Source organism: Triturus cristatus, chromosome 11, assembly GCF_964204655.1.
Source record: "Triturus cristatus chromosome 11, aTriCri1.1, whole genome shotgun sequence".
Lineage (NCBI taxonomy): Eukaryota > Metazoa > Chordata > Amphibia > Caudata > Salamandridae > Triturus > Triturus cristatus.
This window is the reverse complement of record NC_140594.1, coordinates 82,110,293-82,398,650: the sequence shown is the minus strand read 5'-3', so window position 1 is coordinate 82,398,650 and position 288,358 is coordinate 82,110,293. Positions and strand designations below refer to the sequence as shown.

General features: G+C 47.0%; 1 protein-coding gene across 2 annotated transcripts; it reads left to right on the top strand.

Moving 5' to 3' along the window:
- The first annotated feature begins 49,102 nt into the window (after positions 1-49,102).
- On the top strand, positions 49,103-282,840 carry LOC146783280 (tRNA (32-2'-O)-methyltransferase regulator THADA-like). 2 transcript variants are annotated; one of them, XM_085633313.1, is made up of 31 exons: positions 49,103-50,979; positions 53,771-53,948; positions 59,831-59,917; positions 60,700-60,727; positions 62,852-63,000; positions 88,592-88,714; positions 90,816-90,936; positions 91,457-91,605; positions 91,804-91,888; positions 92,546-92,682; positions 93,413-93,610; positions 100,339-101,050; positions 105,099-105,251; positions 123,154-123,263; positions 123,692-123,852; positions 148,106-148,272; positions 169,287-169,472; positions 175,897-176,060; positions 192,878-193,021; positions 193,723-193,827; positions 197,638-197,838; positions 199,461-199,611; positions 217,691-217,937; positions 224,477-224,713; positions 247,232-247,436; positions 248,776-248,985; positions 253,988-254,226; positions 264,138-264,320; positions 266,010-266,270; positions 275,787-275,992; positions 279,384-282,840. In XM_085633313.1, exons 1-31 carry the CDS (start codon positions 50,807-50,809, stop codon positions 279,611-279,613), a joined length of 5,700 nt encoding a protein of 1,899 aa, XP_085489439.1. In that variant the 5' UTR covers positions 49,103-50,806; the 3' UTR covers positions 279,614-282,840. The 2 variants fall into 2 exon arrangements, with proteins under 2 accessions (XP_085489439.1, XP_085489440.1); XM_085633314.1 differs by lacking the exons at positions 49,103-50,979; positions 53,771-53,948; positions 59,831-59,917; ... (2 more) ...; positions 88,592-88,714; positions 90,816-90,936 and having other exon boundaries at positions 91,509-91,616.
- The last annotated feature ends 5,518 nt before the right edge of the window (positions 282,841-288,358 follow it).

Genomic DNA, 288,358 nt, shown 5'->3' with positions numbered 1-288,358 from the left:
GAACGCAGAGCCATTTTTGGCAGCGTTCCAGATGTCGTTATGGAATCACACACCAGCAGATGGGGCTGGGGTGCGAGATGTTGCCCTGTTTCTACAGACAGTTATTGGGCTATGGAGGAGTTGCAACTGCATATCAACTGCCTAGAACTTTTAACAGGGTCGTTTGCAGTCAAGACATTACCTCCTCACAAGACTCAATGCTGTATTCTCATACGGGTGCACAACATCTCTGTGGTGAGATATATCAACAACCTGGGGAGGCACCCGATCCCGTCTCCAACAAAAGATTTTGGTGATAGTAGAGTACATTCCGGAGAAGACAAACATGGTAGCGGATTGGAATTCTTGCTTCCTGAGAGACTCGAGCGACTGGATGTTGATCCCCAGATGTCTCAATCAGCGATGTTGCCTGCGTGTGAAGGGATCTCTTTTCTTCCCTACTAAACACCCAACACCCGATCCTATTCAGCTAGAGGCCAGATCCCCTAGTGGTGGGATCGGATGCTTTCCTCCAGAACTGGCAGGGGAACATTCATTACCCTTTCCCCAATTCATTATAATTCTGACAGTCATTTCTCAAATGAAGCGCCAGTTGGCGGTGCTGGTTCTAATGACCCCTTTTTGGAGGGTTCAGCAGTGGCGTAGCTAGGCCTTAGGCTGCCCATGGCAGCCCATGTGTTTGCCGTCCATGGTGGCCTGATCGAAGAGGGGGGGCCCGAGTCATGCTTCCACGATGACCGCAGGTAAAAGTAGGGGTGGTGGGGGTAGGGGGGGTTGCTGCCGATTATTGCGGCCGCGAAGGACGTGGTCAAGAGTGGGAGGAGGGGGGTCTAGATGCCGCCCCCAAAACTCTTGATGCCTGGGGCGCTCCGCCCCCACCGCCACCTAGCTACACCACTGGGGCTCAGCCCTTGTTCCCTTTGTTGCTGGAAATGTCACGTAAGAATCTGGTTTGGATTACAACATTCCAGGACCTTCTCACTGACCCCTTAGGATTCCCTCATCCTCTCATTCTGTCAGGCCATCTGGCTGTGATAGCTTGGAGGGTTTCCAGAAAAAGCCAGGTTTTTCGGAACAAGATTCCTTCTATCTCAAACAATTTTGGGCTCCCAGCGCTCACAAACGATATGCTTTGGCATGGAAATGATGGGTTTATTGGTGTGATGAACGGGGTGCGGATGGATCCAATGGGGGCAGAATTGCATTAATTTCCTTTCACAATTGGAAGATCAGGATTGGCTTATAGGTTTGTCAATAATTTTTGCACTGCTATTTCTGCAGGCTATCTTCCTGTAGATGGTAAGCTGGTGGGATAACACCCTTTGGTATGTAAGCTGTTAAGGGACATCCGTTTGATTCAGCCTCCCAAACCAAATTATTTAGTCTTGTGTTGTAGATGTAGTTTTCAATTTTTTTGAAGTCCTGGCCAGCTAATTAAGACCTCTCCAGGAAACAGTTGTCAGCAAAGCTTATGGTGCTTTTGTGCCTAATTTGATGCAGAAGAATCTCTGATGTTCGTGCCCTGGATTTAACTGTAGACATTCACGTTGTGTGAGTTACCCGGCTTTAACGGACAATCATACGCTTTGTGTAGTGTGCTGCTTAAAGATTTATGAGGATTGCACCAGGAAGTTACGCCAATCCACTGGCGGCCAGTTGCTCATCGCTTTACAGAAACCATTTGGCCCTGTGAGGTCAGCTACCTTGGCCAGATGGGTTAGGTGGTTGTTGACAGACGCAGGTGTGGGCACTCCTTTATTTGTCGGTCAATGAGTGAGTGGTGCAATGGCCTCCAAGTCCTATTCATTGGGATCTAGCTTAGAGGACATTATGGCGGCTGCCGATTGGTCTTCAGATACTACATTTTCTATCATAAGCCAATTGTTGACGTTGCTTCTGTTGTTGTGGGTCAGCTATGAACAAGCATAATTTGAAGCCTCTGAGCCTGACATAGAACACATTTTCTTATAGCTATCACATCAAAGAATTTTCAATTCCATTAAGGACACAGAGGTGAGGATTATCCCAACCATATGTATCTTACTGTATTTTATTTTTGTTTATTTGATGAAATTACTAATTTCACATGTAATGTTAAGCATAAAGATACTGCCCACCCTTGTTCTCATAATGGATTATGTGAGTGATAATACTGAATGTTTATTTTATTTGCAGATTCGGACAGCAAACAAGGCTGATGGCCAGAATGCCGGACGTGGTTTTGGTTGATGTTTTCCAGTTATTTTGTAAAGATTGGGATTCTAAGCAAGATACGGATGGCTTGTTCCGCGATACTGAGAGTCGATCAGTGAAGGACGTTCGCAGAGATTTTTCCGAATCATTAACTGTTCCAAATATTATGGTTCTGTTCTGGCTAGGAATCTGGCAAAGAAAGAGGAAGGACGATAGGGACAGCAGTTCTTATAGGCCTTCCCAGGCGTTGATTGGTGGAAGGGTGATGATGTCATGGGGCAGTTCATGGGAAATTAAGTTTCTGTTGTGTTTTACAGTTACATGATAGTCCTCGCTTCTGTGCCCTTAATAGAATTGAAAATTCTTTGATGCAATAGCTAAAAAATGTTTGTCCATATCCCAGTGATTGTTCCCCTTTGAACACGTAGAACTTCTGCAAGCCTTGATTCTTTCAGAGCCATCTGTTGTGACCCAGCACTGGCTTCTTCTGAGTGTGCTTATTTTTCATGTGCTGAAAAGTAACTTACAGGCACATGCATCAAAACTTTTTGCGATCGCAAACGGTGCGAATCGCAAAAATTGGCCGTTTGCGATCGCAAAAGTCAGTGTTGAAATGCATCAACTGTATATTTGCGAAAAACCATTTTTTCGCAAATATAAGGAATCGCAAAACATTCTGCGAATCAAATAGCGAATCGGTATTAGCGTCTCCCAATTAGGGAATCGCAAACAACGATTCGCTAAATGGATGCATGAAAAATCGCAAATAGCGATTTCCATGAAAATCGCAATTTAGCGATCGCTAAATAAGAAGGATCACAACCAGGTGGTAATCATGAGTGCAAATCACAGACAGGTGAAAACCAACTGAAACCCATTTAAACACACCCAGAATGAGCCAGCACTGTTCACAATGGCAGGGATTTACCTGATGGCGAGGAGGATGAGGCTGCAGGCTGCCGCACAGAGACGGAGGCGAATGAATGAGCGCATCTTCAGAGTCCGCATAACTTTGCTAGGCCAGCAAGAGGATGAGATATACGACAAGTATAGGCTCAATGCAGCAATGATCCATGACCTAATCAATGAATTGGACCCCATAATGCAACGACAGACACGTAGGACCACTGCCATCCCAACGCATGTGCAGGTCCTATGTTGCCTACACCTCCTGGCGTCAGGCAGTTTTCAGGGGGTCATTGCTGTTGCGGGAGGTGTGTCACAAAGCGCACTTTCACGAATATTGAAAGCATTCCTTGATGCCATGATGGCCGTGATCGGGTCTCATATCAAGTTCCCTACCACCGCGCTTGACCTTGCAAAAACCAAACACGAGTTCTACCAGATAGCTCGTTTCCCACATGTTTTGGGTTGTATTGATTGCACCCACGTTGCAATATGTCCCCCTGCAACACAGGAATATTTATATAGAAATAGGAAATGTTACCATTCCCTCAATATTCAGGTTGTTTGCAATGCCAAAAACATTATCACTGACATTGTTGCGCAATTTCCAGGGAGTGCACATGACTCTTATATCTTCAGGCAAAGTGGCATACACACCCGTCTTGTCAGGGGAGAATTTGGAGAGGGACATCTGCTTGGTAAATATGTGTTATAGTTTATCACTGTCATTGTACGTATGTCAATGTAAAGCTGCCACTGACTCTTTGCTCCATTACATGTAGGTGACAGCGCATACGCCTTGCGTAATTACCTTATGACGCCTTACCTCTATCCCACAACTGCCAATCAACAGAGGTACAATGCAGCACATATTTCGACAAGGAACATCATAGAGCGCATATTTGGGCTGTTGAAGAGCCGATTCAGATGTCTACATAAGACCGGTGGAGCACTGAAGTACAACCCTGAACAATGCTGCAAGATAGTAGCGGCATGTGCCATGCTGCACAATATAGCGACAAGGGGAGGAATGGACATCGAGGTGTCTGAGAGCGAATCGGAGGATGGGAACCAGCAAGTGCCACACCACCGTGCAGCATAAGGGGCAAGCGCAGCAGAAGGGCGTAGGAGAAGATTTGACATCACACAAAATTATTTCTGAGGTGAGTAATGATGACACAGAAACTGAATATTGCTATCAAAGTATTCTTTAATTAAATAAAAATGTCATGAGTGTTCAAGCCCACTTGTAATCTGACCAGTGCAATGGACATAAGTGGTTTGCAAATGTCAATTCACTTGCCAGTCTGTGAAAAGTCAAATCCAAATAAATGGTTACGTCACCATAGTGGAATGCACTTGTACATGCCAGTCTAGCGCTTTTTCCCACGAACACCCAGACGCCTGTCAGACCCAGCATTGTCATCCGTTATGTAGGAAGCGGCGGGGGTACTGCTGCGTGTGTTGCGTCTTCCTGCAGTGCGTACTGGAACTGCCACACTACTTAGGCTTGAGCCACCCTCACTACCCTCTTCGGGCGTGGAATTGTTGGCCGCAATTGTGGAAGCATTTAGCAAATCAACTGCATTGGTGACCTGGTCCAGTGCTTTAGCCACATCGCCGCTCCAATGGCACATTTCAGTTTGCATGGTCACAGACCTACGTGCCAGCAGTGCAGTTGTCGTGGCCAATCTATTGTTTGATTTAGCAAACATTTTCAATTGCAGCATTAGTTGACGATGCTGTCTCTTCTGGGATACATTTCCCTCATGCATCACCTTGCTCAGTTGCTGCACACTTTCTGACAGTACTGCTATGTTGCTAGCCATCTTGCCAACTTGCAATTGTACTAATCGTGTGTTTTTTGTCTGCAGGCGCTGCATACGGAGCATCTGTCCCTCAAGACCACCCCAGACATCACTTGGTTGCTCCTCCTGCTGTGTCCTGAGTGCTCTTCCTCTCCTACGCCGGGCTCTGTGATTAGTTCTGGGGACCTGTGGTTGTGGTTGTGTGATGGAAGTTGTCTGGCCATGGCTGCCACCTGGTGTTGCATCAGCCTCATCATCACACTCCATGGTGACTAGGGATGGAACAGTAGCCCTGCGTGACTTTGTTGGACGTGAGGGATTTATTTGCACCACGGGTGTGTCCATCTGTTCACCTGCGCTGGTGTCCTGCATGTCTGGGGAATCGCTATCCACATCTTCTACACGTTGCGCATCTGTGAGGTGAAACAGTGCAACACTGTATTATTTCATGTCTGTGATATTAATTGCACAGTAATAAATTTCTGCCTTTGTAAATGATTTTATACTCTATTAAGCTTTTTTGGGTTGTTACTCTGAGATTTGACATTGTAACTGCTTGACCTGACTACATCTCCCATAATGCCCCTCACCTACTGAATACATTGTGTACTGGATGTTCAGAGTCTGCACTTGGGCTGTACTGTGGTCATGTTCTACCTTTACATTTTGAAAAACTAAGGAAACATACATTCATCTTACCTTCAGATGTGTTTGCTGCTCCGGACGTGTCCAGCTGGGTCACACCAACAACAGCTTCTGGCTGGATGGTGGATTCAATCAAGTCCTCCATGGGAGTGTTCCCAGTGTCTGTTGGTGTTCCCCCTCCTGTCTTCTTTGCCTCCTTCAGGCGGTCAGCTATGCGCACCTTAGCCCGACTGCGCAAGTCGTACCATCGTTTTTTGAGTTCTTCAATGGTGCGGTGTGTCACCCCAATGGCATTGACCCTGTTTTGGATCCGGAGCCAGATTTTCCTTTTCTCCTGCTCTGCCACTTTCAATGATGCCTTTCCAAACAGCTTGTCATGGCTGTGGACTACTCCCTCAATGAGGGTGTCAATTTCTTTTTCTGCAAATTTAATTTTGCGTTTCCTGCCTGTTTGGCTCTCCTCTGCTGTTTGTGAGGCTTCCATTTGATAGCAAAAGTTGTTCTTCTGTCTCTGTCACACTCCTGTTCAGCTCCCAGAGCCAGCTCCCTCCTCTCCCTGACACTGTGCACTGGAAATGAGGCTGGTGCTGCTCACTTCCTGGTTGTGATGTCATCAGGATGCATCAAAAAGCGACTTCGGTATTTGCGATTTCGCTAATTGCGAAATCGCTAATAGCTAGTTCGCAAATGCCGAAATCGCAATTTATTTAGCGATTTTTAGCGATTCGCAATATTCTCGCATTGTTTTTGTTGCATCGTGTTTTGCGAGTCTTTATTTGCGATTCCTTAAAAATCGCTAATAAGGACTCGCAAATTCTCTTTTTGATGCATGTGCCTATAAATCACTCTATGGAAGAAACAGCCTAAAATGTAATATTGAGTTTGTGAAATTGTTAGCAACCCATGCATTTCCCCGTTCAGTAATTGTCTGCCATATGTTGCTAACAGCATAATTTATATTTTATTTCATAAACGACTGCCGCTTTCTAGCGTACCTCTGAAAGGTTGGTAGGACTAGGGAGCAGTCAGTCATATATCTAATTACAAGCTCCAGGTGTTACACCTGCAGCCAGCACTTCGCATGCAGAGACCTGGGAGCACACTCTTGTAATGGAAAAAAGCCAAGCTACAAGCCCCAGAAAGGTGAGTGATGCTGTATAATAAGTTTGGATGGACGGTAGGTGTCACACATGACACGGGGCAACATGGCCCCCCACGCGCTGACAGATTGCATCTGCTTTAGATTTGATGCAGGGATTTTGTTTGCAGGGTCTTCGGTAGTGGATTCAGATGCCACTAGGGAAATTTGACCCAAACGTTCCGGGAACCACATCAAGTCCAGCGGTGCCCAGCCACCAACTGCTGAGAGGGGAATCACATTTAATTTGTTTGGATATGATTTTAGTCCTACTGGCATAAAGGCACTTTGTAAATGATGCACATTATAATATTAATATTAGAGGTCCTTGTGGTGTCCTGAAGAGGGCCCACAGAAAGGAATTAAAGGAGCTGAAACACATCAACACCATACAAACAAAGCCCACCTCCGTATAGCGATACAGATAGGATATCAGCTAGAGGGTACATGATAATTAGGGACTGATTAGGAGTCCATTGGATTGACACAAATGCTTTAGTTAGATTGAATCAGGGTAAAGGTTTGAACAATGATCGTTATTGAATTATATTTGTAAATAAGGACTCCATATACATAGGCCTATCATGATGGCGGGCGGATCGCCATCTGTACCTGATTTACCCCAGCCATATTAGTATGGCGGGTGGTACTGCGATGGACGGAAAGACCGTCTGCCGCTTTTCCGCCAGCAGGCAATTGTTACGACCGCCTGCCGTGCGGATCTGGGGCACAATATGGTGTCGGTGCCGAGCTGGCACCGCCATCCATATTATGATGTGCATATTTCAAGGCCTTTCCATGGCGGCGATTCCACCATGAAAAGGCCGGCGGATATTGCATTGGGGGACCGTTACGGACCCCTGGGGCTTGGGGGGCTGCACTTGGAGGGTACCTATGGTACCCCCCCCCCCACATTGCTATACACAAGGTGGTAGGCACCGTGCGGTGCCTGTCACGTTGTGCATGGCAATGCATAATATGCCTCTTTAACATTGCGGCGGGTGCTGTTTACAGCACCGCCCGCCGCAATGTTAAAGGCAAGAATGCACTGCCAGTGTAGCGGGCACATCCCAATTGGCCTCGTGGGACCGCCGCACCTCTGGCGGTTGGTCCTATTTTCCGTTATGGTGGCGGGCGGACAAAGTCCGCCCGCCATCTTAACGGAAAATAGGACCAACGTAATGGGGCCCTTAATGTATTGGCCCTTAATGTATTGTATATATTGAACAAAGTCTTGTGTTCCTTGTGTGTGTAGAAGGAGTGGTGGTGGATGAGGTATGCAGGTCCGGTGTTTATTAAATAAAATAATTTTTTGTTTTGAAACAAATTAATATTTTTATTTAGAAATTATTTATTAATAAAAACATTAATAATTACATAAATTTTGTCTATTTACTTCCTATACTATAACACCACACAACTCACAACCCACCTTGAACATAAAATAAAATGTATCTGCATAATTAACATAATTAATTATCAATTAAACAAATATTATTAATAAAAATATAAATTAAAACACATAAAATTTAACTAACTTCCCACCATTTAAACCTATAATCCCCACAGCCCACACCATCAATTAAACTGTAAAAAAATTAATTACACAATTTAAATATTTTTTCAATTAAATAACTAATAGTATTTAACAACTAATTATAAAGTAAGTCAAATTAATTTACTCTCCATCCTTCACCCCTATAAACTCAAAACCCAAACACAAAAAATAAACAATTACCCTAATTTCTTCTAAATTAATTAATTAATATAAATTATCAACTAATTATTAATTAACCAAAAATAAATTACTTCCTACCCTGCACCCCTAAATACCCCACAACTAAACTATTACTCAATTTCCATATTTGTCAACTAATTGATTAATATTAATGAACAACTAAATATTAATTAATTACAAATAAATTACTTCCCACCCATTACCCCTATAAACCCCACAACCCGCACCTAAAATGTACCCAAAAATTTAGAAACACAATTAACATTATAAAATCTCAATTAAATAAATATTAATGAATACAAAATATTTGATTAATGTATTATAATTAAATTACTTCCCACCCTATTCCCCTATAAACCTACAACCCGCTACAGAACTAAAAAACGCAAAATTTGATTAAAATAAAATTAATAACTACAAAAAATGTAACACATATTAAAAAACATAAACAATACTTATATAAAAAATACATCACATACATTTTAAATATACACTAAAATACATAACATTAAAAAGTCGATCTTTTAAACAGCTATATTTTTGCAAGCAATATTAATGACTTCTATATTTTACAAATTGATATTTCTTACCTTAAAGTCGATATTCTTGACCACAATATTCTTGACCACAATATTCTTGCTGTTGATATTTCTATATCACTATATTTAAAACTCGATATTAGTGTAAGTCGACATTTCCAACTCGATATTTTGACTGAATACCATTGTGAAGGGCTTTGTAGGCGTGCGTGAGGAGCTTGAAGGTGATTCTTTTGTTGATCGGGAGCCAGTGCCAAACTCATTGGTACACAGCCTTCATCCTTCAGAGGCTGATACAATTAATAGATCCACTGGGATATGAATCTGTGACCAAGGATGAAACACAGATACCTGAACTGGATTTGTTACTTCAGTGAGCAACCTGCCCCAATTTCATAGAAGACTTTTGACAAATTAAAAATTGTGTGCTTTAAGTATAAGTTTTATCTATACTTTAATGTGAGGGGCGTAAGGACTTTAACAGCACAGTACCGCGACATCTTGAACGCCCCGGGCCAAACATGTCGAAATCCCCGTGACTTCTCCAGGACTACCATCCAACGCCACTGAGGATAACCCCGCCCCCTTCTTATGTGTCCCTACAGGAGCCAATCTCGAGGCCGGAGTCAGCGGAAGGGGACGGAAACGACCCCGGATCTAAAAACCCGAGGCCGGTAAATGGAACTCGAGAACGGACAGACGGCTGTGCGTCTGCAGAGAGCAAGGAAGTCGAGCAGGGCAACCCAGGAGAAGAGACAGAGAAGAGCGCGAGCCCAGCAGGGGAAGGAGATGACCCAGGAGAGGAGACAGAGAAAAGCGAGAGCCCAGCAGAGGAAGCAGACGACCCAGGAGAAGACGAAGAGTGGAAAGAGGACTGGTGGAGCCCACCGGAGAATGCTGGAGAGCGGCCGCAACTCTGGAGAGTTGCGGCGGAGCCGGTGAGTCCCCCAGAAGAAAAGTACGGGTAGTGGGAACCGGGGAGGCGGGAGGGGAACTCATAGCAGGGGTGGGTTAGGGAGCATTGGGGTGTACAGCACTAAGAGACACGAGCATCACATTATTTTATGCCATCCCGCACACAACATTATAGGCACCTGAACCCAGCCCGCCCTTACTTCCTCTCACCTTGCCTCTAAGATTCCGTCTACTTCGCAATCACAGCTATTCTCGGGGGCGGAGCTAGCTCGCGACCAAGATGGCCGCTTGAGCCGAGAGCTCCGATAAACCGTCTTCCTATCCGTCACTTATCCTGCAACTGTGAACTGTATGCAGTGCTATACTTGGTTCCTCTGACTCTCGGAGCTGTGCGGCGAAGGCGGCGGGTTCGCTGACTTTCGAGCTGCCCCCTGTGCGGAGAGCAGACCTCCATCGGCGCTGGGCGGTGCTGGGCCTGGGTGCCGGGGCTGTGCTGAGGCGAGCGCTGGGAGATCCCGCGGTGACGCGGCAGCTACTGCGGAGGCGGCGCCTGGATCCCTCGACTTCGTGAGGCTGGCTGACGGGGGATCTGCTCGACCGGACCTGAGGCCCGGCTCTTGGGGATTCCGCCGGCTGGGTCCCGGCGCTGCCGTAGCCCTTGGCCTGCGCGGCCTCCTGGAGGCGGAGGCTCCCGGACTCGTGGACTCTGGCCTCCCACGGCGTGCGGGGAGCTGACGCGCCTTGTGCACTTGGTGCGGTGGATCCGTCTCAGCGCCCGGTGAGTGTGGGGACGCCTGGAGCTTTGAGGCCCGGAGTGCTTGGTGCTTCCCCCCTGGTTGCGCGGACACACGCGCGCTGCCCTGGAGGTGCTGGGATTCAGATGCATGGACACTCGCCTACCCTGCGCCTTATTTCCGTCTGGCGCTTGCCTGCCCTGCTAGTGGTTGGGGGCTGCCCGTCGGTCTGATTGAGAGGAGGCCGCTGTTTGCGCGGAAGGGGGACTGCTGCCTGCTCCCCATTCCCCCTTGTCGTTGGGGGCTGACTGATCTGGCCTGCGCTGTGCCCCCTTCTGGGTTTCGTCTACTTGCTGAGCTTCGTGGGGCGGAGGAGCTCAACACAATCGCCTGCTAGTGCTGTGGAGCGCCCGGGGGGGACCCTGATGACCTGACTCTGGACCTGGCCGCATGAACGTGCCTCTGTCGCTTGTGGTGCCCTAGCGACATCAGCTGATCGGCGTTCTGGCCGTTCGGCCGGCACCAGCGACTGGCCTATTCTCGTACGCTCGGGGATCATCTGGCCCGGGCCCCCTGCTGTGGACGAGCGGCTGGCTCCTGGGGGAGAGGCCTGTTCTTGCTATCTGGTCTCTGCCCTGAAGTGCGTAGTTCTCCCCCGCGGTGCCCCAGGGGCTCTTGACGATGGCTGACTGCGAGATGCTGACTGGGCTGCGACGCTCCTTTGCGCCCGGACCTCTGCTGCGTGGAGCGGTTCTGCTGTAGGCTGGCCTTTGCCCCCCTGTTTGGCTCTGACAGCTGGCTCTACTGGTGGAGGTGGTTGGCGCCGGCTCTCATGTGACACGCATGCTGCGGACCCGGTGCGATGTTGGTATCCTGGGTCAATGACTGGATTGCAGCTGTGGCGTGCCCTTGCCTAGGTAGATACTGAGGGCCAGCGGGGGGCGGTGAGGGGCTTGGCGGTTGTGTCCAGATCGCTGCTCCTGACGCCTTGCTTTGGTTGGTACTCCTCCGGGCGCTGAGCCCTGCACGACAATACGATGGGTCGCACGGACAAATCGCAATCCAAACTGTCGTTTGACCCTCGGCGACCCAAGCCTGGCGGATCCGCGGCGGAGGGAGATGTCGCTGATCGAGTCTAGCATTCAGATGACCAGCACCAGGATATTCGCGGCCTCTTGCTATCCATGGAAAAGAATCTCCAGGGTGGGATAACCTCTTTAGGTGCCAAAATGGACGCGCTCACTTACAGAATGGACCGCATGGCTGAACGCTTGGACAAATATGCGGAGCGATTGGACAGCTCGGAATGCAGACTGACGGAGACTGAGGAGGCGCAGACCGCCCTGGATGCGGGGCACAAACAACTGGGCAGGGTGATGCAGCTCCTCCAGGACAAGACGGAGGATTTGGAGGCCCGCTCTCTGTGCTGCAATCTCTGCATCACGGGCCTGCCGGAGTCGGCACCCACTGGGAATATGGAACTCTTCATAGAAAAGCTTCTGAAAACACTATTGGGTGATTCCCCCTTTTCTAACATGTTCGTGGTTGAGAGGGCGCATCGCTCTCTTGGCCCCAGACCTGTGCCGGGTGCCCCTCCCAGGCCAATCATAGCTAAACTCCTGAACTATAGGGACCGTGACGTCGCTCTTAAGCTTGCCCGCGAGAAACAACCGCTTCAATTCGAGGGGTCAACGATTTCACTCTTTCTCGACTTTACTGCTAAAGTTCAGGAAGCGAGGCGCCTGTATGCTCCCATGAAGAGACAGCTCCTGGAGCTAGGTGCTGACTATGCCATGTTATATCCTGCTAAGCTGAGAGTGAATCGACAGGGCCACTCTCATATATTTACTGATCCGAAGGTTCTGCAAAAAGCTCTGATGTATTGGGCGAGGGAGGGGCGGGCGCCGCCGGATCGACAGCTCTTGGATGAAGCGACTGGGGGTCCCCTGGATGAGCAGGGCTGACCTGCTCCTGGCATCTGGAACTGTTGCCATCTGTTGATTGGTGTTGCCCGACCCCCTTCCCCATGTTGGTGGTCCTGTGCTGGGGCTCGCCTGGGCCGGTGTGTCTGTCGGTTTGCATACTGCTGGGACATTACACACTTGCGGCTGTGGGGGGGGCGGCCCTTGCCTCCGCGGCTTGGGGAAGTAGGGCTGCTGCTTTCCTTCATTACTTTGTTTTAGTCCGCTGCTCCTTCCTTTTTGTTGGGGGCCATGACTTTTCTCCTTTGTATTCATTGCTATGTGTTTGTTGCTAGGATGGTAGTGGATGTGCGTTTTGCTTATCTTGCTCCTCTTTGGCCCCTGGGGGAAATGCGCCCTTTCGCACTTAATCACGGCTGCAAGTTTCCTTTATGGCGGGGTACGGAGCAGTGGTCCAATTGATCACACACCCTTTTTTCCCTTTGAGCTGGCTACATCCCCCCCCACGTGTAGTACACCTGGGATGTTATTGGATGGTTGGCTATGGGTGGGATTTCTTCTCCTGGAGTGGGTGGGTTGGTTCCGCAGCCTAGTTGGGGTTGGGCAGGCGTGGGAGGGGGGTGGGAAGGGTTTGCCGTTTGCGATGCGTTTTTCTGGACGTTCTATGTGTGATTGGGCACGATTGGGGGGGTGGGTTTGGGATGGGAATGTTTATGGTTTTCATTTTGTTGCTTTCTTTTTTGGTTATTTGTTGTGGCATGACACGATCGGCACTGCACTCTCTTCGCCTTTCTCTTATCATCTTATCAGATATGCTTGACACACCTAAGCTCCATCGTGATAGCGCCCTAGACTCGCTGGTTTTGCTGACCTGGAACATCCGCGGCCTTAATGATTACCGTAAGGTCCGCAAAATATTAAGCTACCTGAATAGGCACAGGGTGGATGTGGCCCTCCTGCAAGAGACACACCTGCACTCGGACAGCCCCATACTACGTACCAGAGGATTGATGGGTAACATCCATGCTGCGGGTTTCACATCACACGCCAGGGGGGTCATGACGTGGGTGAATCCAAGGGCTGCAATCTCATTGATGCCCCTGGACACGGACAGTGAGGGTAGGTTTGTTTTGTCTAAATGCTGTGGTAAGGGGCTTGAATTTTTCATTTTCAACGTCTACGGCCCTAACTATGATAATCCCGACTTTTACGCTAACTTAACGGCAATGTCCTCACCATACGCTCTAGACAATCTCCTGTGGGGCGGGGATTTTAATTTTGTCATACACCCTGCTCTGGATAGGTCCGATGGCCCGGATAGACGCCCGTCGGCATCTGCCAGACTAGTAGAGACGTCCCTGACGCAGCTGGACATGCACGATGTATGGCGCCATAGACACGCCCAACAGGGTGGATACACGCATTATTCTGCACCCCACAACATACATACGAGAATAGACTACTGGTTTGCCTCGAAACAATTGTCCTATCAGATCCGGGCGTGCACGATCCTCCCTCGCACCTTCTCTGATCATTCTCCATTGCTCCTCACGATGGCGTCCCCAAAGAAACGTATTCCACCATTTGCGTGGCGGTTTCCCCCATTCTCCCTTCTTGATCCTGTTTTTAAGGAGGAGATCGCAACGTCCATCGAGGCCTTTTTCGCGACGAACATAGGTTCGGTGGACTCCTTCCTGACTGTTTGGGAAGCCTTCAAGGCGTATATTAGGGGGGTGACCATATCCAAACACGCGGGGGTTCTTAAGGCGATACGCACTAGGCTGACTGCCTTAGAGCGGAAATTGAAGGACCTTGAATCCTCTCGAGGACAGCTTCATAGCGAGGACCTTGACCGGGGCCTGGCGCAAACTCTACGGGACTATCATAAGGAAGCTGATGCTGAGATTAAACATCTCGGGAAATATGCCACTGCCCGTAGCTAGGGTGAAGGGGAGAGGCCTGGTAGGGTCCTGGCAAGGATTCTGCAGCAGCGGAGGGCCAGAACCACTATTCCCGATATTAGGCTACAGCAAGGTGATCCCCCGCTTGCGGAGGAACAGGTGGCGGAGCAATTTCGGGAATACTATGCTGGTCTATACTCTTCACGCGGTCACTGCTCGAATGAGCTCATAGAGGACAATCTGTCGCATATCAAACTCCCCTGGTTGTCTGACTGGCACCATGAGTTTCTGATGAGGCCAATTGAACGTGAAGAGGTGACGCTGGCCCTCTCGGAGATGAGGGCTGGTAGTGCCCCGGGAAGTGACGGTCTTACGGTGGCCTTCTATAAGGCGTTCCAGGATCTCCTACTTCCTCACTTGCTCACACTGTTTGGGGATATATGTACTTCAGGCAGTATGCCACCAAATATGCGAGAGGCGATTTTGGTGGCCATACTTAAACCTGGGAAGCGACCTGAGGAGTGTGCTTCGTACCGTCCATTGTCCCTCATGAATGTTGACACGAAGATCTTCGCAAAGATACTGGCCAACCGCCTTAGCCCGCTGGTCACCACCCTGGTGGCGCCTGAGCAGGCTGGCTTCGTTCCCAGCCGTAATCTAACCTATAACCTGCGTACTGTCTTCGCTGCTCTGCAACATACCCGCTCGGAGGTCCCGGCGGTAGCGGTATTCTTGGACATGGAGAAGGCCTTCGACTCTGTTGAGTGTCCTTTCATGCGGCATGTCCTGAGTCGTATGGGGGTGGGGCCGGTTTTTCTGCAACTACTTGCGGCACTCTACTACTCGCCTACGGCGCGCGTTCGGATTGGATCCTTAGTCACTGATCCCATACAGATTTATAGAGGCACGCGGCAGGGATGCCCTCTTTCACCCAAACTGTATGCCCTGACAGCGGAACCCCTTGCTTGTGCGCTCCGTTAGTATCATGGCCACAGAGGCATTCGCTTCCCAAACTATCATCTAATTGTATCGACGTATGCGGATGACACGCTACTCTACGTACGGGAGCCTGAGACCCACCTTTCTCCGGTATTAAGGGAGGTGGTCCTCTTCGGATCCCTTTCGGGCATAGGGGTTAATTGGAACATGTTCACAATGTTTCCTCTAACGCCAGCCACGGCTCGCTTTGAGCCGGAATACCCCCTTTTATGTTCCACGGAGGCGGTACGATACCTAGGTATCCGGCTCCATACTGACTCGGAGGTTGTTCTGCGGGAAAATTATGGCGTTGCCATCTCCAAGCTGGAGGATGATGTGGACAGATGGATTGCCCTCCCGCTCTCTTTGATGGGCAGAGTGGCACTTATGAAAATGATAGTTCTACCGCGTTTCCTTTTCCTATTCTTGAACATTCCCATGGTCCTGTTCAGGGCATTCTTCAGCCGCCTTCGCTCTCTTTTGGTGCGTCTGGCATGGAGGGGCGGGCAGCCACGCGTTGCCTGGAGGATACTGACGCTACCATATGTGATGGGAGGCCTTAGTGCCCCCGACTTGGAACTGTACTACAGAGCTGCCCAATCCTCACACGCACATTATTGGATACATGGTCCCTCGGATATACCTCACTTGCTAATTGAGACTATCGTTGCCGATCCCAGGCCTCTGCCGGCCTTGCTGTTCTCGCCTTACGACAGGCGCACAGGCATAATGGACTCCCTTAACTCGGTTGTACACGCCTGGCACTCTATACTGGCCGCCCACGCCGGTAACATTCTGTATGCCCCATTAGCCCGCTTGGACTGGTGCAGCTGGCTGGCGCCCTGTAGGGACAGAGGTGTCCTCCTCGCACTGCAGTCCCTTCATCTATATACCATGGGGGACCTATTTGAGAACGGTACTGCCCGTTCCCTGAAGGATGTCACTGAGGGGGATACAGTCGGCACTCCCCTCGCGCTTTTTCAATTTCATAGAGTTAGACACGCTCTTCGGGACCTATTGGGAGACGATATGGCGGAAACCCAGAGATCCCGATATTGACCACCATTATTAAAGCTCAGTCACCGGCTAAGCTGGTCTCAAGAATTTATCACTCCACGCTAACTGCCAGAGACAGCGCATACGTGAAGCCACGGCTGGCATGGCAACGAGACCTGCAGATAGATTTGACCAATGATAAGTGGAGTTACTGTTGCCTGAGTACTAAACGAATCTCACTCAATGGGCGCCATAGACTGGTTCACTTTAAATTCCTCAACCGGGTCTACCACACACCGGAGAGGCTACACCGTTTTGGCCTACGTGACAGCCCCCAATGTGACAGATGCGGAGAGCCTACAGCTGATTTTTTCCATGTGGCTTGGACCTGCCTGGGGATCGCCCACTTCTGGGGTGATGTATTCTTGGAGATTAACCGCATTACGGACTTGTCCCTGTCCCCTGACCCGCTCCTCGCTCTACTAGGCTATTCACTACCACTGCCCAAGACACATAGGCGCCTTGTTGATATGGCGCTGCTGCTTGCGAGGAGATGTGTAGCGGTCTGTTGGCTTCGCGGCCCGACGCCGACTCTGACTCAGTGGACTAGAGACATGCTTTACTGTTGTACACAAACCGAAATTTACAGCAAATTATTGCCGCCCGCAACAGGCCTAAAATTTTTTGGGCCCTATATTTAGCCCAGAAATCGTCTCCTGCGCTTGCAGGGCAGGGAGAGGCCACGTCCCCGTAGGGGGCCACCCCCACTTCTTGGGATCTAGTGGAACTGTACTATCTCTGCTAGGTATGGTTTGCCCTTCTCCCCCTACCCCCCCCTCTTCCTCTTCCTATTTCACACGACGATGCGCAGGATAGGGTGCAATGGCATGTTTAGTTGATGATTGCTTTTCTGTTTTCCTTCTACATCCTCTTTCTGAATATTGCTTGATTTATCCTACGGCATATGCTTGGTATGTTTATATAGGATTTGCTGCAGAAGGCTGTGTATGGTTGGATTGTGTCTATGCTCTGTTTTTATTGGTTGTAAATTTTCTTTCGAAAAATAAACTGATTAAAAAAAAATCACAGCTATTCTCCTCTTTTACCTGTTACACGTTACCTCCCTGTTCCTCGTGTTCCACCTCATATCACCTACCGGGTGTGGTGACGGTCAGCAATAGCTACTGAATGCCATAAGAGACAAAGGTTGACGGCTCCTTCTTGTTTCTTTTCTCTCGTACGAGCCTCCGCAAGCCCACCGCCATATCCCAGCCACAATCCGGGAGAAGACAAACCAACAAGACAACCACGGGAGGCCCAACAGATGAAGAACGAATACAGAAAGAGCCATGAAGCCCTTATATGTCCTAAATGTTAAGACTGATGGACTGTTGTCAATAAAGCCACTACAAAATTGCTCACTACATCTGGCCTCCGCGTCTGTATATCCGGCCCGCACTCCACACATGCTTACATTTAATAAAACAAGGTCAAATAGAAACCTTGGAGGGCTAGTAACTTTATTAAGTAACTTGTCATGTAGGTCACGTAGCAGTTTGTTGGGGTTTCCCAGCCCTGCTTCTGGCAATTAGTCTGAAAAAGTTCTAAGTATTTCCCAGAATTCAAGGTCCAAGGTTTGAACGCTGTCAATTTTATCAAAAGCTAACACATGAACAGATGTATTTCCCTTGCCAGTTTTCTGCACATGCAGTCCCACCCAGATAAGACACCTATCGGTATGAATGCCTTAAATAAATTGTTTGGTGTGATGATTAGACAGGTATAAGAAAAAGGGTTTACATGAACAAGTACTTTTACTTGAATAAATGCTATAATATGCAAAAAACACTCTTAAACCCCAGTATATGTTTTAATTAAGAAAATAAGGTCTATTCTAATAACCTTAAATAACTTTTTGTAACCAAACAATAGAAATAATTGCAAATACAATGGCTATCATCAAGTTGTTTGTGCTGAAACCTATTAAACAACACAAAAAGAGTACAGTCTGTGCAATCGCATATGCAATTATGTAACATTTTGTAATGATATATAAGAGAAACATCTCAGTAGGACAATATGTTGGATGACATAACCATGACATGTCATTACTATGCCTTTCATTCCCCCTCATTTTCTCTCATTTCTTCTTTTGCGTGCTCTCATCCTCTAAATCTATCTACTCCTTTCTCACTTTAACATCTTAATTACTTTCTCTTTCTTTGGCTCCTCCTTCCTTCCGCTCCATCTTTGAACCATTCTCTCATATCTGCTTTGTCTTAATTCCACTTTCTTCCTCCCCTTTCTTTACTTCCTTTCCCCCATTTCCTTCTCCTCTTTTCTTCTCCTATCAATTCCCTCCCTGGTTTCTTACTCTCTTGTAATCCTCTCCCCCACTTCCCTTTTCTCTGCCCATCATCATTGCTCCTCCTCTTTTCTTTCCTATTTTTCTCACTATCTCGCTTTTCTTGTCCTGATCTGCGGACTACACTTACATCTTCGCACTCAGCTAAATGACTCTCACAAGATTTGCAAACAGTGGCGGCCATTTTAAAGTCGATGAGCCCAATTCACAAAAATAAACTGAGACGAAAGTCTAACTTTACGACTTTCGGTATTCACAAAGGGCATTTACGAGTAGACTTTTGTCTCTAGTTAGTCCTTTGTCTCAGTTTAACTTAACGTTTGGTCTTAAGTTTAACTGACACTAGACTTTTGGTCTCAGTTAAACTTAAGACCAAAAGTTAAGTTGAACTGAGCCAAAGGTCTAACTTTACTACTCGTAAATGCCCGTTGTGAATACCAAAAGTTGTAAAGTTAGACTTTCATCTCAGTTTACCTTAGTGAATCAGGCCCACAGATTATAAATTCCTCGTGAACCTGTGGTAATTGGGATACATTTTTGCTGCGGTCAACACCTTGTCGCCAGAGATCAGGAAAAGCTTGGGAACTGTTTGTAATGGTCAGAAGTGTAAATTAAAACTGAACAGAACATGGAGAAGAATTTCTAAGAATCTAATTGTATTTCTGGATTTAATCTTCAATACCAAAGTAGTAATTCAGGAGCAGTCCTTAAAGGTTTATGAACTTGTGTTTGCATATCTAATTATTCAACATGGAGAATGAAAAGGATCCTCATATCTTCAAAGACTTTATTTTTCTGAGACACATGAAATATATTTTTAATTTGTAGTTTATGAGCGTATCATTTTGAAAATAATAAGAGTCAAAGAGAGTGTTCTTATAAGGCAGCAGTCAGTTGTCTGTAGTAAAACAAGAATAATAGTTCTGAATATTGTCGACATTCATTTCATAGATAATACTTGTGTTTTGGCTCCAGAAAGATTCAGAGTTTCATCAAGCTACGAGAGTTGGAAAACAAATAACTATTCTGAAGGTATTTAGAATCTGTAGCAGGGTATTACAATGTTAAAGTTTGCTTACCTTTAGATAGCAATGCATTCAAGGCTTTAGACCTTAGAAAGAGGAGCAAAATGATTAGGATTTGTCTACTGTCTGATGGCCCCTTGAAACGCGCCAGGACACCTCTGGGTAACAGTGCGCTTTATAAATGTGTAAAATAAATAAATAAATAAATAAATAACAGCTGGTCCGTATCCAGACTAATTGTCATTTTCTCTCCTCCTCTTTCTCTTTAGGTCACAGCCTACCAGATAGCGCGGCTGTCAGGTTTGCTAAAGACATCTTGGGCACATTCAGAAAGTTGACCTAGGAATGCATTTCACCGTTGCTTACCATTGGCTTTGTGGTTTGGAACTCCTAATTTTAGGCGTTCTATTTGCTGGCTTAACTTGCTTTAGGATGTCCAGTTCGAGTTCGTCCCTCACGTTGCCAAACCTTGTCTACTGTATTCTTCCACAAACTTGGTTTCTGTAAACGGGCCTTTGAACCTTGTTCTTATCTTGTCACATTTGCTGTGCATTCAAAGACGGAGGTCAAATGTCAGGCTGTGTCTTCCAGGGAGTTTGGTGTTTATTTTTCTTTCTTTGACTTCCAAGTGAGAGGATTTATGTGGCAATCATGCTGGCTACTGGGCAGAGCTGATGGAAGAAGGCTGTACTATGTTATTTCTTTATCTAGCACACAACAAAATGTAAATGTCTGTAAATGAACTGTGCTGATGATCAAATCAATACAGTGTTGTAGGAAAGCAGGATCTGCTTTTATTGTTAGCCCCACTTTTTGCCAGGTGCTATGCTGTTTCTGACCAGTCTGACTGGGAATCTGCTAATCAGGACAGCAGTCTCTCTGCTTTCTCCCCTAAATTGTTATGTTCAGTACTTAGGTACATCCCTAATTGGATACTGGGGTATCCTTGTAAGTCCCTAGTATATAGTACTAAGGTACCCAGGGCATAGGTACTCCAGAGGTCTCCTATGGGCTGAAGCATGTATCCTGCCACCCATGGGAGATCATTCAAACTGTAAAAACAGGCCTGCCATTGCAGCCTGTGTAAGCTAGTGCTAGCATCACTTACAACAGATATAGGTTTCCTATATCTAGGGTCACTGCACCTAAAATCTATAAGTCACTCCTATAGCAGGCCTTTACAATCCTGAAGGCAGGGGGCTTGGTTCTCAGTGAAGCAGCCATATACCATATAGAGGGCCACCGCGTAATTATGCAATGACCATCTCAAAACTGGCTGCAACAAATCCTATCATGTTTGGTATCAAACATGTTAGAATCATACCCCCACACCTTAAACGGTGTGGGGGTATGATTCCAAGCACTGGAAGAGCCCTCCATTAAGCTCTCCATAATCCTGCTACCAGTCTTCTAGACCCGGACAGCACAACATGGCTGCTGCCGATCAGAGACACGATTCTGCCTTCCTGCTGCTGAGCCAAGCTCGAGCAGGGGAAGGCTGAACAATAGGCATCCTGTCACAGGGAGGTATGACCATCTGCCAGACAGGATTTAGTGTAGTGGGGCTGGGTGGGTGCGCTTGCCAGCATCACTATGTCTGCATGAGGGGCACATTTGGTGCCTCCTTGCATAGTCCAGTTCAAACCAGCTCTGGTATCCATTTGCTCCAACTCTGGCACAAAAGGGGACAAAGGACATGGGAGTAACCTCTCCACTGTCCAGACCCTCCCCTGGGAGGATCCCCTGAATCGTCCCAACCCTTTCCTGAGGGTACTTAAAGGCTTACCTGTGGGTGGGTCCCTAGAATCATTGTGGGACACGATTCGATTCAGACACCATTTCAATTTCTACCGTCTGGCAATCTGGACTTGGCTGGACTTTGTTTTAGCTTGACTGCGTCCCTCTTTCAGTCTGCTGCATCGTCTGTGCCTGTGCACCTTACAGGAACCTTCTAAGGCCTGTGGGCATCAAAAACACCTGAAGAAATCTTCCTTGAAGTGAAGGAGTCACTTCCTTGCTTCTGCAAGCACCGCAACCAAGCTGACCGGTCTGCTGATCCTGAGCTCCTACGGACTCCAAAAAGTTCAACAACAGAGGTGGTAGTTCTCCACAGCTCTCAAGGCCTGCCCTGCCCTCTCACCAAGTTTTAGGCCAGTACCCCTCGTGGGAGCCGCAGGTCTCCGGGTCACTCCTGAGTGACATAGACTCTGTCCCCTCTGCTTGCAGGAACCTCTCAACTAGAATCCATCTTTGGATTCCACCGGACACTTTCTCCTTCTCGAGCAGCTGCACTTTCCTGAAGTCCTCCATTGAGAACGATGGCAGTTTCTGACACCACTTCGCACCTATGCAACAGGCTTCCCTGGTATAGGTAACTTGGGTACTAGGGTATCCATGGGTGGGGTGGCTCTCCAACCTTCTGTCTTCCACAGGGTTTCTTCAGGGTCCACTGGGAAGGGTCCTTTTTCTTTAGAATTGCAACTGCGACTTACACGTTGATTTGAATAGAGAACGCGTTCGTGTTCCCACACTCAACACAATCTCCCTGGGGTTCCTAGTCACTCACCTTTGGTGGTTTCTTGGGTACCCGGCACTTCTACATCGGTCGGACACTGTCTTGACACGAGTCGTGGTTCTTATACCACTTTCTTAATAAATGGTTTGGTCCCCCCCTGAGGTGCACTGTGTATTCTATGCTATATACGTGATTTCTATACAAAGTATTGTGTGCATTATGCATATCTCTGAGTAGGAGAAATATAAACGTGTTAATGAGTACTATATAATAAATACATATTTCTTTTTTTATATATATGTTTTATTAAATTTAGGGCACAATAACATCACAGAAGATAATCGTAAAATACAGTTGGTTGTCACAGCCTCCTTCGACAGTGCATACACCAAATGAATACATATTTTTATAGATAACTTGTGTGTTTTTTTTTCATTTAATCTAAACCTATAAGATTGCATTCTGGTAAAACAAGCTGCTTTACACTCCTTCTGGACTAAGCCTGAAGGCTGCTCTCCACATCTACTGTAGGAAGGTGGAATCTGACTGCATGGTTGCCCCCACTTTTTTCCTGGTGTTTTTTGCTGGTTTTTTACTTAGTTGGACTGGGATCCTGCTATTTAGAGCCCCAGTTTATCTGCTTTCTCCTTAAAACGGATTCCCTGTGCCTTAGGAACCCTCCAGATTGGATTTTGGGTTATACTATGTACCCAGGGCATAGGTACCCCAGAGTCCTATCAGGGGCTGCAGCATGTATTTTGCCACCCCTGGGAAGCTCTCCAAAATGACACCACAGGTCTGCTACTACAGCCTGAGTAAGGTGGTACATGCACCCCTTACTGAGATATAGGTTCACTATATCTCACTCTATCACTGCACATAGAAACCTATCAGTCACCCCTAAGGCAGGCCTTATCAATCCTGTAGCTGGGTGCTTGGTTTTGTGTGAGAGGGTGCCCATGCATGAGCAGAGCTCCTCTGCAGCCTTCGGAATCTATTCTCCGGGGTTGTCTGGGGTGCAGCCTGACCATATACTCTTAAGTGCATTATAACCTCACGGTAAATGCTAACTTTGGGATGGCTGCACGGAAACATGTCGTGTTTGGTGTCAAACACCTTGGAATCATACCCCCACACCAGTAACTGGTGTAGTAGTATGATCCCATCCTTCTAGAGGGAGAGACATGACAGCACCGGTATACCCGGTACCAGCTGACAGAGCCCTGGCATCACAAAATGGATGTTGCCAGCCACAGACACAAGTCTAACCTCTTGCTGCTGACCGAAACTCCAGCAGGGGAGGCCTGGACAATAGGTTTCCTGTCACAGGGAGGTGTTACCACCTCCCAGACAGGACTTGGTGGATTGGGGCTGAGTGGGTGCACTCCAAGAGTGCTTTGAAGTCCTGCACTGGGGGCACATTTGGTGTCCCTGTGCAAAATCCAGTTCAAACCAGTTGCAGGGGTTACCAGCCCCTGCTCTGGCACGAAACTGGACAAAGGAAATGGGTGTAGCTACCCCTCTTTCCAAACCCTCCCATAGGTGGGTCCCCAGAGTTAGTCCAACCCCTTCCTTGGTTATAAAGAAGGAACCCCTGACTATAGGACTTTGGATTACACCTGGACAAAACTCTGCTACAGAAATCCCGGAACTTCGACGGTCTACACGACTAGATGATTGAAGAATCTCCCTTGGAGTAAAGGAGTTACTCCCCTGCTTGGGAGGCACCAAAGGCACATCTGCCTGGTCTGCATCTCCGAAGCTCCCGCCAGACGCCAAAGACTTTGCAACACAGGAGGTGGGTTTCCAGACATCCCAGAGGCTGACCCGAGTCCCCAGCAAAGCTGAGACCCGTAGCCCTCGTGGGTACCGTTGATCCGGAACCCCATGGACACCATGCACATTTGCAAGTGCATCAGCTTCTCAATGTCCTTTGAGGCTGTGCATTGGGTTACTTGTAGCTCAGACCCCGAGTACCTTTTTCACCGAAGATTGCTGGCCTAACCTCCACAAGTGTTCCGTGAGCCCGCCCTTTGTGTGTTCACTCGCGGCTCTTTCGCGATCCCTGGTCTGTCGACTGGTGGGTCCCTGTGAAGGCAACTCTTACTTCCATTGGGCTACCCTGGTTGCTCCAGATGTGCCCTGATTCTCCCTCGCTTGGGGAGTCCCCTGGACCTTGTTGGTCCACACCGAAGCATCTTTACTCTTCCTGCGTGGATTGCTGTTGCCAAGGCTTGTTGTGTCAAATCCGGGCACCGACGCTGAAGCACTCGACATCCTTCGTGGGACAGCTCAAATCCAGCTCCTGGTTGTCATCGACACCTCCTGGTCCTCGTGGCTGAAGAGTCAAGCTTCCCCTCTTATAACCTGAAGCACCCGATTGCGGTGGGCATTCGTCTATCGTGCCCCTGGTCAGTGGCAAGTGACCCAGACTCTGTCCCCTCTGCTTTCAGGTTCTTCACATCTTCGATCCAGGCTTGGATCTCTTCGGACACTTCTCTTCTTCCCGGCAGCAGCACTTTTCAGCAAGCTGCCATTGAAAACGACGACCCAACACCATTTGACACCTATGCCTTCAGCTTGCCTGGGTGAGGTAACACGAGTACTCCGGTGCTCCCGTGGGTGTTGGCCCTAGAACCATCTAAGTCCAAAAGGGTTTCTTCCTAGTCCATGGTTCTTAATATATGGTTTGGTTCGCCCCTAGGGCCTAACGTATATTGTGCTAATTTACTGTGATATTTGAAGTGTAACTTATGTGCTTTTGCCTCTAGCCTCATAAAGAGACTAGTAGGGTGTGTTTAGGAATAAATACATATATTTTATATATATATACCTGGTGTGGTCTCCTTTTATTTAGCCACTCAAGAGATTATAGACTGGTAAAACAAGCAGCTTTAAGTCCAAAAGGGTTTCTTCCTAGTCCACTCCTAAGTGTCCTTAAACTTTAAATTTCCAACCGCGACTTTCCCCATTGAAGCTAACGGGAGCTCGCGGCTGTGTTCTCACGCTGCACACGTCCCCCGTGGGTCCCCTGTGTCACTACCTTGGGTGGTTTCATGGGGTCCCAGCGGTTCTACAGGCTCTAGGCCTTGTGTCTAGTCAAGTCGTGGTTCTTATACCACTTTCTTAATATATGGTTCGGTTCGCCCCTAGGGCGTAACGTATATTGTGCTAATTTACTGTGATATTTGAAGTGTAATTTATGTGCTTTTGCCTCTAGCCTCATAGTAGGGTGTGTTTAGGAATAAATATATATATTATATATATATACCTGGTGTGGCCTCCTTTCATTTAGCCACTCAAGAGATTATAGACTGGTAAAACAAGCTGCTTTACACTCCTTCAAGACTTAGCCTGAAGGCTGCTCTCCACAGCTACCGCTAGGATAGCTTTCAATGAAGGTTGTCTTTAACCTATCATCTTTAAGTGGTTGTTTGGACAGGTGCAAGGTGCCCACTATAACTAGTGGACAGTATATATCAGGACAACTTCTCACATCTACCACTTAGAGAGCTGTTTATGGTTGTCTAAGACCTCCTAAATCACCATAAGTGTTGTCTGGACTGGTGCAGGGTGTCCACTTACATAAGTGTACATCATATACCAGGCCTGCCTCTCACAAGTGGGTAACGTGTGGAAATGTCATTATCGTTTGTGCGCTGTATACGTTTATCAGTAAAACTGTATGTGAGTGCAAATGTAATGCTCATTTCAATTGAAGATGTTTTGTCTGTAATGGCAGTACGCTACTATACCATGCATACTCCACGTTACCCCATTCCACTCTACTCTGCATCCCTCCACGCCACTGCACTTCACTCTGCACCACTCCACACTCCGCCACTCCACGTCACTGCACTCTTATCTGCACCACTCCGCTGTACGCCTCTCTACTCTCACTACACCACTCCACTCTATGCCAGTGCACTCTACCCCACACTACTCTACTATGCACCACTGCACTCTTTGCCACTGCACTCCACACCACTTCCCTCCACTCCACTCTATGCCACCCTACTCTGCAACACTGCACTCTACGCCACTCCACTTACTCCTCTAGACATGGAAAGCAGTTGCATGGATGCTTCAAGGAAAAACCTGTTTTCGACCCCTCGTGCACCACCACAAGAGGTGAAAGTGGAATAAAGTAACATACAGCCATTGCATATCCAACAAACAAATGTGTAAATATAGAAACAAGTACACAATGGATTGTTCCCGAGCAAGAAAGAGAGCATGTGTCCAATATAAGGATAACAATTGTATAAGAACTAGGTCCAATCCATATGTATGAGGATATATCTTCTTTATTGTCTCAGTTGTCCTGGTCTCATGTTCTATAAACTCAACCAAGGATATATGCAGCCAACACGTGTTTCGTCTTAGGGCAAATGGCCCCAACGACTTCCTCAGGGCTACAAGATAATAATAAAAATTACTCATCAGGCAATGTCTCATTGCTAATCACATATGTTACTGTAAACAGCAGCACAATGAATATGAACAATTCAGATAATAACACCAAAAGAAGACCCAGAAAATAAGAATAAGAGGGCGAAAATATGAAAGGGCATTTTGCTTTGTTAATTCGCCTTTTGTATTTTGCTTTGTTAATTCACCTTTTGTAATTCTGCTTTGTTAATTCACCTTTTGTAATTTTGCTTTGTTAATTCACCTTTTGTATACTATTATTGATTTTGCGCATATGTAACCTAGCCACGGTTCGAAAATATAGAAACACTTCAAATCTCCACCAGGTGCATCCAAACGTGAATGGACGTAGTATGTGTGTGATATATAGACCACTGTAATGAATATTTCCGCATCCCTATTGCCAATAAGAACCAGAAATAAATATTTGTTGTTTGGGGAGCAATGCATCACAGTAATAGCAACCCATTTCAGGAAAATTAAGACCTGCCTTCCCATACATAGACAACTGACTAATCATGCCAAATTCTCATAGGAAAGTAGTTAAAAATTGCCAAATGATGTCTGAAGTCCTCCAGCATCCGGGGATCACAATAAATCTCAGCACCAAGGTTTCTGTCCAATTCAAGAATCAAATACCTGGGAGCAGTGTAGATCCAAAGGATTGCAAAAAAGGTTTCAGTCAGAGTACTGACTGTTATGTCCAGCAGATATGCCTTATCATTAATCCAATGTTCGACAAATGTCAGGTGAGTTTCATTTCTTCTTTGCTCAAGGGCATTCTGCATTTTATTCTTGCCTCATGCATACCTGCAAATAAGACCACTAGGAATGTATCACACATCAGTTTTGTTAGAGGTCTATTGCTTATGAGGATCAGCAGGATTAGCTGACAATAATTTCAGTTCCTATCAAATCTCTTACCTCATTGTAGGAAAGTAGGATCTACTTTCATGGTTACCCCCACTTTTTGCAAGTGTTACACTGTTTTCTGAGCAGTCTGACTGGGATCCTGCTAATCAGGACCACAGTCACTGTGCGCTTTCCCTAAATTTGACAATCATAAGTACTTTTGTACCTCCAAAATTGGCTACAGGTGTACCCTTGTAAGTCCCTAGTATATGGTACTAAGGTAGCCAAGGCAAAGGTACACCAGGGGTCTCCCATGGGCTGGAGTATGTATTATGCCACTCATGAGACACCACTCAAACTGTGACTACAGGCCAGCTGTTACAACCTGTGTGAGCTGCTGCTAGCACCACTCACCACAGAGATAAGTTTCCTTATATCTGAGATCACTACACTTAAAACCTATAAGTCACCCCTATGGCAGGCTCTTCACTCCTGAGGGCAGGGTACTTGGTTACAAGTGTGAGGGCGCCCCTGCATCCTGCATGAGCAAGGCACCCCTAAAACCCCCTGACTCGATTCTCCAGGCTTTGTAAGTGCAGTCAGTCATTTAATACATATAGTGGACATCAAGTCAATTACGAGATGCCTAACTATATATTGGCTGCACCGAAACTGTTCATGTTTGGTATCAAACATTTTGGAATCCTACTCCAACACAGAATCCAGTGTTGGATGTAGGATACCATGTACTGGGAGGCTCCCCTGTATTCCCGGTAACAAGAGTATAACATAAGGCTCACAGGAGTTGAGAATCATGCCCTCCACATAATGTGAGGTGCTTAGAGGAGCTGTATTAATGAGTTATATCACACAAACCAATCAACATTTCAGAAATTGTGCTATATTAAGCAGGCTATCCTAAGGGTGTGCCTAAATGTTATTATTCGAACACCCCCTTAATCTACATACAAGAGGAATGACTATGCATATTTGAAAAATAAACCATTAACTTGTGAATAAACAATATAGTTAACTGCGGACAGCAACAACATTGAATTTTCTTTCTTTTTTTTAAAAGAACGCCTTTGACTCTCTCCAATGCGCTACTCTGTCTCAGCCTATACCTCTCTCAATACATCGTCTACCTCATCCTCTGAATCATCCCAAACCATATTTTACAACTATGATCTCCAAAATAAACCTTTCTAGACTCTCCTTGGCTCATCCGAAACCTTAGTCACTCATGTATCTCAAACCTCATTTTACTACTATGATTTCCCTAATCCCTACCTAGAGACTCTGCCCTTCTCCACCTCTTCTTTTTACTCAACCCAAACCTCATATTACTACTAATGATCTGCCAAATAATGCTATCTAGACTTTTCCCTCTTCTATCTCTCTATTATCCTATTCAATCCAACTAACAGACTTGCATGTCCACGCTCAAATGAACTCATATTTCCCTATACTAACCCACCACTAATCCTTTTTAGGTTCCGGAGTAGCGTGCTACTCACCAAAAGGAGCTTCGATGCCTCATCAGGGGTAGTAAGCACTATATAAATACAATTACATTTACACACTGCATTGCTGCAGTACTCATCTCCTCTCTGCACCACTCTACTATATGCCTCTCTACTCTACACCACTCCACTCTATGCCAATGCACTCTACCCCACACTACTCTACTTTGCATCCACTTGACTCTACACCACTTTGTCACTCCGCTCTATGCCACCCTACTCTGCAACACTGTACTCTATGCCATTGCACTCTGTGCTAATGCACTCTACACCACTCCACTTTACGCCAGTGCAGTCTATGCCAATCTCCTCTGTGCCACTCTAATCTACTTTACACCCCACTGAACTCTACTCTGAAACAATCTACTCTACAGCACTGCACTCAGCGCCACTCCACTCTACTCTGCACCACTCTAAGCTATTGCACTCTATAGTAATGCACTCTACACCACTTTACTCAAAACCAATATACTCTACACCAATCTACTCTGCACCATTGCACTCTATGCCACTACCCTCTACGCCATTGTACTGTCACTGCACTCTAGACCACTCTATTCTACTCTGCACCACTCTACTTTATGCCACTCAATGCCACTGAACACTGCCCCACTTTACTCTGCATCGCTCCACTCTACGCCACTGCACTCTATGCCAGTCCATTATGTCACTATAATCTACTCTGCACTTTGACACTCTACTCTATACCACTGCACTCCACAACACTTCACTCTACTCTGAAACAATCTACTCTATTCCACTGCACTCTATGCCACTCTATTCTACTCTATGCCACTCCACACCATGCAACTCAATGCCACTGAACTCTGCATTACTGCACTCTGCGCCATTGCACTCTTTGCCAATCTACTCTGCACCACTCTTCTGTCTGCCACTATACTCTATGCTATGCCACTGCACACTACACCACTACACCATTCCACTCTACACCATTGCACTCTACAACACTTTACACTCTCTGCCACTGAACTCTGCACCAATCTACATGGCGCCACTCTACTCTGTGCCACTTTACACCCACACTGCACCTCCGTATGCCACTGCACTCCGCACCAATGCACTCAACGACACTCTACTCTGCAGCACTGCACTCTCTGCCACTGAACTCTATGCCACTCTACTCAATGCTACTCTACGCCACTGTGCTCTACCCCACTACTTTATGCCACTGCACTCTACCCTGCATCGCTATACTCTACCCTGCATGACTCCACATCACTCTACACTGAAACGATCTACTCTACACCACTGCACTCCATGCCACTCCACTCTACTCTACTCTGGGCCACAGCAATCAATGCTGCACGACGCTGCTCCACACTGATCTACTTTATGCCACTGCACTCTCCCCTGTACCACTATACTCTACACTGTGCCACTCTACTCTGTGCCACTTCACTCCATGCCACTGCACTCTGCACCACTGCACTCTGTGTTGCGCCACTCTACACCTCTGCAGTCTACGCTATGCCACTGTACTCTAAACCACTGCACTCTATGCCAATGCACTCTACACCACTTTATTCAAAACCAATGCACCCTACGCCACTGCACCTATGCCAACTACTTTGCACCACTGCACTTTACACCACTATACTCCACAACATTCCACTGTATGCCACTGAATTCTATACCACTGCACACTACATCACTCTACACCATTGCACTCTGCGTCACTGCCCTCTATGCCACTCTATTCTACTTTGCAACATTCTACTTGACATCACTGCTCTCTGCACCACTCTACTCTGCACCACGGTACGACACTCCACCACTCTACGACCCTGCACCACTTTACGACCTTGCACAACTTTATGACCTTGCAGAACTCTATGACCCTGCACTCTACAACCCAGCACTCTGACAGTCTACTTTGCATGATTTACTTAAAACCGATGCACTCTATACCACTGCACTCCACCCCAATCTACTCTGCACCAATGAACTTTACACCATTTCACTCCACGTCATTCTACTCCACTCCAATAACTCTGCTCTATGATGTTCTACTCCATTAAACTCTGCTCCACTGACACTCTATGCCACTCCACTCTAAATTCACTCTACTCCACTCTATGCCATTCTACTACACTACTCCACTCTACAACACTCTATGCAACTCCCTCTATGCCACACTATGCCACTTTACTTCACTATATTCTACGACACATTACTCCACTCTAGTGCACTTTATGTCACTCGACTCTATGACAATTTACTACGCGCTATGCCACTCTACTCAACACCCTCTATGCCACTCCATCCACGTTGCTCTACACTCTACAACACTCTATACCACTTGACTCTACTCCATTCTGATACTGTACTCCACTCTACTCCACTCAACTCTACACCCTTCCACTCTATGACACTCTACTCCTTCCACAACACTGTATGCTACTCCATGACACTTCACTCCTTTCCACGCCACTCAACTCTACTGTATGCCACTCCATAACACCCCACTGTACTCCACTTTATGATACTCCATGCCACTCTCCTTTACTCCACTAACTTTCAGCCATGCTGAACAGCAGCCACTCTGGGGTACAACATTGATAAAACATATTGGCAAAGCCAATAGTTCCTGCAAAGGCGAGACCTATTGTCTTTGCCAATGCTTGTTGTACTTGTATTTCCTTTTCTCCCTCCTCCTTACTCTTTAAAGGGACAGGCAAATAAAAATAGTGCCACTGCCAAGTGGTGCTGAGCTTGAGTGCGGAAGGATTAGAGTGGACACCAAGTAGGTTCAGAGAGTTAAGAGAAGGAAGAAAAGAGACACACTGGATGAACCAAGACACAGGGTAGCAATGGCACTGGAAAATGTCATGGGTAATGGAGAACACATACTATCTGTGAGTAAAGAATTGATAATAATGACTAGAGTGGAGAATGCCAGCTGCCCTCATCTTGCTATATTTCTGTGGGGTGAGGTAAGATATTGCATTTAGTTTGCCAAGCCATTGTGGTGATAACTTCTGCATCAAAGGCCACACTGTTATTACCTGCGGTCTAATCCAGGTCATATCATATTATGTCATTTCCTGTGACGCCATTGCCAAGCTAAAGGTGGAACACAAGGTTCTCTCATAGAGATGAAGTATTAGCCTGTGGATGATGTTGCTTATTAATTGCCCCTACACAGGGAAAACTTTGGTTTTTAATGCTAATTCATCATTTCAACTTGAGTATAGTATATCACACTGTCACACATAGTGATCTGGGTCAGATTGGGACAAAAAAGTCCCAAAATAAAAGTGGCCTCATTGGCAGAGCAGATAGCTAAAAAATGTGGCCACAGTCACAAATCAGGTCAGTTTTGAACTTATAAAGACATGTGGTATGGGTGTTTTGCAAGGTATGGGAGACTGCATGCACCTGTGTTCCGACAAAAGTTGTAGTAATATCACGAAAAGTAACAATAAAGACCAGCCCACCTGGTCATAAAACAGACCCGCAAACTGCTAAAAAAAGCAAGCATTTGCAATGCAATAGGTCTCACATTTCTTAAAATTAAAGCTGTCGGCGTTGAAAATTACAATGTTTTTTACTTTTGCTTTTTTATTTCCAGTGCACTGTGACATGCTGCTGGCGATGGAAAGGCACAGGGAGATGCAGCTCCGAAGCAGCTACTAAAATATAAAGCGCAGCAAAGTATTTTTATTACATTATCTCATGTCTGAATGCTTTCTTTATAACGTAAGCAGTTTGACTTAAAGGTTGTTTTCTGTGTCTGTTGCCTTGCTTTTTCTCACACATTTACCCCTTAAAAATGCATTAAATTAGGCTGAGCAGGAACCTTGGAGCCTTCACTCCAAGGCGGTATATCGTACGCCCTCTGATTGGATGATTTCTGGTGACGTCTCTTCACGATACGACATTTATGAAGATGCAGCCATGACTCATGAGAAGAAGTGGCAGAGCATTCAGAGAGGGGGGAACAATGCCAGTCTTCCAGATGTCAGAATCTGTATTTTATTAACACTTGAAAATGTAAGAAATACATGTTACTAATGAAACAAGCATTGGCATAGCCAATAGGTCTCGACTTTGGGACCTTATAATTGTTTAGCCATGCAACAGTTGCATAACTAAATACTTATAAGGTCCCAAAAGCGAGACCTATTGGCTATGCCAGGCGGCCGTGCGGCCGCGAAAGTAACCTCGGTCAAGCGCAGCGCGCGTGCTCGCGCACATGCACTGTAGCTCTAGACTGGCCTGGTAGCACTTTTTGGAGCCCTCAAAAAATGTCTCGCCAGACCATGCGCTGGGTCAGGCGAGACCTAAAAAATGAACAAGCTTCGTAGCTACAAAATCATACTTGGGAGCATGACCGAAAATGAATGCACCCGGAAATTAACATGCAAGATGGGCTGGCAATTTTGAAGCATGTCTTCCTTTCCCTGTCACTCGTGCTATGTGTGGACAAGGACTGCTTTGTAAAAGGAAACGTACCCGGAGTCACAGGGATCACAGAGTCATTTTCCTTGGGGAGCAGTGCTCAGTGGTCTCTCAGGAAGGCAGGAGGCACAAAGGTCTCTTCTTTCATTTCTTAATATACAAATATGCCCTAATGGAACTGCAGCCTTCATGCCAAATTGCAAGGAAAAACCGACTCTGTCAGACACAAGAGGCGGGAAGTTACAGAAGAGGAAGCCGATCTTTCCTTCTTATTTCTTTAAAGCAGAGATAAGATTTGTTTTCAGCTCTGCAAAGTTGGAGAATAATTTTCCCCCAAAAGATCCTCTGTATGTTCCCTTCTCTTTAGTGTTTTTTGATCTCTCTCTTATCTTTCGCATTGCACTTTTGAAACTGACTTTATTATACCCAGACAGCCACCCAGGCTGCAAAATTAAAAGTGAAAGTGCTTGTAAAATGTTGCTTAGCTCTGCTGCTCCGAGGCTCTGTAAACTAAAAGTGAAAGCGGGAGTAACGGCCAGAGCTGCCGACTTTGGAGCTGGGGACTCAGGTTTGAGAATCAGCATCGGCTTAACATCATACTCATGTAAAGCACTCTAATACCTTCGGGATGAGTTCCGCTATATAAACACGTCAACAATAAAAAGCGCTTGCAAAACAAAACTCATGCTCTAGAAGCTGTAACTGCTTGCTTCTAAACAAGAGGAGGGGGATCGGCAGCACCACGCAGGCCGCAGGGGAGAAAAGAGCCATAGAAGCAAAAGGGAGGAGGAGGTAGCTGCAGCCCGAGAGGGAGCAAAGAGCAGCTGTTCAGAATATAAGCAAGCTACGAGGGTTGGGAGGTGTTGTTCTGGGAGGCACAGGAGGTTAAGTGAACTGGGAGCAGCAGCGAGTACAGAGCAAATGATAAAGTAGTGTACTGAAGGAAAACATAGGCATCCCTAGTAAAATGATTTACGTTGCATGGGCAGTCTGCAGGGCAGAACAAAACAGCCCAAAGGAGGGACAAATGAATGCAATTGACCAATGAAAACAAAGGAATTTGTAAAGGCAGAGGAAAGAACCAATGGGATGTGCTCGGTGTGATTAAAAGCCTATAGACTGAATACCACAAGTCTTGAAGAGACAGCGCAAGCGCTGCCTAGGCGAGACGTAAAAACGTCCCACACACTTCTAGTGTCCTCCCCAGCTCTGGGTACTCATCAATGACTACGCCATACACTGGAGCTTAGTATAACACATCTTCAGTCTTCTGTGTGAAACCGTGAACTAAACAGTCTAAACCTGCATTCACTTCACTACGCTCTAATGCTCATGTCACAGTTCTACGAAGTCCATCAGGAGCCACAAGGTTTCTTTCATTGTAAACTAATACGGAACTACATCTCCCCCTCTATTAAATAAAATATTACAATTTTTTTACAAATACATATGCTATCAGAGCTCTTCAATGAGGCCTCGTGGAGCTTTGATCACACGTCCCGACCATGAAACTGGGGACACGCAATAGAAGTGTCTATGACCTGCGTTGGTGATATAGGAAGAACAGCAGTCATGGGGTCTTCATTTGTCCTTGCAGACCTTGTCTCTACATTGACATCAGTGCCTGATGAGTGATAGGCCACATGCCAGAATTGTGAGAAATCGCTCGTAATGGACTTTACAGGACATTGGGCAGTCACCATGTGTCTTTTGCTGGTCACAAAATGAAATGGCTCAGCATCGAAAGAAGCATCAGACTTTTGATTTCTATGTTGACGAAGAAGCACTCAATCTCCTCTCGTTTGCATGTCACTGCTTGTCTGCATAGTCCCTCATTTTCCTTTAATGATCAAAGTCTTTCATGCGGGTTTCTTCCTCAGTATTTGATCTACTGTTGGACCATTGAGGTAACTTGGTTGTCGTGGCTCTCCCGAACATCAAGGCTACAGGGTTGTGAGGGGCCGAATGGTAAGCTCAAAGAGTAAAATTTAATACAGCTTTATGGTTGAGTTATCTAATAAAGCACGCGGGTCAGCTTTCTTAGGAGTACTCATGAAATGTTCGACATGGCCATTGGCCTGTGGCCAAAGAGGTGTGCTCTTCTGATGCTTCACATTAAGATGACTGAGAAAGTCTCTGAATTCTCAACTTTTGAAAGGTGGGTCGTTGTCAGACTTTAAGATTGCAGAAACACCCCATGTCATTAAGATGCTGTCTAATTTCTCAATGACTCATTCTTGAGTAATAGATGAGAGATCTACTATCAGTGGAAAACTGGAGTATTCATCAAGGATCACCATCAGGTGATGTCTGATGTCAAGAGGACCAAAGAAGTCAATAGCAAATCGTTCCATGCATGAGTTGGCAGCTCTGACATGTTTAAGGTGTGTTGAGTGGTTTTTGATTTCAGGCAATTGCATAGATGACAGGCCTTCAATTCTCTTTCAACTCTTTCATCAAAATGTGGAAACCAGACTCAGTCACGGAGAGCTCGTTTGGTGGCAACAATTCCATTGTGTCCTTCATGGGCCACTTAAATTATCTCTTGTTGCAGACTCTCTGGAATGACAATTCTCAAACCTCTTAGAATAATGCCTTCCTGAGTAACATACAGCTCATCTTTGACATTTTTAAACTTCTGGTATTCACTGTCACTGGTAAGAGGTTGAGGGTGCTGGTACCAAGACAGTTTTATCATGTCACTATCTTGACTCATGGCAGTGACAATTTGTTCCAATGAAATAATAGCTGGGGTGTGTGAGAAGTTGGCCTGGTATATGCTGTCCACTAGTTATAGTGGGCACCTTGTACCAGTCCAAACAACCCTTATTGATGATAGGTTTAACGACAACCTTTATTGAAAGCTATCCTAGTGGTAGCTATGGAGAGCAGCCTTCAGGCTAAGTCTTGAAGGAGTGTAAAGCAGCGTGGTTTATCAGATTACAACCTCTTGAATTACTAAATTAAAGGAGAACCACACAAGGTATATATAAAATATATGTATTTATTTCTAAACACTCACTACTAATCTCTTTATGAGATTAGATTCCAAGATAGACAATAATACAGTTCTAAAACGACACTAAATAGCACAATATACAATGGGCCATGAGGGCAGGCCAAACCATATATTAAGAAAGTGGTATAAGAACCACGACTTGACTAGACACAGTGCCTACAGCACGTAGAATCGCTGGGACCCCAAGGAACCACCCAAGGTAGTGAGACCCACGGGGGACGCGTGAAGTGTGAGAACACAGGCACGAGCCCCGTACTATTCTACGGGAAAGTCACGGTTGGAATATTAGAAGTTAAGAACACTTAGGAGAGGACTTTGAGCAAACCCCTTCAGACTTAGGGGGTTCTAGGGCCAGCACCCATGGGAGCACCGGAGTACTCGAATTACCTCACCCAGGGAAGCCGGGTGCATAGGTGTCAAATGGTGACGGGAATGGTTGTTGATTTCAATGGCGATCTGCTGCAAAGTGCTGCTGCTGGGAAGAAGAAAAGTGTCCGGTGTGATCCAAGCCTGGATCGAAGATCAGAGGAACCTGAAAGCAGAGGGGACAGAGTCTGGGTCACTTGCCAGTGACCAGGGGCACGGTAGACGAATGCCCACAGATGTCAGGTGATTCAGGTGCGAAGAGGTGAAGCTTGACTCTGCAGCCACGAGGACCAGGAGGTGTCGACAACAACCAGGAGCTGGATTCGAGCTGTCCCACAAAGCATGTCGAGTGCTGCAGTGTCGGTGCCCAGATTGGACCCAACAAGCCTTGGCAACAGCAACCCACGCAGGAAGAGAAAAGATGCTTCGGCGCGGATCGGCAAGGTCCTGGGGACTCCCCAAGTGATGGAGAGTCAGGGCACATCTGGAGCAACCAGAGAAGCCCAATTAGAAGTAAAGTTGCCTTCACAGGGACCCACAAGTTGACGGACCAGGGATCGCGAAGGGACCTTGAGAGAAAACACAAAGGGCTACAAGTAATCCAAAGCTCAGCTGCAGTAGTCATTAGAAAGCTGATGCTTCTGCAAAGTGATGCGGTGTCCAGGGGTTCGGGTTGCACGGTCGCCACAAGGGATATGGGCCTCAGACTTGCTGTGGGCACTGATCAACCTCTAAGACCACAGAAACCCACCTCCTGTATTGCAAAATTCTTCGGAGTCCGGCAGGAGCTTCGGAGATGCAAACTGGTCAGATGCGTCTTTGGTGCCTGCTTGCAGGGGAGTAACTCCTTTACTCCAAGGGAGATTCTTCAGTCATCTAGTTCAATATAGATCATCGAATTTCCAGGATTCAGTATCAGAGTTTCGTCCAGGTGTAATCTAAAGTCCTGTAGCCAGGGATTCCTATCTTATACACAAGGAAGGGGTGGGACAAACTCTATGGACCCACCTATGGGAGGGTCAAGATAGAGAGGTGGCTACAACCATTTCCTTTGTCCAGTTTCACACCAGAGCAGGGGCTGGTAGCCCCTGCAACCGGTTTGAGCTGGACTATGCACAGGGACACCAAATGTGCCCCCAGTGGTGAGCTTCAAAACACTCTTGGAGTGCACCCACCCAGCCCCAATACACTAAAGCCTGTCTGGGAGGTGGTGACACCTCCCTGTGACAGGAAACCTATTGTCCAGGCCTCCCCTGCCAGAGTTTCGTCCAGCAGCAGGAGGGCAGACTCGTGTCTGTGGCTGGCAGCATCCATTTAGCTGGTACCGGGTATACCGGTGCTGTCATGTCTCTCCCTCTAGAAGGGTGGGATCATACTCTCACACCAGTTACTTGTGTGGGGGTATGATTCCAAGGTGTTTGACACCAAACACAACATGTTTCCGTGCAGCCATCCCAAAGTTAGCATTTACCGTTGGGTTATAATGCACTTAAGAGTACATTGTTTGGCTGCAGCACAAACAACCCCGGAATAAAGGTTCCGAAGGCTGCAGAGGGGCTCTGCTCATGCATGGGCACCCTCTTACATAAAACCCAGCACCCTGCCTTCAGGATTGGTAAGGCCTGCCATAGGGGTGACTGATAGGTTTATATGTGCAGTGATATGGAGAGATATAGTGAACCTATATCTCAGTAAGGGGTGCACGCATCACCTTACCCAGGCTGCAGTAGCGGTCCTGTGGTTTCATTTTGGAAGGCTTCCCAGGGGTGGCATAATACATGCTGCAGCCCCTGGTAGGCCTCTGGGGTATCCAATCTGGAGTGTACCTAAAGTACTAGTTATCAATTTTAGAGAGGAAGCAGCTAGGCTGAGGTCCTGGTTAGCAGGGCCCCAGCCAGACTAAAGTCGAAAAACAGTGAAATATTAGCAAAAAGTGGGGGTAACTATAAGATGCAGATCCTACTCTCCTACAGGGTGCTTGACTTCACAATGAAATTTATGTAAGCTTCAGCCATCTTAGAATGGGTACCAGGGCACTGTAGAGGCACTCGTGAGAAGTAGTCAGGAGGGTTTTGATCTTTCTCTGGATGATGCGTGATGGTGTAGTTGTATTCTTGCAATCACAGACCCCAACATTCAATGCGAGAAGTCATTTTTGCCTTTGGATTGCCAAAAGATAATCAACAATGTTTGATGATCCGTTACAAGTGTGAAGGGCTTCCCACACAAGAATACGTGGAAATGTTCACAAGCCCACACCACTGCTAAGCTTTCTCAGGTTGTAAATAAGCACGTTCAGTGTGGGACAAACTTCCGATTGATTATGCCACAGTACATCTTCTAGCATTTGGGTGTCTGCTGTGCTGTGCAAAGATGGTGTCCAACCCAACCGGGCTAGCGCCAACAACAACCTCAGTATGAAGCTTTGGATCGAAGTATACCATTTCAGTAGTGTTCTCGATACCTTGTTAGTTTTCTGGAAGCTTTTTTTGCATTCATGAGACCAATGGACGGAAACATTCTTTATGGTCAAGTCTCTTAAAGGTGCACTGACATTGACAAAGTCTCATATATATCTTGAACAATAGCTGGCCATACCAACGTAACATGAAAACATCTTGTGGGGGAGGAGCCTAGCGCGCAACCAAGATGGCCGCGTAGGTGCGAGGCTCCCGAGGACCTCCGCAACCTCCTACATTTATCCTGAATTTATCCTGCCTCGATTAAGGGGACTGTGTCGGTGAGCCTGAGCTGAGGTGGAACCCGTTTTCCGTTCTCGAATCGGACCTCGGGTGCCGGAGTGAGCACCGATTGAAGTTTGCGGCCTTCTTCTCGCCGAACCCCGGATTTGCGTTGGGGGGTGGCCCAGTGGCAAAGTGAACAACAACGGCGGGCCGGGCCTGGCGAGTCGCGTACCCCGCACTTTCGCTTTCTCGCCGTCTTTGCAAGTGAGATCGCGGAGCCTTTTGTGTTGGTGTGGCCTCGCTGGGGACCCTGCCTGCCTGCCTGCTGTAGCCCACCCTGCCGATCTGGGGTGGCCCCCCCCGGAGCTCGTGGCCCTGATTGCCTGCCCTCTACGGCGTTGCTGGTGCGATTGTGGGACCAGCGGCGATGGCCACGAAACAAGATGGGGATCGGTCGAAGACCAAGTCGACCCGACGTGGCACCGTCCATCCGGCCAACAGCATGGACCGCTATACACTCCAGAGGGGATCTCCCGGCGGCCCGCACAAGTCCCCTGAGGGCCCATCTGATGCCCCGGACTTGCCCACGGATCTGACTCTCCACGACGTCATGGGTGCCATTTCCGAGATGCAGGCCTCGGTGGGCCAGCGGTTCGACACCCTGGCACAGAAGATCGACGCGGTCCTTGTGGACGTTGGCCTGGTGAGGGCCGATCTTTCCAAGACCAACGATCGAGTTTATTCTTTGGCCCACACCGCATCGGGCCTTACAACTGAGGTGGCGGCACTACAACTGGAGGTACGCCGGCTAAGTCAGGCGAGCGCACTTATGGATCGGCGCCTCGAGGATTCCGAGAGTCGGGCCCGGAGGAATAACATCCGCATCATCGGAGTACCCGAGGGACGGGAGGAGGCGGCGGCGGATCTATTTGTGGAGGACCTGATCGCTACCCATCTCCAGCCTCGGGGACTGAGTAAATTTTTTGCTGTGGAGAGGGCCCACAGGGTTCCCGGGGGAAGGCCGAAGGTCGGAGCCCCTCCGCGACCTCTCATTGCCCGGATTTTTAACTTTCGGGACAGAGACGCTATCCTGCAAGCTTCCAGACTACATGGGCCGGTTAAGCTGGAAAATATGGAAGTGAACTTTTACCCTGATTTGTAACGCCCTGAACGTCTCAGGATCGTTTAACAGACACGACAATGAGGACGCAACCACTTGTGCAGGGTTAGTTCTTTTAATGAAGGCAAATAAAATACAAAGAACAAACAAAAGTTATAGTCACTGGAATCCTCCAGGCTAAGTACGTTACCAGCCCACAGCACGGATGGTCCTAACCGTCCTCTGCATATACGCCGATCCCGGCGTATGCCAACAGAGGACAGAAATGAAATGGCCGACAATGCCAATCGGTAGGCTGTGAGGGGCACGAAGAGTTTTGGGGAGAATCGAGGAGTCAGGGAAACACCCAGCCGGGGTCTCTACCTGAAGGGAGCAGCCGCTCAACCTCTTCCTCTGACTGCACCGGGACGCGGAGTCACCTCCTGGTGATGCGTCACCGATACCCCAATCACAAGCAAGAAGACTGAACCGAGAGCAGCCGCTCGATCGATCCTGTGGACTTCCGAGTCTGTAACGCGGCAAACACCTCCTGGTGTGCGTTACAGCTGGCAGTCCCTGTGTCTCTGGTCGGGCTGGGAGTTACGACTCCAACCAGCATAAGCGCCACTGCGCTTGGACTCAGCCGAGTCAAAAAGCGAAGCTCAATGGTTGACCGGTAGAGCTTCCGGGTCCTTCACAGGTGACGATGGGGCAAGACACGGCCCAGGGAGTAACGACTCGACCTACCTCCGTTCTTGCCTTACTGGAGCACCACTCCGGAACACTGCTCTTCACGAAGCAGGTACGTCGGTGTAAACACAATATCCGACAGCCTTGTACCTCCCGGTTCCTCCCTTTATAGGGCGTGTTTTCCTTGAGTTATGTAACAGCTCTCCTGTTTACATAAGGGCGTGTTTCCCTTGAGTTATGTAACAGCTCTCCTGTTTACATAAGGGCGTGTTTCCCTTGAGTTATGTAACAGCTCTCCTGTTTACATAAGGGCGTGTTTCCCTTGTATGACAGGAATTCTTGACATGATTTCACCCAAGCGGTCCAGAAGCAAAGACTGAGTTTCCTGGGCGTTAAGCGCCGACTCCGGGACCTGAACTTAAAGTACGCCATGCTCTTCCCGGCCAAGCTGCGAGTGGAGGTGGATGGTCGCACGCACTTTTTTGATCGTCCCGAAGCGGCCGGGGACTGGCTGGACACTCTGTCTGGGGATCGCGATCGAGATGGCGGGGGGGGGGCGGCGGGAGGAGACGGCCCACTGGATCGGGACTGAGGGGTCAATATTGGGCCTCACTCTGGACGAATACGATGCTACTTTCGATCAAGCGTCTGTCTTTGTACATTCCCCTCCCATGGAGGTTGTGTGGGGTCTAGAAGGGGTACTCTTTCCTCCTCTAGGGGGTCTAGCTAGTTTCTTTCTATAGGGGCGACAGGCACACTGCAAGTTGGGGGGGCTGTCCGGGCTCATGCAGGGGTGCAGGGAGGGGGGAGTTTTGTTGGAGTGGGTGGGTTGGGGTGGGGTGTTGTTCGTTTACACCACAAGGCAAACGTACTATTGTGTTATCTCTACAGTGCTCTCTGGGGGACGAGTGATGACTTCTGTTTATGATGGGGGGTAGGGGACTGAGTTTGTTGTCCTGGAATGTCAATGGACTGGGGGACAGGATAAAACGAGGTGTGGTCCTGCAGTTCTTGAAGCGAACCTCGCCCGATATAGTTTTTCTGCAGGAGACGCACCTCATTGGCAACTCCTTTTGCGCCATGAATCGACGGGGCTACCGCCTTGTGGCTCATTCGGGCTTCACGTCTGGTTCAAGGGGTGTGGGCATTATGGTTAAAAACTCGCTCCCGTTGGAGATTGATGAGGTGCGCCATGACGATAGGGGACGTTACACGGTTTTGGTGGGTAGACTGGAGGGCAGAGTGGTCGTTTTTGTGTCAGTATATGTCCCACCGGGGCTGCAGACGACCACCTTTGCGGACCTGGGGCGCCTCCTCCTTGGCCTTCCGGAGGGGATTCTAGTGGTGGGGGGGGATTTTAATGCAGTAGTTTCCGGAACTGTGGATCGTCACCCCCCTAGGGATCTCCCCCCCGCCCAAGCGTGGTTATCTGGCCTCTTGGATACCCTGAGGCTGGTGAATTGTTGGCGTTTAAAACATCCCACGCAGCTACAGTACACCTTCCATTCAGGGGCTCATGGTAGTCTCTCACGGCTAGATTATGTCCTGGTCCCAGCGGCTTATGTGGGGAGGGTGGGAGAAGTGCGCCATTTGGCACGGGGTATTTCGGACCACTCCCCGCTCTTGTTGCACTTTGATATTTTGTCGAGGTGAGAGGGTAGAGTGGCCCCGATCAATCCCTGGTACCTGCGTGACCCCACCATTCGCGCAGAGCTGATTAAATCCCTCAAGCGCTATTTTGATGAGAATGTGGGGTCTGTGTCATCGGCGGTCTCACTGTGGGAGGCGTTCAAGACAGTACTCCGAGGAGAGGCCCTGTCCCTTATTTCCCACTCCCGGAGGCGCGAGCGGGAGGAGGTGACCCGTGTTGAAGCTGAGATAACCGAGTTGGAGGGTGATCTAGAATGTGGGGTGACGGATGATAAATTACATGTTCTCCAACTCAAGCAAGCGGCCTATAAGGCCCTCGTCACGGAGGCGGCCAGGGGCCTCAGTAGAGAGCAACAGGGGAGACTGTATGATGTGGGTGATAAGGCTGGTAAATTGATTGCGTGGCTGGATAAAAAAGAGAGAGCGAGTCGAGTTGTCCCGTTGATTGAGAAAACGAATGGTGTGTGTGTCACTGAACCGGAGGAAATTGTCTCCTGCTTCACGATCTATTTCCGTGGGGTGTATTCCCCAGTGTCTTGCCGCTCTGAAGAGGATTCCCATGCCCTGCTCAGAGATATCGCGCTGCCTTCCCTTTCGGAGGAGGACAGGGTGTTGTTGGACGCCGCTCCAACCTCCGAAGAAATTGCCCTCGCCATACGCTCGGTCGCTTCCGGCAAGGCCATGGGTCCTAATGGTCTTCCCATCGAGTTGTATAAGCTGCGACCGGATACGCTGGCACCGCATCTCCGTGCTATGTTCCTTGCGGCCCACTCGGTGGGTTCCCTCCCGCTAGACCAGCGTCTGGCTACCATCGTGGTTATCCACAAGGAGGGGAGGCCACGGGACCGGGTCACATCCTATCGACCCATTTCGTTATTGAATGCGGAGCCCAAAATTCTCGCCAAGGTTTTGGCCAATCGGCTGGTCGGCGTGGTGTGTGACTTGGTCCACCAGGACCAGTCCGGCTTTATTCCCCATCGTAACACAGCGTTTAACCTGCGGCGGTTGCATGGGGTGCTCGCACGTGTCCCGTTCATACGGGAGCCGGCCATCTTGGCATCCTTGGACGCCACTATGGCGTTTGACACACTTGAATGGCCATATATTTGGGCGACGCTCGCGAAATTTGGGTTTGGCCCAGGGTTTATCAGCTGGGTTAAATTGTTGTACTCTGGCCCACTCGCGCAGGTGGTTGTGAACGGTAGAGTGTCGGCGCCGTTTGAGTTGGGCAGGGGCACGCGGCAGGGCTGCCCGTTATCGCCGCTCCTTTTTGCGCTTGCCTTGGAGCCCCTGGCGGAGTGGCTGCGGTGGGAACCTTCTATTCGTGGTCTCCGCTGGACCCCCGAGTATGAGGACCGCGTGTCTCTATATGCTGACGATATTCTCCTGTACCTGGCTTCCCCACGTAAATCACTGATAGTACTGGTTGATGTATTGCAATCATTTGGTCGTAACTCCGGCCTTGTCATCAACTGGGCTAAATCGTGCGTGTATGTTCTCTCTGGGGAGGCTCCTATCCTCCCGCGGGGCTGTCCTATCCAGATCGCCCCGCAGGGATTTAGGTACCTGGGTATCTTCATCACCCTAGACGCGGAGGCCCGGTATGATCGAAACCTGCTGCCCCCCCTCCAGCGCCTGAAGGAGGATGTCGCGCGTTGGCGGCGTTTGCCGCTCTCGCCGCTCGGCCGGGTGGCATTGTTTAAGATGATGTCGCTGCCGCGTTTCCTGTACGCTTTGCAGAATACAATGGACCTCGTCCCGGCGCGCTACTTCCGCGAGGTGGAGAGTTTGCAACGCCGCCTGTTCTGGAACGGAAGACCGCGTATTGCCCTGGCGAAGCTGACGCTCCCGTGGTATGACGGGGGGATAGCCCTCCCGGATATTAAACGGTATTATTGGGCCTCCCAGCTGGCTGCGATTAATCACGGCCTATACGGGCCCGCCCTGAACCCGGCCTTTGAAATGGATAAGATGCTACTGCCGGGTGGTGACTATAATCGAGCGCTCTACTCCAGCTCGCTCGACGCACGTCTGACGGGCCCCACGCGTGTCATGGTACGAGTGTGGCACGCGGCTAATGTAGCGATGGGGTGGAAGGATCGTTTGACCCGGGCGTCACCACTGTACGCATCTGAACAGTTGGGCTCCCTGTGGACCTCGAAGGGCTTCGAGAAGTGGGATATGATAGGCATCAGCAGGGTGGGGGATCTCTGGACGAGGGGGGGATTCAAAACGTTCGAGATGCTGCAGACGGAATTCCAGTTGCAAGACAGGGAGTACTTTCGGTATATGCAGATCCGTCATGCACTATGCTCCGCCTTCCCGGACGTCGCCTCCATCCCGGAGTACTCCCCTCTGGAAGATAGAGTGCTGGATGGACATGTACCGGAAAGCACGATCTCGTTAATCTATAAAAAACTGATCAATGACCGCGCGGGATTGCTGCTTGATCTTCACGAGGCTTGGGTTGCCGATGGATTGGAGCTGGACGACGAGGACTGGGTCTCTGCGGTGGCCTCCCAGAAAGAGGTGGCCATACCGGCCCGCCTTCGCTTCGTCCAGCTCAAGATACTCCATAGGGTCTACATAACGGGGCCAAGGCTATTGCGTATGGGCTATGCTGTGAACGGGTTGTGTAAGCGTGGGTGTGGTTCTTTGGGGACCTTTCTTCATATTTTGTGGGAATGCCCAGAGGTGGAGCGATTCTGGCGTGGTGTGCATGAGGTCCTGCGGGTGGTTACGCGTGTGCCGCTGCTGCCCGAAGCGAGGAGATGCCTGTTGAACGTGAGGGAACCAATCGACTATTCGGCGCCACAGACGTGGTGGGTGACTCTGGGATATATGGTGGCTAAGCGCGATATTGCTCAGCTGTGGGGTTCCCAGAGGCCCCCGACTGTTTCGGCTTGGAAGGACAATATGGACTGGTGCATGTTTCGGGAAAAGGTGGTGTATGTAGCGAGAGGTAAGCCTGGGACATGGGTGAAAGTATGGGGCCCCTGGAACGCCTACCGTGGGGGAATCTGTGCCCCGCCGTTATTGCCCGATCCATCGCCTGCCCCGTCCCCTTAGCCGGTTTAGCTCTCCGGTACCGGGCACTGAGTCCACCCAGTCCCTGTTCTGACCTTCCCCCCCCCCTTGATACTCCTATGGATTGGTAGGGTCCCCCTTCTAGGGGAGCACATGCTGCTGTTTTCGATCGTGGGTTGCCTTGTGGTTTGATTTTGTTTGTTGTTATTTATGTTTAAAAGAAACCGTCATGTGGGGTCCGGATGGTGTGGCCATCAACGCGGCTAACTCCTGTACGTTTCCCTTTGCCGCAGCCTGTGTTCTACTGTGTGTATCTTATGCTCCTCTTGTTTGCTAGCGGCCGGCCTGAAGGTTGTAGGCCCATCTTTGTATATTCTTTGAACTTTGTAATAAACGGTTTCAAAAAAAAAAAAAAAAAAAAACATCTTGTGGGGGACTGGAATTTGGCAACACTTGCACTTTAGCTGGATTAGGTGTTATGCCCCCATCAGAAAAGATAGGGCCAAAGAATTTTAAATTTGTGTTATGGAACCTACATTTCTCAGTTAAACCGGCATCAGCAAATGACACACTTGTGTGAGAGCTTTATTGTGCTCCTTCTGTGTAGCTCCAAAATCCAATATGTCATCACTATAATTAAAAGCATTTATGACAGGCTGTATGAGACGTCAAATGACGTCCTGAAACAACTCGGCAGCTGATGACACACCAAAACATATTTTTTGTAACAGACCAATATGAATGAATGAATGAATGAATTTATGAAACATATTTGTTATGGTGCAAAACGGCTACTTGGATGAGTGTCCCGGCACTGCCACAAGCGGTAAAGGTGCTGTTAGAGGCTGCTAGATTTTAAAAAGCCATGTTTTCAGATGTTTCTTAAAGGCCGGGAGATCTAAAATACAACGTAGGAGCCTGTTCCAAGCCGGGACCCCCAAGAACCCAAAGGATATGCCGCCCATCCGGGCTAAGCGTATTTTAGGAGTGCAGGCGAGGTTTGTGGAGGAGGAGCTTAAGGATCAAACAGGGATATACCGCTTGAAGGTACCCGGCTCCTAACCCATGAAAGGTTTTAAAAAAGACAACCAGAGCTTTGAATTTGGTCCTCTCCTTCAGCCTCAACCAGTGAAGTGACTTAAGGTGTAGAAAAGGTTGTAATGTACCTGCAATTCTCCAGGAGTTCCAACTGATGATGTCCTTTATTTAGATCAAGGCGACAGAATACCTCTGCACCATTCAACTGTGTTATCATGCTGGCAATGTGCGGACCTGGATGTCATTCTCTTTCGATTGCCTTGTTTGCTTGATGCATATCCACTCAGATGCGTACAGCTCCTTCACTGTCTTTTTTGGGTACTACCACTATGGGAGAAACCCATGGCATTGGGCCTGTGGAACACTCAATTATATCATGTTTGAGTAAGGATTCAAGTTCTTTTTCATTCGCTTACCGTAAATGAAAGCCAATTCATCTGGGTCTATGAGCAGAATGATGCACGTCCTCATTAATGTGTTATTAGACTTTCATAGTCTTGAGTTTTCCAACCCATGAAGAAACGAAGGAAATTGACTATTTCATGATTAGCATTCATGTTATCATTCACTGCTATCAGTCCCATATCAGCAGCAGTGCTGAAAGTAAGTAAACAGGCACTTGACGCAGTGCCGTGAAGTACCTGAATGGGTGCTTGCACTTTTGTTTTCTTGTGTTTCATTGATGCTACAAATGAACCTTGACTTTTAAGCGGGTTCGATGCAGCTTTAGTTTTCGAAGGCGTAAGTCGGGGAAGCATAATTAATTATTGACGCACCACTATTGATAATGAAGGGTACTGAGCCACATTTGACTTTAAGTGGGGTTTTCAGACAATGTTTGAATGACATGGGTGCTTTGTCGTGTCGACTTCTCTTGTACTGGTATTTTTCCTCACATGCGGCCAATCCAACATGCTCACATTTCTCTGATGTAAACATCGACATGGCACAACCATATTCTTCACTTTCACTTGACATTAATACTGAAGAACTGTTTGACAAAGATTTGTGACGATCGACTTTGTTTGGTGCTGGTTTGCCTCAGCTGATGTGGTTGCTTGGCCTTGTGGGCGTGCGTTGATGATCGCTTCCGGAATGTTCAAGCAGCAATTTTTTCTTTGTGTTGTGAAGCACATACTTTTTCCTTCCCCTTGCAGATTGTTACAAAATGGTTCTCCTTTCCGCAACCTTTCCAAATTTGCCCAATGGCGGGACATTTAACTTTGTGTGGCAACGAAAATCCACATCTGAAGTGCAACTTCTTTTTCTGCGGAGAAATCACTCTGTTTCACTCGGGAACCAGGAAGATCCCATGAGGCACTGTGATTGGTCTGAGTGTCGTGGTTCGATGCTCAGCCAGGAACAGGGAGCCTGGGCATGTTCTCTACACAGGCTGTAATGCAGCCTGTGTGGAGAACAGGGAAAGTGCGCATGACTTTGGCAGCCCGACAGGGCCGACCAGTTATGTGCACTTAGGAGTGGGCAAACCACTTCTCCTCTGCCCTGCCCACCCCAGCCGCAAGAACAAATAAAATGATAACTTTTAGTTATTATCATTTTATTTTTCCTTTGTTACACTGCTTATGGGGCGACATTTAATCTAAGTCCTTATATTGAACAGTAAACTAAACTCATCTGTGCATTATTCAAAACATTCACTCCAAAAAGTAAGTCGAAATACGTATCATTTATGTTTCCGCTGAAAACTGTGAGCCTATTATCAGGATGAGGTCAGTAAGAGTTATCAAAAACAGACTGCATGCTTACATCACCATACACCCAGCGCATCCGTGAATAGGGGAGAAGATTTCTCTATAGCCACTAGATGGCAGTCAAGCCCCACCGTTCAGCCTCTACCTCCTCAGGCACCACCGAGGACTGGCGCAGGCGGAGAGAGCGCCACCGCTTCCGGCTCGAGTTTCCCTTGACTCTATGGCAACCGGAAGACCCGCCTTTTACCCTCTGACCCCAAGTGATGGATAATACACATGGATCCTGCATGGTCTAGGCTTCGGTGAATGTGCCCATTCCTTTCTGGCCTCTCGCAGTTTCCTGATTTAGTGGATCTGCGTCGACTATTTCAAAGAGTGTTAAAGGGGTTTATTTTCCTTTGGCTCTGCTTCTCCCCGCTGACAGCAGAGGACAATCGTGAATTCAACTCTGATCTGCTTTGGTCCCTCTGACAAAACTCTTCAGAGGGAGACACACCTTGCCCCGGGGCAGATGTCTGTGGGCGGGACCCTTGGGCGGGACCCTTCCCTCTGACCCATTGCGTTGTCCTTAGCAAAAATCTGCCAAGAGTGATTCTGGTGTGCCCAGGTGGCATGCTGTCCCATCCTTGGCAGAGTGCTGCAGAGAGTGGCTCTGATGTGCCCTGGAGACATGCTGCCCCATCTTTGGTAGAGTGCTGTAGAGAGTGGCTCTGATGTGCTCTGGAGACATGCTGCCCTATCTTTGGTAGAGTGCTGTAGAGAGTGGCTCTGATGTGCCTTGGGACATGCTATCCTATCTTTGGTAGAGTGCTGTAGAGAGTGGCTCTGATGTGCCCTGGGACATGCTATCCTATCTTTGGTAGGGTGCTGTAGAGAGTGGCTCTGATGTGCTCTGGGACATGCTGCCCTATATTTGGTAGAGTGCTGTAGAGAGTGGCTCTGATGTGCCCTGGAGACATGCTGCCCTATCTTTGGTAGAGTGCTGTAGAGAGTGGCTTTGATGTGCCCTGGAGACATGCTGCCCTATCTTTGGTAGAGTGCTGTAGAGAGTGGCTCTGATGTGCTCTGGAGACATGCTGCCCTATATTTGGTAGATTGCTGTAAAGAGTGGCTCTGATGTGCCCTTGAGACATGCTGCTCTATCTTTGGTAGAGTGCTGTAGAGAGTGGCTCTGATGTGCCCTGGAGACATGCTGCCCTATCTTTGGTAGAGTGCTGTAGAGAGTGGCTCTGATGTGCCCTGGAGACATGCTGCCCTATCTTTGGTAGAGTGCTGTAGAGAGTGGCTTTGATGTGCCCTGGAGACATGCTGCCCTATCTTTGGTAGAGTGTTGTAGAGAGTGGCTATAATGTGCCCGGGATATGCTGCCCTATCTTTGTTCCTCTGACAGAACCTTTGCCATCTACCCTGTCTTTCTTCCCCTGTCAGAGTTCAGCATGGAGTGGCCTTTGCCCTCTGCTACCCTGTCAAAGCTTTGCAGGTGGTAACCCCCAGCCCTTGGATTTACATTGGTTTCAGGCTCAGTATTGAGTGAACTTTGTCCCTCTACCTGCCTTTGTCTCAGTTAAGCTCTGCAGTGGGTGCCCTTCAATCTCTGACCTCTTCAGCTTTCCTGGCACAGCTCTGCAGGCTATGACCTTTGCTCTCTGACCTGCCTTGGCTTCTCCCTGGTTGACCCCCGTAGATAGTGACCTGTTTCCTCCGAACTTCCATGGATTCCAACAGTGACATTTGCCATAGTACCAGCCATGTCTCCGCGGGCAGAGCTCTGTAGGTCGAAACATTTTCCCTCTTACCTACTTTGATCCCTTTGGTAGAGTCCTGCATTCCTTGTGCCCTTTGCTAGAGCCCTGCCGGCGGTGATCTTTTGCAGAAAGTCTGGCATTGTACCCCCGAGTGCCTTGGCTTCACTGCTTGTGGCCTTTCCCCCTTCTGACCTCTTTTGGCCCTTCCGAGGGAACGTTGCAGGGTCTGCATGAAGCCCCCCGCCACTGAACCAACACCTACGCTGGCATCCGGGGTTATGGCAGGTACCCTTGCACAGTACCAGTCATGCCTGCTTTTCTACCAGGACTCAAGCCAGGGGCACTTAGGGGGCACTGGGGAGTGCCTGGCAGCTTTAGCTCAGAAGCTTTGTCAGTCTGCGGGGTAAGATATTAATGGCTATATTTTACAATTATTTAGTGTAAACTGAATTAGTTGTTGGTGCTTCGGCCTAACTTAAATGTACCTGTTTTATTCAGAAGGAGGGGAAGCTAAGTGGTCCCTGTCCAAGTTCTAACCTGTGTCTTTAAATTTACACTCTGATGTGTGCTGTGGTCAGTCGTCCGAATGGTCTATTATACGTTTTACAAAAAGATGCGGAAGACTTTCGGATGTTCACTGAGAATTGGGCTATTTATATTAACCTTAACTGTCACGCATAGACCGGGCTACTGGAATTATCCGGCACTACAGAATCGGATTATGTAGCAGGGCTGTCTGAATTATAACGCAACGAATGGCGTTTTATGTGGCACATGATAGGAGTAACACAAACGGATGCAGAAGGGTTCCCAAAGCTCAATGTATTTAGAAAGAACACTACACACGTTCAGAAGATCCTGTTCAGCATCTTTTTCACTTGCAGATAACACTTATGCCTTGCACGAATGCACTCAAGCAACCCTTTGCTAACACCATCTTTCTAACTCCCTGTGTAAAGAAGTTTGTGTAAAACATATCATTTTGCATTCAGCACAAAGCAAGCCTAAATACATCTACACAGGGCTGTAATTGGGCATGTTTCTGTCCCCTCACTATGAGCCGCTTGAAGCACTCCTGTTAAGAAATAGAAAATGATTGGAATTTGTCTGCACTCTGAAGGTGCCGCTGAAATAACAGTTCTTTGAGAATAGTGTCTGGTTTAACATTAATAATGAAGCAAAATATTTTTACGACAAAGGAGGAAAAACTGTTTACAACCCGTGTAAATCGCTTTTAAATATCTAAGGATTTGTTTCGTGTTGGGGGCATCAAAACGAAGTGGGCCACATTTTCTCCCTGTTTACCTATAAACACCCGAATAGCCTGATCAATAGCTGAAAAATGAACAACTATTACAGCTTGTCTGGTGCTGCCTGCCTGCTTAAATGCACTGTTTTCTTAGTAAGGCTTGATCTGTTTGAGGCAGAATTCTGCAGTAGACAGTGAGTTTTTGGCTAGTATGACCAATACATGATTATAAGTAAGACGTTGCAGCAGCAAACTCGCATAATTCCAGTAGTCCTGTTTGAGAGGGTTGTGCCCTTTTATTGTCACTGAACATACGACTATAGAATACAGCGCTACCATAGAATACAGCGCCACCATAGAATACAGCGCCACCATTGAATACAGACGGTTTTGCGGAGCTGAAGAAAACCACAGCAACATTTGCCTGACATAGGGGAGCAGAGCTTCTAGTGTGTTAGCTGAACACTCTCAGAGCTCTGGGGGAAACACACCTTCTGAGGCATAGATCAGAAAGAAGCACTTATAATCAGTTCTACTGGAGAAGTTGAAGCCCTCAGGAGGAGAATAGACGCTTGCAGGGCTGTAGAGTAACGCAGAATGTGGCGGAACTAGAGGGGAGGACAGGGAGGAGCATAGAAGGACTTGTAGAGCTATAGGAGAACACCCATGGTTATAAGCCAGTGGTTCTTAACCTTTTGACCTCTGTGGCCCCCACTTAATTATTACTGGGATCTGGTGACCCCAACTGGATCACTGGAATCCGGGGACCCTACTGAGTCATTACTAGAAGCCGGGGACCCAAACCTACGCTATAATGATAATTTGAACCGTAAAACAATGCACAACCATTCTGCAAAAACATTAATCAAATACACAAATGATGGGATATTTGATTTAGTTGAAACAGATAAAAAAACAAAATTGTAATGGGACTTTGCATCTTTTCTACATTCAGTTGGGGCCACCCATGTTCTAGTCTGTTTGATGCGCCTGCACTGCACCCACGAATCAGTCTGAAGATAGCAACTTCATTTCTAGCTTCCAATTTCAAATTCCTTCTCATTTACTGAACGTTTTAAAATTTTCATTCTGTTTTTATATGCTTCTGTATTTATATGCATTTTATTAATCTATTCATATTATTTAATTTTCGAAGCAGTTGCAAACCCCCTGAGTAGGCATTGTGGGTCTCTAGAGGTCCCAGGACCACAGGTTAAGAGCCACTGCTCTATGTAGCCTATAGTATTACAGGCAAGAGGCTGTAGCTAGCAGAGTAGAGAGCTTGCCGAGTTACGAGCGAACTTGATGATTTAATTGAGCACAGATACTTTTCAGGGCTATGAAAGAACATGGGACATGCAGGGCCATAGAGAAGCACTGGGAGCAACCAGAGCTACAGAGATGCACAGAAGAACATGTGGAGCCATAGGATAAATCACATGATATAGGGGGCACTGAGCACCTTGCCGGGCTTCAGAGGAACATGGGGAGCTACACAAGAGCTTGAAGAGCTGTGTTTTAGAACTACTGAGGAAGGAACCATTTCTGGCTGTAGGAGAGCAGTGCAATCTTGGGCTATAGATGAACAAGTGATTAAACTGTGTGCTGTTGGGGGTTGCAGATAAAGATGCTAGACTTTGCAGTAGTATAATTGACAGCATGGGGGCACTAAGGAAACGCGCGAGGGAGCACACATGATCAAACGATGTAGGTAATGGGTAAGAGGTTTTTAGGAGCTATAGTGAAAGATTTCAGGACTGTAGGAAGCACACAAAAGTGAGGCCTATAGGAAAGTGGGATTGATGCTACCGAGGAGCGCTGGAGAAATTACTATGTACTAGATAAGAGATTGCCATTGATAAAAATTGGAGCACAGGACAGATTGTGGGTTTATAGGCAGAGATGGATGCCATGCCATGCTTAAACACATGTCTTTCCTTTCAAGTGAGTCAGTAAAGCGCTGTAAGGACAGGAGTCTGGAGCAGGCGCTGCAGCTCTTACAAGGGAATGTACCATCACTGCAAGCGGTGGGTGTGGATGATCTGCTGCCCATAGTCCGCTGCCTGCTCCTGATGCAGCTGGAGTCTGCCAGCAGCTCTGGATCCTTCAATAAGCTGGAGAAGGTGAGCATGACCATCTGGGGGCATGTATGTTCTCATACTCCATCGCGTTCCACTGTGTGGGTTCAGCTGGACAGGTTAAGGTGTCGTAGCTTGTAGCAACAAACCTGCCTTCTTGCTTCTGTCTTGATATGTCAGTGTCGCAGCATGTTCCCATATTCTTGAGATTGACACAACAACTGTGTTAGGTTTAGCATGTTGTAGTCTATACCGCCTCCGACAAATGCCTGTGTGTTCTAGAGAGACACATTTGCCAGCCCCTCCTCTCACTCAGTTTAAGGTGGAAATAAGAGCTGCACAATATCCTCCTCACTCTGCTGCAATTTTAGATCTTAAACTCTGATATCAGCATTCTAGGTTTCTCTCTATCTAAATTCGAACAGACAAACAATAACATATTTGTGATTAAAGCCTCTTTTCTGTAATACTTAAAACTGCTACAAGTATTCGAAGGATGAATAATTATAAGAGACCTGAAGTCCAACTTGATTGTCTCTCTTCAATTTCCTGGGCTGTTGCACTTACCACAATTATTGTTTTGGACCCTCACCTCTCAAATTTTATATTGTTCTTCTGAATGTTTTTTAAAATGCATCTAAAACAGTGGGTGAGGCAAACCTCGTGATGCCACTTATGCTTGGTCTCTTTATGGTGCTTGATATGTGGGTGACATGTTGCTAGGCTGGGGCTTTGAAGACACCACAAACGTGAAGAAGATTGCTGTTTTTCTTTGGTTTTGTCCAATCTTGTCCGGACGGTCAAGCGTAGTGCGTTTACCACTACCTTTTCTCCTGAAACATTAATATGCAGGATTGCTGAGGGGTCTCCCCTGTCAGTCCTCGTGGATGTTTTTTTGTGAAACCCCTGCAAGAAATGGTCATAAAACAATTGGCTGTTCCAATTCTCTACAAACAACATAGATTCTACTTGACCTGGGGGGCTCCAAAGGAGCTCAGCTTTGCACTCTCTCCTGCCTGGCTTTGCAGAAGAGCTGTAGCTAGCTATAGTTGAACATGTCAAAATCAAAAGTAATCTTTTTTTGACTTGCAAGTGGAACTTCACATGCAACTACGTCAACAAGTGGAGGCACTTTAAATGTTCGACATCTCTCCCTTATTACTTTAAAAAAACCAATATTATTCCTGCTTTATATATGCCCTTATTTTCACAAACAATGTCTTCAAAGTTGAAATATTTTCCTAGATAATGTACTCACAACTTCTTTCATAATCATTTTAAATCGGTATCAATCAACCTACTAACGCGTTTTGTGATGCATAAATGTTGCTCAGTCACCAGCAATTTAATATAAAATGTTAAAATTCATACGAAAATATCAACAAAAAATCTGATTTCAGTATTCTAATATAAATGAGGTTAATTTGCTGCACACAGTACTTTTTATCCTATGTTTGTGAACAGAATTGATGACATCTACAACATGTTTTTTGATTACACAACTTCAAGTGTTATTTGATAAACCTTTTCTACTCCATTCTTAACCTCACTTGTTAACCGCTGAGTAACTCAGGTAATGTGAGTGCATCAAAGATGTTTTTTAGTAACGATTTGTTGAGTTTTTGGTATATATCGCCTGCGTTAGGGTGATAAAGGTATGAGCCATAATGGACTTCATTATATAACCATCAAGCGCAAGCAGAAGAAGATCTAACTCTTTTCCTGCTGCTCTTTGTGTAGCTCATTGGTTTCACTCTGTGTCCAAATTAACATTGCGTGTCTCTTTCTTTGTTATCCATCACATTCGGATTTCTAGCTTAGCAGTGTGTACCTTGCATTCATTTAATGTTCTCTCAAGGGTCCGCCCACCCTTGAGAGGCGAACCAAGGGGCCGATTACGATGGCAGGCTGATCGCCCCCGCCCAGCCAGCGGTGGTCACCGCCGGCGCGGCAGGGGCGATCCGCCCGCCAACCACGCATCAAAGACCCACCCGCCATATTATAATGGCTGGGGGGTCCGCAGCGGATGGAAAGACCGTCCGCCGCTTTTCCGCCGGTGGACTCGTCGACCGGCGGAAAAAGTGCCTACTTATGGTGGCGGTGTCTGAAAGACACCGCCATCCATATTAAAATGCTGGCGGTCGTATGCCTTTCCACGGCAGAAAGGCATACAGTCTTTGCTTTGGGGGCCCGTTGTGGGCCCCCAGGGTGAAGGAGGGTGGGTGGGTGCACATGGGGGGTACCTATGGTACCCCCCCTCATTGCCATGCACTACGTGGCAGGCACCACGTGGTGCCTGCCATGTAGTGCATGGCGATGATGTGCACAGTCCTTTTCCATTGCGGGCGGGTCTGCAGCCAGCAGATCCAGCGCAATGGAAAAGGCACAGGATCTGCCCGCCAGTATGGCGCGTGCATCCTAATGTGCATGCCGGGACTGCCGCAGCGTTTGCGGGCGGTCCCGCACTCCATTACGGTGGCGGGCGGTGTCCGCCCGCCATCGTAATCAGCCCCTAAGTTCGGCTGCGTCTCTCTATGTGATTCAGTGTGTAGAGGTGCAAGGCATGACGAGGCATTATTTATTGACTTTTTCCCTTGAATGAAGAGGATGGTTACTTCTTTTTAAAGCATCAAAATTCAAACATTGAGATATACCCAAATCAAGAGAAAAATACGAGATGGAGTGGGAGCAGTGACATAGTTTTTAGCAAGGTGAGGGGCATAATGCCCAGGCTACAATATTAAATCTATCAGAGTATCTGGAAGAATGCATTTATAATTAAGAGCACAGGCTGAAAGTACACTATGTGGATGAACAGACTGTATGCACTCACTTGTTTTAATAAGGATTCTGGTCAATGGCAACTCTACAGTGCAATAAAGAGATATTTGTAATACTTGTCTTGAAAAAGATGGTATATCGGTAGAACCATCGAAACGCGTCGATGCATTGTTTACATAATTCATGGAAGTAATTGGTTCTGTAGTTACTGAAAGAATATATTGTATCCAGGCCCAGTTATATAATTATTCCAACAGATATGTTCTTTGAATGACAAAACATATTGTCTTTTCCTTTTCTCTCTCTCTGTTATGTGATGTACTGTCGTTTTAATTGTATTAATTGCATTGGTTTTTAAAGAATTTTTAATGTTGTATATGAATTGAAGATAGATAGCTATTGTGACGTTGTTTGTTTTATTACATGTTTGCGATACATGAACTTGTTTTTAACAATAAAAAGAAAAAAATTGTGACAAAAAATCTTTGGACCTTACGATACAATTTAACAACCAATGTGATAGAACTAAAAATGATATCTATTGGTATTTGTGACTCTGATGAGGGTAGAGCTCTTTTGCATAGTTTGTGGAACAACCAAGGGATATTTTGTTTCTACCTGTCAGTAGTTCCCTGTTCCCTTGGCGGAGCATATGGGGTCCCTCTCTCTTTTGATATACTCTTTTAAATTTCAACTGAATTATAGTACATCTTGTTTTAGTTGAGGATTTCCAACTCCCCAAAGTATTGTATTTAAAATGTTCATCTGCCACAGTGCTTCTCAAAAATACTATCAACGCCTTCCTGTTTTAAAGTATTTATCCATTCAATTCTACAATAATATATGGAATACCTTAAGTTATTGGACCTTTAAAGTTTAGCTGCCAAATTTTAAGTATGAACTAAAGAAAAAGTACCCGTGGTCACATTCTCAGATGACGCCTAGGTAATGCTAGCCCACATCATTGTAAAGAGTTAATACCTTTCTGCTTCACAAAATGGCAGGTTGTTTATGCCATGAGTAATTAAGCGGCTACAACAGGTGTTCATGGTTTTCACTGACCACACTATGAACTTTTTCTGTCATTTAAAAAATACTGAACTTTTGAAAAATGAAGTATTTTTTCCTTATCACTGTGCAGTTTCACCTGTAGTGACTGTATCAACATTTCAACTCTAAGAACTCTTCAGCCACCAACCTTGTGAATTGTGGATCTCAGTTACAGGCAGCACATGTTCATAAAAACCCTTCTTTGTCTCAACACCGTTGCAGACTTTCCTTCTGAACTACAAGATTGCGATACCAGGCAGATCCTTCTGTGGCTCGTCTCTGATCTACTTTTGATCACGCACACCACCTTCTTACAAAATAGTTAACTCATCAATTCCCTCCTACTGAATTCCATTGATATTTCTGGGCTAAGCTAGCTAGACTACTCGACTTCTAGCCGCATATCAGCACTATCCCTTCACACATGCTTTCTCAGTGTAATCCACTACTGCAGCAGTCACTCCTAAAACAAACTTTACTCTCCACTCTTAAAGCCTATCCATTTCCCCATGGTATCTGTAGTAAGAGCTATTGCATCCCCACGACTAGCTATTTAAATAGTCTCTTATCATGAAAAACGAGAAAAACTTTTGAGCAAATTGCATTACCTACAGCATGCAGTGGCCTTTCTTGGTTATGGAAATTGCCTCTACCTCTGCAGTCTGCAGCACATGAGAAGGTTGCGGGTGGTCCTGAGCACAGCAGTGCGTCTGCTGTTGAGGATCCCGAAGTATCAATCTGTGTCGAGGTCTCTGGTCGCTCTGCTGTGGCTCCCCGTTAAACAAAGAATTCAATTAAAGTCCCTGTGTATTGCTCACACAGCATATCTCAAAAAAGGTCCTCAACTGTTCCAGCACACGACACGTCCTTGTAGGCCATTTAGACCCCCGAGATCCTCCTCCTTAAATTTAGCTGAGATCCCAAGAGTGTGGAAAGTAAGAAGTGGAAGCAGGTCCTTAGCTTTATTAGTGACAAAATTGTGGAACGATCTGCCTGTTAGATTTAGGAAGATGGAAGCTGTTTTTGGAAATTATTGACAACTTGTTTGGGAATTGGGACTTAAGTACAGAATTATTTTTATAAGGCAGTAGAAGGCCCCTTTGGGTAGCTATGCGCTATATAAACAAAAATGAATTGAAATGAAAACCTAAACGCTGGCGTCAGCAGATGGACGTGCATTAGGTGCCTTCCTCTCCAATGGCCTACTATTACTGATCCCTGAGTATTAATTGTACTTTTTAATTCTTTCTGTTAAAAGTCTAGAATATCTTCCTTTATCTAGCATTGCAGTTGCATATAAACACAAATACCTGATTTCCTCCATGCCTTTTTTGAAGAATGCCGCTTAAATGATCTTTTTCCAACATGGCAGGTGAGCCAGGAGCTCCTTTGACCAAGTTCTGCAACTAAGAGTACGGAGCATCCTCCATGTCTGCATTGAGCAGAGGCAGACGGCATTGGTCTTTTTTATGTCATGTTGGACTAAAGATCAAATGAGCAAAGGTTTGTAAAAAGAAAACCTTAATTACAGCATAGTCTCCCTGATGACATGGAAGTATCTGCTAACCTTATAGTGCATCTGTCCAGAGTTGAGATTTAAAGGTTGACAACCAGTGGTTATTTAGTAACATTCAGCTAACTTTAATCCTTCCTAATGAAACAAACAGGTATGTCATATTTGTGGGCAATTGGGGTAAATGTAAAAATCCTAGTGTAAGTTAGGGGGACCTGCAGGAGCTTCAGTATGCTGGAAGAGGCGGGGCAGGGAATGATCACATTTCTAGGAATGTGGTTTTGCCCCTTGTCAATACTTCCACTAATATTTTGAAGCACATTTACCTGGAAACCCAGGTTTTTCCTACTTGATTGATTGAACCATATTTGCAAGATTCTGTTTTTATTTTCATTGGCCCTCCATACTCTATCATCTTGACCTTTCATGTTTTTTAATCAAATTGTTTAATTGCATTTCGACGTGTGTACGCTGGCTCATGCATTATATAACACTACTGTTATGAGCTGTATGTCAACCTGAGGCGGTCTATAAACTCTCCTCATTGCTCTCTCTCCATCTGTCTCTCTCCACCTTTCTCTAGATACTGTCTCACTTCTACAAAGCCAATGAGTTTCTGGTCTCAGCAGAAGTGGAGAGACTGATGGGCAGCCTGCTGGCCAACAGAGAGGTGACAGTGCACAGATTCTGAAGGTCGTGTCAGTGAAGCATAGGGTCAACAAAGAGGTGTGCCGTAGTTGTAGCTAGTCAGAGGTTTCTTTTTGTTGCTTAAGGGTCTGTTCTTCTGTGCCCCTCATAAGTGAAGTCTGCAGAGTACCTGAATGCATTGCTGTAAGTGGAGTGTGATACAAGTGAAGTATGCTATATACCCGAGTGTCATATAAACTAAAGTGTACAATAAATCTGATATCAGAGGAGTGCCCACACACCTGCTCATGTGATACGAGCAGGCGCTCCAGATTTTGGATTAAACCAAGGAAGCCCAATATCAACCCACCCACCACAAGAATCAAAATTGCACTTCTGGTTTAAATCTGAATCATTTTTGTGTGCATTGCAAGAAATGTCCATTCTTCTTACAATATACCTAAGGGTGTGATAGAAGAGTACGGTGTGATATGCAGATGTGTGTGAGAGGCATGTGTGTGAGAGGCCTACAGGAGTGTGTGATACAAGAGAAGTTGCAGTATACTTGAGTTTGTGCTAAAGGCATAGTGTGCGGCATAAACAAGCGTGTGCTGTACGAGGGACTGTGCTGTATATAGGCCCTGTTTTTAGAGTAATAATCTCTGGCAGAGATGTTAGAATAAGGCTGTTCTGTTGTGCTTCTGTGTACTTCATTAACGGATGCTCAGTTTGTTTCGGGTTCATATCCTTTCCTGACCCCTCCACACACGAACAATCTGGGTAGCGATAGCAGACATTCATCTGTGCCTAAACTTTTCATTTCAGGTTCTGTCATGTGGAGACCTACAGGCAGGTCAGTATCAAATTCTCATCATCTTCCACGTATCCTGACGTTTTGCTGCTCACTGTAAAATGTCTCACATTGATCTTCTTTGGTGCTGTCTCCTTCTAGCTGTGCTCTCATTCCACCCAAGCACTTCTGCCCATACTACTGATGGGCATGTAAAGGGACAGTACAGCTGTTCATGAGTGTCCTGCAGTATTGTTGCCATCTGTTCCTAATAGGCCTGTTACTGATGCGTCCTCTGTGACCCTCTAGTTCATTGGTCGCTGCACTCTTAGTGCTAGCTTGCACCAGAGCTCATTATCACCATGCATCGCTTGTCTATGTGTCCCCCGCAGCCCTGTTGCGGGTCCGTCCTCTGTAGTCCTGTTGCGCTCCGTCCTCTTCAGTAAGTTGCAAATGAGTTGACAGGACCATGTTATCCTGTGGGCTAGAGATCACCATGGCAATCAGTGACAATGTTTGGATCACAGTTATTTACAAAAGGTAGGCCTTCTATAGAGTTAGATGTCTAGGCACCATGGCACAAATCAACAATTATTGACATCTAATAAACTACTTTAATTACTTTATTGGAGACTCAAAAATTCAAAACATTTTTACAATCATCAATATCGTTCCAAAATTAATCGATGTTTTTATACGTCATACACATACAGCATCGAAAAAACCTAACCAATCAGACCATACATTAATTCTCTACAATTAAAACAACTTGGAAGAGAGCGTTATCTACAATATGTGAGAGATCTTTTTCTTTATAGTATCCAGATCCCGTTGTTAATCTTTATCTCCATTAACTATTCTTTTTTAGCATTCTTTATGTTATTGAACGTTGACTAGGAATCCATAGTTTCAGCTTTGCCACTTTGAGCCTTCATCAGGACACTGTGTGACATTGTCCACACAGCACATGGATGCACAAACATTTAATAACCACAGTAGCAAGACTCACATTTGACAGCTCCTGCAATCAATTGCATACATGCAGGCCATTTAAAGGAGCTCAGATATAAGACATGAATCGGATTTTACTCTCTCAAAGGTACAAGTCAGAAGGTCTGTGCCCTTCCACTACATAATCAGCTACTGCCAACTGCCACCATTCCCCGCCCCCACCGTTGGAGGTACACTTTTTGTTCACTCCCTTTACAGCTGAGAAAAAACTGGAGCATCCCTACTGGGTTTGACTTTGTAGAGGCTCCACCCAAAAAAGAGAAGGGCTTGACAGCACAGATGCCTTCACAGCGTAGTCCTCTTTGTCCTTATACCTGTTGCTTGTCTCTTCTTTTCAGCCTGCTGCTTGGTAATTCATAACAGACCTGTTGCTTGATCCTTCCCTGCAGCTCTATTGCTGGTGTGCTTTCTGCAGCCTACTTGTTTGTTTCCTGCATCCCTGTTGCTTGTACTTACCATGCCCTCTTTTGACCTTTACATCGCAAAAAGCTCTTTTGGGCGAATTCAACCTGCAGCTCTGCCGCTTGCTCACTTGGAAAGAGTCCCTATGTTATACACTGTTCTTTTAGAGTTAATCCTGTTTTTTAGCTAGCAGCTCATAATGTGTTGGTATTTTTGAGCCCATAATGTTAAAAAGGTACTAAAAAAATGAAAAATGGCTAAAGGGGTCCAGCATGAAGTGAGACTACTTACGGATTAATGCTGAGTGTACTTATGTTTACCCTGTTGTGCAAATAAAGCCTGTTGGTCATGCTTGTACTCTTGCTTCTACTCACCCTACCACCATGTTGTATGCGCCGTTAAATATGTTTAACTGGTGGTTCCTGCATGCTGTCTCGCCATATTGCTTTTGCACGTCTTCTTGCTTCATTGCTTGTGCATGCCCAGTCTGACATATAGTGATTTCATATATAAGACAGTGTCCTTCTTCTCATTTGAGTGGGTGAACACTGTATGGTTTCATTGGCTGTTATCCCAGGCTTATCAGTGTAGTGAGCATGAAGTGTGTAGCATGCAGTCCTGAGCCCATGCATGTCATGTCTAGCATGTGTACTTGCCCACCGCCGCTGCCAGCCGAAATGATTTTCAATAGACGTAAGGTGGGTTCCTTTGGACCCTCTATGTTATCACTACTGCCTGCATCACCAATTCTTTGTTTTTTTCCTATATTCACAGTTTGCATGTTTATGGCAGAGAGCTCTGTCGGACGCAAGTACTGGAGACAGAACCTGCCCAAGCTGCTATGTTGTGTTGCTGCTAATCTTGAGCACTTGCTGCTAGATGAGCTGGCGAGCAGCGGGGAATGGGGATACTTCTCTGTTAAGGTAAGGGCAGCAGGGTTCCTTACAGTCTACACCTCTGTCATGGAAGATAACAGAGGGACAGACATCCTTTGATTCATGCTAGAGTATTTTTAACTTCTTTGATTCAGCTAGATGATTGTAACTTCTCTGATTCAGCTAGAGTATTGTAACGTCTTTGATTCAGCTAGAGTATGGTAACTCCTTTGGTTCAGACTAGAGTATTGTACCTCCAGTGATTCAGACTGGAGTATTGTAACTCCTTTGGTTCAGAATGGAGTATTGTAACTCCTTTGGTTCAGACTGGAGTATTGTAACTCCTTTGATTCAGACTGGAGTATTGTAACTCCTTTGGTTCAGAATGGAGTATTGTAACTCCTCTGGTTCAGACTGGAGTATTGTAACTACTGGAGTATTGTAACTCCTCTGGTTCAGACTGGAGTATTGTAACTCCTCTGTTTCAGACTGGAGTATTGTAACTCCTCTGGTTCACACTGGAGTATTGTAACTCCTTTGGTTCAGACTAGAGTACTGTAACTCCTTTGATTGGAATTTTGTAACTCCTTTGCTATAGACTTGAGTATTGTAACTCCTTTGATACAGACTGGAGTATTGTAATACCTTTGGTTCAGACTGGAGTATTGTAACTCCTTTGGTTCAGACTAGAGTATTGTAACTCCTTTGGTTCAGACTGAAGTATTGTAACTCCTTTGATTGGAATTTTGTAACTCCTTTGCTATAGACTTGAGTATTGTAACACCTTTGGTTCAAACTGGAGTTTTTTTTTTTTTATTTTTTTTTTTTTTGTCCTCATGCGCCACCAAGGTTCTATATGCGTGATCGGTAGGTTAGCAAACAAAATGCTAGCTCAGTCGGCGACTGGAGGGGACCAAACGGTGAACGAGGGCCTCGTCCCGTAGCAGTATAGCTTGACATTCCCACGATCGACATAGCATAACCTTATAGAGGATTTTGAAGATCCACCAAAATGCTGAACGAGACTGTCCAGGCAATACACATACCCAGACAGAGTATAGATGGCATTAATCATTGGACCTGGGGAAAAAAAACAAAAAAAAAAAAAAAAAAAAACCCCAGACTCTCAATGATCCCATCTTAGGAGGTTCCAAAAAGACCTTTTCTCAGGATTCCCTATTCTGACCAAATCGAGCTTGGAGACTTGCAGGGTGGAAGCAAACCATTCCATGACTGAGGGAGGTGAACAGTCCTTCCACTTCTTACATATCTCCCTTCTAGCAAGCAATATTGCATAGAAGACAAGCTTTTTCGCCATACTGGAAACCCCCTCTAGGATTCCAAAGATCACTAACTGAGAATCCAATACTATGTTGAAATCGACAGACATTGACAGAATCTTACAAATAGATTCCCAGAACTGCAACAAAGATGGACACTCATAGAACATGTGGATGTCCGAGGCAGCCAGGAGACCACATCTAGCACACTTCACCGTGTTCCCTTGAGTAAATTTGGACAGGCGAAGGGGAGAGTAGTACGCTCTGTGGATAGTATAGATGTGGTTCCTGCGCAACCATGCCGGCTTCACGACATCCCACAACATTCTACATGATTTCCCCCATACCTCTTGCAGACTGGTATTGCTTATATCTGACCCCCAAAGCTCCTCAGGTAGCTGGAATTCCCCGTCTAACTCCTCCAAAATCAAATTGTACCATAAAGAGATCTCTTTCCTGGCCGGGGGTTTGTCGATCAACAAATTTATGAAAGTGCTATAGCCGCCTAATGGGGGCTTGCTTTTCTGAGAGGGCTGTGTTATATAAGATCTATACCAACTGGCAATTTGCAGATATTTTAGCCTAGATAGGCCAGAACCAATCTTCTCCCTCAGACAATCCCAAGAAAGCAATTCACCCTCAACAAATAGGTCTCCCCAACACTCCAACCCTGCCTCTCTAATGGGTAGTGCAAGCAGATCACACAACCAGGCCGGGGGATCGGGGAGATCCCATAAGGGAGTCCTACTACTATAGTACCCTATTTTGGTGGCTTTTAGGACCTGAGCCCAAGTCCTTGCCATCCCCAGTAGGATCTTCAGCCTGATCTTTTTGAAGTATTTCGGATCTCCAAATTTCAAGAGGAATCCAGACTGACTAACCCCCTCTCCATCTAGCAGGGTCGTATATAATATTCCTACACCAGACTCTGATGGCTTTTTTAACAACATTCTGGCATGGGAAAGCTGGAACGCCCATGCATACAACTGGATGTCCGGAGCAGCAAAGCCCCCCTTTTCCCTACGCCTCCTTATCTTTTTCCACGAGATTCTTGGAAGATGTTTATTCCAAATAAATGTATTGATCTCGGCCTGGAGTGCTTTAATAGGAATTGGATCAAAGTACAGGGGAATAGTACTAAATAGAAAGGAGAACTTTGGCAGAACCGTCATCTTGACCAGATTTGACCGCCCCAGTAACGACAGAGGGAGACAAGACCAGGACTGAAGTAATTTTCGACAGTCCTTGACGATCTTTAAAAAGTTGGTCTTGACAATCTGGTCTAAATCCTCAACAATGTCAAGGCCCAGATATCTTAACTTCTTTCCTGGCTTAATACCGGCAATGCTCGTGCACTGATCCACACCCCAAGTCATCATCTCAGTTTTGGTGGTATTGATCTCATATCCTGATACTTCTCCAAAGGCTAAGGCTAGCTTGAGTATTTCTGGAAGCGCCATATGGGGATCAGAGGTATAAATAATGATGTCGTCCGCATATAGGGCCACTTTTCTCTCCCAGCCCCTACACGCAAACTCCTTGATGTTAACATTATCCCTCAGAGTTTGTGCAAACGGTTCGACATAAAGGTCAAATAGGAGCGGAGAGAGAGGGCAGCCCTGCCTAGTGCCTCTCGAGATGTTAAAGGGATCGGACAAACCTCCGTTCACCAATACACGAGCACTTGGGTTCCGATATAAGAGGGCAATTGTCCGCCGAAACACTGGTCCCACTCCAAACTTCGCCAGGGCCTCCGACAGATACGACCAATTCACTCTGTCGAAGGCCTTGGCAGCATCCAGGGTGAGGACCGCCAAGGGGGACGACTCCAGAACTGCAAGATCTATTGCCCCAATTAGGTCATATGTCAGTTCATATAACTGGCGCCCCCTGACAAACCCTTTCTGATCGGGATGTAATATTTTGGGTGCAACAAGAGCTAGCCTATTTGCCAAAATTGAAGCAAATAGTTTGTAATCTGAATTCAGAATGGAAATAGGCCTATATGAGCTACATGCCGTTGATGGTTTCCCCGGTTTTAAAATTACAGTGATAGACGCACTGTCCCAGGACTTAGGAGGGGACCCGCCAGCCAATAGGATGTTATTAAATAGTTGAACCAGAAAAGAGGCAAGTTCCCGCTCAAGCACCTTATATATTTCGGCCGGGAGGCCATCTGTACCAGACGCCTTCCCCTTTTTGGCATCATGTAGGGCTTTGATGACTTCCTCCTCCGAGATTTCACCTTCTAATGTTTCGCTCTGCTCAGCAGAAAGTGCTGGAAGAGTGATCTTGCTAAGCCAGGAATTGATGGTATTTAAACTAATATTTTTATCTTCACGATAAATAATTTGAAAAAAGTCTCTAAAGGCAGATCTAATGTCATCATCGCGGGAGAGCGGAGAACCATTGACTCTAATCGCCTCGATGTTATTCCGTACTTGGTCAGTTTTGGTTTTCCAGGCCAATAGTTTCCCCGCTCCTTCTCCATATTGAAAGTGTGCAAGCTTGCTGGCCTCCCACCTTTCTTGAACCCTCTGATTTAAAATCGAAGCTAGGTGGCCCTTTGAGGAGAGTAAACTTTCAGACAGAGAAGAACGGACCGCTGCTGTATTATAATTATTCCCTTCATCTAGTTGGGTCTGGATCTTAACAATATTTGCTTCGGCTGACATAACGGCCTCCCTATATTCCTTCCTCCTGAAAGCCGCTTTATTTGTAATAAGCCCTCTCAGAAATGCTTTCAGAGAGTCCCATACAATTCCAATGTCTGCCGAGTCAATATTTACCCTTAAAAAGAGGCTCACTTCAGACCTTAAATAGAGAACGTCTTCTGAGTGGGAGAGTAAGGAGCGATCGAAGGACCAACTCCTCACCGGCGCCCTCAATAGTGATGTAAGATCCAAAGCTATGGCCGAATGGTCTGACAGGTGGATTGGAAGGTATTTAATATCTTTAACAAGATCTACTAAAGAATGGCTAATTAGTATGAAATCAATTCTAGATTGATGGTTATACTTGTGATTTCTGTAGGAGACACCCTGTTTTTCCCCTACCCTTAACCTCCAAATATCTACATATCCAAACTGCTTCATAGCGTTTAACAAAACAGACCTTGATTTAGATGAAGTTAGCGATCGACTATTGCAAGATTTGTCCAGGGAGGGGTTCAGGACAATATTAAAGTCACCCGCAAAAACTACAGGTTCTGGAAAAGTCAAAAGGTGAGATAAAATTATCTCTAATGAAGACGGGTCGTCCTGATTGGGACCGTAATACCCCACCAGAGTTATCTGGGTACCCAAGATGGAGAGTGCTGCAATTACCCACCTGCCTGCAGGATCGACTTTGAAATCCAATACCCTAGCTCTAAGATACTTTTTAAAAATAATCGATACTCCTCTACAAGTCAAAGACTGGGAAGTAGAAATTGCAAAGTCGATCCACTTATTACTTTTGACTACTGCGTCCATTTCATCCTGAGTCAAGTGCGTCTCCTGTAATAAAATGACCTGTGCCTCTGAGTCTCTAAGATATTGCAATAGTTTCCTAGCCCTGGGTTTAGTACGTAGACCATTCACATTCCACGATAATATCTTTAAATTAGCCAAAGCCATGATGTTAGATAGCTGACCCTAAAAGTACAAAACCTCGCGTATATGCCCACATTTATCTGAGCTAACTTTATAGCAAACAACAACATATCTAGAATTTTCATATCCAAAGCAAGAGATAATAGAACAGTAAGATGGCACAAGAGGAAATTTTTAATCATTTTACCCCGTGACCCTCCCAACCCCCAACCCCAAACCCCCTCCACCCCCCCCTGGAGAACCCGTGGTGTATCTAACCGGATAGAATCCAGCAGATGGCACCCCTAACTCAAGCTCCCTTGTTTCACACCCACCCCTGAACTAAGTTACAATCAAGAAGAAAAGGTTTGAAAAGGTTTGAAAAGATTTTGGAGTAACCATTTATATAAGTGGAAGGTGGATAGGAAAGTAGTTGGGAGAATACACAGAGAAATTTCTTCTCAACCCTCTTTTTTTTGTTTTTTTTTTTTATGATTTAAATGTTTTTTTTTTTTTTTTCTTCATCCTTTTTTTTCTTTTTTTTGCAGTATACAATTTTTTTTTTTTTTTTTTTTTTCCCTTCCTTCCTTCCTTCCTTCCTTATCATTTAACTCCCCTTATCAAATAACAACATTCAAATGGGTGAACCTAGCCTTCAAAAAATCAAATCCTTCCTCAACTCAAACTTAACCCGTTGTCTTATTACCTAGCTCTAAGAGGAGCTCATCAGCTGCTTGCACTGTACTTATATTAGACATTTTGTTGTTAAACATCACCCTCAAGACAGCAGGGAAAACCAGCTGGGCAGTAGCTCCCAACTTTTTGAAAGCCTCAAGCCGCCTTCCAAACTCCCACTGTTTTTCTAACGTGGCCCTGGATAAATCTGACCTAATAAGGAAAGTGAATCCCTTCCCAGGCAGAGATTTTTGCTTCAAGGCTAAGTTAAGGATTTGCTCTTTAAGGGCATAGGTGTGGAAGTTGACGAGGATTTTGCGAGGCTTAGCCCTTTGCTGGTTGCGCCTAAACGGGTCCCTATGGACCCTTTGAATGTCAACGGCCAGTTCTTCTGCTGACTGATCCAGAGCCAGCGACTCCTTCAATAGCTGTACCACATAAGTTTTAACATCCGAACCTTCAGAGCCCTCTGGTACATTGAGTATACGGATATTAGATCTCCTGGCATTGTTCTCTAAAAGTTCCATCCTGTCTAAAAGGGTCTGGTCGACCTTCCGCAGCTTGACAATTTCCTCCTCAGCCTTATCGAGGTGCGTGGACAACACAGTGACTGTGTCTTCTAACTCTCCAGTCCTGGAAGTTAAACCATCGATCTTTTTACCCAGGGACTCACAATAGGTGCGGATGTCCATCTGGTTAGCGGAGGATTCTTCAAAACCCTTTTTGATATCTTGAGAGAGGGAAGAAAACATTGCTAGTAGGGAGGCAGCGGAAACTGAACCCTCAATCTCATGGTAAGAAGCGGAGGCTTGTTGTTGAGCAAAATGTGGGGGAACACCCAACCCTGCTCCAATTGTGTCAGCAAACTCCAGCTCTGCACCGCCTCCCTGACATTCATATGTTAACGGCGCAGGCATAACTCCGGGCAAGGGGTCGCCCCTAGATATAACTAACTCCCCCGTAGGAGAGAGGTTCACAGAGGCAGGCAGTGCCCCTGAGTCGCCTCCTATGGGGGGGCAAGGGGCAGAACAGGGGACAGGAGAGGGAGCAGAGGAGGGGGCAGAAGTACAATCCACAGCTGAAAAATGCGGATCTATAACATCCGGAATGATGGGAACAATGGAAACAGGCATTCTCCCCTCCCCTGAGTCTGGAATTGACAGAGAAGCAGACATGTCTTGAGCGTCTTGTAAACAAAGTACCTGGGGTATTGCTTTGAAGTAAGAACGCAGGGACGGTGTTATTTTATTGCCCGACTCAGTACTCAAATCCCTTTTAATTCTCTGGAGTTTTGTAACTCCTTTGGTTCAGACTGGAGTATTGTAACACCTTTGGTTCAGACTGGAGCATTGTAACTCCTTTGGTTCAGACTGGAGCATTGTAACTCCTTTGGTTCAGACTGGAGTATTGTAACTCCTTTGGTTCAGACTGGAGTATTGTAATTCCTTTGATACAGACTAGAGTATTGTAACTCCTTTGTTTCAGGCTGGAGTATTGTAACTTCTTTGGTTCAGGCTGGAGTATTGTAACTTCTTTGGTTCAGACTAGGGTATCGTAACTCATTTGGTTCAGACTGGAGTATTGTAACTACTTTGATGTATTCTTGAGTATTGTAACTCCTTTGGCTCAGACTTGAGTACTGTAACTCCTTTTATTGGAATATTGTAACTCCTTTGCTATAGACTTGAGTATTGTAACTCCTTTGGCTCAGACTAGAGTATTGTAACTCCTTTGATTGGAATATTGTAACTCCTTTGGTTCAGACTGGAGTATTGTAACTTCTTTGGTTCAGACTAGGGTATCGTAACTCCTTTGGTTCAGACTAGAGTATTGTAACTCCTTTGTTTCAGGCTGGAGTATTGTAACTCCTTTGGTTCAGACTTGAGTACTGTAACTCCTTTTATTGGAATATTGTAACTCCTTTGCTATAGACTTGAGTATTGTAACTCCTTTGGTTTAGACTTAACTACTGTAACTCCTTTGATACAGACTAGAGTATTGTAGCTCCTTTGGTTCAGACTTAACTACTGTAACTCCTTTGGTTCAGAATCTAGTATTGTAACACCTTTGATTCAGAATGGAGTATTGTAACTCCTTTGGTTCAGACTGGAGTATTGTAACTCCTTTGGTTCAGACTTGAGTACTGTAACTCCTTTTATTGGAATATTGTAACTCCTTTGATATAGACTTGAGTATTGTAACTCCTTTGGTATAGATTTGAGTATTGTAACTCCTTTGGTTCAGACTGGAGTATTGTAACTCCGTTGATATAGACTTGAGTATTGTAACTCCTTTGGTTCAGACTTGATTATTGTAACTCCTTTGGTTCAAACTGGAGTATTGCAACTCCTTTGATACAGACTAGAGTATTGTAACTCCTTTGTTTCAGACTGGAGTATTGTAACTCCTTTGGTTCAGACTGGAGTATTGTAACTCCGTTGATATAGACTTGAGTATTGTAACTCATTTGGTTCAGACTGGAGTATTGTAACTACTTTGATACAGACTAGAGTATTGTAACGCCTTTGTTTCAGGCTGGAGTATTGTAACTCCTTTGGTTCAGACTGGAGTATTGTAACTCCGTTGATATAGACTTGAGTATTGTAACTCATTTGGTTCAGACTGGAGTATTGTAACTACTTTGATGTATTCTTGAGTATTGTAACTCCTTTGGTTCAGACTTGATTATTGTAACTCCTTTGGTTCAGACTGGAGTATTGTAACTCCTTTGGTTCAGACTGGAGTATTGTAACTTCTTTGGTTCAGCCTAGGGTATCGTAACTCCTTTGGTTCAGACTAGAGTATTGTAACTCCTTTGGTTCAGACTAGAGTATTGCAACTCCTTTGGTTCAGACTACAGTACTGTAACTCCTTTTATTGGAATATTGTAACTCCTTTGATATAGACTTGAGTATTGTAACTCCTTTGGTTCAGACTAAAGTATTGTAACTCCTTTTATTGGAATATTGTAACTCCTTTGGTATAGATTTGAGTATTGTAACTCCTTTGGTTCAGACTGGAGTATTGTAACTCCGTTGATATAGACTTGAGTATTGTAACTCCTTTGGTTCAGACTTGATTATTGTAACTCCTTTGGTTCAAACTGGAGTATTGCAACTCCTTTGATTGGAATATTCTAACTCCTTTGATATAGACTTGAGTATTGTAACTTCTTTGGTTCAGACTAGAGTATTGTAACTCCTTTGATTGGAATATTGTAACTCCTTTGATATAGACTTGAGTATTGTAACTCCTTTGGTTTAGACTAGAGTATTGTAACTCCTTTGGTTCAGACTGGAGTATTGTAACTCCTTTGATACAGACTAGAGTATTGTAACTCCTTTGGTTCAGACTTAACTACTGTAACTCCTTTGGTTCAGAATCTAGTATTGTAACACCTTTGATTCAGAATGGAGTATTGTAACTCCTTTGGTACAGACTGGAGTATTGTAACTCCTTTGGTACAGACTGGAGTATTGTAACACCTTTGGTTCAGACTGGAGTATTGTAACTCCTTTGGTTCAGACTAGAGTATTGTAACTCCTTTGGTTCAGACTGAAGTATTGTAACTCCTTTGATTGGCATTTTGTAACTCCTTTGCTATAGACTTGAGTATTGTAACTCCTTTGGTTCAAACTGGAGTATTGTAACTCCTTTGGTTCAAACTGGAGTATTGTAACTCCTTTGGTTCAGACTGGAGTATTGTAACTCCTTTGGTTCAGACTGGAGTATTGTAACTCCTTTGATACAGACTAGAGTATTGTAACTCCTTTGGTTCAGACTGGAGTATTGTAACTCCTTTGATACAGACTAGAGTATTGTAACTCCTTTGGTTCAGGCTGGAGTAATGTAACTTCTTTGGTTCAGACTAGGGTATTGTAACTCCTTTGGTTCAGACTAGAGTATTGTAACTCCTTTGGCTCAGACTTGAGTACTGTAACTCCTTTTATTGGAATATTGTAACTCCTTTGCTATAGACTTGAGTATTGTAACTCCTTTGGTTCAGACTAGAGTATTGTAACTCCTTTTATTGGAAAATTGTAACTCCTTTGGTATAGATTTGAGTATTGTAACTCCTTTGGTTCAGACTGGAGTATTGTAACTCCGTTGATATAGACTTGAGTATTGTAACTCATTTGGTTCAGACTGGAGTATTGTAACTCCTTTGGTTCAAACTGGAGTATTGTAACTCCTTTGATTGGAATATTCTAACTCCTTTGATATAGACTTGAGTATTGTAACTTCTTTGGCTCAGACTGGAGTATTGTAACTCCTTTGGTTCAGACTGGAGTATTGTAACTTCTTTGGTTCAGACTAGGGTATCGTAACTCCTTTGGTTCAGACTAGAGTATTGTAACTCTTTTGGTTCACACTTGAGTACTGTAACTCCTTTTATTGGAATTTTGTAACTCCTTTGCTATAGACTTGAGTATTGTAACTCCTTTGGTTCAGACTAGAGTATTGTAACTCCTTTGATTGGAATATTGTAACTCCTTTGATATAGACTTGAGTATTGTAACTCCTTTGGTTTAGACTAGAGTATTGTAACTCCTTTGGTTCAGACTGGAGTATTGTAACTCATTTGATACAGACTAGAGAATTGTAGCTCCTTTGGTTCAGACTTAACTACTGTAACTCCTTTGGTTCAGAATCTAGTATTGTAACACGTTTGATTCAGACTGGAGTATTGTAACTCCTTTGATACAGACTGGAGTATTGTAACTCCTTTGGTTCAGACTGGAGTATTGTAACTCCTTTGTTTCAGGCTGGAGTATTGTAACTCCTTTGTTTCAGGCTGGAGTATTGTAACTCCTTTGGTTCAGACTGGAGTATTGTAACTCCGTTGATATAGACTTGAGTATTGTAACTCATTTGGTTCAGACTGGAGTATTGTAACTACTTTGATGTATTCTTGAGTATTGTAACTCCTTTGGTTCAGACTTGATTATTGTAACTCCTTTGGTTCAGACTGGAGTATTGTAACTCCTTTGGTTCAGACTGGAGTATTGTAACTCCTTTGGTTCAGACGTGATTATTGTAACTCCTTTGGTTCATACTGGAGTATTGTAACTCTTTTGATTGGAATATTGTAACTCCTTTGATATAGACTTGAGTATTGTAACTTCTTTGGTTCAGACTGGAGTATTGTAACTCCTTTGATACAGACTAGAGTATTGTAACTCCTTTGGTTCAGACTGGAGTATTGTAACTTCTTTGGTTCAGCCTAGGGTATCGTAACTCCTTTGGTTCAGACTAGAGTATTGTAACTCCTTTGGTTCAAACTTGAGTACTGTAACTCCTTTTATTGGAATATTGTAACTCCTTTGCTATAGACTTGAGTACTGTAACTCCTTTGGCTCAGACTAGAGTATTGTAACTCCTTTGATTGGAATATTGTAACTCCTTTTGTTCAGACTGGAATATTGTAACTCCTTTGGTTCAGACTGGAGTATTGTAACTCCTTTGGTTCAGACTAGAGTATTGCAACTCCTTTGGTTCAGACTACAGTACTGTAACTCCTTTTATTGGAATATTGTAACTCCTTTGATATAGACTTGAGTATTGTAACTCCTTTGGTTCAGACTTGATTATTGTAACTCCTTTGGTTCAAACTGGAGTATTGCAACTCCTTTGATTGGAATATTCTAACTCCTTTGATATAGATTTGAGTATTATAACTCCTTTGGTTCAGACTGGAGTATTGTAACTCCGTTGATATAGACTTGAGTATTGTAACTCCTTTGGTTCAGACTTGATTATTGTAACTCCTTTGGTTCAAACTGGAGTATTGCAACTCCTTTGATTGGAATATTCTAACTCCTTTGATATAGACTTGAGTATTGTAACTCCTTTGGTTCAGACTGGAGTATTGTAACTCCTTTGATACAGACTAGAGTATTGTAACTCCTTTGGTTCAGACTTAACTACTGTAACTCCTTTGGTTCAGAATCTAGTATTGTAACACCTTTGATTCAGAATGGAGTATTGTAACTCCTTTGGTTCAGACTGGAGTATTGTAACTCCTTTGGTTCAGACTTGAGTACTGTAACTCCTTTGATTGGAATTTTGTAACTCCTTTGCTATAGACTTGAGTATTGTAACTCCTTTGGTACAGACTGGAGTATTGTAACTCCTTTGTTTCAGGCTGGAGTATTGTAACTCCTTTGGTTCAGACTGGAGTATTGTAACTCCGTTGATATAGACTTGAGTATTGTAACTCATTTGGTTCAGACTGGAGTATTGTAACTACTTTGATACAGACTAGAGTATTGTAACGCCTTTGTTTCAGGCTGGAGTATTGTAACTCCTTTGGTTCAGACTGGAGTATTGTAACTCCGTTGATATAGACTTGAGTATTGTAACTCATTTGGTTCAGACTGGAGTATTGTAACTACTTTGATGTATTCTTGAGTATTGTAACTCCTTTGGTTCAGACTTGATTATTGTAACTCCTTTGGTTCAGACTGGAGTATTGTAACTCCTTTGGTTCAGACTGGAGTATTGTAACTCCTTTGGTTCAGACGTGATTATTGTAACTCCTTTGGTTCAGACTGGAGTATTGTAACTTCTTTGGTTCAGCCTAGGGTATCGTAACTCCTTTGGTTCAGACTAGAGTATTGTAACTCCTTTGGTTCAGACTAGAGTATTGCAACTCCTTTGGTTCAGACTACAGTACTGTAACTCCTTTTATTGGAATATTGTAACTCCTTTGATATAGACTTGAGTATTGTAACTCCTTTGGTTCAGACTAAAGTATTGTAACTCCTTTTATTGGAATATTGTAACTCCTTTGGTATAGATTTGAGTATTGTAACTCCTTTGGTTCAGACTGGAGTATTGTAACTCCGTTGATATAGACTTGAGTATTGTAACTCCTTTGGTTCAGACTTGATTATTGTAACTCCTTTGGTTCAAACTGGAGTATTGCAACTCCTTTGATTGGAATATTCTAACTCCTTTGATATAGACTTGAGTATTGTAACTTCTTTGGTTCAGACTAGAGTATTGTAACTCCTTTGATTGGAATATTGTAACTCCTTTGATATAGACTTGAGTATTGTAACTCCTTTGGTTTAGACTAGAGTATTGTAACTCCTTTGGTTCAGACTGGAGTATTGTAACTCCTTTGATACAGACTAGAGTATTGTAACTCCTTTGGTTCAGACTTAACTACTGTAACTCCTTTGGTTCAGAATCTAGTATTGTAACACCTTTGATTCAGAATGGAGTATTGTAACTCCTTTGGTACAGACTGGAGTATTGTAACTCCTTTGGTACAGACTGGAGTATTGTAACACCTTTGGTTCAGACTGGAGTATTGTAACTCCTTTGGTTCAGACTAGAGTATTGTAACTCCTTTGGTTCAGACTGAAGTATTGTAACTCCTTTGATTGGAATTTTGTAACTCCTTTGCTATAGACTTGAGTATTGTAACTCCTTTGGTTCAAACTGGAGTATTGTAACTCCTTTGGTTCAAACTGGAGTATTGTAACTCCTTTGGTTCAGACTGGAGTATTGTAACTCCTTTGGTTCAGACTGGAGTATTGTAACTCCTTTGATACAGACTAGAGTATTGTAACTCCTTTGGTTCAGACTGGAGTATTGTAACTCCTTTGATACAGACTAGAGTATTGTAACTCCTTTGGTTCAGGCTGGAGTAATGTAACTTCTTTGGTTCAGACTAGGGTATTGTAACTCCTTTGGTTCAGACTAGAGTATTGTAACTCCTTTGGTTCAGACTAGAGTATTGTAACTCCTTTTATTGGAAAATTGTAACTCCTTTGGTATAGATTTGAGTATTGTAACTCCTTTGGTTCAGACTGGAGTATTGTAACTCCGTTGATATAGACTTGAGTATTGTAACTCATTTGGTTCAGACTGGAGTATTGTAACTCCTTTGGTTCAAACTGGAGTATTGTAACTCCTTTGATTGGAATATTCTAACTCCTTTGATATAGACTTGAGTATTGTAACTTCTTTGGCTCAGACTGGAGTATTGTAACTCCTTTGGTTCAGACTGGAGTATTGTAACTTCTTTGGTTCAGACTAGGGTATCGTAACTCCTTTGGTTCAGACTAGAGTATTGTAACTCTTTTGGTTCACACTTGAGTACTGTAACTCCTTTTATTGGAATATTGTAACTCCTTTGCTATAGACTTGAGTATTGTAACTCCTTTGGTTCAGACTAGAGTATTGTAACTCCTTTGATTGGAATATTGTAACTCCTTTGATATAGACTTGAGTATTGTAACTCCTTTGGTTTAGACTAGAGTATTGTAACTCCTTTGGTTCAGACTGGAGTATTGTAACTCATTTGATACAGACTAGAGAATTGTAGCTCCTTTGGTTCAGACTTAACTACTGTAACTCCTTTGGTTCAGAATCTAGTATTGTAACACGTTTGATTCAGACTGGAGTATTGTAACTCCTTTGATACAGACTGGAGTATTGTAACTCCTTTGGTTCAGACTGGAGTATTGTAACTCCTTTGTTTCAGGCTGGAGTATTGTAACTCCTTTGTTTCAGGCTGGAGTATTGTAACTCCTTTGGTTCAGACTGGAGTATTGTAACTCCGTTGATATAGACTTGAGTATTGTAACTCATTTGGTTCAGACTGGAGTATTGTAACTACTTTGATGTATTCTTGAGTATTGTAACTCCTTTGGTTCAGACTTGATTATTGTAACTCCTTTGGTTCAGACTGGAGTTTTGTAACTCCTTTGGTTCAGACTGGAGTATTGTAACTCCTTTGGTTCAGACGTGATTATTGTAACTCCTTTGGTTCATACTGGAGTATTGTAACTCTTTTGATTGGAATATTGTAACTCCTTTGATATAGACTTGAGTATTGTAACTTCTTTGGTTCAGACTGGAGTATTGTAACTCCTTTGATACAGACTAGAGTATTGTAACTCCTTTGGTTCAGACTGGAGTATTGTAACTTCTTTGGTTCAGCCTAGGGTATCGTAACTCCTTTGGTTCAGACTAGAGTATTGTAACTCCTTTGGTTCATACTGGAGTATTGTAACTCTTTTGATTGGAATATTGTAACTCCTTTGATATAGACTTGAGTATTGTAACTTCTTTGGTTCAGACTGGAGTATTGTAACTCCTTTGATACAGACTAGAGTATTGTAACTCCTTTGGTTCAGACTGGAGTATTGTAACTGTTTTGGTTCAGCCTAGGGTATCGTAACTCCTTTGGTTCAGACTAGAGTATTGTAACTCCTTTGGCTCAGACTTGAGTACTGTAACTCCTTTTATTGGAATATTGTAACTCCTTTGCTATAGACTTGAGTATTGTAACTCCTTTGGTTCAGACTAGAGTATTGTAACTCCTTTTATTGGAAAATTGTAACTCCTTTGGTATAGATTTGAGTATTGTAACTCCTTTGGTTCAGACTGGAGTATTGTAACTACTTTGATGTATTCTTGAGTATTGTAACTCCTTTGGCTCAGACTTGAGTACTGTAACTCCTTTTATTGGAATATTGTAACTCCTTTGCTATAGACTTGAGTACTGTAACTCCTTTGGCTCAGACTAGAGTATTGTAACTCCTTTGATTGGAATATTGTAACTCCTTTTGTTCAGACTGGAATATTGTAACTCCTTTGGTTCAGACTGGAGTATTGTAACTCCTTTGGTTCAGACTAGAGTATTGCAACTCCTTTGGTTCAGACTACAGTACTGTAACTCCTTTTATTGGAATATTGTAACTCCTTTGATATAGACTTGAGTATTGTAACTCCTTTGGTTCAGACTTGATTATTGTAACTCCTTTGGTTCAAACTGGAGTATTGCAACTCCTTTGATTGGAATATTCTAACTCCTTTGATATAGATTTGAGTATTATAACTCCTTTGGTTCAGACTGGAGTATTGTAACTCCGTTGATATAGACTTGAGTATTGTAACTCCTTTGGTTCAGACTTGATTATTGTAACTCCTTTGGTTCAAACTGGAGTATTGCAACTCCTTTGATTGGAATATTCTAACTCCTTTGATATAGACTTGAGTATTGTAACTCCTTTGGTTCAGACTGGAGTATTGTAACTCCTTTGATACAGACTAGAGTATTGTAACTCCTTTGGTTCAGACTTAACTACTGTAACTCCTTTGGTTCAGAATCTAGTATTGTAACACCTTTGATTCAGAATGGAGTATTGTAACTCCTTTGGTTCAGACTGGAGTATTGTAACTCCTTTGGTTCAGACTTGAGTACTGTAACTCCTTTGATTGGAATTTTGTAACTCCTTTGCTATAGACTTGAGTATTGTAACTCCTTTGGTACAGACTGGAGTATTGTAACTCCTTTGGTACAGACTGGAGTATTGTAACTCCTTTGGTACAGACTGGAGTATTGTAACACCTTTGGTTCAGACTGGAGTATTGTAACTCCTTTGGTTCAGACTGGAGTATTGTAACTCCTTTGGTTCAGACTAGAGTATTGTAACTCCTTTGATTGGAATTTTGTAACTCCTTTGCTATAGACTTGAGTATTGTAACTCCTTTGGTTCAAACTGGAGTATTGTAACTCCTTTGGTTCAGACTGGAGTATTGTAACTCCTTTGGTTCAGACTGGAGTATTGTAACTCCTTTGGTTCAGACTGGAGTATTGTAACTCCTTTGGTTCAGACTGGAGTATTGTAACTCCTTTGGTTCAGACTAGAGTATTGTAACTCCTTTGGTTCAGACTGGAGTATTGTAATTCCTTTGATAGACTAGAGTAGTGTAACTCCTTTGGTTCAGGCTGGAGTAATGTAACTTCTTTGGTTCAGACTAGGGTATTGTAACTCCTTTGGTTCAGACTAGAGTATTGTAACTCCTTTGGCTCAGACTTGAGTACTGTAACTCCTTTTATTGGAATATTGTAACTCCTTTGCTATAGACTTGAGTATTGTAACTCCTTTGGTTCAGACTAGAGTATTGTAACTCCTTTTATTGGAAAATTGTAACTCCTTTGGTATAGATTTGAGTATTGTAACTCCTTTGGTTCAGACTGGAGTATTGTAACTCCGTTGATATAGACTTGAGTATTGTAACTCATTTGGTTCAGACTGGAGTATTGTAACTCCTTTGGTTCAAACTGGAGTATTGTAACTCCTTTGATTGGAATATTCTAACTCCTTTGATATAGACTTGAGTATTGTAACTTCTTTGGCTCAGACTGGAGTATTGTAACTCCTTTGGTTCAGACTGGAGTATTGTAACTTCTTTGGTTCAGACTAGGGTATCGTAACTCCTTTGGTTCAGACTAGAGTATTGTAACTCTTTTGGTTCAGACTTGAGTACTGTAACTCCTTTTATTGGAATATTGTAACTCCTTTGCTATAGACTTGAGTATTGTAACTCCTTTGGTACAGACTGGAGTATTGTAACTCCTTTGGTACAGACTGGAGTATTGTAACTCCTTTGGTACAGACTGGAGTATTGTAACACCTTTGGTTCAGACTGGAGTATTGTAACTCCTTTGGTTCAGACTGGAGTATTGTAACTCCTTTGGTTCAGACTAGAGTATTGTAACTCCTTTGATTGGAATTTTGTAACTCCTTTGCTATAGACTTGAGTATTGTAACTCCTTTGGTTCAAACTGGAGTATTGTAACTCCTTTGGTTCAGACTGGAGTATTGTAACTCCTTTGGTTCAGACTGGAGTATTGTAACTCCTTTGGTTCAGACTGGAGTATTGTAACTCCTTTGGTTCAGACTGGAGTAGTGTAACTCCTTTGGTTCAGGCTGGAGTAATGTAACTTCTTTGGTTCAGACTAGGGTATTGTAACTCCTTTGGTTCAGACTAGAGTATTGTAACTCCTTTGGCTCAGACTTGAGTACTGTAACTCCTTTTATTGGAATTTTGTAACTCCTTTGCTATAGACTTGAGTATTGTAACTCCTTTGGTTCAAACTGGAGTATTGTAACTCCTTTGGTTCAGACTGGAGTATTGTAACTCCTTTGGTTCAGACTGGAGTATTGTAACTCCTTTGGTTCAGACTGGAGTATTGTAACTCCTTTGGTTCAGACTAGAGTATTGTAACTCCTTTGGTTCAGACTAGAGTATTGTAACTCCTTTTATTGGAAAATTGTAACTCCTTTGGTATAGATTTGAGTATTGTAACTCCTTTGGTTCAGACTGGAGTATTTTAACTCCGTTGATATAGACTTGAGTATTGTAACTCATTTGGTTCAGACTGGAGTATTGTAACTCCTTTGGTTCAAACTGGAGTATTGTAACTCCTTTGATTGGAATATTCTAACTCCTTTGATATAGACTTGAGTATTGTAACTTCTTTGGCTCAGACTGGAGTATTGTAACTCCTTTGGTTCAGACTGGAGTATTGTAACTTCTTTGGTTCAGACTAGGGTATCGTAACTCCTTTGGTTCAGACTAGAGTATTGTAACTCTTTTGGTTCAGACTTGAGTACTGTAACTCCTTTTATTGGAATATTGTAACTCCTTTGCTATAGACTTGAGTATTGTAACTCCTTTGGTTCAGACTAGAGTATTGTAACTCCTTTGATTGGAATATTGTAACTCCTTTGATATAGACTTGAGTATTGTAACTCCTTTGGTTTAGACTAGAGTATTGTAACTCCTTTGGTTCAGAATCTAGTATTGTAACACCTTTGATTCATACTGGAGTATTGTAACTCCTTTGATACAGACTGGAGTATTGTAACTCCTTTGGTTCAGACTGGAGTATTGTAACTCCTTTGGTTCAGACTGGAGTATTGTAACTCCTTTGGTTCAGACGTGATTATTGTAACTCCTTTGGTTCAAACTGGAGTATTGTAACTCTTTTGATTGGAATATTGTAACTCCTTTGATATAGACTTGAGTATTGTAACTCCTTTGGTTCAGACTGGAGTATTGTAACTCCTTTGATACAGACTAGAGTATTGTAACTCCTTTGGTTCAGACTTAACTCCTGTAACTCCTTTGGTTCAGAATCTAGTATTGTAACACCTTTGATTCAGAATGGAGTATTGTAACTCCTTTGGTTCAGACTGGAGTATTGTAACTCCTTTGGTTCAGACTAGAGTACTGTAACTCCTTTGATTGGAATTTTGTAACTCCTTTGCTATAGACTGGAGTATTGTAACTCCTTTGGTACAGACTGGAGTATTGTAACTCCTTTGGTTCAGACTGGAGTATTGTAACACCTTTGGTTCAGACTGGAGTATTGTAACACCTTTGGTTCAGACTGGAGTATTGTAACTCCTTTGGTTCAGACTGGAGTATTGTAACTCCTTTGGTTCAGACTAGAGTATTGTAACTCCTTTGATTGGAATTTTGTAACTCCTTTGCTATAGACTTGAGTATTGTAACTCCTTTGGTTCAAACTGGAGTATTGTAACTCCTTTGGTTCAGACTGGAGTATTGTAACTCCTTTGGTTCAGACTGGAGTATTGTAACTCCTTTGGTTCAGACTGGAGTATTGTAACTCCTTTGGTTCAGACTAGAGTATTGTAACTTCTTTGGTTCAGACTGGAGTATTGTAATTCCTTTGATAGACTAGAGTAGTGTAACTCCTTTGGTTCAGGCTGGAGTAATGTAACTTCTTTGGTTCAGACTAGGGTATTGTAACTCCTTTGGTTCAGACTAGAGTATTGTAACTCCTTTGGCTCAGACTTGAGTACTGTAACTCCTTTTATTGGAATATTGTAACTCCTTTGCTATAGACTTGAGTATTGTAACTCCTTTGGTTCAGACTAGAGTATTGTAACTCCTTTTATTCGAAAATTGTAACTCCTTTGGTATAGATTTGAGTATTGTAACTCCTTTGGTTCAGACTGGAGTATTGTAACTCCGTTGATATAGACTTGAGTATTGTAACTCATTTGGTTCAGACTGGAGTATTGTAACTCCTTTGGTTCAAACTGGAGTATTGTAACTCCTTTGATTGGAATATTCTAACTCCTTTGATATAGACTTGAGTATTGTAACTTCTTTGGCTCAGACTTGAGTATTGTAACTCCTTTGGTTCAGACTAGAGTATTGTAACTCCTTTGATTGGAATATTGTAACTCCTTTGATATAGACTTGAGTATTGTAACTCCTTTAGTTTAGACTAGAGTATTGTAACTCCTTTGGTTCAGAATCTAGTATTGTAACACCTTTGATTCAGACTGGAGTATTGTAACTCCTTTGATACAGACTGGAGTATTGTAACTCCTTTGGTTCAGACTGGAGTATTGTAACTCCTTTGGTTCAGACTGGAGTATTGTAACTCCTTTGGTTCAGACTGGAGTATTGTAACTCCTTTGGTTCAGACGTGATTATTGTAACTCCTTTGGTTCAAACTGGAGTATTGTAACTCTTTTGATTGGAATATTGTAACTCCTTTGATATAGACTTGAGTATTGTAACTTCTTTGGTTCAGACTGGAGTATTGTAACTTCTTTGGTTCAGACTAGAGTATTTTAACTCCTTTGGTTCAGACTGGAGTATTGTAACTCCTTTGGTTCAGACTAGGGTATCGTAACTCCTTTGGTTCAGACTAGAGTATTGTAACTCCTTTGGTTCAGACTGGAGTATTGTAACTCCTTTGGTTCAGACGTGATTATTGTAACTCCTTTGGTTCAAACTGGAGTATTGTAACTCTTTTGATTGGAATATTGTAACTCCTTTGATATAGACTTGAGTATTGTAACTTCTTTGGTTCAGACTGGAGTATTGTAACTTCTTTGGTTCAGACTAGAGTATTTTAACTCCTTTGGTTCAGACTGGAGTATTGTAACTCCTTTGGTTCAGACTGGAGTATTGTAACTCCTTTGGTTCAGACGTGATTATTGTAACTCCTTTGGTTCAAACTGGAGTATTGTAACTCTTTTGATTGGAATATTGTAACTCCTTTGGTTCAGACTGGAGTATTGTAACTTCTTTGGTTCAGACTGGAGTATTGTAACTTCTTTGGTTCAGACTGGAGTATTGTAACTCCTTTGGTTCAGACTAGGGTATCGTAACTCCTTTGGTTCAGACTAGAGTATTGTAACTCCTTTGGCTCAGACTAGAGTATTGTAACTCCTTCGATTGGAATATTGTAACTCCTTTTGTTCAGACTGGAATATTGTAACTCCTTTGGTTCAGACTGGAGTATTGCAACTCCTTTGGTTCAGACTAGAGTACTGTAACTCCTTTTATTGGAATATTGTAACTCCTTTGATATAGACTTGAGTATTGTAACTCCTTTGGTTCAGACTAGAGTATTGTAACTACTTTGATGTGTTCTTGAGTATTGTAACTCCTTTGGTTCAGACTAAAGTATTGTAACTCATTTTATTGGAATATTGTAACTCCTTTGGTATAGATTTGAGTATTGTAACTCCTTTGGTTCAGACTGGAGTATTGTAACTCCGTTGATATAGACTTGAGTATTGTAACTCATTTGGTTCAGACTGGAGTATTGTAACTACTTTGATGTGTTCTTGAGTATTGTAACTCCTTTGGTTCAGACTTGATTATTGTAACTCCTTTGGTTCAAACTGGAGTATTGTAACTCCTTTGATTGGAATATTCTAACTCCTTTGATATAGACTGGAGTATTGTAACTCCTTTGGCTTAGACTGGAGTATTGTAACTCCTTTGGTTCAGACTGGAGTATTGTAACTTCTTTGGTTCAGACTAGGGTATCGTAACTCCTTTGGTTCAGACTAGAGTATTGTAACTCCTTTGGTTCAGACTAGAGTATTGTAACTCCTTTGATTGGAATATTGTAACTCCTTTGCTATAGACTTGAGTATTGTAACTCCTTTGGTTCAGACTAGAGTATTGTAACTCCTTTGGTTTAGACTAGAGTATTGTAACTCCTTTGGTTCAGACTTGAGTACTGTAACTCCTTTTATTGGAATATTGTAACTCCTTTGATATAGACTTGAGTATTGTAACTCCTTTGGTATAGATTTGAGTATTGTTACTCCTTTGGTTCACACTGGAGTATTGTAACTCCTTTGATACAGACTAGAGTATTGTAACTCCTTTGTTTCAGGCTGGAGTATTGTAACTCCTTTGGTTCAGACTGGAGTATTGTAACTCCTTTGGTTCAGACTGGAGTATTGTAACTCCTTTGGTTCAGACGTGATTATTGTAACTCCTTTGGTTCAAACTGGAGTATTGTAACTCTTTTGATTGGAATATTGTAACTCCTTTGATATAGACTTGAGTATTGTAACTTCTTTGGTTCAGACTGGAGTATTGTAACTTCTTTGGTTCAGACTGGAGTATTGTAACTTCTTTGGTTCAGACTGGAGTATTGTAACTCCTTTGGTTCAGACTGGAGTATTGTAACGTCTTTGGTTCAGACTAGGGTATTGTAACTCCTTTGGTTCAGACATGATTATTGTAACTCCTTTGGTTCAGACTGGAGTATTGTAACTCCTTTGGTTCAGACTGGAGTATTGTAACTCCTTTGGTTCAGACTGGAGTATTTTAACTTCTTTGGTTCAGACTAGGGTATTGTAACTCCTTTGGTTCAGACGTGATTATTGTAACTCCTTTGGTTCAGACTGGAGTATTGTAACTCCTTTGGTTCAGGCTGGAGTATTGTAACTCCTTTGATATAAACGTGAGTATTGTAACTCCTTTGGTTCAGACTGGAGTATTGTAACTCCTTTGGTTCAGAGTGGAGTATTGTAACTCCTTTGGTTCAGAGTGGATTATTGTAACTCCTTTCGTTCAGACTGGAGTACTGTAACTCCTTTTATTGGAATATCGTAACTCCTTTGATATAGACTTGAGTATTTTAACTCCTTTGGTTCAGAGTGGAGTATTGTAACTCCTTTGGTTCAGAGTGGAGTATTGTAACTCCTTTGGTTCAGAATTGAGTATTGTAACTCCTTTGGTTCAGACTTGACTACTGTAACTCCTTTGATTCAGAATGGAGTATTGTAACTCCTTTGGTTCAGAATGGAGTATTGTAACTCCTTTGGTTCAGAATGGAGTATTGTAACTCCTTTGGTTCAGACTTGACTTCTGTAACTCCTTTGGTTCAGAGTGGAGTATTGTAACTTCTTTGGTTCAGGATGGAGTATTGTAACTCCTTTGGTTCAGACTTGAGTATTGTAACTCCTTTGGTTCAGACTTGACTTCTGTAACTCCTTTGGTTCAGAGTGGAGTATTGTAACTCCTTTGGTTCAGAATGGAGTATTGTAACTCCTTTGGTTCAGACTGGAGTATTGTATCTCCTGTGATACAGAGTAGAGTATTGTAACTCACCAAAAGTGGCACATAGGCAGTGTGCTCCCATCCCACGTGAATGGAGGCTACTGAGTCTTGAGGGAGATATGCAGAAAAGCAACGGGACTCCCCTGAGTCTGAATTGAGTTGTGAAGGAATATATAGTACAGAGGGCCTCCAAAGCACTTCTTCTGAAGGTGGATGTCCAGAGATCCGGGACTGAAGTGAGGGGTGCAGAGGGCCGTTAGTCTCAAGGGGGTTCAGCAGGGAGCTTTGCACGGGGGCACCTAGTGGGTAGGGAGCCATAGCTGCTCTGGGGGCGGCAGTCGGAAGATACTGGTGCATTCAGGGACAATCCAGTTCATGTATTAGCTCAACACAAGTCATCCAAAGAGGTTACAATTATAAATCCGCTTCTACTTCCAGTTAGTAGTCCCTTCTTGGTCTAAGGTGTGTAAACTTTGACGTACTCCTGTGTGTCAACATAAAGTTATGGAGTACTTTTGCAAGGGCTTGCAAGGAGGGAGCAGTTATTAACTCTTTAAAGGCTGGTGTTTTATAACTGTAACAGAGACCAGTATAGATCACAGATTTATGTACATTTTCATTTTTCATGCACTTCGTTTCATTATTTTGTTGACCCTGTATTGTTGGAACCTTGCTCTGTAGGATTGACATCAACAAAAAAACACAAATAGTTTGCCTGTAGAGGAGGGATGTTCGTTGTTAGGTAGTCCAAAAATAAGGTACAATTCATGGTGCATTGTGGCAAGGCAACACAATTTGAAGCCTATTGCGGCAGCACAGCACGATTCATTGCACACTGTGGTAGCACAGCACAATTAATGACTCGTTGTGGCAGCACAGCACAATTCATGACTCGTTGTGGCAGCACAGTAGGATTATTGATGCAGCACAACACTATTCCTAGTGTGTTGCGGTATCAGCACGGTTCAGGGTATGTAAGTGTTGTACAACACAATTCATGATGCGTAGTGGTAACACAACACGATTCATTGCACATTATGGCAGCACCGCACGATACATTGGGTGTTCTAGCAGCAGAGCACAGTTCATAACACACTGCGGCAGCATAGGACGATTCACGCTGCATTCTGGTTGCACAATAAAGCAGCACTTCATGAGCATGGTAAAGAGTTTACAGCTGTAGATTCATGACTAACACAGAGTTGTGTGGACTGCTGGGTTTCAAATTCCTTTAATTCCTATCTACAATTTCTGGCTGGCATATAGACATCATAGTATTCAGACTTGTTAACAATGGCCTTTTTATGTAAACCATATTTTTCTGCTTACCACTGCCTGCTGCTAAAATTTACGCTTTGTATTAACTTCTTTTTTTTTTGTCTGCTCCTCACTAGGGTGCATCTTTTTAAAACTCTTTATTGGCTTTGATAGGGCAGAACACCATTAAAAAAATTAGATAAAACAATCTTTTTCTAGTGTTACATTTGGAGAAGCCACGAGCATCAGTTATCGAACAACCATAGGTTTAGTCAGTTGCCTGCTTGTTACTAGGTTTTTGAAGATCATCTGGCATGAACACAATAACAGTATGTGTCTGTGTGTGAATGACAAGTGCCGCTCAGTACGGTGATTTTTGATTGGAAGGTATGTACTGTGTTAGAGCTTCAGAAAACAGAACAATTGGCTTATGTTGGATGTCATCAGATGGGTAAACCAAAAAGCTAAACATAGCGTCTCAGATATTCATGATAGCTCAGTGCTGGTTTTCCATCAGAGCGCAATATACGTTTGCGCTAACACCATCCCCAACGATGTAAGGGGTGATTAACTTGCATTGTTTCTTGGTTGGGCTAAAGTCCAGTAAATACAGGTTGGTGGTAAGTGTATGCAAAACTGTAGTATCCTCAGGTCATGTTAATATGTTCCCTTCATTTTGTACCTAGCTGCTCAGCCAGTGTTAGTGTTCCGCGTAGAATGTTAGTGTGGGTGGAATGCTGGGATACTGTGTGGGACTGAGACAGTTGGGAAGATGGGCTGAGCAGCTAGGAGGCTGCTCCTGGTGGGGCTAATGCTGGGGCCTATGTTGGGGCCTGATCTGGGCCTGTTCTGGGTTTACTACTTCTACACCTAAGATCTCAATAAACTTCATCTACTCCTACCTGGCCACGTCTACTTGTACATCCTGCACACGTGGGGCCAGCCCACTACAAAAACCTATCACATCAGACACATTCTGAGGTCACTGACCATTCCTCACAAGCACCAAATGTGAAAAAGGACCCCACCTCATGAGTACATCCAGGGCAATGCTTTTCAGTGCTTTTACGCTCATTAGGAGAATGTCTCCATGCCTTCAGTGACACCATGGTGTGTCAAAAATGTGGTTTGTGTCTCTTATTTAAGGCAAAACTCAATAAATCCAGAAAGCCTTCCCTCTTAGTACACACGTGTGATGAGACTGAGGCACTGGGACACCCCCGCTTGAAAGGACAGTGAGACTATATAATGCTACGTTCCAGAATTTTAGTGTGACGAGGTACATGAATCTATCTGTATTCCTAGGTCCTTGTCACAATGATGAGGACCATGCATACTCCCTGAATGTGCATTGGTAGGGGCTGCATTTATGCTTTCACAAGCAAAGGCAATGCCAAAGAAAGGCCTTTCATACCCAGTGTAAGAGTCAAATTAGTAACCAAATCCCTGTCGACCAAGGGATCACACACTGTAGTTTATTCACTATTAAAGCACCTTTTGAAAATCCCCAAGTCGCTTTCGAGATAACCTTGCATGTTGAGTTTGTTCAGTGAAGGGAAGTTGCAAATGTCGACATTCATAATGGAGTGTTTTTTGATTTTGTGTTAATTGGTCTGTGGATGAGAGTTAAAGCCTACACAGAGAGCATCCTGTTTTGATGCAGAAACTACTCAGACGTGTATTCTCGCCTTGCAGGTCTGCCTTCAAATGTTCCAAGGGATGCAGGAGGAGATCTCCCCACTGGTGTGGACAAGGGCAGGAAACCGTTCCGCACTGCAAAGGATTCTGGGGTCTCTGGTGCAAGTTATCATGATGGAGGTAATGGCAGTTACACTATAGCCGAGGAACACCAAGTTACCAATGTAATGAGTAGATACAGTGCTGTTTATTAAGGATGCATTTATCTTGACCATGCCAATCTGGATCAGGGGCCATTTACTGCTTAAAGAAAGACCTTCCCTGTCACCAGGTAGTGTCAAAAGCCTAAATTCATACAAGCTTCATTCAAATACATTTCCCAAGTATTAAAAAAAACCTTTTTATAAAGCACTTAGAGTAACATGCTCAAATTACATTATGTAATTCATAGTTTTAGCAACATTTCTCAAAAGAAGTTCTTCAAAAGACTTATCCCAATAATGGCAGAAGGCTCATTTACTTTACGAGCTCCTCCGGCAAAGCATTTCTGCAAGCCTTTCTTCCAATCCTAGTGTATTTTCCATATGAACTCCCTTATTGAAACATGATGTGCAGAATAAAATCTCTGAGCATTCCCTCACTTAGAGCCACAACTAGTAGTCTGTAATGTAAAGTTTCCTACTGCAGCTTTACAATGATGTGCAACTCAACTGAATCAAGTCTCACTTACAATATCATTGCTAAATGCATTTGAGGTACTGTTGCGGCACCATTACATTTATGAGTTAGCTACGGCATCATCACAAAATAATTTTATAATTCTTATTCCAAATAGTAAGAGCAGTAAATTGTGACTCGTGGCCTTCTCAATATTTCACAAGCCAAAAGCCTCTATTGCAATGTATTTTTGTAAAAGAAATGTGATATAAGAAGATTAAAAATGTACAGGGTGTGCCGGACAGTTTAATGGTTTTTGAGCTAACTGGCTCACCATCTGGATAAGTCCAGCAAGCTGACCTAAACTTCATGAAACCAGACAGAACCTAGCAAGTTGTGTGCTTCTTAAAAATATTTTCATGCACGGGTGGGAATGTGCAACGTTCACCTTGCAATCTTCCAGTATTGTTTCCCCCAAATATGTCTGTCCAGAAAGTAATTTAGAAATGAAACCAGATAGCAAGGCCGGTCAGCAGCCGAGAGTAGAATGATCCTTTGACTGAACAAGAAGGCGGTGCTCAAAGAGAGACTGGGCCTGATGTTTAGTTAGGATAAATGGAAAAGTCAGGCTAGGAAAGAACTACTGCAAAGGGTTTCTAGAAGGGAATGGCAGATCCACCAAAGCCGCAAAATAGACAATCTGTGACCTCACAAGAAGGAGCCTTCTTAGGATGTCTGGAGGGACATGCAAGCACACATAAAAGAAGTATGTGTTTGGAAAATGTGTTCCAAGGACAAGGCTCCTTTCTACGTTAATACACAATGTATGCCTCTCCACCTCCTGGTTTTCATATGTATTGTTGCAGATGCCAATATTTTAAGTTTAGTTCATAGTTGAGTTACGCTTTGATGAAACTACTTGCCTCTCCTCTGTAGTTGTGATGATATATTAGTAAATTGTTTGTTAACTGGAATCTTGAAGAAGGAAGGTTGTTTTCATTGATTTCAACAGCTTCCGGTTACCTAGATTAATCATTCTAAGTCGAAGAGGTTGTTTGTGTCACTCTAGCAAGTTCTAGAAATAATTCTGTATGTTGCAGTTTTTAGGACCACTAAAAATATGTCATCACATGTTGGCTTTCAATTCCAAACGGTCCTTTTATTACATATCTAAAGATAACGCGCGTGGTTTCAGACTCTAACGTGCTATTCACCCCTTTGCACTAAATTGTTTTTTCTGGTATATTCTATCATCACGAAAAATGTCCTTAGGAGTGAATGGTGATGCTAAGAGAATAGCTTGCCTTTGTGTCATAATGATAAATGAAATGACATCATATGCATGCCACAAGCCTGGCTATATAAGATCTCTAAAACTTAAATCACAGGGACTGAGCCAGGTGTGGGCAAATGTCAAAGATGCTGTGCATGGATTGAGAGTCCTTGTTGGATTCAGGCCCCTACGCTGTCCCTGATTTCTTTTCTCAATAACAAGTGTGACATGTTCATGCAGTTCCTTTGGTTTTAAATTCATTTACTTGCTTACAAGTATATAAACCAGTTTCAAGCTTATGTGCCAGCCCATGGATCACGTTATTTTGTCTGTCCCTTCTTCACTGTTTAGACTGTGAGCAGAGACGCCAGACTCTTGGCAGGAACTGCTATAAGCATGTTGGCCAACGCAGCTCCGGAGCCTGAACGGGGAGCCGCAGCCATGCGGAATCTCTTCCAGTTCGTGGGAGCAGGTGAGAACAACACGGATAGGCTTGCTGTGGTGGCGTGTTCCAGCACTGTCTGGCTCTGACCAAAAGGCCAGGGCTTTAGGGTCTCAGAAGGGGAGTTAAGAGACACTGGGTTATAGTAGAGAAATGGAGCGTCTGAGTTCTTCTGTGTTCAAAATGCAGAAGAGGAAAGTGTCTCTGGACAATATTCTTTTGTTTGAGGGGTAGGGCAATGGGAGAAGGTACTTGGCCCACTATACTCTTGGGGCTTGAAGTTGTGGCATTGTGGTTGAATTTCATCCCTATGGAGTGTGGTGGATGGAGGTGAATGGAGCTTTTTTGTGTGGCACATGGTGTTGGTTGAGTCCTGAGCTGTGCTCAGCTCTTGTTTCCTACGTTGGTGTCCCACCCGCGGTGTGTATTTTCTCCAGTTCGACTATTGTTGATAGATCTAGGCACCACCAGACCCCAATGATACTTCCTGTAAATTTGGCTCAGACAGATTGATTTGCGCTCTTTAGCCTAACCTGTAGCTTTGGATCAGGTGCAGGGGAGCTGGAGTTTGGAGAGCTGAAAGCTGCGGTCTCTGTGAAGTGCTCAGATGGTCTGGAGAAGCTGGCGCTTACCTGGGGCCTGGTGTCCTGCGGCCGGAATGAAATCCTGATCTGTGAGTTCGGAGGAGCCGGGAGCCAGGTAGGTCTCAGGTCAGTCTTGCTCTGGAGATGAACGAAACAGTAAGGATCTTGTAACTTTCATCGGACACCTGTCAGCACACTGGGGATATGGGGGCAGTGGCACTGCCAAGGTGATCTGTAGGAAGGAAGGTTGTTTGCGGGAGTGACTTCAGTTGCTGCTGATGCTGCTCTGAGAGGATTGTATTTTACCCATCAGGTCTGTCTTCTGGTCGATGTGCTCCTCCCCGTGGTGATGGCCCTGTCTGGAGAGACCACAAAATGTCATTATCACTGTTTTCAAGGTGAGTGGATTGGTCCACCTCTGCAGTCGGGGTTAAGGTACTGCGAATATTTAGGAAGAAAGTTTTTTTTAGGAATTCTGAGATGAAATTGATTCTTGTTAATCCCAGTGCTATGAATGGACATGTCTGAGGGATTTCGAATGGTAGTGCATGATGATTGCTCACATGAGACCATTATCAAGTTCTAAAAGGGGAACTCAGTCCACTAATACAAATTTTATATAGGTCCGGGGTTGGCTTACCTAGGAAAGGCTTTAAAATCCCAAATAATGGATTGTCTCCACTAATGACCGCTTTATAAAAGATTGAGATTGGCACAGCTAGGGAGGGACCACAGATTTACAATTTATACTTCAATTTGGTAGCCTAGTTGAAATTACCAAGGCAATGACGGGTTGATTTGAAACAAGATTCCAATTTCCAGAACAAAGGATGACTGTTCTGGGGGAAAACTGACCCGGCTATTTAGGATATTTCTCCATGTCAGGGGGTCTCTCTGAAAACCTAAACCGATCGAACTCCTCCATAATCGTATTGGCGTCAGTATTGTGATTTGTTGAGCTTCGAACAGTTCTTAAGTGCTAGAGCATGCTGGGGTTTTTGGCGTGTCCTGTTTTTAAGTGTCCAAGTGGTAATTCTCTGAACCCTGTATCTCAGTGTTCTCCCTGTGGCTGCAGCGAGTTCAGGAGAACGCTCCGAAGATCTGGCAAGTCAGGAAGACTCGTCTCTTTGACCAGAACTCTGAGCTGATGCAGAACGTGGCTCAACTCCTCTGGAGCAACTCCGAGAAACCGGTAACGTGCCCCCTGTTTGTCGCTCTCCATACACAACAGGGCACTTGGCCGACTGTCCCAGCCTTGTAAATAATGTCTTGGAAGATTTTTCAATTCCCCAGTTGATGTTCAAATGGCCTGGACATATTTTTGTGATAGTTATCTTTTTTATATTACAACATTGTATTGATTTAATACCATCAAATGAAACCAAAAAGCAACAAAAATGTGAGGTATTATACCATGTCAGTGATCACTAAAAAAAATCAGCAGCTCTGGGTGAAAGTTATCTTAATTTAAATTGCAAGTGTGTCATCAGCACCCAAAAAAAGCAACCTTAGTAAAATGGATCCCAATCTCAAGTGCATGGATAGATCTCAATTCTTCATGGACCTGCAATCACGACACGCTCCAGCCTTTTACATATATGTTAAACTCCTTCCCAAAGTCTTAGTTTTGTTTTATTTAGTTCTTGCTAATGCAGTATTTGCTCTTTCATGTCATAATGAGTAGCAGGTGCTACTATTATCCAACTCATTGGTACTCCTTTTATCAACAATAGTTGCATTAGTGCTTCTGTTAGCCTTGCCAGAAGTCAAACCTGCTCATCCAGTGGGCAACCGTACCATATTTGTGAAGGATGCTCTGTTATTAATATAACCTGAGACAATGATGGGCCATAGAAGGGGGCAGTAGGAGCAACAGTGTGGAAAGACATATCTTTATAGTTCTTTGCTTTGTCTCCATACAGGCTGAAGGAACTTCTGAGTTCGTCCTCCGCTCTTTTCACCATTACTTGAAGACATACTGCTTGGAGTCTGATCACTTTGGGGACACCGAGAAACCACTCTACAAAGAGTTTCTGCAGAGGATAGCTGTTATTCCATGGCAAGTGAAAGCAAGATATGCTCCGCTGTGTGCCCTGCTGCCCTTTGCGGGTCCTGACATGGTGAGTAGCTTGAGCGTGAGAAAAACCAACATCTACTATCAGGCCACTGTTTGGAAAGTAGCCCGAGTGGAGCCCTAGTCAAGGTTGTAAAACAATTCGCGAGTCCGTTCCCTGAATTATAAATGCCCCTTCAAGTGATAAATCCACTGCTCCTAACAAAGGTTTTTTCTTTAGGAAATCAGTGGAGTTCGACATCACATTGAATCCAACAAACACTACAACCTTTGTGCTTTGCCACTGCACGCCATACCCAAATATACCTCCTGCTAGCCCCTACTGCCAACCGATCTTATTTCTATATTGAACGTACTAACAGCCACCTCCTATAACAAGCTTTGGCATAGCCAATAGGTCTCGCCTTTGGGACCTTATAAGTGTTTAGCCATGCAACAGTTGATGTTGTTGCACCAAGGATATTGTTCTGCATAACTAAATACTTATAAGGTCCCAAAAGCGAGACCTATTGGCTTCTCCTATCACACAAGCTGGTATCACACCACAAACATTCTTTAATACTAGTCCTTCCGACTAAGGGGTGGAGGCCCTACTCAGTCCCAATTGCATGCTGTCCAAATCCAAGTAGGTGTTATACAAAACCATACAGAAATAAATAACGTAGAAAATTGAAGGATGTAACAGACAGATAAAAGGGGGAAAAGTATTGGAAGTGTGCTCACGATAATAATGAAGAGGGGAGGATGTAAGGTGGACAGTTAAGAGATCTCCGAGGCAGGAGCCAAAGAGGATAGAAACGAAGAGAGAGATGAAACTAAGAGATATTTGTGCCCTGATGTCACTGTGGAGTGGTGAGTAGCGCTTTACAACAATCCCGCATAAAACAAATGAAACTCAAATAAAGGGAGGGGGGATAAATGCTTGAATTGGTGTCCTCTGGAAAGCACTTCATCTATATCTTCTGAAAAAAAACAGGATTAAAGTAAAGAAACCCCATTAAAATAGTAAGAGGCACAGTCGGAGCGCAAGAAAAAATATGTCGACAGTCAGGGAAACAAGTAAACAGTTGTCATAATGACTTACGGTAAAATGCAGTACATTATGCATGTAACGATGTGTGAGGAAACCCGTCCAGGAAGTTATGCGCCTACCTCCGTGTTACAGGCTTTCTATGCGTTTTATTGCGCTGCCAGGAGCAGTGTGCGCTGAGTCGAGTTTAGATGCGGTGGCCCACTCACAAAAATAGTTTTGTGCGCAGAAGCGACAACGTGTCCTTTGTGCAACCCTTATTATCACAGCTTATGTTTCTAAGCTCTGTGCTGCTTTTCACAAGTTTGGAAGTGATGGTAGGTTTTGATAGGAAATTCTGGCATTTAGACTTTGAAGTACCAGCATTTTTTCATTTGATTTTTTAAAAATACGAAAGTATTTTTTTATTTGAAAGCATACACGTTTTGTATTTAAAATCGCAGGGATGTTTGTGTTTGAAATTCCGTTTTTTAAAAAATATAAAGTACAGCCGGTGTCATTGAAAAGACGTTTATTTTCGAAACGGGAAATCCTGCATTGTTGGTGTTTGGAAATATTTTTCATTGAAAGTGCAGCCGGTGCTTGTGTTTAAAGGTACGTTTGAGCTTTTTTAATTTTAAATGTTTGGGACATTTTATTCTTAAAGGTACTGTGTGAGGGGTGTGCGGGTCTGTCGCAGTACAGAGGGCTCAAGATGTTAGTATGCTGGTGGCGGGGCGCCCGGAGGGGCCCTCCTAAGAACGGTCAGTCAGTACTGTGGTGGCTCCACCTCCCTCTGAACCCGTGCTGCTCTAGACAGCAGAGGTGGCATTTATTTGAAAACACATCTTATTTAGATAAATGTACTTTACGTTAAAAAAAACAAGTTACAGGCACATATGACTGGCCACAATATGTCTTCTCTGTCTAGCGCCTTGAACAAATGCTTCATGTGGCGCTATTAAACACTAATACTTGCACTAACACCAGCAATTACAGTAGCAATAATATAAATTAAGGATGTGCTGTGGTTATTACTGACATAAGCACTATCCCGTCACAATAGCTCAATGTTCGCCGCAGAGAGTTCAGGAAATTGAGCGCCATTAGTTAATAATAAGGGCTGTTCTTTACAGCGCTTAGAAACGGTAGAAGCTATGAATGAAGTGTACCTAAAACCAAATGTCTATTCTTGTTCTTATTTTTATTCTTATGCACGGTGTTATTTGTAACACCTCGCTCAACAAGTACAAGTCGTTAATTTCTACAACGGGTCTTGGCTGAGGAACAGCCAGAAGCCGGGGGATGGGTCTGGGCGCTTAAAAGCCGGTGCTGAGGTTCCCAGGCCCAGTGCTGCTGCCCCCGTCCTCCCAGTGAACAGTTTTTGCCCCTTACCCTGTCCTCCATCTCCCAAAAACACGCACCTATGATGGGAATAAGACAGCCCCTGGTGAATGTGTCAGGGTTGAACCTGTGCGCGCAAGGAGATATCACGTCCTGCGTGTGAAAGCGTGAAAGGATGGTGCGTGTGAAAGGCCCGTGTGTGTATGTGTTCTCCATGCTCACTAATACTCAGATATTGCTCTTAGCTGACAATGCTCCAAATGATTATACGCGATTAATAAAATCTGAACAATAGCAGTGCAGGGAAGTGCGTGACACCAGGCCTCACAAGGATTTCCCCCACACAGGTATAGGAAAGTACACTAGAGTACAAAAGTCCTTGGAGTCAGGTTTTAAATCAGTCAGCAACAGCTCAAGGAAAACGATGTGCGAGGAAACCTGTCCAGGAAGTTATGCGCCTACCTCTGTGTTACAGGCTTTCTATGCACTTTATTGCGCCGCCAGGAGCAGTACACGCTCAGTCGAGCTTAGATGCGGTGGCCCACTCACAAAAACAGTTGTTTGTTCACAGAAGCGACAGATTGTCTTTTGCGCAACCCTTAATATCACAGCTTATGTTTCTAAGCGCTGTAAATGGCAGGGTTTCTTATTGCTCAATGTAATGCACTCAGTTTTATCTAATATGGAAGGGTGGACAGCGGAATTGGCACTGCCCGGTTGGAAGAGGTCACACCAGATGTCAGCAGCGAGCTGTCTTGCCGGTTATGCAGATACAGTCAGACATATTTTGGACATTATGTGCGCATCCATGAAAGAGCTATGTTTTGTGACATATACAGCCAGAATTCAGTGGAGCAGCGTAGAAAAGTGACCGGTTCCTTTAGGAAAGTGGAGACCCCGCCTGCACTCTGCAGATAGTAAAAAGTCAGTGAGCAGAGCTCAGCCGACACAGCAAAAGCCCTCGGACAAAGTGAGGATCAAAAGACACCATTAAACGCCCTGAGCCAGAACAAACATCACCCGGCAGGCAGAGACCCCTAGAGAAAGCGTGGCACGTTGTAACCTGACCCACCAGGAATGTGATCTACATCAACAAGGGAGGAATGCTTGGAGATGGAGCCGCTGCTCGCTCCCGAAAAACAAGCGCGGCCAAGCTGATTGGAAACAGATGGCAGCGCTGCAGCTCGCTCCCGCAAGGTGGATGCCGTACATGCACTAGTTTTCAAAAAGTCCAGACCGATTCCTAAAGGTCATCTCCTAGGGCAGTGCATGTGCGCTGTGCTAGGCTCGACCTAAAAACCATCCTTGCTGAGTTCCATAATTGATTCTGTCACAGGAACCACATACACCCTCATTCACAACATTATCAACGCCAGGAGACTTTCCCACTATTCTCAAGACAGGCCAGACTCCCTGTCCCTACCCCCCCCCCCCCCATCTCCCTCCCCCCAAAACCCATTAAAAAAGTCTAGATCCGTATTAGCCACTGCTGGCCTATCGCCAGTCTCCTCTTCCTGGCTAAAATTCTCAGAACGGTGTTTCACTTTTATTTATACATCCACATTGACACCTGCAACCTCTTGCAGAACTATCATTCAGGGGCCATCTCTCTGCAATTAAAAAATAGCCGTCATGCATGTCATGGATGACGCCTTCCCATGATGTACAACAGTCGCTCCTCCAGCTACTTCTGTAGGCCGATCACAGTATACATCAGTATGTTGGTGTTGTACAACTGTATGTGTAATTTTCATTGGTCAGTGACTTCCACAGCCTCACCTTACCCACAAACCTGGATTTGTAAAACTCTGATCTATCTGAAACTCGTTCATCACAAAACTAAAAGAAATGTAATCTATGTCATCGACCACTGTTTCATCCACTCGTGGCTTGCAGACATAAACTTGTATGGATCAATGCACCAACCTGAAACCTGCCCCAAATCTCTTTCATTTTATGTCGACATCATCGTGCCTTTAAACAACCAGATCAGGAAGAAGACCCAGGCAGAATGATGTTAGATTTTCCTGCTATGCAAAGCAAATTCTTCCAAGCCCCTCTCCATGCCTTGGTCCTCTCACATGTGGACACGGCAAAGCCCTCGTGACTGACATCCTAGGCAACAGTCTGGCAGTCTTGTAAAATGTTGTTTATGCAGCCACCCACCTCATCTTGTGTTATGAGAAATGTGTCTAATTTACCTTAGTCATCATATGCTCTCTTTCCCTGTAGCACCAAGAAACACCAAGAAAAGGGGGTGTATTTATTGGTGCATTTATAAAGCATACACTCCCCCTGAGGAGTCTTCTCGTGATGCTACGTCCATCTCACCTTTCTCGGGAGGTCTTGCACCTCAAGTGAGAGCTCAGCAACCCACCTCTTAAAGAAGCTTGTCCATCTCAACAACCCACCTCTTAAAGAAGCTTGTCCATCTCAACAACCCACCTCTTAAAGAAGCTTGTCCATCTCAACAACCCACCTCTTAAAGAAGCTTGTCCATCATCACTCCTAAATTCCTGGCATAACCTACCCGGGCCTTGGAGCCTCCAACACTGAGATCGAACCCCTCTTCCCGAGGTCCTGGCTTTGTACATGGTCTTGTAATGGGACTGTCGCAGTTTCACCAATGCCTCCTTCACACCACACTGCTGTAGACTTTACATGGCTTCACCAGTGCACCTCTGCTATGACTGATAGCATTCCTGCGTCAGAACCAGGCATCTCTGTCCATCAGTACTAACTGGATGGCTTGCAGCTACTTCAGCACTGGTTTGGTCTTTGCTCTGCCAGAGCCCTTCCATTCTGGCCTGCGGAACCAGCACTAGGGATTAACAACCATGTTTATAAACCCCGGCTTTGTAAATACCAAGCCTGGGAACTTTGCATGTCTGCGTATATACCTTGTTTGGATTGGTAGAACCTGTAGTGACGTGGCCCCGCAGGTATGTGCCAGTGCGTCAAACTTCTATTCTACAGCTCCTTTTGCTTATAGTATATATTGGAGTCTTTCTTGGATGACATCCAACCAGCTCTTTCCAGGAAATGATGTATTCAATTTAGATATTGGACTCTCCCGCTGCGGGCATTTTCCAACAAATGGTCTGGCGCCACCCTCTCAGGGTGCCTCGCCTGTAATTGTGAGCTAAAGACAGAACTACACGTCTTTTTTTTCTGCCCGGTTTAAAGAATAGCCAGGCAGTGCTGGCTAATCCAATTGTGTAGACATTTAGGGTCCAAGCGCTGTGAAGATTTATTTAGGATCCTGAAATATAACACCTGTATGCCACTTTTATATGCAGTGTCGCGGTTTGTAACCTCTGTGGTGTGTGCGCGGGCTGTCCTTAAAGTCTGACTCACGGTCTTAGGTTGATGCACGTTTTTCTTCCTATCTGGTTTTAACTTTCATTCTTCCCAAATGTCTTAAAGCTAACTTAGTTTTTAAACGGTTTTTAGATGTTATAAATATCCTGTGTGCAGTGATTTGTGTCACAATAGTTTTTAACAAGGGGGGAAATATTTACCCAGCTGGCTGCTGGTGGGAAGCAGAAGGCTGGTGGTGATGATGTTGTGGGGGAAGGGGGCTAATGATGCAACCAGCTATGGACTGTTTGGGGTTATTGTACTGTGAACCTTGAGAATGTTTTTAAGTCTGTACATTTATTAATTGGTCTGCACATTTTATCAGGATCTTTTCAATGTTTGTATGCCTATTGCACATGCACTTTTATGGTCTATTCGACCGAAATAAAGTATATGAACTGAGGTGATAGGTGATTGTTCTGTGGTTTCAAAAGGCCAGATGTGGTGGTCGCTCTTTCTCCGTCGCCGCTGTAGGGATAGGGAATACTCTTCCTACTAACATTGAAGAAATTGAGTCCTTTTCTTCTTTTAGAAAACATTGCAACACTTGGCTCTCTTCTTGGTTCTGTTTTATAGTTTGTCAGCAGTAGGTTCCTGGTCTCATATCTTTCTCTATCTTTCTGTTTGTGTAGCTCTTCTTTCTGTCTCTCTCCCCCTCAGTGGGTCTTTGTTTTACAACATGGCTCAGTGCTTGAATGCCCTTGGGTCTAGTTCGCTCAATACATTCAATGTCATTCATTCCATGGAGTCCTGCTCTGCCTGAACCAACAGCTATAGCATTGATTGGTGGGTCATGCACGCTGCTTGATCTGCAAGGACGTCTGCCCTTCCAGAAGTAGATCCCACCTGCTCTGCTAGTGAAACTCCATAATACTCGCCCACAGCCCCCATTGTCGCTTGGGGCACCACTCACATCTGGACCAGTGCTTGATGGACAGTAGTACTGTGTTGAAATCTCTCTCTTTGCTAGTTTTGCTGTATACCAATGCCGCCTACAGATATAAGTATAAGTCCTTGGGAGAAAATTCTTTGCCACTTAAATGTACCTCTTTTCTTTCCAGGTTTTTGAGATCTATTCAGATCTCCCCGAGCACATCTTGAGTTGCCTGACCACCAACTATCTAGGCCCACTGGCCTCTGATGTCTACAAGACCACACTCCAGCTCCAGCGCAAAGCATGGACCACCGACTCAAGCAGACCTTCTGAGCTAGAGCTGGCACACCGGTGGGCCCGCTGCTGGCTGCCAGTCCTTTCCAAGGCTTTAACGTCCATCTCGCCGCTCTTGCAAAGGAACGCCTCAAACTACCTCCTTGGACAGACACTAAGAACGTTCCCGAGCTCCTACGATCTGCTTGCCCAAGACTTCCAAGGTACAGACGCCTCTTCACTTCGCGCATGGACCTCACTGTTGAATTGTGTAAAGATGACCACTGGGGCCATGCCAGCGGATGAGCAGGCCCTGGAGCGGCTGAGTCTATGCATGCACGCTGCAGACGAGGCTGTACGCCTGTCAGCCATTGCCCTTCTGTGCTGCAGCCCCAGAACCAATCAAGCGTTGTCAGAAACTGAGATCCGGCTGCTTCAGGAGTGCCTTCCTCTAAGTTTAAACTGTGACTCGTCCGGGTTCCGGCAGCTGCTCCAGGCCTCTGTGAAGAAGGCCCTGGTCCGTCTGAGGGACAGCTGCCTGACCAGCCTGCGCACTTGCAGGGGTAAAGCCTCCAAGGAACAAACGAGATGTCTAGAGGGCAGTGGCGCGCTTTCCCAGGGAATAGGTGAGTATGCATCTGTTAGAGAATGTCTAATGACGTCACAACATGCATTCAGCATCAATCCTGTTACCACCCACACATTGAATGGCACTGACACAGCTCAAGTTCCATCTGAATATCGCTGGTCATCTGGTGAATATTTCCTCTCTGCTTCGATAGATTTCATGGCATGGATAGAGTTCTCTTTTTTAAGGTTGTGCACAATTTGTTTTGCTTATTTCTTTGTAACTTGACTGACCCAAGGTAGCAGTCTTCATAATGCACAGATGAGTGGTTGGATGAAAACGTCTTTCATTGTTTTGTTTTGCACTTCCGGTTTTGTGACAACTACAGAAAGACCTAGCAAAAATTAAGAAAACCATTTTTTACAGGTCTGTACTCTGACACTCTGGAACCCACCCCCAAAACGACCTGTAGATGCGTGGGCTCAGGGAACCAATCGGTATACAGTTCCTGTCCACAGGTTCCTCGCATGAACCTTCTCTCTAGATTTCATACTTGGTCTGGAAACTTTCAAGCAGTGAGAATCGATAAGTCAGCCTCTGGCAGGACTGGGCCATAATGCTGCACCAGGCGCTTGTCATGTCCTTTTCTGCGCGTCATGGATTCAAAATCAGGCGCTGCAGAGGTTCTCTCTGTTCTTCTCGTGTTTTCCAAGCTATTTGAAATCTTTTTTCAGAAAAAGCCACCTTCAAAGATATTGGGATTAAAGTCCTAACCCTCTCCTGGAATATTGACTGTCAAATGTCTGCCACGGACCTTCACGCGGAGTGTTTGCGACGCTTGGACCCTATGCATAATACAGTCATTCATACAATCTGCTCCTTCGTGTCATGTCAAAGCCACCGGTGAATGTGAGGCACAAATCGTCTGCCTCCCAGAGAAGGCAAAGCCCCTAATCTAAATGAAGGCATAGTTCGCTCGGTCAGGCGCCTGTCAGTTTGGAGATCTCCCCTTTTCATAAGAAGCTCCAAACTAAAATAACTCCTCTTTGCCTTTATATGCAACCCCAAGGTAACCTTCCTCCTACTTACATTTCTATGCAGCCGCTGCATAGATTTCATAGTGTTTTTAAACTCCAGAGGTCAGCACCATCTATCATGGCTGCTTCGGCCTCCAGGACCATCTGTCGCATTTCTTTATTTTCCTCCGCACTAGCCTGACGGTCGAAATGCAGGCACCCTAGAGAGTCGAGAAGCTGGCCTCTTAGGGTTCTGCACTTGGTGGCACCGAATTAAACCCCAGCACTTCAGTAACCAGTGCCAGCGTTAGAATTACCACCTATCCTGGGACTGCTGGTAGCTTTAAGCAGGCAAAGAAGCGAACTGCAGACGGTCTCCTCAAAACGAACTGCAAGAGATAAAATTGTATTTGCCTTTCAGCTGTTTTCCCAATGTCTGCATCGCCTATGGTCCTCTGAGCTTCCTGAATGCAGTCAATCCGGGGATGAAGGCGACAGCATTGATTTGTGGAATCTCTTTCCTTTTAAAGATGTGGATTCAGGATTGTCTCTGGATTACAAAATCCTGGTTGGGTCGGTACCTCCACTGAAGAGAACTTGGGCTTTGCAGAAGAGCACCCCAGCTCCTTGGACAAGCAGAGTTCCTTTGCTGCTGTGATATGGAAAACAGCAGAAGTTCTAGAGTTTCCTGTTGCACTTTAAACGTTAAAGCGATAAAGGTAACATCTTCACAGATATTGTTGCAGAGAAACAGCAGAGTTAGCCCATCCTGCCCTTCAATGAGTCCGAATTAGAGACGGTAGAGATGGCATGGACAAAACTCATTTCATCCAATGTGTTGCCAGATAATCAGCGAGGAAGGTCAGATTGCTGCTTCTGGCCCAGGATTCCTTTATAATCATCACTCCTGAACGCCCCGTATTCCGCTTGTCCTCAGTGAAGTTGAGACCCAAAGCCTTCCCCAAGGCACCCCTGGGTAGGTTATGAAGGTGGTTAGCTAACCCCAGCGCAAAAGTGTTTTTTGCTTCCATTTTTTATGTTCTTAGGACTTGCAGACCCCTTTTCGTATGGTCAGATGCCCCACTCTCCATGCAAGATGGACAGCCAGCGGTTTCAAGCACACCAGATCTGCGAGAGCCCTTTTCAGGCTCATGAAAGAGATGTCACGTTATCTAACAAATCCTGATACGGAATGGGATCTCACAATCCACTGGATCTTCAAGGAGGGAGGAGTGGGTGGGGCGGGACACATCACTGGGGGTGTTTAAATGGAGCAGGGCTACGACTAATGACTCTGGACTCTGCTTCTCCCTCCTTGAAATTCTATCTGCAGTGTTGCAATATTTGACACGTATATAGCTGCGCTCATAACAGGCCCAGACAGGGAGCACATTCTTCCTCTGCTACAGTATTTTTTTATCACTACTGGGGCAAAGGAGCGGCCATTGGTTTCAGAAATGGCATCCCAAATCTCTTCAAAAGTGAAAGTTCATAATTCAGCTACAGGGGGACAGATGGTGGCCTCCTTTCAGGGATTGGTATGAAATACCTGAAATTCACAGTGGAGAAGGGCTACTGCAGGTTACAGTCCTCCCTTTCAGGCTTTTATCTTCCAATGGCTCACTGTTAGTTCATCTGCACAGGCAAGTGAGTAATAGGCCTGAGTGGTGAAATCCACTCAGTTTGCGGAGTTTACCGCACTATGTGCTCCATGGAGCATGCAGAGTTCTGAAAAACTTTTTCTGCGCTCGGCAACTTAACGTTGGCGAGCGTGCGCAAGGAAAATCCAACACTAGACCACCTCCCATTGAGATTTCCTAACGCAGGCGGTCACGGATGGTTGTGACTACTCACGTTGAGAAACCATCCGTTCTCATTGAGGAACTGCCACTCAACTAGAAAATCTACTGGACCGGCATAAAGAAGCAGTGCATATTGCACTGCACATGGTGCCGTTTGCGCTGATTTTCAGCGCGAACGGCGTGACTTAACGCACTCTGCCGCTTGCGGAACTGCGCGCAGCGCAGTGGAGTTTTTTGCTCACCACCTAGTTCTGCATAGCGGAACTCCACCCAGGACTAGTGAGTATCTGTATTTAGGTGTCTCGCTGTTCGAGTTCAAGTCTCTCCAGCTTGCCGTAGCTCACCTAAACAGTATAATAAACCTTCTGCATGACTTTGACGGGGTGTGAAGGGCTTGATCAAGTAGTGAATGTCCATTTTCATTCCGTTACATAGGTTTCAGTTTATAGGTGCAGTTCTTTACACTAGAAAATGATTGGCTTTGTCACCCAAGGTAGGGTTTCAGCACATTCTTCACATGGTTGTCAGTCAGATCTGTTGGTGAGGCTGTTAATTCAGATGACCTCTTATCTAAAAATAATAACCCTGCATCATCAACTTGACCAGGAGAATATTTGGCTGGCAAGCTGCACTGATGGCGGCCAATCATCCAGTTTTGTAATGTAGAAAGAATCATTCAGCTTGGCCTAAAAACAAGTTTTAGTGTTCTGGATCCAACTCTAGGAGCATGTGCAGCAAATTAGTTAACAACAGAAGAAGTTGCAAATTGATAGCTACAGATAAGTAACATTCCCTTGGAGGCACATGTGTTCTTGAATGTGTTGCTCACCTATCTGTTGATGAATTAATGGTCTAGATAAAAAACACAAATCATATTAAAAAAACTAGAACTTGGAGTGGAATTCTTGCCCTTAACAGCCTTTCCCCTTCGTGCTCCTGAATAGTTTCATGCTGCAGAGGAAATATGTTACTTACCTGTAGTAATAGATTTGCTTCTTGAGCCTATTCTAGATTCACACCAATGCGTCCCAAATTCTCTAAAAAGTGCAACAGGAAACAATTAACTCACCCTCATAATCGTTGAAGAAGAAAAAAAGTGAAAATGGTTACATGGTAGAGCATTGTGTGTTGATGTTTGACGTCACCAGGAGCACATAGAAGCGAAAATGTATTTCGTCAGGCATGTTTTTGTGGATCTAAGCAGTGCGTTGCATGTGGATCTGTAAAAGTCTCAAGCTCAGAACAATTGTTACTGGCAAGTAGCTTGTTTCTTCTCTCTGTGGTATAGATTTTGTTGAGTGGCTGATGGAGCTCATCGTCTTCTCGTTGAGGCCGGCTTCGAACTTCCAGCGGCGGAAGACTGCTCTGCTTCTCATGTGTGCTGTGTTGGAGACCTGCACGGATAGCTGGTGTCCTGAAAGGAAGAAGGGACAGCCTCCGCGTGAGTGACTGGCTAGCCTAACCTCTCACTCTCTTTCGCTTTCTCTTTTGCTTTCTCTTTCGCTTTTTCATTCTCTTTCTCGCTCTTTCTCTCTCTCTCTTTTTCACTCTCTCACCTAACCAATGTATAATGTTAACTGATAAACACTCATACAACACCTCTAGTGCTGCCTGGTACACAGTGACCAGTAAAAAATAAAAAGAGGATAGCCCACTGTTGGACCTAAAGACCTTTGGTAGCTTGGCTCAGGTGATAAGGCTTCATTCCGGAGTATTATGTCGTGCTTGCATTCCACTCAACTCAGCACTCCAGCGTACCACCACTACAAACGACACTACACCAAGGAATTTAGAGAAATTAGAAAAGCTTTATCTTCTCTTTTATCATTCTTTTCCTTTCCTTTCAAATGGCCCTAATTAGCTTTTATCCGCTTCACATTAGGGTCTAAACATTTCTTCGTGACCAGATTGGCATTGCATAGACATTTGAAAAGACATTTTAAATCTGTTACGAAATCAAGCACGCCACCTGATGATCAATCACAGTACTGCCAATTCAATAGTGCTTTGGATAGAGACATTAAATATAGCACTACCTATAGCGATTTCATAGCGCCTTAAATAGAGTGTCTAAACATAGCACTTCACATAGCGATTTCCTACCACTTTAAATAGAGTCTTTAGACATAGCGTTTCTCTTAGCGATCACATAGTACTTTAAGTAGAGTCATTAAATATAGCGCTTCACTTATGGATCACATAGCACTTCAGGTAGAGACATTAAATATAGCGTTTCTCTTAGCGATCACATAGTACTTTGAGTAGAGTCATTAACTATAGCGCTTCACTTATGGATCACATAGCACTTCAGGTAGAGATATTAAATATAGCGTTTCTCTCAGCGATCACATAGTACTTTGAGTAGAGTCATTAACTATAGCGCTTCACTTATGGATCACATAGCACTTCAGGTAGAGACATTAAATATAGCGTTTCTCTTAGCGATCACATAGTACTTTGAGTAGAGTCATTAAATATAGCGCTTCACTTATGCTTTTCATCAAGGGGACCAAGCGCTGAGCATTGAACTGGCTACCTCCGTAGGGGACTCATGTTGACTGGGGAGGCAGTTATTTCAACTCTGGGGGCCAACGTTTAGTATTACACTGGCACGAATTCACTGGGCCATGGTTCGACCGCTTCCCCACTCTGGGGTAGTTGCAGGGCCAAGCAGGCCCGACGATCGGATTCCCCGGGGGAGGGGCGTGCACTGGGCTTCTCCCAGACCTCCCGCCCTCCTCCCCAGTGTTTACCTCAGACTTCGGCCTCACCGGCCCTTGCGAAGATCCTCCGTCAGCCGTGCAGGTTTCCCGGCGATGTCCGGGTCTGTCACACCTCTCGAGGCATGTTCCGCACTGACGACGCACCACAGCCAGGGCGCACCCGCCAATGACAGTGCGGCCTGCGGGGGCGTGGCCCAGTCAGCGAGTGGTGAGGCGGCGGGGGCGGCGCTTGACAGTCCGCCCCCGTCAGATGACAGGAGACACCGGCTTCAGGCCTACGCGGCCTCGATTAGTCTGCTCGGCCTAACAAGGCCCTCCCTGAACTCTAGCGGCCTCCTCAGCCCTGGGGACCACGCAAACTCAGCTGTGACGTCAGCAACAGGGCCCCGGGCTTCTCCGCGGGCCCCAGCAATAGCAGGGACAATCTCTCTGGCCCCCAGGCCACAGTGGTGAGTTCTTTAAGGATCTCCTCAATGGGGGGTGTAGAAATTAAGGCCAGGCCTACAGTTTGAGGGGTGGTGAATAGTTTGACACCCAGCGCCCCCTACTCTCACAGGGTCGCCTCTGCTAAGCAAAGTCAGGGAAATGGTGGATAAGGTCGGTGAAGGTCACTCTCTCACTCAGTTCTCTTCAGGGGTCCTGACTAGGCGGGAAACACAGACGGTTAACGTGATCCCAGAGTTAGAGGTTGAAGGCAAGGCTAGGTCACGAGGTAGGGGGCAGTATCAACTGTGGGGGGAGAAAAAGCAGGCCCTAAGAACAGTCAGTTTTCCCCCCCTCCAGCGCACCTACCTCCCCACTCAGGTGCCTTGCTCCTGACCACCTCGCTTCACACCTTCTACCCCACCTAAAATGGCCGACGCAACTCACCTCTATATATATCCTGGGCCCTGACTATCCAGAGTGGTCCAGAAGGTTCTGGAACTCCTCATGCCAGCCTATGGCCCAGGTTCTGAGGTGACAGTTTTAGGCCACCATTTTGTGGAAGAGCTCTCTCCCTCCCTCCATTTTAGGGAAGCACCTTGCGCCACACCATCAATTAGTGATAATGGGGCGCCCAGAGCCTCTAAGTCAACACCAAAAAAACTAGTGGACAGAAAAATTAGAGGGTAAAGGAAGAAAAAATGAGGAGGGGACAGCCAGAGGACTGGCAGGTCTAACACCCACCATATGAGTGATGGATAAATACATTATAAACCAGAAATGTACAGATGGCTGCCTCTTATAGCACCCTCAAGAAAGGAGCACATGACAGCCAGATACCTCAGTATAAGGGCAGGCACTGACGTGTCTGCTAGAAGGTTTGTTCTGTTCAGCTGTCTTTGGAGAACTTTATCCTTTCCACTGCCATCATAACCTGTTCTCCTACTTCTCAGAAAGCAAATAATCCTACATGTTCTTACTTACAGCCCATCCAGTTCTCGTCCAAGTTTAGTTTATTTATTACACTGAAAAATACTGGCAGGTGATATAGATCTGTATATTAACGCTGAACGTGAAGTATTTTCAGTGTTTTTAGATTAGATGACAATGAATTAATACGTTTCAGCAATCGTTTGAGTTGAAATACTATATTTGGTAAAGTTGTTGCTGGTCACCAGGTGTTTTAGTGGGATATGTAGTGCCAGCTGTTTTATCGCAAGCAGCACCAAGACCAGCCACGTGGCCTTAAAAGAAAGGCAGAGACACACATCACTAAAAAAGGAATCGGGGCTCGAAAACACAAAGACAAAACAAATGCCTACATTGAGATCTGTATACTGTCGCGGATAAGACAAAGGTTACAGTTGCCCTTTAAGCACAGAGAGCTGATCCCTGTCAGTCTGTCATGTATGGTGTTTGTGAGTTTGGTTTGAAACCCAAACATGCTGTTACTCCAGTGCAATAAGGCTCTATTTTACCTCCAGCTGCCTCCTTTTTAGGTCGATCCTACCAGATAGTGCAGCTGTGGGTATTCCAAAAATGTTCCCTGGGAATGCACTCCCTCTTTGCTGACCAATCGCTTTGTGGTTTGTAACACTTCGCTTGCTTTCTATTTGCTGGCTTTTTATATGTTTTAGGCGGTCCAGCTTGAGTTCTTCATCTGGTGGAGCATTGCTTGTTTACTGTATCCTTCTGAGTGCTCATTTTCAGTAAACAGGCCTTTAAATCTTGTTTTTATCATGTCACCGTTTCTTTGCAGTCAAAGACCTAAATCAAATGTCAGACTCGTCTTCCCAGGGAGCTTGATGTTTACTTTTCTTTCTCTGACTTCAAAGTGAGACGATTTATGTGACCATCATGCTGTGAAACGACCAGCTATTTTTCTAGCATACAACAAAAATAAACTGTGCTGATATTTCAGCATATATGTGTGGAGAAGTGTGGCTCAATGATTAGAGCGGCAGACCCTGATGCAGAGGTCTAGCCCGGGTCCAGGGTTCAATTCCCTGCCTCGGCGGGTCTTGGGCTCAAAATTCCACGGACCTGATAATTCTCGCCTCGGTGCCATTCCAATCATGGAGTCCCACTCTGCAACTCTGGGCAATAGCTTGCTTAATCTCCACAACGGCCCCCACAACGCTAAGGATGCCTGGCCTCCACCTTGGGGGTGCCCAGGAGTGGACGCCTCACAGGGAAAGCCAGGATGGGTTCCACAGCGGTATTCGTACAAGCGCCTTGAGACCCTTGCGGGTGAGTAGAGCGCTATACAAGTATCAATTTACAATTTATATCAGAATTCGGAAAGTGCAAATTACGTTTATTTCTTTGTAATTCTGAAAGGTAGGAAACAAATATTTGAATACCATCAAATATACATCAATGCACTAGGTGCTGACATATTATCATTTCTGTACAGTAAAACTGTATATCTGTGCAAATGTAATAGTCATTTTAATTGGAAATGTGTTGTCTGTAATGGTGGTGTGCTACCAGACCTTGAAAACTCCACTCTACGCCACTCTAGCCACTCCACACTGCCCCACTCCACTCTAGCCTCTCCACTCTACACCACTCCATTCTACGACATGCCACTCCACGCCCATCCACTCGTCCCAATCTACCCTACTCCACCCCAATCTAGCCCACGACACCCCAATCTACCACACTTCCCCAATCTATCCCACTCCAATCGTTCCCCGTCCACCCAATTCGACCCCCCTCCACCCAAATCGACCCCCCTCCACCCAAATCTATCCCACTCTAGGTCAGTCTACCACACTCCACTTTAGTCTACCCCATTCTAGCCTTCTCCGCTCTACCCCAATTTACCCCACTCCACTCTAACCCACTCCAACCCATTTCACCCCACCCCACTCCAGTCTACCCCACCACTGTCTACCCCACTCAATCTGCCCCACCCTATCCCACTCCATTGTACACCACTACAATCTACCCCACTGCAGACCATTCTACTCCAATCCACCCAATTCAAGCCCACTTCACCCCTCTCTACCTCACCCTTCTTTACTCCTTCCAATTCACCCTGCTCTAATCTATCCCACTCCAATCTACCCCGCCCCACTCACCTCACCTTCACTCTACCCCAATCCATTCCAATCTACCACACTCCAATCTACTCAATCCTCCCAATCTACCCTACTCCACTCACTCCACTTCACCTTAATCTACCGACTCCAATCTACCCCACTCCTCAAACTTCCCCACCCCAATGTACCCTTTTCCAGTGTACCCCACTCCAATCTACTCCAATCCACTCTCCCACAATCTACCCCACTCCACCACACGCTACCCCAGTCCACTCAAATCTACTCCACTCCACTTCGATCTACCCCAGTCTACCACACTCCACTCTAACCCACTCCAGCCCCCCACCCCAATCTACCCTACCCCAACCCACCCCACTCCGATCTATCCCTAATGTACCCCACTATACCCCAATATAGCCTTCTCCACTCTACCTTAATCTACTCCCACTCCACTCTACCCACTCAAATCTACCCCACTCCAACCCAATACACTACAATCCACTCAACTGAAGCCCATTCCACCCGCTACACTACCCTTCTTTACCTCTTCCCAATCCAATTTACCCTGCTTCAATCTATCCCACTCCAATCTACCCCACCCCACTCAACACTACCTCACTTCACTCTGCCCCACTAAATTCCAATCTACCACACTCCAATCTACCCAATCCACCCCAATCCACCCTACATCCACCCTACATCCAATCTACTCCACTCCACATTACCGCAATCTGCTGACTCCAATCTACTCCACTCCTCCTCAAACTACCCCACTCCACTCTACCCCTTTCCAGTGTACCCCACTCCACCCTGATCTACCCCTTTCCAGTGTACCCCACTCCACTCTACCACAATCCACTTCACTCCACCACCCTCTACCCCAGTCCACTCACATCTACTACACTCTACTCGATCTACCTCAATCTACCACATTCCACTCTACCTCACCCCAATCTACCCCACTCCTCTCCAATCCGCCACACTCCGATCTACCCCAGTGTACCCCTCTACACTGTACCCCAATCTAGCCTTCTCCACTTCACCTCAGTCGACTCCATCTACTCCCACTCCATACCAATGTACCCCACTCAACTCAAATATACCTCATCCCAGTCTACCCCACTCCAGTATACCCCATTCCACTCTGCAGTACCACACTCCAATGTACACCACTCCAATCTACCCCACTTTACCACAATCTACTCCAGTTTACCCCAATTCAACCCTCTCTATCCAGCCCCACTCCAATTTATCCCACTCCAATCTATCCCACTCCAATCTACCCCACCCCAATAAACTCTGCCTCACTCCACTCCATTTCAATCCACCACACTCCATTCCACCCAATCTACTCCACTCCAATCTACCCCACTCTACTCCAATCTACCCCAATCTACTCCAATCCTACCCCACTCTACTCCAAACGGATGTATGACGTTACAACGCACACTTTTACAACGCATGCACTTACAACGCATTTTTTACAACGCATAATCCATTACAACGCATGACATTACAACGCATGACACTACAACGCATTTTTAAAAAATACCTTTACAACGCATTTCCATTACAACGCATACTACCTTTACAACGCATACCATTACAACGCATAATATTAAATTACATTTAAGGTAAGTATTAGATAGTATAGGGGTAAAAGTTACTTTTCTAACTCCAGGGGGTGCAACAGTAGGGTAAGTGTTGGATAGTATAGGGGTAAAAATTACTTTTCTAACTCCAGGGGGTGCAACAGTGGGGTAAGTGTTGGATAGTATAGGGGTAAAAATTACTATTCTAACTCCAGGGGGTGCAACAGTAGGGTAAGTGTTGGATAGTATAGGGGTAAAAATTACTATTCTAACTCCAGGGGGTGCAACAGTAGGGTAAGTGTTGGATAGTATAGGGGTAAAAATTACTATTCTAACTCCAGGGGGTGCAACAGTAGGGTAAGTGTTGGATAGTATAGGGGTAAAAATTACTATTCTAACTCCAGGGGGTGCAACAGTAGGGTAAGTGTTGGATAGTATAGGGGTAAAAATTACTATTCTAACTCCAGGGGGTGCATCAGTAGGGTAAGTGTTGGATAGTATAGGGGTAAAAATTACTATTCTAACTCCAAGGGGTGCAATAGTAGGGTAAGTGTTGGATAGTGTAGTGTAATATTATGCGTTGTAATGGTATGCGTTGTAATGGTAGTATGCGTTGTAATGGAATGCGTTGTAAAGGTAGTTTTTAAAAATGCGTTGTAGTGTCATGCGTTGTAATGTCATGCGTTGTAATGGATTATGCGTTGTAAAAAATGCGTTGTAAATGTAGTGCGTTGTAAAAGTTGCGTTGTAAAGGTTGTTCCCCCTCCAAACTACCCCACTCCAGTCTGCCCCAATCCACTTCACCCCAATCGTCCCCACTTCATTCTATCCCAATCCACTCCATTCTATCCCAATCTGCACCACTCTACTCTACCCCAATCTGCACCACTCTGCTCTACCCCAATTTACACCACTCCAATCTACCCCAGTCTGCTCAAATCTATCCCAATCCACTCCACTCAGTCTACCACAAACAGCCCTACTCCAGTCTATCCCAATCCACTCCGCTCCATCCATCCTAGCCTACCACAAAAAACGCTACTCCAGTCTATCCCAATCCACTCTGCTCCATCCATCCTAGCCTAACCTTCTCCAATCTACCTCACGCTAGTCCACTCCACTCCAATCTACCACAATCAACCCTACTTGTATTCACCTGACCCCACTCCATTCTACCTGACCGCACTCCAATATACCCCAATCCAATATATCCTACTCCAATCTACCCCGCCCTGCTCTAATCTACCCCGCCCTGCTCGAATCTACAGCGCCCTGCTCTAATATGCCCCGCTCTGCTCTAATCTGCCCCACTCTGCTCTAATCTGCCCCACTCTGCTCTAATCTATGCCACTTGCCTATAATCCAAGCCACTCCACTTTACCCCACTCCAATCTTTCACAGTCTACCCCACTCCACTTGATTTACCATTATCTCCCCCTCTGTAGTCTACCACAGTTTATCCCAATTTACCCCTCTCCACTCCAATCTGCCTCACTGTAATCCACTGAATCTACTCCACCCTACCCCAATCTACACCACTCCACTCTCCCAAAATCTACCCTACTCCACTCCAACCTACTCCACTCTACCCAACTCCAATCTAACTCACTCCACTCCAGTCTAACTCATGCCACCCCAATCTACCGAACCGCAGTTTACCCCGTTCCACTCTACTCCAATCCGCCCCACTCCAGTCTACCCCAATCTAACAAAATCTACACCACTCCACCCTATCCCAATCTACCCCGTTCCACTCTACTCCAATCTACCCCACTCTACTCCAGTCTACCCCAATCCACCCGTCTACATCAATCCACCATACTTTTCCCAACTCAAATCTACCCCACTCTGCCCACTCCAGTCTATGCCACTCCACTTTACCCTACTCTGCACTAATATACCACAATCCACTCCATTGCACCGCAATCTACCCCATTCCAATCTACTCCACTCCAATCTATCCCACTTCACTCTAATCTACCCGACTCCTGTCTACCCCTCCCCACCCCAATCTTCCCCAATCTAGACTTCTTCACCCAATTTACTCCACTCAACCCCACCCCACACCTCCCTACTACAATCTGCCCCACTCCAGTCTACCACACTCCACCCCAATCTACCACACTCCACCCCAATCTTCCCCACTCCATCCTAACCTACCTGACTCCAACCCACTCCACACCAATCTACCTCAATCCACCCCACTTCTCCAGTTTACCCCACTCCACTCCACCTTATACTAAGCGAGTCTGATCTACTCCAATCTACCATAACCTACCTCAGTCCACTACAGTCTACCCCACTCCATTCTAATCTACCCCCTCAACCCCATTCTACCCCCTCCACTTGTCTACCCCAATCTACCCCACTTTCTTTACCTACTCCACTCTACCCTAATCTTTCCGACCCCAATCTGTCCCACTCCACTCTACCCCACCTCAATCCAATCTACCCCACCTCACACCAATCTACCCCAAACCACCCCAATATATCCCAACTCAAACCGGACACTCTAGTCTACCCCCCTTCAATCTACCCCAACCCACGTCACTCTACCCCACTCCAAACTACCTGACGCAACTCTAACCTACCCCACTCCACTCTACCACACTCCACCCCAGTCTACTCCAATCCACTCCGCTCCACCACACTCTACCTCAGTCCACTCACATCTACTCCACTCTACTTCAATCTACCCCAATCTACCACACTCCACTCTACCCCACCCCAATCTACCCCACTCCTCTCCAATCCGCCACACTCCGATCTACCCCAGTGCACCCCTCTCCACTGTACCACAATCTAGCCTTCTCCACTTCACCTCAGTCTCCTCCATCTACTCCCACTCCATTCCAATGTACCCCACTCAACTCAAATCTACCTCATTCCAGTCTACCCCACTCCAGTATACCCCATTCCACTCTGTAGTACCACACTCCAATGTACACCACTCCAATCTACCCCACTTTACCACAATCTACTCCAGTTTTCCCCAATCCAACCCTCTCTATCCAGCCCACTCCAATTTATCCCACTCCAATCTATCCCACTTCAATCTACCCCACCCCAATAAACTCTGCCTCACTCCACTCCATTCCAATCTACCACACTCCATTCCACCCAATCTACTCCACTCCAATCTACCCCACTCTACTCCTGTCTAACCCACTCTACTCCAATCTACTCCAATCCTACCCCACTCTATTCCAAACTACCCCACTCCAGTCTGCTCCAATCCACCCCACCCCAATCGGCCCCACTCCATTCTATCCCAATCTACCTCACTCTACTCTACCCCAATCTACCCCACTCTACTCTACCCTAATCTACACCACTCCAATCTACCCCAGTCTGCTTAAATCTATCCCAATCCACTCAGTCTACCACAAACAACCCTACTCCAGTCTAACCCAATCCACTCTGCTCCATCCATCCTAGCCTAACCTTCTCCAATCTACCTCATTCTAGTCTACTCCACTCCAATCTACCACAATCGACCCTACTCGAATTCACGTGACCCTGCTCCAATCTACCCCGCCCGGCTCCAATCTACCCCGCCCGGCTCCAATCTACCCCGCCCGGCTCCAATCTACCCCGCCCGGCTCCAATCTACCCCGCCCGGCTCCAATCTACCCCGCCCGGCTCCAATCTACCCCGCCCGGCTCCAATCTACCCCGCCCGGCTCCAATCTACCCCGCCCTGCTCCAATCTACCCCGCCCTGCTCCAATCTACCCCGCCCTGCTCCAATCTACCCCGCCCTGCTCCAATCTACCCCGCCCTGCTCCAATCTGCCCTGCTCCGATCTGCCCCGCCCTGCTCTGATCTGCCCCGCCCTGCTCTGATCTGCCCCGCCCTGCTCTGATCTGCCCCGCCCTGCTCTGATCTGCCCCGCCCTGCTCTGATCTGCCCCGCCCTGCTCTCATCTGCCCCGCCCTGCTCTCATCTGCCCCGCCCTGCTCTCATCTGCCCCGCCCTGCTCTCATCTGCCCCGCTCTGATCCGCCCCGCCCTGATCCGCCCCGCCCTGCTCTGATCCGCCCCGCCCTGCTCTGATCCGCCCCGCCCTGCTCTGATCCGCCCCGCTCTGCTCTAATCCGCCCCACTCTGCTCTAATCTATGCCACTTGCCTATAATCCAAGCCACTCCACTCTCCACTTTACCCCACTCCAATCTTTCACAGTCTACCCCACTCCACTTGATTTACCATAATCTACTTCACTGTAGTCTACCGCATTTAATCCCAATTCACCCCTCTCCACTCCAATCTGCCTAACTGTAATCCACAGAATCTACTCCACCCTACCCCAATCTACACCACTCCACTCTCCCAAAATCTACCCTACTCCACTCTACCCAACTCCAATCTACCCCAATCTAACTCACTCCACTCCAGTCTAACTCATGCCACCCCAATCTACCCCAATCCACTATACCTCAGTCTACCCCGTTCCACTCTACTCCAATCCGCCCCACTCCAGTCTACCCCAATCTAACAAAATCAACCCCAATCTACACCACTCCACTCTATCCCAATCTACCCCGTTCCACTCTACTACAATCTACCCCACTCTACTCCAGTCTACACCACTCCACCCCAATATACCCCACTCCACACCAGTCCACCCCAATCCACCCCATTCTACATCAATCCTCTATACTCTTCCCAACTCAAATCTACCCCACTCTACTCTACCCTACTCCACCTTACCCTACTCTGCACTAATATACCACAATCCACTCCATTGCACCCCATTCCAATCTACTCCTCTCCAATCTATTCCACTTCACCCTACCCCACTCCACTCTAATCTACCTTACTCCTGTCCACCCCTCCCTACCCCACTCAAATCTTCCCCATCTAGATTTCTTCACCCAATTTACTCCACTCAACCCCACCCACCCCTCCCTACTACAATCTACCCCACTCCAGTCTACCACACTCCACCCCAATCTACCACATCCACCCCAATCTTCCCCACTCCATCCTAACCTACCTGACTCCAACCCACTCCACTCCAATATATCCCACTCCACCCACACCAATCTACCTCAATCCACCCCACTCCCCCAGTTTACCCCACTCCACCTTATACTAAGCGAGTCTGATCTACTCCAATCTACCCTAACCTACCTCAGTCCACTACAGTCTACCCCACTCCATTCTAATCTACCCCCTCAACCCCATTTTACCCCCTCCACTTGTCTACCCCAATCTACCCCACTTTCTTTACCTACTCCACTCTACCCTAATCTTTCCGACCACAATCTGCCCCACTCCACTCTACCCCACCTCACTCCAACCTACCCCACCTCGGACCAATCTACCCCAAACCACCCCAATATACCCCAACTCAAACCGGACACTCTAGTCTACCCCCTTCAAACTATCCCAACCCACGTCACTCTACCCCACTCCAAACTACCTCACACAACTCTAATCTACCCCTCTCCAATCTATCCCACCCCACTAACATGTAGCCACGCTGAACAGCAGCCACTATGGTGTACAATATGGGCAAAACATATTGCCGAAGCCAATAGCTCTCGCGTAGGCGAGACCTACTAGCTTTGCCAGTCCTTTTTCACTAAAGCAGGGTGTGAAACAATCTTTCAAACTGAAATATTCAATTATATAGTTCCCTGTTAGAAATATTTTATTGGGGACAGAAGTCTATTTCAGAAATATCTGTGATCCAGATTCCATTAAAGACCACAAGGTGTCGTGCGAGTTTGTGCTTACCTCACCTCACCTCCCATTTGTTTTTATTTTATTTTATTTTCTATAGAGCTCGAATGCCCTGAGGCGTCTTGGCGCTGCTTATACGACAGACTATTGCTGGTTAGTGGTGACCTACAGATGATTTTCAAAGAGCCAGGTTTTCAATAATTTCTTGAAGGAAATTAACTTGGGGCTATTTTTTAAAATTAAAAGTAGCATGTTCCGTAGCTTGGCTGTTCCTGCTATGAAACTCCTCCCTCCCCAATGCGCTCTCTTAGTTCTGGGGATCACCAAAAGCTTGTCAGCAGATGATCGAATATCTAATGTACCCATTTGAAATAAACTGTTCTCCTCGTGACTACCCTACTATACTGCAACCCCTGTCCCTCCCCTAATCTCTGCTAATATCCCCTCTAAAATTCTTGCATCTTACGCAGATCAGTCAATACCTACAGTTTAAAGTGCTAACCTTCTGGTGGCATCACAGATGATTTTAACAAACTGTTAGACTAGGGTGAAGTTGCCTAAGAAGGGAGGGCAGAACCTCTACACTCATTGTGGATTGGCTAACACAGGGCCCTTCAAAATGATAAGTACCCTATGGAGTGATGTATCTAACATTAGCATTGGGATTGTCGGTGAACAAGTGTAAGTCCTAGCCACTCGCTGATCATCAGACCAGAAGTCAGCAGAAGGAGAGGGTTGGTGAAACTATCTATAGAGGATATCTTTTCAGTCCTGAGCAATTTTCAAATGTTCTCGGCTTAAACATTATGTGTATATACATATATATGTGTGTGTTTTTAAACTTTGCTGTGTAAAGCAAGCAACATGCACACTAAAATAGCATGTGACCCAGTTACACCGCAGTTAAGATTGTACACTTGAACTGTCTGTCCCAGCCGAGTACACCCCTTGTAATTTCCCTCCTCACGTCGCCGTCCCAGGGTGACGTCGCTAAAGTAAATTTTAAGAAAGCTCTTCTCCCTTCTTCCCTAAACCGTAGTGCTCTGTCACTTTACCCCATCATCTGTCAAACTTTTTTAGTCAGCCTCTGCAGGTGTGACCAACCTCACTGCCTCCATAGGCATATCCATGCCCCTGAGCCACTGCTTAGTTGGTAATTGTGACATCCCACAGCCTTGCAATATCCCTTTTTCCTTGCATGAATCCTAACGGACAAAACAGGAGATGAGTGGGGGTACGGTCAACATCGCATAGACTCCCAGTAGGATAAACTGTGGCGTTGCGGGCTGGCCACGTCTAAGATACCTTCTATTTCTTTGCCAATAGTAGCCCAGTATCTGAATATAAGGGGGCAATCCCAGAGAGTGTGCAGAAATGTGCCCTCACTCGCCTGCATCGCAAATATTGTGGGTTTGGGGCCCTAACTATTTGATACAGTCGGCTTCTATTGTAATAGGTATTATGTAAGATTTTCAGCTGTATTAGCCTCAGTTTGTACTTGATGGCCACTTCTTTAATATGCAGCTGCCGCCAGTCCACATTTTCCATGGGTCCTATGTCTCTTTCACAGATTGCCCTACGTTTTTTGAGTGTGTCTGGTTTTTTATTTATTATAGTGTGATATGATTGGGAGACCATTTTACTGGTTAGTTCTTCTCCCAGAATCCTATTTTCCAAAGGACTACTAATAGTTACCAACTTCTAATCTATGTGTTGGCGCAGTTGCAGGAACCTATATTTCTGTGTGGGGCTTAGGTCATGTTCTTATTGTTGGTCTTCAAAAACACTTCACCCCTTCCACGTCTGCTATGTCACCGGTAATGCCAACATCCAATGATATCACATTGGAGAAACCCAGACAACTTACTGTCCTGTTTTAAAATATCCCTTTCCACAGTAGTGTCTGCCTGGTCATCCTCCCCGCCAGCCTAGGTGTCTAGTTGCCTTGTCTCAGGCCCAAAGCGTTGCCTGAGTGGGACACAACAAACGCTGCCCGCTTTTTAAAAAACAAAATAAATATAATGTGTGTATATGCCCTCTTCCAACCCAAGCCACTCCAGTCTTGTTGCTGGGTCAAGTCTCTGAGCAAACCCCCATTCAATAATAGTCTGTTGCTGTGTTGCTCACCAGTGCGCCCTAACATCATACCACCATTATAAACCATCCAGAGTAAAGACTGCTATCTGGGGTATGCCCCATCGGTATCCGCCTGATAGCCTTGTATGACCATATCTAGATTTCTGTCCAGGAACAGTGTCTTGTCTAGACTTGTTTCCACCCAAGGGTTTCGAAACCCCGCCTTCCCCAGACAGAGACCGCCGTAGGAGTCACCTGGGATGTCCCATGTGCCTAGGGCGTAAAGTGTTGATTTCCCCCAGTTTATCCTATTTCCGGAATAGTTTTTAAAAGACTGGAATACTGACAAAGCTGATGGAATGGCCATCCTTAGGTCGGGGAGATACAATAGAATATTACCCGCATATTGCAAATATTTTTCCAGTTGGCCCAGGATGTCAGAGAAAACTGTGATAATCGCTCTCAACCTCACTCAGCACGGCAGAGGTTCTATACAGAGGGTGAAGAGGAGAGGAAACAAGGGACTCCCTGCCTAGTGCTACATTCTAAGGGGAATGTGGCAGACATAAACCGATAAATATTAACCGCTCAGTGGTGTCTCGTATAACAGTGCTGCCCAGTTGCAAAATCGGGGGCCAAACCCAAATGCGGTTAGCGTCTGGTGGAGGTATGTCCAGTTATGGAATCAAACGCTTTTTCTGCGTCCAGGGATAATATGGAACAAAGACCATTCAGGTTACCCCTTCCTTCAGTGTAGGAGACCTCTGATCCCCTAGCTTTGGCAAGAAGGCACGATTGGGTGCAAAGTTTCCAGAATTACCTCATCCACAGTGACAGGGGCCACCATGCGTTAAAGCTGCATCCCCTTCAATTTTGCAGTCTTTCGTCTTTGACCAGGTTGGATTTCGATGAAGCACACTCAAAGTGCTATCACTTTTCCTCAAGAATTTACCTGAACAAAATTAGGGAACTATTTTTTCAGTCCCGTAGTGCAAAAAGATATTGCTACTGTTCCTTTGATGCAGTAAGTACATGGATTCCTCAAGCAGGTCCACCTTAGAATATTTCTTTTTGCCCCATGTGGGCAGACCTGTCTGGTATACAGATTTAAAATCAATGCTTATTGGCCATTCATTTGTCTATCCGTGCATCCTAGTCTTCTCCAGACAATAAGGGGATTTTTTACCATGAATGGCCAAATGTGGTGCCATGATATGTAGGTTACATGAGCGTTAATAAAAGGTGGATGCGGAGGGCAGGGTTTTGGTGAGCATGGTGTGGGGCAGAGATAGTAAAAGCTGTTTCCCTGTTTTTCATTAAGTCCAATAAAAAGATGTTTGAGGACTTTTGTGCCAGCAAGAGGTACTGGTGGGTGCAGGGGATTCCACCCTTAACATACATAATTTATTTTCAAGCCTTTTTAATGGAGGAGCATGAGCATTTATAGGTCAGATGTGACCAAGGTTAGGGGCAAGTGCAAGGAGCTTTGCAATTCTGTATATAATGGTATTTTAACTGTTGTTGCATATACGTTTTAAAAAAGATTGTGTTATAGATGGCTAGATTAATTTAAGTTTTCAAATTGTGAGCATCTCAGAGTTGTTTTTCACATGTTCAGTTCCCAAAGCACAACATATATTTGAATTGTATTCATTCAAATGTGTTGCCTCCCTCACTTTTGCATGGAATCCCTTTACAGATCCCCTGTTCATCATCCCCACCATTATGGAATTGGTAAGTGGGTTGATCAGGCTGTTAACTTAAGTATGCAGACTTGCTCACATATGGGAAATGTACACAGTTCTTCCTAGATTGATGTTTGTCTTGTTTGAGGTGAGACGCTTGCATGTGAAACTAAGGGCAAGTCTTGGAAGCTGGTATTTCTACTAGCCCTGACTTCAACTTGATGGAGCGTTAAGCTTTTCCAAAGTCAACATGCCATTGACCGACAACGCCCTCTTCCTCCCCCCCCCCCCTTCCCATATAAACTCTGCCCTCTGCTTTTTTCAAATATGTAAGTCTGTGAATGGCCCAGGGCTCTGAAAGGAAGGGCTGCTTAATTTTACCTGCAGTTCACCGGTTTTTATGGTTTTTATAGATTCAAATGTGATCTATCTTTCACCCCAGTGAGACAGGTAGCTGGCCGTTGCTGTACTGTGCTGTATGGGATTCAAGAAAGGCCGCCGGGAGCAGGACCTTAATTCCTCTCTGCCGTTCGGCTGAGTGTTAGAACCAAAATGTTGTGGGTGGCCTAAAAATGTATTCTTTATCTACTCTGTGAATTTGTTACGGATGGCTCCATCCTGATCCGTGGAAATGTTTGAAAACGTGGAACTCTTTAAGAGAACAATGCTTGAGAACTGTAGTTTTGCATAATTAGGTTTTCTATATCCATCCTTTCGTACCTTACCTCACAAATGTTCTTATATGTATAGAATATGTATCCTGAAGCTAGAGGCATCCATAAGGTACACACACTTCAGAAGTGTACCAATCGAATAAACGTTTCATAGGATGCACGCTTGGATTTGTGGGGAGCTTCTCATCACTTGTGGGTTATGCACATCATACATGGAAACTATGATACAACCTCATCCAGGCAAATGTGCCCTTGCAGAGACAGCAAGGCTGTATATTCGAACTGCGTGACGAGCAGACGTTCCATCAGTGATATTTTCACATCATAACATACAAATCCCCAAAGCATGCATACACCCTGCGCTTAACTTCAAAACACAGGGGCCATGTGCACATACAAGCACACAGATGCATGACTTGGATTGAACTTGAATACTTGCCTTCGATGCCCCCCTTTGGTTCGCTTGGAGATTCACAGAATGTCACACAAGATATATTTACAGGCAGTGAATCTATATGAGATAATTGACATAGCCCATGGATAGATCACACAAGTCACACTGCAGCTTCAGAAATAAAACCGCTGCACAGCATGCAGATTATTTCAAACATAATCCATCAATAATATTTCCGTATATCTTAAAAGCATGGAAGAGCACACGCCGGCTCCGTAAGTGGAGAAATCCTACTATTGTTCCAGCAGCCTTCATCTGGAGTGCATTGGCGCCTGCCTGGGTGTGCTGAAAAGCTGGCCTGGTGCCCGCATCTGGAGACCCCTGATGTACACAGATCTGAAGTCAACATGTGTTACATGGGATGAAGAGCACTTTGTCCAACTTCACAGACTCCAGAAAGTTTTACTGCATAAAATGCCAGATGTTAGGGTTCTGGCATTTCTAAATTTAACGGGCATCTTTCTAGGGTATGTGGCTAAGAGTTTATTCAGTGACTTTCATGAGAGTGACTGAGCTTGGGCACAGAAGCCAATTGTAGCTTCCTGATGGGCAGGATTCCTATCATTCATGGATAAAGCCGTGGGTGCATTCTTTTCCCTCTCAGGAGCCAATGATGATAGAACCCAGGAGACCATGAGCAGACTCCATGGCCTAGTCCTTTGAAGAAACAAAGCTGGGAGCTTCTCACTTCACAAACATTTATACCTTGGTGGCTTGCCACAGTTTTTTGTGTTTTATAAAGCTCCTGCATGTTTATTCGGCGCTCCTCAGTGAACTGAGAAATTAATCTTAGGTCTGCAGGTATAGCTTCGTAAATTCAAGGCACGATGTGTCTAAGTACGGTTGTCTCACTGGGTTAAGGTTACCTAGCTTTAATTGCATAGTATATACAGTATTGCGCTTATCTTCCTCTTCTAGCAGAGTTGCAGATGACAAAAACATGGTTTCCTGCTCCAGTGATCCTTCTCTTTGTCTCAATACAGAAAACATGGCTGACCTGGTGACCTTTGCTAGACAGAGAGGATGCTGGGACTTCTTCTGCCAAACCAACTTACTGGCCCTGATGAGCTGCCTCCCTGACAGCACTAACGAGGTAAACTACGTGTCATCTGCCAACAACAAATCCACTGCACAACTGTTAGCCCAATGCACAAGATGATGTTTTGATTTGCAAATCACAATTTACAAAAAGGCATTTTGCAAATTGGAAAGGTCTCTCCAAATTGCAAAATGGCTTTTGCACACCATTCCAATTTGCAAATCAGAGGGGGGCGTTAACCGGGCATTTTTATCATGAAATGCAATTGCTTTGACTCAGTGGTTTTCAACCCCAGTCAAAGTAGCAATCCACTGAAGGGTGTGTAACCAGTTTACATACTGCAAGTTTTTTTTAATGCAGTCGGCCAGCCTCAGGAAGGAGGGAGGGAGGGAGGGAGTAGTTTTAGCACCCAGGCAGCTCTCTCCTGATCTTGGTAAGCCAATGAGTTGATGGGTTTTACATTTTCTTTGTCACTATTCTAGATTCGAGAGTTAGCAGCCGAGCTGCTCCTCCGGTATTTCTCGCAGAGCTTCCCTGAGTCCCTGACGGTGTCCATGTTTGAGCATGCCCAGGAGGCGATGTACAACCCACGGGTGCAGGAGGCGGAGGCTGGGGCCGGGATGATGAAAATGGCAATGCAGTGGTACGTAGCATCTGTAGCAATTATCAGAGCTGTGCGAATGTGGAAACCTAAAAAACAAAATGCCGCTGTCACCTTCCCGCCAGAAAATAAATGGCCGCTCTCACCTTACCACCAGAAAACAAAGGTCCGCTCTCACCTTACCACCAGAAAACAAAGGGCCGCTCTCACCTTACCACCAGAAAACAAAGGGCCGCTATCACCTTACCACCAGAAAACAAAGGGCTGCTCTCATCTTACCACCAGAAAACAAAGGGCTGCTCTCACCTTCCCACCAGAAAACAAAGGGCCGCTTTCACCTTCCCACCAGAAAACAAAGGGCCGCTTTCACCTTCCCACCAGAAAACAAAGGGCCTCTTTCACCTTCCCACCAGAAAACAAAGGGCCGCTTTCACCTTCCCACCAGAAAACAAAGGGCCGCTCTCACCTTCCCACCAGAAAACAAACGGCCGCTCTCACCTTCCCACCAGAAAACAGTGCCGCTCTCACCTTCCCACCAGAAAACAAAGTGCAACTGTCACCTTCCCACCAGAAAACAAAGTGCCACTCTCACCTTACCACCAGTACAGAAAGGGTACATATTCACTTCCACCTGCTCCAGCAGTCTCTTTAACTCCCACTAGTGAGAGAGCCTTGGTGGAAGGGAGAAGGGGAAGGAGAGGTTGTTATGCTGTATTTTCTACCTCTGCCTAATGTTACTTGGATTGTTTACCTCAGGTTCCCATTTACAGGAAGAGTTCGTGGAGTGATCCCATTCTTTGGATCTTTTCATTTTGATGTTTAAGAAAAGTCTGCAACGACTTAGGCACTGCTTTTTCTATGAGGTCTAAGCTCAGGATGCAGCTGAGGACCCCAGAGGAAGGGATGGTTGTGCTGTAGGACATACTGTGGTGTGTACTATTCAGAACCCTTTGCCGATCCTTGCCGTAGTGGGGCTTTCTGGTTTCATGTCCGACCACACTGTTGACCTGACCGAGTTGCATTTCATACCTAGTTCTGCTAAAATCACATTAGCGCTAAAAAAGTATCTGTCTGAAGTCATGTTCCTACTTCACAAGCCTGCAGTCAGCAATAAAGCTCTGCAGAATGTGTGCCCACTGCAAAGATTTGTTTTTGTACCCGCTGCAGGTTGGATGTTTTCATCCTGGCACAGATGAACTGTATTGGAAGTTGATAAAGTTAGTACCAATGACTGGGCTCAAACGGCAACTACTGCACATTTATTTATTTATTTATTTATTCACATTTATAGAGCGCACTGTTACCCGGAGGTGTCCTGGCGCTAGTTAAGAGAGTGTGCACAAGCAGAGGGTTACTGTGTGAACAGCCAGGTCTTTAAAGCTTTCCTAAAAGACAGGAGGTCCGGTAGTTGTCTGAGGTTTAGTGGTAGCGCATTCCATGCCTTAGCCGCCCCTAGAGAGAAGCTCCTGCCTCCCCAGCGGGCTTTCCTGACTCTGGGGATGACTACCAGACTCTGCTCAGCTGATCTCAGAGGTCTTGTTGGTCTATGCCACTGAAAGAGTTGGGAGATACAGTGGGGACCTAGACCATGCAAGGCCTTAAAAGTTACGCAAAGTGATTTAAACATAATTCTTTTGCGAACTGGAAGCCAATGTAGCTTGGCCAGGTCCCGGGAAACCGAGGCGAATTTAGTAGTGCCTGTGATTAGTCGGGCTGCAGCATTCTGCAAAATTTGGAGTTTGTTGAGGAGCCCCTGTTGGGCGTTCAACAGAAGGCTGTTACAATAGTCCAGCCTGGACATCACCAGCCCTGTAACCACGGTCTTCTTGTACTCATCTGCAAGAAACGGCAAGACTTTCCGAATGGTTTTTAGAACAAAATGAGTTGCTGAGGAAAGTGCATTAATTTGGGGCCTTAAGGACAGAGAGTTGTCCATAAGTACACCCAGGTTTTTGACCTTAGGGAGCGGAGCTGGCGGGGTGCCCATTTCCTCGGGCCACCAACGTGGGGACCAGAAGTTATTGCTGGACCCGAACAGCAAGACTTCGGTTTTAGTAGAATTTAATTTGAGGCAATTATCAGCCATCCAGTTACTAACTTCCCGCATACAGCCTCTGAATCTATCCGCTGTGCTGTCAGTTTCCCCGGGCAGCAGAGATACCACTATCTGAGTATCATCTGCGTAAGAGGTTAACTTAAAGCCGAAAGATCTGATGACTGGTGCAAGGGTGGAGACGTATATATTAAAAAGGGTGGGACTCAAGGAGGATCCCTGCGGGACTCCGCAGGGCAGCATGAAAGGGTCTGATTCGTAGTCCCCTAGTGCCACTTTCTGAGTCCTGTCCGACAAAAAGGCAAGCAGGAGTTTTAGCGCATTGCCCTGGATCCCAGTGGCCCTGAGCCGGTCCCCAAGTATCTTATGGTGGACCGTATCAAAGGCCGCGGACAAGTCCAACAGGATCAGGGCAGCTTTGCCTCCTGCGTCCATCACTGTTCTCACATCTTCAGTTGCTTTAATCAGGGCAGATTCGGTACTATGCCCTGCCCTGAATCCATGTTGGGAACCATCCAGGCCATGGCCTGCCCCTAGAAAAGCGCTTAGCTGAGTGTTTAGGATACCCTCCAGGATTTTCGTCGGAAGGGGTAGCCTGGCTATTGGCCGAAAGTTGTTCAGGTCAGTTACCGCTAAATTAGGCTTCTTCAACAGGGGTAAGATGGAGGCTTGTTTCCAACGTAAGGGAAATTCCCCCTTTTCCAGCATGGCATTGAACAGTGGGGTGAGCCCTGCGGCGACGGCCGATGAGGCCAGTTTGACCACGCTGGCAGGGCACGGGTCATTGGGGGAGCCTGAGTTTGTCCGTAGAAGTCTGCTCACCACCTCTTCCTCCCTAATGGGGGAGAAGTTGAGAAGCTTCGGAAGGTTGATGTCTGCCTCAGGGTTAAATTCAGGAGCGGGGGTATTGACACGCATGTCTAGCGGACGGAAGATAATATCTACCTTTTCTAAAAAGAAATTCGCCAGCTCTTGGCATAATTTGCGGCTAGGAGGTATCTCCACTGGTTTGATGGCTGCCAGGGATGAAACTGTGCGAAATAATTCCTTGGCGGAATTACTGGCCTCCTTGATACGTTTTGTATAGAAGTCATGTTTTGCCTCTTGGATCGCCAATTTGTACCTTTTTATCTCTAGATAGAGAAGCTTTCTATCCTCCTCTTTGTAATTTTTTCGCCAGATTCTTTCCTGCTTTTTACACAACATTTTATGGTCCCTGATATGTTCAGAGAACCAGGGCGCAGAGGGGCTGGATCGGGTGGAGTGAAACATTTTTGGAGGGGCAAGGTTGAGGCATGCTGCTTCCAGCCAATTGGTGTATGAAGTGGCTGCATCTTCCACGTTAGCCATAAGGGGCTGCATGGAGGTTTTGAGCAGATTCTCTAGAGCCTCTCCATCTATGTTTTTCCACCTCCTGATCGTTCTAGGGGGGTTCATGACTTTACTAGGTCTAGAAGGCAGGCCAGGCTGATTTCAAAGTGCACTACCGCATGGTCCGACCAGGAGACCGGGAGGATAGCCGAGATTTCAAGGTTGGGAAGATTGGAGAAAATCCCATCTAGAGTGTGCCCAGCCCTGTGGGTTGGGCCAATCACCCTTTGGTTGAGCTCAACCCCATGCATCAGATCTAAAAGATTCCGCGTATCGGGATCTGACTCACATTCCAGGTGAAAGTTAAAATCTCCCAGCGCAGTGAATGTTTTAGCGCAAAGTGCTTCTTCTAGCAAGCAACTAAGTGCAGGGAGGAACGGGGCTTTGGGTCCAGGTGGCCTGTAAATTAGGCCGCCCTTGAGAGATTGATGGTTAGAAAGGGTCAGGTTGAAGGTAAGGGCTTCAAAATAGTCGGTGGTACCCGACTGGAATGAACCTCTGATAGAGTTATGGTAGATAATAGCGAGACCTCCCCCCTTTTTAATTCCTCTGTTCTGGACAAAGCAGTCGTACTCAGGGGGGGTAGCTTTGACGATATCCGGACCTGAGGCAGCATCTGTCCAGGATTCTGTTACGAATGCTATCTGTGATTTAGTTTCCACTATGAGGTCGGCTAACTCTATGCTGTGTCTCACCAAGGATCTAGCATTAAGTAACAGGCATTTAACTGTAGTGTGCTCTTTCCTAGCCCAAGGCACTGATGAGGCCGAACAGAGCTTACTAGTATGCCAGTAGAACTTGGGGAGAGCTTGATTGCAATTGATGCATTGCTGTGGGGGGGGCAATCCATCCTCGCACATTTCTAAAATCGCGCATCCCGAGCTCCTACCTTTATATCGAAGAGCCAGGAGGGTGTCACGGCAGTAGACAAGATGACTTGACGTTTTCCATGACCCCGGACCAAAGGTTCCGGCACCAGGCACGGAACTGGCGCGGACGGGCGCAGACGGGCTTGCCTTTGGTGAGCCTTCGGCGCGCCGCCGGCGCGCCCGCTGCGCTCGTCCGCTGCGCTTCCTGGGGAAAGTAGCCATTTTATACAACTCGTGGAGTGAGGGGCGGAGCACTAGTCTGCTCGCCCACCTCCTCTGTCACGAGGGCGGAACAACGGGCCACTCGTCACGGGTTCGATCCCCGATTGTGCAAAAGAGCAAAGATACAAGCTGAGCGGATTCAGGTATAAATATTAAAATAACGAGTGCAATAAAAACAGCAGCAGGTTACAAATATAAAACCACATACCAAACAGCAATAGGAGAAGGTTTAAGTATAAGTCCCGGCACATCAAGGCAAAGTGGGTTTCTGGTGTGAGCTGCATGCACCAGAGTGAGGACTCTGACCACATCAGGGGTGCAGGGCCCAAAGAAGATCAAACAGGCCTAAGTGGCTACTGACTGGGGGGGCAGGGGCCACTGGTTAACCCTGGTAGCACATTATTGAAGACCCATGGGTTGTAGGGGCTCGACCGAGGTTACTGACCCATCCTTTCTGTACATTTCATAAACAGTGTGGTTTCTAATAGACAGTCTCAGTCAGGATGTGCTTAGGCTGAGACCAGCCACATGGGGTGAAATATGAGATGCAAGGAAGTAAAGACCTTCTATATGTTGGTGGGTTCTTTGGTGCCAGGTACTGCAGATAGACCTCTTTGAAGCCAGCAATATTAACGCATGAATATGTATATGCATTTGTAATAAGAATTAATTGGTTTTTATAGCTCTTGACACTGCATATCATAGACTGATGTTAACACCACCTACTTTAATGATGATCAATATATTGACCTTGGAAGGACGAAAATTAGAGCTGGTCATGCCAGGGGGTAATAGTCTTTGTCTCTTGCTAATGACTGGAAATGTAATGCCAAACACATGTTGCATTCTAAGCAATAGTTTTGCTAAAGGATCTGAAATGAAGCGTCTTGGTCTGACACAAAATATAACCCATGCCTGTACTTTGTGCCAAATTTATGGTGGATTAATTGAGTTGTTCAAAGTTGAAGGGGTGTAACATGCAGTTCTCTTGTTTGCTACTGTTATTGTGCACTGTGTGTCCATGTGGACTCTGCCTTTGGAATTTTAGGGGATGGATGAATTTTCGGGCCATATGTATCAAAATCCTCATTTGCGATTCTCAAATAGCGATTTTTTGCAAATCGCTATTTGAGAATCGCAAAATGCTATGTATGTAGATTTGCAATAAATGTTGCGAATCCTACATATTCCTTAATTGCGAATCTCAAACTGCGATTTGCAATTAAGGAATACCTCCCCATTCATTCCTATGGGCCTAGAAGCCCTTAGAAATGGGAAGACATTCTCAATTTGTGATTAGCAATTAGAGAATCGCAAATTGAGAATGCAATTTCAAGGGTGCAAGGGTGTCAAAAGGACACCCTGTTGCATCCCTGAAATAAGCATGGGTTCACATGTGGCGCACATACATGCCCTAAGGGCACGTATGTGCTTCACATTGCACTTTGAAAAATGCAAAAAAAAGTGCATTTTTCAAAGAAATCGCTAATTACCACCAACTTGAAGTTGGTGGTAATTTGCGATTCCTTAAAGCCAAATTGCACTTTTTTGGTGCTTCTTACATTGCATTTAAGGAATCGCAAAATTTGCGATTCCTTAAATGCAATCGCAAAATAAGGAATCGCAAATTTTGCGATTCCTTATTTTGCACGCAGATTTGCCTCATACATACCACTAAGCAAAATTGCGATCGCAAACACCGAAATTCTGCAAATTTCGGCATTTGCGATCGCAATTTTGCTTGATACATATGGCCCTTAGAATTTTATATGGGGTGATCTTATGGACCTTATTTTTACATAAAGCATATTCCTCTTAGTTCCTACTTCGACAATTTCAGAATGTAAATGCTAATTTGCACACAGGCACACAAAGAGCTTCCCTGAGCGGCATATGTGGCACATTTCATGTGAAATGGTTCACTCAGGCTAAAGGCAACCCTTCGCACCGGTAGCCCTGACTCATGACCTTCAGAGTAATGTGAAATTTAAAAAGTACACTTGAATAGTGAAGCAAAACTGTAGTTTTATACTTGTCCAACCTGATATTTCTCCAACTTCTTAAAAGCAGAGTACTGAGCGCCAGGAAACCTTCATGGTGAACATGTGTTTAATCAGATGGCCTGTTATAATAACACAGTGGAAACAGCAGCTTTCACAGCGTTGGGAAGTAGCAATGTCAGTTATTGAGTTCAGCATTGACTGTAAGTTACAAAAGAATTACAAAATGTAGCAGAAACCTTTATTAAAATGATTTTGGAATTTTCGTTAGTCCAGTTCAGCTATCTAAATTTGTCTTTTTTTTATGGAAGCCCATAGTTGACAGCTGTTAATATAAGGAAGGGTAGCTTGCATGACTCCATTTCTTCCAAAGGAGAATGTGTGGTTCATAGGGACCGTGCTATTGATCACCTAGTAAAAAATTAGCCTAAACTTGTTTAAGGTGTCTACACTGTTGGATAAAGACCGGTTGGTGGGCTTAATATAGGGTTTTGAAGAAGCCTGTCTAGATAGGGCACAGCAGGCCCCAAGCCCCAGGATATTTGGGCCCCACTGAGGGCCTTTGTGTTTGAATCTGATAGTCAGTCAGGAAATCTTTATTCGGCTCATAATAAACCATAAAAGCATACATGAGCAAAAATAGCATTTATACACCAAAAACATGTAAACTTAGACACAACTTCATCGAACAAGAGTCAAAACCCTGGAGCCAGTATAAATATGACAAATTCAACCATGTGCAAAAATATCATAACACAGTAATAAATTAGAATTTCAGGTTCTAAATTAAGTGATTACAATTGTTAAAGTACAATAAAAAGCTCAATTTCATCTGGGTTGGATCCTAATGTGCCGAAGTGCATTTCAAAATATGGACACAACCGATAATTAAGAAAAGAGTGGATCAATCAGATCTTCAGTACCTATCAAATCAAGGATAAAGTGCAATATTTAAAACATAGTATAAGCACAGATCTCAATTACTTTGCAAAATTTCATGACCTGGAATTACTTGCCAACCATGTTTCTTGGCAGTGACCACAGCCGGGATAAATTTGTGTACCATTAGGCATGAACAATTCAGTTTGTAAAATGTATAGGTACAACAGCGCAGATCTGCATTCCTTATATTGAGAGACTTGAATAAGGGCCCTAAACACTTTTTCCTTGGGGCTGTCTAAAAGTTACAGAAGAAAAGGAAATGCAACATAGATTGTGGAGACTCAGAATCACATGGGAAAGGTACCAGATCCGAGTCTCTATACACAGCTTTAGGATAGGAAACCAACAAGTGGCCTATATTAAAGCAAAATCTAACCAAATAAAATCCGTGCCAGTGATTAGGTACAAAATCAAGGTAAGGTTCCATATGAATGGTGGTTGATAAAAGTTGATATGCAGCCGCCCTCTGCGTGCTGCATTCTGCCCCCTCCCTAATCCTCGTTAACATAGCAAGATAATCGCTTCTGACAGATGCTTTAATAGCAGGGTTAATGCACTGTGGGTTCTTGAAAAATTCGGGCCGCCCCATCAGGGCAAATTGTTCTTTAATATACATCAACCATGGAATATTACGAGCTCTATCATACCTCAGACAATCTAGTATCGCAAGTCGATAACGTGTTGTTTCTGGTTTGGACTATACAGAAAGCCAGAACATCAACGGGGAAAGTTTCACACACTGCACCAAGTATAATAACTATAATAACCCTAATTCCAAGTGACCTATACCTTTGGGCGTTCCAGAAGGGACAGGTAGTAATCTTTTCACAAATTATTTTTCGCTCACCTGGAGTTCTGATACCTCTCAAGTTCCCCAAATCTCTGCATCAAAAGTGGCCACACAGACGTATTCAGACTTGTAAATAAATGAATGGTATTGCAGTTAATTTCAGTGACCCTGTCTGCTAAAGAGACAGAAATCAAAATTGGCAGGTCACCCTTGTGCCGACCGCTAATAGAGAAGACAGCTGGGCTAGCAAAAGAGATAAACCCATTAAATGTATAATATCACACACTCTGGTCTCCTGCCGGTATACGATTTTACATTCATTTATCATAGTGGACCAGCATCAATCACTGAACTTACTAGCAAGACCAGCCACATTCCCAGACATTAGCTTACAATTTTGGTTGATAGTTGCAGGTGAGTTTAAAATAGAGCGTTTAGTAGAGCCTGGTTGAGTGCAGTCTGTTATATCCGTATGCCCTGATAAATTAAACTTTGATGTACCAGAGCTCGGCGTCAACAAAATAGAAGTGTCCTCAGTACATTAAATAGCAGAATCATCATTTACAGATACATTCAATCAGTCAATCAGTCAGGGACTTGTAAAGCATGACTAGTCACCCGTTATGGTCTCAAGGCGCTGGGGGATGCTGGTCCCTCTGGGTGTAGGATCCTTCGAAGAGCCAGGTCTCGAGGTCAATCTTGAATTGGGTCAGTGACACGGATTGCGTGAGGTGAAGGGGCAGGGTGTTACAGGTCTTGACGGAGAAAGAAGGAGAATGAACTTCCACCTGTTCTGGTTTTGTGGATCCTGGCGACGGAGGCAAGGGTGAGTTGGGTGGAACAGAGTTGTCTGGTGGGAACGGGGAATGTGAGGCGGTGGTTCATGTATGCTGGTCCTTCGTCATGGAGAGCTTTGTAGGCATGTGTGATGAGCTTGAAGGTTATTCTCTTGTTGATTGGGAGCCAGTGGAGTTGTCGTAGGTGTTGCGTGATGTGGCTGTGGTGGGAGATGTCGAGGACCAGTCTGGCTGCGGTATTTTGGACGTTCTGTAGTTTCTTGAGCTGTTTCTGGGTGACGCCGGCATAGAGTGCGTTGCTGTAGTCGAGTCTGCTGGTGATGAGTGCGTGGGCAACCATCTTTCTGGATTATGTGGGGATCCATCTGAGTGTCTTCCGAAGCGTGCAGAGTGTGTGGAAGCAGGCTGAAGAAACTGCATTGATTTGGCAGTTCATTGTGAGCGATGAGTCCAGTATGATGTCGAGGCTGCGAGTGTGGTCTGTCTGAGTGGGAGGGGATCCCAGAGCGGCTTGCCACCAAGAGTCGTCCCAGGCTGAAGGGGAGGGTCCCAGAATGAGTGCTACGGTCTTGTCCGAGTTGAGCTTGAGGCAGCTGTCTTTCATCCAGGGGGCAATGACCTTCATTCCGCTGAGGAAGTTGGTTCTGGCAGTTGTGGGTTCGTTAGTGAGGAAGGGGATCAGTGTGTCGTTGGCGTAGAAGACAATGTTGAGTCCGTGCCTTCTGTCGATGGCTGCAAGGGGGACCATGTAGACGTTGAAGAGGGTAGGGCTGAGGGAGGAACCCTGGGGCAGCCCGCAGCTGATCTCTGTAGGTTCTGAGAGGAACTGTGGTAGTCGGAATCGCTGAGTCTGGCCGGTGAGGAAGGAGTGGATCCAGTCGAGTGCCTTGTCACTGATGCCGGCGTTGTGGAGTCTCGTGATTAGGGTGCACTGGGAGACTGTGTCAAAGGTGTTCGAGAGGTCAAGTAGGATGAGGACTGCAGTCTCACCCCAGTCTAGGATGGAGCGGATGTTGTCGGTGGTGGCGAGGAGTGTGGTCTCCGTGCTGTGGTTGCTTCGGAAGCCGGATTGGGCGGTACATTAACCTTGTTGACATGGGAAATCGTTGGAGGGAGCATGTCCAGTACAGCAGACCCAATTCATTCTGATGTCTCTGTGGTAGGAAGTTAATCTACCTGCTCCACGTTTTCAAGGGGGTTAAACCGGTTGTAGGTCTCAATCAGAGGGATCCCTTTCCTTGGGCAATGAGCAGACACATTTTCAGAAAATAAGAATTGATTTGTAAAAATAGCCTAAAGGGGTCACTTTTATGTTACTGTTCACAATACCAGTACAATTTAGCCTATTTAACAAAAAAAAAACCATCTGCTAGTCAAATAATCAACTCCTGACATGAGACGCATTGATATACATAGTATCATAGAGGAGTGAGGAGGTCCGGCATGTGATCTTATGAATTGTTAAAATAGTTGGAGCCGTAGTGTTATTATATGGTAAAAAGCATGGTATGTAACGTGCAGAAGTATCTTGCATACAAATAAAGTAAAAAGAAAATCACATTTTTATAGGGTGTTACATTGTCATTAATAATTTTTTAAACACATACAGGAAAGGCAGTAAATAGATTGCACGGAGAGAATTGAAACTGAGAATTGGCTAAAATCAAACTTTTAAGGAGTGCTGATGATCTTTAATGAAATTACATTGTTTAAGGCGGTGATAATTGTAGGAGAGTAGGATCTGCTTCACATGTTTACCCCCACTTGTTGCTGGTGTTTCACTGTTTTTCGACTTTAGTCTGGCTGAGACCGTGCTATCCAGAGCCCCAGCCTAGCTGCTTCCTCTCTAAAATGATTCCATGTACTTTAGGTACAGTTCAGATTGGATCTGAGGTGCCCTTATAAGTCCCTAGTATATGGTATACTATGTACCCAGGGCATAGGTACCCCAGAGGCCTACCAGGGGCTGAAGCATGTATTATGCCACCCCTGGAAAGCCCTCCAAAATGACACTACATGTCTGCTACTGCAGCCTGGGTAAGGTGGTGCATACACCCCTTACTGTGATATAGGTTACCTATATCACTCTATATATACAGACATATAAACTTATAAGTCACTTCTATGGCAGGGCTTATCAATGCTGAAGGCAGAGTGCTTGGTTCTTATGCGAGAGGGTGCCCCTGCATGAGCAGAGCCCCTCTGCAGCGTTCGGAGACCCTTCTCTGATGCTGTTTGTAGTGCAGCCTGACCATATACTCTTAAGTGCATTATAACCTCGCAGTAAATGCTAACTTTGGGATGGCTGCACGGAAACATGTCGTGTTTGGTGTCAAACACTTTGGAATCCTACCCCCCTGCCAGTTCTGGTGGCGGGGGTAGAATTCCACCCTTCTAGAGGGAGAGACATGTACCCACTGTTATACCGGTAGAAACTTAATAGAGCCCTGGCATCACAAAATGGATGCTGCAGCCACAGACACGGGTCTGGCCTCCTGCTGCTGACCGAAACTCCGGCAGGGGAGTGCTGGATAATAGGTTTCATGTCACAGGGAGGTGTAACCACCTCCCAGACAGGCTTATGTGTGTTGGGGCTGGGTGGGAGCACTCTGAGTGCTTTGAAGTCCTGCACTGGGGGCACATTTGGTGTCCCTGTGCATAGTCCAGCTCAAACTGATTCAGGGGCTTCCAGTTCCTGCTCTGGCGTGAAACTGGACAAAGGAAATGGGTGTAGCCACCCCTCTTTCCAAACGCTCCCATAGGTGGGTCTCCAGAGCTTGTCCAACCCCTTCCTTAAATATAAGTAAGGAACCTCTGCAACCAGAACTTTAGATATCCCTGGACGAAACTCTGAAGCTGAATCCTGGAACTTTGACGCTCTACTCAAGACTAGAGGACTGAAGAAATCTCCCTTGAGGTCAAGGAGTGACTCCCCTGCTTGGCAGGCACCAATGAACCAATTTGCGGTCTGCATTTCCAAAGCTCCCGCCGGACTCCGAAGTATTTGCAGCCCAGGAAGAGGATTTCCAGACATCTCAGAGGCCGACCCGAGTCCCCAGCAAAGACGAGACCCGCAGCCCTCGTGAGTAGCGTGGAACCGGAACTCCTGGTCACCGTGCACTTTTGCAAGTGCATTGACTTCTCGACGTCTCCTGAAGTCGTGCTTGGGCTGACTTGTAGCCCCCACCTCGAGCACAGATTCCACCATAGATTGTCGGGCTAGTCACTCCGAGTGACCCGTGGGCCGCCATTTTGTGTTTCGTCTCGAGGTCCCTTCGCGATCCCTGGTCCGTCGACTGGTGGGTCCCTGAGGGGGTGACTTTGAATTTCCTTGGGCTTCCCTGGTTGCTCCAGACGTGCCCGACTCCCTACCAAGTGGTGAGTCCCACAGACCTTGCTGGTCTGCACTGAAGTATCTTTCTCGTTTCTGCGTGGGTTGCTATTGCCAAGGCTTGTTGTGTCCAATCTGGGCACCGACACTGCAGCACTCGACATACTTCGTGGGACAGCTCGAATCCAGCTCCTGGTCATCCTTGACGCCTCCTGGTCAACGTGGCTGAAGAGTCCAGCTTCACCTTCTTCACCTGAAATTATCCAACATCGGTGGGCATCTTCTGCCTATCGCCTTCCTGGTCACTGGCTAGTGACCCAGACTCTGTCCCCTCTGCTTTCAGGTTCTTCTCATCTTCTATCCAGGCTTGGATCTCTTCACATCTTCCCGGCAGCAGCAATTCTTCGCCAGCTCCCATTGAAATCGACGACGCGACCCAACACCATTTGACACCTATGTAACCGGCTTCCCTGGGTGAGGTAACACGAGTACTCCAGTGCTCCCGTGGGTGTTGACCCTGGAACTTCCTAAGTCAAGAGGGTTTGGTCCTGACTCAATTCTAAGTGCCCCTAATCTTTAAAAATCTAACCGCGACTTTCCCCATAGAAGCTAACGGGAGCTCGCGGCTGTGTTCACACACTGCACACGGCCCCCGTGGGTCCCCTGTGTCACTACCTTGGGTGGTTTCTTGGGGTCCCAGCGATTCTACAGGGTCTAGGCCTTGTGTCTAGTTAAGTCGTGGTTCTTATACAACTATTTTAGTATATGGTTTGGCTCGCCCCTAGGGCCTGACGTGTATTTGTGCTTATTACTGTCCTATTTGAAGTGTAACTTGTGTTTTGACCTCTAGCCTCATAAAGAGTCTAGGAGGGTGTGTTTAGAAATAAATACATATATTTTATATATATACCTGGTGTGGTTATCTTTCATTTAGGCACTCAAGATTATAGACTGGTAAAACAAGCTGCTTTACATTCCTTCAAGACTTAGCCTGAAGGCTGCTCTCCGTAGCTACCACTAGGATAGCTTACAATAAAGGTTGTCTTTAACCTATAACCAATAAGGGGTTGTTTGGACTGGTACAGGGGGCCCACTATAACTAGTGGACAGCATATACCAGGCCAACTTCTCACATTGGTGTGCAGCGTGTGGCATTCCAGCTTGCTATTGTTTTACCAGATAATCTCAATCGAGTGACTAACTGAAAACCACTAAAGGTACCCTAGGTACATATAATGTAAGCTTTAGAATACAGTAAGTTCAACTGAACTTAGATTTGTGTGTTAAGGGCTTAGCACACCCTTTCTACAACTCAAGAGAATTTAGTAGGCCACACTAGAGTAGGTAGTGCAATGCACCGCACCTCACTAGTAATGTCTTCAAGGCCAGGAACCAGTGGGTCCCTGCCAGAAGCCAATGGGCTTCTAGTTTCCAAGTATGATAACCTCCCATTCATGGAACTGAGAGCATAATGCACAGCTAGGAAACTGAAGACAGGCAAAGGTCCAACCACCCAGCATTTCATAGAGGTACTCAGGCTGGATGATCTCAGAAGACCTATAGGGTCTGAAGGGGTAGGCATAGTGGGTGGAACAGCACCAGAGGAAGGGCCTAGGGGAGAAACTCCCCATGGCCTGACCTCTGAGGCTGGCCAGGCAGATGACAATGATCTGGACCTGGAAAATCCAATTCCCCTAGAAGGTGATGGAGAGGACCACAATGGACCCCTCTTTGTCCTTCCTGGAAGAGTTGGTGGTGGGCCTAGAAGGTCAAGATCTCCCTCAGTGGAGTCTAACCATTCTTACTCATCAGTAGGGACCTCTATTTCCTCTCATAGGAGGGAAACCTCTCAGGAGAGGAGGGAGAGACTGCTCAAGTATGAGGAAGCTGAGCTGGAAATCAGAAAGAGGCAGGTAGTCCTAGATAAGGAGGCCTTAGAGCTCTACAGAGCTAGAAAAAAAGTTGGGACTAGAGTCCCATGGTGGCAGCAACATCCCTAGAGATAGGGAGAGGTCTTATGAACATAGAAACCTGAATAAGATTGTCCCTCCAGCTCAAGGGATGGTTTGACCATACCTGCACTACTGCACTTAAAAGGCTCAAAATAGCATTGTCAGCCGAGAAGAGAGATACTGGAACTATTAGGGAATTACGAGGGATCTACCAGACCGCTATTAAATCTAGGAAAACGAACTAAGACAAGAGGCTTGGGATAAACTGGATCAAGCAGCCTCTACTGCGGATTCTTCTTTATTTTGGGCAACAGTTAATAGTCCCTTTTTGAAGGACGATAAGATCCCAGAACTAACAGCAAATGTCAGTTCGGAGAGTTGGGTCACCCATTTCTCCCAGATTTTTGATTCGACCAGAAATGGTGAATTCTACGATGACAGGTGGCCTGTTATATCCTTGGACATTACTACTGCCGAAGTGTGGGATAGTATTAATTCCAGCAAGGGTGGGAAGGCCCAGGGACCTGATGGGGTTCCTATCGATGTATACAAAACAGTACCAGAGATATGGGGCCTGTTGCTTACAAAGGTTTTTAATACTGCCGTACGCGCCGGGGTTCCACACACTTGGGAACAATCCATCATCGTACCGATCTACAAGAAAGGAGACAGGGGGGATGCAAAGAATTACCGCCCAATTTCCCTCCTGGACTCCTCGGTGAAAGTCATGAGCCGGGTACTTATGGTAAGGTTAGAAGAATGGGCCGAGTCCAATAATATCCTGGCTGATTCCCAATACGGCTTCAGGAGGGGCAGAGGAACATTAGAACAATGCCTCAACCTTGATTTAATCATAGGCAAATATACTAAGGCAAAAAAAGGATCTCTCTATCTCTGCTTCGCAGATTTGAGTAGTGCCTTTGATATGGTGGATCATAACATTTTATGGACCACGCTATTGGAAATGGGGGCCCCAGAGGCTATTGTTTACTTTTTAGCGAGACTTTATGCCAAATTAAACTCTAGTGTTCGCTATGGTCAGGCTGGGGAGTGTACCCCCAAGTTCAGTGTTAGACGGGGAATTAGACAAGGATGTGTGCTTGCCCCTCTACTTTTTATTCTTTTTATTAACAAAGTGGACACAGTTTTAAAAGAGATTGTGGCTGACGCACCAAAAATTAATGATTTCAGCGTTCCCGTACTTCTTTACGCGGATGACGCTGTAATTTTGTCTAGGACCCCTATTGGCCTACAGCGCCTGATGGACAGGTTTTTGCTGTTCATCAACGATAGAAAGCTGTTGATCAACAAGACTAAAACTTTTATTATGGAATGCGGTGCGGTATGTAAAAAACCTCATGCCTTCTTTTTAGAAGGCCATAAGGTGTCAACAGTGGATTCTTTTAATTACCTCGGCATCACCTTTTCTAAATCAGGCAGCTGGACTAGCGAGATTAATAATGTCCAGGCAAAGATGGCAAAAAGCTCGCATGGGGTGTTTAAATTCGCTACAAACATCGGAGATAAACGGATTAAAGATATGGTGACGATCTTTCAAATGAGATGTTTATCTGTGGCCCTTTATGGAGCCGGAGTGTGGGGGCATATCAAGACAGGGAACCTGCAAGTGGAGGAAAACCTCTTTCTAAAAAGGTTGCTATGTTTGCCTAAATCCGCTACCAATGATTTGGCCCATAGAGAACTAGGTATCTCCCACCTCTCCGATTTACTGGCACTAAGGCCCTTAATGTTGTGGCGTTCTGTATGGTTAAAAGAAGAGACCTCCCTAAGCAGAGCAATTATTGGAGATTGTCTCTCCATTGATGGCCACCTAAAAATTCCCTGGATTAAATATGTCATAAATTGTTACTTCGAGATTTATGGTATTAGCCTTAAAGATGACTGTAACGCCCCCTCCAGTTTGTCTAAAAAAGTGATGAAGTCGGTTTTTATTAATTTTAAGCTAGAGCAAAGGGAAAGGACTAGTAGTAACTTAAGTACATGTATGTTTTACAGCAGATTCTGTGAAAACGAGGGTTTTCAGCCATATCTGAGTCTAGTTACTCGACCCTCCCATAGGTATGTTATTACTAGATTAAGGTTTGGGATAGTTCATCATTTGGTGGCCTACCCGTGTATTAAAAAACATCCGGTAGGCCCATGCCCATGTGATAACGTATCAGCTCAAAGCACTATGCACTTTCTTCTGTCATGCAACCTTTATGACAATTATCGTCAAGCCTATCTTAAACCTATCCTGTTAAAATACGGAGTCAGGAATAGACAAGATGCTATGAAGCTGCTTTTTAAACCATACCCTGATGTATGCTTTTTTACTGCAACCTTCCTCCTATCAGCCATTAAAGTAAGGCCTGGTATGCTTTTTTAATTATTTAAATGTCTTAATCATGTAACCTGTCTACAATTTTTATCATGAAATGTTTATTGTATTTGCTGTGTATTTGTTTTGCTTTTATGGACTTGTGTTTTAAGCTCCGAATAAAGCCTTATGAAATGAAAAAAAAATGATTGTCCCTCCCTACCAGAGTGGGGATGACATCCACAAATGGATAACTGCAATGGAAAGGGCCTGTAAAGTTCAAAGGGTCTCCCAGGAGCAGTGGGCAGCAATCTTATGGCTCTCCTTTGCAGACAAAGTTAGAGATAAGCTCCTCACTGTTAGAGAGGAGGTGGCAGATGATTACAACAGTCTGAAGAATGCCTTGATTGATGGGTTTGGCCTAACCACTGAGCAATAAGGTTAAAATTCAGGGAATACCCTAAAGGCACAGAATCAAGACTGGGTAGACTTTGTAGATTGTGCTACTAAGGCTCTGGAAGGTTGGTTACTTGGCAGCAAAGTGCATGACTTCCAAGAATTGTACAATTTGGTTATGAGGGAGCAGATCCTTAATAATCGTCAGAATCAGCTGTTGCACCAGTACCTGGTGGACTCAGATCTGACCTCTCCCCAAGAATTGGGCTGAGGTGGAGCTCAGGACACATGCAGAAATGTTAGGGATCCCTGCTCATGTCTTTGCTGTGACTAGGTCACAGGCCAAAATGTCCAACACTGGACAGGCCCTGGATTCTGAAATAATGGACCAGGTGCCTCCCAAGAGGAGGAGCAGTAGGGTTAAGGCAGTGCCTTCCCACCTGACTCAGAATGCAGATCAGTCTCCTCAGGGAGATGATCTTGAGCCTGAAGAAGGAACTGTTCCAGAGGAGCTTGATCCTGACCAGGTTGAGTTCTTGGGGACAGGAGGCCCTTCCAGGAGCCAGATCTGAGCCAGGAGCAGAAAACCTGCCCCTCTCTTGAACCCCTCAGAAAGCAGGCTGCTGATGAGGCTTCTGGGAATGCTAGCGGCACCCATAAGATATACTGGAATGATGGACTCCTTTACGCAGAGAGTAGAGACCCCAAGCCTGGTGCATCCAGGAGGTTGGTTATACCTCTGAAGTTTAGAGGCTTCCTATTGACACTAGCCCATGATATTCCCCTAGCAGGACACCTAGGCCAGAACAAGACTTGGGACAGAATTATCCCTCACTTTCACTGGCCCCACAGTTCTGAAGACACTAAGGAGTTTTGTCGCTCCTGTGTGACCTGCCAAGCCAGTGGCAAGGCAGGTGGAACCACAAATGGCCCTCCTAATACCACTACCTTTGGTTGGGGTTCCCTTTGAGAGGGTCGGGATTGACATTGTTGGTCCCATGGATCCTCAGACAGTATCTGGGCACAGGTTTATACTGGTGGTGGTGGACCATGCCACCAGGTACCCAGAAGCAATTCCCCTAAGGACCATTACAGCACCAGTGGTGGCAAGAGCTCTCTTGGGTGTATTCTCAAGAGTAGGCTTTCCTAAGGAGGTAGTATCTGACAGGGGTACAAACTTCATGTCTAGTTACTTGACTGCTATGTGAAAGGAGTGTGGAGTGAACTACAAGTTCACCACACCCTATCACCAACAATGCAGTGGTTTAGTTGAAAGATTCAACAAAACCTTAAAGGGCATGATTAAAGGTCTCCCAGAGAAGCTTAGGTGCAGATGGGACATCGTTTGCCCTGCCTGTTGTTTGCCTACAGGCAGGTGCCACAAAAGGGGGTTGGTTACAGCCCTTTTGAACTTTTGTTTGGCCATCCTGTTAGGGGTCTTTTGTGTCTGGTGAAGGAGGGATGGGGGGAGTTACCTCTCAAACTCCCTAAACAGAACATAGTGGACTATGTACTTGGTCTCTGCGCCAGGATGGCTGAGTATATGAAAAAAGCTATACCAAAGGGGATGATGGACGGAGCGTTTGAGCAAATCAAACACTCAGCCCCAGTCAACTGATGTGGGTTTAATCCATCATCCTAGTTCAGACATGGCCATATGTAAATCAGTCTGACCCTGTGCCTCATGGGAACAGTCCAGCCCAAAATGCCAAGCCATGTCTTCCCTGGACCGGAAACAAGCATCCTGGGACCGGTTTCGGGTTCATAACCCTCATCAGCCAGGCTATCTTGAATCCAGTGGCAAAGTGAGCAAGGGACCCACGTCTGGGCATACCCTGCCAATTTAGGGCGAACAAAGCGATACCAAAGGGGATGATGGACGGAGAGTTTGAGCAAATCAAACACTCACCACCAGTCAACTGATGTGGGTTTAATCCATCATCATTCTTTAGCTCACTCCACCACCTCAGTTCAGACAAGGCCATATGCAAATCAGTCTGACCCTGTGCCTCATGGGAACAGTCCAGCACAAACTGCCAAGCCATGTCTTCCTTGGACGGAAACCAGCATCCTGGGACCGGTTTTGGGTTCATAGCCCTCATCAGCCGGGCTATCTTGAATCCAGTGGCAAAGTGAGCAAGGTTTCGCTTTGTTCGCCCTAAGTTGGCCGGGTCAGACTGATTTGCATATGGCCATGTCTGAACTGGGGTGGTGGAGTGAGCTAAAGAACGGTGATGGATTAAAACAAGATCAGTTGAGTGGGGGTGAGTGTTTGATTTGCTCAAGCGCTCCGTCCATCATCCCCTTTGATATCGCTTTGAGTATATGAAAAAGGCAACCAAAAACCTTGAGGCTAGCCAGGAATTGCAAAAAGCCTGGCATGACCAAAAGGCTGTACTGACTGTTTACCAGCCAGGACAGAAATTGTGGGTGTTGGAACCTGTGGCCCCAGCAGCCCTCCAGGACAAATGGAGTGGCCCCCATACAATTGTTGAACAGAAAGGGGAAGTCACCTACTTGGTAGACCTTGGAACCCCTAGGGGTCCCCACAGGGTACTTTGTGTCAACCGATGTTGACAGGGCAGACATGGGCTTGCTCATGGCTACTGATGAAGGACAGGAGGAAGAGAGTGACCCACTCCCTGACCTGCTTTCTCAGAACCCTGATGATGGGTCAGTTGATGGTGTAGCCTTGGCAGGCAGCCTCACTGCCCAGCAGCAAACTGACTGCAGAAAACTTCTCAGCCAGTTCGGACATATGTTTTCTCTGACTCCAAGTCAGACCACCTGGTGCACTCATGAAGTGGACACTGGGGACAGTCTGCCTGTGAAGAATAAGATCTACAGGCAACCTGACCATGTCAGGGACTGTATAAGGACAGAAGTCCAAAAGATGTTGGATTTGGGAGTTATGAACCTCAGATAGCCCTTGGGCTAGTCCAGTAGTCCTGGTACCTAAACCTCACACCAAAGATGGCAAGAGAGAGATGAGGTTTTGTGTGGATTACAGAGGTCTCAATGCTGTCACTAGGACTGATGCCCATCCCATCCCGAGGGCAGATGAGCTGATAGATACTTTGGCGTTAGCCACGTTTCTAAGCACATTTGACCTGACAGCTGGCTACTGTATTGTATTGTATTGTCATTTATATAGCGCGGTTGCTGCCCAAGGGCGTCCAAGCGCTGAGCAGATCAGACTAGCTGATAATGCAAAGCCAAAGACAGCATTTTCTACCCCTAGTGGGCACTATAAATTTGTGGTAATGCCCTTTGGTTTGAAGAATGCACCTGACACTTTCCAAAGGTTGGTGAATCAAGTCCTGGCAGGCCTGGAAGACTATAGTGCAGCATATCTAGATTATATTGCTGTCTTTCGCTCTACCTGGGAGGATCACCTGGTCCACCTGAGGAATGTTTTGGAGACCCTGCAAAAAGCAGGCCTAACTATCAAGGCTACTAAGTGCCAGATGGGGCAGAGTCAGGTTGTGTACCTGGGCCACCTTGTAGGTGGAGGCCAGGTTCAACCATTGCAGAGCAAAACCCAGACCATAATGGACTGGGTTGCTCCCACTACCCAGACTCAGGTGAGAGCCTTCCTAGGCCTGACTGGGTACTATAGAAAATTTGTCAAGGGGTATGGATCAATAGTGACACCCCTGAATGACTTAACCTCTAAGAAAATGCCCAAAAACGTTCAGTAGACAGTTAGCTGTCTAAAGGCATTTGATGACCTGAAGCGGGCCATGTGCACTGCTCCCATTCTGCAAAGTCCTGACTACTACAAAAAGTTCATTGTCCAAACAGATGCATCTGAGTTGGGGGTAGGGGATGTACTGTCATATTTGAATAATGAAGGTCAGGATCAACCAATAGCTTTCATAAGCAGAAGGTTGACCACCAGAGAGAAACGTTGGTCAGCCATTGAGGGGGAGGCCTTTGCTGTGATTTGGGCTCTGAAGAAGTTGAGGCCATACTTGTTTGGTACTCACTTCATTGTTCAGACAGACCATAAGCCCCTCCTATGGTTAAAACAGATGAAGGGTGAAAACCCCACACTTCTCAGGCGGTCCATTTCCCTACAGGGGATGGACTATACAGTATACAGTGGAAGATAGACCTGGGAGTAACCATGCCAATGCAGATGGACTCTCCAGATATTTCCACTTAGAACATGAAGACTCAACTGGTCAAGGTTAGTTTAATGTCCCTGCGTTTGGGGGGGTTGTGTAGGAGAGTAGGATCTGCTTCACATGTTTACCCCCACTTTTTGCTGGTGTTTCACTGTTTTTCGACTTTAGTCTGGCTGGATCCCTGCTATTCAGGGCCCCAGCCTAGCTGCTTCCTCTCTAAATTGATTGCATGTACTTTAGGTACACCACAGATTGGACCCTGAGGTACCCTTGTGAGTCCCTAGTATATGGTACACTATGAACCCAGGGCATAGGTACCCCAGAGGCCTACCAGGGGCTGAAGCATGTATTATGCCACCCCTGGAAAGCCACCCAAAATAACACCACCGGTCTGCTACTGCATCCTGGGTAAGGTGGTGCATGCACCCCTTACTTTGATATAGGTTACCTATATCACTATACATACACACATATAAACCTATAAGTCACTCCTATGGCAGGCCTTATCAATCCTGAAGGCAGACTGCTTGGTTGGTTCTTATGTGAGAGGGTGCCCCTGCATGAGCAGAGCCCCTCTGCAGCGTTCAGAGACCCTTCTCTGATGCTGTTTGTAGTGCAGCCTGACCATATACTCTTAAGTGCATTATAACCTAGCGGTAAATGCTAAATTTGGGATGGCTGCACGGAAACATGTCGTGTTTGGTGTCAAACACTTTGGAATCCTATCCCCCGCCAGTTCTGCCGGCGGGGGTAGAATTCCACCCTTCTAGAGGGAGAGACATGTACCCACCGGTATACCCGGTAGAAACGTAATAGAGCCCTGGCATCACAAAATCGATGCTGCAGCCACAGACACGGGTCTGGCCTCCTGCTGCTGGCCGAAACTCCGTCAGGGGAGGCCTGGACAATAGTTTTCCTGTCACAGGGAGGTGTAACCACCTCCCAGACAGGCTTATGTGTATTGGGGCTGGGTGGGAGCACTCTCTGAGTGCTTTGAAGTCCTGCACTGGGGGCACATTTGGTGTCCCTGTGCATAGTCCAGCTCAAGCCGGTTCAGGGGCTTCCAGCCCCTGCTCTGGCGTGAAACTGGACAAAGGAAATGGGTGTAGCCACCCATCTTTCCAAACCCTCCCATAGGTGGGTCCCAAGAGCTAGTCCAACCCCTTCCTTAGGTATAAGTAAGGAACCTCTGTAACAAGAACTTTAGAAATCACTAGACGAAACTCTGAAGCTGAATCCTGGAACTTCGACGCTCTCAGAGGACTGATGAAATCTCCCTGGGGGCAAGGAGTGACTCCCCTGCTTGGCAGGCACCAACAAAGCAATTTGCCGGTCTGCATTTCCGAAGCTCCCGCCGGACTCCGAAGTATTTGCAGCCCAGGAAGAGGATTTCCAGACATCTCAGAGGCCGACCCGAGTCCCCAACAAAGCTGAGACCCGCAGCCCTCGTGAGTAGCGTGGAACCGGAACTCCTAGTCACCGTGCACTTTTGCAAGTGCATTTACTTCTCGACGTCTCCTGAAGTCGTGCTTGGGCTGACTTGTAGCCCCCACCTCGAGCACAGAATCCACCGAAGATTGTCGGCCTAGTCACCCCGAGTGACCCGTGGGCCGCCATTTTGTGTTCCATCTCGAGGTCCCTTCGCGATCCCTGGTCCGTCGACTGGTGGGTCCCTGAGGGGATAACTTTGAATTTCCTTTGGCTTCCCTGGTTGCTCCAGACGTGCCCTTACTCCCTACCAAGTGGTGAGTCCCACAGACCTTGCTGGTCTGCACTGAAGTATCTTTCTCGTTTCTGCGTGGGTTGCTGTTGCCAAGGCTTGTTGTGTCCAATCTGGGCACCGACGCTGCAGCACTCTACATCCTTAGTGGGACAGCTCGAATCCAGCTCCTGGTCATCCTCGACGCCTCCTGGTCCTCGTGGCTGAAGAGTCAAGCTTCACCTTCTTCACCCGACATCGGTGGGCATCTGCCTATCGTCTTCCTCGTCACTGGCTAGTGACCCAGACTTTGTCCCCTCTGCTTTCAGGTTCTTCTCATCTTCGATCCAGGCTTGGATCTCTTCGGACACTTCGCATCTTCCCGGCAGCAGCACTTCTTCGCCAGCTCCCATTAAAATCGACGACGCGACCTGACACCATTTGACACCTATGCACCCGGCTTCCCTGGGTGAGGTAACACGAGTACTCCGTGTTGACCCTGGAACTTCCTAAGTCCAAGAGGGTTTGGTCCGGACTCAATTCTAAGTGTCCCTAATCTTTAAAAATCTAACTGCGACTTTCCCCATAGAAGCTAACGGGAGCTCGCAGCTGTGTTCACACACTGCACATGGCCCCCGTGGTTCCCCTGTGTCACTACCTTGGGTGGTTCCTTGGGGTCCCAGCGATTCTACAGGCTCTAGGCCTTGTGTCTAGTTAAGTCGTGGTTCTTATACCACTATTTTAGTATATGGTTTGGCTCGACCCTAGGGCCTGACGCGTATTTGTGCTTATTACTGTCCTATTTGAAGTGTAACTTGTGTTTTGACCTCTAGCCTCATAAAGAGTCTAGGATGGTGTGTTTAGAAATAAATACATATATTTTATATATATACCTGGTGTGGTTATCTTTCATTTAGGCACTCAAGAGATTATAGACTGGTAAAACAAGCTGCTTTACATTCCTTCAAGACTTAGCCTGAAGGCTGCTCTCCATAGCTACCACTAGGATAGCTTTCAATAAAGGTTGTCTTTAACTTATAACCAATAAGGGGTTGTTTGGACTGGTACAGGGTTCCCACTATAATTAGTGGACAGCATATACCAGGCCAACTTCTCACAATAATTAATAAATAAGGTACTGTGAAAACAGAGAAAATAAACCATTATGCCTTCACGATCTCACTGAGGGAGTTACAATTTGAGATGTCATGCAAATATCTAAATACAGTGGCATATGAAGCTCATCATTGCACCTTTATATACACATATATGTGCATACGCACTCACAAACACGTTTGTAATTAGTGATGTTTGCTATCACTTCAGATGGGAACGTCTCTAGCAGTGAAGAGTTAGTTCTCTAAAACACTGACTCCTTGAGGAGGAGTACTGTAGAAGTGAATATGTGTTTCTTGGTCTGCAGGTCAGACAGCTCCACCTTAAGAAAACTCTTTCCAGCAGAACAGGATCCAATGGTGTTGCAGTGCGCAGAGCTGTGTTATGCCCGGCACCTTCTCGGCATGCTGAAGGACCACTTCACCATAGCTCAACTAGACCTTCTGCAGGCTGCAGCCACCAAACCACTGCAAGGTAAGACCTTCAGCCTCTCTTGTGAGTGGTACAGACCTATTGCATTCAGTATTAATAGCCATGGGCAAACCTCACACTGGCAGAGTCCAACGGGATTGCTGTTATTCACAAATAATTTTCGTGGCAGACAGGCAGATGAACCGTTCTGGCCTGTCTCCTGTCCTGTGTCCAAATACATAGAGAATTCATGAATCGCGTCACATCTACTTTGACTCAATTCAGAGACAACCCTCATGCCTTCCAAAAAGAGCTAGTACAGACCCCTTCCATATCAAAGGGAAACCTGGATTTGACTGATCCCAAAGGGGCAGGCTGAGTGAGACAGACCTTAACCCAAACATGTATCCAGAACAGACATCACTCCAGAAGAGAACCACGGGAGAGCCGTTCTCTCTGCCAAAACAAGAAACTCTTGATAGACCTCTTACCTCCCAAAGAGAAACCAGATCTAGACCCCGCTCTTAAAGAGAAACCTTAAATCTTCAGACCTCTCACCTTCCAAAGAGAAACCAGATCTAGACTCCGCTCTTAAAGAGAAACCTTAAATCTTCGTCTTGCTTCTCACCCCCTGACATCCTCCAAGATAAATGTAGGGAAGACTTCACTGTTCAAAGATTAACCTCAGATAAACCTCACCCCTCAAAGAGAAGTCTGTGAATGAGCACCTGACAGATCACGCCTCTAAAGAAAGACGTGGGTCCCACCTCACCTCCAAAGATGAACCTTGGGCCTCCCAGCTCAACCTCCGTCTGTAGATCTCTAGAACAATCTCACTCCCAAAAGCAAGCCATGGACATAATTCACACTTCTACCTGCAGATTCCTCACCTCCTGAATCTCCCCCGAGCATCAGACTAGATCCACCATTGAACAGGTTTTCACAGCGCCAAGATGCTCCCTTCGGAGCGAACGTTTGCGCTCTATAAATACCCATCCAATATTCCAATATTCCAGTGCTCGGCTCCTTTCCGGCTCTGCGATATGCACCGCCGGATCCATTCCCAACTTTTCTGGCCCATGGTGCTGATTCCACTCAAGTGGCGGCTTGCCCCCAGGATATGCTGGTTTTTTTACCAATGTCTTCCGGCTTTCTCTGTTGTAGAAACCTTTGATCGCACTTCGGCTGCTGGCCTCTACCCCAGCATCGGTCATCCCCGCTGATGCTATTGACACCATCCTGACTTTGGCAAATATGTTTTTTGCAGCTGAAGACCTTTTTTAGTTTTTATGCAGTTACTAACCTAGTTTACACTGGTGGTTACAGCTCATTTTTCTGAATTATCTGGGAAAGAGGACGAGTTTGGACACAGTGGAATGCACCATGAGCAAGGGCACTATTAGGTCTCCTGTGAGCAAAGTTCAGCCTTCGGTTAAGGGCTTCCATGTCCAGAATTTCGGTAGTGAGGTGCATTTCTTTAATTCTTGGTCCTTTTTAGGATCTCTAGGGACCTCAATTACCTCATTGCTTCTTCTAATGTGCCCCTGCTTTCCCCTTTTGCTTTCAGAGGGTTTTCTTTCCTTCAAGCGGTCTTGGACAAAGTGGCAGAGGTCCTAGAAGTATAGTTGCCAGCTGCAGTGTTTAAACAAACATTTTGATGGAAAGCCTGCAGTCTGGTTCTGCCATGTTGAATGCCCTATTGCCAAGTAATTAAGCCCTGCTAAACCCCGTCATGTCTGCCTGGGTTCAGCTGACGTTTACACTGGCCCTCCACCAGTGAGGCACTTGCTGTCATTGTCTGGCTCCAGACGATAACTACCTCCTGTCCTCTCATCCTTCGCCTGAGGGGTTGGGGTTGTGGACCCTTGCGTTTGCATCAATTAAAGCAGGCCCCCCTCCACTCTCTCCACTTGACTCCTCCTCCTTGTAACATTATGCCTTTTTGTGCAATATTCCAATGCTTTTTGAGAAATGGCATGGATAGTGGCCCCTTTTACTGGGTTCTTTGGAGAAGTAGTTAGAAATGGATTTGGGACTGTCAAACAACTTATGAGGACTCCGTGGGTTCTTCTGCGGTCCTTCCGACACGTGCTTGGTTGCGCTCCATTGATCTTCCTGGAGATGTTCTTTTGAATTTGTTCCATGCAGCCTTTGAAGGATCCCACCTTTTTGGTGACTAGGCTTCAATAGTCTTCTATGGCATTGTGCAGGGATGTGCCGTTACCCACACTTGGGGCTTGGCATGTTCTACTGGTCTTTCCTGTCAACGATATGGGAAGTTCAAAGGTTTTATAAGTCTAGGACCTTACAGACATCACCTGCACTACTGACATCTGCTGCTACATATGCCTTTGTGTGGATGGAAGAGGCTTGGTACTTTCAAGGGTTACTGAGACCAAACGCAACCGTTTTCCTTTTCATCCTCGCTGCCCATTTTAAAGGTGGTCAGTGTCAGACGCTGCCCACCTGTTGAACTGTGTATTGTGACGATGGGTTATGTCTTTTCAGGCACAGGTGTGGAAGCGTTTTCCCCAGGAGACCCTTAAATATTGTGATATACTGCAGGTCATTTTGGTCTGAAATCTTCCTGTGGCACATATTTGCCCAATTAGTTTTTTGTGTTTTATCTCCATTGCTATGAACCCTCACTGGAGTATGGTTTGGTAGTAGTTGATGATAGGTTCACAGGTCATGCATGCACAATTGCCTTATGCTTGCTTTATTTGTGGCTGTGTGTTTCAGGGTTACAATTTTGGTAGGTGGCCCACATTACTCGCTGCTTAATTCTGTCCAGTTGGTTGACATTATTGATGTTGACATGGTCTTGACTGGCCTCTCCTTATTGGATATGCTTTTTGCTTGAAGAGATATGCTGTTGTCAGGCTGCATCCTATTTCAGTATAAAAATAAATAAATAATAAAATCCTGATCAACAGAATTTTTTTTAGGTATTGTTCTTGACGGCCGGACCCACTTCTTGGGGCAAGGCTGTCTCTCTTCCGCATTTGAATGGCGTTCCTAGCCAGGGCATATATTTGCCTATTGCAAGAGTCTAGTTCTGTTCTTTGTTTCCACCCTGGGCTTGTAGGGTGGGTTAGCTGTTGAGGATGGTTATGGCATTTCCCTTGTTTGTGATTTCTCTTCAGACCCTTCTACTGGGGTATACTGTAGTGCGGCCGTTCCCAAACTGTGGGTTGGAACCCACTGGTGGGTCCAGAGGAGATTTTTAGTGGGTTGCAAAAGTTGTGGTCTATATGCAAGTAACATTTAAAATGATTACTCCAGTTCGTGCACCAGTGCAAAGGTGTATTTTTAATACAAACCCTTGCACGTACATACATTGTGAAATATAGATGTGGTCTAACGGCAAGAGCTACCAACTTTGGATGTTGGGAATCAAGTAGAAGTCCTGGTGTTGGCTCAATAACCTTTGATTCTGGACAAATCACTTAATCTGCTGTGCTTAAAAGGAAATTAATCTGGCCTTGTGTAATTGATTCTGATGTTTATGTAAAACACGCCAATGTCCTTAGGCCATGTTTGCGATTTCTAAAATCATATATCTAATTTGAGGCCTTACCCCATGCTCTCTTGCAGAAGTGTTTTTCGAGTTTGCCACAGTCACGGATGTCAGCACTAACATTTTTCAGAAGCCGTGTAATTTTAGTGAATGAATCCATGGGCCACCCACCCACTCTGAAAAGTGTTCCAGCTCTAGACTCCAGTACACTGCACCATCTGCTACTTTTACGGCCGATCAGTATCTTGGCCACAGTCTGATATGAGGGTGTGGTCAAGTTCATGATGTTGACAAACCATTGCTGTCATCACATAAAAAAATGGCCCGCCTCATGTCCATGAAAGGTAAGAGGGTCTTACAAGTTTATCGTTCCAAAAATTAGGTTGTGGTTCTAAAATGTTTGTGAAGTGCTGCTGTAGTGGTGTTAATTAATGTGGTGAAGGATCTGGAGGTAGATGTGGCCATCAGGAAAATAAGTTGTATATCATCAATAACAATGTTTCTGGTGGATACTATATCTACCTGCAAATTCATCAAAACTCATGGCCTTCCTATTCTGAGAGGTAATCTGACATGTATAATAAGGTTTTTGCACTGCATTCCTTCGAACTTATCACTCTTATCGTCACATATAAGTGTGTGGAAAAAAGGATGGGAACTGACATCAGAGTGCAGGGGTAATGCCATATATGGCTCCTTGATATCACATTGAGGGATCCACCACAATCGAGTTGTAACCATGGCACCACCTGCCAATGCAGAATGGCTGTTTCCATAATTCTGGGTCCAGTCTAGCACTTGGGGAGATTCATGAGGGTGGAATCTGCATGTAGAAAGAGTATCCACCTCAGACACCATTTCGAAAGGAGGTAACCTATTCTCTTTGAGGCATGTGTGCCTGTCAATACACATGCTGTGCACACTCCTGCCATCTAGTGTTGGGCCCGGATATGTCAAGTTGTTTTTCTTCTAACCAGTCTTTCAAGCCACACAGTACTGTGACTCCTCCTCTTGCTAGTAATGTGCAGGCTCATCAACTCCATTGTTAGATTGTTTTCTTTCGGTCGTCCTGTTCGGGCGTGTGCTGCTGTTCAACATTGTCGTGGTACACTGTTTCTCTTTACACAGGTTCCTTTCCTTCGCGTGTACTGTTTTGATCGTGTTTCTCTTGTCCCTTTGTCTTGAGTCAACGATCCCTGCTTCGACCAGGTGGCTCTTCGCCGACCTTGGGCCCATGTGAGCCTTTGCTCTAAGGGGACTTCTTCCGTCTCCAACTGCGTCCCCCCTTCATGTCCCCACAGTGTTGGGACGGATGCCTTTTCGCTATTGTCCTCGCTGCCAGACAAAATATCTTTGGACCGATCTCCACCAGGTCTGTAATTTGTGTTTGTTTCCTAAGCATGAGGTTGCTTGTGAGACCTGCCGCTACTTCTGTTCAAAGAAAACACTTTGCGACCATCCGGCAAGACGTTTCGAGATATCACATAGGAGCAGAGATGGCATCCCTGACCTTTTCAGCCTGAGGACATCAACGGAGAACACCAGCTACAATCATCGGCCACGGATGAAGTGGCTTTTTCCTCCAATGACCTCTCTGGCTCCAATCTGGAGATCGAAGATCTTCTACTAGCGCAGGCAGCTTTGAGTACAGTACTACACCACCCAGGCCCTCGTCAACATCGGTTCCATCCTAAGAAACCTCCACCAAAGGGTCGTCCACTTACTCTGGAACCCCAGAGACAGACTGGTGGGCTGCCACCACCTGCGGGCCATGGTGGGCACCAACCATCATCTTTGGACGCAATGCCCAGCTTGGTGCCAAAGAAACCATTTAGTCTGACTGCTTTGGCACTGGCTGCTCCTGCCTCGAAGCCGACCATCGAAGTCGATGTTGAGCCGAGACCATCGACCCCGACCATCAAGTCCGCACACAGCTCCGGAACCCTCAGGCCGATTCTCAATAAACTTCAGGAGGAGATTAACACCCGGCAGAAACACCTCATGATACATCCCCGCATGGGACGGATACTCACTCACCCTCTGGGATCTGCTGCTCAACCGTCCAAATGGCAGCTGTCCTCAAAAAAGCCTTGGATATCCCACCTCCACCGAAGCAGTGCAAGAATGTGGAGAAAGTTTAAAGCCCTTTGCCTGTCACTCTTCTGCCACCACCTCATCCTGCTCCACAGCACTCACCCTTCCTACCCACTTCTCCATGCAACCCTGTTCCCTATCTACCTCGGGGGTCTCCTCATTCCGACTTGGGGGAGTAGGGGAGGGGGATTCCTTCGACGCTCCTCCGCAGGGGAATCCCTGGGACACTTATGACCCTGACTGACCAGGGGACACAGATCCCGACCTGTATCCTGCCGTCCCTCCCCTCCTGGTGACTCCACCTCCTACCATGAACTTATTGGTAGGGCTGCCTTCTTCCAAATGTCGATCTCCACAACAAGTCTTTTCGAGACTCTGTCCACCACCCACTGACCCGCTGAGAACCTCCCCATGCGTGAAGCCATGCTCCGTCACACCATGGACCTCTTTCACTCCGCCGTCTGCGCCAGAGTCATTATGCATAGGGTGGACAAAAAAATGCAAGCTTCCCCTACTGACCCTCTGTACATCCGTGGCCAGCTTCCTCCCAACTCTCTTGTTGTCACTACTGCCCGTAAAAGGGCTAACTGTCCAACTACTGGTGATGCTCCTCCACCAGATAAAAAGAGTAAATGAATAGATGCTGCAGGTAAGAGGGTAGCTGCGCAGTCGGCCAACCATTGATGGATTGCTAATTCCATTGGGCTGCTCTCTAGGTAAGACTGTGCCCATTGGGATGAGATGGAGGAACTCCTTCAACATCTCCTAGAGGAGCTCCGGAAAATGGGTTATGAGATCATCTCAGAGGGAAAGCAGATCTCCAGCACTAGTATCCACTGCGCTCTAGATGCAGTGAACACTGCTGCAAGGGGGCAGCCCCAGTGTCCTTCTGTGCTCTGTATCTCCGGCTTCAAACCGAAAGTCCTATAAAATTTGCTCAACCCACCCTTCAAAGGGCAACATCTGTTCAGACCACAGGTTGACCAGATGTTGGCAAAAATAAAGAAAGACATAGAAACGGCTAAAGCGCTGAGTGCCCTTTATACTCCTACCCCTCGCTGCTCCTTTCGATGCATGCCCTACTGTGGGGGCTCAAAGGCAGCCTCTCCAGAGACTGCCACCTCATACCAATGGCCACACATCCAACAATCCTCTCCCAGAAGTTACGAGGGTCCTACAGAGGCAACAACTTGAAAGGCAGGGGTAAAGGTGGCTCCCCTAAAGGAGCAGTCACCACCATTATGCCCTGGCTGCCTCTCCTTCTCCCTGATCGTACAACACCTATCAGGGCGTCTTCAAAGGTGTTGGTTTTCATCCAACATGGTTATTTTCTGGAGTTCACTTCCATGCCTCCCATCATTCCACGTCGTGAGCGCAAACGTTTCCTAGAACATCAAAAGATATCATGGAAGAGGTCCCAGCGCTTCTTTTCAAAGGAGCCATAGAACCCACCCCCACCATCAGCAGGGCACAGGAGTATAGTTTCTATACTTTCATGTTCCCAAAAAAGATGGTTCCCTTCAACCCATTCTGGACCTCAGGCCCCTGAAACAAATACATTATTTCCGTGCACTTCTACATAATTTCTCTCCTGGATGTCATTCCCCTGCTACAAGAAGGCGACTTCATGGCCGTGCTTGAGCAGAAGGACTCTTATTGCCACATACCTATCCACCCAGGTTTATCGTCAGCAGAAAGCATTACCAGTTCTAGGTGCTCTCTTTCAGGGTCACCACTGCACACAGGAAGTTCATCAAGTGTCTTGCAGTAGTGGCTGCTCACCAGGGTAGACAAGGAGTCGATGGCTTCCCCCTATCCAGACGAGTGACTTGTAAAGAGGGCCAGCCCTCAAAACTGCTGCTAACACACTCAACTCACAATAAACCTCCTTCACCAACTAGAGTTTACCATCAACGCTACAAAATCCCACTTCCAACCCCTCCAGATACAGCCCTATCCTCAACTCAGAAGTTGGCATGGCTTATCCATATGCTGCCAGAATCCAGTCCTTCCAGGCGCTAAACCCTCTCTTTCAACCAGGCCACCAAGTCACTGTCAGGACAGTCATGCGCATTCTCAGAATGATGGCCTCCTGTATTGCTATATAATGCCCAATGCCTGGTTGTTCATGCTTCTGCACAGGAGTGCTTAGAGCTCTACATGCCATAAGCAGATGCTTACTGGGTAACATTTTGCTTTCTGTCCCCCAAAAAATACATTGGATACACCTCCCTTCTTAAAGAGAAACATGATACAAACCTCACACCGAAAGGAAATCCAGTAACAAACCCCTTCCCAATAAGAAACCTTATTGACCTTATTAAGAAACCTGTCTGACACGTTAGTGATAGATTCCTTACCTTAGAATTACCCCCAGACGTCAGACTGGAAGCGGAAAGTTTTCGACAGCAGTACCCCTGCGCATTGGAAGGTGGCGTCGTGCGGCTCCACGTCCGTCGTAGGCGTCGTGATCGCCGCGATGATGTCGCAGCAGCTACTTAGACGCCGCCTTCGCGCGCTGATGTCAGTTCTTTCTTTTTCCGCACCAACAAGTGCAGATCCGGAGAGAGTGGTACCCCCAGTCAATTTTTGACTGAGTTTTTGGGGACTTTTGTCTCTGTCTTTGACTCCTGGTGTTATAGGAATGCCCGGTTTCAAGTCTTGCGAGGTTTGTCCCCGCATGATGTCGGTGACGGACCTGCACCGTGAGTGTCTCTATTGCCTGGGGCGCGACCATGACCCCACGTCGTGCCCCCGACTGCCGGGCCACGGCTCCAAAAACTTTGCGGGAGCAGTTCCGAAAGTTGCTTTAGGCCTGGCAGTCAGCTCCGCGTCGTTCAAGGTCCCGGTCCCGTCGGAGGTCGAGGGACCGGTCGCGGAGCTGCCACCATTGTGCGATGAAGTCTTTGCACTCGGGGTCAGGTAAGACGGAGCACAAGAAGGTGAAGAAGCAATGTCGCTCTTCTCTTTCCCCTAGCCTGTCGCGCGACACGGCTGAGGGTGCGGGTGGTGCCAACACCACGGCTCCGGCGGAGCCTACGTAGTTGCAGACGGCCTACCCGCCTTTCCCGGGTCCGTCTGCCACTCCGGCCCAGCTGCAGGAATTTCTGTCAGCCATGGGCCATCTCTATGGCCTGTCGGGCCCAGCCGGCGTGCCTTCGGACCCCACGGATCCTACTGGGGGTTTTCGCCCTTCTTCGTCGATGGCTCCGGCCCGGACGTCATCGACGGCTCCGGCTACGGCGCTGCGAGACCCCCATGGATCCATGCATGGATCCCAGACTATGTCGGTTGACTTCGTTTGACCTCCACCGACATCAACGTCTTCGGCACCGCCGCCAGCGTCGGCCGGCTCCCCGCCCGATGTTGTCCCCGGATTCCACCCCAACATGGAGACGGTGCCGAACCGGTGTCGATCGACGCCGATTCCGACACCGATGAGGAATTTTTATCCCTTTCTCCATTCTCCTCCCTCTTTCCCACCCGCCCAGCAGATTACGGAGGACGGGGAGGTCTGAGGACCCTCTTGCAGCCCAAAGTGAGTTAGACCTGGACTGGGCTGAGGATGTGAAGGACGCAGGTGATCTGGATTTCTCTCCAGAACCTGGCGGACTGTCTCCTTTTACTGTGGCTACGGGGGAGGGTGGTACTTATTCAGTGGTGTTGCGTAGGGCGGCAGAGGCTCTCCACCTCGAGCTCCCTACAGTGGCCGTCAGGACTAACCTCCTGACAGAAGTGCTTTGGCCGGCAGCTTCCTCTGTGCAGCCACTGCTGCCCTTTAATTATGCACTTTTGGACGTTCTTTTGGGCACCTGGTCCAGGTCCAACACAGGGGCTCCTGTGGATAGGAACGTGGCCCGATACCATCATCCGGCCCGGGCGACCCTATTTTCCTCTCCCAACACCCTTCCCCTGAGAGCTTGGTTGTCCAAGCCTCTGTGTCTCCAAGCGCATTCCCTTTCGCACCTCCAGACAGGGAATCTAAGAAACTGGAGCAGTTTGGGTAGAAGATTTTCTCTTCCGCCAGTTCAGGGTTGCGGTCTGTGAACACCGCATGCCTCTTGGGCCGTTATTCCCACTCTGTGTGGGATACGGTGGCGCATGTGCTGCTTCAGTGTCCGGAGGAGGCCTGGACAGTGCTCTCCAAAGCTATTGCTGAGGGGAGAGATGCAGCCAAGTTCACGATTCGTTGTGACCTTGACACCACCGACTCGCTGGGCAGAGCGATTTCCACGACAGTGGCGCTACGCCGTCACGCCTGGCTGAGGACGACTGGCTTTTCTGATGGACATGCCTTTTGATGGCACTCGCCTTTTTGGCGACAAGGCAGACAGTGCGTTGTAGCGTTATTAAGGATACGTGGGCTACGGCCAAGTCCTTGGGCCTTTCGGCCATGCGTATTCCTTCGGCTTCTGCTTTTCGCTTCTTTCGTGGCCAAGAAATGGGCGCACAAACACGTTTGTTTCAAAGCCACAGGCCTGCGCAGCAACAGTCTCAGCGCAGCGGCGGACGTGGGACCCGCTGAGGTGTGTCACGGGGCCAGTGGGCGGGTCAGTTCACCACCTCCCCTGCCACCACTGCCTCCAAACCTTCCTAGTCCGGTGTTTCAGGTCCACCAAATGCCAGTGGGCGGCCATCACCTCCCCCACTGGCGCACCCTCACTTCGGACATGTGGGTTTTACATATAATCCGAAGGGGCTGCTCCCTCCCCTTCGAGACTAACCCTCCAGCCCCGCCACATCAGTACCACCAAATGTCGGGGGATCACTTGGCACTTCTCCAGCAGGAAGTTGCGGCCCTCTTGGCCAAGGAGGCCATTGAGCGCGTTGTGACGCCAGAAGTAGGTCGTGGTTGTTACTCCCACTAGTTCTTGGTTCCAAAGAAGGACAAGGGCCTGCGTCCTATCTTAGAGCTTTTGAACGTCAATCGCTTCCTCCGGAAGGAGAAGTTCAAGATACTCACACTTGCTCAGGTCTTGTCTGCCCTAGACCCGCAATACTGGACGGTATCGTTGGACTTGCAGGACGCTTATTTTCATATCCCCGTCCTGCCAGCCCACCGGCGTTACCTGCGGTTCACGGTAGGCCATGAGCACTTTCAGTTCACTGTGCTCCCTTTTGGCCTTACCAGCGCCCCTCAGGTGTTCACAAAAGTGATGGCGGTGGCCGCAGCTCATCTGCGCAGATCAGGGGTTTCAGTCTTCCCCTATCTAGACGACTGGTTGTTGAAGGCAGGCTCTCCCCAGGCAGTCGTCTCCCACCTCCAGACTACCCCCTGTGAGAAAGTGGCTCTGTATATACTGTTCCCAAATAGGTACAGTGTGTACAGAGTCCACAGTCCCCAGAGGTTTGGCAGAGGCTAAACTTAGATATAACCTTACTCTCTGGTAAGTGGTAGCTTGGTCGAGCAGTAAGGCAGTATCGGAGGACAGTGTAAAGCATTTGTTGTTCACACTCAGTCAGCAAATGTTCTCACACACTCAATAACTGAACTCTAGGCCAATGGGTTATATAAAAAAAAGATATGCTTGTTTTATTTTATAACCAACAATAGGTATTAAAATATACTTTCTCAGAATGAGATGCTTTAGGTAAATACTTTTGCAATATGCAATTGACTTTTGTAAATACTGATTACAGGATGTTGCAATAGGCAACACAATTTCGAACACAATAACGCATTGAGCTCAGTGGAAGTTTTAAGTTATTTGCAATAGATTACTTTCAGGATTACTTTTGTAACTCCAGGACTGGATCCTAGATTCTGTCCTGGGACAGTTCTTAGAAACAAGTGATAAAAGTCGACTTAGTTACTGTTGTGATTTTTAGGCACTATTCTGCTATTTTAAAAGTTGACAGAAGAAATTTCATAGAAAAACAGTCAATGATTCCCTATGAGAGAAAATGCAAGTTGCAGGTAAAGTAGGTACTCGTTACTTTTGTAATCCAGTACTGGGCTCCTAGACTCAGTACTGGGACCTCTATCTAAAACAGGTAAGTAATTACGTTATCGCAGTTGGTATGATTTTTAAAGACTATTTGAAGTTTGCAAAAATCGACAGAAGAAATTTCATAGAAAAACAGTCAGTGATTTCCTATGGAAGAAAATTGTGTTACTGGTAAGTACAGTTGTGAATATTTTTCAGGGTCAGTGCTGGGCACCAAGATCCAGCACTGGGATCTCTCCTAATAGCAGGCGAGTATTTTAGTTTTCGTTACTCGGTTGATTTTTGGTGAATATTTTACATTTTAGAAACTCCACACTTCGAAGAAATTTCAGAAGAAACCAGTCGTGTTACCCTATGGAGGAAAATTGGGTTATCGGCTTTGGGGTAAGTACTCGACTAGCAGAGTTAAGGTTCTGGGCACAGACTCAGGGGTCTCCCAGGGTCAGGTAGGTACAGTTGTTACACCCTCAGCGGCACAAGGGCAGCCGGGTGCAGAGTGAGTTAGACCCAATGTTATCCTATTGGAGGCAGGTGGGCCTTGATTGGTGGCTGCTGACTAGCAGGCCACACGGCTGTGGGAACTGGGCTCCTGTTCACTTGCTCAGGGCAAATGGGGAAGTTGATAGGTGTAGAGGTTACACTGCCAGGGCCACTCGGGCGGCTGGGTGCAGGGTGCTTTTGAGCCTTCGGGCGCTCAATGGATTTCAATGGGAAAGCTCCTGGTTCAGGTGCCACCACCACTTCGAGAGGTAAGTTGGGTAGTTGGAGGATAGGTAGATACCCAGGAGTTGGGCACAGGGGCCGCAGGGTGCCAGGTGCAGGGGTGCCTTTTGGTGTCGGGAAATCTTACCCTCTGTTGATCGCGGTTGGGGGGGGGGGTACCTGGTTCTGAGGCTGCAGGCGTCGTCAGGAGCGTCAAGGTTAGTCCTTAGGTGCCGGATTCGGGGTCACAGTCACCGGGGAGAGGTCCTCGGGGTCTTTGTTTACTCCGGCACAGGCCAGGCTTGGCGGGTGCAGAGTGTGCAGGGTTCACGGTTCCGGGCTGATGCCAGGGGTTAGAAGCTGGTTTTGAGCAGAGCCTCTGCTCAAGGGAGTCCCAGGTGCTTAGAGCCAAAAGGTAGCCAGGTCCTCCGGGGTTTGTGAGGTTTCTGGCCACAAGAGGTGCCGGGATGTAGCAGGAAAAGGTTCGAGGGTCGACAGGCCGGTAGGGCTGGGGCCAAAGCAGTTGGTGTCTTCCTCTTCTTAGCAGCTGCACGGCAGGTCTTCTTTCTTCTTGCTCTTCTTAGTTTTTCGGAATCTGGAATCTCAGGAAGGAAGGTTCAGGATGCCCCTAAATACTAGATTTAGGGGCGTTACAGGTAGGTAAAGGGCAGGGACCAATGGGTCCCTGCCCTGGGGTGGGTACACCCCCGATCCTGCCACTCTCCTGTGGGAGGGGGGCAGTAGCCTAGTCCTGATTGGGCAGAGCCTCCCATCTTCAAGATGGTGAGTGCCCGGATATGTGCTTCACCTCGCCTCCCCCCACCTGAGGGGTCGGGTTGGCAGGCTGGCACATCCCCTGTCCTTATTTGGAGTTTCCGGCCAGGCTTCCCGCCAGAGTGGGTGCAGCAAGTGGACTGGGGAACCTCACAGAGACGGCATTCCTTTGAAGCTTCCCCCTGTCCATCCTGGGGGAGGAGACCTAGCACCTCGCCCAGGATGTGCATTGTTGCAGGCCCAGGAGAGCGGGGGCTCTCCTACCCAGGGGTCCAGCAACATGTCCGCTGTGTGGCAGCCTGGGCAGCTTCCCAGACCAGACGTGGATTGTAGGTTAGGTTTCAGGGGGCATCTCTAAGATGCCCTCTGGGGTGCTTGGTACATTAAATCACACACTGGCATCAGTGCGGGTTTAATGTGCTGAGAAGTTTGATACCAAACTTATCAGTTTTCAGTGTTGCCATTATGGTGCTGTGGAGTTCGTGTTTGACGAGCTCTCAGCACCATGTACTCTTAAATGGCAGCTCTGCACTTACAGTGCCCAGGAATGGACCTGGGTACTGTAGGGGCAGAGGGCTCATGCTCCTGTGCCCACGCCACTGGCATAGGGCACCCAGCTAGAGGGGTGGCTGATGTATGCCAGGGCAGTGTAGGTGGTGGGCATGGCACACAGGGATGTGTGCCATGTCGACTCTTTCTTTTGTCTTGTACCCAGACACTCAGCCTGTAAGGGCAGTGTGTGTGTGTGTTAGGGTTCAGGGCTTCTAAGGTTGGCACAAAGAGTGCTGCAACTCTTAGAGGCCTTCCCTGGTCACAAAGCCCTGGGTACCTAGGGTACCATTTACCAGGGTCTGACATGTGGCCAGGGTTTGCCAATTTGGGCTTGAGGTTTTTAGGGAAGAAACATAGGCCCTAGGCACCTGATTGGCAGGAGTCCAGGGCACACTCAGTCAAAGTACATTCAGCAATTAAGAAAAAAGTGGGGGCATACCATGCAAGAAAGATTGCACTTTCTCACACGGCCGACCTGCATTTTCTGGGGCTCTCCATCAGCGTGCCGAAGTCGCACCTGATTCCCTCTCCGAAGCCCCTCTTTATCGTAGTGGTTCTGGATACAGCGCAGTTTTGGGTTTATCCTCCCGAACAGCAAGTCCGGGACATTCGGGCTATGATTCCGATCTTTCGGCCCTTGTCCTGGGTTTCGGTCAGGATGACCTTGAGGCTGCTGGGCCTCATGGCCTCCTGCATTCTGCTGACCAATCATGCCAGATGGCATATGCGGGCTCTGCAGTGGGACCTGAGGTTCCAGTGGGCGCAGCATCAAGGGAACCTGTCCGAGTACTTCAATCAATCAATCAATCAACAGATTTGTAAAGCGCACTACTCACCCGCAAGGGTCTCAAGGCGTGGGAGGAGGGGGGGGGGGCTGCTATTGCTCGAACAGCCAGGTCTTGAGCTGTTTCCTGAAGGAGAGGTGGTCCTGGGTCAGCCGTAGGTGGGTGGGGAGGGAGTTCCATGTCTTGGCCGCCAGGTAGGAGAAGGATCTTCCTCCGGCGGTGGCTCTGCAGATGCGTGGGACGGTGGCGAGGGCTAGGCTGGCGGAACGGTGCTGGCGAGTGGGTATTTGGGGCCCATGTCGTGGAGAGCTTTGTGAGCGTGGGTGAGGAGTCTGAACGTGATCCTTTTGCTGACGGGGAGCCAATGCAGGTCTTTCAGATGGGCGGAGATGTGGCAGTGGCGGGGGATGCCTAGGGTGAGTCGTGCAGAGGCGTTCTGTATGCACTAGAGTCTTTTCTGGAGTTTGGCTGTGGTTCCCGCGTAGAGGGTGTTCCCGTAGTCGAGTCGGCTGGTGACGAGGGCCTGGGTGACCGTCTTCCTGGTTTCGATGGGGATCCACCGGAAGATCTTTCGGAGCATGCGCAGGGTGTTAAAGCAGGATGACGAGACGGCGTTGACTTGCTGGGTCATCGTGAGGGAGGAGTCTAGGATGAAGCCCAGGTTGCGTGCGTGATCCGTTGGCTTGGGGGCGATGCCCAGGGCAGGGGTCCACCAGGAGTCGTCCCAGGCAGAGTGGGATGGTCCCAGGATGAGGACTTCCGTTTTGTCTGAGTTCAGTTTCAGACGGATGAGCTTCATCCATTCCGCGACGTCTTTCATTCCTTCCTGGAGGTTGGCTCTGGCTTTTGTGGGGTCGTTGGTGAGGGAGAGGATCAGCTGGGTGGCGTCGGCGTAGGAGATGATGTTGAGGTTGTGTTGGCGTGCGATGGCTGCGAGCGGGCTCATGTAGATGTTGAAGAGGTTGGGGCTGAGCGAGGATCCTTGTGGGACGCCGCAGATGACTTCGGTGGCCGCGGATCGGAATGGGGGGAGTCGGACTCTCTGGGTTCTTCCGGCGAGGAACGAGATGATCCACTCCAGGGCCGTTCCTTGGATTCCGGTGTTGCTGAGGCGATGTATCAGGGTGCGGTGGCATACGGTGTTGAAGGCTGCTGAGAGGTCCAGGAGGATGAGGGCAGCTGTTTCTCCGTTGTCGAGCAGGGACCTGATGTCGTCGGTGGCTGCGATGAGGGCGGTCTCGGTGCTGTGGTTTGCTCGAAAACCGGACTGTGAGGGGACGAGGGATCCGTTGGTCTCGAGGAAGGCAGAGCGTTGTTTGTTGACGGTCTTCTCTATGATTTTGGCAGAAAAAGGGAGGAGCGAGATGGGGCGGAAGTTCTTGAGGTCGGTGGTGTCCGCGTTGGGTTTCTTCAGGAGGGCGCTGAGCTCTGCATGTTTCCAGTTCTCCGGGAAGGTGGCGGATGCGAACGAGCTGTTGATGATGTCCCGGTGTTTGGGTGCGATGATGTAGTCGGCTTTGTTGAAGATGTGGTGTGGACAGGAGTCGGTAGGGGAGCCGGAGTGGATGGTGTTCATCGTGTGGGTGGTGTCTTCGGTGTTGACCGGGGTCCGGGTGCCGAGGGTGGTGGTGGGGGGTGCCGGTTCGGTGTTTGTGTGCGTGGTTTGTGCGTCGAAGCTGTTGTGTATGTCGGTGATCTTGCGGTGAAAGAACGAGGCGAGTGAGTCACAGAGGTCCTGCGAGGGTGTGATGTCGTTGCTGCAGGCGCTGGGGTCGGCGAGCTCTTTGACGATTCTGAAGAGTTCCTTGCTGTGTTGGGTGTTGTTGTCCAGTCGTTCTTTGAATGCTGTCCTCTTGGTGGTGCGGATCAGCTGGTGGTGTTTGCGGGTGGCGTTTTTTAGGGCTGTTTTTTGTTGACTGGTCGTGGCGCCAGGCTTTCTCGAGGGCGCGGCAGGTTTTCTTGGAGCTTTTGAGGTCGTCGGAGAACCACAAGGTCATCTTGCTGTAGGGTCTGCTGGACGGGTTCTTCAGTGGTGCGAGGTCATTGGCGCAGTTGGTGAGCCACTGTGTGAGGTTACGTGCTGCTTCGTTGGGGTCCGTCGTGTTGGTGGGAGGGTTCTGGCTGAGGGAGGTGGTTAGCTGGTTGGTGGTGATCTTGCTCCAGCTTCTGCGGGGTGCCTGTTGCGGGTGTTGGTGGGTCATGGTTCTTCTGTAGTTGAAGTGGATGCAGCTGTGGTCTGTCCATTGTAGTTCGGTTGAGTGGCTGAAGGAGATGTGCTTGCTGGAGGAGAATATGGGGTCAAGCGTGTGGCCGGCGTGGTGGGTGGGGGTGTTCACCAGTTGCTTGAGTCCGAGGTCGGCGAGGTTGTCCAGCAGGGCAGTGGAGTTGCTGTCTTTGTTGTTCTCTAGGTGGAAGTTGAGGTCTCCTAGGAGGATGTAGTCTGGGGAGGCTAGTGCGTGCGGGCTGACAAAGTCTGCGATGGGTTCGCTGAATTGTGCACGTGGTCCCGGGGGTCTGTAGATGAGAGTGCCTCTGAGGGTGGTTTTGGGGTCGGTGTGTATCTGGAAGTGGAGGTGCTCGGCGCCGGTGAGGGTGTCGACGGAGTTGGTCGTGATCCGGATGGTGTCTCTGTGAACGATGGCGATGCCTCCTCTGTTTGGTTGACGCGGTCCCTCCGAGTGATCTTGTATCCATCTGGGATGGCTATGGCGATGTCAGGGGCTGAGGAGGCGTTCATCCAGGTTTCAGTGAGGAAGGCGACGTCTGGAGATGTTGTGTCGAGGAGGTCCCATAGCTCTATGGCGTGCCTGTGGATGGAGCGGGTGTTGAGCAGGATGCACTTGAGGTGATTGTTGCTGGTGTCTGGTCTGGCGGGTGCGGTGCAGGTTCGGGGGCTGGTGTATTTGCAGGCAAGGCAGGCGAAGAGTCCGTGTGTGCGTTTCGGGGTGGCTTGGTAGCAGGTGGGGTTCCGATCGGAGTTGTGCGTGGAGGGTGGCGGCAGTGTAGGTCCGTTGTGTGGGCTGGCATCGTCGAGGGCCAGGGGTCCTGGCGCTGGGTGCGGTCCAGGCGCGGATGGGTGCAGACGGGCTTGCCTTTGGCGCGCCGGTGGCACGGCCGCGCAGCGGTCGCCATGAGAGGGGAGTAGGGGTCAGCTGGGAGGCGGGAGGGAAGAGCCAATGGGAGCAAGGGGGGCGGGGCCGCACGGGAGGCAGCAGCGGGAAATACGGGGCTGTGGAGCCCGGCGAGAGGAGAAACCAGGAAAAACACTCACTCCACACTCGGGTACAAAAAGAGAAGGGGGGCGGGCAGGCACACGGGCACAGAGGCGAAAGGGGAAACCAGGAAAAACACTCACTCCACACTCTGGGTACAAAAGAGAAGGGGGGCGGGCAGGCACACGGGCACAGAGGTATAGCTGTAAACTGGAGGTCACCACACAGCGGTCAGGATCGGCGGAGCTGCAGCGGTGGGGAAGCGACCTACCCGAGGGTCAAGGGTCGCTGTCTCCGCCGCGCAGCGGTCGCCATAAGAGGGAAGGAGGGGAGGAGGGGTCAGCTGGGAGGCGTGAGGGAAGAGCCAATGGGAGCAAGGGGGGAGGGGCCGCACGGGAGGCAGCGGCGGGAAAGACGGGGCTGAGGAGCCCGGCGAGAGGAGAAACCAGGAAAAACACTCACTCCACACTCGGGGTACAAAAAGAGAAGGGGGGCGGGCAGGCACATGGGCACAGAGGTATAGCTGTAAACTGGAGGTCACCACACAGCGGTCAGGATCGGCGGAGCTGCAGCGGTGGGGAAGCGACCTACCCGAGGGTCCAGATCCAGATCTCGGAGGGCACTGCACGACAGTTACAGTGGTGGCTTACGAATCGGCATTGGGTCAGCGACCGATCACTCTCCCTTCCCCAACCGGAGCACACAGTGGTGACAGATGCGTCCCTCCTGGGATGGGGTGGCCACATGGGAGAGGCGGAGATCAGAGGCCTCTGCTCTCCGGCGGAGTCCAGGCTCCATATCAACCTTCTGGAGCTCCAGGCGATCCTACTTGCAATGAAGGCATTCCTTTCCTCTGTCAAGGGGAGAGTAGTGAAGGTGTTCACAGACAACACCACTGCCATGTGGTACTGCAACAAGCATGGCGGGGTGGGGTCATGGACCATATGTCAGTAGTCTCTGTGTCTCTGGACATGGCTGGAAAGTCAAGGCATTTCCTTTGTGGTTCAACACTTAGCAGGTTCTTTGAACGCCAGGGCTGAAAAACTCAGCCGCAGGTGCATGATGGATCACGAATGACGTCTTCACTCTGAGGTGGCGCAAGGTCTCTTTCAACAGTGGGGAGAGCCTTGGTTAGATCTATTCGCCACCGAAGAGAACGGGCAATGTCAGCAGTTCTGCGCGTTGGAATTTCCAAGGTGGCACTCGCTCGGCGACGCTTTTCGTCACAAGTGTAGTTGTGGTCTATTGTACGCCTTTCCGCCTATACCACTTCTACACAGAGTGCTGAAGAAGATCAGGCGCAACTGGGCCCAAGTCATTCTTGTGGCCCCAGACTGGGCTCGAAGAGTTTGGTTTCCCGAGCTACTCAGTATGAGCGTGGATCCCCCGATCCGACTGCCTCTGTGGGAGGATCTTCTGTCGCAGCAGCAGGGGACGGTCCTCCACCCAAACCTGTCCAGCCTCCGCCTCCTTGCGTGGAGATTGAGTGGCGACAGTTGATTCCATTTGACTTGCCTCCTGAAGTCTGTGATGTCATTCTAGCAGCCAGGCGTCCCTCCACTAAATTGGTATACTCCTGCAGCTGGAATAAATTTGTGGCATGGTGCACAGCAAAGGCTGTAGATCCCCTTTCTACCCCTCTTTCAGAAGTTCTTTTGTTCCATCTTTCTTTGGCCTGGCAGGGCTCTGCTCTGGGCACTATTAAGGGCTACGTTTCAGCAGTTTTGGCCTTTCTCGGACTCCCTGATCAGCCCTCTCTTTTCAAGTCCCCTGTCGTAAGTAGATTTCTCAAAGGCATTACTCACCTTTTCCCTCCTATTCCGTTTGTGATGCCGCAGTGGGACTTGAATCTGGTTCTTAATTATTTGATGTGCGCTCCTTTTGAGCCGCTTCACAACTGTCCTCTTCGTTTACTGACTTTAAAGACTGCTTTCATGGTTGCCATCACCTCCGCTAGGCGCGTGAGTGAGCTCCAGGCTCTTTCCTGTAAACCTCCTTTTCTATCTGTTCATCCGGAGAAGGTTGTGCTTCGCACTCGTCCTTCCTTCTTTCCAAAGGTTGCTACTGCCTTCCACATCGGGCAAACTATCACCCTGCCCACTTTCTTTCCGCTTCCTCACCCTTCCAGAGAGGAAGAGAGGCTAAGTAGCTGCCGCAATGTCATTCCGGCTATCATGATGCCTACAACGGACGTGGAGCTGCACGACGCCACCTTCCGACGCGCTGGGGTACTGTTGCCGAAAACTTTCCGGATCCAGTCTGACGCCTGGAGGGTAATTCTAAGGTAAGGAATCTATCACTAACTAATGTCTTTTACGGATATTTCGTTACCGAAGGTAAGTAAATTGTGCGACAAGTCTCTCACCCCTCAAACAGATGACTAAAGCAAGTCTCATCTTTATAGAACACTGTGACCGACACTCCCCGCAGCCCTGCCTAACCATAAAGAAAGTTAAGAAAGTCCTCTCGCCCCCCCCCAAAGAGAACCCTGTGACTTACCTTTCACTTTCCAAAGAGAAACTGATAACAGACCTTTCACCTCCCAAAGAGAAACCTCTGACAGACCTTTCACTTCCCAAAGAGAAACCAAGGACAGACCTTTCACCTCTAAAGAAAATCTAAGGGCAGACCTCAACTTTAAACAGTAGCCTGGGACAAAGAAATATCCTTGCCAAACTGAATTGATACAGACAACACCCCTTTAGAAGAACCTCAAAGAGAAACCTAGTAAAGTCCGGCTCCTTGCTTTCCAAAGAAAAACTAGGGGCAGACTTACCTCATTCCTAAGAGAACCCTGGGCAGGCCTCTTATTTCAAAGGCAAAACTGAGTCTGTCCTCACAGTCAAAAAGTAACTTGGTACAGAGGTCCTTTGCCTTTCAAAGAGACGTTTGATGCAGACCTATTCCCTGTTAAAGAGAAACCTGGGGCAGACTGTTTCCTTCTGACCGAGGATGGTAATACAGAACCCACACATTCCTCGGAGAAAGTATGTTAAGGCCTCTCATATTCTGGTTAGAAGGATTTGACATGAATCATCTCACACAAATACATTCAGGCATTTTATTCTTGTTTCACTTCAAACGTCTGGGAAATGTCTCTCCCCCAGACAATTTTGGGTAGACCACTCCTCAGCAGCAGATGGGGCAGGTTTCTACACCTTATGCTGAAATCTGGAACAGATCTTCTCTCCTCATGCAGATCAGCTGGAAGCAGATTGCTCATCTCCTGGGCAGTGATGTCGGAAGCGTTGAATCAGATTTGCTTTTCACTGGTAAGCGGAGTAAGCTTCTTTGCAAGCAGAGGTGGATAACTGTGACAAAACCTCAGGCTCCTCAAAGAAAACAGGAGTACTAGTTAGTCCATTTTCAAAGGTTGGCAGAATACTGTCCTGCTGTTGCCCTGGCAGAAGTTGAGAAGTCTCAATTCATTGTAAAGTGTGTGTGTATGTAAGTGTTTGAGATGGCAGTTAACAATAATTATCTGTTTCAGGGGTAATCTTAGCCATACGCCAGTGTCTTTTGGAAGCTCCTCGGGTGATGGACTGTTTGCAGAAGATGGAATTAAGGCACCACTGGAAGGAGTTGATCGAGAATTCGGTGACCACAGTGAGCAATATTGGCATCTTCCTCCTGCGGGTGCTCTATGGAAAGCAAGAGGCAACCGTTGAACAACCAGGTGAGGCCAGAGGCGTGAGTTCAGCGCATTCACTGTACAGAAGGGGCAGACCCGACTATCGATGTGGAGATCCGTCAGCTGAGAAGTTTAAAGGAATGTGGCCTTGGGACTGTGATAGCACCTATAATAGTACAACCCACAAAGAGGGAAACTCATTGATAGAGAAGTGTAGTGCAGAAGGTAGTGTAAAGACTGTAATAGAACAAACATAAGTAAAGCATGTTCAATGCACCAGGGGGAGTCTAGGGGACTGAGACCCCGAGTTAGATGGTCTCGAGACTGTCAAAGAACCACCAACGTGTTCAACCCACAGAGAGGAAGAACCACAACAGAGAAACAGAGCTCAGAACTGTAAAAGAACCAATATTCCTGTAGTATATTATGGGCTTAGAGATTGAAACTCATGACAGGGAGGTCAAGTGGAACACCGCCTCGGGCACGTGAAGGAACCAACATTTTTTCAAAACATTTAGCTACAGAGAGGGAAATGCAACAATAGAGAAACATAGTGCAGAATGTAGTGTCAAGTGTGCAAGAGTCCCAGCATCACTAAAGTATGTTCAACGAACCAGCAAGACCGAGGACAGAGACACAACACTGAAGTTATTTGCAAGAGTGTAACCTAGACCTTTTGGCCACCGTACCTGCTGCACTATTCAAATCATGGCCCTAGTGCCTGCAAGGTAACTGCACTTGTGGCTGCTTGTTTAGTAGTAAAATATAGCAATAATCGGTGTTCATTGGGTTTCCTAGACCTTTTGGCACCTGTGCCCCTGCACCTGCTGCACCATTGAAATCATGACCAGTGTGCCTGCAAGGACAAATGAGGAAATGTTTATTTCCAGTAATATATGGTTCAGAGAAAGGTGCCTTTGCAAGTGGAATACATAATTATTGTGTATACTAAATATAAACACAAAAGCTTTCATAAAAAGTGCCTTTAAACTATTCCAGTTCTTCAAAACGAGATGCCACAGATGTCATAAATAAAGCATATGCTTTACACATCAAAGGGAAAACCAAGCTTTGTTAAATTGTGTTACGTTGTGGCTGCCTCTTTCCTGTGAAAAGATCTTATCCTGCGCTGCACAGTGAATGGGCTACAGTGTAAATTGCCCAGTATCACCATATGTTAGCTGACGCTGCGCTGAAATGCGGTTTTGTACTTTTTTGCTAAAAAGGCAGTTTCACACATTAAATGGACTCACCAAAGAAGAGGAATTCTGCAAAAAACGTGCAAATGTTTTGTGCAGCTGACGAACGAGACACCTTTTGAGATGGCTATGTCTAAAATAAAACTTTAAAAAAGGACATAAGCAGGCTCCATGGAGAAAGTACACTCCATTCCTCTTTCATGTAAACGCTCTCACTTTCAGGTCCGCTGAAAGCAAAATAAACACCAGGCTTCCATGAAAACACAGCTTGACATTTGACCTTGGTCTTTGAACACCCAGCAAATGTGGCTAGTTAAGAACAAGATTTAAAGGCCTATTTATGACAGAAAATGAATTCCTGGAAGAATACTGTAAGCGCAGCTTCGCATGGGGAGGTCCGAACTCAAGCTGCACAGCCTAAAGCAAATAAAGCTAGGAAATCGAAAGCCAGAAATGTGAGTTACTAACCACAAAGCCAATAGCAAGCCACGAGCGAAATGCATTCCGAGTCAACTTTCTGAAAAGACCCCAAGATGTCTTTCTCATAGTCAGACAGCTTTGCTGTCTTGTAGGAGGCAACCTAAAAAGGGTTATGTAGTTATGGACTGTTGCAGAGCTGGTTGCCAGGGCTTCATGATGTCATCAGCTAGCAGTGTATTATGGTTTCTCTATTTAGCTAAACCGCTAATTTAAAAAGTACTACATTTTGTCAGCTGACAGTGCACTAACCCAAGCTGTATGCACACACTGAGTGGATGGTTCTAACCCCAAAGCCTTTCTCAACAAGATACTTACTTGTTATGTTATTATTTATTTTTAAAGTGCTTGATCACCAATTTGGATTCTTGGTAACGCAGTGAGTGCGATTTTGTTTAAAAAACATTACTTTGTAATTGAATTGCTAGTTGTATGCATCATTTGGGATTATCAAACTGAAGCACCAAACAAAGTTATTGGAAAAATCTTCCCATTGAATGCTTTGATTGAAGGAAATACTTGGTTAGAGCAATAAACTTTATAAAATCTTAAAAATGCTTTACCGTGCATCTTTACTTAATTCACCTTTCCTTTCTGCTGTACTTCCCACTTCACTCTGTAATTGAATCAAATCCCCAAATACTTGTAGCGCTAGGTGTGTACCCCTGTAAGCTGAGACAACAAGTGTGTAGGAAGCTGGCTCTGTATATTGTATACCACTAGGTGGTTATACCGTGCACAGAGTCCAGAGATTCCCCAGAAATGTACAGGGCTCAATGTAAACCCAAAGTACTCTATTAGTGGTAGTGTGGGTGAGCAGCCGTAGGCCGACCACAGAGGAGTGTAAGATATTTATATGCACCCACATAGATTAATAAGGGACACACGACTTAAAAAGGAGATCCACACCGATTTTAGAAAAATAAGCTTTTTTTGAGTTTTATTTTAAGACCAAGATCTTTGCAAAAACATAAGTTCGTTTTTCAGGAAAAATATTTTAGTCTTTTAAAAGTCGACACTTGGTGAAATTTTCAAACAGTTCAATGCCATTCTAAGGAGGAAAACAACAATGTGGTTTTACGGGTAAGTACCCAACTTACAGTTCCAGTCTTCAGAGGTTAAGGTCAGCAGAGGGCAAGGTTCAGATAAGCACAAAGTCTGCACCACCAGCGGCACATAAGTCAAATTCGGCGATAGGCCGAAAGCATTTCAATGGAGACTAGGGGCACTTGCAGCCACACTGCTTTCAGTTAGGTAAATCGGTTGCAGGGGCCAAGCTTTGGGGGTTAGAGCAAGCACATGGGTGGCCACAAAGCCGCACCAAACATACACCACCGGCGCCACAGGGGCAGCCGGGTGCAGGGTGTAAATACAGCATAGGTGCCCAATGCTCTTCAGTGGAGAAACTCAGTTGGACAAACAGGCTGCAGTTGTCGCAACGGAGGCTGCAGGAGTGAGACCAGCGAAAGCACAGGTAAGTTGAGGTACTGAAGGTCATAGAGCAACCGTCGGTTCAGCTCACCAACGCCCAGGGGCTTTGGTTGCAGGGGTGTCCTTTGACGTCCAATTCTTCTTACTGGAGCCGGTTGCCGTCGGGGTGAAGCCTCTGGATTCAGTCTGCAGGTGTCATTGTGGAGTCCAGGAGGGGCAGCCAACGCTGGACTTGAGGTCAGTATCACTGGGGAACCTGTTCTGGATTGGTGGGTCACCTGGACACAGGCCAAAAGTGCATAGTGGGCAGGACTTGCAGATCTAGAGGGCACCAAAGTCCTTTGTGTAGGTTTCTTGAGGATAGATCTGATGTCCTCTGGAGTCTCTGGTCTTTATTGAAAGGCAGGTAGTCTTCCTCGGGTTCTTGAAGTCACTGGGTGCAGTACAGGTGTTGCCTCCTTTTGCAGGGTCTTTAAAGCTGGAGAGAGGCCGGTAGAGCTGGGACCAAGTCATTAGGCATCTTCAGGCTTCGCTGCACGGTGTCTTCTTCGCCCTTTTCCTTAGGTCGCCAGGAACTAGTTTCAGGGTCTGGGGGAGCAACCCAAATACTAAATGTAGGGGCTTTTTAAGGGAGTGTCAGGTAGGGCCAATGGGAACCTTAGCTGGGGTGATGACACCCTCAATTATGCTACCATTTTGTGGGAGAGAGCAGAATCCTAGCCCTGATTGGAGGAGTCTCCCCATCTTCAAGATGGCATGGACTGAAAGATGTGCTTCACTTCGCCTCCCCCACCTTAGGGGTGGAGTTGGCAGAGGTGAGGACACCTCCTATTCTTCCTTAAATTTTTTCCCGTCTGTTTTCCCGCCTTTAGTGGGGGTGTAAACCAGGGGCTGCCATCTGCTAGCAGCAGAGGCTGGGGGTCACATTACAATGGCGGCAGTCCTTTGAAACTTTCCTTTTGAGCACTGTGCCCATCCTGGGGGAGGAGTGGCGATACCTCCGCCCAGGATGTGCTTTGTTTCTGGTCCCAGAGAGCAGAGGCGCTCGACCCAGGGGTCCAGAAACCTGTCTGGTGGTGGCAGGCTGCCTAAAGCCACTCTGTGCGCAAAAGACACACAATTGATGGACTGAATACAGACCAAATCAAAACATCCACCCCCAGTCAAGAGATCTGGGTTAAATCCATCATTCTTTTGCTCACCATGCCACCCCAGTTTAGACCTGGCCATATGCAAATCAGTCTTGATCCTGTGCCTCATGAGAACAGTCCAGCCCGAACTGCCAAGCCAGGTCCTCCCTGGACCGGAAACAAGCATCCTAGGACAGGTTTCGGGGTTTCACCCCTCATCAGCCGGGATTGCTTGAATCCAGTGGCACAGTGAGCCCGGGACCCACGTCTGGGCATACCCGGCGCACTTAGGGTGAGCACGCAACAGACACACAATTGATGGACGGAATGCAGAACAAACCAAAACATTCAACACCAGTCAAGAGATCTGGGTTAAATCCATCATTCTTTTTCTCACCATGCCACCCAGGGCCAGACTGGGAACCAAAACCAGCCCTGGCAAAGTGCTTGGCCAGCCTCCCAGGGGTTTGGGGGTGTGGCCGAGCTGTTTACCAGGGCCGGTTTCTGCTGATTTCATAACAGTGGTCGATATTGCAGCTATGCTGCAAAAACGGCCTGTAAGAAAATCTGCTCCCAGGGGCCCAAAACCGGCCTCCCAAGCCTGGCAGCCCACCCGGGCAATGCCCGGTGCCCGCTATGGCCAGGCCGGCCCGGATGCCACACCAGTTTAAACCTGGCCATATGCAAATCAGTCTTGACCCTGTGCCTCATGGCCAGCCCGAACTGCCAAGCCAGTTCCTCCCTGGACCGGAAACAAGCATCTTAGGACCGGTTTCGGGGTTTCACCCCTCATCTGCCAGGATAGCTTGAATCCAGTGGAATAGTGAGCCCGGGACCTACGTCTGGGCACACTTGGTGCACTTAGGGCGAGCACGTAAAAGACACATAATTGATGGATGGAATGCAGAACAAATCAAAACATTCACCCCCAGTCAAGAGATCTAGGTTAAATACATCATTCATTGGCTCACCATGCCACCCCAGTTCAGACCCAGCTATATGCAAATCAGTCCTGATCCTGTGCCTCATGGGAACAGTCTAGACCGAACTGCCAAACCAGGTCTTCCCTGGACCGGAAAAAAAGCATCCTTGGACGGGTTTCGGGTTAACACCCATCATCAGCCAGTCTACCTTGAACCCAGTGGCAAAGTGAGCGATGGACCCACATCTGGGCATACCCTGCCAACTTAGGGCGAATGAAGCACGAGGCACAGGGCCAAGACTGATTTGCATATGGCCAGGTCTAAACTGGGGTGTCATGGTGAGCAAAAAAATGATGGATTTAACCCAGATCTCTTGACTGGGGATGAATGTTTTGATTTGTTCTGCATTCCATCTATCAATTGTGTGTCTTTTGCTTTCTTGCCCTAAGTGCGCCGGGTATGCCCAGACGTGGGTCCCAGGCTCACTGTGCCACTGGATTCAAGCTACGTTGGCTGATGAGGGCTGACCCCGAAACCAGTCCTAGAATGCTTGTTTCCAGTCCAGGGAGGATCTGGCTTGGCAGTTCGGGCTGGACTGTTCCCATGAGGCACAGGGTCAAGACTGATTTGCATATGGCCATGTCTAAACTGGGGTGGCATGGTGAGCAAAAGAATGATGGATTTAACCCAGATCTCTTGACTGGGGGTGAATGTTATGATTTGTTCTGCATTCCGTCCAACAATTGTGTGTCTCCTACATTTACATGAGAACCACCGACTTTGGGAATACTTTCCATTTAAATGTGCTTGCTAATTTATCTTCTCTACAGATGCTTAAAATCTGCCATGAATCTAGCCCTCTTTAACCTATGTTGGAGGAACCTGGTGTGGGCCTTCAGATCTATGCTCAAAGTTTCGAGTTGTGACCTCAGTTTAATTGTCAGTGTTGTTTCTGAGTTAAAACCTTGTCAAGTGACTTATCCGTAGCCATGTGTGAATACAATTGCAGTAGTCCAGTCAGGGATGTAAAAAATAAAGTGAAGACAAAAGCAATTTTGAGGAGGAAGAGGGTGTCCAACAGCAATCATAGATGAAAGAGCACTTTCTTAGTGGACCACAGGGTATCCCAAATAGATTTGGAAATTGAAAGCTCCAAAGAGGACCGAAATCAAAGGATTGGTAGAGCGCTGTTAATGATTAAGAAAGGATGCTTGGTGCCCTCCTGCAGTGTTGGGAATAGCAGGGCCACTAGATAGAGTACAAGATATATCTCTGCTAAATTCCCTCCTTTTATTGTCCTCTGTTGCAGCAGCTGCACCATCTTTCGCTGATATGGGACAAGCTATCCGCTCCCTCATCCAGCAGGGCAAAGGCTTGGAGCAGCCCCAGCAGGGGAACGAGGATGCAGAGGATTCGGTCCTGCTGTCAGAGGAACACAGCCTCATACTGACCTGCTGTTGGGTGTCCATTAAGGTAAAGATCTCATAAAGCTTCACTGCATTTTACACTTCCCCTGTGGATCGTTATTTGCATTCTGTGGTGCCCCACTCACTTATCCTCTACTCTCAAATTCACCTTCTGTAGGTCACACTCCTAATACAGACCCTTAACATTATACCCTCCGTGTACAGCCCTATTATTGTACACCCTTTCTTCAGAGCTTCTAGTTCAGTATCTTATTCCCAGGAGCACCCATACACCCTCTTCAAGACCCTTACATTATACAGCTTGTATCAGGACCCTTCCACTATGCGCCTCCTACCTGGGCCCCACCAAACACACCTTCTTCAAGACCCCTGCGTTTTACGTCTTATGCCACGACCGGTTATTTTGTAACTTGTTCTAGGATCCTCTCTCTGCACACCCCATCACATAATGTGCCCTCCTGCCAGGACCTCATCATTGCACAACTCCTCTGAGCACCCACCCCTGCATGTTACGACCATTTTCCGAGACCCACCCCTCTGCCCCCCCATCCACCACCCTTCATGCACTTCCTGGCGCAGGGCTCCATCAGTGTGGCTATTTCGCTTGGTCTTCTGTCTTTACTATGCTCATTGTACTGCATCTCTTCATGTTGTACACTTCCAGTTTAAAAGCGCCACTAGTTCATCCAGATGCTCTGTTTGCTTTGTATCCTGATATTTGTAGTCTGTTTTTTTGTTCTATTTAATAAAAAACTATTACTAGGAACTAAAAACAAATAAGTGGTTTTACAGTACATATCTTACCTGGGCAGCTATTCTTTTTTTTATTGTTCAACAACCAACAGTAGAAGACTACAGTGTTCTTTGATTGGCATACACATTATATGGTTTGTACAATACAAATACATGAAGAGCTTGTCCATGTTAAACTCCCGGTTCCCAATCTTTCATCCTTTTACCTGGACAACTATTGAGCTCTCTTGGGGGCAGAGGATGGGGAAAAGCAACTCATTTTAAGGAACAAGGCGCCCTCAATTGTACGTTTAAAGGATTCTTAGACCAGATTATAGACTCCAATGTTATAACCCTCCTCCAAAATCCAAACATTATACTCTTCCTGACAGGAACCTATCACTGCGCACCTTTATCTAGGATCCGTTCTATGCCCCCCTCTACGCCCTCCGCATTATTCTCCTCCTGCTGGAAACTGATGGACCAATAGAAAGTTTAGTAATGAAAGTAGAGTCCCATGGATGTGCTCCTTTACCGTTGTTCAGATAGACACAAGCAAAGTCCTGGAACTTGTATGTGGCTAGAGCAAAAAGGAAAAAAGGAGCAATGATGCAATAATATAATATCAGAACCTGTATATCTAAACCCTCTGATATATAATAGGCGATAGGTAAGCTCTCTAAACCTTCATATGTATCTAAACCCTCTAATATGATAGGCAATTAGTAGGCTCTCTAAACCCTCTTATGTATATCTAAACCCTCTTATATATATAATTGGCGATAAGTAGGCCCCATGAATTCTTTTTAATGTCACTTGTTTCCTTCCCATAATAATAATAAAAAAAAGATCTAGCTAAATGTCAAAGCTGGGTGAAATAGTTTCAAGCCAGTGCCAGACTACGATGATTTGCCCTGTGGAAAAACCAGCATACGCTAATTTCTGCACCGCTGGTGGCAGCTCCTTACTGTCCCTATAGGTAATAATAATAATACTACTAATAATAATAATCCACATTTGAAAAGCGCGTACAATCACCTGTAAGGGTCTCTAGGCGCTGGGGGCCGTTGGGAAGATTAAGCAAGCTATTGCCCAGAGTCACATGGTGCTGGGCTAATCTGCCGCCGCTGCCGGGGATCGAACCGTGATCCCCAGATTCCAGAGTCCGGATTCTGGAGTCAGTCGCCCTAGCCGCGGCGCCACACCTCTGCATTATAATGCATGTTGTGTCCATTTGAGGTATTTGATCCAATAGTCTTTAGAGATTTCTCTCCTTAATAACGCTGAAAGTTTGGATCGTTAATGCACATTTACATGATCTGCTTCTATTACATTACATCTTGCATAGTGGATTATTTTTTTCCAATTCTTTTCCAGCTGTATAGAGCCTCCATAGTCTGCAGATTGCTGAAGCGGGGATTCGGGGGCTGTCAGTTGTATAAGCTAGCTACACCAAAGGCTGGCTGATGTTTGCTTGATGTTTTCCTTTTACCATCCTTGGTTTGCTGTTAATGATAAGTCTTGCTCCTTCTCTATAAATACTGTGTAAAGATTAGGCACTACATGCTCAGTGAAACCGTTCTCATATAAGTAACTCTACTAACCAATACCCTTCTGAAATATTGTATGTTTTGGATAGATGTACAAAATAATGGCATAGCTGGACATTTCTTTATTGTTGCATTTTTACTTGAAGTTCTTGCTGACACACTTTCCGAGACTGAACTGTGCCATATTTGCATTATTTGCAATGAGACTTACACTCCATTTAAAGATACACAATGAACCAATTGTTTTAGTGGCAGAGTGAAGGTTATTTGTAATCAAAACATTTTTAAAGAGCTTTGGTGATCAAAACTTAAGGAGAAAACCCGATGCTTGTTCCAGGAAGAAGTTTTGGGAACATATGTATCTGTACTTTAACTTTGTTTAGTCAATAGCCCAGAAATATATCCTGAAACCAGGACTACAACACCACACAGTCCCCTTTTATCTATGCCTGCTGAGCTATGTAAAATGTATTACATGTATTTAGGTGCTGCACACATGATTGGCATTTTATTGATGGAAAATGACTTTCGGATGGGTCCAGCTTCAAGCTTTGAAAAGAGTGCTCCATTGCTCATGGGAGAGGCCGGGTTTTATAGTTTTGTGCATCGTTACTGTGACTACCTGGCTAGAATGGCATGGCAACAGATTGCTCATTGTTGGTGCATAGTAACCGATTGCTGAATGACAGAACTTGGGACACTGTTACTCAGTTGTTTAATAATGGTTTCTGAGCATGACTGCAGGGCAACCACTCATCCTAGGGAGTTCTTGCAAGAATTCAGTGTAGACGTTGCTAGTGAGTCACACACTAGTAATGAGTATTATTATTGGGGAAATAAGCAAGTTACTTATTTAAAGGAAGCATGGTATTGGTTGCGTAATATTGTTACGACAACATGCACACAACAAATATCCTTGGGCCCTATAGTTGTATACATGAAAGGCTGTTAGTAGGGGTCTTTAATGAAAACTTTTCCCTACATTATAAGTAGTCATGTGGCATAATGAGTGATGACTGAGTGTATCCCAACTGAAAGTGAAAATCACACCACAGCCTCATACAACACTTCCTCAAGGACCTGTCACTGTACATTTTCTTCAGGAATCTACACCGTATGTTTCTCATAACCAACATCACAGTCTTTCTCCAGACCCTCTCCAAGGTCTGCTCACTTTATATCATCTTCCAAAGTTCTCTTCTTTGTAACTCCTTACCATACTACGCCACCTCCCAGGGTCATTACCGCTCTCCTTCTCTAGAGTCTAGAGTCTAGTACCTTCTCCCACAACACCTATTCTAAAGACATCCTCACGGATCCAAAACTACCACTTAATAAAATAGCACACCACCCCCCTGGGACTCATCCACTGCACAATCTGGCAGAACGCCTCACTAGTCTGCTGATGTGCCCCACTTCAATGCTTACTGTATCCCACCTTAATGTATTTGACCAGGACTTGATCCCGTAAACAGCAGCACACTTTTTTTAGAGACCTAAAGCAATTTCCAGGCATCGCCGGAGAACAGAAGCCTCAAACTCTGTTTATAGAACCCAAACCAACAGAAAGTGCTGATTGAATTCCTGTTGGAGAAAGATTTGAACAGTGGGCCAACTTCATGGAAGATCACTCAAAGTATCCCCATGAGCATGACATTGATCAAGACCAGCTGTATTGCATGGAGCAAGGCTTTGGTTTTGTCGATCTGCAATCTTCTTATCGCTTTGGGCATCGTGAATCTCCAGCTGCAAGCAACATCCATCCTCCAGACCCTTAAATTCAGACTCAGTCAAGTCACAGATGGATACACCCTTCTGTTCCCAGCCATGGCCAGCCACACTCATGCTGTCATTACCAGCAGGATTGATGATTCCAGTGCAAGGCCTGGGCCGTAGTCTTAAACCTCTAGAACTTCACTTGAATTTATGGCTACACAAGGTGATACTTCCCTTCAACGGCAGCGAGGCAAAAATACCTGGTTGACAGACTATTTTAAAGACCTGCATGTGAGTATCTTGGTCCTGAGGACCAGCCAGCTTACCCTGTGGTATGTTTCAGTCCTGAAGAAGGCCCTAGAATGTTGGCCCACAAAGGCGTTGGTAATATTGCTGGAGAACAGTCCATCAGTGCTCCGGAGGCTTCCTTGGCTCTCACAGCTATTTGAGCCTGATGAAACCAGATAGGCTTAGTTTCTAGCACTGACATAATTTGATTGCTACGCCTCACTATTATATTCTCACATCGAAGAAGAGTAGACATGTATCTTCATTTTGGGGCAAAAAGGCAGCAGAGCAAACACTTTTGACAGGCAGGAACTTCATTGACTTCACTGATGGAGCGGTTTGCAGAATTCTTTCCAAGCACCACATTTGTTACATGAGGCCCTTGATTTACCCTTAAATGGGAGAATCTCTCGGACTCCTCAAAAATAGTTCAAATTGGGTTCCATTGAGTTGCTGCTTATTAGACTCCATACTTCCTTCCAGCGCGAAGAAGCATTAATTCCAGAGTCTCTTTTCTCTCACTTCTTTAGGCCAGTGCTACCTTTTGGTCTGCATTAATTTCTCAGTTCAGGAAGAGATGCTTTTCGGACAGAGAAAAGCCCAATGACTTCGCAACCCAATGACTTCCTCATGCCTCTAAATTTCTTATAACTCCACTGCTGGGGATTCATGATATCCCTGAGATTAAGGACTTCCCTCCACTACCCGCTGTGTGCCCAAATTATACAGACTCCGTGCTAAGATAGCCAGTGGATGGACTCCACACTTCCATCAGCCACTTTCATCGAGACCACCTTTGTTTCATTCGGACTCCAATAACTTATAGAAATGCACAGACTCATACTCTCATGTGCGAATGATTCTGCTGGATACATCTACCTGCAGATTCCTCACTTTCTGAATGTCCTCATAAGTGTTGGATTGATCCGGATAACTTTTCCGCAGCAATAGTTCTTCAGCAACACTTGGTGACTCCATGCGGCTTCAGCCACAATTTCCTGCCGGACATGACGACCTTGGAGTACATTACTTACCAGTTTGCCTGTTGGCATGATTTCCTGTTTTTCTGCACCTTATCGACCTGGGTCAGCTTTTGACTGCGACAATATCAAATGTCTAAACTGAAAATCTTCAAGAGTTCAAACCCTATTGAGGGGCCGCAAGACTGTATTTTTACCAGACCTATATGACATCTGCAACTGATGCCGGGACTCTGACCACGACTCTGCAACTTGTGACTCATGTTCTTTGACACACCCAAGAGCCATCAGAGAATGGGAGACTGAGTTATCCTGACCAAGGCCTGTGGAGACATACAAAGTAAAATTCTTCTTCAGGTCAGTCTCCTGACAGGAAACTAGCACCCAGAAGATCTACCTACAAGAAACATAACAAGCAATGTAGGAAGGAGAAATGTATTTATTTCTGGAGAAAATGTTTCCTTTGCCTGACTGTTGGGAGTGCCAACGTTGTTCGCTAACTCAAGGCTCTTTCTCCTCATTTGTGCCGATTCCGACACACCAAATGTTATGACCCGAAATCCCTGCTCTATCTGCTGACCCCGCACAGGTCGATGCCTTCCCTCTGGCTATGCTGGATTTATATGCGACAGCTACACTATCGTAAGGGCTACCCCTCAAGGGCAAATGCAATCCTGAGATTTTTCTTTGTCCGACTCCTGTGGCCACAACTCCTAAACATTTGACTTTACGCCACCTCAGGCTCTGGCACCTAAAAAGAAACCTCGACCCATTGTGCTATCATTCACTCACCTGGCCCTGTCTACACCTCCGCCCACTGAGCTACTTCTTGCGTTGCCTTCAGAGCTGCTATTGGCCCCACCCTTGAAGCCTTCAAAGTCAGCTGAAATAACCTTGTGGCAAACATAGAAGGCCAGAACTTGTTTTGATGACATGCCCTTGGTACACCCTCTTCCTCGGCCCCAGAGGTTTGGCTAAATTGAGGAATAATTCCAATCTGACTCCAATGCCCTGCCTGGTAAGGATTGTGGCCGTACGGAGGGTGATGACTCTGATGCGGAAAACCTCCTCCCTCCTTAAAATTCTGATGCTGTCCATTAATTTGACTAAAACTATAGTGGCTAGGATACCTCATGTGAAGGGACTCAGAAGTGTCTTCGTTCACTACCGTGGTAGAAAGAGAAGTATATGCTTTAGAGTGGACTTTGCCATCGCGGGAGGCAAAATCGTACATTCTGACTGAAATCTTACATTCCCCATTACATCTATTGAGACTTTGCTGCTGTTCAAAAACACATTGGTTGAACTCATTCTGGCTGCCTAGAAAAAATACTCTTTGGCTTAACAGTACATTGGCAGATAGCCTGATGGCACAGACCTGATGCAGGTGACCCGAAGTTCTTATCGTTATCAGAGAATCTGGTGGTCCAAACTTTTTCCTTAAAGCTGAACCAATTTTACTTTCTCATATCCCCTCCAGATAGGGAGTCAAAGAGACTGAATGACCTGGGAAGGTAAGCCGCTTCTTCAGGCAATCTCATACATTGCGTGGCGAAGACCATGTGCCTTCTGGGCTATTGTGAAAGTGTGGGAACTGGGGAAGGTGTCAGTTCTCGGTGTCCCTGAACACAGGAAAAGTCTGTTCTCCGACTTGGTCAGTGGTGGTTCGGATACTTAAAAGTCAATCCTGTAGCGTGGTCTGCATACCATGGACACATGACTGTCACCTAAGTACCCATGTCTGGATGCGTTCCACTTGCATCTCAGGTTATAGCCAGGCAATCTTCATGGATGTGTCCTTTGATGGTGAGCAGATATTTGGCGAGAAGGCTGGAATGCTTTAAGAACAACTCGCTCAGCGGGCCTACCCTCCTCAATGAGGCTGTTCCACCAGAAGTACAGAAAATGTTAGGGTATCCTAAGGAATGACAGTCCCGGCAGAGACAGCCTCCTCTTCTGGCCCAGATGCCCCAACAAATGTACCACTCCTTTAGGGGACCAGGCGGATGTAGGAGAGGCCAGCAGCAGCAGATCCAGTCTCCACCATCCTCTCCCGGCTCTGCTGCCTCAAAAACTCTTGACTCCCCCATGATCCCCCCCCCCTCAAACACAACCAACATCTTCCACTGATGGGGAGTTTTCCCAATTTCCCACCAGCTGGGAGAATATCACAACAGATCGCTTTGGCATTCAGACAAGTGTAAAATGCTGTCCCTGAGACATGCCTTGCTGACCCTTAGTAGAGCGATTTAGTTGCCATCCCTGAATCGCCAGGAAACCTGCTTCTATTATACAGTTCTCCCCACTCACGAAAATTACCTCGGGTACACCGTGAGATCTCAGAAATATCATTTCACGGCTGTGCCAGTCTGGCTATGACGGCACATCATGTTTTTCTTCACTGTGATGCTCAGGAGACCATCTATTTCCATAATTTTACGATTGGCTAGAGAAAGTGGAATCACTGGTGCTGGTCAGGCAACATCTCTACTTTATGGTACATCTTCTCCCCGACTTGGGCTTTACGAACCATGTCCAAAGGTCTCGGCTCACTCCAACTCAAAGGGTGAGTTTCATGGAAGCAGTGCTGGACATGACCCGCATGAAGGCTTCACTTTCTCCTCAAATGAAAATGGATATTATGAAGATGGTTCTGGGATAGCTGGCTAAAAGCCCAGCTCCAGGTTCTGCAGATCTTTTGTCGTCCAAGCCTCGTGGCCTTCTGCAGCCCGTTGTTGCTGCACGCCAAATGGCAGATGAACACTCTCCAGTGGTGCTCGCAACAGAAATCGCTGCAGCATCAGCCGGGCTTCTCCACTGAGTTGTCTATTCTCCTACCAGTTTACAAGCATCTGCACTGGTACGTGACCCCCTCCAACCTTGAGGTGGCTCCACCGCAGACACAACCTACCATGGTCACGGATGTAAATGTAAATGTATGTGTCTTGTAAAGCGCACTGCTGCCCTGAGGCGTCGTGGCGCTGTAGACCGCTGGGGAACCCGTCCTGGTTATCCCTGTGAGATGGTCCCTCCAGGGTATCTCCAAGGTGAAACCAGGCATCCCCGGCGAATGTGGGGGGCCATTGTGGAGATGAGGCAAGCTAATGCCCAGAGTTGCCGAGTGTGATCCCTGGTTAGAGTAGGCACCGAAGCGAGAATTATCGAGTCCGTTGGCCCTGGTCCACGATCCTGCCGCGTCGGGAATTGAACCCTGGTCCCGGGCCGTCCTCTGCTTCCGGGTCTGCTGCCTCTAACCAGTGAGCCACACCACTCCACTGATGCCTTCTCATTGGGAGGGGTGCCCATCCGTGTCACAAGACAGCACAAGTTCTTTTGGCTACCTTGGAACAGCATTGAACATAAATATGCTGGAGCTACAGGTGGCCTGCATTGCCGGTCAGGCACTTCTCCCTTCCATCTCCGAGAACAGCATTCCGATTCTGTCGAACAACTGGATAATTTACTCCCCTTTTAACTCTATTGCATGCATCACCTGTTGCAATGTGTATCACTGTGCTTTTACACCTCAATATACCACATATTTCTGCTGAAAATGAAGAGTATATTTACAAACCCCACAATGTTTTTGCCTTATTTCAATGTTTGCCCTAATAAGGACTCTGATTATTTTTAGGCATTTCAGATTAGAAGATTCAAAAATCTGCTGCACTCAACAAATTGGATTTTTTACTAAACACCTGACAACATTGTTGGTTCATGTAAAAACCTGCAAAACCTATTTGGTGGCCATTGAGGCTTAGAAAAGTAAAGTGAAGAAGTCTATGCCACCACCATTGATGTCAAAAAAATAATTTGACCTGCTGCTTAGTTTTAATTTTTCCAATAGAAGGTGTGCGTGAAATTGTGCTTCAAGAAGGGGCTGTCTGGTCTCATGCTCAGTGTCTATTAACTGGTGAGGTTTACTCACAGGAAGCTGCTGTCATGGAAAGCATCCTTCCTGCACCAGCTTCTGAAGCACAAGAACCCAGCATGCTTTGCCACTGGCATAAGGTGTTACTTGGGATACCTCCATGCTTTGTCTTGACGGTACTGTCAGAAGTTCATTAAATGGGACATAATATTTTTTCATGTTTGATTTAGTAAGTTTGCATAAGTGATGTGAAGCGGACTCCGAGCTTTTATTTGAGCAGAACAAGTGAGCGGCTTTTAGATATCAGCTCTGTCTTACCTACAAGGGCACAGATGCAGGCAAGCCAGATTTAAAGTCCACCTTGTGCATCTGTCATTGCTGTGCTCTGTAGGAGAAACTCAGTCACTCCACAGCTTTCTCCGACTTGGGGAGAACGCTAACCAACTGGGCGTTCCAGCCCTGGCTCTTCCATTGTTCTTTGCTCTTGGTGCACAGGACATCCTCTGTGTTGAGAAAACTAATGTTTGAGAAGGGTTGGTATTTATCCGCCTTTGATGGCCAGTCCTGGCCGATCAGTCAGTGGGGCACTTTTTAGGTCTCGGCTCGAAGGCTGCGCTTGCGCAGTCTCGCTCCGAGATTTAATGTTAGGAGTGGGGCTTTAACCCGCCCTTTTTTTTTTACCTCTTCTCCATTGGCTGGCCTCTGAAATACTGGTCAGCTATTGGAGAAGAGCATTGTCTCTCCAAACAAGCCCCGTCTTTTTCGGGTTCGGGGGCGTGTTTTTGCTTTCTTTCTCCCCTCCGGAATGTAAACATTCCAGCCAATGGCAAGAGGAGAGAAAGAAAAACACGCCCCCGAATCCGAAAACGCCGCTGCGTTTCTCCGAGGCATTTCTGCTTGACCTCGGAGAAAGGCAGTGGTGTGCTCGTCCTCCCCCCCTGCTCTCGGCTCCCTCGGTGCTCCCGTGTCCGGCTGCTGCTCTGGTCTCCTCCCCCTGTCCTCTCAGGCTGTGCACGTACCATAGCCCCGGCCCAAACTCCACCTTTGGTACATGGCTTGCTTTGGTGAGTACCTGCACGTATTTTTTCACAATGAAAGCACTGACTTTTATTAATTGATGGGAATCCGTCCAGCGGCACTTTGCTCTTTTCCTGCCTTAAGGTGAATCGATCGAAAAAGATGCCTGAAAGTGAACAGTCTATGCCTTTCCTACAGGCAGTGTAACGTGCAAGTTCACGTAGATATTGCTAAGAGTGTTGGAAAAATCTAATGGATTTATTAAATAATGGGCAACAGCCTCTGGCAAAGCAATTACCGTTAAAAAAAAAAAGTTGTTAGCTCTGTAAATTGAAACTAGTTCGGTCCGGGATTCTCCACCCGCTTAGTGCTAGTCTGGCCTGACCCGTCTCTAGGTTGTCAATGCTTGGCGAGAGCAGATCGGCTGGGGGAGGGGAGAGGGCTCAGGTTGCCACATGTATGCAGGAACAAGAGAGAATTCTAGAATTCGCTAGTGCAAAAATAAGAGAGGCTTGTGTGTGTGTGTGTGTTTTCATTTTGGGAACACACCATACGATTTTTTTAATCCTTTAATCAGCAACAGAAAAGAGAAAAAACGTGTTTACATTTTTTACGATATCGAATGAATGGCCGTTTGCAATCATGTGAGCAGAGTGGCGCAATGAATCAGTGTTGGTATCAAACTGTTGAAAGTGGCCACTGGTAAACCACACTAAACAGGATCTGTCCAATGTTCGCCTTAATTGGGAGCTTGGGCCCTTCCTGTGTCAGCACACAGCCCGCTGTTTACAAACACTTCGTATTGTGCAGGCGGGAGATAGGCCGGGCCAAGGTTCGAAGCAGGTTTCCCAACTTCACATTTACCGGTGTGTGTGTGGTGTCAGTGTTATGCCGTTATGTGTGCTGCGAAATGCATGCATGCGTTGTGGTTGTGTTAACTATTGTGTTAGGATGATTTTGGATATAGAAATGCGTTTAAGCGTTGAGCACGGTTCCTTATGCCAACGAAGGTGCACTCGTATGCACAAATGTGTGTTTGTTGAAGTTTGTGTGCCTTTCTTGTGCGTGCTTGTGAGGCTGTAAGAAAACAAAACTTTATTAAAGATAATAAAAACCCTAATGTGTATCCGTGCTTTGCGGCGAATGGCTATACCGGTTGTGTTTGTGTATTTAGAGCAGACGATTGTCACGCCATCATAAACACCTTTTAATAACTCTGTGTGTGTGTGTGTGTGTGTAGGTGGCTCTGTGGGTGGCTCTATTTGTGTGTGGGTTGCTCTATTTGAGTGGCTCTCTGTGGGTGACTCTGTGTGCGGGTGGCTCTATTTGTGTGTGTGGCTCTGTGTGTGGGTGCAAATGCAATAGGTCTCGCATTTGAGAGTGATTAAGCTATTGACAGTGTAAATAACAATGCCGTTTCTTTAAATGTTTTAAAAACAAAAACTTAAACAAAAATAATGTCATGAGCAATGCCAACAGCTCTAACTTTAACAATGCCGAGACCATTGCATTGTAAATGCTTGTTAAATATTGTGGTGCTCCTTCAGACACAGAGGAGCATTCTTCCTGTTCTGGGGTCCCAATTTCATAGGCTGTCTTCCTGTTGTCTTAAAACGATTTTAGTTTGAGCCTTGTGGATGACAAACATCTGTCTGTTGTGCCATTTTGCAGACAGAAATGGAGGTTAGCTCCACTGTGGCAACAGATGCTCTGCTACAGCAAAGGAATTTGGCAGACTCCTTACCTCTGCCTATTGGGTGCAGCTGGTTTCAGAGAGGAGGAAAGGTATGTGAACATACTGGTTGCACTGTCAAAGATGGAGACTGGTAGCCAAGCACATAGGAGATCAGCGCTTTGTGCCACCCTCACCTTTGGAGTCCCTTGGACATAAACACACGAACGCAGTCTATCATTGCTGAGCTCTGCAGGAGAAACTCTGAGATTGCACAGGCTTTAACAGACATTGGGAATGCGCCAACCAGCTAGGGATTCCAGTCCTGGCTCTTGACGAAGGCCCGTGCATTTAGTAGATCAATTGGGCCTTGTGAGTTACTCTGAGAAAAGGAGCTACGTTCGGTTGACTATTGATATCGGAGTCCAGATTTAATGGTGCCAAAATACAGTTGCAAGGGAGACCCCTAATTTGGCTCACATGATTGATGCATCGGTACATACACCCAGAAGGGCAGGACACAAACTAAGCACAGTACGTTTTTTGCCTAACATTTAATTTGATAGCACCTTTGTAAATCCTGGTCTGTAGGCTCGCTCCTATACCTTTGTTTGCTCCTGATCTGCAGGCTCGCTCCTGTACCTTTGTTGCTCCTGGTCTGCTGGCTCGCTCCTGTACCTTTGTTACTCCTGGTCTGTAGGCTCGCTCCTGTACTTTTGTCACTCCTGGTCTATAGGCTCGCTCCTGTACCTTTGTTACTCCTGGTCTGCAAGCTCGCTCCTGTACCTTTGTTACTACTGGTCTGCAGGCTCGCTCCTGTACCTTTTGTTACTCCTGGTCTGCAGGCTCGCTCCTGTACCTTTTGTTACTCCTGGTCTGCACGCTCGCTCCTGTAACTTTGTTACTCCTGATCTGCAGGCTCGCTCCTGTACCTTTGTCACTCCTGGTCTATAGGCTCGCTCCTGTACCTTTGTGCCTCCTGGTCTGCAGGCTCTCTCCTGGACTTTTGTCACTCCTGGTCTATAGGCTCGCTCCTGTACCTTTGTTACTCCTGGTCTGCAGGCTCGCTCCTGTACCTTTGTTACTCCTGGTCTATAGGCTCGCTCCTGTACCTTTGTCGCTCCTGGTCTGTAGGCTCGCTCCTGCTTCTTTGTAGCTCCTGGTCTGCAGGCTCGCTCCTGTACCTTTGTTACCCCTGGTCTGCAGGCTCGCTCCTGTAACTTTGTTACTCCTGGTCTGCAGGCTCGCTCCTGTACCTTTGTCGCTCCTGGTCTGTAGGCTCGCTCCTGCACCTTTGTCGCTCCTGGTCTGCAGGCTCGCTCCTTTACCTTTGTTACTCCTGGTCTGCAGGCTCGCTCCTGTAACTTTGTTACTCCTGGTCTGCAGGCTCGCTCCTGTACCTTTGTTACTCCTGCTCTGCAGGCTCGCTCCTGTACCTTTGTTGCTCCTGCTCTGCAGGCTCGCTCCTGTACCTTTGTCGCTCCTGCTCTGCAGGCTCGCTCCTGCACCTTTGTCGCTCCTGGTCTGCAGGCTCGCTCCTGTACCTTTGTCGCTCCTGGTCTGCAGGCTCGCTCCTGTACCTTTGTTACTCCTGGTCTGCAGGCTCGCTCCTGTAACTTTGTTACTCCTGCTCTGCAGGCTCGCTCCTGTACCTTTGTTACTCCTGCTCTGCAGGCTCGCTCCTGTACCTTTGTTGCTCCTGCTCTGTAGGCTCGCTCCTGTACCTTTGTTGCTCCTGGTCTGCAGGCTCGCTCCTGCACCTTTGTCGGTCCTGGTCTGCAGGCTCGCTCCTGTACCTTTGTCACTCCTGATCTGTAGGCTCGCTCCTGTACCTTTGTTACTCCTGATCTGCAGGCTCGCTCCTGTACCTTTGTTACTCCTGGTCTGCACGCTCGCTCCTGTACCTTTGTCACTCCTGATCTGTAGGCTCGCTCCTGTACCTTTGTCACTCCTGATCTGTAGGCTCGCTCCTGTACCTTTGTTACTCCTGGTCTGCAGGCTCGCTCCTGTACCTTTGTTACTCCTGGTCTGCAGGCTCGCTCCTGTACCTTTGTTGCTCCTGGTCTATAGGCTCGTCCTGTACTTTTGTCGCTCCTGGTCTGCAGGCTCGCTCCTGTACCTTTGTTGCTCCTGGTCTGCAGGCTCGCTCCTGTACCTTTGTAACTCCTGGTCTCTAGGCTCGCTCCTGTACCTTTGTTACTCCTGGTCTGCTGGCTCGCTCCTGTACCTTTGTTACTCCTGCTCTGCAGGCTCGCTCCTGTACCTTTGTTGCTCCTGGTCTGTAGGCTCGCTCCTGCACCTTTGTCGGTCCTGGTCTGCAGGCTCGCTCCTGTACCTTTGTCGCTCCTGGTCTGTAGGCTCGCTCCTGTACCTTTGTCGGTCCTGGTCTGCAGGCTCGCTCCTGTACCTTTGTTACTCCTGGTCTGCAGGCTCGCTCCTGTACCTTTGTCACTCCTGGGATGCATGCTCGCTCCTGTACCTTTGTTACTCCTGGTCTGCAGGCTTGCTCCTGTACCTTTGTCACTCCTGGTCTGCAGGCTCACTCCTGTACCTTTGTTACTCCTGGTCTGTAGGCTCGCTCCTGCCCTCATCTCTCTCCTGCCTTCATCCCTGCTATCTGCTAAAAATCACCGTTACTATCAGTTATTGGAAAGTGACCGTGGCAGTGACCTGCAGAGGGCCCTGAAGGCTCGCCGCATTTATCATGCTGATTGGTTCCTTCCTCGCCAGAAGGTGTAGTTCATTCATAGATTGTAAATGGACTCTATGGAGGAGTGACTGTCACCTTAACGGTAACATTAAGCCCTGTCTCGCTTTGAGGTTTTTTGTCGCGAACACGAGTTGGAAATAAATGTTGGGAAGACCAAGTTCATGGTTTTTCGAGGCCCTAGGCGCATTAATGCGCGGGTTTGTCTGGGTGGTGCCAGTTTGGATCAAACGGCTGTGTTTACTTATCTAGGGGTCACCTTTAGCGAGACATGCAGCTGGTCCTACCAGCTGGATCTTCTCGCTCTTAAACATGCCCAATTAGGTGGAGCATTGTAGAAAGAGCATAAACACTCTCTAACAAAACCAATAGCTCCCCTAATGAAGATTTATGGCTCCAAATTTCTGCCTGCCATTTTATATGGTGCTGAAATTTGGGGCTTTAGTAACCTGTCCAAATTGATGACTGCCCAGAACAAATTTCTCCGGTCAGCAATAGGGCTTCCGCAATCTGCTCCGCGCATTCCCTTACTATATGACTTGGGAATCCAGCCTCTAGAGGACTTGGCAGGGTATAGACCCCTGGCGTTTTGTCGACGCCTGTGGACTACACCTGAATTATCTATTTATGCTAAAGCCCTCTTGGAGGTTAAAGGGCTGGAGGGTTCGCATAGGATACCATTGACCTTGGGATGGCTAACCCAGATACGGTAGTTTTCCCGCTGAAAAATGTCCTAAAGGATGCATATTGGTGCTTTATCAAGAACAGGAGATTTGCCTCCCTTATGGGCACCTCAATGACTGCCACATTTTTTACTTTTAAGGATGAGTCTGTCTATGAGGGTTATTGGGACACCATTTTGAAACATTTTGATCGTAAACTGTATCATCAGTTTAGAGCGGGCGCCCTACCACTGCGAGGACTCACCAAAAGCTGGAGTACTCTTGGTAGTGATAAGTGCCCCTTCTGTGTAGATATGATCGAATCTATGGATGTTACATTTGCATTTTCAATGGTTGTTGTTCAACATGGTTATGTTATGGCATAGTAGCATCTTATGAGAAACAGTTCTTGTTCTATTTGGAACCTTAAGGGACTGTGATGCTCTGGGCAGTTATCTCTGTCTGGATTATGCTGATCAGTCACCTTGGGTTGCTGTGCTGCTTAAAATAAATCTATTTTAAATTTATTGGACCTGGACTTCATCTATGTAACAATGGATCACTTCCTTTTCTGTTGTCCAACTTACCTACTTCCTCGACGTGTTTGGCTTCGACCTGTTTGCAGATTAATGAGCACTCGTTCTGCACAGGTTGCTAGCAGAATTTTGAAAACAGATACATCAAAACCTGTAGTAATAGGTGTTGCCAAATTTATTAGTTGGGCATGGATTCTTAGGGTACGGAAACTCAAGTCGTGATATCTGTCCTATATGGTTTCAGCTGTTTTTAATTAGCACCATCACTATGGACTATTAGGTTAGATTGGCGTGTCTTCACTTTATTTTATTATGTTTTTCATTATGTCCTAATCATTTGCTCACTATGAAACATCTTACATGATTTTAGAATTTTTATCTTGTATTGTAATATGAATTGTATTTTATATGAACCGTTTTTTAACTTGTATAGAATGTCTTTTATGATGTTAATTGAATAAAGACTTACTGACTGACTCATGATTTGTTTTTTTTTTAGTTCTTTGTCATTTCAGGTAGGAATTTGGAGCTTGAAAATGTTCTGTCTTATTTGTAATATTCAGTTGTGCCCTACCTTGCAGGTTCCAAAGCATTTACAGCATCCGACCCTGCCCGCACGTCAGGGGCATAGCGGTCATTCATGCAGCAGGTGCTGTGGCACCAGGGCCTGTGGATTGGGGGACATGGGGGGCCGTACCCCCATTTATGGCTGCCTTTTACTACCCATTGGCTCTTTTACCTTCTTTGCTTTTGCGCCTTGGCACCCCTTCTCCATCAGTGTAACCCACATACACATCTCTAGCTAAACATGTAAAGTGGGCACCTCTTTTGAGCTGTCACCTCTCTTGTGTTAAGGGCAGGTTGCGGGTCAGTCTGTACCCTGGAAGTAGAGCACAGGCCGCCATGTCAGCAGCAGGTTGTCGTCTTGCACAGGGTGATCTGGAAGACAGGTTCGTGTGATATGTTGTGAGTGGCTCCCCCTTAGCCTGGCTCTGCGCTACTGAACCGAGCACAGGTTACAAGTGTTGAATACTGTGACCGCAGCATCATGTTGTACTGACAAGCACACTTTTTGTGGTTCCTGCATCTCTTTTTCTAGCATGCTAATGTTGTTTTGTATGTGGTCTTCCAGGAGATAGGGCTGCTGCTGGGAGCCCTTGTGCAGAAGACCCTGATGTTAGCGCCCCCTGCTGGTGCTGAGCCGCTGCTTCCAGGGGACGCCTTGGAGACTGTGGCTGGCCTGTTTCGGAATGTCCTCCTGCAGTGCCGACATTGGGTAAGAAGAGCCAGCATTATTGCAGAGTCTAAGACCTACTATCAAAAGGGCTGACATTACTACAGGTGTGGCCCGCACAGCACTGATTTATTTAGCCATTGAAGGTGGGGGGAAGGGCACAGGCCCTTTGTATTGCTTGTTCTGGTCTTGCTTGTCTTACAGGAATGAATAGCAGTTTGCTGCCCTTGTTTCCTTTGATCTTCTCTAGGAAATGGTGGACACTTAAAGTTTCATGAACTCGAGCTTGGTGGAAGTGTACATCCGCTAAGCCGGTTATTTACTCTGGTCATTTAGGGGGACAAAATATTGTACTGGTCTTAAAGTGATCGGCGGAAGATGTCAGCACTGTTCACTTGGTTCCTGTAGAGAAAGGTGTAAGGCCACAACCTCCATACACTTTGTTCTTGCAGCAGTGGCAGGTTTGAGTCCTGTAGAGTTTAGTTTTGCCTTGTAGAGGGACAGTCCACGAGAAGGTAACAGAGATGCACCGTGTTGTTGTTTTGTAGGGAGTAGTACTTCTTTACAGACCCTATACACATTCATCTTGTGTCGTACGGGAGACAGAATGTTAGCCTCCTGGTATATATGGAGGGTTATAGCCTGTGTATACTTGTATGCCTTTTCTGTTCTTGGGGCAGTAGAATGCTAGTCTCCTGGCATGTGCTGTGACTCTCTTGTATACTGTGATTTCTCTCTTTCAGGGAGCAGTGGAAGGTTGCAGCCTTGGGTTCACACGGTTCTGCTGCACTTTGCTGAGCCACCCAGATCGCGGGTTACGATTGATTCCACGGCGCATGCTGATGGAGGTACTCAAGCAAGATTTAATTTAAGCAAATGCAAAAGAACCCATTCTGATAGCAACTTGGGTGAAGCACAGAGTCCATGTATGAGAAACATGCTCACTAGTGATAGAGGAGGCCACGACAAAAAGCATGACCCTATTTTACTGCTTGCAGATATATCCTGTGGCCTCAAACCCGTTATTCAGGCAGGGTTGATGAGCAAGGCCATGGTTTAAAACATGAGGAAGGATCCTATTAGCTGATGGCACCAAAGCGGCGGTCCCCAGTGCTGGCCTTGGCATTTGGCATGGGCCTGATTGAAGCTGCCAACCCTCTGTAGCCGCAGCATCCTGCCGTCTTCTGCTGGAGCCTGATTGCCTTCTGACCAGGGATAAATCGGCCACCCACCAGGGCAAGAAGTGTCCTGCTTTAAACCTTGGTGGTGAGGATGCTTTCGCCTGGGTTTAAAGGAGGGACTAAACAGTAAAACCTGCACATTGCCCAGCCCACATTTCTTTCAAAGTGCTGGAGGGCAGAGTGCTTGAAGCAGAGGATAAAGTGATTGTTGAGAGCCACATTGAAGTTCGATTGGTTTCGGCTTTTGAAGACCGCTGGGTGCATGCACATTTTGTTATGTTATGTGTTTTCCGTATAGTAGTGTCTGTTAAACCCATGGCCTTGTGCTGCTGTTGAGAGTGAGGATGGCAGTAGGTAACATATTCAACGTCATCCTCCACTTGGATCGTGTACAACAGATGCTAGTTAGCCATCTGTCAAGGTCTACTCTTTGGTACTTCCACAAGACTACCTGAACTGTGCAGTCACCCTCACATTTTATGATGGAGGAAAAGTATGAGGGACTTAACTCTACACTTCCATACAGCTTCCCTGGACGAATTGGCCATAAGCTGGGGACATTGGGGGACAGGGGCTGCTTGAGCCAGGACTGTGGTGTGGACCTATGCGGCTGTAAAGGGTCTGTGGTACTGAAAATACTGAGGGAGCTTTCAGACAGTTTCAAACTGTGTAACTTGCTGCAGAGGGTCTCAAAAAGGCAGAACCAGAAACTTTAGTGGTACAAATATTTGTACAACTTGAAAAGGGACCCTGACCACATATAGCTATGGTTCAATCTACAAGGGGCTGAACTGAAAAGACCACCCACTGACTGGAGATAAGCTTTCAAACGACTGTGAAAGCCATTTGATGGCAGAAAGGAAGTAGCCTGCACTCTCAACCTATGGTGAGGAGGACACCCCAAAGAAAAATGTAGAGTTACAAGAATTTGTAAAACATTTTTGTTTTTCCACAAGGTCAACCATATAATTATTCTCTGAGAGAAGCAAACCAAGATACAGTAAAAACCTGGCGCAATCACATGAACCTTGATGGTTTCCAACTCCAACTCTGACCGAATAACAAATCTTTTGGAATCACCCTTGACACCAGTCTCTCCTTCAAGGAACACGTTGCCAAAAAACGATGCCAGCTTGGTCCCAGCTCTCTCTTTTAAAGAAAGTCAAACCTTACATCCAGGGCTTGACTTCAGAACTGCTGTTTAAGCCCTTGTACTCTTGGTAGTAATTCTCTACTTTAAGGCCTCCCAGACTCCACTGAGGCACCCCTTAGGGGCAGCCTACAAGCCTCAGCACTTTCCAATCTGAAGAAATATGATCACATCACCCCCACCCTGATGGAACTCCATTGCCTACTCTTGCCAGCATTACCCCAACCTGATGGAACTCCATTGCCTACTCTTGCCAGCATTACGCCCACCCTGATGGAACTCCATTGCCTACTCTTGCCAGCATTACGCCCACCCTGATGGAACTCCATTGCCTACTCTTGCCAGCATTACCCCAACCTGATGGAACTCCATTGCCTACTCTTGCCAGCATTACACCCACCCTGATGGAACTACAGTGCCTACCCTTACTAGCATTACGCCCACCCTGATGGAACTACATTGCCTACTCTTGCCAGCATTACCCCCACCCTGATGGAACTACATTGCCTACTCTTGCCAGCATTACCCCCACCCTGATTGAACTACATTGCCTACTCTTGCCAGCATTACACCCAACCTGATGGAACTCCATCGGCTATTCTTGCCAGCATTACACCCAACCTGATGAAATTCCATCGGCTATTCCTGCCAGACGCACCATCTTGAAAACCAGTGCCATCATTTACAAAGCCATCCCCACTTATCTTACAGACAAGCTCACCATCTCTGATGGTTCTCAGAACACTCCAAACCAGAACATCATCAGCCTGCGAACTAATAAGTGTAAAAATGAGAAAAACAAGGCAACGTGTCTTTTCCATCTATGCACCCAGGATCTGAGACGCTATACCCAGATACATCAAGACCGCCCGACATTGCTCCATTTTAGGAAAGAGTTGATGATGCACCTCTTTAACACTACATCACAATGCAGTAACCATCGACCGCTCGCCTCCCGCTCCTGTTACTCACCGACTTTAAGCTTGCCTTTGACCATGTATAGTGTTTTGCTGCCTTTTGTTTAGATTTGCGCTATATAAGTACCATATACATACATCTGAAAGACACATGTCTCAATTATATTGATGCCCTGGCTAGCCCAGAACGAATGAGACCAAAGTAAACTGAAACGAAAAAAGTAAAAGTAAACATGCCAGAATAAAAATAAATAATTAAAGATAAATATTGACAGTTAAAATGGCTTCTAACAATTTAGGCACGTAGATGCACACCTTTTTCTTGGTGTCAGTAGAAGGCTGTTATGGAGTGATATTGAGTTTTGGCATCTCGCTGTGCTGTGTGGACTATCCCTCCTGGCACTAGCATTAGTGATTGCCCAGTAGTCTGTGCGACGTGCCTGCTTTGGGATATTGTCGTTGCTGTCTGCCCTCAACTGTGTAGTTCACACATCCTAGTATTTGGTTGCTTGGCAGTTCATGTGCAGCGTCTGTAGGCGGTATCACCGCGATACTCTTCATCCAGTCTCCTGCCAAAGTGCATGTTGGGCACGTTGCTGTGAGGCCCACAAGTTGGCTCATGTGCCAGGCCCAACACTTGTGCCATGGGATGCATATGCCTTAAGCAGTCACATGCCAGCAATTGCATTGTGTGCCTTTAGCAGTAATGGGGAAATAAGCAGACATGTTACAGATTGGTAATCCTAGGGCGATGGCACACAGATAATTCCCTCATGAGCTTGACTGGTGATTGCATCTCTCTTTATAATAATCTGAAAAAACTTGACATTTATCTGGCCCTCGCCTTCCATCCAGCAGGTGCATGGAGTCCCCACATTCTCGCAGTTTTAGTGTGTCCTTGCCTTGTAAAGTGTGTACTGGTGACAGGATGTATTCCATGCCATCAGATGAAGCTACCATTACATTTCTGTCTGACAGGTCTCTCAGTTGTCTCCCACATCTCATAACCCCAAGAACTTTGCAGAGACTTGTTTGTCTTCGAACTTTGTTAGCTGCTGTTTGCTTTCTAGCGCCATAGCCTTGATGCGCAGTGTTGACTGTGGCACTCACAATTATCCCCAGTCTAATAAAACCACGTAAGTAGTTTCATTGAGAATACTCTTCTTAGCTCGCACAGTGCCTAGGGCAGCCACTAACTCCATATACATTCTAGGAGTCACCATAGAATGCCTTGGGTTACATTCCACCTTTACAGACACCCTACACTACTTTTTATGACGACCATGTATTACATTTGATAGAGTAAATCTTGCCTTGCATGCCTATGTCCTGTCCATCTGACGCTGTCACTTCTGTCCATGTCCTCAAGAGCCGGTCTCAAGGTTTAAGTTCTTCACTACTGTCTTCTAGGCGCTGGACCTGCTGCAGGAGCACCGTCCGAGCTCCATCACTCGCCGGGCGGCTGGCTTTCCCATGCTCATCTTGGGGATAGTGTCTGCGGAGGATGTTGCTGCATCTCGCCCTCTTTTGGCGCAATGCATTCAGACATCACTGGCGCTGGCCAGCAGACCCCTACCTTCAGACTGGGATGAGACCGTGGACCTCCCTCAGGTGAGGCGGCTGTGTGTGTCCATCTCTTTCATTCATTCGTTCATGGCAGTGTTCAGAGGTGATGGCACAACTGATTATGAGATTGTGGAAAAACTCCTTTCTAAACCCAAGTTGATTGTTCATTTGGGGTTTTCACCTTAGTTTTAACAGTATATACTGGTGTAGTCTAGAAAATTCAGATGCCCAATTAAACTGGGCAAACTACTAATACAGTAGCTAGTCTTCTTAAAATGTCTTTGAGAAGCATGGGATCTTCATTAATATTTATATACAGTGATTATCTTAACTAACAAGAAACAGTCTCTAATTAAACCAAAAGCAGTCTTTATAGAAAGGTCACAACACCTCTTTCTATCCTTCCTGTTTTAATACAAATATGTGTAATAGCAGAAACCCACTATCATGGGTTCAAATTGTGTGCATCAGTTAGTGCACATGTATGTACTCCTTGGAATCTGTGCCAGTCACATGTCCCAGAATTAATCATGGGTTTCTTTGTGGATCCTAAAAAGTCAGAAATGTACCTGAAACATAGTTAGGCCTATGCCAGTTCTTTATTACTTTTTTCCTTGCTGTTTTGTGATTCAGGCCCTGAGTAAGATGGAGGAGGGTGCCTTGTGTGGGGGGGGGGGGTTTGGAGGAATAGCAGCAAATGTTGTGGGAGTTGACCTCTCCCATTGGGTTCATCCAGACAATCGCCTTCTGAAGGGCTCTCGCTGACATTGGTGATAAATCTGTGTTTGTGTTTTCCATCTGATGTCTTCCGTTACCCAAGAATACTTCAGAACCTGCCTGAGTGATTTCTTCATAGATTAGCACTACACCAGCGGGTGGTGCTGAACCTCACTGGGCCCATTTCCCTGGGGTCTGTGCTGTGCTTGTGATTCAGGGGTGCCTCTGAACTTCATTGGGTCCATCCCCTGGGGTCTGTGCTGTACTTGTTATTCAGGGGCGCCTCTGAACCTTACTCGGTCCGTTCCCCTGGGTCCATTCCTAGAGGTCTCTGCTGTACTTGTGATTCAGGGGTGCCTCTGAACCTCGCTGTGTCTGTGCTGTACTTGTGATTCAGGGGTGCCTCTGAACCTCACTGGGTCTGTGCTGTGCTTGTGATTCAGGGGTGCATCTGAACCTCACTCGGTCCGTTCCCCTGGGTCCATTCCTAGAGGTCTGTGCTGTACTTGTGATTCAGGGGTGCCTTTGGAGCTCACTGTGTCTGTGCTGTACTTGTGATTCAGGGGTGCCTCTGAACCTCGCTGGGTCTGTGCTGTACTTGTGTGATTCAGGGGTGCCTCTGAACCTTACTCGGTCCGTTCCCCTGGGTCCATTCCTAGAGGTCTGTGCTGTACTTGTGATTCAGGGGTGCCTCTGAACCTCGCTGTGTCTGTGCTGTACTTGTGATTCAGGGGTGCCTCTGAACCTCGCTGGGTCTGTGCTGTGCTTGTGATTCAGGGGTGCATCTGAACCTCACTCGATCTGTTCCTCTGGGTCCATTCCTAGAGGTCTGTGCTGTACTTGTGATTCAAGGGTCCACCTGTATCAGAGCAGGGTCTTCCCTCTCTACTGTCCTGCTTTGCACGTCACGCTGTGGTCCGTCTGATCTTTATCACTTTCTGTACCCACAGGTCTCCGCTGTGCATGTCCTCCAGACCCTGGTCCGCAGTTCCTGTTTGGCGGTGGCACTGCTGCCTTTCGTGACACCCATGGTGGTCCTGTCCCTGAAAGCCCTGGTGTCGCCCTGCTGGGCCATGCGCAATGCGTCTGTGCAGCTCTTCAGTGAGTACTGCACTTTTTGGCATGGATGTGGTTTCAAGCTCAGGTTTCAATTTCTTTTTTCCTTCCAAACATTTTTTTTCCTTTTATATATTTTATTATGCATATGCGTAAATGTACAGCAAGTTGCTCAGTGGGTAAAACTGATATAAATCTGCTTCCCAACACAGACTGTTCCTCTCGGAGATACATAAAATCTTTACATTAAATTTACATCGAGGTGTGTAACATCTTATTGTGTTTCAATCTCTAATGTCCGTTGCTGACTCTTCTGGAGGTGGCGCACAGATATTCCCCCTGAAATCATTCCACTTTCCTCACACCGCTTCCATTTCTTCGGGCACCCCCTGTGCATATATACTGCCATCTGAAAGAAACACGTTAGTTAGATTCCTCACCTTAGAATATCCCCAGGCGTCAGACTGGATCCGGAAGATTTTTCGTCAGCAATACTCCTTGCGCGTCGCTAGGCGTCGTCTGCGGCTCCGCGTCCGTCGTCGGCATCGTGCGCCGGGATGACGTCGTCGGAGTACTTAGATGCCGCCCTCGCGCGCTGACGTCAGTTCTTCTTTTTTCCGCGCCAGTAAGCGCAGATCCGGGAGAGCTACCCCGTTAGTCAATTTTTGACTAACTTTTTTGATCCTTTTTGATCGTGTCTCGACACCGGTGCAGGTAGGATGCCTGGGTTTAAAGCCTCTACGGACTGTAACCGATTGATGTCGGTTACGGACCATCACCGCCGGTGCCTTTACTGCTTGGGCCTCGATCACGACGCGGAGTCGTGTTCGGACTGCAAGGCCCTGACCTCGAAGGCTAGACGGGAGCGGTCCCGTAAGCTCCTCGAGATTCGCCACTCGGCTCCGCGCGCCTCTCGATCCCGGTCCAGGAGGAGGTCCAAGGATCGGTCGCGGAGCCGCAGCCGACGTCACCATCGGTCGTCGGGATCCAAGTCTTCGGGTAAGTCGAAGCATTCCAAGAAGTCCAAGAGGCGACATCGCTCTTCGGACTCCCCTCGCCGGTCGCGCGACTCGGCCGAGGGTCAGGGTGGTTCCACCCCCGCGGCTCCGGCGGAGCCGCAGGCGCCGCGCCCGTCCCCATACCCTCCGGTCCCTGGGACTAACGCGACGCCGGCGGAAGTCAGCGCCTTCCTCTCGGCCATGAGGAACCTGGCTCAGCCGTCGGCGCCCGCTGGTGCGCCTTCGGGCGCCGCGGACCCGACTGGGCTGCCTTGCCTGCCGGTGGCTCCGGCCCCGGCGCCGTTGACGGCTCCGGCCTCGACGCCGCAAGCGCCCGAGGGACCCGTTCTCGAGTCCCCGTCGACGCCGGTCAACCTCGTCACGCCTCCTCCGCCGGCGTCGACACCGGTACCACCCCCGACGCCGACGTCGACTCCGCTCGACGTCGTGCCCCAGTTCAGTCCCGCTCCGGGCCCGGCGCCGGTCCGGCGTCGATGGACGCCGAGTTCGGCGCCGCTAGAGACACATTATGTCTACCGCCCGGCTCCGTTACTTTCTCCTCTATACCAGGAGTCGGATGATGGGGAAAACTGGGAGGGATCCGAGGATCCTATGGCCGCTCCGCAGCCCTTGGGCTCGAGCTGCCTGCCGTGGCTGTGAGGACTAACGTCCTTACTGAGGTGCTTCAGTCTGCCGCAAGCTCCACTGAGCCTCTGCTGCAATTCAATGAGGCCCTCATTGACGTTCTGCAGGGCACCTGGTCCAAGCCCTCCACAGGTTCCCCTGTGGACAGGAACGTCGCCAGGCGCCACCGCCCTGCTCCGGGCGACCCCAGTTTTCTGTCCCAACACCCTACCCCTGAGAGCCTGGTTATCCAGGCCTCCACCTCCCAATCCTCTTTCCCGACCGCCCCGCCGGACCGGGATTCCAAGAGACTAGAACAGTTTGGCAAGAAGCTGTTCTCTTCCCTTAGTTTGGGCCTGCGGTCTTTGAACACCGCTTGTCTCTTGGACCGTTATTCTCACTCTCTGTGGGATGCGGTGGAGGACGCGCTGCCCCTGTGTCCGGAGGAGGTCCGGACACGACTCACCCAGGCTCTGGCCGATGGGAGGGATGCCGCGCGACATGCTATACGTTGTGGGCTTGACACCACGGACTCGCTGGGTAGGGCCATTTCTACCACAGTGGCGCTTAGACGTCACGCCTGGCTGCGGTCCACGTCATTTTCGAGCGATGTCCAGAGCACTCTCATGGACATGCCGTTTGATGGCACTCGCCTGTTTGGCGAGAAGGCGGACAGTGCGCTGAACCGCTTTAAGGACTCCCGGGCTACGGCCAAGTCCTTGGGCCTCTCGGCCCCGCGGTCGCAAACTTCCGCCTTTCGCCTCTTTCGTGGCCAAGGAAGGGGTGCCTCCTCACGTGCGCCTAGCCACCAGCCGCAGAACCAACCTGCGCGCGGTCGCGGATGTGGTTTCCGCCGAGGCGGTTCTGGAGGACGACGAGGTCAGCCCACATCCACCCCGGCAGCATCCGCCTCAAAGCCTTCCTAGTCCGAGCTTTCAGGCCCATTCCACGCCAGTGGGCGGCAGAGTTCGCCATCACCTGCTCCACTGGCGGTCCATCACATCGGACAGGTGGGTGCTGCAAATCGTCCGAAGGGGCTACTCCCTCCCCTTCGAGACGACCCCTCCAGCCATGCCACCGCAGCACCACCGTATCTCGGGGGATCATTTGAATCTTCTCCACGAGGAAGTTTCGGCCCTCTTGGCCAAGGGGGCCGTCGAGCGCGTTCCGAGTCCAGAAGTAGGTCGTGGTTGTTATTCCCACTACTTTCTGGTTCCCAAGAAGGGCAAAGGGGGCCTACGCCCTATCTTGGACCTCCGGAACGTCAATGCCTTCCTCCGGAAGGAGAGGTTCAAAATGTTGACTTTGGCTCAGGTTCTAGCTGCCCTAGACCCCGGAGACTGGATGGTAGCGTTGGACTTGCAGGACGCATATTTCCACATCCCCGTCCTGCCGGCCCACCGGCGTTACCTGCGGTTCACGGTGGGCCAAGAGCACTTTCAGTTTACCGTGCTCCCCTTCGGCCTCACCAGTGCCCCTCGGGTGTTCACGAAAGTGATGGCGGTGGTCGCAGCTCATCTGCGCAGATCAGGGGTTCCAGTCTTCCCCTATCTCGACGACTGGTTGTTGAAGGCGGGCTCGCCCCAGGCAGTCGTCTCCCACCTCCAGACTACGGCGGATCTCCTGCATTTGCTGGGGTTTTCCATTAACGTGCCGAAGTCACACCTGAGCCCCTCTCAGAAGCTCCTTTTCATCAGAGCGGTTCTCGATTCGGCGCAGTTCCGGGTCTATCCACCGGAACAGCGGGTCCGGGATATACAGGCCCTGATTCCCATCTTTCGGCCTCTATCCTGGGTTTCGGTCAGGCTAGTGTTGCGGCTTCTGGGGCTGATGGCCTCCTGCATCCTACTAGTGCATCACGCCAGGCGGCGCATGCGGGCTCTGCAGTGGGACCTGAAGTTTCAGTGGGCCCAGCATCACGGCAACCTGTCCGACCATGTCTTGATCTCGGAGGGCACTGCACAGCAGTTACAGTGGTGGCTCACGGACCGCGATTGGGTCATGGGCAGAAGCCTCTCCCTTCCCCAACCGGAGCATGTCGTAGTGACGGATGCGTCCCTCCTGGGATGGGGTGGCCATATGGGAGAGGCGGAGATCAGAGGCCTCTGGTCTCCGGCGGAGTCTCGTCTCCACATCAACCTGTTGGAGTTGAGAGCGATCCGACTTGCACTGAAAGCCTTCCTTCCCTCTGTCAGGGGAAGTGTCGTGCAGGTGTTCACGGACAACACCACCGCCATGTGGTATTGCAACAAACAGGGCGGGGTGGGGTCGTGGACCCTTTGTCAGGAGGCCCTGCGCCTCTGGACGTGGCTGGAACACCAGGGCGTCACCCTGGTGGTTCAACATCTGGCGGGCTCTCTGAACGCCAGAGCAGACGAACTCAGCCGCCGGTGCATGATGGATCACGAATGGCGTCTGAACTCCGAAGTGGCACAAGGTGTCTTTCAGCAGTGGGGAGAGCCTTGGTTAGATCTATTCGCCACCGAAGAGAACGCGCAATGTCAGCAGTTCTGCGCGTTGGAATTTCCAAGGCGACACTCGCTCGGCGACGCTTTTCGTCACGAGTGGAGTTGCGGTCTGTTGTACGCCTTTCCGCCTATACCACTTCTGCCCAGAGTGCTGAAGAAGATCAGGCACGACCGGGCCCAAGTCATCTTGGTGGCTCCGGATTGGGCACGAAGGTACTGGTATCCCGAGCTACTCAGTATGCTGACCGATCCTCCGATACGTCTGCCCCTTCGGGAGGATCTTCTGTCGCAGCAGCAGAGGACGGTCCTCCACCCGAACCTGTCCAGCCTCCACCTCCATGCGTGGAGATTGAGCGGCGGCAGTTGATGCCATTTGACTTGCCTTCTGAAGTCTGTGATATCATTCTGGCAGCCAGGCGTCCCTCCACAAAGACGGTATACGCCTGCCGGTGGAACAAATTTGTGGCATGGTGCATAGCAAAGGCTGTGGATCCCCTTTCCGCCCCTCTTTCTGAGATTCTCCTCTTTCTTCTTTCTTTGGCCCGGCAGGGCTCTACCCTGGGCACCCTGAGAGGTTATCTTGCTGCCATCTCTGCCTTCTTGCGGCTTCCTGATCAGCCTTCTCTTTTCAAGTCCCCTGTAGTTACACGCTTTCTAAAAGGCATTACTCACACGTTCCCTCCTGTCCCTTTTGTAATGCCTCAGTGGGACTTGAATCTGGTTCTCACATTTCTAATGTGCGCTCCCTTTGAGCCTCATCATAATTGTCCTCTTCGTCTGCTGACGCTTAAGACTGCTTTTCTGGTAGCCATCACCTCGGCTAGACGGGTGAGTGAGCTCCAGGCTTTATCTTCAAAACCTCCTTTTCTCTCTGTTCATCCGGACAAGTTTGTCCTTCGGCCTCGTCCCTCCTTTCTTCCGAAAGTGGTGACTCCATTTCATCTTGGGCAGTCTGTCACCTTGCCCACCTTCTTTCCGCCTCCGCATCCTTCCAAGGAGGAAGAGAGGCTCCACCGTCTGGACCCAAAACGTGCGCTCTCCTTTTATCTGGACCGCACAAAGCAGTTCCGGGTGGACGACCAACTTTTCGTTGGATACGTGGGTGCTAAGAAGGGGAAAGCTGTGCACAAACGGACCATCTCTCGGTGGGTCGTTTTGTGCATCAAAATTTGTTACTCCTTGGCAAAAAAGGACCCTCCTGTTGGGCTGCGCGCCCATTCTACTCGGGCCACAGCGGCTACTACTGCTTTGGGACGGGGTGTCCCTTTGCAGGACATCTGTCAGGCGGCAACGTGGGCTTCGCTACACACGTTTGCCAGGCATTACTGCCTTGACAGCCAAGTCCGGAGGGATGGCTTCTTTGGCCGTTCTGTCCTCCAGGACTTTCTGGTGTGATCTTGGTTCGCAGACCCACCACCGGGGATGGTATTGCTTGGGTATCTATTCTAAGGTGAGGAATCTAACTAACGTGTTTCTTTCAGATGAACAAGTTACTTACCTTCGGTAACGATGTATCTGTAAGAAACATTAGTTAGTTAGATTCCTCACCGACCCACCCATCCTCCCCGTTCTGCGAACTGACATCTAGGGTTAAGGTTATCTTTTTCAGGCCCCTAGATTTTATTTTTGGCACCAGTGTCGGTCTTTGCATGGCTCTGCGTTCCTGGCGCGGAAGGCTATGTACAAGAACTGACGTCAGCGCGCGAGGGCGGCGTCTAAGTACTCCGACGACGTCATCCCGGCGCACGACGCCGACGACGGACGCGGAGCCGCAGACGACGCCTAGCGACGCGCAAGGGGTATTGCTGACGAAAAATCTTCCGGATCCAGTCTGACGCCTGGGGATATTCTAAGGTGAGGAATCTAACTAACTAATGTTTCTTACAGATACATCGTTACCGAAGGTAAGTAACTTGTTCTTCTCTGCCGCCATTGCTCCGTCCATATCATTACACCATTCGCGATGTGTGGGAGTCGCCTGCGTTCCCCAGTGTTTTTCAGTATTACGTTTTGCAAACATCATACCTAATGTTGCCCAGTCTTGAGCTGTGTGGTTAAGATCTGTAGGCTCCCAGATATTAAGGAGACACCTCTTGGGCTCCGGCCTTACTGTGAGCCCGTAACTTGGGAGATGATATGCATAAGTGACCCCCAGTATGTCACGATCTTTGGGCATTCCAACAGCGTATGATGGAAAGTACCGACCCCCCGCATTGTCTTAAACAAAGTGGGTCAGTAGCGTTCTCCATCCGTGCATTGTTAGTCTTGTGTAGTAGATTCGGTTAAGTATTTTTAACTGCACTAACTTTAATTTGGAGAGTATTGCCACCTCCCGCGGGGACGCGAGGGCCTCCTGCCAGTCCATCTCACCTAGTTCACCTACATCACCCTGCCTTTTTTCTCTAAGGGTTTGTGTGGGGTCTGGTTGGTTATTAATAATCTTACGATAGGTTAGGGTAATGGCTTTTTTTGTCCATGAATTCTGTAAGGAGCCTGTCCTCCAATGGGGTGGCCTCTTGGAGCACGGTATCCGAAGGGACCATCAGTTTGGGATTATGTTTGATCTTAGTGTAGCGGAAAATTTCCATAGGTGCCATCTCGTACTTATCTTGGAGCTGGGTAAATTTGATGACCTCTCCCTTACACCAGAGATCTTCTCCTCTTGAAATTCCTATTAGATCCCATTGTTTGAAGCCCTTACTACCGCTAAGCCTACCCAGCCTTTGGGTTTCCCAGAGCGGAGTCAGTTGTGTTATAATACCATCCCAGCCTAGATTTTTGGGTGTCATATAACATATTTGTACAGTGTGTGCAGTGGGCCCCATAAGAGTGTTTTTCCGGGTCTTATTGTAGAGCGCTCTCATGACTCCTCCCTCTTTTAGAACATGCCTATCCATAAGGAACGCAGGCTCCATTTGAGGTGCGTGTAGCCATTGATTAATCACGATCAATTGGGAGGCCCAATAGTATGCTTGTATATTTGGCAGGGCAATTACGCCATCATACCACCCCCTGACAAATTTGTGCATGGCTATACAGGCTGGTTTTCCGTCCCATAGGAGGTTACTTGCTTCTGCTTCAATTGCCTTAAAGTAGGTGGTGGTTAACCGGGAACAGGGTGTTCTAATTAGGGAGCGCCATGATCTTAAATAGTGCCGCTCATCCCAGTAGTGTCAAAGGTAGCGTTTGCCAATGTTTGGTATGGCGGCGGAGCCTTTTTAAGGGTTCCATAAGGTTTTTTTCCATAAATTCCATGGGTTGCCGTGTGATATTGAGTCCCAGGTATTTAAAACTCCCCTCTACGGCCTGTACTGTACAGCCCGCCGGGAGCCGCGGTGGGGCGCCGCTCAGCATATATAGAACAGATTTGGCGCAATTAATAGTGTAACCGGAGAATCTACCGTATACCTCACATATATCCAGAAGTCTGGAGAGCGAGCGCCTGGGAGATGCCATGTAGAGCAGAATATCATCCGCTTAGAGGCCCACATATGACTGGGTCCCTTCTTATCCAGGCCGCCAGCGGCTCCAGTACCAAGGCGAATAGAAGCAGCGACAAAGGGCAGCCTTGTCATGTGCCACGCCCAAGAGGAAAGTCTGCCGAAATTCGGCCATTGGCTACTACGTGCGCCAGATGCTTAGTGTACAATAGCTGGACCCAGGCACGACACTTGGGGCCGAAGCCCATATATCTAAGAACGGCGAAGAGGAAAGGCCACTTTACCATATCGAAGGCCATATGAGCGTCTAGGGATAGGATGACAGCGTCCTCTAGGATGGTGTGTATACGGGCCATTACTCCATGTAGGCGTCTCCAATTGAGTGCTGTGTTTCGGCCAGGCATGAAACCGGACTGGTCCGGATGCACTAATTTTGCGGGGTGGGGTTGCAATCTAGCGGCCAATGTTTTAGCAAGTATTTTGGCCTCTGCATGAAGCAGTGATATTGGCCGGTAAAATGTACATTCATGCGCCAGCTTACCCGGCTTGTGTATAGCGACCACTGTCGCCAATCGCTGGTCTCTGGGGAGTTCTCCTGCGTCTAGGCTAGCCTCACAAATGTTGAGCAAATGTGGTGTGTTTGCTGATTTTTTTGTACAATTCAATAAGTATGCCGTAGGGCCCCAGAGTGTCATCCGGAGTAAGCGTGGGCATTTGAATATCTTTGAGGAATGCTAGAGCTTCCTCAGGTGTGCCTGTAGCTGTTTAAGTGTATACCTTTTCGTAGTGGAGGGCCAGTGTATTAACTATCTGCTTGGGGTCTGTTATGGTGTTGCTGGTGGTCAATTGAAGTTGTGCCACCCAGCGGTTTTACTTCTTGTTCGAGGGCCTCTACCTGTTTTTTTGTGTTTTTTTTTATGCCCCACAATTAGTGAAATTGCTTGGCCCGACAGTACCGTCTTGTATGCTTCTTACAGTGTTGTCGGAGAGGCTACCGAGCATTTGTTTTCTTGGAAATACTGTTGTGTGGTTTTGGTTAGATCCTTCCAGATCCTGGGGTTCTTAAGAAAACCAGGGTATATTGGGAATATTCGACGTTGTCCTGGGACATGTGACACGTATTGGACAAGAAAGGGGAGTGATCGGTAATACTTCTAGGTAGGTGCATTACCCCCTCCAGCTTCCCGCACACATCTGCCGATGTGAGTATGTAGTCTATTCTTGAGAGGCTATTATGTGCTCCGGAATAAAAGATGTATTGCTGTTCCTGTGGAAATCGTGTGCGACAAACATCTATGAGGCCAAGTGCGTCTAGGAATTCCGCGAACCGGGAATGTGCCCTGCGTTGGGTACTAGGGGGCTTACGGTCAAGAGCATCGTCTAACGTTGTATTGAAGTTGCCCCCTGTTAGAAGTACCCCTGTGGAAGTGCAAGTAAGAAGGTGCTGAGGGCCGGGAGTGCCACCGAGTGCAGTGCCGACGGAATATATGCTGAGACTATATTGTACGGGCGTCCATCCCATTGACAGGAGATAGCTGCGAATCGTCCCTGGTCGTCTGTCCATGTCCTGTTGATGATTGTTTTCGAACCAGGATGCCCACACCCTCGTGACCCCGAAGTGAACTCGGAATGTGCCACCATCCGGTAAACCCACTGATCTAGGTGGCCTTACATGCCAAACCCACAAAATGCGATTCTTGTATCGGGGCCACCGCTGGTGCCTGACGTGTAAGATATTGCAGGACTAACCCTCTCTTTATTTTGTCACAAAGGCCGTTAACCTTCCAAACATTTTTAGTGAATTTTAATATAGCAAATCAAAGATACACTCGGATTGATTTCATCAACGTTGCTGATTACATACTAGTATAGAGCTGACTGACCCCCATCCTGTACTCGGCAGAGAACAACATTGCCATAATAAGTGAGCACTTTTATATCAAAGATAAACATACACCAATGCTGATGACCTGATTTAGCCTCTAAGTGCTGGTGTATAGAAGCTCATTGTTGTAGTCAATGATGAGAACATTATGGTGATGCTGTCCTTGCTACGGGCTATGACCTGCAGTCTTCTACTTGGCCTCTGAGTGTCGCTGTTGCATCTCCTTTGTTTGAAAGTCGAGTTTTTCCTGTTTAGGATGAGTCCTGATAAAGCATGTACCTTTATTGTTTTTCGGAATGCATCAATGGATAGCCACTGATAACAAAATATCTAACACCCACGACTGAAATCAGACTGATTCTCTACCCAGTCATTTTAAATCCTGGCTAACAGTCATATATGCTGTTTTCAATGAATCTGCGCAAAACTTGTATTTTGTCATTTGTATGATGCTTCCTGCAAAGGTTTGAATGAATTATGCATGAATAACCATTGATTGATAGTAAAGAGACCATGGAAAGGGAGCCCTAGGGCTCATGTCGCTTGGGGGAAAGCAGCCCTGGCAGTGTGGATGAGGAATGCCCCCCTGAACGAGCTATGCAGAGCCTCTACTTGGACTTCTCTGCATGGCTTTACCAGACATTGCTGTTTAGACTCAGACACCAAAACAGGCACCGTTGTCAGTCAAGCTGCTTTGAAGAACCCTTTTTGCTAAGAGTTATCAGATGCAAACACCTTTACTGACGTGGTCTGGAACTCTTATCTCCTGATACCGCTTGCTTCTCTATTCTAGCATTTATAACAATCAATGAAGATCGTACAGGGCAGGAGGAAAAGTTGCGTATTTGTATTCAAATCGTGTGTTGTAGGCGTCTTCTTTGAAGCCGTTAATAACCACCCCACTTAGCCAGTGCCCCTGGGTTTGAATAGTAGAACTCAAGGTAGTAAACCTCTGCACTGACCCTTTTAAATAGAATTGCCAATGCAAGGCATGCAGGGATAGGGAAGTGGCTTGCTCCTTAAAGGAACTATTTATATTTGTATTTATAGTGCTGCCTATTTGGCTGTATTTTCATTCATTTGGTTCAGATTTTCATGGGGTTCCCTAAGCAACAACACTAGGCGTTTTGCTGCAGTGTGACTGTGTAATAATTTTCACTTCCTTGGACTTCAAACACTTCAGAAAATTGAGGGATATGCCGCCTGAGAAAGGCTGCTGTGGCTGTCTGCAATACATAACACCAGGTGTACGCTTGGACGTTTTCAGTTCCGGGTTTCCCACCACTTGGCAATCATTCTAACATTTACGACTTTGATGAAGATGTCTGTGATGCAGAATTTGGAATACAAGTAACTTTTGCTTGCTGGCTTCTTGTGGGGTTGTCTGAGTGATACCAAACCCTTGGGGCAGGTTGAAGGGTAGTGTGACCAACTCGCTTTTTCCCAATTTAAGGTCACGGTTTTGGCTCTGTTGATGCAGAGAAAGTCTGCCTTAATCCAATGGAGTGCATGGTCTAAGCATGGGGTGATGATGCTGGTAGGATGCTCAGGTCGCTTCTCTAGCCAGGTTTGAATGTGTGTGCCCTCTGCACTTCTTTGGAAGTTCACCTGATATTGTTCGAGTAGCTGGGCTAGGGTATGAATGTGTAAATATCAGGAGAGAGATGATGCCAGTGAGCGCTACAGGACACCTAGTGCGTGGATGACTCAACTGACCAATCCTGACTATCATTGCACTTAAATAGCATGTCACTGCTCCTAGTCTTGCCAACAGCGCTCTTACTGCTCCCTGAGATGCATGCAGGTTCATACATCTGTGGCCATGAAGGATGGCGGCAGGTGCAGTGTCTAGCGAGGTACCCGAGTGGTGCATCTAAGGGTAACGGAATCAGGAGGCAGCGGGTTTGATGCTAAATGACTGCGCAGCGGTGAGCATGATAGAAGGGCTGTGGTAAGGAGGCTTCCAATGTGTGTGTATACTGGATTCCTTGTCGTCGTTGCAACTTACATACATTAGTTACACGTGGTCAGGCCCTTTAGGATTCGGTTACTTCTTTTTTTTGTGGATATTTCTTTATTAGATTTTCATCAATATACATCGGGTACGAATACAATTTCGCGAGATATAGCAACATAGCACAGCAATGCAACTTATTTCAAGTTACAACAGTACAAATGTCTAGCACAGTTACCATGCAGTTTGTAGCATCTCTTTATATATCCACCGGTGTTCTCAACCTAGGGTGGGAATTACTCCCATTCTCCTGCATTCCAAGATATATCTGTTAAGTGACATAAACAACATTCAACATAATAAAAAAGTAAATATTGGTGGTAGACGAAAGGAGCTAGATCTCTGCTGTGCTGCAACACATGTATTCTACCACTGTCATTGTATCACAACCCCACGTTAAAAACCATTGCTAGGTGTTAGAAATGGGATTTCCGGTAGGCTAGGGCAGGTGCCGAAGCCAGACAGAAACCGCCACTCTAGTCAGGATAAGGGAGTTACACTCCGAAAATAACCCCTGCTCACCCCCTTGGTAGCTTGGCACGAGCAGTCAGGCTTATCTTAGAGGCAGTGTGTAAAGCGTTTTGCACCCAACCGACAGTAATACAGTGTAAGCACTACGAAAGGACACCACACCAGTTTAGAAAAATAACCAATAATTTTATATACTTTCAAACAAGACCAAAGACGATAAAAATCCACAATACTATATGTAAGAAAAATCTGTCGTTCTCAACATAAGTTTCAAACAAAGTTCCTTGATGTCGAAAGCTCCATCCGGGGCTACCACGGCGTTGTGAACAACAAATCCAACAGTTCTGGCTGGTCGCGGGCCCGCTATGGTGTCGGGGAGACCTGTAAGACAGTCCTTGTGAGAAATGCAGGGCGATGGGGCCCTTGAAGTTACTCACGTTGCAGGTCGGGCTCCTTTCTGATGGGATTAGGAGCGCTGGCGTCGGCAGACACCGGGTGCTGCCTTGCGAAGTGCAGCCGTGCGGTGCCCCCAGGTCGCGGTGCGAGCCGCGGCTCGGTGGCGGCGTCAGATGGCATTGTCGGTCAGACCAGGGTCGCTGTGCGAGATGAAGGTGTTGCTCGTCACGGTGCTAGCAGGTCACGGTGCAAGCAGCGGCGCTGACGTCAGCTGACGAGCGGGAGTCGATGGCACCGGTGGCGGTGGGCCAAGGCTGCGGTGTGGGATGAGGACGGTGCGTCGTGTAACGTTATGAGCGGTGCCCTCGAAGCACGGTGCAAGCAGCAGCGTCGATTTCAGCGGGAAGTGGCGGCGTCAGGAAGGCCACGGCGTCGTCGTGTAGCGGTGCGGAGTGCGGTGCACACAGGTCGCGGTGCTAGCAAGCTGCTCGGTGGTGGCGTCGGCAGGCATCGTCGGTGAGACCAGGGTCGCGGTGTGACGGTGCCCTCTGCGGTGCCTTCAGGACACGGAGTGGGCAGGGTCGTCGTAGACGTCATCGAGTTGGAGTTCTTCTGGTTGCAGCACAAAACACACAGTCCCCAGAGCTGCAAGTAGAAGAACTTGAAGTCTTTGCTGTTCCTGAGATTTCGTGAACAGGGGGCAGACTCTACCGCAAGCCCTTGGAGAGACTCACAAATTAGGTTGCAGAAAGTCCAGTCCAGTCCTTTCACTGCACAAGACAGAATCAGCCACTGTAGGTCAGCCCAGCAAAGCGGTCATTCCTTCTCACAGCTTCTCCTGCTCTTCTTCTCTTGGCAGTCTTCTTGATCCAGATGAGTTCTAGCGTTCAGGGGTCTGGGCCCCAGTATTTGTACCCAAAAATCCTTTGATCTTTCAGGCAGAGGGTGTCTGGGCCCGGCCAGAACCAGTTTGGCCGTCGCTGTGTGATTTCCTGGCAGGAGGAAGGGACGGCATTGTACGAGGCAGACCAGGCCCCTTTGAGGTGCAAGGAAATCTCCTTCCTCTTCCCCCATCGCAGCCCAGGTCTATTCAAACCTTTCCTGACCTACCTAGACTATCTGGAGCCACACCCGCTCCCCAGCCTTCTGTCATCCAAAACCCAGACAGGCAATCCACATTCCAGCAGAGGCACACGGGATGACTGAGCAAAATAATACCCACTTTCTAAAAGTGGCATTTACGAACTCAGAATGGAAAAAGCACCTTCGCTAAAAGGTGCATCTTTAGATTCTGAGTTCAGGCATACTAAACTTCATTTCCTTACCTCTTTCTTTGGGCCCGTTATGTTTATAAGCTGTTATAAACAAACTGCCCGATCCGTCCTACGGGGAAGAGGAAGCCTTGCAATAGTGAACAACGAATTTGGCTGTAAATCACTATCCGGACACGCCGCACACACCCGGGCATATCCTGCATTTCACATACACTGCACCCTGCCCACAGGGGTACCTTCTGCCTACCTTAGGGGCGCCTGACATGTAAGAAAAGGGAAGGGTTTGTGACTGGCCAGTGTGGGCATGGGCCAAGTCGACATGGCAGTCACAGCTACGCGCAGACTCTGCAATGGCAGGTCTGAGGTACCTTTTTCCGGGCTACGTACTTGGGTGGCACAATCTGTGCTGCAGGCCCATGAGAAGCATTTGATTCACAGGCCCCGGCACCCGTAGTGCACTTCACTAGGGACCGACACGTAAATCAAACATCCATTCGTGAAAACATCAATCCATAACACACTTTACCACAGGAGCACTTGCACTTTACCACTGATCAGCAGTGCGAAAAGTGCGCAGAAAAGTTACTCCAGCAAAAACAGTCTAAACCGGGAGGTCAGAAAGCAAAAACTCAGGGGAAACACGCAAATGAAGCCAAATCTAACATTAGGGATTTATGTGTGGGGGGGGGGGACGCTAAACGTCTGTTGTATTCATTTAATTTCCGTAGGGTTGTCGATGGTGCAGTCGGAGGGCAGAAGGGGAGAGAACCACGTATAGAAGAGGTATCCTATTTCCAGCCTTGGGCCTTTCATATGGAGGGCGTTACCCAGTTGTGCCTGTGTAGCGTTCTGTCGGGGCATCATATACTGCAATTGGGATACCACCCAATTTAGCCTCTATCACAGTAAGATATGTCCTCTAATCGGGAGTGTTAGTTATATTCGAGCAACCCGGGATTAATTTCAGGGAGATCGCTAGTTCAGCCTCGAGGGCCCTACGCAAATCTTGAAGCCAAAAAGGGACAGGGAAGGCAGGCGTGCCTTCCAACATATAGCTAGTCTTCGCTTAGCGACCACCAGAGCGAAATCTAAAAATGTATTCAGTGATTTACGTTTTGATGAACGCTTAGTAATCTCTAATAAAAAATGTTGTCCATTTATTGGTACTAGGGTGCCTGTGGTCTCTGTCAATATTTCAGCTTGTTCTGTCCAGTACTCAACTATTTTCAGACATGACCATAACATATGCATGAATGTGGCCATTGGTGCAGTGCATTGCGGGCAGATATCTGCCGCTCCTGGGTACATCTTGACTATTCTGTTGGGGTTAAGTAAGTATGATATAGACAGTTAAACTGGGTGTATTTACGCCTTGCATTTATTGAGATGACTTTTGGAACCTCTAGGCATTGTTCCCACTGCTTGTCTGTCAGTGTGGTTGAGAGCTCCTCATCCCAGTAGGCCCATAGAGTCGGGGAGTCTCATCCTGGTGTTTTGAGCTGTATAGCATTGTGACTGCACGGCGGGCAGTACCATGTGTTAGGAGGGTTTGGAGGAGTCTAGACAACTCTGGTTCCGCGTGTGTGTTTTTTCCATACCACTCGCAACTGATACACTAATGAGGCATATAGTAGGAAGGAGCCCGGAGGTACCCCATAATCATCTACTAAGCCGTCAGATGTATAGAAAATGTAATCTGTGAGCATGTCGCCCCATGTGGTAAGTCCTGCATTGGCCCAGTTCGTCGCCTCCATTCTGTGGCCGTGCATTGCATATCCCAGTATCACCCCACAGGAGCAGTGCTGGGGCATAAGGGGGATGCGTTTTTCCCTTATACAAATACAGGCGCCAGCAATGTCTACCAGTCATCATCAGGAGATTGCCTGTTCTTTTCGGTATCACGGTGTCTGCACCCATCAACCTCTCCAAGACCCCACTTGGGTGTGTCGGAGTTTCCTATTTTCCTAATTCTGATGTATTTTGGCCAGCTAACCATCTCATTGGCACTGCAACTAAGCAGCTGCATCGTAATATTCATAGTTCAGGGCTCCCAAACCCCCTTCTGATATTGGTGCATATCATTTCTTGAGAGAGACTTGCTTCCTGTTCTTGGCCCATATAAGAGCTGCTTTCACCGATCTCAAGTCCTCAAATAACCTCTGGGATACTTGTAGAGGGATATCTGCGAAAAATATAATAGTCTTGGCAATAATAGCATTTTAGAGGTGGCGATGCGACCCATGGGTGAGGGAGGTAGCTCTGTCGCGAATGGCAGGGAGGATCTAGCGCTATTGAATGCCCTACCTAAGTTCCCATCTTGCAGATCTGTGGAAGATTGATACACTTGGACCCCCAAATACTTAAAAGAATCATAGGACTAGGGAAGCAGCCTGACTGGGATTACTCCCCCCTCTGTTCAGGAGTTAAGTATGTAATTGGGAACAAGAGCGACTTGTCCCATTTAACCTTCAGCCCTGATACCTTTCCAAATTGCTCCAATAGCAACATCAGCTCTGGTAGGTCCACTGCACTACCGCGTAGGTATATCAGTTCGTCGTCTGCGTACAATGAGACCATGTGCCATCGGTCATATGCCCTTATTCCCCAATACAGTGCTCGCCGACGTAGCGCACAAGCGAGTGGCTCTATTGCCAATGCAACTGGTAAAAGGGGGCATCCTTGAGGGATGCCTCGTTCAAATTTAAACGGTCTGTTATGATGGCACCAGTCCGTACTCTTGCAGTAGGAGCACTATACAATAAGTTCACCCACTTCAAAAAGGGAGGCCCTAATGTTTAGCATGCTAGCACTTGCAAGTATTTCCAGCCCAGGGTATCGAATGCTTTCTCTATATCTAGAGATGCTACTCAACATTGTGTCTCACTTGTTTTTGCCCTATCCATCAGCATGAACAGCCTATGTAAATTCAAGAAAGTGTTCCTATTTGGTTTGAGGCCATTTTGGTTCGGTGCACTAACAGCTGGGCCATCTCTATTAATCTATTAGCCAATATTTCCCCCAGGATCTTATAGTCTGCGTTTAATAGGGATAATGGATTATACGATCCAAGTAATACGGAGTCTTTGGCCGGTTTGAGGAGCAGTACCTATATTCCTTCTTGAAGTGAGGAGAGCAGTGTTTCTGCATTATATGCTTCTGTGTACAGTTTTTGCAGCTGGGTGGGTGCAAGTCCAGATCCGACGTTTGCATAAAACTCCAGGGTCCAACCATCTGCTTCCGGGGTCTTGCCTTTTGGCATTTGTTGCATGGCGTCTTCTATCTCATTTACCGTGATAGGGGACTCAAGCTCTGTTAGCATTGCTGGTGGGTCCTGAGGAGGTGTAATGTCCTTCAAGAAGGACTGCAAGTCCGAGGCGCCATTTTCCTGCGGTGCACTATATAAGGTGGCATAGTATGTGTAGAAAGCATTATTTATCTCAAGCTGTGTGTTGACAATACGTTCAGTGCCATCTTTGATAGCCAATATTGAATTTCTAGGAGTCTGTGCGTAGTGACCATGCTAGTGCCCTGCCAGACTTAACCCCTTCCGCAATGCCACCTGGCCATGTGTTCTCTATAATCTGCTACTCCCAGGTGTTCTAGTGTTTCGCTGTAGTTTGATTAGGTCTTTGCTAGATGTGTTGCTGCTAATGGAGTATCAGGAGTCCCTTGCTCCAGTCGCCTGATCTCTGACTCCAGCTTCTCTATTTCTTTGTTTAGGGTCATGTTAGTGCCATAGATTGCTTTAATCATGTGCCCTTCAACACAACCTTAAATGCGTCCCACTCGATCCCTAAATTTGAGGCAGTTCCTTTGTTGTCTTGGAAATAGGAGACAATAGATTCAGAGAGAGAGGTACATGGTGGTGTAACTATAAGCGCTTCTACAGGGAACCACCATGTTGGAATTCTTGGTCTGCACATTCCCCGTGCCAGTCGCAGCTGTAGGGGGCTGTGGTCTGACAAATTATGTAATCCAGAATAATGTGAATACTCTCTAATATAGGGGTGTATCCCCCTCGAGACCTCCTGTATCTGTACGCTAGTTGACCAGTGCTGTAGACCCTGTGCTAGCACTGTTGATTGCGCATCGGTGAGTGGGGGACATGAGCGATCCATATCGAGATCGTGAGTGCAGGTAAAATTCCCTCCCCATTAAACCAGAGCTAGAGTGTCGTGTAATAATGTGGGTGTTAAGGAGTGTAGAAAAGTAGTCTGGTTAGAGCTGTGGGCATATAGTGACACCAACGAAATTGGATGACCCACTAGTCGGCCCCCCAACACCATATAGCGGCCCTCTGTGTCAATATGTGAGTATTGAATCTCCAGAGGGGTCTCAGGGCAACACAAATCAGAACCCCCCCCTGCATAGCCATAGTTCCTATGAGGGTACCCCCCCAGCGTCTATCAGTGTGGGCCGTGAGATGAGTCTCCTTTAAAAGAGCTATATGAACTTTGCGCCTCTGGAGGGTGGTGCCCGGGTCCACTTCAACTTATACTTTTACATCTTCTCCGTCCGTTGTCACCCCCTTACTCTCCTTTTTCCATGTCGTAGGTGCCCTGACTGCCCGGACCCTGGGGCAGAAGCGCAGTTGGGGCGAGAGCTGCTCTCAGAATGCTGTCACCCCGCAGGTCTTCTTCACCCAGCACCCTGAGTTGCAGGGGGTCCTCCTGAAGGAGCTGCACAGGGCCCTCAACACGTCCACGCCATCATCTAGAGGAAGAATCCGGCTGTGCCACAGTCTGCACCCTACCCTGACCCTGCTGAGCCACCTTCAGCCTGGCCATGAGGACGTCAGCAGGTACAGGCTCAGTACCTCTGTCCACTGAGGGAAGATTGCTGTTGCTTGTACACTTCCTCTGTGCTTTGAAGAGAAACTCACACAGCTTCGATGTGTACCCGGTTTATGCATTTGAGTGAAGCGAGTGCCATGCTGCTAATACTGTTTTGCTTTTTGTGCGAGGGAAGCTTGCACTGCTGCTGCTTGAGCAGCATCTGTTCTATGTATGTGAGGGAAGCTTGCACCATGCTGCTTGTGCAGTTTCACTTTCTGTGTGGGGGAAGCTTGCATTGCTGATGTTTGAGCTGCAGCTGTCCTGTGTAGGTGAGGTAAGCTTGCACTATGTTACTTGTGCAGTTTCTCACACTATCCGTGAGGAGCTTGCATTGCTGCTGCTTCAGCTGCACCTGTTCTGTGTATGGTAAGGAAGATTGCACCATGCTGCTTGTGCAGTTTCACTTTCTGTGTGGGGGTAAGCTTGCACTGCTGCTGCTTTGGCAGCATCTGTTCTATGTATGTGATGGAAACTTGCACCATGCTTCTTGTGCTGTTTCACTTTCTGTATGGGGGAAGCTTGCACTGCTGCTTGAGCTGCATCTGTTCTATGTATGTGAGGGAAGCTTGCATCACTCTGCTTGTGCTGTTTCACTTTCTGTGTGGGGAAGCTTGCATTGCTGCTGCTTGAGCAGCATCTGTTCTATGTATGTGAAGGAAACTTGTATCATGCTGCTTGTGCTGTTTCACTTTCTATGTGGGGGGAGCTTGCATTGCTGCTGCTTGAGCTGCAGCTTTCCTGTGTAGGTGAGGTAAGCTTGCACCATGTTACTTGTGCAGTTTCACTTTCTATCCATGAGGAGTTTGCATTGCTGCTGCTTGAGCAGCATCTGTTCTATGTATGTGAAGGAAGCTTGCACAATGCTGCTTGTGCAGTTTCACTTTCTGTGTGGGGGAAGCTTGCACTGCTGCTGCTTGAGCAGCATCTGTTCTGTTTATGTGAGGGAAGCTTGCATCACACTGCTTGTGCTGTTTCACTTTCTGTGTGGGGGAAGCTTGCATTGCTGCTGCTTGAGCAGCATCTGTTCTATGTATGTGAAGGAAACTTGCACCATGCTACTTGTGCAGTTTCACTTTCTGTGTGGGAGAAGATTGCACTGCTGCTTGGGAAGCATCTGTTCTATGTATGTGAGGGAAGCTTGCATCACACTGCTTGTGCTGTTTAACTTTCTGTGTGGGGGAAGCTTGCATTGCTGCTGCTTGAGCAGCATCTGTTCTATGTATGCGAAGGAAACTTGCACCATGCTGCTTTTGCTGTTTCACTTTCTATGTGGGGGGAAGCTTGCATTGCTGCTGCTTGAGCTGCAGCTGTCCTGTGTAGGTGAGGTAAGCTTGCACCATGTTACTTGTGCAGTTTCACTTTATATCCATGAGGAGCTTGCATTTCTGCTGCTTGAGCAGCATATGGTCTATGTATGTGTGGGAAGCTTGCATCACACTGCTTGTGCTGTTTCACTCTGTGTGGGGGAAGCTTGCATTGCTGCTGCTTGAGCAGCATCTGTTCTATGTATGTGAAGGAAACTTGCACCATGCTGCTTGTGCAGTTTCAAGTTCTGTGTGGGAAGAAGCTTGCATTGCTGCTGCTTGAGCTGCAGCTGTCCTGTGTAGGTGAGGTAAGCTTGCACCATGTTACTTTTGCAGTTTCACTTTCTATCCATGAGGACTTTGCATTGCTGCTGCTTGAGCAGCATCTATTCTATGTATGTGAAGGAAGCTTGCACAATGCTGCTTGTGCAGTTTCACTTTCTGTGTGGGGGAAGCTTGCACTGCTGCTGCTTGAGCAGCGTCTGTTCTGTGTGTGTGAGGGAAGCTTGCATCACACTGCTTGTGCTGTTTAACTTTCTGTGTGGGGGAAGCTTGCATTGCTGCTGCTTGAGCAGCATCTGTTATATGTATGTGAGGGAAGCTTGCATCACACTGCTTGTGCTATTTCACTTTGGGGGGAAGCTTGCACTGCTGCTGCTTGAGCTGCATCTGTTCTACGATTGTGAAGGAAGCTTGCACCATGCTGCTTGTGCAGTTTCACTTTCTGTGTGGGGGGAGCTTTTATTGCTGCTGCTTGAGCTGCAGCTGTCCTGTGTAGGTGACGGAAGCTTGCACCATGTTACTTGTGCAGTTTCACACTCTATCCGTGAGGAGCTTGCATTGCTGCTTCTTGAGCTGCACCTGTTCTGTGTATGGTAGGGAATGTTGCACCTTGCTGCTTGTGCAGTTTCACTTTCTGTGTGGGGGTAAGATTGCACTGCTGCTGCTTTGGCAGCATCTGTTCTATGTATGTGAAGGAAACTTGCACCATGCTGCTTGTGCTGTTTCACATTCTGTGTGGGAGAAGCTTGCACTGCTGCTTGAGCAGCATCTGTTCTATGTATGTGAGGGAAGCTTGCATCACACTGCTTGTGCTGTTTCACTTTCTGTGTGGGTGAAGCTTGCATTGCATATGCTTGAGCAGCATCTGTTCTATGTATGTGAAGAAAACTTGCACCATGCTGTGCTGCTTGTGCTGTTTCACTTTCCATGTGGGGGAAAGCTTGCATTGCTGCTGTTTGAGCTGCAGCTGTCCTGTGTAGGTGAGGTAAGCTTGCACCATGTTACTTGTGCAGTTTCACTTTCTATCCATGAGGAGCTCCATAAGGAGATTGCATTGCTGCTGCTCGGGCAGCATCTGTTCAATGTATGGGAGGGATGCTCGCATCACACTGCTTGTGCTGCTTTTACTTTGTGGGGGAAGCTTGCATTGCTGCTGCTTGAACAGTATCTGTTCTATGTATGTGAAGGAAGCTTGCACCATGCTGCTTGTGCAGTTTCACTTTCTGTGTGGGGGAAGCTTGCACTGCTGCTGCTTGAGCAGCATCTGTTCTATGTATGTGAGGGAAGCTTGCATCACACTGCTTGTGCTGTTTCACTTTGTGGGGGAAAGCTTGCACTGCTGCTGCTTGAGCTGCATCTGTTCTACGGTTGTGAAGGAAACTTGCACCATACTGCTTGTGCAGTTTCACTTTATGTGTGGGGGAAGCTTGCATTGATGCTGCTTGAGCTGCAGCTGTCCTGTGTAGGTGAGGGAAGCTTGCACCATGTTACTTGTGCAGATTCACTTTCTGTCCGTGAGGAGCTTGCATTGCTGCTTCTTGAGCTGCACCTGTTCTGTGTATACGGTAGGGAATATTGCTCCTTGCTGCTTGTGCAGTTTCACTTTCTGTGTGGGGATAGCTTGCAATGCTGCTGCTTTGGCAGGATCTGTTCTATGTATGTGAAGGAAGCTTGCACTGCTGCTGCTTGAGCAGCATCTGTTCTATGTATATGAGGGAAGCTTGCATCACACTGCTTGTGCTGTTTCACTTTGTGGGGGCAAGCTTGCACTGCTGTTGCTTGAGCTGCATCTGTTCTACGATTGTGAAGGAAGCTTGCACCATGCTGCTTGTGCAGTTTCACTTTCTGTGTGGGGGAAGCTTGCATTGATACTGCTTGAGCTGCAGCTGTCCTGCGTAGGCGAAGGAAGCTTGCACCATGTTTCTTGTGCAGATTCACTTTCTGTCCGTGAGGAGCTTGCATTGCTGCTGCTTGAGCTTGCACCTGTTCTATGTATGTGAGGGAAGCTTGCATCACACTGCGTGTGCTGTTTCACTTTCTATCTGTGAGCAGGTTGCACTGCTGCTGCTTTTGTCCTGTGTATGTGAGGGATGTTTGTGCCATGCTGCTTGGGCAGTTTCACTTTCAATGAGAAAGGAGCAGTAGAGTACTATACATGATATAAGCTTGCGTGGTTTGTCGACTCTTTGCGCTATTTGTCGGTTGAGACATTTGTGAGCTCAGACCGTCGATGTGGTGAAATACGATGGACTCTCCGGGCTGTTCACGATTGAGAGTGTGTATCAAGCTCCAGGACACCCCACCCAAACCTGGAGCAAGACCAAGGGTGATAATAGCAGGCATGGGACAGGACCCTCAAGTTGGCCAAAATGGAGTGGTCACCATCCTCTGTGAATAGGCAAATTCTTCTATTTCCGGACTATACCCAGGCGCTACGAGTCAAATGATGCTGTTCCCTGCAAAACTTGGAGGCATTGTGGAGTGGCAATCACTGCATTTACTAATATAGGGCACAGTTCGGAATGGCTGGAAGGTTGTTGTACCGTCAGATACAAGGGAAAATCAACAGCGTCATAGTCTCGAATGGGATTACCATATCCGGAATATTGGGAAAGAGTAGATACGTAAACTATTGCTTCCTGTATATGGCTCCTCTAAACCATTACTACTCCCCATACAAATCGGCATTCCAGGAAGGATATAAGATGACCCTTATAAATTGCTAGAGATGGCTTTCGATATCTAGACATACAGATAACAAGGGAAAAGAGTAACTTCCTAAAACTCAACTGAACGACCCCTCTGAAAAAATGTAAAACTGATGAATCACATTGGAGGAACCCCCTGTTCGATGTTCTGAGTTGGGGTGTTCTTTATTATCCTATAACTCCCCCTACGTTCCTATATGTGCTTCAGAATACCCCATACATGATCCCTTACACTTTGATTTAAAAGGTGGACAGCGTAACTAGAATCCTGTTGTACGGCGGTTGAATGACCCTAATAGCACTAAATGTACTACAAAGGGGGTGTATGTTGGGGGACTACACTTCCAAACCTCAATAAATATTATTGGACTTTTCAACTAATTATAATAAATGACTGGGCGTTCGCTAAGCAGCAGGACTCCTCAGTAACGGCAGACAGGGTAAGGACCCCAAAGGATATGTGAGATCCTTATATGGTGGGGGAACCACGCAGAAATAGCCAGAACACCCCAAAACAGTAATGAAAATATGGAGAGGGGCTAACTGTCAATTGGGATGGGGGACAACCTGCTCCTGGCAACATCTGATATTACTCCCTATACCTGTCACTAGGGGGGCACAGTACATGGGACGCTATTAAGATCTCACAACTAAGGGATGTCTGGAAGCCGGATGGTCTAAAAGCTTTTCAGGATCTCCAGGAGGAGTATGACCTTCCAAGCACGCAGTGTTATCGAAACCTCCAAATCAAACTCGCATTATAGAGATACCCGACACTGTTCGGAGACATTAAACAACAATCTGCATTAGAGTTTAAATGATTGGCAATGCCATTACTAAATCAAGCGATATTTCTAACATACCAAACACTCACCAACAACATGCAGCTGCCAAGTCCACTCTTGAAAGCGAAGTGGGAAAAGGGACACTGGGGAGATAGATGAGGAAGAATGGGATAAGGCTTGAATGTACCCATGGAAATGTGCAATGTGGGGAGGATTTGAATGGGCCGAATCACAATTTTTGCATTGTATATAATACACTTGAGAACAATTAGCCAAGTTTGGCCGGACTAGAGATAGAAAGTGCCTCCATGGAGGCCAGCAGCGTGGCACTTTTCTGCACACCTTATGGTGCTGCTCCCAAGTACAAATATACTGGAAAGAGGAGAGGGAAAGAAACTGACCACAGGCATAGATGTAGTCATGCCAGTCCAGTTGGGAATATGGATCAGTGCTGCCGTACAGAGGTACATGCGCACTTTTTATAACTTCGTCATGATGGTGAGGGAGGCGAGATGTTGCTTGTAGATTTGGGAGCCACACAACACCTACTATCATGCTGTGGGGTCAAAAGAGCTGAGAAAGTGATACACAAAGCCATAGGGTGCCCCTAAAATATTTGTGCAGGTTTTGGGGAACACAGAAGGAACAGGGGGCCAATTGGCAATCGCTCTGTAGCACGCTCTAGAAGGTTAAGTGCACAGATCCGGGAACCCAAACTTGGGCCCCACAAATACACGGAGTATTGCCTTTCTGACTGTTCTTGGAATGTTTGCAGTAATACATCATTTGAATGAAGCCTGCAAACACAACTCTGGTGATAAATAATTTACAGTGTGCATGGCTGACAAGATGGCTCAGTAACTAAAACACTCGCCCCTGATGTGTCATTTGAGCTATAGGTGACTAGTCCAAGTCCTGGACAGATCACCCAACTGACCAAATTTGGTAAACCAAGAAATGAAAACCCTATTGGCTTGGTCTCTGGGCATGAGCCTGTAAATTGAAATTGCTTTCGCTTTTCTTAGGCTAAGATATACGCCCAGTGGTTAGTTGTACAGGTTACGCTTGCCCTCAAGAAGCTTATGTTGAACCTTTTCCATGTAAACGATGAATGCCTGCATTGCTGCCCCTTGCCATTTGTCGGTTCACTTGCTCTAATAGTATGGATTTATTTGTAGCATATGGTGTGGACTGGATGCAGCAGATCACTTTACATCAGGTTTTTTGAGACCATATACTTCACAAAAAGAGAAGAAGAAATATCATGGATTTACAATGGGATTCATTTGACTGCAACAATCATTTATGTTATTACAGCTATAATGAAAATTGTGCCATATATCTCTTATGGAGAAGTTTTTTTCACAGTTGGTCTACACCAGCATTCCAGTAATTCTCAACAACACTATTTTGTTTTTTCTTTCAGTTCCTCATCCTGTTTTGTGGAGCCCCTGGTACAGCTGGCAGGAAACCCCATATTCGCTGTACGTGTGATGGCTGCTCAGGCCTTGGTGCCTGCGGTGCCTGTGACTAGATACGGGACCCTCTTGCTGCAACTGGTTGGAGAATTACCTTGTGAGGCAGGTAGTACTGCCCACAATGCTTTGCACGGACGTTTGCTACAGATTCAGGCCCTGCTGACACAGGCCCTGGCTCAAAGCAGGTATTGTGAGAAGGAATTTGTACTATGTGTGCGGGAGGAAAGTGTCTGTCTAGTGAGAGGGAAGTGACCAGGCTATTCGTGACGGTGCTTGGGCGGTGCCTCCTGTGTGGCATATCCAGTGCCTTTAACCCCATTTCGGCAAGTCCTGGAACTACCAGCACTGCTGAGTCTACATAGTTTTCATGCGATGCGAACTCCAATTTCATGACCACCAATTAAAATTGTCTCGGCTGCTGCTAAAATTCCCTGCCTTCACAAAACCTGTGCCACTGAGCTGCAGAGTTCACTTGCAGAGCAGACCATGAAGTGTGTGGAGAGGTTGCCATGCACTTGCAAGCCTCTGCGCAACATGTGGTATCTGACCATTAGATGCGCCCTTTAGCACTGCTTTAACCTCAGGTCCTGTGATCCCTCTCTTCAGAGGTCTCTAATGAGAACTCCTGCTGTACCTCTTACGATGTGATAGACTCTGTTTACTACTATGGCTTGTCCTCTCTGCTCACGATTACGGGTGCTCTTCAGAGTCGAGCCTTGTAAGGTGAGTTCCGCACCCTGCTATGCCAGGGATACTTTATTTGTCCCACCTTATGCTTTGTACTGTGGTCAGGAACTACCTGTGTCTGTAGCCCTGTTTCTTGTCCTGACGTGCCTTCTGATTACATGTGTCTTGGCTTCTTCCTCTTCCATTCCTTTATCGTGAGGTCTTAATTCAGGTTCTTTGGTTCTCCCTTAATGTTGAGTTTGCACTGGAGCTCCTCCTATTTTTTTGTTGTTTCCAAGGGGAGCTTCTTAGGATGTGAAGAATCCCCATATCCGTAACATGGTCGGTTGGACATAGTATATAATGTATGTTTCTTTAGTGCTGAGATTGCCAGACACTGCTTCAAGGCACTGGGTGTTGGGAAGTCTGATTGCAAATGGAAAGGAAGGAAGGAAGGTTTGCATCCTTGAAGGACTCTCTTTCCACGTGCAGTTATGTACTTTGTAGAGGAGTCTACTTTGATGTAATCTGAATTCCTACTGAAAGAGAAGCATCTTAAAGGCTCAAGATGTCTCGTTTGTGGCAGTGTGATCTTGGTACAATAGGCCAAGAATGAGAGTGCTGCATGAATCTGCACTGGTCCACTTTTGAACATGTACGTATATGATTTGTGCTTCACTACTATTCAGTATTTGTTTGGGATAAGTAATATTTACACATCTATCTTACATTGCCTTTCTTCCAATATGATTTCCAGTGTAAAGTGCTCTGACATTGAAGAAATGGGTCCTCTCTACAGAAAATCTCAAATCAATAAATACTCTCCTCGCTGCACAATAACTCAGTCTAACCTTTTAGCCACAGACGTGTGTTTTACATCTCCTTCCATATTCATATCAATCAATCAAGTGACTTGTAAAGCGCAACTACTCACACGTAAGGGTCTCAAGGTGCTGGGGCAGGGGGACTACCGATCTGTCTCAGGCACTGTGGTTCAGTCGAAGAGCCAGGTCTTGAGGTCCTTCCTGAATTTGGGCAGTGACAGTAATTGCCTTAGGTGGAGAGCCAGGGTGTTCCAGTTTTTGCTGGGAGGTAGGAGAAGGATCTTCCCCTGGCCGTGGTCTTGCGTATTTGTGGGATGGTGGCCAGGGCCAGTTGGGCGGAGCGGAGGTCCCTAGTGGGTGCGTGGAATGCGAGGTGGTAGTTGAGGTATGCAGGTCCCTCGTCGTGTAGGGCTTTGTAGCTGTGTGTGAGGAGCTTGAAGGTGATTCTTATGTTGACTGTGAGTCCGTGGAGGTCTCTCAGGTGGTTGGTAATGTGGCTGCGGCGGGGGATATTGAGGATGAGTGTGGCGGAGGCGTTCTGTATGCTCTGCAGTTTCTTGAGGAGTTTTTGGTTGATGGCGGTGTAGAGTGCTTTGTCGTAGTCGAGTCTGCTGCTGATTAGTGCATGGGTGACCGTCTTTCTGGACTCGGTCGGGATCCACTTGAAGATCTTTTAGAGCGAGTGTAGCGTGTGGAAGCAGAACGATGAGACAACGTTGATCTGGTAGTTCATGGTGAGTGAGGTGTCCAAGATGATGCCAAAACTTTGTGCGTGGTATGTGGGTGTGGGGAGGATCCAAAATCTGCAGGACGCAAGGAGTCTCAGGTGGAGCCCAGGATGAGGACTTCGGTCTTCTTTGAGTTTAATTCTTCATCCAGGTGGTGACAGCCTTCTTCCCGTCGTGGAAGTTGTTCTTGGCGACTGTGGGTTCGTTGGTGTTCCTTGGCGTAAGAGAGAGGATTCGCTGGGTGTTGTCTGCGTAGGGGACAATGTTGAGTCTGGTTCCTGATGATGGCTGCGAGCGAGGTCATGTAGATGTTAAAGAGAGTGGGACTCCTGGAGGAGCCCTGAGGTACTTCGCAGCTGATCTCTGTGGGTTCAGAGTGGAACAGTGGTAGCCTGACTCTGTGTTCGGCGGGTGAGGAAGGAGCAGATCCATTCCCTGGCTTTTTCGCAGATGCGGGCGTTGTGTAGTCTTGTGCATAGGTTGCAGCGGGAGATTGTGCTGAAGGTGGCCTAGAGTTCCAGGACGATGAGGGCTGCAGTTTCACCTGAGTCGAGGAGGGTGCGTCTCGGTACTGTAGTTGCTTCGGCAGCCGGATTGGGAGAGGTCCAGGATGTGGTTCGCTTCGATGAACTCGTAAAGTTGGGCATTGGTGGCCTTCTCGATGACCTTGGCTGAGAAGAGAGCAGAGAGATGGGTCTGAAGTTCTTGAGGACCTTCGGGTCGGCAAAGGGTTTCTTCCGCAAGGGGTTGATCTCTGCATGTTTCCAGTCTTCCTGAAATGTGGCACAGTTGCTGGTGCAGCAGAGCTCAGGGGCAGTGGAGGTGCGGCGGGCTCTGTTGAAGATGGGGTGCGGGCAGGGGTCCGAAGGTGATCCGGAGTGAATGCTCCTTATGATTTTGAGGGTGTCATCAGTGGTGAGGGGAGTCCAGCTGAGCAGGGGTCTGCTGAGGTCTGGTGGTGTTGGGTTTGGTGGTTTCTAGTGGGGTGAGAGTCTCTTGGGGATCTAGCCCATTGAAGCTGTCGTAGATCGCCTTAACCTTGTGGTGAAGAAGGTGCTGAGGTTGTTGGGAGGGTGGAATGACTGCTGTCCTTGTGCTGGATATGGCAAATTCTTTGACCATGGCGAAAAGCTGCTATTGAGTGTGTTGGTGTTAATCTTTTCTTGTAGGGGTGATTTCTTTGTTGTTCTAATGAGGTGGTGATGTGCTGTGACAGTGGTTTTGAAGGCTAAATGGTATTCTGGGGTCTTGCTGCTCCTCCATCTCTTCTTGAGCCCTCTACAGGTGTGTCTGGACTCATGGAGGGCCGGACAGAACCAGCTTGCCTGGTGCTTTCTTGAGGGGAGCCAGTGTGTCAGCGCAGTTGGAGATCCATTGGTGGAGGTTGCGAGCTGAGGTATTATCCTTCCGGAAGTCAGAGGTGGGTTTTGCTGAGGGAGGTGGTGAGCTGTTCTTCTGTGACCTTGTACCAGCTGATGTGAGGTTAGCGGTGGGTGTGGTGGTGTAGGGTGGGTTTGGTGAAGAAGTGGACGCAGCGGTGGTCAGTCCAAAGCAGCTCGGAGGTGTGGCTGAAGGAGATGTTATCGCTGGTGGAGAAAATGGGGTTGAGCATGTGTCCTGCAAAGTGGGCTGGAGAGATGACCCGTTGTCTGAGTCCAACGGTGGTGAGGTTTTTCAGCTGGGACGATGTGTTCTTTTTTTAAAAATAAATCTTTTTAGAAAAACAAACATATGACAGCATATAATAAAGTGACATTGTGCCGAAGTACCATAACCACCATAGATTTGACGGTGTAGTCCAACATTACGATCACATTACATAACGTCAGTTACTACATTGTGACCAATAATTTTACGGAGTCATACAATCTTGTATAGCGGGATCAAGAAACGGTAGACATAACATTCTTCTCGCTTTGTTCCAGTCGTCCTAAATCTTGGTCCACTTTTGGGGGCAACCTCTCCCCTCATAGACCACCCTCTCCGTTTGCATACACCAGTCCATATCCGTTTCCCAGTCCCGGAGTTTGGGTACCTTGTCTCCCTTCCAGGTTCTGCCTATATTACGTTTCGCAACTACATTTCCAAGGGAGATCCTTTCTTTAGCCGTCATGTCAGTCGCCTTCCCTTTTGTGAAGGAGGCAAAGTCTGGAGGTAACTTCCATACTTTTCCCACAAACTTCCCACATCTTGGAGGTTACTTTATTCCAGTACAAAAATATAGTCTGGCATTCCCACCACTGATGTAGATATGTGCCCACTTGTCCACAACCCCAGGGACACTGCGGGGAGCCCAACATGCCCATCTTGGCTAATGCAACACTTGTATAATAAACTCTCTGGAGGAGCCTAAACTGGACCAGTTTAAATCTGGAGCGCATTGCGACTTCTCGAGGGGACACCAGCGCTTCCTGCCACTCTTCATCGTCTAGATCTCAAACATCCTCCACCCATTTAGAATGGATCATTCCTAAGGCATTTGGGGAATTATTTAAAACCTTCTATAGGTCAGGGAGATCACTTTGTCCTTCAGATAATCATTAAGAAGTCTATCGTCCAGTGGCGAGGCGGCTGGAAGGTCCGTGCCCATGGGTACAGCCTTGTATAACGTGCTAAGAACCTGCAGGTATCAAAAGGTTTCCCTGGGGTTCAGGTCATAATCCCGTAGTAAGTCAGTAAAGGGGACCACCTTGCCTCTCGCCCATAAGTCACCTACTGTTGAAAGCCCAATGAGATCCCACTTGCGAAACCCGGGACTGTGATCCAAGAGCCCCAATCGATCAGACTCAAGGAGGGAGGTGGCAAGGGTAATCTTGTTTTTCCAACCCAAGGCGGAGGTTGCAGTGTGCCACAATGCAACCGTAGTGCCAGTTGGGGTATACACCGGGGCATTCTCCATATAGTGCCCGTTGGTAAGAGCCAGTTATCATATTATATCTATCTATCCATCCTATAATTAGGTTCATCGACTGGCCAATGTACCCAGTGGTTAGTGAACGCTAGTTGGGAAGCCCAATAGTAACTCTTGATTGCCGGAAGAGCAATCCCACCATTTTACCAGCAATTCGTGAGCTTAGTCAAGGAGATATGGGGATTTCTGGCGTTCCACCGAAGGGTCCTGACCTGACCTCTGACTCAGCTTGAAAGTATTTGGGCGGGATGGGAAAGGACGTATTTTGTAATGCATAAATAAACCGGGGCAGAGTCATCATTTTATATAACGCCGCCCTGCCCAATAGTGTGAGGTGCAGTGACTTCCAATGTTGGACGTCTGCCTGTAGGGGGTGCAGAGGTGGGGCCAGATTATCATCATAGAAGGCCACTTGGTCCGTCGTAACATAGATTCCCAAATAGTGAAATCCCTCTGTTACAGTTTTAGCGGGACGATGTGTTCTTGTCATTGGAGTAGTCCGGATGAAAGTTGAGGCCACTGAAGAGGATGTAGTCTGAGGAGGAGAGAGCGTGGGGAGCGATGAAGTTGATGGAGTCACTGAAGGGATGGACCCGGACGGGTCTGTAGATGAGGGTGCCTCGGAGGCTGGTGTCAGGGTTCGTCTGAACCTGGAAGTGGAGGTGCTCCATGTTGATCGCGTGGTCGTTCGAGTGGGTGGTGAGGCGGAGGGTGCTTTTGTGTACGATGGCAATGCCTCCACCCAGTTTGTTGATGCAGTCCTTGTGAATGATCTTGTAGCCATCTGGATTGGCAGTGATGTCTGGGTCGGAGGTGGAGTTCATCCAGGTTTCCATGAGGAAGGTGATGCCGGGGTGGACAAAGTCGAGTATGTCCCAGATCTCCACGGCATGTTTGTGTATTGAGCAGGATACAGCTGAGGCAGTAGTGTCCGGTATTTGTCGATCGTGTGGTTGGTTGGTCTGGGGTCTGGTGTGTGGTGGCAGGCGAAGGTGCAGATGCAGTTTCCGCAAGAAAAAGGGCCCTGGGTGTCATTCGACGACGCCTGGTGGCAGGCGGTGTGGTGTTCGGTGTTGAACACGTGGAGGGTGCTGGCATCGTAGCGGTGTATGGTCCTGAGGAACAGGGACCGATGAGCTGGGTGCGGTTCAGGCGCCTTCGGCCCACCAGTGGCGCGCCCACTGTGCAGTGACCATTGAGAAGCGTGTGGGGGAGGTCTGGACATCTGGGAGGCGGGAAAACTGGGAGAGCTGCACTGTAGAGGGGAGGGGCTGCGGGGTACAAGTAGCAGTTGGGCCACGATGAGGAAAAGGCACATAAGGGACCGGAGGGAAGAGTGGAAAAAAGCAGAAAGTGAAAGAAGTGACCGAAAAGCAGAAAATACGAAAAGAGGAAAAAAAAGATCAGGAGAGGAGGCAGAAAGCAGAGGGACATAGCAGTCAATGGCAGCAGAACCAGTCAGGGCGCCCCAGCTGCGTGTGTCAGCAGCTACTCACCGGCAATCTCTGGTGCATATTTGACCCTGCAGGGGGCAGGAGGAGGACACCACAACAGCCTACCAGGGTCCCAATAAGGCAGTCTCTTGGTGGATATTCAGCCTTGCAGGGGGCAGCAGGAGTGGGCCACAACAGCCTACCAGGGCCCAAGAAGTCAGCCTAGGCGGGCAGGAGCGCACTCCAGGGCCACCATGGCCGCTATGGGCCCCTGCGGTGAGAAGCTCTGGCTGGCTGCAGCAACCCCGCCCCCAAGAAGGCGGCTGCGTGGGGCTGGCTCCAGGCCCAGAGTCCCAGCTCGCAGAGCCACATGGCTGGGGCACAGCTGTCACACCACACTCTGGGACAGCCCCGGGGGAGACACCCCCACCACGCAGCAACTCAGCTACGCTGCCCGGGCCCAATTAAGGTCCATGCGCGGACGCAGCAGTGCAGAAAAAAGGTGGTAAAAGAAGGGGGATAATAGCCCCCGGGAGGTCCGGACGCGGCGAGCCTCAATGGAGTGCAGCCATCTTGCAGCACTTCGTGCTCATGCGCACTCTTACCCAAGCTGCAATAATCTGCCAAATTCATATTGGTCATTTTCCCCTCCAGAACTCTATTCTATACAGTGCTGACTCTGACATCTTCTCCTTCCAAATGGTCCAGCACTGGTATCATACCATGCCTAATCCACTCTCTTCTCTTGCAACCTACCCACAACGTTTCATTATCAATGGCTGTCATTCCCCTGCTTTTTGGGCAGAAGTCCTCCTTTTGGCTTTAGAAATTTGTGCCACCCTTCCCAATTTTACCTGACCTGATTTATGTTTCTGTTAGAAACTTCAAGCTACAGATTCCTCACCTTTTGAATATCCCCTAGGTGTCAGGCTGGATCAGGAAACTTTTCAGCAATACCTCTGCACATCGGTAGGTGGCGCCATGTGGCTCTGCACTGCTGCTATTCTTTTCCAGAAATGATGTGCGGAGCCTATACAGGTGCCACTCCCACATGCTAACATCATTACCTTTCTTTCCATGCCACCGGACACAGATCGGAAGCTACCGCTTGTCTCTTCGAGATCATTACCTCAATCACAAATTGTTTTACAGTGTGCAGGGGACATGTCACCTCCCAAAACAAAACCGGTTTTAAGCCCCGTAAGAACTACTTCCGCAAACAAATGTCTGTTACAGATCCTCATCAAATGTGCCTGTGGTGCTTGGGGTCGAGCTATGGCTTTAAGGCCTGCAGTTACTGCGCGCCAGTGAACTCAAAGTCCATACGAGATCGTGAGGGGAAACTCTACATCAGCAAGCACTGGAAGAGACTGCGATGAGACCGGTTCAAGTTGAAAGTTTGGTCCTGTTCGAGATCCAGACGTTTCCAGAGTAGTTCCAAGACTCGGTTCTCTGCTCGATCCAAATCTTCGGGTAAGACAAAGAAGAAAGACAAGTAATATAAATGGGACTTGGCCCCTTCCTGCCACTCACACACCGCTGAGAATGTATGTATGTATGTAAAAATATTTATAGAGCGCACTGCAACCCTACGGGCATCCTGACGCTAGCGACACATTGAAGGGAAGGAGGGCAAAGGGTTATGCTCTAGGGAAGAGCCAGGTCTTGAGCTGCTTACGGAACGTTGTCAATTCCTGGATCTGTCTTAACTCCATGGGGAGACTGTTCCACAGACGAGCGGCCGCCGCACTGAATGCTCGTCCCCCCAAGGTGGATCTCTTCGTCTTAGGAATTTTGGCCAGCCTAGCTGCCGAAGAGCGCAGGCTGCACGTGGGAGCATACCAACTAAAAATATTTTGCACCGGCCCAGGACCAAGGCCATAAAGAGCTGAAAAAACTATGCACAGAGATTTGAACAGAATTCTCTGTTGCACCGGGAGCCAGTGGAGATCAGACCATGCCCTAGTGCTAGAGGATATACGCGGTCTCAGAAGGGCAAGTTTTGCAGCAGCTGACTGAATACGTTGCAGCCGTTGGATCAAATATCCTGGGGACTCAAGTATCAAGGCGTTGCAGTAATCCAAACGGCTGAGAATAGTGCAGCGAACCACTGTTCATCTAACATAGGGGGGAAGCAGTGGTAGGAGTCTGCGTAGGCCCCTCATGATCATGTAGCAATTCGAGACCACTTTGTTGACATGCGACTCTAGGCTCAGCTTCTCATTAAAACATACCCCCAAATTACGCACGGTTTTCACAAGAAGCAAGGGTGTGTCCAAGGGAAGGGGCCAAAAATTAGAAGGTAAGGCTTGTGGCACTTTGCCTACTGAACAGTGTAGAATCTCAGTCTTAGCACTGTTAAACTGCAGGGCATTAGTTTTCAACCATGACGTCATTTCCAGCATGCAGTTGTGGAAGGAAGTTAGAGATTCCACCTGGTCACCTTCCAGGGAAATAATCAACTGTGTGTCATCAGCATAGTTGACTGCCATGATGTTGCTAGAGTTGATAATTTTGACTAATGGTCGCATATAAACGTTAAACAAAATCGGGCTGATTGAAGAGCCCTGAGGGACACCATGTTTATTGGGCAAGAAATCTGATTGATACGGCGGCAGAGTTACTACCTGCCGTCTATCCGAAAGATAAGAACAAAGCCACTTCAGGGCCAGATCAGTAACCCCCGCCTCTTCAAGCCTATGCAGGAGGATGTTGTGGTTAACCGTATCGAATGCGGCGCATAAGTCTAGCAGAATCAAGGTTGCGGAATGCCCCTTATCCGCACGCATCCGAAGGTCGTCCAGAGCGGTAAAAAATGCAGTTTCGGTTCCGTGCCCTGGGCGGAAACCGAATTGATTCTCCTCCAGCTTACAATTGCTCTCCAAGAAACCCGAAAGCTCCTGGCTAACCAGGCGCTCAGCTATCTTAACCGGGAAGGGCAGCAAGGAAATAGGACGATAGTTCCCGTAACAAGTGGGGTCCAATGAAGGTTTTTTCAGAAGAGGAGAGACCAATGCATCCTTCCAGCAGGCCGGGACCACACCACAAGTTAGTGACTGATTAATAATCTGATAAAGGTGCGGGAAAGTTTCCGACCCTAATTCCTTCCAAAGTTTCTGCGGCATGGGGTCCAACGGAGAGCCAGAGCAAACTTTCTTGGTCATGTTGGAAAACTCATCCATGGAAGGGCAGGTCCAATGATCCAAACAAGGCCCTGCCAAGGACTCTGGCGTAATCATAGGGTCTGTACCAGAATGCATGGGGGTGGCACTTTTCCCCTCGATCTCATTCCCAAAGTCATTCGATTTCGGAGCCGATCCGGCAACTTATTTCAGCACAACCCGAGTTTCCAAGGCCGTCAGCCAGCAGATCAAAGAATTCCATGAGACAATGCTAAGACTCTTTGGATTCTTACCTACTGCCCCTGGCGAACCTGTGGGCCCAACAAAGTCAAGAAGTTCTCCACCTGGGTTACCTCTGGCGGGTTAACTCTTGGCACCAGATGGACCACCCGAGCCCATACCGGGGCTGTCTCCTATTCCCCTTTCGATTCCAGTGCCATGCTCCACACCAGTGCCTGGCATGGTGACTCTATCGACGCCGGAAGACAAGACCCCAATTGTCCTCTCTGACATGTAATCGGCGCCGGTTCGACCTCGATCGAAGTTTCTCACGGCTGTGGTTGAGGCTCCATTTGCTCAGCCTCCATAGTGACAAATGCACACCATGCATTCCCTGTTCAGCACTTATTCGGATAGCGATTACAATGTGGGTGAAGAGATTGGGCATCCTTATCACTAAGAAAATTGGTATGATGTCATGCAGTTGGCTAGTGGTCTAGATCCCCTGAGTCCAGTCTCCTCTCGCCCCGTGGTCCTGCCACTGAGGAAAGTGCTTCCTATGTCGTGGTTATGCATAGGTCAGCCAAAGTCCTTGACCTCCAGCTCCCCACCTAAGAGGTCAAGATCAATGTACCTACAGAGGTCTTTTAACCGGGTAAGACCTCTACTGAGCCCTTCATACAACTCAATGAGGCCTTTACAGACACTTTGTTGGGGTCATGGGCCAAAGATTGCTATGGCCTCCTGGTCAACTGCCAAATTGCTGTGGAGAAATGTGGCTCAATGGTTAGAGCGGCAGACCTCGATGCAGAGCACTGGTCCGGGACCAGGGTTCGATTCCCGCCGCGGCAGGGTCTCGGGCTATAAATTCCTCGGACCTGATATTCTCGCCTCAGTGCCTATTCTAATCATGGGTCCCACGCTGCAACTCTGGGCAATAGCTTGCTTAGTCTCCACAACAGCCCCAACAGCGCTGGGATGCCTGGCTTCACCATGGGGGTGCCCAGGAGTGGACACTTCACACGGATAGCCAGGAAGGGTTCCTACAGCGGTATGAGTACAGCGCTGAGATACCCCTAGGGGTGATTCGGCGCTATATAAGCACATACACATTTACATTTACATTTACACCACCACCAGGCCTGGCCACCCTACATTTTTATCTCCGCACATCTCACCTGAAACCTTGGTGGTGCAGATATCTGTAAGCAAAACTAATCACAACACATTACCGACAACATCCTCCTGAAAAGGAGCCTAAACGATGGAGATGTTCAGGAAGAGGGTTTTCTCATCCACCAGCTTGGTACTCAGGTCTGTGAATGCCACCTGGGGCGCTATTCACACAACGTTTGGGACTCAAGTCCTCCCAGGTGTCCCTGTCTATCTACAACCGATCCTAGTCAGGACAGTTGCAACACAGCCCAGTTCACAATTTGTTGTGGTTTTGATACCACTGATTCTCTCGGGTGGGCCATTGGCATCAGTGTAGCCATTCGCCGCTATGCTTGGCTGGGGTTTTTCAGGTGATGTCCAGTCGTCCCTCTGGGACATACCGTTCGACGGGACGTGCCTGCTTGGGGACCAGGCAGAATCCGCTCTTGAGTGGTTGAAGTAGGGCCATGGCACGCTCCCTGAGCTTATCTGCACCATCTCACCAGCTGCATGAGCTCTACCATTTCTTGTGTACCCTTGGCAAGGGTACCCCACACAGTCAGCCAATCCATCCCCAGCATGATGAGCAGCAGTTTCGCAGTAGCAGCCATTGTGTGTATGCTCTTGCAGTCAATGGGCTGCCCAGCCTACTACCACCCCCCCCTGCAGCCCAACCTACCAAGCCCCTTCAGCGTTCCCTTAGTTGAGCACAGACATTCACTAATAGAGAGGATCTAATGATTCTTGCTGAGTGTGCAGGCCATTACTTCAGAAAAGTTGGCCCTGCAGATCGTGTGAAAGGGCTACGCTCCATCTTTTCAGACAGCACCAGCATGACGCAGCCATGTTCACAATTTGTTGTGGCTTGGACACCACCAATTTCATCTTGTGGGCATCAGTATTTCCATTTGCTGCCACACTTGGCTGAAGTACAATGGTTTTTCAGGGATAGCCATCTGTCTCTTGTGGACATGCTGTTTGATGGGACTCACCTGTTTGGGAACCTTTCCTTTAATTTCTTCATCGCTGAACCTTCCACTGTCCCCCTGTGGCTGACGGAGGACCATCTTTCTGTTTTGCAGCAGGAAGTGCAAGCCCTTTTGGCCAAAAGCACTATTGAGAGGGTGCCTTTGTTCAAAGTAGGACGTGGTTGTTACTTCAGTCACTTCCTGGTGCCAAAGAAGGACCGAAGTATTTGCCTTATTTTAGCACTGTGCCCTCTCATCTTCTTCCGGAAGGACAAATTTAAGGTGCTCACCCTGGCCCAGGTCTTGTCTGCCCTTGACCCTGGAGACTGGATGGTGGCACTGGATCTACGGAAAGCCTGTGTTCGAGGCATATGAGCTGCAGATTATACACTGTGCATAGATCGCCATCTGGTGTTGGGCCCGGATGTTTGCAGTTTGTTTTTCCTCTTGGAAAGTCTTTGGGAGTCACGAGGTTGGTGACTCCTCCTCTGGTTAGCATTGCGCATGGGCTTCGGCTCCATCCTCAGATTGTTTTTTTCCGACATCGGGCTCGGATGTAATACTTCGCGCTCCGGTTCCGAACTTCCCAGTTCACCGATCGACGCACAAATCCTCGCTCATCGAGCTTCTTCAAAGATATAAATCATCTTACTCATCTTCTCTTCGGCACTTCTTCGATTCCGGTGGTCGACGGCGGCCTTCGGGCCTATTCCTGCTCCGGTCTCGGCTGATGGAAAGAACTCCCTTCAAGAAGTGCCCTCGATGTGGGTCCAAGTTTCCCCACACCGATCTCCATGAGGTGTGTAACCTCTGCCTCTCCCCAGAACACGAGGCCTGAGACTGTCCCGCCTGCAAGTCTTTTCGCTCAAAGAAGACCATTTGAGATCGACGGGCTAGACGCAACATGGCGCACTCCTTGACCTCCGCTCCAGTCGACATCTTCGGGGACGACGTCGAAGCTCCGGGACAGCAGGACATCGAACAGGAGGACGACGACCTCGTCAGCGCTTCCGAGGCCGACGACTCAGATGTGGAGTACATCACCCTGGCGCAGCGGGTCGCGAGTACAATTCCCCCTCCCACGCCGATACCGAAAAAGGCTTCGGTCACACCTTCGCCTCCGGGCCTAGGCAAGACCAAGGACACTGCTTCTCACACCCCACCTTCGGGCCCGGTAAAGAAGCCTATTAAGCCTTCCGGCAGCTCGGGCTCGGGCTCGAGCCAGCCGACCACCGGTGCCGAGAAACACCCTTCGGCACCGAAGAAAAAATCGTCCTCCACCTCCACACCGAACCCGGCACCGAAGTCTTCGATGTCGAAACCTGCTCCTCCGACGCCGACCAAACATCACAAGACCCTCGGCACCGACACTCCCGTGCCGATACCTTCTTCGGCACCGACTAAAAAAACGGAGGTTCCAAGGAAGCACGGCTTCGACAAACCTAAAAAGCCGTCGGCCCCGAAACCTTCGGCGCCGACCGAACAATCAGTGTCACAGGAGCTTTTCACACCGGATCCTTTGCAAAAAAACCCTCACCAAGGACCCAAAGACTGGACACTTGACATTGTCTTAAAAAAAGAGACACTTGGACAAGCCAGCTCCACCTCCACCTCCCAAAGAGAAAGGACATTGCTACCTCTCCTTTCAGGGTGCCTTCCCCACCTCCTCCACCTCCTCCACCTCCTCCACCTCGACCCCCTCCACCTCATCGTTCCCCCACCTTGTCTCCTGTCCCAGACGATTTGGGGGACCCTTACTATGATCCAGCAGATGTGCCACAAGATCCCACCCCTACTGGATCTCCAGACCCATGGGATGATTATAACAATCCGGACATCCCAGATGTTCCACAGGATGACCTATATCCATCTAGGCCATCCCCTCCTGAAGATTCCTTGGGTTTTCACCATTTGTTACAACGGGCGGCACACTACCACGGGGTGGAGTTACATACCGACCTAGTGGAGGAGGATTTTCTCCAAGACACCTTTGACGATACACATAGGTCCACTGCCATTCTACCTATGTTAAAGGGCGTAATTAAACATGCCCCTGAGGTTTTTAAAGACCCAGTCAGGGCCAGGATCCTAAACCCTCGGATAGAGAAGAAATACAAAGCCGCCCCTACAGACCCTTCTCACATTAAAGGCCCTGCACCATTAGATTCCCTAGTGGTATCTACAGATAGGAAGCGCTCCAATTCTCAGGCGTCAGGCGAGGCGCCCCCACCTGACAAAGAGTCCAAGCTCCTAGATGCGTCAGGGAAGCGCACTGCGTCACAAGCGGCCAATATATGGCGTATTGCCAATACGCAAGCACTGTTGGCACGATACGACAGGGCACATTATGATGAGCTAGAGACCATCATGCACCATCTTCCTGAAAAGTACAAGACTAGGGCTAATGAACTTATTCAAGAGGGAAAGACAATAACCAATACCTCGATACGATGTGCCCTAGATGCAGCAAATACAGCCTCCAGGGCCATAAACACCAGTGTCCTTCTCCGTCGTCATGCCTGGCTCATGGTTTCAGGGTTTAAACCAGAGGTACAAGCCTCTATATTAAATCACCCTTTCGACCAAGATCATCTATTTGGCCCTAAAGTAGACGAAGCCCTCGAAAAAATGAAAAAAGATACAGACACGGCGAAATCTATGGGAGCCCTACAGACACAGACTCCCAGGCGCTCCTTTCGCCGTTCTTCCTTTCGGGGCACGGGCAGAGGCTACTCCTCGGACAGTGCATCCACGTCCTATAAATCCCCTCCTCAATCTACCTTCACGAAGGGTTATCAAAGAGGCGGATACAGAGGCAATAATAATAAGGGCAGAGGCAAAACAAATACCGCCCGCTGTGCCACACCTCCTGCCCAATGACTTTCCCCCGCTCCCTCCAGACCATTCCACTCCGGTCGGAGGCAGACTACAACATTTCCTTCACGTCTGGGAGACAATCACCTCAGACAGATGGGTGACTCAAATTATTCAGTCAGGGTATTGCCTAGAATTAACATGTACACCCCCCAACATTCCACCCAGGCACCGCTCTATGTCGCAAGAACATACTGCGCTACTAACACAAGAGGTGATCTCCCTCCTGCAAAAAGGAGCAATAGAGCAGGTCCCCATAAATCAACAAAATTTAGGGGTCTACTCCCTGTACTTTCTAATTCCAAAGACGGACGAGACTCTACGACCTATCTTAGATCTCATACCTCTAAACACTTACATTCTTTCGGACCATTTTCACATGGTAACCCTACAACAGGTTCTTCCACTTCTCTCCCAGAACGACTTTCTCACCACTCTGGACTTGAAAGACGCGTACTTTCACATCCCAGTACACCAATCTCACTGAAAGTACCTCAGGTTTGTGGTAGACGGACAACACTACCAGTTCAAGGTGCTCCCGTTCGGGGTAACAACAGCACCAAGGGTTTTCACCAAGTGCCTGGCAGTAGTGGCTGCACACCTCAGAAGACAGCACATTCACGTCTTCCCCTATCTGGACGATTGGCTGATAAAAGCCACGTCCTACCAGCAATGTGTGCAACATACCGCCGCTACGGTCCAACTACTTCACCAGCTAGATTTCACGGTGAACCATCAAAAATCCCACCTGGTACCATCACACACAAAACAATATCTTGGAGCCACCATAGACACCATGAAAGCCATAGCCTATCCCAATCCTGCCAGGATTGCCTCAAAAATTCCTATGTCAACACTCTCTCCCAGCAAGAGTGTTTATGCAGCTCATAGGGATGATGGCCTCTTGCATCTTTATAGGGCCCTATGCAAGACTCCAAATGCGTCCACTCCAGGAGTGCTTGGCGCGCCAGTGGAACCAGGCCCAGGGACAACTGACAGATCTGGTGTTGGTAGACGGTCGCACCCATCGCTCTCTGCAGTGGTGGAACACCACAAACCTTTCCAGAGGTCGACCGTTCCTGGACCCGGTCCCACAAATAATCCTAACGGCAGATGCATCGCTCTCCGGCTGGGGAGCTCATCTGTTACATCTCACAGCACAGGGCACATGGACGCCGCAACAGAAGCTACTCCACATCAACCATCTGGAGTTACTGGCGATCTTCCTCGCCCTAAAATCCTTCCAGGCTCAGATTTCAGGCAAGGCAGTCCTCATTCGCACAGACAACATGACTGCCATGTACTACATTCAAAAACAGGGGGGCACACACTCTCCACAGCTCTCTCAGTTAGCACAGAGCATATGGAGATGGGCAATTCCACAAAAGATTTTTCTCCTAGCCCAACACGTCCCAGGAGTACAAAACACCGTGGCAGATCTGCTGAGCAGACGGACACAGCAGATCCACGAGTGGGAACTTCACCCACAGGTTCTTCACCCGTTCTTTCAGAAGTGGGGGCATCCACACATAGACCTATTCGCCACCCACGAAAACAAAAAATGCCCAAGCTTCGCCGCCAGATATCCACACCCATTGTCCAAAGGCAATGCGATATGGATGAACTGGTCAAACAAATTTGCATACGCTTTTCCACCTCTCCCACTAATTCCATTAGTGGTGCGAAAGCTACAGCAGCATTCCCTAACTCTGATCCTAGTAGCTCCAACATGGGCCAGACAACCGTGGTACACCACACTGCTGGAACTCTCAGTAGTACCACATCAAAAGCTACGCCTCTCGCCATGCCTCCTAACCCAGAACCATGGAGAGATCAGGCACCCGGACCCAGCTCAACTCAACCATGCGATCTGGCTCCTGAGGTCCTAGAATTTGGATACCTTAACCTTCCCCCTGATTGCATGAACATTATCAGGGAAGCTAGACGCCCTACTACTAGGGCGTGCTATGCAGCAAAGTGGAAAAGATTTGTTCTTTACTGCCACAACAACGTAATCGATCCGTTAAATGTATCCATACAGCACATTATATGTTATTTACTCCATTTGCAAAGGTGTAACCTAGCATATACTTCCATTCGGTTACACCTCGCTGCAATTGCTGCCTATTTACAGAATAGGCAGCACCTCTCACTTTTCAAAGTGCCTGCCATCAAAGCCTTTATGGAAGGCCTCAAAAGAGTAATTCCACCCAGAGTGCCACCCTCACCTGTTTGGAACTTAAATATAGTCCTCACACGGTTAATGGGACCCCCTTTCGAACCATTACATAAGTGCGAGCTGCAATTTCTCACATGGAAAACAGCTTTTCTAGTGGCCATCACTTCCCTCAGAAGAGTTAGTGAAATACAGGCACTCACTATACAGGAACCTTTTCTTCAGATGCATCACAACAAGGTTGTACTCCGCACCAATCCCAAATTTCTACCTAAAGTCATTTCTCCATTCCATCTAAACCAGTCGGTAGAATTACCAGTCTTTTTCTCGCAACCCCAAACAGTTGCGGAAAGAGCTTTACACACACTGGATGTTAAAAGGGCTTTACTTTACTACATCCAGAGAACACAACCTTTCAGAAAAACCAAACAGCTATTTGTTTCCTTCTCCCCTCCTCACAAAGGCAACCCTATTTCCAAATCAGGGATAGCTAGGTGGATTGTAAAATGCATACAAATTTGCTACCACAAAGCAAAACGAACGCTATCGGTTCCCCCTAAAGCCCACTCTACAAGGAAGATAGGGGCTTCTATGGCTTTCCTAGGGAACATACCACTAGATGACATCTGCAAGGCAGCGACATGGTCAACACCGCACACCTTCACAAAACATTACTGTGTAGATGTGCAAACCAAGCAACAAGCTAGTGTGGGCCAAGCTGTACTAAAAACACTGTCTCAAACGACTGCAACGGATGCCGGTGGTCGCCGCTAGGGTTGGGTACTGCTATATAATCTATGCACAGTGTATAATCTGCAGCTCATATGCCTCGAACGGAATATGCTACTTACCAGTGTGCATCTGTTCTTGGCATGTAGAGCTGCAGATCTATACACGCCCACCCGCCTCCCCGGCTACCTGTATCCGTTCCAGTCTTATCTTATTTAGATACAATACACATGGGTTTCTTTACTGTTACTACTACGCTCCATCTTTCCCTGCTGGCGAAAAACAATCTGAGGATGGAGCCGAAGCCCATGCGCAATGCTAACCAGAGGAGGAGTCACCAACCTCGTGACTCCCAAAGACTTTCCAAGAGGAAAAACAAACTGCAAACATCCGGGCCCAACACCAGATGGCGATCTATGCACAGTGTATAGATCTTCAGCTCTACATGCCAAGAACAGATGCATACTGGTAAGTAGCATATTCCTTCTATATACTCGTCCTGAAGGCTCATTGGTGCTACTTGCGGTTCGTGGTGGAACAGGAGCATTTTCAGTTCATTGATGGTGGTGGTGGAAGCACACCTTTGGAGGTCAGGGGTCCAAGTCTTCCTCTACCTCGGCGACCGGCTGTTGAAGGCAGGCTTGCCCCAGGTAGTCATCAACCACCTAGAGACTACGGCGAACAGTTGGTCATCTTTGGGGTTCACTATCAACATACTGAAGTCACACCCCACTTTATAGGAGCCATTCTGGACACAATTTGGTTTTGTGCCTTTCCCCTGGAAAGGAGAGTCCAGGATATTCAATCTATGATCCCGATCTTTCAGCCTAAGTCCTGGTTTTTAGTGAGGTCAACTCTGAGGCTGCTGGGACTGATGGCGTCCTGCGTTCTGCTGGTCAAACACATCAGGTGGCAAATGCGGGCTCTGCAGTGGAATCTGAAATCTGAGTGGGCTGAACATCAAGGGGACCTCTCCAACCACATCCAGAGAAGACAGCAACATTGCTGTAACGGTGGCTGCTGGACCGCAATTGGGTTAGCAACAGACTCCTCTCTGAATCCTACCCAGAGATGACAGTGGTGACCAATGCGTTTGTTTCTGGGCTGGGATGGCCACCTGGGAGAGATGGAGATCCGAGGTCTTTGCTGGAATCCTGGCCCCGTATAAACCTTCTGAAGTTGAGAGCCATCCGCTTGGTATTGAAAGCCTTCCTGCAACCTATCAAGGAGAGGCTGGTACAGGTGCTCACAGACAACACCACCACCATGAGGAATTGCAACTAACAGGGCGGAGTGGGGTCCAGGGCCCTCTGCCAAAAGGGACTAAGCTTCTGGAAATCGCTTGACTGTCAAAGAATGTTCCTGGTGTTGAACCACCGTGCAGAGTCTTTAAATGCTAGGACAGAGGAGCTCCGCTGTCGCCATCTGGTAGATCATGAGTAGCAGTTGCATGAAGAGATGGCGAAGATCTCTCCTGCCCATAGGGAGGACCTTGCCTTGATCTGTTCGCCACCATCGAGAATGTGCAATGCCAACTGTTCTGCACACTGGAGTTTCCAAGGCATCTCTTGTTTGGAGACGTGTTCCGCATAAGGTGGAACTCTGGACTCCTGTACGCCTTTCTGTCATATATCTCTTCTGCCCCAAGTTCTGAAGAAGATCAGGACCCACCGGGGCCAAGTCATCTTCATGGCCCCAGATTGGGTATGGAGAATATGGTATCCAGAACTTCTGGGCTTCAGCATCTGTCCTCCGATCAGGCTGCCCCTCCAGAGAACCTGTTGTTAAGCAACGGGGCAGGCCTGGATTCTGCACCTGGGCTTTCGCACTCTTCACTTTCTTGCTTGGATATGGAGTGGTGACAACTGACTGCCTTTAACCTTCCTCCAAAGGCGGTTGATATCTTCTTCGCAGTCAGGAGTGCCTCACAAAACTGGTATACACCCGTCGTTGGGACATTTTTGTGGATTGGTGCAGTGCATGGCAGATTGACCCACTGCAGGCTAAGTTATCTAATGTTTAGTTGTTTGTTTTGTATCTCGCCCAGCAAGGCGTTGTTATGAGCACAGTTAAAGGGGTACCTTTTGCCTCTTTCAGCTTTTTTATAGTTGCAGGACCAGTCCTCATCATGTAAATCACCAGTTGTGATGCAATTTTTAAAGGTCTGCAACACTTGTTTCCTCCCACTCCTTTTGTCATGTCGCAGTGGGACCTTAACTCGATCCTTACATATTTGATGCGCACCCCTTAAAGCTGTTTCACAGCTGTCTTTTGTGGCTTCACATCCTCAAGACGGTGTGCCTCATGTCCATCACAAGGGTGTGGCGTGTGAGTGAGCTTCAGGCTCTTTGTGTTAACCCGCTGTATACCACCTTCTTCCCAGACAAACTGGTTCTACGGATTCCAGCATTCTTCTTGCTGGACGTTGTGACGCCATTCCATGTCGTCAAACCATCACCCTCCTTGCATTCCATGCTCCAGTGTGGAGGACACACTCCATCGCTTGGACCACAAACGAGCATTGATCCTACCATAGAATACCAGCAGATATCAGCTCTTTGTGGGGTTCGCTGGAGAAAAAAAGGCAAAGCCATGAAGGAATGGGCCATCTCCTGCTAGATTGTGCTCTACATCAAAATCTGCAGTGCATTAGCCAAAAAGCAGCCTTCAGAAGGACTGCAAACCAATTCAACCAGACCCAAAGCTGCTACCACTGAGTTGTCATGCAGAGTTCCTGTCTTGGACATCAGCCAGGGAGCTACGTGGGCATCACTCCATATGTTGACAAAGCACTACTGTCTGGACACCCAGGTGCGTAGAGAAAGGCATTTCGTCCATTCCGCCCCGCAGGACTTTTCAGTTTGAACCAATCACAGAGCCACCTCCTAATAGTACTGCTCTGGTATCTATTCTAAAGATGAAGAATCTGCAGTTCCAAGTTTCTATCAGAAGAACAAGTTACTTAGCGTGGATAACGCTCTTTATGACCGAGTCTCTACCAGAGGTAAGTTACTTGTCTTTTTTACTGCCATCAACAGGTTCTAGTGACATGAAAAGCCATGAGACTGAAGACAGAGCGATGACTAGATGTCACCAGAACCCCAAGATGGCTTTATATGTCCATATTACACGCTAGCCATGTTTTAAGAACGATCGGAATTGAATTACTGGATTGGACGGTTTGGTTGTAGAGATGAGAAAATATTTAATTATGTATTTCCCAAGGAACGGTTTTTAGAAGACCTGCTTTGGTCCATCAAACACATTCTGTCTGGAGACGTCGACGTGTTTCAGTGCATTCCTGCAAGGTTGATCTGATTCCAGTTTGAATGTTCAGGTTTCGTTCAGTTTATTTGAAGATGGTTCTGATTAAAGAAAGAGCTGTTGTCAGTCTTAGGCGGAGAGTTATCTAAAGCATGGGAGTTTTCTAAATACACTGCCATGCTTGGGAACTAGTTAACTGGCAACAAAGAAATCAGACTTAGAGATTAGAACTCCCATTTCTCATACATAATGAAAATAAAATAGAACTCATTCAGCTGTCTGCTATTGGTCATGACTTTGTTCTCTGTCGCACCACAAGTAGGTTAGCAGATGTTGTGGCAGCGCTCACTCATTGACATGCCTCTGCAGCTTTTAAGTGTGCACATGTTAGGCAGTGATTTAAACAATAAAGGTCGCCTGTTAGAGGGATACTAGGCCCAGGGCAACAAGAGGTTGACACCCAGGCATTGTTGCTTGGATCTTAAGCACCAACCTTGCCCTGAGCGATAATGTATCTGTGGTTTCCACTATCTCCAAAGAGAAATAGGGGGGTCAGACTCTATTTTCTTAGTGGTTCTGACTTAAAGGAGTGTAGAGGTGTCCCTGTACAAGGAGCAGTGCTTCTCAGGATTCTGAAGGGGATAGCTTGGAGTGGCATGGGTTAGGCTTCCATGATGTAGGCCGTCAGTCTAGGGTTCCTCCACTAGTAGAGCCCCAGGGCTCTTGGCTCGATGGGAGCTGTGTTAGATGAAGTAATTGATTTGAATTTAGGGGTGTGTCTAGAACTCCTCGGAGTATGGGGTGCTGACGCATACCTGTTTTTCTCTAGGATTTGAGCAGTTCACACTGCTAGGGGAGAGTGAATGAGTGTTGTGTGTCTGAAACTGTGACAGGGATCCCAATAATACCTAGCATAGGAGCCCCTTCAAGAGTGATTGCAAGGTTGCTCAGTTCATTGAATGAGTAGATGATAGAGTTCAGTGTGTTTGTGTAGGTAGAAGGGAGAGTTAAAGTGGGCAAGAGTGCCTATAGGAGGGAGCAAAGAAGCATTTCAAGGTAAAAGGCACCACCCCGCCATTGTCCCCAACTAACTGAATCTGAAGACAGGTATGCTGTCCTGTGTGTGCCTCTTTGAAGCCTGAGGTCTTCAAAGAGGCACACATGGCCTAAATCAGGAGAGCTGGCAAGTACGCATTAGTGGAAAGATTCCCATTACAAGATGGCCGCCACATACTTGGACCCAGCTCTATCTTTATTGTCCTCTTCTCTTTGTATGTCTTAAAGCATTTCACACAGTTTTACCGCCAGCCTTTTCATAGAACTGTGCATTCATTACAAGGACTATCCTCCGCCGCAGCAGTTTACATTTTCATTGCCCATCTGCACATCTTCAAATGAAAGTTACTTCTGTTCATAGAGCCTTTTCTGTTGATGCCATGTGAGAATTCCTGCAGCAAATTGGAGGCTTGAGCGGAATGTTTCAAATGGAACAAAATATTGCTTAAGTGACAGTGCCATTGGATATATGTAGATAAGCAGAAACTGTTAGTTCTCTCTAGCTCTCTTGATTCAGATACATACTTTGAGGTTGGTGGGTATTTCAGCTCTGACCTTTTGCCATGTTTTGTTTCCAGCCTGTCAGCGGATGCCATGCTCTCATTGGCTCACGGACTGGAAAGCTGCTTCTGGTTGCTCACACCGGCCCAGCGATGCCCTCTCATTCGCTCAGCCTACCTCTGTGTCATCTCGCTGCTCATGAACATCTTCTCACCAGCTTTTAGACAGAAGGTCGAAGAGTCTCTAAGTGCTGAGCTGAGCCGCGGTCCCATTGAACTCCAGGTGAAGTGCATCACCGCCATGCTGCTCTGTGATGTTTTGTTATGTTGTGTGTCATTTATAGACTGCACAACTTATATTTCAAAAACATCTTGCTGCTCGTTGTAGCGAACAGCTCTACACTACAGGATTTGTAGTTAGAGACTTATCTCTCCCTTGAGAAGTACCCAGTGAGCCCACCCTGACAGGGCAATAACCACGTTTTGAGGAACCCTGAATTGCCTAGATTCAACATTAAACAGAAAGACAGTCGTAGTGTGTGTTGTGTGCACTAGTGCAGGTAAATCTAGACAGCTGGTTACAATGTTGAGACCACGTCACATTGTCAGAGATGCTAAATAAACACAAGTGTCTCTCCTCCTTCCATGCACACCTTTGCAGAGAGCAGTGTGTGAACTCCCTGGGAGGTGGTTTGGTGCACGCCTTCATCTTCTTCTTCTTCTTATTATTATTATTATTATTTTAAATATCTTTATTGCATTTTTCATTTTTTGTTTTGTCCCAATTTCACATGGGTCATTTGGAACCGCAAAAATACATACATACACGTGTATTACAATAGAAATCACATATTGTGGGTTCCCGGTGTAATTATAGTGACAAAGTATATTAAAACCGTTGCTCATACATCATAATAAGGTGAACAGTGGTATACAATGTCCATTATGTTCCATGTCACTTCGTAAGTCCCGAGTTATGGCGCCATTGCGGCTTCTACACACTCAGAGCATACATTTATTCCCGTTAGCAATATGTAACTCTTAATTCTGCGTCCCGTAGAAAAAGCCCACTAAAGACCATCTCCATGTTCATACATGTGTATAATTGGGGATGCAAGTAAGACATATCTGTTTTCGTTTTAACTAACTAAAAGTGCCATCTATAACTCATTCCAGCTGGGTCAGGGTATCAATGACACGTGCATGTTTAATCTGATAGCTCGCTGGGATGGTTCGCTCGTGGTGCACGACTCCCTCTTATGAGCACTTCCCACACCCTTCTAGTCATGATGTTGAAATCTGGCACAGTATAGGAATAACTGGCTTTGCACCACACCACTGAATCCTGCTTTTGTCGAGTAGCTGGTTTAGGGAAGACATTGCAGTCGAAGGTTCTGACCCAGCCGGACATTGCATTGACTTTTCACCAGACCTGCTTATACTTGAGAACCATTTGCTTGTCTGCAAATGCCATCATTTATTGACAGACCAGTCTGTTTCTGTCCCCTCATAGCCCATATGATGCTTGACTTTGTAGCTTTCAGTAATTAACATGTCCCACACAGTTTCCCTCACATATATTTCACCAGCGCTCATTTCTTTCCTGTTGTGCTGCTGTCCAGGTGGGACTGAGCGCTTTCCGCCAGGTGTGTGCCCGCTACCTCTGCACGGCGGCAGCAGCCTCTGATGACACCGCAAGATATGACCTGGTGTGCCGGCTTATACGAGAGAGCGAGACAGATGTGCAGGTATCTGTCCTCACCTGGGTGACCGAGCAACAGAACAGGAGCATGGATGCGGCCCTGGTGGAGACTCTGAGCAGGACACTGCAGGTGAGGCCATCTTGCATCGTTTGAGCTGAGAGAGATGTCACAGTAGTACTTACCTTTGCATGGAGTCCGCCTTGGCTAAGTAGGTGTTAGCTCCTTTGGAGTGAATGTGGCTTCCAACACGCAGCTGTCCCGGTGTAGTCCAACACCACAAGGTGGCAAGAGTGGCCATCTTGCATCGTTTGAGGTGGGAGAGATGTCACAGTAGTAGTTACCTCTGCATGGAGTCTGCCTTGGCTAAGTAGGTGTTAGCCACTTTGGAGTGAATGTGCCTTCCAAAACGCAGCTGTGCAGGTGTAGTCCAACTCCACAGTGTGGCAGGAGTGGCCATCTTGCATTGTTTGAGGTGGGAAAGATGTCACAATATTAGTTACCTCTGCATGGAGTCCGCGATCCCTAAGTAGGTGTTAGCCCCTTTGGAGTGACTGTTCCTTCTAACACGCAGCTATACCGGTGTAGTCCAACTCCACAAAGTGGCATAAGTGGGGTGGGAACTGCAGTCAGTCTGCAGTGGTGGTTGGAAATCAATCCCTTACAAGGAGAGAACAGTGCCACTCTTTTGGATATTGGGTATTTGAGCTACAGGGTGCAGGACACTGGTCTCACAAGGAAATAGCTATGCACGATTCACCTGAATAAGAAGCATAGCATGACTCTTCTGTAGCCATGCACGGAGAGGCAGCTGCTTACTGGTACATTCGCTTTGAGCAGGCAAAAAATACCAGTATAAATATCATAAAAAACAGAGCAATTAAAAAGGAAAGAATAGTATATGCGTAATGTTGGACAAAGATGAATGAGCATTGGCAATCCCAGTCGGTTTGACTTATAAATGAAAGTGTCTTTTTGGTAATTGATGGGTTTAGGCATTCAATAGACGATCATACATGCACTCTGTCGCTCGTCATGTATCCATTCTTGAGCCTGCTGACTAGTTCTTGCATTCACCCATTTACAACAACAACAAAGCACGCACATAAACGAAAAAACATATGTAACATAAACTAAAAGCATTTAAGTAGAAGAAAGAAAATGTTTCCATCTGAACATAGCAGGACTATAACAAGTACGTACATACTTAAATACAATTAAACATAGCAGTGGATACCAATCTCACAGTGGAAAAGTACATAGTGCATCTTTGTTTTAACCCCTCGCGTGCGTGCGTGCGTCGGACAACGGCTGTCGCGAGCACTACCTCCATAGTGCTGCGCACGTCCGTTGGCCTACGCGGCCCCGCCCGCCCGATATATCACCCGCACCGTGGCAGAATTTACGTCGCGGTTAACAGATTAAAGTTCCAACATGGCCGCCACAATTGGAACCAACGTGTTGCCCATCTTGAGATAATGAAAGAATGATCAAGTGCGGACAATACCTTTTAATGATTGTCATCTGGTTTAGAGGCTGTCGTCACATGGGATGCAACGCACTGCAGATGAAACGGGTGACCAGCAGGAGGTCCATTGCCACTATCTGAGGAGCTGTAGTATATTGATAAAAATGAAAATAAAACCATGGCAGGGAAGGAAAAGAAGGGGACTTATAAAAGCAGAAAATCGAAACCATAAAAATCCGTCCCACCAGCCAAGCGCTAACGTGCACTCATTTTCTGCGAATGTGTGCATGTGATCAGAAAACTGGCGTGACTAACAGAGCAAAAGAGCCAATGGCTGAAATGTACTCAATGCCCCGTGCTGTGTGGTGTCTGCTGTCATTGATGGAATCCAATTGTAAATGCTACTCATACAGGCCAATGGCAGCAGAGGGCTGACCCAAAGCCCCTCTACATACAGGCATACATGCATACATATGTCATTATATGAAGACAGTGGAAAAGGGACTATAAGACCTAACCACCCCCCCTTGACTGGAAGAAGTTTATTCTATAAAAAAAAATCTCTGGGCTTTGTCAGCAGACCCCATACCTTAAAGCCTAGATGTAAGGTTTACATCATAGGAACAGCATAGCTCTTCTCCATGTAAAGGGCTTTCTCCAAGGGTGTGTTAAAACAACATGCATCCCTGTAATATCAAAGTACGAGTCTCCTGCAGCACAGCTGTGTTTAGCATGTTTTGTCTAGGTGCTAGGGACTGACCAGAACAGAATAACAAGGGGCATTGTTTATCGACCTTGCACATCGTGTTCAGGCTAAACTCCAGGAACTTAGCAGAGAACGCGAAAAGCAGACGGTTCTCATGTGAAAGGCATAAACAGAGTCTTGCAAAATAAAGTCATGTAGTAACGTGCGCAAAAGCAGTATCATGGCAGCCAAGCTCATGCTAACTTAGCAATGTCGACAATGACCCTAATGGCCATATAACACTCTGATATGTTTCAGAGTGGACAGCCCAGGAAAGCTAAAAACAATGGTTATACATAGACCGGGCTGTTGGATGGTGCTCCCTATCTGGGATCAAGTAGCGGTCATACAGGGACCTTCCCGTCTACTGCCAACTGCCAAGAACCCTGACTTCATCCCAGCCCTGCACCCTGCTACTTTCACTGAGTGGAAGAGAGAATGCAGACTCACAAGTGAACTTTTAAGTAGCGAATTAGTTCAATAGTCTGAGCACTGCAAGCAGAAATAACATATCCTGGAGATGTTACATCTCCAGTACTGCCCGGTTCATCACGGGGTCCTCCATCCGCTAAACTAGATGGCGGCCACCAGGCAACGGAATCCCCTTGGAGACCCTGGTACAAGCATTCTCAGGCACTAAAGGGCTAGCATACAAAACCTTCTGCTCCTTCAAGACTCTAAACCCGTACTCTACAAAACTATCAGATTAGATGAGCAATGAAGGACATATCCACTAAAGACTAGGAACACATGTGGGTGGCCATACCAGTGTCCTCCAAAGGAAGTCGGCATGCAAGGTGATGACCTGATGGTACCTCACCCCCACCAGACTCCAGGGCATGTATCCCAAAGCCTCCAACCTCTGCTGGCGATGGAACAAAGAGATTAGCACTTTCAATCATGTGTGGTGGGAGAGCACGCTCATCCAAACGTTCTGGAAAGAAATCATAGGCCATATCAAAGCTACCTTAGGATATCCTATGCCATGTGACCCTCCCTGCCTCAGTACTCCTGGGGATTCGCCCGACCGAGGTAACTGGGATCACTCGAACTGGACACTTGCACGACACTTGCTGATGTTCTCACGAAGTTCTTTTGCGAGTCTACCTGCAGTATACAGGGACTGATAGGGAAACCGGACCTGTCAATTCCTGGACATTTTTCATCTTGTTTCCTCTGGCATAGCCGGTTGAAAAAATGTATATGCGATGCATTATAGTAAAAATTAATAAAGATCTGTTTTAAAAGCAAAAAATCTGACCACATTTTTTCCAGTGTCCCAATATGACTTATTGCGTTTACCTTTTACTCCTTACCATAACCAACACATGCCTACTGAACTGTGCACGAATTTACAACCATCAGGTGCACAGTTATAAAATTACAAATATCTACCAAATAACAGTTTGTCAAACAATAAACAACTCAGTTGAAAAGGGGCCAACAAGGGTTCTGACAGTGAAATTCTTCTATCTCCAAGGTTTCACCATGGGGGGACCAACACCGAAAACCCTGCCTACTATGATATTCTGTGAGATTTCATGTTACAAAATATCAGTGTACAGCCGGTAGTGCAGTGTTATAACAGCCCACGGGTAAAGGCCTTGGCTTTAATTAATGCTTTCCGCCGGGCCAGCTGTTTTTGTAATAACTTGTCATACTACACAGATCAGACCTGCGGCATCTAATATGAATTTTCAGAGTGCACCAATCATGCTGATAGCCTTTATTGTTGGCTCCTTACCATAACCAACTCTGCCTATGGTGTTGAATGCAAGCTTTCCCACAAGGTAACCATCAGGGTTACAGTTATTGCAAATATTAAAAGTATTACAGCTGGCAATACAACACACTATCTCTGCTAAGAGGGCTTACGGATTACCTCAGTGCAAATCTTCATCCCCACAGTTCATCAGTGGAGGTAATCAATGCCAAACGGCTTGCCAACTACAGTAATCTCGGAGATTCTATGTAAATCAATACCTCTGTGCAGGCTTTAATACAGAGCAGTAACAACTCTCCATCAAATGTCTACTGATTCTAACGCATGCTTTTCACAATAAATCAGTCAAGCCCACTGCCTCTAATGTAACTTTTCATAATAATCCAATCAGGCGTATAGCCTTTATTATTGACTTGCCACCTTTGTCAACACATTTCTGCTCTATTAAGCATAAACCTTCCCACAAGGCAGTACAAGCACTCTTTTTCAGTGGAAGCATACAACTTCTGTCTAAGCAAATGGTGTACTGAAGATCATCTGAGCTGAGGCCCAAGCAATACTTCTGAAACTCTTTTTCTGTTGATCACATTAGGCCTGGATACAACTGTACTGTCAAGTCAGACCTAAAAAAAAACAAATTTCAGATTGCATTTGTGAAATCTGGAGTTATTTCATAGTGAGAGGAAAGTGGGAGACGGGGGTGGGGGCTTGGGGGGTCAGAGAAGCACACAGTGAGATAGACCAACACTGAGATGGAAGACAGAGGAGCACATAAGGGAGACAGCTGGAAATTGTACTCTTGTAGAGTGCTTAACTAAAAAAAAAAAGTACCACCCAACAAAACAGCAGTGTAACGACATGGTTATATGTCCATGCTCCAGGGGAGGGAACAAGTAACTACGCGAAAGTAAAGCTACCCAAGCCATCAAATAAGAGGCACGCAGATGAGTGACAATGAGGCTACCAGTGGTAAACAGTGGTCAGGTTCTGAGTCCCCTGTAAGCGAACAAAATGTCTTGGGCTGTCTTAGGGAAGATATGAAAAGTGTCATAGTGGAAATGAAAGAGAATCTAAATAAACATTTTCTGTCTTGAGTTCCTTTTTAAGATAGACAATAATGAGTGTTGATGATACACCTGTGAACACTACTGCCAATCTGCAGCTCAACCTCCATTTTTTCCCTTCTTCTTATGGACAGAATGATCTAGCCCATGTTTTGCTTCAAGAAAGAGACTCTGAGTTCTTGAAGTGCTTTCTCCAGGCCTTCATTTACCTGCATCAGCAGCCGTGTCCTCGGGAGCAAGGCTCCAGCCATGAACCCCACCAAGAATCCCTTGGGTGTGCAAACCTCCTTTTGTCAATGGTGGAAGAGGGAGATGCTGGACCAGAACTCTTGCGTCATGAGCTGTGCGTGGTCAGTCTTCTGCTTGTTCAGGGGTAAGTATGGGGAAGACCACCATTAATATACACCCTACATTGTCTGACTCTTTTTTTTGCTTCATCTCACTCGCACTCCTTCTCAGTCTCATTGACTCATTCTCCTTCGCTGTTTTGTTCACTTGCTCATTCTTAATCTCATTCTTGCCCTCTTTCACGCTGTCTCTCCTTCTCCATCCTCTCCTACCTTCCCTTTCTTCCTTTTTATTTTCCCTTCTTGCTCCATTCCTTTGTCTTGCTGAGGGTCGTGGATAGACCTTAACATTTACACACTTTTGTCTAGAATCATGCATAAACTACAAATCAAAATCATTATGATGCAAACGTTCTCCATGTTTGAAATAGCTCTTCTCTTTTGGTATGAAAGTATTGGAGCAGAATACAAACTCTTAGACCTGTGGCTTCTGCAACAATTGTAACGTAAAATGATGTACCCACCAGCAGAGTGTCTGCTCTTACAGTTACAGAAAATGTATGTTCGAGGCATGTGTGGCTGTAGATACACATGCTTTGCATACTCCTGCTATCTAGTGTTGGGTCCGGATGTGTACAAGTTGTTTTGCTTTGAAGAAGTCTTTCAAGTCACGAGGTAAAGAGACTCCTCCGGTTGGTGATAATACGGATGTACGCCGTTAAGTTCGAACGTGTATTATTTTGCTCCGGTTCGAGACCATTTCAGGCTACTTCAGTTCATAATTCATCCATACCCTTGTCGGTATTGCTATGGAATGCATTTCCCATTCTTGCATGTCGTGATCTGGAAAACTATCACCCGTCAGATCAATTAGTTATGACCACGACCTTCAGGCCTCGTTCTTCAGGGCCTATCTTATATCTCTTTAGCTTCATCATAGAATGCCCTGCTAATGGAACGCACACCATTCCATTTCGGCCTGAGGTGCCACGCTAAGTTCCTCCAGACCGACCTTCATCAGGTCTGCAACCTGTGCTTGTCTCGCGAGCACTGGGAAGAACACTGGGTGCCTGCCGATCAAAGAAAACCTTGCGGGCCGAAGGGCACGTCACCGCGAGATGCAGCATCCGGAGGTTGACAAAACACCCGACATCTTCGTTCGACAGGATGTCCAAGAGGAAGAACTCTGAGGCTTCTACGGCCGAGGAAGAGACGTTTTCCATAGAAGACTCCAGCTCCGAGGTAGAGATCACCCTCCACTTGCAGGAACTTCAATCGGGTCAACTTACCTGATGACTAATGTGCCCATCCTGTCGCCCAAAACATTTAGTTGCGGCCGAACAAAAGACTCCGAGGCCACCACTGCCAGCAGGCCATGGTCGGCACCGAATTCCTGCTCCAGATGCCCAGCCCTCAGGCTCTACACCGAAAGCACGACCAAAGCCATCCGCTTTCACACTGAGCTGACCCTCTTCAACTTCATATCCGACCACTTTGGCTCCGAGCACTTCGGTACTGAAACCACTTTCGGCACTGAAAACTTTGAAACTGGCATCAATATCAAAGCCTGGTACTCCGGTGGAACCAATCCTCCAGATGATGCAGCAAAGGCTTGATCCACGCCAGAAACAATTGCATATACAGCCTCTGACTGGCCATATTTTAACCAACACTGTGGTGTCGGCGCCACATCATCAAAGTGCTAGCTTTCCCCTGGAGAAGCCATAGACTTACCAGTACCTATAAAAAAAGAGGAAAACGGACAAGGCTACTAGTCCCTTGCACTCTCCTCCATCAACTTCACCCCCACCACTACCTCCTTCTCCTCCCTTCATTCCACCACCTACTCCTGCTCAATCTCATTCTCCGGGCAATCCCCTAGATATTACTCCACCGGGGTCCCCGCATTCCTTCACAGGTGGGCTTGGGGGGTGATGATTCATATGATGCACCACAATCCCAGGATCCATGGCCCCCGACTATGACATTGACCCTTAAGGAGACACAGATATCGATCTGTACCATGCAAAATGCTCGCCTCCTGATAGCACCACCTCATATTAGGAGCTCATCAGCAGAGCTGTAGTATACCACCAGGGCCCCCTCCATAAAGAGCCTACAGAGGAGGATGTCCTCTTTGAAATACTATCCAGTACACATAGGGCTACCCAATACCTCCCGATGTTAAAAGGCATGATGCGTCACACTGATGACATCTTCGAAGACCTGCGAGAGCTTGCATTATTACTCCTAGGGTCGAAAAAAATACAAGGCTGCACCCTCAGACCCTATTTACATCCGAGGGCAACTCCCCCTTGATTTTTTGGTTGTGCCCAATGCTCTTAAACGAGCGAATTCACAAACAATAGCTGACGCTCCACCTCCTGATAAGAAACCTAAGCTTATTTATGCTTCCAGGAAGCGAGTAGCAGCACAATCCATCAATCACTGGTGGCTTGCAAATTCACAAGGCTTTTTAGCCAGGTATGATCGTGCCTACTGGAACTCCTCCAGTACTTCCCAGAAGATCTTAGGAAAAAGGCACAGGAACTTGTAGCGGAGGGCAAACTAATTTCCAATAGTTCCATTACGTGTGCCCCAGACTCCGCAGATAAAGCAGCCAGGGGTATTAATACCAGTGTATTGCTACGTAGACATGCATAGCTGTGTATCTCTGGTTTCAGAGCAAACACTCTTAAATATCTCCTTGGATAAGGAACATCTGTTTTGCCCTCAAGTGTACCCAGCATTAGAAAAGATGAAGAAGGATACGGAGATTGCTAAGTCGATGGGTGCACGCCCAACAACCACTCCCTGTGGTTCCTTTTGCCACTCCTCGTACAGGGCAGGTTCCAAAGCAGCATCTTCTAATGCCTCTTCTTCCTCATTTTGTCCACAAAGTAACAGCTTCCCTTCACGGGGCTATTACATGGACACTTACAGGGATAACAACTCCAAAGAATGTGGTAGAGGTGCCCCCTCAAGTGGTGCCACACCAATCCTAAAGCAGTGACTCTCTTCTCCTTTCCCCCCGATCATTTCAACACCAGTCTGGGTCGATTACAACAGTTTCTCCCCACCTGGCGATCCATAACATCGGATCAGTGTGTGTTGGACATTGTGCACTATGATTATTGTCTGGAGCTCATTACCACATCACCAATAATTCCACCTCGCACTCACAAACTCTCTCTAGAAAATCAAACACTGCTCAAACAGGAAGTTCAAGCTCTCTTGCTCAAAGTAGCTATAGAACTTCTCCCTTTTCAACATCAGGGGTTTACTCCCTGTACTTTCTCATTCCCAAAAAGGACGGCTCACTATGACCCCATTACCTCCTGTCAGGGGCTCCAAGATGTGATCCCACTTCTCCAGCAAGGCGACTTTATGTAGGCACTAGACTTAAAGGACGGCTACTTTCACATCCCAACCAATCCAGCACACCGCAAATACCTCAGGTTTGTCATAGCGGGCAAACATTATCGGTTCCAAGTCCTCCCCTTCAGGGTGACTTCTGCACCCTGCGTGTTCACTAAATGCTTAGCAGCGGTAGCAGCACATCTACACAGACAAATCAGCCATGTTTTCCCATATCTGGACGACTGGCTTATCAAAGCTCCATCAACTAGGGTTCACCATCAACGTACAAAAATCCCATCTTCAACCTTTACAGGTTCAGCCGTATCTGGGGGCTGTTCTCAACACACAGATGGGATTAGCCAATCTCAATGCAGCAAGGATTCACCATTTTCAAACCCTGCCACCACAATTTCAAACCAATGAACAACTAACAGTCGGAACATTTACATTGCCATAGTGCCGCGTGCACGACTACACATGTGTCTGCTGAAAGAATGTCTAGCACAACAGTGGTCCGTCCCAGTCACAGGGTCAGTTGGAGAATCTAGTGTTGAAAGACTCATTTATCGCTGTCTGTGGTGGTGGAACACACAAAACCTGTTAAAAGGGTGGCCATTTCTCGACCCTGTTCCACAAATAATTCCGACATCGGACACATCGCTTACTGGTTTGGGTGCTCCCCTACAGGATTGCACAGTTCAGGTTCTCTGGCACACCAAATATCAGGGTCTCCACATCAATTACCTCAAGCTTCCGGCTGTTCATCCCAGCATTGAAAGCATTTCTACCTCACCTGATAGACAAGGTGGTCCTAATCCGCACTGAGAATATGACAGCCATGTACTATGTACAAAAACAGGGGGGGGACACGCTCTACAGTTATCGCGCCTATTGCAGACTACTTGGCGTTGGACAAAACGTTACAACATACATCTGTTAGCGGCACACCCTTCATGAACGGACAACAACTTTGTTGACCTCTTCAGCAGGATGTGGCAACAAGCCTATGAGTGGGAACTCCACCTCAAGTCCTCCTCTCTTAGTTCCACAAGTGAAGGTTTCCACACATAGATCTGTTCGCAACTGCAGACAACGCAAAATGCCCTAACTTCGCCTCCAGGTTCCCACACCCACTATCCCAGGGCAATGCTGTATGGATGAACTTGCCTATGCTTTTTTGCCTCTCCTTCTTTTCCATTTGTGGTTTGGAGGCTCAGGCAAACCTCTCTAACCCTCATTCTAGTAGCTCCCACTGGGGCTCGTCAACCCTGGTTCACAACACTACTCAAATTCTCCGTGGTTCCCCAGGAGAACCTTTGCCTCAACTGAGACCTTCTCACTCAGAACCATGGAGAAATCAGGCATCCAAATCCAAAGGAACTCAACCTTGCGATTTGCCTTCTGATGTAATAGAATTGGGTTACTTAAATCTACTACCTAAATGTATGACCATTCTCAAAGAAGCTCGTAGGCCTGCAGCTAGAGCATGTTATGCAGCTAAGTGGAAAATATTTGTATTTACTGCCATAATAAGCACATTGACACATTTAACACAACTGAGCAAAATATTGTTTGCTATCTTCATCATTTACAGCTCTCTGGCCTCGCCTACACTTCTATGCGCTTACATTTATCTGCAGTAGCTGCTTATCTACAGAATAGGCAACACTTATCTTTGTTCAAAGTGCCAGTCGTTAAGGCCTTTAACCCCTTCGGTGCTCATGACGGAATGGTTCCGTCATGACCCACGGTTGAGCTGTGCTCATGACGGAACCATTCCGTCATGACCACGCCCGCGCAAGATTCCGCCAGCACAGCGGCGGAATCTGCGCAGCATCGAAGGGGTTAAGGAAGGGCTGAAAAGAGTAATACTATCCAGAATTCCACCTGCACCCACATGGAATCTCAATATTGTTCTCACCAAACTTATGAGTCCACCTTTTGAACCCTTACATAATTGTCCTCTTCAATTTCTATCTTGGAAGTACGCCTTTTTAATTGCCATTACTTCACTTAGGCATGTCAGTGAGCTCAAGGCTCTAACCTTAGAAGAACCTTTCTTCAAAATAAACAGAGATTGAGTTGTCCTTCGCACCAACCCAAAATTCCTTCCACAGGTGGTTTGTCCTTTCCACCTTAACCAATCAGTTGAGTTACCTGTTTTCCTTCCTCAACCAGACTCAGTTGGTGAAAGGGCTCTTCATACACCGTATGTTAAGAGAGCTCTAATGTATTACATTGACAGAACCAAAGATTTCTGTAAAACCAAACAATCCTTTGTTGCTTTTTCACTCCCTCACAAAGCAAAGTTTATCTCTAAATCAGGCATTTCTAGATGGATAATTAAATGTATTCAAACATGGTATGTTAAAGCTAAAAAGATTTTACCTACACCTCCTAGAGCACACTGTACTCGGAAAATAGGGGTATCAATGGTTTTCCTAGGAAATATTCCAATAGCTGACATTTGTAAGGCAGCTACATGGTCTACACCACACACTTTCACTAAACACTATTGTGTGGATGTTCTAGCACGCCAACAAGCTACTGTAGTGCAGTGCTACGTCACTTTTCCAAACAACTGCAACACTCACAAGCTAGCCACAGCTTTTGGAGGGCACTGCTCTACAATCTATGCAAACCACGTGCATCTACAGCCACACACGCCTCGAACAGATTATGTTACTTACCCTGTTAGCATCTGTTCTTGCCATGTAGGGTCAGATGTACGATGCCATTTAGCATTTCTTAACTGACCAAATCTCTATTTTGGCCGTTAAGAAATGCTAAATGGGTTTTTCATATGCACAAAGTCCTTTAAGTGGTCGCAAATTGTGATTTCTAACCAGTAGAAATCGCAATTATTGATCTCCTTAATAAGAAATCTCCAATAGGGATTACCTATTTGCAAATCCGATGCACATGTACACAGCATTTCCTATGTACGGATTGAGCTTTTAGGAAATGCAATTACCATTGACTCTAAGTCGATGGTAATCCTGTGCAATAAAAGAAAAAACACCCAAAGATGCTTGTTTTGAAATGTGATAGAGCACACACATGCCCCTAGGGCATATGCATGCTCTACATGTGCATTACTATTTTTGGGGTGCATCACGGGGGCCTTATGCCCATAGCCATCCTTGGCATTTCCAAAATAGCGATTTCCTAATAGGAAATCACTATTTTGGAAATGCTAAACGGGCCCCTTGGAGCAAATGGCATGGGATTTCCTATTTGCAATTTCCAATCGCTATTAGGAAATCAGATGTTTCATACATATCATTTTGTATTTCCTAAATCGCAATTTCTAAGGAGTCGCTATTTAGGAAATGCAAAATTGCATTTTAGTACATCTGGCCTGCAGTGCTGTAATATTACATGCATCCACACTCCTCCCCGGACACCTGTGGCTGTTGCAGTTCATTTTAAACTTTTTTCTTTTGCATGGACATCTCTTTACTGATACCTTCTTATACTCCATTATCACCCACCTGCGGGAAAACAATCTAACGATGTAGTTGATGCCCATGTGCATTATCATCAAGAGGAGGAGTCACTTTACTACGTGACTCGAAAGACTTCTTTGACGAAAATCAACTTGCACACATCCAGACCCAACACTAGATGGCAGGAGAATGCACAGCATATGAATCTACAGCACTACATGCCAAGAAAAGATGGTTACCGGGTAAGTAGCATAATCCTTCTATCTTCAAAATCACCCAAGACATGAATACATTTGTGACACAGTATTGATACGTGCATCGCTACTAAGCCTCTTCCAGAGCATGTTTTGTGCCTGTGAGGACATGATTGCCGAAATCTAACTTCACCTCGAATTTTGTAATATTTGCATGGTACCACCTTCCTACCACCCTTTGCCCACATTATCAGCAAAGTTATGATTTTGGCAGTTGGTGTATAGATCAGGATCCCTTAACACTACACAAAGACCCACATTACAAATGGGCTTATTTCCCTCCGGAGTGATACCTCTAGGTGAAATAACCAAAGTCGCCACCACAAGTGTGTCCGGGCCCTGAATTATTGCGTCCGGACCTGATAACTCTGCCCCCACCGCACTGTCCTGGGTCTAATTTTGTGGGAGCTGTGGGCAGCAGCATTGGACGGCCCCTGTTTGCCCTCTGCAGCTCTCTGGGGAGTAGACCGTGCCCACCCCGGACAGACACAAGCATGCACTGGACACCTGACATAACACCCACCCCCTTTAAGCCCACCATCAGCTCGCCCATGGACCCTTTCTGACAGCTGAGATGGCAGAAAATGTCAGTGTTTTTTTTCTCACCAAAATGATGAAAAACTGCCCAGTAAAGCACGAGGGAACTCTGGGTTTGAGCAGTAATTCCCCATTTCAGGTGCCTGGGGGGTGGGAACTTGGAATGGCCAGGCTTTGGTGCAGAGATACTGGGCGTTAATTTTACTTCCAGCCCCCTGATATCTCTGCAGCAGAGTCAAGCCAATGTTCAGTACCTTGTGAATGCGACCCACGCTCACTAGCCCGATCAATGCCCATCCTCCTATCCTCCAACAATGTGGCCCACTTTCCAAATCATCCTGCAGTTTATCATCCCTTCGATTGGTTTTCATGTGTCCCTCCTCTGCTAGTGCCCACTCAGTTACATCTTTAAGCCACAACATGAAGGTTTTAAATATTTACCTCCTTAACTTAAAAATTGGAATTGAAGGAAATCCTTGCCAAAGTTTTGTGAGTGAAGTAAGAGTACGATCATCAAAAGTAGTAACTAAGCGGGACATACACAAGATGCTATGAAGGAGAGGACTGCAGCAGCCATGCATATCCCATTGCAGAGAAAAGGAGGAATGTAGGGAGGGGAACTGGAAGCAACCATCGGAGTCAGCCTGTTGCGTTCAGTGTTGCGGGTCACATCATTAAGAATCCTGTGTTCTAACTTAGCCTAATAGGCTACTGTTGGTTGTAATGTATGCAATCATTTTATTACATTAGTCTTATTTTTTAATTAAGTATTTTCCTTGGCCCCTGTTGGTAAACCCCAACCCCTCCCTCAATTGTGTTATCAGAATGTTTGTACGTTCCGCATGGGATGACCAAATCATGTGAATCTTATGGTGACAGGTGACATGAGGGAGACGGTGAGCTTAGAGGTCGATGTTTTTTATTTGTTCCTGAAAAAACTCTTTCTTTTTACTATCTTGTGATTGGATTCATCCTTGCAACAACTGCTCGTGGGCCTGATGAGCCAGGAGGTTGGATTAAAGACGTCACTTTTTCTGGAGCACTAGAACCATACTGAATTTTGTGGTGCTCCTGTATCACACACGGCTCACTCTTGAGACTGCAGGCACGGGTCCAGCCACCAACTGTACACAATAAGAAGTTACTTTGACTTTCCTCAAATAGGTCTTTGCAGGTTGAAGTTTCCCCTTCTAGAGATTGTTTGTCTAGATGAAAGTTTTACATTTCCTTCCAAAGCCAGCACATGGTTTTCATTCATCGTGGACACGTCATCCTACGTGAGATGAGTACCAGTATGTGCGGAATCCTTGGTGTTTATCCCTTCCCCAAGCCTTTCTCCCCTTTAATTGTACCAACCCTAAGGCTTTGATTCTTTATGTTGGAACCAGGACCTTAACTTCATTTGTCCCCTCAGGAGCCTTTTTGTAGGGAGCCTGTTCTGCCTTCAGCTTCTAACTGCTAAGGTCATCCAGCTGAAAATTGCAGAGCATCTGAAAGATTCTGTATCTGTTGCAAGTCTTCCTCGCCTTCTTCCTGATGTGGGACTTCCTGTTCTATTCCTAGGATTTGCTTCACTAGAACTCCCCTGAGTAATGACCTGTGGCCCTGTTGAATGCAGTCAATATACCTATCTCAATGCAGGACATCCATCTCGCCCTAGGGCCATCTCAGCCGTAAACTTACACTGTTAACTCCTTCATCTGCCAGATACCTGGAACTAAAGGATACTCTGTGCAGGAGTCCTCTCTGGGAAGAGTAACATTACTCTGCTCTTGTCTGGCCTGCTTGTGTTATTCACACACAGCCTTATATCTGATGCATCCCAGAAGGGAGCACCCCCAGCTTTGTCCAAGCACTCCTTACCAATGTTGGCTTGGACCCCTTTGTTGGCTATTCTTCATTGAATATTTGTGGTCCGATCTTTTTAGCAGTTCTACTGGATTGTCTATTGTCTGCGCCACAATTCTTTCTGAAACCCAAGGTCTTCATGACCAGCTCTGGAAGCTTTCAGTCTAGCCAGCAGTGGCGCAGGCCCACCGACCGGTTGTCAAGAATGTTCTGTGGCCACTAAATTCAGCTGCTCTCCCTTTAAACCCACTCGTTTGCCTCTGTAAAGACCCCCATTTATGATCTTTTATGTTCACACACTCTGTAAGTTCATGCTGATGCTTGAGACCATAGGGTCTTAGCAGATGTCCTCAGAACAGCCTCCTTCTTGTGAGTGGGCCTTGGTGGGATTTGAACCTGCTGCCTGCAGTTTCCTTGCATATCTCTGGCTTATCTCACTGACCGAGGTTCAGATTCATCAAACTGCAAGGGCTATGAGATATAACAGATTTGACTTTTGTGGGGTGTATCAGGGTACCACCCACGCTCTTCTTTCTTTTCCTGTTGCAGGTCGAACCTAGAAAATCCCACACTCCTGGATCGCTGGTGTAGGGCACTTACTGCATGTTCTGATCCGATGACCTCTGAGGTGCTGCGACTTGCTGCAGCGCAGGCACTCGGGTTGGTTGGCGCGAATGTGGTTCATAGAGCGCGGAGCACAGCACAACCTTCCCTCCAATCGCTGGCTGTAAAGTAAGTACTGCGCTGTAATTTAATGGTGGCGCAAAAGCTAGTCTCCTGTGTTGTTTGTAAATACTAAACTCATGCATTGGTGTGTGTGTGATTGCTGTTTTTACTGTGGGTGTACATGCTGCAATGGTTAGTGCTGTGGTGTAGTAAGCGTGTGAGTGCGTTGCTGTGAAGCAATGTGGATGTGAGTTCTGATGTTGGTATAAGTAGTGTTCATGTCACAGTTTGCTATGATACAATCCAGGTGCAGGTTCTGCACCATGGAGTCATAGCCTCAGCCAGTACTTTGGGACTGCGTCTTTGCCTCTAACTATTTTACAGCATTAACCAGTGGTCGCGGGGCCTTGGTCAGTGCTGTGACCTGGGTTGCTACCTACTGATCGTCCGAGCCATGTTGTCTTTCATGGTCAGGGGCTCAGTCTCTGTCAGCAGTTGGGTAACCACTCGCGGCTGATGGCGGTGAGGCACTGTCTCTCCTCATGTACAGGGTCAGGGTCTTAGTCTTTGCGGGGATCAGGGTCCGAGTGTCTGTCCTAGGTAGTGGTGTGGTCCCTGCCTCTGGCAGGGGTTATGAGCTGTCTCCTGTATCCGAGTCACTTGGCACTGGCAAAAGTTTTGGTTTCTTTACTGAGGGCCTGATCTAGATCTCGGTCGATGGGTTACACCATCACAATGGTGACAGATATCCCATCCGCCAAAATAAAAATCCCATTATGTCCTATAGGATTTTTATTCCGGTGGATGGGATATCCATCATTGTTGTGACGGAGTAACCTGTCCGCAGAGATCTAAATCAGGCCCTTTGTCAGGGTGACGGCAGCAGCCTCTAATTGGGGTGGCTGTCTCTTGGTCTAGCTTCTTCCTTGGTCACTGTGACAGTCTATCTCTTAGCTGGTGTCACAGTCCTATGGTCGGGGTCCTAGTCCCTGCCAGTGGTCGCGCCCCTTCCATGCTTGTGTTTGGGTCGTGCCTTTGGGTGGTCTCCTGGTTTCTGCATGCAGTTGGGGTCCCGGCCCTGAATGCAGTTGAGTTCCCGGTCCCTGACTGTGGTTGGGTTGCCCATCCTCTGCCTACAGAGAGGTACCTGGTTCCTGCCTGCCTGTGGTGAAGGTGCTCCTCCCTGCCTGTGTTTATAGTCATGCCCCCTGCCTAATGATAGGATCATTGCCTTTGCCAGATTCTGGGGTCTAGAGGCACCTCTCTGACCTTTAGTCCTGCCCCCTGCCTAATGATAGATCATGGCCTTTGCCAGATTCTGGGGTCTAGAGGCACCTCTCTGACCTTTAGTCCTGTCCCCTGCCTAATGATAGGATCATGGCCTTTGCCAGTTTCTGGGGTCTAGAGGCACCTCTCTGACCTTTAGTCCTGTCCCCTGCCTAATGATAGGATCATGGCCTTTGCCAGTTTCTGGGGTCTAGAGACACCTCTCTGACCTTTGATGATGCTGCTTCTTGAGGCTAGAATTTATCTTGACCCTTGCTGATTCTTGAAAGTGCAAAGGATAGCCGAGTGTGAGTCCTGCCTCACTGCAGATGACAGGGCTGAAAAAGAGCTTTATATCTAGAAGAGGACCTACTGGGTGAGGTCTTTGCATGTGTGTGTGTGTCTGATTCCTTGACTGGAAGCAACAGCAGAATTTGGTTATTTTGACTTACCACCCTCCATTGTCATCATATCTTTTCATTTTGGCAGAGTGATTGGCGTGGGTCTCCAACTCTTGCAAGATGAGGACCAGGCGGTGCGCCAGGAGGTGGAAGGCTTTGCCAGCCTTGTCTGGAGCTCTGTGCAAGCTCAGACATTGGTCGTCAGGGTTCATAGCAACAAGGGGCTGATGTGTCTGTTGCAGCTGCTCCTGGACCACTTCTGGAGCTGTGACGAGACCTTCAACACGTTATTGCTGCACCTCCCTTCAGCAGAGCTGGAAGAGAGCTTACAGGAGCTTCAGGCCAACAGGTGAGTCACGTTGGGGTGCAGGATGAGCTCAGTGCTCATGTTTGAGGCTGAAGCACAGGTCAGGGGGCCAGCCTCGTATATTCAGGTAGAAATCACTGGCCGTGTGTGCAGTCACCGGACTTAAAGCAGAAGGGCCCATCCAAGTGTGTGATGCTCAATGGTGCATCCAAGTGTGCGATGCTCCATTGCTCCCTCAGTAGTGAGGGCCTAACTCTTCTGACCCTAACTGACTTAAGAAATTGTAGCTGAAGTGTACGCAGAATGGGGCAAAGTGAGAGGTAGTTACCTACATGAGCAGCTATCAATTCCTGATTTAATACTACAGGCCAGTACCTTTCTCACCCTCACCATCCATCTTCACATCTGGTACACGCTCCAGCACTTTAACTGCACCTCAGCCTACTTAACATTTAGGACATCCTCACCCACTAAAGGCTGTAATCAATCAGGATGTGTAAAGCATGCTAATCACCTGATGGAGTATCCAGGCGATTGCACGTCCCGGAGGCTTATTCCAACAGCCAGGTCTTGAGGGCCATTCAGAATTCCGGAAGTGAGGTCTGGAGGTGTGTGAGGAGACTGTTCCAGGTCTTTGCTGTGATGTAATTAAGGTGAACAGAGCCCCACTCACTGAAAGATCCACTGAAGTCCCATTACTTCATCGCATGATATCCTGTCTTAAACCATGGCTTTTTTAAGGAGACCTGGATGTCTCTTAGGGTCTAACTGCAGACTCTTCTTTTGTAAACTCTGACACGGTAGAGAGGGTCTCTTGGAAACCTTTTAACTTTTCTGGCTCCGGCTGCCATGTGGCAGGAGGTGGCAAGGCACTCAAGTCTGTGACAGACATATAGGGATACAAGCAAATAGCGTATACTTTTCAGAGAAGGTGGCCTGCCCCACCACATGCGACTGAGAAACCAAGCTTAAATCTTGGATGCAAAAAATATCACCTCCACATAATGAGGCTCCTACCTCACTGCTTCTTTCAGATGTGGTAGCGTTACCTTGTTTTGGAATACCATGTAAGGAACGTGCAATGTGATACAAAGATAGCGGAGTACATTCAATGCCTAGCAATAGTGTAGGAGAACATCTATCACAGTAGCGACTGCATTTTCTTTCCTGGGTTGATGTGATATGAATTTACAGCTACTTATTCATGGCTGTACAAAAGTAAGGTGTACGGTGGCCTGAGTTCAACGGGAAATGCTTGCTGCTTGGGGTGAAGGTCCCTCTGTATCCTTTATTTTGCTGTCCCCTTTTTGTATCTGGGGTAAGGGTGCTATCAATCGTCCATTGGAGCAGATGCCTGGACATGCCATCTTTTCCCTCTTGCTGCCTGGCATGCTTTAGTAATCACCCCTCTGGACCTAGTTCAAAGAAGCAGTTGAAGGCCCTGGCAGTCCTATAAATATTGCAGGGCCTGCCACATGCATGTGTGGCACACCCACAATACCCCATGGGCACATCACTTGTATGACCTCGCCTGTTTTGGCTTAGGAAGTCACTTTCAGAGGTTTGGTTGAGGCATAGGCGAACTGCAAGGCAGTACACACTTCAGTAATATACATGTTAAACCTGCAACTCATATAGCGAGAGACTCCAGTATATAGATTATAAATGAAGCTGTGCGGTGTAATATGCTTTTCTGATTGATAACTTAGACAAGAAAATCCGGTCACCTGTTGAATATCCCCAGGCACCAGATGGGATTTGGACATTTTCTAAGGCTCCCTAGCATTGATAGGGGTGCACGCTACAGCTGATGTGGGAAGCTGTGTCACAGCGACGTCACTGCGAGCCAGAAAGAGCTTACCCGACGCACCAACGCCAGTTTCTATTTTTCTGTGCCTTTCAAGGCAAATCTAGATCTCCCCTGTTTTCAGAGGTTTCTTCTGAGTTTCTTCTCACATAACTTTTACTTTAAAACCCAGTGCAGTGTTAGGAAATATGTCCCCTTTTAAGAGATCAGGTTTTGAACCTTGTTGCACCAGCGTGCAAAACGTATAACTGATCCTCTCAAGGTCTGTCTCTGGTGCCTTGGTCCAGGCATGGTTCCCACTCTAGCTCACAGAGCCACAGTCTGCGGCCCATGAGCATAAAAGAATGAGAAGCCAAGCTGTTTATGGCCAAGGAGACTGACTGGCTCATCAGTAATCTTGGTCCAGGACTCAGTCCTGCTCCAAGTCTCGTGCTGCACTGTTCCTTTTAATGGTGGGAGAAGAGAAGACCACAGAAGAAAAAGTGCTTAAGGACCCCAATGCATTCTTGATTCCAGAGAAAGCCGCTTCCTCCACTCGAGCCCTACTCATTGAATCCTGAATTGATGGTGGCCTCAAGTCCACAGAATTCCCCACCAGCTCTGCCAGTGCGGTTCATAGCTCTAGAGCCCCTGGCTCCGCAGCCATTGCTTGTAACCCGCAACCAGCGTACCCCGAGTTTGTGTCACTGGGTATAGGCCCCAAATTTTACTGCAGGATTTTTGGGACCTCTTTCAACAGGCATCAGGCCCTCTGTTGTGCCTTCTGGGCCCATGGGACTGTGTTGGCTTCTGTTTGGGCTACCATCTGCGGGTCCCCCCCTAGTGCCAAGCGTCCTTCTCATGCTGCCATTGTCTCACTCTGTGCTAACCAGCGTCATCCCAGTTCCAGGACCCTCACAGGTGATTTCATGCTCTGTGCCTATACTGGTGCAGAAACAGACTCTGCCAGCTCCAGTGGTGCTGGCTCCTCTCCTCCTTAGTACCTGATGCTCCACCTGTCCCAGTGAAAACTCACCGCTCCAGGCGGGACGTTCACATTCTCATTGAAGATGAGTGTTAAAGTTAAATCAGAATCGCAACAGGCCTATATCCCGAGGATGAGGGATATCTGATACGAACACTGTTCAAATGAGAGAAGACCGTCCTACAGATACAGACTGTTGAGAAGCTATCATGCGTCTTGCCCCCACTACTTTCTTTCTGTGGACACAGCAGATCTCTTGACATTACAGAACACTAGTAGACTGGACACATCCCTGGATGTGAACGTATAGACTCCGCCAGGAGAAATGGCATCTTTTCATACTATCATCGAAAAGACTGTCAACCTTCTAGAGTTCATCAAACAGACAATATGTGATGGGAGGATGCTTGCAATAAGTCTAACCACTGAAAATCGCTTAGGGTAGTATTGCAACCCATCGTTCTTTTGCCTACTCATGACACTTGAGATGAGACACAGCTATATGCAAATCAGTCTTGACCCTGCTCCCATAAGAACAGTGCACCCTGAACTGCCAAGCAGGATCTTTCTGAACTGGAACACAATCAATCCAAGATTGGTTTTGCCCTAACTTAGGCTCTTCAGTCAAGTATAGCTTGGGGACAGTGGCACAGTTAGCGAGGGACCCTCGTCTTGGCGTACCTTCGGACACTTGGGTCAGTACATCAAACACACAAAAGGTGATGGGAGGATGCTTGCAATAAGTCTAACCACTGGCAATCACTCGGAATACCATTTCAACCCATCATTCTTTTGCCCACCATGCCGCCTCAGATTAGACCCAGCCATATTCAATTCTGTATTGACCCTGCCCCAATAGGAACAGTCCAGCCCAAACTGCTTCTGAGGAAGATTCGCCAGAACCGAGCACAAGTCATTCTCATTGCTCTGTCTGGCTGAAAAGGGTGTGGTAAGCAGACCTCCTGCGCCTCTCCTATTGTCCTCCATTCCATCTTCCTCTCAGTGCGGACTTTCTGTCCCAATTGGAGGGTCAAGTGTTGCACCACAACTCCAGAGCTTGAGCTTAAGAGGGCACATTTGAGTGCTTTTCAACTGTGACTGAAAGTGGTCAACGTGATCCTTTCTGCTAGCCATCCTTTCACAAAGTTGTCTACTCTCTGAGGTGGAATAGGTTTGTTGCATGGTGTATGGAGCAGAATGTTAACCCTACTGTCTTTCTGGCATCCTTTGATGTGCGCTCTCGCTGGCCCACCAGGACTGTGCAGTGGGCACTGTAATGGGATACATAGCAGCTTTGTCATCTTTCCTCTGCTTCCTCATGCCTCGGTGGTGTCTGAGCTGTTGGCCTTTTGTGTGAGGGGGTCTCCTTTCAAGCCTCTTCACAATTGGCAGTTATGCTTTTTAACCGTCAGTATTGTCTTTCTGATTGCCGTTATTCAGCCAGACTCTCAGGTGCAAGCACTGAGCATCAGCCCACCATTCATGTGCTTCTTTGCGGACAAGCTGGTTCTCTGTGTGAGAGCTTCCTTTCTTTGCAAGTGGTATCCCCTTTTCATCTGACACAAGCCATATCTCTTTTTACCTTCTACCCTCAACCTCATCCCACCAAAGAGGAATAGAGACTGCCTCAGCACCAGATGAGCTGTGAGGTTCCGCAGTGATCATAACAACAACTTCAGCGTAGATGGTCAGCTCTTCATGAGCTATATTAGTTGCAAAAGAATGCAAAGTTGTGCAGAAGAGGATGTTAAAATTTGCTGTACCCGAGCAAAGAAGTAATCACCAGAAGGTTTGCGAACCAATTCCACTAGCGTGAAGGGTTCTACATCTGCACAAAACCTCCCGGGGTAAACTCTAAATCACGAAAAGTACCCCACAATTATTGAGATAACAGCTATAACCCTGGTTACGAGTGGGAAGATGGTCATTGAGGCATCCTAGTTGTTACCCACCGGGTTGTGGGAAAGGAAAAAATTCCTTTCACCCTCACACACCCTAGTGGTGTCATGCTTCATCATCGGGTCACCCCGACTCCTAAAGGTCAGGGTGGGCTCAACCATATTACAGGGAGCTCTTTGAAGATTTGGCCAGGAGGTCTTTAAATATTAAAAATCCTCAGGCAGTTCCCGGTTTCCCTTTATATGACCCTAGTGCCGACATGTTTCAGCCCAATCTTTGGCCCAATATGAGTCCCGGGAGGGGAAAAAAGTCATTACAATAATGTTGTTTTGTTATGTTTTTCCCCCCTTTTCCATTCCCCTCCCTCCTTCCAAACCCTTCTCTCCCCCACCCCGTCTTCCCTCTCTTTTTTCCTTACAGATGGAGAAGAAGGATAATATCCTCATAAACTTAAGGTAAGTTTGTCTGATTTTTCAAAGGAGCAACTATCTGCCCTTTTTTCGATAAAGTAGCAGTAGCTTAGTACTTATTTACTGTTTTATCCAGGGAGGGAACTTCTTTACTTTTTTCCCTGAAGAAAGCCCGGGACTCATATTGTGCCAAAGATTGGGCTGAAACATGTCGGAACTAGGGTCATAGGACCACAAATATCCCAAATGACCCTTCATATGCTTGTAAAAATGTTAATATCTTAGTCGGTTCCAAGAATAAAGGGAAACCGGGAACTGCCTGAGGATTTTTAATATTTAAAGACCTCCTGGCCAAATCTTCAAAGAGCTCCCTGTAATATGGTTGAGCCCACCCTGACCTTTAGGAGTCGGGGTAGGGTGTGTGAGGGTAAAAGGAATTTTTTCCTTTCCCACAACCTGGTGGGTAACAACTAGGATGCCTCAATGACCATCTTCCCACTCGTAACCAGGGTTATAGCTGTTATCTCAATAATTGTGGGGTACTTTTCGTGATTTAGGGTTCTACATCTGAGCTGGCCAAGGTCCCTGTTGCTGACATTGGTCGACCTACAAAGGCTTCTCTTAACACCCTCGCCAAACATTTTTGTTGGGGTTCTCAGGTGAATGCGGTGGCCATTTTACGTGTTTGGTTCTGTAAGATTTCCAGGTTTGACCAGTCCTTCAGACCCTTAGCCTTGGGGAGGTACTGCTTTTCAATCAATACAACAGGTGAGGAATCTGCAGGGAGAAGTGTCCATCAGAAGAAAAAGTTACTTTCATTCAGTAGCCACCTTTCTGGTGGAAATTCTGCTTCCAGATTCCTCAACGACCCTCGCCTCCGCCCTATTCTGAAAGGTGGTCAAATGCAGTCAATGATGATAATAATACAATTAATAATAATCGGTTGTATAGTTAGATATCTCTGCACAGTGTTTAATTGATGTCACTCTCGTCTCAGCCTCAAATGTGCAGAAACAAGTAGACAAGAACTGATGTTAGTGCCTCGAGGTGGACACTTTCTGGCTCCAGTGACTTTGCTGTGATGCAGCTTCTGGTATGGAGAGGGAGCCTGTGCCCCTTACCTGTGCCGAGGAGCTATGCAGAATTTCCGGATCCATTCTGGGGCCTGAGGATATTCGACAGGTGAGGATCTACAGGTAGATAGAGGATCCACCAGAAAGATTATTACTGAAGGTAAGTAATTTTTCTCGATTAGCATTGGGTGTGGGGAGGGGCAGTGACCCACGAGGGGGAGCTTTGAGTGAGTCTTGATGTATATCCCACCACAAATAGCATATCATCGGCTGCACCTGCATGCATGGCTTATGCCATGCTGCCTTCTCATACACAGGACTTTTAAACAAAGGGGTTTACCATAGTGAGTCATTGCAGCTCAATTGACTGAAAGGCATTGTTTTTGAGGAGACCTTCTAAACTTTGAAAAATAAACTTGCTTATAAAGGGTTAATGTGCTTCGGCATCTGTTTTTTTCTGAATTCATAAAGAACTGACAAAGATAATTATTTAACTGCTTTGGTGGGAGTTCTGGTGCTCTGAAGATGCCTCTGAAATGAGGTCTTCATGCAGTGTGAACTGCTATCAAGACAAGGGAACAAAAGGGCCGTGGCTGGGAGAAGTTATGACCGCCTCCTCACAGGATGGCCGCCTCCTCACAGGATGGCCATGGGGATGTGGCCACCAACTGTACCAGCTTCAAAGGGGCAGCCCCTGTCACAGGCACTTGTAACTCACACCCAGGCCTGACGCTGTCTACGTAGCCAGAGTGGCACCACAGCTGGGGAGGAAAACCCTGTTACAGAACTTTTTTGTAGGGGAATTTCCTTATTTCCCTAGACACCTCTCCGGGGAGAGCTCATAATTCTGACCCAGGGGAGAAAGATTCTGACATCTTTGGTTCGAGCAGAGAGATGCACTGTGGGATTGTTCGGTGCCACATTCCCAGGAAGTGATGTAAGAGTGGGTAGATATGCCTGTAGGAAGTGTATTCCTAACGGCCAGGGAGTCTTCCCCCACTCACGAGCTAGGGGTAGGCATAAAAGAGGCACGGCTGGCTATATCCTTCAGAACACTGCTGGACCCGTGGAAGGACGGAATACCCGTTAAACCAAGGACCGGAACACAGACATTCTTCTGTTTTAATTGTGGAGGCAATCACCAAGAGCTGGATCTACTCTCACTTGAACCCAGGACTGAAGAGTGGAGCCCCAGGGCTTGTTGGCTCCAGGAACATAAAGGCTGCAAGAAGCCTGTAACAAAGAAGAGCCCAGCTGACCAGTTCCAACTTGATTTGCCAAGGTCCCTCCTGGAGGATTCTGAGATTGAGTCCTAACTCACCAGGTGGTGCCCAAAAGGTCCTGGACTCTTGGCTGGTGTTAGAGGGCACTCTCTCCTCCTCAGTGTTGCAGAAGGGGACACTTAGAAACATTTTCAGAACTGTTTTCTAAACAAAAAAAGAGTGTCTTCCACGAGACAGCCTCTGTGAGGGAGTGGTACATTAAAATAAAGTTGTGTTCTAAACTGTCGCAACATCCGGGGTATTCACGCAGAGGGTCAACTTGTGAAGAACATTGGGACATTCAGTCATTTCACGAGAGGCGGACTCTGAGCGCTGCAGAGGCATCCCTGGGCATCCAGCTGTGCAGGAAGGGTGATCTGAAACGCACCTTTATTCTCTGGGCTAGTTACCTCTCCAGCGTGAGAGCCCTGCCAAGACCTCTGCCCCGCTTGGACCGTTCCCAAGCGCGATGGTGGTTGTGAAAGGGTTTCCTGCCAAGTAACCTGCATTTGTAACATTGATCACTAGATGGCAGTACATTCCAACGAATAATGTCCATGTGTTCCCACTAGAACCCACGTGCGAGGCTTGTGAGTTCGGGCTGTCTCTTCTGCACACCTGATGTGGCTCTAGAAAGTACAATTGGGGATGCAAAGGTTTTCCCAGCTCACCTTTGGCAATTTTTTTTTACATTTTGCAATGTGTTCGCTCCTCCATGAAGATTGACGACTTCCGCTAAAAGTTGGTTTGCTGAAGAGAAGAGGGAGACGATGTGCGTAATTTCTTTGCAGTTTTATATAGCGCGAACTCAACCCGAAGGTATCAGAGCGCTTTACATGACCACCAGTTGCGTTACAGACGGACAGACACCTTTCTAGTCACGGGGAGATTAATTGAGTTGACCAGAATCACAGGATGTTTGACAGTTTGAGTCTCCCGCCAGACTCGAGCCTGAACCCCCAGCTGTAAGGTCGGCCGCTCTAGCTGTTAAGCCACATCCTCCCGGAACCCCAGACTTCGCCAGGTTCGAATCTTGGAGTCGCCTCAATATATATCGTGATTCTGGCAAATCGCTTAATCTCCCCGTGCCGAAAAATGCAAAACAGTGTCTCCTTGTGTAATGCAACTGGCGCTCATGTACCTTCGTGTCGAGTTTGCGATATTATAAAAATGAAAAAAAAATCTATCCAAAAATAATTTAGCGGGAGAATAGTCTGTGAAAAATGTTTTAATAATACAGTCTCCTGCTTGTTTTGGGGCTGCTCAAGGAGCAGTCTTCTGCAGGTGAACCTGGGTGACCTTGTACATTGCAGAGTTTCACAGCCGAGTCCAAATTCGAGAGCGAAACTTGAAACTGGTTTCAAACATCGCAGATCCTAATATTAATATGTTTGGAAAAGCAGTTCTTCTGAAGGGGGGTTAAGTTTTTAAGGTGGGAGGGGTTCATAGTTCACTATACTAATTCACCACTAATCCTTTATGGGTTCCACAGTAGCGTGCTACTCGCCAAAAAAGCGCTTCAACACCTCTTCAGGGGTAACAAGCGCTATATATATGTAAACCTATTTCCCTCTTCTATCCCTCCGCTATCCTTTCTCAATCCAAATAACTGACTAACCTATCCACCACTCAAATAACTTTCATATTTCATTATACTAATTCACCACTAATCCTTTATGGGTTCCAGAGTAGCGTGCTACTCGCTGGAAAAGCACCTCGACGCCTTGTCAGGGGTAGTAAGCGCTATATAACGGCAATTACAATACAATACAAAGTCTTCATATCCATTCAATTAGCAGCATTACTGTGGAGACAAGCCTCATACAGAGGCTGAGGTAAACATTCCTTTTCTGGCTCGCCCTAGAGTCCACTGGCACAGCAGCTAGTCGGTGCCAGTTGTAAGACTGGTCCTTGGCAGTACCCTACCTCCTTTCAGTACAGGCACCTTTCCTGGTGCCCCCAAAGCTGGTCCTGGGAGTAGGGTGTGCCTCTGGTCCACATGTCGGGCACTGGATAGGTGCTCCCCCCCAACCCCCACTGACCTAGACCTGCAGTGGCTCGTCGTAGGGCTTTGCTTAGCTGACTGCTGACCTACACCAGTGGCCCCGGCCTCTCGCTCACCCTATGCCCTTCTTCCTTCCAGGGCGGCCAGCCTCTACGAGCAGGACGAGCCCAACGTGTACTCTGAGCCATCGGCCTTCTCCCATCTGCTGCTCCCCTACCTCCTCCAGCTGATGGGGAAGATGGTGGCGTCCCCTATTCACTGCTGCCGTGTTGCATGCTGGGTGAGGGAGTCAGAGAGCCAGGTTCTCAGTGGCTTGGAGTTTTGCCAGCAATGGTGGAGCCAAGGTAAGGAGTCTGTCCGTCTGTTTGTTGGCTGTACAGGTTCATGGTTGACTTTTGTTTGATGGGAACGTATAAGTTCTGCAGTGTGTAGTTGAACGTGAAGAATAGAATTTGGTGGTTGAGAAATAAAAGGTGGCATGAGAGGTGTCAGAGCGAGGGGATAGTGGTGCTGGGCGCTAAGAGCCGCTGGTAGGGTGATGAGAAGTGAAAGTGTGAGATGAGAGCACGTGGTGTTAGCAGTAAAGATTTAAGCATGAGTTCAGTGTCGGCAGTGGGGACAGAATCGTGTAATGTCATGATTAGGACTGGGTGGAGGTCACACAGTTTTACTCCGCGGAACTCCGCGAAGTGCCAAAAAAACTCCACCGCGCTCTAGGGATTTCCGCCAGTGGCAGAGTCTGTTAAGTCGCACTACGTGCACTGATTGTTAGCACCAGGAGTATGTCCCGTACTGTAAAAGCAGCGCAAACTGCACTACGCATCGCACTATCAGGTGCTGCTGCTTTCTCCAGCTCGAGTTGACATTCTACTCAAGCGCTGGCTTCCTCAACACAAGCAGCAGATTTCTCAATGCAAGCGGTCGTGACCTGCCGTGACCAACTGCTAGGAGAAATCTCGCCGGGAAGAGGCCCAGCACGTGATTTTCTCTTGCAAGCGCTCGCCAACGCCGCTCGAGAGAAAAAACTCCACTCCGAATGGAGTTTTTCAGAACTCCGCGCTCTGTACTCCGGGAACTCCACCGGTGGAGCAGAGTTCTTCACCCACCCCTTGTCACGATGCAGTATTTTTTGGGTCTCGCCTGACCCAGTGCATGCGCTGGTCTGGCGAGACATTTTGTGAGGGTTCCAAAAAGTGCTACTAGGCCAGCCTAGACCTACAGTGCATGTGCGTCGCGCTTTACGGCGATTACTTTCACTTTCGCGGCCGCAGGGCCGCTTTGATGTTTGATGTTTGATCGTGATCACTTTCGCGGCCGAATGGCCGCTTTGATGTTCTCCGTGAGGCTTCAATAGATTGCAGCAGTTAAAACAAGCATTGGCATAGCCAATAGGTCTCGCTTTTGGGACCTTATAAGTGTTTAGTTATGCAACTGTTGCATGGCTAAACACTTATAAGGTCCCAAAGGCGAGACCTATTGGCTGTGCCAATGCTTGTTTTAATTGGCAGATAGAAGTGTAGTGCGAGATGTGCCACTGCCCAGAGTTGGAAGCCCTTTACGATTCACACATGGGAAGTGCGGAGAAGGGTCGCTGTTGGGGATAGAACTGTTGCTTGGAACTGTCACTTTTCAGGGTTGGAGGATATAACTATTTATTTATTTATTTAAAATCATTTATATAGCACATGTTCGCATCAAGGCTATCTTGGCGCTAGTAATGTTTGGGCTGAGAATCACACCAGGTGATCGATACTGACCACCGTTGCAGCAAACAGCCAAGTGCCCAAAGAAATCATGAACTTTAGCAGATCAGCTTCCTTCCTAAGCGATGAAGTCGTTTCCATAGTGTGGCTGCCAGGACCGAGGAGGCTCTGTCCCGGAGTGGACAGCGTTAGACTGAGGGAGTATCCAGTAGGCATGTCCACTAGATCCCAGAACGCTCCTCAGTTTATAGAACGAGAAACATCCACCCAGAGGACTCACCTTGTGTCCTTAGACTGGTCTGTGAACGAGACACAGCTGTCTAAATGTTACTGTCTGGGCGACGGGTAAGCAGTGTCGCTTAGCCAGGCCTGCGGATAGATCCATGCTACCTGATGATACGAGTCGGTCTGACTGCAGCATTCTGAACCATTTGCAGTTTAATCATAGTTTTTTACAGCAGGCATGAATAGACGGCGGTGCAGTAGTCCATTTTGGCAGAGATAAAAGCATTCAGTATTTTGTTTTAAAAAAAAATAGAATAAATAGATAAATAATTGTCTTCAGGACCTTCAAGTGGAAGACGCAGATTTTTACCCCTACCTGAATTGCGTCTTCCATCTGGAGATTTTGAGTCTAACACGCGAGTTGGCACGGGGACAGTGCAGCAGACCTCAGGGGTGGAAGTGTTTGGATGGGAGGGAGCTGGAAATCCTAGTGGGATGAGAGGAGCCAGTGCCCAGAGGATACAATGTGTGGATGTTAGCGGAAAGGCATGGGAGATGATGCTGTTTCGGGGCTGGAGGACACAATTGTACATCTAGGGAGACCAGTGCTGCAGAGCTGCTGCTAGAAGTGGGAGCCAATGGTGGGCAGTGTTGCACACTAGGCTTGGATGAGAGGGATCAGTGTGGGGGAGGATTGAGAACCAGAAGGGCTGGACGAGAAGAATTTGTGTAGGAGGTTAGGGAATACAATGTGTGATGAGGGAGCAGTTTTGGGGGGCTGGCATGTAGACATGTGGAAGGTGTGGCACAGAAGTGCATAAAAAGTGGGGTCAGTATTCAGGGAGTGGGGGAGGGAGTCAGAGAGCCAGATTCTCAGTGGCTTGTAGTTTTGGCACCAATGGTGGAGCCAAGGTAAGGAGTCTGTAGGTCTATTCATAGGCTGTGCTGGTTCATGATGGGTTTTTGTTTTTTGATTGAAGAAAGGGGCAGGTCATGTAGCTGGGTGAGAAGAATAGAATTTGGTGGTTCAGAAATAAAAGGCGGAATAAGGGGTCTCAGTGCAAGTGGATCGGGCGTGGGGCAATAAGGGCCACTGTTTGGGTGATGAGAAGTAAAAGTGTGTGGTGCTGGCCGACAGAATTGTAGGATGAGAGTGTTACATTTTAGGGGATATAAATGTGGGACAATAGGATCAGTATTTCATGAGTCGAGGGGCCAATGTTGAATGTTTGGGGGTGAAAATGTTAAAAGTGATGGTTTTTGGGCCAGGGGATTGAATGGTCAGACAATAGCGTCAGTAGATGCAATGTTGAAAAGAGACATAAGTATATGGTATGAGAAAGCAGATGACAAGATGGGAGGCAGGGTTGGTAAAGTTAGTTGTATAATAGGACGGGAAGTGTCGGAAGTGCACCAGATGCTGTCAGGGTGAGCGGAAGGATGGCTGTTCGCTTTAGTGAATGATTTGTGGCAACAGAGGTCAGTACCACGCTGTGGAGCACAGCAGAGCAGAGAACAATGCTTAATGCATGGCTTTGGGAGATACTAGTTTGGAAAGAATGGTCAGTAACATCACACGCCCAGCACAGCTCGGACAGAAAGATATTGGCAGCGTGGAAGGAATAGAAGTGCGTGGTGTGGAATGGGATTCGCCATGATGGGACAAGTGGTTGGTGGTTTGGTGTGTGCGGTTAGAGGTGTTTCAGTACAGCTTGAAGCTGAGATCACAAACTCTTGTATCACGTGACTGCGTAATAGCCACCGTGACGTTTCGGGCCTGACACCAGCCTTTATTTTATTTTCACAGATGCTGCTGTTGGTCCATGCTTTATTAAGGTGCTGGGCTGCCCAAAGGTACACACCGCCCTGGCGGTGCTGCTGACAAAGGCTGAGCTCCTGGTACATGCACTGGCAGCACTTAATGATGCCAAGGCCATGAGCAGTGCCTACACTTCTCAGGAGATCGCACAGAAGTTGGACACAGTGCAGGGGCTCCTGATGCAGAATGGAATGACTTCACGTCACAAGGGTAATTGAATGGACAGACCTGCTCATCTGCTGGCCACGGCTCCCAAGGATATATGATTCACAGCCAAGAGATGTTCATATAGTGATCAAGCTTCAAGTTAAAATGTCTTCAACATGTGGTGAAACAGATAAGAAGGAAATGTTGGGGGCTCAGCTAAGTGACATTGAAGGAAGCTTCAGGACCATAGAGAGGCAGCACCAAGGGGAATGTTGGAGCCATGGATCTCCAAGATAAGAAGAAAGCACCAACATGGGAACTTTGGGGGCAGGTCCAAGTGCTCTGGAATGCACTAGCAAGACCTCAGGAAAGTGCTAACAGGGAACATTTGAGCCACGGTTAAATGCCACTAAAGGGAACTTTAGGACCATAGAAAGCACGAGCAAAGGACACACTGGACCATGGCCACAAGCCATCAGGGGGAAGTTGGAGGGAAAGACCATTGCCAACAAAGAAAACATTTCTGACATAGCTATTATGGAACTTTTGGATTGCTTCCTAGAGCCATGGAGATGAACCTTTGGGCCTTGCCTAGGCACCATTGAAAGGAACAAAAACCTGTACCATGGTGGCAGCATAGAGAAGCTCCATTGAAAAGTACATTTAGATCCACAGGCATTGAATGAACCTGAAGATCATTAAATAGGCTCAAGGAAGTCCACATCAGAGCCTTATCCAAGCACCATCGAATACAGGAGCGGCTCAGAAGAATAGACTATGGCTATCAGTGCAATGTATTTATAGATTGGTCATATAGCAATATAATCACATGGACAGAATCACTGCATCAAATATAGTATGCGGAAGGGATTCACATTTAATATTTGAACTCTAAATCTTCTATTTTTGCAACATTGAACGTGGGCAGTGTATGTATGTATGTATGTCTTGTAAAGCGCACTGCTGCCCTGAGGCGTCGTGGCGCTGTAGACCGCTGGGGAACCCGTCCTGGCTATCCCTGTGAGATGGTCCCTCCTGGGTATCTCCAAGGTGAAGAGGATGCTGATAGGATTAAAGAATACGTTTTTAGATTGTTTTGAACTGGTACTGTGGGTTTGGGGCAGGGTAATCCAGTCCCAGGATGCAATCACTGTGAGGCTTAGGCAGTGTATGGGTGTTGCTAGTAGTATTGAGGCTGTAGCAATTGCAGCAGAGTTGGATTGAGTCATTGGCTGTTTTTGTGGCTCCCTTGGTGAATCATGTCTGTGACCAAATGCCATTGAGTCCTAGAACTGGGTCAAGCACCATTGAAGAAAATGCTGGAATCAAGTGTCATTGACCGGAATGAAAGGGCAAGATGCGCAAAGACTGTTTGAATGTTCCCACAGGCCTGTGTGCGGTGTGGTACAATCGTGTTGTGTAGATTGAACCCCTTCTGCTTAGGTTTGACTATTTAGCGGCCATGCAGCACCACTGTAAGTGGTGCTAAAATGCACCGACATAAGGCCTATAACCAAGTATCATCGAAGTGGACTTTATAGCCTAGAACAAGCGTCATTAAAGTGAACAGAAGGGCCATCATCAAAGAAAACATCTGGACAAGACCAAGCTTTATCAAAAAGAGGAGCATAATCTAATAGTGGGCTTAGACAAAGATTCATCGACAGGAACATCATGGTCACAAGCATCGTCGGGGGAAACATTAGCGCCATGGCCAGGTATCATCGAATTGGAACAGCAGGGCCACACCCCAACATTGTAGAAGGAAAGCATATGCGCCATGGCCTAGCAGCATCGAATGGCAACAGCAGAGCCACACCCTAGCATTGTCGACGGAAAGCATCAACGCCATGGCCAGGCAGCATCGAATGACAACAGCAGATTCACACCCTAGCATTGTCAACGGAAAGCATCAGTACCATGGCCAGGTATTATCGATGGAGAACAGCAGGGCCACACCCGAGCATTGTCGCAGGAAAGCATCAGCGCCATGGCCAGGCATCATCGAATTGGAACAGCAGGGCCACACCAGAGCATTGTCGAAGGAAAGCATCAGCGCCATGGCCAGATATCATCGAAGGGGAACAGCAGGGCCACACCAGAGCAATGTCGAAGGAAAGCATCTGCGCCATGGCCAGATATCATCGAAGGGGAACGGCAGGGCCACACCCGAGCATTGTCGCAGGAAAGCATCAGCGCCATGGCCAGGCATCATCGAGTTGGAACAGCAGGGCCAGACATGAACATTGTCGAAAGAAAGCATCAGCGCCATGGCCAGGCATCATCGAATTGGAACAGCAGTGCCAGACATGAACATTGTCGATGGAAAGCATCAGCGCCATGGCCAGGTATCATCGAATTGGAACAGCAGGGCCAGACATGAACATTGTCGAAGGAAAGCATCAGCGCCATGGCCAGGTATCATCGAATTGGAACAGCAGGGCCAGACATGAACATTGTCGAAGGAAAGCATCAGCGCCATGGCCAGGTATAATCGAAGAGGAACAGCAGGGCCAGACATGAACATTGTCGAAGGAAAGCATTAGCGCCATGGCCAGGCATCATCGAATTGGAACAGCAGGGCCACACCCGAGCATTGTCGAGGGAAAGCATCAGCGCCATGGGCAGGTATCATCGAAGGCGAACAGCAGGGCCATGAGAACAGCAGGTCCATGTCCAGGATCTTTGCGGGGAAAATCGAGTGCCATGACCAAGCATCATCACATTTATACCAGCGCCACTGTAATGTTGTCAGTGCTGAGATTCAGCAATGTAAGGATAGCGCCAATTGTTCGCACCCCACATTCTATGTCGATCTGTCTGACTCCCGGTACAATAGCATTAAGATAATGAACCTGCAGTGATTTGTGGGCTCCAGGTTTAGATCCGGACAATGGTGACCCAGAATTTCATCCTCCAGAAGTCATTAAAATGGGGAGCTTTGAGTTGGCTAACGATACGACCTTTTCAGCACAGCGCTTCATGACTGGTTCCAAGCACTGCATAAAAAAAGAGTTATAGGCACGGTGGTAATGGATCCAGTTGTGTTTCCCAGATGAAAAGTCAGCCTTAAAAGCCATCGCTCTTAAAACTAGTATGTTTTTTATTACACTAGCGTCGATATTTGTAACCAACTTACAGGTCACAGCAGTCGCTTTCAATAAATGAGAGAAGGATCTACAAAAGAATCTAATATAGCAACCAAACATTTCCATCAACCTTAAAAATATATAATTGTTTCAAGATGACATACATTTTTTTAAACTTTCGTTTCGCTAATAAATATGAGACGGTTTAAGATTTGTCTGACAATCTGTATAACATTGTCATCCTCTGAAGACTCAGCTTCATCTTGTAACCAGACCCTTTTATCCGTGATGTGTCGGCGCCAGTGAGTGAAGCTGTTTCAAGTTGCCAGTGTATTGGTGATGGCTAGTGGTCTGCTGGCCCCTCTCGCCCGTTCTCCCTCAGGCGGGTTAATCCCAGGAATTGCTGCTGTCATACCAGATCAGGCTCCCAGCCAACAACGTGCAGGTCTTCCCTTTGTAAGCATGTGCCAAGGCTAAGCTGGGTTCAAGGGGGGGCAGCTGACACAATCCTTTTTTCCCATGTGGCTTTTCACGGTCAACAAAGTTTTGCGCTGACACGAGGAATACCACAGAGGTTGGCGCGATGAGGACGAATGGTGCTCTCCGGAGTAGGGTTCCTCAATGACGCTGTTTCACAGGAACTGGAAGAACTTTTTCAGTCTTTGTCTTTCCTCTCAAAAATTGCTTTCAGACCTGTTAGTCACATTCATTCAAATGCACCAAATGAAAGACTGCAGCTCCCAGAATGCACTGATTTGTTAGATGAGCGTGCAGGTTGGGGCAGACAAGGTTTGCCCGATGACAGGTAGCCATCTATTCACCCTTCTCTGGAGAGGTACAGGTTGGAATGTAGGCTTGAGGCCGAGAGCATCTCACTAATGTAGGACGTCTGATGGATGTAGTGAACAGGTTTTGGTGATGGAAAGACCTCTGCACCCCTAACAAATTTAATCTGTGAGTTAGAAGTATAGAACACCTTCTACATGTCCAGCCTAGAGTTTCTTTTAAACCAAACACCGGTCTTATGTTTGCATTTACTTGCATATTTGGATTTTATTTTGTTATTTTATTGGCTTGCCCTTTTACGTCCTGTGATGTGTATTTATCCATTTTTGGTAGAGTATCATTTGCAGCAGTGTCCAGAGTATGACCTGCAGGGCCAGTACCATGCCATATTCTTAGGATATCCACATAAGATACGTTTGCATACAATGTGCCACACTCTAAGGATATCCAATAAGGATATCCAAATCGATACATTTGCATACAATGTGCCACATTCTTAGGATATCCACATCAGATACATTTGCATACAATGTGCCATACTCTAAGGACATCCACTAAGGATATCCACATAAGATACATTTGAATACAATGTGCCATACTCTAAGAATATCCACATAAGATACGTTTGCATACAATGTGCCACACTCTAAGGACATCCACTAAGGATATCCACATAAGATACATTTGCATACAATGTGCCACATTCTTAGGATATCCACATAAGATACATTTGCATACAATGTGCCATACTCTAAGGATATCCACATAAGATACGTTTGCATACAATGTGCCACATTCTAAGTATACAAAATTCAAGTATATCGGAAAAATACCTAACCTATGGGGGAACTAGGATTCAACGAAAGTTCATTGTGATCACCGTACTAGAAAAAAAGACTCTTTTTCTAGAGACCCCTCACCCACCAGGGTTTCCCCTAGGTGGCATGTTTTATCATTTGGGTTCCTTTCAATACTCTACGGATTGAGGCGTGCTGCAACTTGCGAACTACGTAGGAGCGCTTAGTTATGGACTATGTGAGGTGCAGTGATGTGGAGTGGAAGGAAAATAAATCTTAAATATTCCGAACTAGTGAGCTGCTATTTTATTCCCACCCCTAGCTGGTATGGTTAAAATCAGGGGTTCATACCTGGGAGAAACCTTACCTTAATGAGTTTGGTTCCCCTAGTATTGCGTCTGTGTCAACATGTTTCGAGCTGTCCCCTACAAGCTCTTCATCAGGACTACACGGGGTCCAGTAATACCTTCATGAAAGCACGCCTCTCGGTTTGTTACCTACTTCTGTCCCTGGAGACCCAATATGCGGTCTCCAGGGACAGAAGTAGGTAACAAACCGAGAGGCGTGCTTTGATGGAGTGACTACAAGCCGCACTACGCCTGTTGTTGACCTTGAGGCAATAGTATTGCCTAACTAGATATATGGAGTATCATTAAGTAACTGTATGTATTTTGTGTATACACATTAGGTGTGCACTTCACTGTATCCTCATTATAGGATTTATTAGGAGTGGTATGCACGGGGCTGGACCCCGTGTAGTCCTGATGAAGAGCTTGTAGGGGACAGCTTGAAACTGGTTGACACAGACCCAATACTAGGGGAACCAAACTCATTATGGGCAGGTTTCTCCCAGGTATGAACCCCTGATTTTAACCATACCAGCTAGGGGCGGTAATAAAATAGTAGCTCACTAGTTAGGTATATTTAAGATTTATTTTCCTTCCACTCCACATCACTGCACCTCACATAGTCCATTACTAAGTGCTCCTACGTAGTTCGCAAGTTGCAGCACACCTCAATCCGTAGAGGATTGAGAGGAACCCCAACGATGAAGCATGCCACCTAGGGGAAACCCTGGTGGGTCAGGGGTCTCTAGAAAAAGAGTCTTTTTTCTAGTAAGCGGATCACAATGAACTTTCGCTGAATCCTAGTTCCCCCATAGGTTGTTTTTCCCCCCGAAAACTCGAATTTTGTGTAACTATATGCAGTAAGGAGGGCAAACCTAGCCTTAAACTCTACCTCCCCCGGTTTTTTGGTTACATTCTAAGTATATCCACATCAGATACATTTGCATACAATGTGCCACACTGTAAGGACATCCACATAAGATACATTTGCATACAATGTCTCACACTGTAAGGACATCCACATAAGATACATTTGCATACAATGTCTCACACTGTAAGGACATCCACATAAGATACATTTGCATACAATGTGCCACACTGTAAGGACATCCACATAAGATACATTTGCATACAATGTCTCACACTGTAAGGACATCCACATAAGATACATTTGCATACAATGTCTCACACTGTAAGGACATCCACATAAGATACATTTGCATACAATGTGCCACACTGTAAGGACATCCACATAAGATACATTTGCATACAATAGATATAATGGATCGTGTTTACATTATCAGTGGTCCTCTTGAAAATCTGCTGTGGATCAAGCCCTCCCTGACCAAGGTTTGACACCCTTGCTTTACAACAAATAATAAACAGCTGGGTAGGGCGTTATGTGCTTATTTGCCTGGCTCAGGTTTGATAAACAGTCCCGAATACTGGGAAATACGTGTTCACAGATGCTCCTGATCCCCACAGTGGTCTAGAGTGCCAGTGCTGAGCTGCAGAGTTCAGGTAGTGTTGAAATGCAATTTCCTCGCTTACTCCTGCTTCTGCTGTAGTGTGCTGCCTTCGGTGGACTGGACCAATGCAAAGCCCTTTACTGTTTGTCTCTGGTACCACTGAGCATCAGCTGTTCAATCCTTATCATCATGATCCAATCAAACCCGACTGTGTCTGTGCTCGAGCACCTTAGAACTGGGGATCTCACTGAATATAAGGGGGGAATCCAGTAATGGTGGGGGAGGATCGACAGGCCATCAGAAATCTGCCTTCTGAGCGTGAAATTCCAGGGTTCAAGAGGTGGGGAGAGTTGTATGTCTTCCCTTGTTGCTAATTTAATTGTGGTCAAATTGAGGATGATGGAAGCCTTACTACAATATAGTGTCTCTTCTCAATTCACTTCAAAGCCCTGCCCAGTGCTGCAGCTCCCATCTTTCTTGAAAGGAGTACAATGAACGCAACACCTCTGCTTCTCCTCCTGCCAGTATGCTTATCCCTTCTGAGATACTGGGAAAAGGAATCCTATCCACAACCACACGCACCTGTCTGACCCTTCGAAGTCAATCCACAACCTCACCGCATTACTCCACTTACTGTATTACTGCCACTGGCACCAACCATTCTGTGGCTTCCATGGGTTCTACCATTCCTTCATTACACAGTTTCAGTTCCTTTTGCACTCCATGTCTAACATTAATGAGAATCTTTCCTCATCTTGCAAACAACAGGAACAGTACCAGTTTTTAATGTTATTTTGTGTATTTTACCTTTTGAGCAACACCTTCATGAACATATCTAAACCCTCATCAGCTGTTGTCCTCTGAGCAGGAGGACCACCCATGGTCTTCAGAACCATGCCCATATCGCTTCGACGAAGCCAGTCGAGGGCGATCACCCTGCACAGGCACACATACTTCACCTTCCAGACATCTGTCTCCGAATGATATTGTAGAATTGGTTCATTTCAATTGGTCCCAAAACACATTTTACCCATGGATTTCCCCATAGGAAATGTATAGATATATCAGGCCACGGTAGTACTGTGGAATGGGCAGATCTGATTGGCTACCTCACATCAACAAAGATGTTTGGCAGCTATTTGAGGACTCAGGGACTGAGTCCCAGTGGCCTGAATAAAAAAAACACAATGGTAGGCATGTTAGGGATACCCTCCCCCCTACACCTTGTGGGGGGGTCCCTCTGGGTCAAAATCGAAAAGTATATTTGCAGTTCATGTGATCCTCCCTCCCCGAGCCATCTGATGCAAAAAAGGAATCACCAAACTCTGGGTAGTTACCAAGCTTAGGCGGAGAGCAACTCCTTTATATGGAGCACCCTACAACACCATAGGCACTCTTAATCTGCTCACCTTAAATGTCTGTTTTTAGGTATAGGGTTAGCACAGTGCCATCCATGCTGAGCTAGAAAGTGACAAATCCCTTTGCCACTCCAGGCACAGTAATACAGCTTTGGATTGGTAAATACCATCCAAGCCAACCTGGAATGAATAAAAGCAACCCCTGACACGTGTTTTGCTGTAGTTAGAGCTCATCATAGAGGTATACATTTGTGCAGATACAAGGAGGAATCTAGAATAATTCAAGCCAAAACCCTTTCAGGCTTAGAGTGCAGCATATAGTCTTGACTTGTACTCGGCGCTCCCTTATGTATTTTACCAATTCAAAGCAGCAATACTGATTCTGGAGTGGTTTAAAGCTTTTGTCATTTTACAGATTGGCATGGATGACACTGTGCTAAACCTATGCTTAAAGACTTTGCTGTAAAAATGGCAAAAGACTTTGTCACTTTCTGTGCTAAACTTGAGTTTACAAATGCCAGAAAAACAGGCATTTGAGGTAAGGAGATTCAGAGTGTCTGTGGTGTTGTAGGGTGCTCCATATAAGGGAGCTGCTCTCCGCCTAAATTGGAGAACTACATAAAGTTGTGTGCATCCAGTTTTGAATCATTTTTGCATCACTCTAACCCTTAAATGATATTGTCTTGACGTGTGTGTAACTGTGTACGTATATATATATATATATGTTTGTGTATATATATATATATATATGTGTGTATGTATATATATATATATATATCTCTCTCGATTATCCCATCACCACCTGAGATCACCCAACACCTGCACCCATTGATAGAGGGACTTTGTTAGACTGTCCGTTTGTCTGGATACCCTGTGTCCACAGAGAACATTTCTTATTACGCTGATCATTGTGATCATGACAAACTACAAGACAGTACTGATCCGCCCTGTTATAGTTACCTTTCTGATT

Bases quoted from the DNA above. Each gene is read 5' to 3' on its own strand.
- LOC146783280 (XM_085633313.1), top strand. From the start codon at position 50,807: ATGAAGCCCCCCGCCACTGAACCAACACCTACGCTGGCATCCGGGGTT. The intron at 123,853-148,105 runs GTACGTAGCATC...CTTGGTCTGCAG, and splicing joins ATGAAAATGGCAATGCAGTG to GTCAGACAGCTCCACCTTAA. The intron at 247,437-248,775 runs GTGAAGTGCATC...GCTGCTGTCCAG, and splicing joins GCGGTCCCATTGAACTCCAG to GTGGGACTGAGCGCTTTCCG.